Source organism: Balaenoptera acutorostrata, chromosome 5 (genome assembly GCF_949987535.1).
Source record: "Balaenoptera acutorostrata chromosome 5, mBalAcu1.1, whole genome shotgun sequence".
In the NCBI taxonomy this organism is placed as follows: domain Eukaryota; kingdom Metazoa; phylum Chordata; class Mammalia; order Artiodactyla; family Balaenopteridae; genus Balaenoptera; species Balaenoptera acutorostrata.
In genome coordinates, this window is record NC_080068.1 from 106288189 (window position 1) to 106576546 (window position 288358).

The 288358-nt window shown below is 46.0% G+C and overlaps 2 protein-coding genes and 1 long non-coding RNA gene across 6 annotated transcripts; 2 read left to right on the forward strand and 1 right to left on the reverse strand.

Annotated features, from left to right (window-relative positions):
• Positions 1–38010: 38010 nt before the first annotated feature.
• On the forward strand, positions 38011–69062 carry NSG1 (neuronal vesicle trafficking associated 1). Of its 2 annotated transcripts, none has more exons than XM_057546609.1 (5): positions 38011–38192; positions 38586–38740; positions 42428–42544; positions 60668–60778; positions 67583–69062. In XM_057546609.1, the coding sequence occupies exons 2-5, from the start codon at positions 38612–38614 to the stop codon at positions 67781–67783; spliced, it is 558 nt and encodes a 185-aa protein (XP_057402592.1). In that variant the 5' UTR covers positions 38011–38192; positions 38586–38611; the 3' UTR covers positions 67784–69062. The 2 variants fall into 2 exon arrangements, with proteins under 2 accessions (XP_057402592.1, XP_057402593.1); XM_057546610.1 differs by lacking the exon at positions 38011–38192 and adding an exon at positions 38210–38419.
• A 267-nt stretch (positions 69063–69329) lies between these two features.
• STX18 (syntaxin 18) lies at positions 69330–190064 on the reverse strand. Of its 3 annotated transcripts, XM_028168660.2 has the most exons (12): positions 149970–150047; positions 122936–123003; positions 122769–122841; positions 110408–110523; positions 108569–108646; positions 108343–108409; positions 94122–94237; positions 84680–84768; positions 75074–75132; positions 73502–73571; positions 71054–71134; positions 69330–70361 (listed from the first exon to the last, which is right to left on the reverse strand). In XM_028168660.2, the coding sequence occupies exons 4-12, from the start codon at positions 110514–110516 to the stop codon at positions 70266–70268; spliced, it is 765 nt and encodes a 254-aa protein (XP_028024461.1). In that variant the 5' UTR covers positions 110517–110523; positions 122769–122841; positions 122936–123003; positions 149970–150047; the 3' UTR covers positions 69330–70265. The 3 variants fall into 3 exon arrangements, with proteins under 3 accessions (XP_028024461.1, XP_007191023.1, XP_028024460.1); XM_007190961.2 differs by lacking the exons at positions 122769–122841; positions 149970–150047 and adding an exon at positions 189806–190064; XM_028168659.2 differs by lacking the exon at positions 122769–122841 and having other exon boundaries at positions 149970–150046.
• Positions 190065–209101: 19037 nt separating this feature from the next.
• Positions 209102–212700, forward strand: LOC103009954 (uncharacterized). The gene is made up of 2 exons (XR_451831.2): positions 209102–209365; positions 210515–212700. It is a non-coding gene; the product is annotated as an uncharacterized LOC103009954 (long non-coding RNA).
• Positions 212701–288358: the final 75658 nt, after the last annotated feature.

A 288358-nucleotide genomic window follows, 5' to 3' on the forward strand; every position in this document is an offset into this window, starting at 1 on the left:
TATGGACTGAATGTTCATGTCCCCCTCCCCAATTCATATGGCGAAGCCCTGACCCCCAGTATGGCTGTACTGGGGGATGGGGCCTCTAATGAGATGATTAAGGTTAAGTAAGGTCACCAGGGAGGGGCCCTGATCCAATAGGATTGGTATCCTCATGAGAAGAGACACCAGAGATTTCTCTCTCCATGGAAAGGCCATGTAAGGACATAGCAAGAAGACAGCCACATCCTGCCAAAATTCTTATGCTGAAGTCCTAACCCCCAGAATCTCAGAACATGATCCTATTTGGAAATGGGGTCATTCAGATATACTCAGTCAAGTTAAATTAGATCATCCTGGAGTAGGGTGGGCCCTAATCCAATATGACTGGTATCCTTATAAAAGGAGAAATTTGGACACAGACACACAGGAAGAATGCCATGTGACGATTACAGTTCTGCTGCCACAACCAAGAAACTAGGAGAGAGATCTGGACCAGATTCTTCCTTAGCACCTTCAGATGGGCCATAGTCCTGCCATCACCTAGATTTTGACTCTAGCCTCCAGACTTTTGAGGCAACAAATGTCTGTTAAGCTCCTTGGTGGTGGTACTTTGTTATGGTAGCCCTAGCAAACTCTCAGTACGCATACAGTCCTGCCAATTTACGCACGTGAGAATCGCCTTCAGCCATGAGATTCCTGACGGCCAAAGGAAAGAGGGAATCTGTTATTGGAATCTCAGCGTTTCTTATGGGCTAAGCTGGCCACCTCAAGAGAAGTGCTGGGTCCAGGGTGCCCAGCACAGTGCCTGGCACCCAGGCAGTGCTCAAAAATAAATGTTACCTGGCATTTTTATTTTTAATTTTTTAGCCACTGATTTCTATGAAATCATCACTTTGGGAAATGGCAGACTAAAATCTAAGTTTCCCTCCAGCTCTGTAGTTTTAAGATCTTACAGTCCTCTTGCAGGGGCTGGTGATGGTTTTCATTGTAGAGGAAGAGCTGGTATGGGAATTCGAGGGCTGTGGGCTCGGGCCAAACCACAGGACCGGGCCAGGTGCCGGCGGGGAGGAGCCCTGTTCCCAGGCGTGTGCCAGGGGCCATGCCAGCATGTTTGTAGCTGCTTGCCTGCCTGCACCTGCACTGGTGGACAGATCCCAGCATTTTCTCACTGAGCTCACACCGACTTCAGGGTTCCCCCAACACTGTGCTCCAGGCAAACAGGGCCAACCAGACCAGCTGCACCAAAGAGGAAGGATGAAATGATCCCCAAAGCCCCTTCAGAGTGAATGGTCTAGAATTCCATCATCTGTGTCATGGGCCTCCAGACCGTGCTTCTTTAGCCTTTATGCTTTCATTCTCACAGTCTGGAGGGTCTTTGAGTTGGTCTGAGTGTCCATCTCTCGCTAGTTCGTGCCCTCCTTGGAGTGGACGTGTAGGGGCGCCTCACAGCCCCTGACACCATCACTCACCCGCTGAGGCCTCTGCAGGGCACAGACCTTCGCAGTGACACCCAGTGCAGTGTTTACCTTCTCATCTTCCAGCCACCCGAGTGCATCCCCTGGCACTTGGAGCATAGTAAGTTGCTTGATTTTGTCAAGTAGAAAACAAATCTGACCTTATATCCATTAGGATAGCTACTATCAAAAAAAAAAAGAAAATAACAAATGTTGGTAAGGATGTGAAAAAATTGAAACCCTTGTGCAGTGTGGGTGGGAATGTAAAATGGGGCAACCACTATAGAAAACAACATAGAGGCTCCTCAAAATTTTTTTTAATTTAAATTTAAAATTTTTAAATTAGATTTTTAACATTAATTTTTAAAAAATTAAAAATTGACCTAGCAAACCCACTTGTGGGTATATATCCAAAAGAATTGAAAGTAGACAAAGTATTTGCACATCCACGTTCACAGCAGCATTATTCACAAGGGCTAAGAGGTGGAAACAACCCAAGTGTCCATCAACAGAAGAATGAATCAACAAAATGTGGTCTAGATCTGTCTATTCAATGGAATATTATTCAGCCCTAAAAAGGAAGGAAATCCTGGTACATGCTACAACATGGATGGACGTTCGAGGACATTATGCTCAGTGAAATAAACCAGGACAAAAGGACAAATACTGTAGACTTCCACTAATATGGGTACTCAGAGGAGACAAGTTCATAGAGACAGAAAGTAGAATGGTAGTTATCAGGGGCTGAGGGAGGGAAGGATGGGAAGTGGTTTAATGAGGACAGAGTTTCAGTTTTGCAAGATGAAAAAGTTCTGGAGATGGATGGTGGTTGAGGTAGCATAACGATGAACACAACTGAACGGTACACTTAGAAATGGTGAAGATGGTAAATGTTATGTTATGTGTTTTTACTACAATTGAAAAAAAAGAGACGAGCACATATAAAAAACAAACAAACCAATCTGGACTTAGGTAAGGAGAGACTTTTCCAGACAGGATCTTTGCAAGAGTGGGGAGGGACAATCACATTAGGGTACAGGCTGGGATCACGAGCTGAGCAAGCCTCCCAGGGCCAGGCAGGGGAAGGGCCCTTCCTCCACAGGGAGGTGGCAACATGGCAAGGAAGAGCCTGGTGGACGGGGTGGAGGTGGAGTGATGGGCAGTAGATCAGAGGACGTCTTTCCTGCCATTAGCCAAGTGTCCTTGGGAGGCCGTTAAGAGGTGTAGTATGCTGGCCCAGGCCAAGGGCAGCCAGACTTCAGGAGCCTTGAGGGAGGGGAGAAGATTCACTAATGTTTGGTGAAGTCGGATGACCAAACATGAACCTGTCCAGGTTGGTCAGTGGGGACAAACAGTTCAGCTGATCTTTTTATTTTTTTGGCCATGCCATGCGGCATGCGGGATCTTAGTTCCCCAACCAGGGATCGAACCCGTGCCCCCTGCAGTGGAGGTGCAGAGTCCTAACCACTGGACCACCAGGGAATTCCTCAGCTAATCTTTCATGAGCAAAGGATGGTAATTTGGAGGGTCTGTCACAGGTAAACTGGGGGGGGGGGCGGGGAGGATCTGTGAGTTGCAACCGAGTCACCTGGGGAAGGTTGGTGCTTTGCAGTGAGCCGTCTTTGCAGAACACAAAAGGGTGAGAGAGTTTCTAAATCTTCGCTGTTTTCCAGGGGCAGGTAAAATTCAGCATCGTCGATTTGAGTAGAATGGAAGTGATTAGTGCTGGGGAGGACCTGTTTTTTTTTTTTTTGGCTGCTTTGGGTCTTCGTTGCTGCGCGCGGGCTTTCTCTAGTTGGGGCGAGCGGGGCTACTCTTTGTTGCGGTGCGCGGGCTTCTCATCACGGTGGCTTCTCTTGTTGCAGAGCACGGGCTCTAGGTGCACAGGCTTCAGTAGTTGCAGCACACGGGCTCAGTAGTTGTGGCGCACGGGCTTAGCTGCTCCGCGGCATGTGGGATCTTCCCAGCCCAGGGCTCGAACCTGTGTCCCCTGCATTGGCAGGCGGATTCTTAACCACTGCGCCACCAGGGAAGGAGGACCTGTTTTTTTCTGGCACAGAGCAGACCCTCAATAGACACTCATGAACGAATGAGTGAATGAATGAATGAATGATTTGGTAGAAGGGAGCAAGCACTATGGGCTGTGGTGGTCTGAGGGAGGCTCCCCAGGGAAGGCGGGATCTGAAGTGGGTGTGATGGGTGCACAGGAGACGGGTCACCTTGAGGATCACAGCAACAAAGCTGTTGCAAGAGACAGGAAGGCAAAACCATTGTTCATTATATATTATACGTGAGGCCCTAGGCAGTTCCGTCAGGAAAACAGAAACCTCCCTAGTTATTTCAAGCAGAAAAGACAAGGAATTGACTGCTTACAAAGCCAGAGGAGCAAATGTCTGGCCCTGCTCCAAACTCTTCTAGAACCCTTTTTCTCTTTCCCACCCTGATTTTCCAGCCTTGGTTGCCATGAGGCTCTGGGGCTCAATCTCCCTGAATACAAAGACCAAGTCCCAATCTCTGCCTGTCGCAGCCAGAGGCCCCCTCTGCTTGCCGTTGAATGGAGCCCTCCAGTGGCCTCCTTGTATTTCCTGTGAATCCCCCAGAGGAGACACTGATGGAACCCCAGCTTTCCAAACAGACCTCCCGCCTGTACAAACAAGATCAAGGGAAGCTGGGCTCCAATCCAGCTGCACCATCAGGGACCAGCTCCCCTCACCGGCCTGGCTACTTTCAGGGCTTGAGGGATGGAGGTGGTGGCCTGGGGCCAGCCAGAGACACTGGGCCCTTCCTGGAGACAGTGGTAGTGGCCGAGACGATGCTCAGGTCTCAGAACAGGGCCCTGGCCTCTTAGCTGGTCAAGGTGATGGATGGGGGATCCAGAGGAGGCTCAGGATGCACACAGGGTGTTCCCACATCGCCCCCAAGGTCCAAGACGGTAGCAGGTGACTGAACAGGAAGCAGAAGCTCGTCACTTAGACTCCGCTACACCTATGCCGGGCTCCACCTGGCTCCCCACACCCAGCTCTCTCCACGCAGACAATCCCAGCAGTTCTCAACTGCTCACGGGCCACCCATGGACCACCCATGGACGGCTCACAGACCACCCCCGGACCACCCATACTCTCATATGGTAATACCATTGCCGTCGCCTCCTGCTCAGGCATCCCTGCCTTCCTCCCCTCCTCTCTGCTTCCCCTCAGCTCCTACCCCACAATTCAACTCCTGCAATAAACCTTCCCCATCCCTACCCAGCGGACAGTTGCCTATGAGACAGCACAGTATAGCAGTTATGGGTGTGACCACTTGTCCACTCAAGTCCATATCCCAGTCACCTCCATCCTCGCTGGGTGGTCAGAGCAAGTTCCTCCTGGTTTCAATTTCCTCGTTCATACCCTGGGTACGTCATACACCTACCTAATGGGGCTGGTACAAAGCGGGTGTGGGATGGTCATTCACAAGCTCACCTGGTCCAGGTATGCAGTTGTGCTGTTATCACTCCTGGCGCCCTTCCCTCCATCAGGGACCGTGCTCCCTGGTTTTCGTGTCTGTCTCACGCACTAGAGCAGGGGCTGAGACCGTCCACTGTTACAGCTGCCCTTGGCTCCGTGCCTGGCACCTGTGCATCCCTGTTCACGGTGATGGATATGAATGTGCCGGGACACGTGGGCTCCAGAATGTGGCAGGCGGAGGAAATTAGTCTCTGCTTCCCCGACATCTTGCACACAGGCAGTGTGAAAAGGATGGTTGGGGTCTAGAAAGACCTCCAGCAGAGGCCCAAGCTTCTAGGTCAAAATACCAAGAGCCTTCTAGAAATGGACACATTCGCCCAAGGTCCAGCTGTTTGAGCAGCACGTTCATTGCCGGTGGCGCAAGTAGACCCTCCTGTGTACAAGACTCATTGTGATAAACACAATGTTGTGAGGATCAGTCCCCTTGCTGCTGTCGTTCATTAGAGCAGATTTTCAAAGCACAGCTTGCTTGTAGTGGAAGCCCAGGCTGGAAAGGAAGATTCCTCAGGATTCCTCACTCCTGTATGGGGCTCGGTGCTGTCCTACCAGGTTTTCTTAAAGCGAGGCCACCTGAGCCCTCCCAGGAGGGAGGATGACAGCGAAACTAGTTTACTGAACACGAGGCTCCGCGAAGGGCAATGGAAGCGGAAGAGTGTTTGCTTTCTCGTGTCTGCCCCTTTCAGCCTGGTCCCCAGAAGAGATCCTGGCAGATCCCGCAGTTTCCCCAGTCGCTCTTGGAGAATGCTCCATGTGCCATTATCCACCTGTTAAAGGGCCAGTCCCGTCGGCTCTCAAGGCTTCAATCTGACATCTAATTTACAAATTCTCTGCCCAGGTTCTCGGGTGCGGAGCCGTGCTCCCCCCGGCTCTCCCACCATTCCTCTCCCCGCTTGCAGGCTTCTGCGTCCTGGGAGCTGTGTCCGGCTCCCCCAGCACGTGTGTCGGGGCTGCTGCAGAGAAGGCAGGACAGTCTCCCGTAGCTGGTGGAGCTGGAGCTCACTCTCAGCTGTGAAATGACCTTGGCCGTGGCAGACACAGGCCTGCAGTCATTCTGTGCCCACTTGTGTGGTCTCTTTGGAGCCTGCCCATCCCCACTGCCCGAGTCACTGGAGCCGATAGCTGCTGACAACACCCTGTCGGGCCCTGGCTTCCAGAAGGCCCCCCTGCACAGATGCCTTCTGCGAGGACCTGGGGTCAGCTCAACCATGCCCCCAAGATCTCCAAGTCCTCACCCCCGGACCCTGTAAATGCCACGTTATACAGCAGAAGGGACTTTGCAGGTTGATTGAAGTTATGGATCTTGAGATGGGGAGTTTATCCTGGATTATCTGGCTGGGTCCTAAGCATCATCACAAGGGTCTTTATAAGAAGGAGGCAGAGGGATATTTGACACAAAAGAAGGAGGCGACGTGACGGCAGAACCAAAGAGAGATTTGAAGTGGCCAGACACTGCAGAGCCAGCCTGGTGACCAGGACGTGGACCTCCTGGAGGTTACGTTGTAGTGGAAGGAGGCAAGTAGGCAAACAGCTAGCAAGGTATTTTCAGAGAACGGTAAATGCTACGAAGGTCATACAACGGGGTGGCCCATTACCCACCGTGGAGATGGCCGTGTGGGGAGGAAGGTGCTTGAATGAGATGCCAGGTTTCCCCGCTACTGAGTCCCTGTGTGTGTTGGGTCCTCAAGTACATGTGAACTAAAATTCAGGTATGAAATGCAGTCAGGAGGACAAAGTGCAGCGTTGCCCCGGGGCCCCGGAACACTCTTGCAAAACTCCTGAGTGGTTTCCTTTCTTTTCCAGTGTGTTGGTGCTACCTGTTCATTCATTCATTCATTCATTCACCTAACAGTTATCTTTTGAACACTCCTTACTCCAATTGTGTGCTACGCATTTTGCCATCTGTCCCCTCGTTCGAGCTTCATAGGCCTCACCCCAGACCACTGGGCCCACCAACCTCAGGACCAGTGGGCTCAGCAAATGCCTGCCTCCCCTTCCCAAGTCAGGTTGTCCAGCTCCCCCCGCAGGAGAGCCCCACCTGCTCAGGTGGGGTCCCCCCCATCGCCAGGAAAGGTTAGTTGCAAGGCATTTCCCAGGTCTGCCCCCGCAAGAGTCGGAATCCCCTGGTCCAGGATGAGGGTCTGGGAACGTGCAGTCACAGCCCATTTCTGGGGTGCAAGTTTGGGAAACACTGTGTTTCAGTCAAGCTTCTCACACTTTCCTGTGCAGGCAGCTCCCTGGGGCTGGTTAAGTGAGATTCTGGTTCAGCAGCAGCTCGGGGAGGGCCAGAGTCTACCTTTCTAACCAGCTCCCCGATGGTGCCCATACCGCTGGATCTTGGACCAGCACTGAGGAGAGAGGAGTTACCAGACTATAGTGCTTCACCATATAGCCCTTCCTATGCATGAATGACAGCTGCTTTCTGCGGAGCCCTTCCTGGGAGCCCGGGAACATACTAAGGGCTTTGCATGCAACCCCTCGTTTGATCTAGTAATAGCCCCCTTTTACAGATGAGGAAACTGAGGCGTAGGAAGTTAGGGACTTGCCAAATCATGGAGCTGAGGATGTGGAGAGATGGAGTCTGAACCCAGGCGGTCTGATGCTGGGACCAAGGCTTAAAGCAGCAAAGGAGGAAAAGGGATAACATTTTCTGGGCAACTGCGTGTGTCAAGCCGGTGTTGTTTAGTTCATCATCGCCTCTAATCCTTACAATCGTCCTGCGGTGGACTTGTGAGTGTCCTCAATTTACAGAGGAGGAAACTGAGCAGCGGAGTGGCTCTGTAACCTGCCCAGAGTTAGTCAACGCCGAGTGGCAGGACCGGCACTGAGCCCAGCTCCCTGACGTCCACGCTGGGACCTCTCCGGCCATCCACCTGGGCGCAGCCTCTGAACAGAGCACAGAGCCGGTGCCGCTCAGTGACCTGGCCCACGGCCCGCCTGTCACCCTGCCAGCTGTCCCTGTCCCGCCATAAGCCCCGTGTTACTTTCCTGCAGCTGCTGGAACAAATTACCACCACTGGCTGGCTTGAAACAACAGAGCTGTATTCTCTTACAGTCCTGGAGGTCAGAAGTCTGAGGTCAAGGTGTTGCAGAGTCTCTTCCAGCTTACGGTGGCTCCTTGGCTGTGGCCGTGTCCCTCTAATCCCGCCTCCATCATCACATGGCTTCTCCTCTGTGTCTATGTCTCTTCTCCTTTCGTAAGATATGGGATTAGGGCCCATCCTACTCTGCACCATCTCATCCTAACTAATGACATCGCAAAGACCCTATTTCCAAATAAGGTCACATTCTGAGGATCCGAGTAGACGGGAATTTTGGGGAATGCCACTCAATCCAGTACAAGCCCACCGTCTGCTCTCGACCCCAGGCTGTAGCACAGAACAAGAAGACAGGAGAGGCTGGGGAGCCACTGGCAGTCCCCACACTGCCCAGAGCTCTGTCACATACGGGGCCAGCTGTGCAACTCCATCCTAACAAAACAGGGACTTTTGCTCTGGTTTGGTTCACTGTCCTTTCTAGAATTTCCCCTCCAGGACTCTTGCCCCTGCCTGTGGCTGGGAGCTGCCAGGCTGCTGCTGTGCTTATAAGAGGTCAGAAGCAAAGAGTATGAACAGGCAACGGGGGGTGGGTGGGGGTCATGTCACCCACAGGAGGACGTGTCGCTAGTTAACAAGCCTGGAAATGTGTTCATCCCTCCGGTGGTCAGACAAATACAAACAGACACAGGATACCATTTCTTGTCCTTCAAATTAGTGAAAGATTTTTGGTTTTGTTTTTTAGTGGTAATCGTCAACGCTGGCAATGATGTTGGAACAGTCACTTTCATACAACGCTTATGGCCCCTTTTGGAAAGTAATATGATAGTGTTTCCCAAGAGCTGCCAAAAGACGCATGCCATTCCATTCAGTGATTCAACTTCTAAACATCCCTCCTAAGGAAATAATCAGAGAAGTGGGCAAATTTTTTGTTCAAAGATGTTATTACAGCATTTAAAAAAATCATGGTAAAAAATAAATTGGAGATAGCTTAAATGTCTAACCATAGGGGATTGATTGAGTAAACAATGGCATATCAGCTTGATAGAAAAATGTTTACAGAGTTTGTACTAACTTGGAAGAATGCGATGCTAAGTGAAAGAGGATACACAATTGTATATCCAGCAGGACCGCAAATGTGTACAAAATTGTGCAGAAAGAAAGGACTTGATGTGCTTGTGATAATGAACCTCTTCAGGGAGACTGCATCTCCCTGGAAGAGAAAAAAACCCAAGTTGGCAAGGGGACTGTCTCTGGGACAGAGGTGGGACCTGGGAGGTCACAGCCTAAAAATTATCCCCCAAGACGAGGAGCGCATGGATGGATGTGAGATTTTGAAGTGTTTCGGGCAGGTACCATGGCCACACTGGCCCCCACCTCCCTTCCCCACTGGTCTCCTGGTCTCCCCCATCACTTCCCTCCATCCTCCACCCCGCAGGCAGAGTGACTTTCCAAAACACAAAGCCGGTCATCTCACTCCCATGCCACAAACCCTTCAATAGCCCCCCACTGACGACAGGATAAATCCAGGCCCAAAGTGGAAGACCAGGTGCTTCCCAGTCAGCTCACCTGTCTCCCCAGCCTCACCCTTCTTGCCTCCAACCATAAGCCATTCTCTTCCATTCCTCTGTGCCTTTGCTCATGCTCTTCCCTCTACCCAAAATCCACTTCTCTTTCATTTCCTCCTAGTAAACTCCTACACATCCTTCAAAACCCAAATCAGTTACCACCTCCTCTCTGATCTTTTCTCTGACTGTCCCCAAGTGAGTTGGAGTTTCCCTCCTCTGCCCGCACAATCTCTTATGCCCCCCATCCCCATCCCAGCTCTCACCTGCTCTTACACTGTAATGATTTATTTGGCATCCTGTCTCCTTCTCCAGGCTGTGAATTCCTGAAGGGCAAGGTCATTTCTTCACCTAGAATCTTCAGAGCCCAGTATTGGAGCCAGCCCACAATAAAAACCCATTGAACGGGCTTCCCTGGTGGCATAGTGGTTAAGAATCTGCCTGCCAATGAAGGGGACACAGATTCGAGCCCTGGTCCGGGAAGATCCCACATGCCATGGGGCAACTAATCCCATGTGCCACAATTAGTGAGCCTGCACTCTAGAACCCGTGAGCCACAACTACTGAAGCCCACAGGCTTACAGCCCGGGCTCCGCAACAAGAGAAGCCACTGCAATGAGAAACCCGCACACTGCAATGAAGACCCAAAGCAGCCAAAAATAAATAAATTAAAAAAAAAAAAAACAAAAAAACCCATTGAACGTTTGTTGAATAGTGATTACATGTCATGGCTGACCAAGAAGTTCCATGAATTTACTCATTGGAATGACTGTCAGAAATAGGAATTAGGATCCTCATTTAATACCCAGGGAAACTAAGACTTACAGTGCTTAAGGAATCTGGCCAAGACAGCAAGAGGCAGAGCAGGTGTTGTCTGAATCCAAATACCTCGTGTTCTTTCTACCACACCTGTATTAGTTTTCCTGGGGCTGCCATAACAAAGTACCACAAACCGGGTGGCTTAAAACAACCAAAATTTGTTCTCTCACAGTTTCAGAGACCAGGAGTCCAAAGTCAAGGTGTCAGCAGGGCCAAGCTCCCTCCAAAGGCTCAGGTGCTTCTTGGCTTGTGGCTGCATCACTCCAGTCTCTGCCGCCATCCGCATGGCCTTGCCTCTGTCTCTCCTCTGAGTGTCTCTTATAAGGACACTGTCATTGGGTTTAGGGCCCACCCAGATAATTCCATCTGCAAAGACCCTTTTCCCAAATAAAGTCACATTCTCAAGTTCTGGGGGTTAGTTGGGAAGTGGAAATTTGGGGAGGGGGAGTCAACTTTCACTAATTACATACACCTATGAGTGTATTTATGACCTGTTTTAATTAGTTTCATTTCTATTCAGTGGGTTTCATTTTAATCCAGTCGATGTTGGTTGTACAGCTGCCATGGACCAGGCCTGACAAATTCCAGAGATGAATGATGTTGGCCCCTCCTCATAAAGGGTCCCCGCTCCAATGAAGGGGTGAATAGTTGGGGTGTAACTCTCCCCACATAGGCCTGGGGTGGGGTTGCCAGAAAAGGAAACACTTGAGCCCAGTTGGGTGGTTATTCAGGAACAGCCAAGGGACCAGCCTGTCAAGAACACAGCATTGTGAGGGACCTGGGACGGTCAGCCCTGGAGTGGGCAGGGGCGGGAGGGGCTTGTCCAGCCAGCCTGCAGTGGAGGATGCTGGGAGAGATGCCAGGCAACAGGCTGGAGACGTGGGCCAGCCCTGGTCATGGAGGGGCCCCAGGGCTGGGGGAGCTGGCCTCTGTGAACTGGATGTATCCTCCCCAGGGCCTCAGAGGTCCTGGCCAACCCCTCCCATCCTCACCCTCTGAGCGCTCCCTGGGCCCCAGTGCTCTGCGGGGCTCGGCTTTCCTTTCTCTTGACCTAACAGATGCCCTCGGCTGTGGCTGTTTGGTGACATCCTTGGGGCCTCCCCAGGAATATGATGCCAGGTGCCCCTGGGCTCCTTCTTTACAATAAAGAAAACTAGCCACCCAGCCCCTACCATCTTATTAAAGGACAGGAGGTGGGACGGGAGGGGTGAAATGGGGGGGCGATAAATGCCTGCCCCCAATGGCCTTCTTTAATACTTGAGCTATTGTGAAGGTCTTCTCCATTCTTCCCCCACCAGCCCTCCCTCCCTGAGCTCTGTGAATCAGAAAAGACAATGAAGGGCAAACACATAAATATCCCTCCCTGCCTTTAGGTGAATCCTAAACATGTTCCCTGCGTGTATGTTGGGTCCTTTCCACAAGAGCCAAGTTCCTTCGGCCCCTCCCTCCCACCCATTTTGATCTACCCTGAGCTCCTGGGGTCTCGGTTGTCGAGACTGCACTGTGAGTTGTTGGGAAGCAGGACCTCTGTCTCCCGCTCTGTGTGCCTTTTGACTCTGTCCCTCTCCCTACTCCCCCTCCTTCCCCAGGCTCCTCCTCCTCCTCAGACCTGCAGGGATCTTTCTAACTGGGATGGGTGTTCTCTGCAGGGCGCTGTGCTCTGACTCTGCCCCTTCCCTTCTGTGCCTCCACTTGCTCATCTGTAAAATGGGGATAGTAGTCACTTTTACTCCACTGGTTTTTAAAATTGAGATAAAATATATACAACGTCGAATTTGCCATTTTAAGTGGCGTGAAGTACATTCTCATTGTTGTACAATCATCACTGCCATCCATCTCCAGAATTCTTTCATCTTCCCAAACTGAAACTCAATCCCCATTAAACACTCACTCTCCACACTCCCTCCCCCAGCCCCTGGGACCACCATTCTGCTTTTCTGTCTCTGTGAACTTGTCTCCTCCAGGAACCTCATATAAATGGAATCATACAGGATTTGTCCTTTGTGACTGGCTTATTTTATTTCACAAAACATCTTTAAGGTTCATCCATGTTGTAGCTTGTGTCCGATTTTCCTTCTTTTTTTTTTTTTTTAAATAAGTTTATTTATTTATTTTTGGCCGTGTTGGGTCTTTGCTGCTGCGCGCAGACTTTCTCTAGTGGCGTCGAACAGGGGCTACTCTTCCTTGCGGTGCGCGGGCTTCTCATTGCGGTGGCTTCTCTTGTTGTGGAGCACAGGCTCTAGGCACGCAGGCTTCAGTAGTTGTGGCTTGTGGGCTTCAGTAGTGGCTCGCGGGCCCTAGAGCGCAGACTCAGTAGTTGTGGCACACGGGCTTGTTGCTCCGCGACATGTGGGATCTTCCCGGACCAGGGCTCTAACCCGTGTCCCCTGCACTGGCAGGCAGATTTTTAACCACTGCGCCACCAGGGAGGTCCCGATTTTCCTTCTTTTTTAAGGCCAAACACTATTCCATTGCACAGATAGACCATTTTGTAATGCCACCTTTCTCTGCCTCCGGGAAAAAAAGTCACAAAATGAGGAGGCAGTTTAGCAAAAGTTTAGAGCAGGGACCCTGAGGCCAGGCTGCCTGGGTCCCTGTGTGGCCACTTATAATCTTAGGCAAATAACTTCTGTGTGCCTGCCTCAGTTTCTTCTCAGTAAAATGGGTTGATAATGGCCCCTCCTCACAGGATCAAATGAGCTAAGTTTTGTAAAGCACACAGGACAGAGCCTTGCTGAAGGAAGAGCCATCAGAGTGGTGTCAAATAAACTAGCAGGAGGCCATCCTCTGTGCTGCCTGCTGAACCTACCTCGCCCACACCCTTCCTTCCTGGTCCTTTCTTGTCCAGGGTTTGCAATTGTCTACCCGGCTCTGCCTTTCCCTCTGCGATGGGGGAAAGACCTCGATTACCCATAACGGAGGACCTTTGTTTCGCAGCTGGAGTCCAGATGCCGATTTTATGGTTAAGGCATCCTTTACTGTCTGCAAGGCCTGAACACTGTGGGTAGCACACAGGGTGGAGGATGGGGACCGCAGGACTTGAAGCTGATGAGAGACCCCAGCCTCAGCCAGGCCAGCCCACTATGCAGAATTCACAGGATCCTCCTCCAGGAGTGTGTATGTTGAGCAGCTTCGAGGTAAACTCCTAATACGGGCTGCACCCCAGCGCACATGCCCCAAGCAGTCTGAATCTTCTAGCTCTGTACAGTTGTCACCTTCTCCATGCCAGTTTTTCCAGACCTCTGTCCACTCCTCTTCCGTTCCCCTCAACATAGAGAAAAGAATCAAAGGCATATGGGTTCAAAAACCACTTTCACTGCTTGCTGCTGTGTGACCTTGACCAAGTTGCTTACCTTCTCTGGACGACTTTCTTCTTCCTCAAAGTGGGGATAATACATAATACTTTCTGCAGAGGAGCACCGAGGGAATTCAGTGAGGTCAGGAAGGAAACAGCGCTGGTCCTTTCTCTGGTTTGCCACCTCAAACCTCTGTCTCTCTCGCTGAGCTGGCCACCTCTGCCTCAGATCGAGGTTGATTTCGTGGGAGCCGTGCACCCCGCCTCACAAGGGAGGTCCCCACGTCAGGATTCAGTGGCCTCCCCTTCGTGTCCCACACACCCAGCTGTGCCCGGGAACTGCTTGCCTCAAGTATGTGCCGCCGAGAGACTCACACACCTGTCAACGTGGATCCTCCCACGCGTGGTTTTTAGAATTCTTTGACAAGAAGCAGTGAATGTTTATCTTTTGGTTTGTTTTTGAAAAATGACAGGAGTCAGAAGAACCTCCGAAGTGCCTGGGGCCCCGTGGAGGGCGCCGGGGGAGAGACACTCAGCAGAGTGACGGGTGGCTGTCAGATGATGCGGGTCTGGGTCTGGGACCGCAGCCAAGCCACATATAGGGGCTGAGCGACTGCTCCGTGAGCACAGCTGGAGCCGGTGGAGAAGTGGTGCCAGAGCGGGTTCTCACCCAGAACCAGTGTCTGGCTGGGAGCGCAGGTACAGGCGTCCCACGCCCGACGACACCACTTGTGAGCACGTCGTGGGCTGAACTGTGGCCCCGAAAACATGTCCTAATCCCTGGAACCTCTGAATGCTACCTTATTTGGCCAAAGAGCCTTTGTAGGTGTGATTAGGTTAAGGCTCTCCAGATGAGGTAGTCCCAGATTACCCAGGTGGAGCCTAAATCCCACAAGTGTCCTTATAGGAGGGAGATTTGAGACAGAAGTAAAAGCCATGTGAGATTGGAGTGATGAAGCCACAAGCCGAGGAAGCCGAGGGCTGCTGACGCCCCACAAGCTGGAAGAGGCAGGAAGGGCTCTCTCCTAAGGCCTTCGGAGGGAGCCCAGCCTGCCAACACCCTGATTTCGGACTTCTGGCCTCCAGAATTTATTCTCCAGAGAGAATAAATTCTGCTGTGTGAAACCACCCAGTTTGCTGTAGGTGTTCCGGCAGCCTTAGGAAACGAGTACGTGAGCTTCGTGACTTTGCAGGAATTCATCTTCTAAGCTTCAGCTTCCTCACTTGCAAATAGCACCTAATTTATACAGTTTGTAAAGGATTACCCAAAGTATTTAGGTTGAATCGTGTTAAATTGACGTTTTTGCAAGTCAGAAATAATTGGATATTGGCAGTTTCATTTGAGTCAACCCAGTGATCTATGCAAGGCACTTAGAATAGCATCTGGCCCGCAGTAAGTGTGCAGCAAATGTGGAGACGCACTCCTAGGGCCAGGAGAGATGACTCCTCAAATGGGACTGATAGCTTGGGGTGGAGTGGCATTCACACTGGGCTCTGAGGGATGCGTAGGAGCTTGTGTGGCAGAAAATGGGGATGCTGGGGGCTGGGGGAACACCTCAAGCAATGGGTCAGGGAGGGAAAAGGTGGCTTTGGTAGGTGCTGGTAGGGGACTGAGGGAGCTTCCCTGGGGAGGGGGTGCAGGGGTGATGTAAGCACCTACTGAATACAGAACCCTCCATGCCTGCCCAGCCACCAAAGGGGAATCTCCTCCATCCTGTAATGGTGTGATTTTCCCAAGACACTTGAATGTGTCACTCTTCACTGGTGTATGCGACCCTGGGGAAGAAAGCTAAGATCTCTTTAGCCCGTGTAGGAGATTCCTGTGGCCGCTGAAACAAAATACCCAAAACTGCATAGCTTAAAATAACAGAAATTAATTTTCCTACAATTCTGGAGGTCAGAAGTCCAAAATCAGTCTCACTGGGCCAAAATCAAGGTGTCAGCAAGGCCACATCCATCTAGAGGTTTCCTTGCCTTTTCCAGCTTCCAGAGCTGGTATTCCTTGCATTTTTTTTTGGCTGGTGGCCCCTTCCTCCATCTTCAAAGCCAGCAACGTAGCATCTTACTTCCTTGTTACATGGCCTTCTTATGTGTCAAATCTCCCTCAGCCTCCCTCTTCAAAGGACACCTGTGATTACATTTAGGGTCCGCCTGTATAATTGAGGATAATCTCCCCATCTCAAGATCATCAATGTAATCAAATTTGCAAAGTCCCTTTGCCATATAAAGCGACATGCAGAGGTTCCAGGGGTTAGGAGCCGGATGCCTCTGTGGGCCATTGTTCAGTTGGCCCAGCTGGCATTAAAGGCCCCTCTGGTTGGGCCTCTGCCCCCCTCCCTCAGCAGCATCGGCTCCTCCCCTTCTCACCTGCTCCGCCAATCCCTGCTCAGACGTGCCAAGGACCCGCTTCTTCTGGAATGCTCTCCCTGCCCCTGCACGGGGTTCCTCTTTCCGGAGACCTCAGAGTGACACCCCGGGGCACTTCCTTAGCTGCCCTCTCCCGGTGCCCCCAGAGCAGCGCATCTGTACCCCTCTCTTGCAGCATTGGAATCCCAGGCCAGTTCTGGCCTCACCATGGGAGGGTCACATCACAAACAAGCATGTGTCCAGGTGGGACCTGCACTCAACCTTGCAGAAAGGGACAGGTCAGGTGAGAGCAGTTGGGGGTGCTGAGAATGCCCAGAACAGAGACACATCAGGGGCAGAGGAAGTGCACCTTCTCATGTGTCAGTACAATGAACACTTAGAGCTGACATCGACTGGGCTCTTACTACATCCCTGCCATGAGACGATTCTAACTTAACCCTCGAAACATCCCCACAAGGGAGAAACTCTCATCAGGTCCATTTTGTAGATGAGGAAGCTGGGGCACAGAGAGTTTCAGTAACTTCCACAAGGTCACACAGCTGGAACCTTGATCTTGAACTCTAGCTTCCAGAACTGTGAGAAAATACAATTTTGTTGTTTAATCCCCTCAGTCTATGGTATTCTTGCTATAGCAGCCCAAGCTGATGAAGACACTCTATGCTTCCGTTTATATGACCTTCTGGAAAAAGCAAAGCTGTGGGGATGGAGAACAGAGCAGTAGTTGCCAAGGGGTTAGAGATGGGAGGATTTCACTACAAAGGGACAAATAGAGGGAATGTGGGGGGATGATGGAACTATTCTCTGTGCTCTGAGAGTGATGGTGCTTACACAGCTCATAGAACTGTACCCGATTAAAAAGCAAAGTTTTCTCTGTATAAATTTTAATTTTTTTTTTTTTATGGCATGCGGGATCTTAGTTCCCTGACCAGAGATTGAACCGGTGCCCCCTGAAATGGAAGCACAGAGTCTTAACCACTGGACCGCCAGGCAAGTCCCAGTGTATAAATTTTAAAAGAAACAAAAAGTGTGCTTTACATCACAGAAAAGAAAAAGAATCCTCTGGCTACTGTTTGGAGAATGGACTACAGGGGCTAAGAGTTGGAGCAGGTTGGTCACCAGGCAGAGGCGGTGATGGTGAGGCTGGGGGGTAGCCAGGGAGGCGGGGGGATGCGGTCAGGCTAGGGCTGTGTTTGGAGGTGGGAGTGACAAGATTTACCGATGGACTGGATGGGGACTGGTGAGGAAAGGAGCGGAATCAGTGATGGCTCCTAGGTATCGCTGTGCACCTGCCTTGGTGGAGAAGATTGGGGGAGGAGCCCTGTACCAGTCAGTACTCAGGTGAGGGACAAAAATCCTCCTGCTGCTTTAGGCAGAGAGCGATTTCATCAGGGAATCAGACGCAAACACAGTCGTTGGAACAGCTGAAGGAGCAGGAGTGACTTACAGGGCAATCGCACTGAACTGGGTCATCAAGAAAACCACGGTGAGCCACAGTCAGGAAGATGGTGATGGAAGAGCCTTGTCCTGTTCTCGGCTCCAGGAACACACTGCCCTGCAGAATGACGGCTTTTGTGCTGCCACCTGCCTCTCACCTAATTCCATTCCAAGGCCAAGACTCATGCAAGTGCATCTAACTGATGGTATTAGTCTCCTAGGGCCACCGTAACAAAGTGCCACACACTGGGTGGCTTCCACAACAGACAGTTATCTTCTCACAGCTCTGGAGGTTGGAAGTCCAAGATCAACGTGTCAGCAGGCTAGGTGTCTTCTGAGGTCTCTCCCCTTGGCTTGTAGATGACCATCTTCTCCCTGTGCCCTCACATGGTTGTCCTTCTGCGTGTGTCTGTGTTTGAATCTCTTTTATAAGGACACCAGTCATACTGAATGAGGGCCCACTCCGGTGACCTCATTTAACCCTAATTACTTCTTTCAATTTAAATGACCTCTGTTTCCAAATGCAATCACAATCTGCGATATAATAGGAGGTAAGGAGGGATTCTCCCCTAGAACCTTTTTAGGGAGCTGCCACCTTGATTCCAGACTTCCAGCCTCCAGAGCTGTGAGAGAATAAATTTCTGTTGTTTTAAGCCACACTGTCTGAGGTAATCTGTTACAGCAGCTACAGGACACTAATACACAAGGCTTCTGAAATTCTCGCAGAATGTACCTTTGACTCATTGGCCCAATTGTTCAGTAGAATGTTAGAGCCACAAGGCCCCTCCACGATCTTCTACAGCATCCAGGGCAGGGCTGGGGAAAAGAACACCTCAGCTCAGATCCCAGCTTTACCTCTTGTTGACAGCGTGACCTTCGGCAAGTCACCTAAGCTTTCTGAACCAAAATTTTCTTTGGTATAAAATGAGGATGATGACATCTCCTTCCTGATGTCATCATGAGATAATAACGTACATTGAACAGCTCAACACAGCAATTGGCATAAGTTGCCCAGTAGATTCTGTGTTGTATTTCCTCTGGCCCATTCATCGTCCTTGCACCACCGTGGTACTTGTTAGTCGATGGGACCATGGCTTTTCATCTTTGTGAGTAGAAGTCAATTAGGTGGTGTTTGCTACTGATGCAGGAGTCCCAGGGAGCTTAGTGGGATCCTCCAGGTCACTAGGGCCACCCTGGGAAGCAGCCAGGCTCCAGTGGCAGCCCCGGTGTCATTAGGTTAGGTTGGTTCTGGTAGATGCTGTTTTATTAGCGAACACTGGATCCCAGCTAGAAGCTATGGCCTATGCTCAGAGTCAGCCATGAGCATTGAAACAGTGCTTCATGAGCAGTAAATATCTCTGGGCTTGTTAAGCATTTCCAAGAGACTGGCAGCTGTCTTCCTCCGAATTGATCTGGAGAAGCCACATGGCATCCCTTGCGTTCCCTAACCTTCTGATGAGTTACTGTAAATGTCTGTCTTCTTGACAGTTTGGGAACTCATAGATTGGCCATCCATGCTTGCTCACTGGCTCAGAATGCATCTGGGTGAGTCCTCTTTTTTTTAATCTTATAGCCTGAAAAACTGCTTCCTTAGTGTAGAATCCAAACCCTCCTTCCCACCCCCAAGGTTGTGGCTGTAGTTCAGGGCGTGTCCCCTCTCTGGTCCTGCCAGGCCCCCGGACACTGGATTGAGCCATTATCAACCATTAACCCCTTGGCTTGAAAAACCTGTTCCTTGAAGTCCTTGAGGGCCGGCACGGGACTGCAGGGAACCTCTGTGGACCTCAGTATCCTCATCTGTACATTGGAGACACTCATAGTCATCGCCTCATAAGATGTGGTAAAAATCAGGAGAATCCAAATGAAGCACCAAGGACAGGGCCTGACCCACGATCAGTGCTCAATAAAGGCTAAGACATACGATTAAAGTCCAGAAAAAAATAACGCTCCCTCCAGCGGACACAGTGCTTTCGAGATTGCAAAGTGCTGAGTTAGATATCATTTCATTGCCGCTGGGCGGCAAGCCCGTGAAGGCAGATCAAAGGACAGTGAGGCCTCTGATTCGTGGGTGAGGGAGCAGAGCTCTCAGCCCCGCGGTCGGGCAGGAGGCAGCTGAGCAGGGCTCCAGCTTGGAAGCCTGAGCTCTTTCCACATTTCTTTGTGGGAAAGACTAGCCAGCCCCTGGAGAGGGAAGCTGGATTTCTGTGACAGCACTTGGGGAGCAAAGGCTGCATCCACTCATCTCTGTGCTCCTGACACCACATGTGTGACTGGCTCGTAGGAGGACACCCTCAGTTAGGTTTTGGTTGTTGTCGAAGTTTTGTTTGTTTTTAATTTTTATTGAAATATACATAGATATATACATACTCTTTTTCAGATTCTTTTCCATTAAAGGTTATTACAGGATATTGACTATAGTTCCCTGTGCTATACAGTAGTAGGTCCTTGTTGTTTTTCTATTTTTTATATAGTAGTGTGTATCTGCTAATCCCAAACTCCTAATTTATTCTTCTCCACCCCTTTCCCCTTTGGTAACCATAAGTTTGTTCTTTATGTCTGTGAATCTATTTCTGTTTTGTAAATAAGTTCATTTGTATCATTTTTTTAGCTTCCACATATAAGTGGTATCATATGATATTTGTCTTTCTCTGTCGGACTTACTTCACTTAGTATGATAATCTCTAGGTCCATCCATGTTGCTGCAAATGGCATTATTTCATTCTTTTTTATGGCTGAGTAATATTCCATTGTCTGTGTGTGTGTGTGTGTGTGTGTGTGTGTGTGTGTGCATTCCACATCTTTATCCATTCATCTGTCGATGGACATTTAGGTTACTTCCATATGTTGGCTATTTTGAATAGTGCTACCATGAACATTGGGGTGCATGTATCTTTTCGAATTAGAGTTTTCTCTGGATATATGCCCAGGCGTGAGATTGCTGGATCATATGGTAGATTTGTTAAATGAATGAACAAATGAATGAGGGCTATGTACAGTGATTGAGTCAGAGGTGTGGATCATGAATACTGAGAGGTCTGATTAATAACACTTTCTCTAAGCCTGCTGAATGCTGAGCCAGTCTTCACAACAATCCATCACTGGGAACATTAGTCCCATTTTACAGATGGAAAAACTAACACTCAGAGAGGTTAAGCAACCTGCCGCCCATCAGAAGGCAAGTGAGTGGTCCAGCTGGAATTGAGTTCAGGCCTGACTGATCCCCATTACACTTCCCAAATACCCGCCAGGGTATGTGATGGGAGATCATAGACTTTCAAATCAAGATCCTATTTTCTGTATAACTGCAGTTATCCAACTCTTAGAAACATGAAAGCTTACATTATTTCTACCAAATTATAACTACCAATACTCTTTCAAAGCCTAGGATATTGGTTTCCCAATATTGGCTGCCCTAACAAAGTACCACAGAGTCGGGGCCTTAAACGACAGAAGTGTATTTTCTCACAGTTCTAGAGGGGACTCCACTTCCCCATCATAGGACTTGCTTTGCCAATGAAATGTGACTAGAGTGACGTGTGCCCCTCCTGAGGAGGAACTTTAAGGCCCATCACGTGGTCTGGGCAGCTCTCTTTTCTCTCTGCTCCTAGATTAGCAGGTTCCTGAGTGGGGTTGCTGCTGCTTTCGTGTTCTGGAATAAGGGGGATGCACGGCAGGACCACAGAGACCTACAGTGGACCTGAATAGGAGCATCCCTGCTGATGCTGCTGGGATCTTAGGGTTGCTTGTTACTGCAGCGTGGCTTGACCTCAGCTGACTTGATACACAGCGGGCATCACTTTATGGATTTTAAGGTGTCCAGTGTAGTTCTTCATAATGATGGAGGGAAACCCTCATTCCTCAGACCCCCTGTTATTAAATTCTACCTGCTGCAGTGTTCATCTACCTGTCTTTGACAATACAACTTTGCAAGTGAATCTCTGAAACACCAGAGCAGAGCCCAGGCCTCTGCATTCATCAGGATGCTACCTGCCCCACAGCCTGACTGCAGTCAGAGGCTGGCCACTGGGGGCGTGGGCTTTGGAATGAGAACCAGGCTGGAATCCCACCTTTGTCCTTCCTACCAACCTCGTAACCACCAGCCAGTTACCGAATGGATTAGTTGGTTAGAGTATTAGTCTGCTTGGGCTGCCATAATAAAGTACTACAAACTGGGTGGCTTTGCAGCAGGAGATAGATGGGCCCCAGGCCGAGCAGTTTGTCCTCTGTGGACAGATACTCCAGAGCCCTGCCCGGATAAGAGATAAAAGACCATATACTCTTCATTCTCGAAGTCAAGGAGACCTTCCTGACTACACATGCGCAGAAAGGCTCCTTGAAGGTCAAAAAGGGAGGAGGTGACACCACATAGTAGGTGATGTCAACCTACCCATAGGCCTTTTCACTAGAATCCATCTTGGCTAAGAGATGCGGGCGCACACATGGGAGGACCCTGAGATAAACTCAGAACCAGGCAAAGCAAAATGATTGGCCAGGGGCTTCCCTGGTGGCGCAGTGGTTAAGAATCTGCCTGCCAATGCAGGGGACGCTGGTTCAAGCCTTAGTCCGGGAAGATCCCACATGCTGCAGAACAACTAAGCCCGTGTGCCACAACTACTGAGCCTGCGCGCCACAACTACTGAAGCCTGCGCACCTAGAGCCCTTGCTCCGCAACAAGAGAAGCCACTGCAATGAGAAGCCCACGCACCGCAAGGAAGAGTAGCCCTCACTCGCCGCAACTAGAGAAAGCCCACGCACAGCAACGAAGTCCCAATGCAGCCAAGAATAAATAAATAAAATAAATTGAAGAAAAAAAGATGATTGGCTAAAGGAAACCTGGAGGAAATGCCCCATAAAAGTGATCCAAACTACCACGAGGGTGCGACTCTCTCTCTGAGCCTGCCCGTGTGTCTATCCACACGTACTCTTTTTCCTCCTAATAAACACTGTACTCATTTTACTACTTTCCATCTCTATGTGGAAATTCACTTCTATACAGCTGATGGGCCAGGGCCTTGTCACTGGCCACTTCTCCCTAGTGGTCTAGTGGCTAGGATTTAGTGGCTAGGATTTAGCACTGTCACTGCTGCAGCCTGACTTCAATCTCTGGCTGGGGAACCAAAATCCTACTTCAAGCCGCTGCAGGCCGAGCCCACCCAAGATCAGCTTAAACAATAAAAATTTATTTCTCACAGTTCTGGAGGGCAGATGCCCCAGATCAAGGTCTGGCAAGATCAATTTCTGGTGAGGGCTCTCTTCCTGACTTGTAAGTGGCCACCTTCTTACTGTGTCCTCACATGATGGAGAGAGAGCGACAGCTCTCTGGGGTCCCTTCCTCTTCTGACAAGGGCACCAGCCCTATTGGATTAACCCCCTCCCCTTATGACCTCATTTAAACTTTATGACCTCCTCAAAGGCTCTGTCTCCAAATACAGTCACATTGGGGGTTAGAGCTTCAACACATGAATTTGGGGGCGGGGGGGGACACAGCATTCAATCCATAATAGTGTGGTAGACTGAATAACAGCCTTACAAATGCATCCACTTCCTAATCCCCAGTACCTGTGAATGTCACCTTATATGGGAAATGGGACTTTGCAGATGTGATAGAGTTAGGAGTCTTGAGATGTGTAATCATCCTGGATCATCAAAAGACCTCATGAAATCACAATGGTCCTTGTGAGAGGCAGGCGGAGGAGACAGGCAGAGGAGGGGACAACGTGATGACAGAAGCAGACACTGGAGAGATGCTCTTTGAAGATGGAGGAAGGGGCCATGAACTAAGGAATACAGGAGGACCCAAGAAGGTGAAAAAGACGAGTAAAGCCGAGTAAACAAATTCTCCTCTAGAGCCTCCAGAAAGAACCAGCTCCACCAACCCGGTGAAGCTGATTTCAGACTTCTGATTTCCAAAACCATAAGAGAGTAAGTTTGTGTTGTTTTAAGCCAATGAGTTTATGGTAACTTGTTACAGCAACTACAGGAAACTAATACAGCTGGGATTAGGTTTGACTGTGACAGAAAATCCCACTTAACAGTGGCTCAAAGAAAAGAGCTGGGTACAGAGTCTGGAGGCAAGTGGACCGGGGCTGGGGGCAGGCTTAGCGTGAGGCCTCAGGATCCCAGTTCCCAGCTACATCATCCTGGCCGGGGCCCTTATCCTACGGTCCAGGAGGGTGATTTCCACATAACAGGCAGCAGGAGGGAGGAAGGGACAAAGGCAATAGAGGCAAGGAGCAGGCACCGACTCTCCCTTACGGAAGGTTACTAGGAGCTGCCACACAACACTTCTACCTTTTTTTTCTCTTGCCAGAACTTACCTACAGGGCCATACCTCACTGCAAGGGAGGTAAGACAATGGTGTCTTTACTCTGAACAGACATGTGCCTGGAGGGACCTTTTTTTACAACAGAAGAAGGGGAGAAAGGGTGTTGGGAATGGTCCACATCTGTTATGCTGAACCTGCCTGACCCTGTGAGTCAGGAATGTACTCGCTTCAAGGAACAGAAATCCTGCCCTAACAGAGCTTCAGCAAATTAGGCTTTGCTTTTCTTGGACAAGGAGTGCTTGGTTGCTGGTGCAGTGTAGCCATTACAAAGATGACCACACTTTGAGGGTTGCTTTCCATCCTCAGACTTGGAGTCTTACGCACAGAAAAAGGCTGCTGTACCTCCAATCATCATCTTTACATTTAAGGCAGGAAGGAGGATGGAGAGTACTGCCAACGTGTGTGTCCCTCTTCAGCAGAAAAACAAGAGCTTTCCCATAGACACTCCCGGAAGACTGCGTAGAGCCCTCATTGGTCAGGACTGAGCCTCATGGCCTCTCTAGCTTCAAGGGAGTGTGGAAAACCAAGCACTTTGCTTTCCAGCCTCTCCATTACACAGCACATCAAAAGCATGGATATAGGAGTTCCTATACCAATAGTTATTATCACAGTAGTTCACAGAGACTTGTATGTGCCCAAAGATGTTCACTACAGTGTTACTTATCACTGGGAAAAATCATAAACATCCTGCATGTTCAACATGTGTTGTTTGGGTCCCAATTAATAAGCTGATCATTCAGTGTCTGGCCCCAGCACCTGTGTTACTTTATCTGGAAAATAGAAGAAAATATGATTTACCTTTTAGGATTATGGTGAAGACCAAGGATAAGAATAGAGCTTGTCTGGCACGTAGCTGGTGCTTAGTCAACGGTAATGTATCTTAACCTCCAGCCCTCCCACTACTTGCCCCATCTTTTACCAACCAAAAAAAAAGGAGGAATAACCAGTGTCAATGTGTTCGAGGCATCTTGTTAGAAACGTTTCCAGTTGGTTTAGCTTTTAGATCTCAGGAGAGTGAAACTACATATATCCTCTCTCTAAACTCTGGAGGGAGAGGTACCCACTTGGCAGGGTAGGGGTAGCACCAGCTTTGACGCAAGCTGTACTTGGTTGGAATCTGTGTTAGATGACCAGGCTCTACCGTCCTGCGGGGGTCACCTTCAGCCCCTCCTCTGTATCATGGGGAGTAGCGCTGACCTCCCAGGCTGTTGTGAGGTTTCACAAGAAAAGTGCCCCAGGTACAGTGTCTGCGATCTAGTAAACCCCAAACCAGTGCCGGTCCCCTGCTCCTGACATCAGATGTTGGAGGAAGCACGCTGTTCCCAGGCCCCGGGGCATCCTGACATTAGCAGTGAGAATACTGTAACATGTTAAGGGGTTCCATTCCAGTCGAAGTCTCCCTGGCCTGGGCCATCCAGGGCTCCTGGCTAAAAGGTGACCTAATTATTAATGAAAGCTCCAGAGTTGAAAGCTAAGACATAATCCACCCCTGAATGGATTCAGAAGGAGCAGTTAATGGGACAATAAAATTAATCTTGTAGAAAAACACAATTAGCTGTATCATTTATAAATATCATCTCCTTCCTCACAGGGTGAAGCGGGGAGCAAGCAACATAGCCTGAGCTGTTCACAGCCTAGCCTCCGCTTTCACATGGATGGATGCATTTTCTGCTGGGAAAAATGTTTTCATTTCACATTCCAGGGGCCTTGTTAGAGGTTTCAAAGCAATCTTCAGAAGCCAAGAGGACCCAGAGAACAAAATCGACGTCATGGCCCTCCATCTCCCACACCCTGTCTCTTGCCTGTTTCAAGTCATTTCGATGTGATCGAAGCTCCATTTATGGAGAATGTATTCCGCAAGGGGCCCATGCCAGGCATGGGGGTGCCGAACGGATGAGCCCCCGATTCTGCCCTCTCAGGGCTCACAGGAGACGCAAACCCACCCTGAGCTCCCTGCCCCAGCCATGCGACCCTGAGCAGGTACTTCAGCTCGACAAGCCTCGGTTTCCTTACAGGTGCCTCCCTCCTCTCATGGCCCGGGGAGGATCAGATGGACATCTGCAGAGCCCCCACCCAGGCCTGGCCCACAGCAGCCTCAGAGACCAGAAGCCGGGGTGGCTGCCATGGTAGGGAGTGTTATTTATTGAGCGCACGCTGTGTGCCAGGCACTGTTAGCTGCAGAAACCTGAGGGCATCGTATTAGACTCTCATGATGCCCCTCATGGTTCAGGGGAGGAAACTGGGGCTCCAAGAGGGGAAATGACTTACAGCTGGAAAGTGACCAAATCTAGGTTTGAGCCCCAGCCCATCTGGCTTTGAAGCCCAAGCTATTTTCTGAAACATTACTCTCTGATGAGTAATGAAGTTGAGCTTCACTGTGAGCTGACGTCTGCCCCCCGCCTTTCGTATGTTGGAGTCCTAACCCCCAGCACCTCAGAATTGCCTGCATTTGGAGAAGAAGCCTTTAAGGAGGTGATTAAGGTAAAATGGGTAACTAGGGTGGGCCCTGATCCAATCGGACTGGGGTCCTTATAAGAAGAGGAGATTAGGACACAGACACACAGAGGGACGACCCTGTGAAGACACAGGGAGAAGGCGGGCATCCACAAGCCAAGGAGAGAGGCCTCAGGAGAAATCATCTGCACCCACAACTTGATCCCAGACTTCAGCTTCCAGGATGAGAACATAGTACCTGTTATATAAGCCCCCAGGCCGTGGTGCTTTGTTTTTGTTTTGTTTTTTTAACATCTTTATTGGAGTATAATCGCTTTACAGAGGTGTGCTTTATAACAAAGTGAATCAGCTATACATATACATATGTCCCCATATCTGTGGTGCTTTGTTGTGTTGCTGAGGGGAACGAGGAAGTGAGTTTCAACCTAGGGAGGGGGTGAGGTCTTAGAGGATCTGCACATCGGGCGGGCAGGTCTTGAAGTTCATTAGGAGGGACCTGCACAGGCAGGGCGGCTTCTGGTCCCAATCCCAGTGTCTTTCTCAGTCTTGCCCTGAGGCACAGCCTGACTTCCTCGGGAGCTTTTCTTCTCTCAACCCAGCTCCATCCCACCCTTGGGAACTACCCAACCGGGAGACAGAGAGGCTCCCTAACAGGCCCTCAGTCTCTTCTCATGGGTGTGCAAAACACACACAAAAAACACACACGCACACAGGCATACACATGCATGCATACACACGCACACACACAAACACACGCATACGCACACATGAACACCCGTGCACTCACACATGTGCAATTCACACATAGATGCACACGCGCACACATATATACACAGATGGGCTCCTGCACGCACAAAACCCACGCACACACCTGCACACACAGCCACAGTGTCACGAGCCGGCTGACACAATGGTAGAGTGGGTGACTCCTTGGGTTTGAGTCTCAGCCCTGCCACGCCTTGAACAGGTCTTGGTTCCCCATCTGCAAAAGGGCTCTAACCACAGTACCTACACATACGTTCACTGCAAGTATGCTATTTAAATAAGTCGATGTATGTAAAGTCTTGGTACAGTGCCTGTCGTGTAAATGCTATAAAAGAGTTAGCAATTAAGATCCTTATGCCTCAGAATCATTCTGTCCCCACCCGAACTGCCGATGCACCAACCATTTTGTGACCCGATCATCACCACCCCCGTTTTTTGAGATATAATTCACATACCATAAAGTTCACCATTTTAAAGCATACAATTCACTGGTTTTCAGAATATCCACAGAGTGGTGCAACTATTACCACTATCTAATTCTAGAATAGTCTTATCATGGCAAAAAAGAAACCCTATTCTGTTAGCAGTCACCTTCCGTTTCCTCTCCCCCACTCCTCCATCCCCCAGCAACCACTAATCTACTTTCTATTTGTGTGAATTTGCCTATTCTGGACATTCCATACCAATGGGATCATACAATATGCGGTCTTTTGTGACTGATTTCTTTCACTCCGCATAATGTATTCAAGGTTCATCCATGCTGTAGCACGCATCAGTATGTCATTCCTTTTTTTTTTTTTTTTTTTTTTGGCCATGCCAGCCGGCTTGTGGGATCTTAGTTCCCTGACCAGGGATTGAACCCTGGCCCTCAGCAGTGAAAGCTTGAAGTCCTAAACACTGGACCGCCAAGGAATTCCCAGTGCGTCATTCCTTTTAATGAGTAATAGTCTATTGTATGGAGAGACCTCATTTTGTTTATCCTTTCATCAGTTGAGCCCACTTTTCGGCTTTTATGATTCATGTTGGAATGAACATTTGTGTACTCATTTTTGTGTGAACATGTGTTGGGTGCATTCCTAGGAGTGGAATTGCTGGACCCTACGTTCATTCTACATTTGACTTTTGGAGGAACCGCCATGTGTTTTCCACTGTAGCTGTATCCTTTTACATTCCCATTAACAGTGTAGGAGGGTTCCAATTTATTCACATCCTTGTAGATACTAATTATTGTCTCTTGTTGTTGTTATAGCCATCCCCCAACCATCTCTGTGTCTCTCCCTCCTCTCCTTCTCCATGACCTCGTGCCCATTCCTCCTTCACCTTCTGCGTGGCCCATGGTACCACTGAGGGTTTCTAATTTCACGGCTGACTGCCTCAGGATCGCAGTTTTCCCAGGTGCCCCATGATGAACCTCTGTGTTTGCCTAAGTACCTGCAAAGGCTTCTGAGCTGCCCGAGTCACCCGGCAAACATGTTGGAAAGTGCTCATTCCCTTGTCTGTCCCTCAGTTTCCCCAACTGTAAAATGAGATACTGGATTAGATTAGGGTCTCAAACTCAAGTGCCTACAGGGGCCAAGCAGGCAAGGTAGCACAGGTGTAAGGCGGATGGGGGCATGGGGGGGGGTGGGCAGCCATTATCCCTATGCAGCTGATTTTTGCCACATAGGAATACCTCTATTCTTAGATCCCCCAATTTTTCAAAAGAAGGCAGGAAATCTGGATGTTTTGTGCAATCTCCTGGTTTTTCAATATTTCCAATGCAAGCAATTTATTTTAAAGTGCAAACAACCAAAACATATCTGTGTATCTAGCCTAGCCCAGCCTTCAGAATTCCAGTTTGCAAACCTGGAAGCAATGATTCTGAAACCTGTGTGTGCATGGGAATCACCTGGAGGGCTTGTTAAACCAGAGTCTCTGATCCAGCCAGGTCCGGGGTGGAGCCTGAGAATGTGCACGTCTAACCAGTTCCCAGGCAAGACTGCTGCCGCTGGTCTGGGAGCCCCACCTTCAGAATCACAGCCCTGGACTAACACCAAGTTCCATCCCAGCTCTGAAATGCAGGTTCGTGATTCTAGACCCTAGAGTGCGGGCTCTCCTCTCGAGGGGAGGAAGTACCACGTCGTGGATAGGGCTCTGGACAGGAGTTAGCAAGTTCCTGTGATGACCACCCAGCTAAGATGGCAGCACGGAGCAGGTACCCTCCACTCTACCAAGCTTTAATCGTGGAAATTCATGCTTGTGAAATGCTCTGAAAACTCTAAAGGGCTATTTAAAGAAACGCATATGACGTCAAAATATGCACTGGTTTAAGATTTAAAAAAATGTAAAAACATTAAGGAAGTTATTTGGGCTGAAGAGTTTCTGTGTTAGTTTCCCAGGGCTGTTGTAACAAATGACCAAAAACTGGGGGGGGGGGGGGGGCCGGGCTTAAAACAATAGAAATGCACTCTCTCCCAGTTCTGGAGGCCGGATGTTCAAAATCAAGGTGTCAGCAGGGCATGCTCCCTCTGAAGGCTCCAGGGGAGGATCTACTGCATGCCTCTCCTAGTTTCCAGGGGCTAGTGGCAATCCTCAGCATTCCTTGGCTTGTAGCTGCATCTCTCTGCGCCGTGGTCTCTGTCATTACCTGGCCTTTTCTTCTGTATGTCGCCCTGTGTCCCCTCCTCTTCTTATAAGGACACTGGTCATTGGATTTAGGGCCCATCCTATATCCAGGGTGATTTCGTCCCAAGCCTCAACCAATTATATCTGCAAAGACCCCATTTCCAAGAAGGGTCACATTCTGAGGTTCCAGGTGGACATGAATTTTTAGGGAACACCGTTCAACCCACTGCAGCCCGCTTTCTCCTTTTTTTGATTTAGTCTAATAAATTTGGCAATTTGGATATTTTGCTCACAGCAAGTTGGAAAGAGGTAATGGGGGTGACTGGTGAGGATGGTTACCGGCAGCCCCCCGAGGGGACGGAGGCCACAGAGATGTCAATAAATAAGCACTAACCAAGCCCCCGGAGACTGGGGACACTCGGTGCGGGGGGGCTCCCAGCCCTGGGCTACCTGTGCATCTCGTGCAGAAAGCTGACCCCGTTCTTCAAGAAAGGGTAAGATTCTTTTCAACATCCTTTGTTTTGGAAGACAGGGCAACATACCTTGCACGTTAGAATAACTGTGGTGCAAAATGAGGAAAATTGCAATCTTTGGGAAGACCCACCCCCATTCCCCTGCTGGACCAGAGACACAGGGGAACCTGCCTGACAGAGAAAAGGTTATAAATTATGGATGTAAGACAAAAAATCACGCCACGGCCAGGAGTCCTAGCTCAGCTCAGAGCCTGTGGATCAGCCATGTGCTAATTTCGCTGGGCTGCAACTAACCAAATCCCAGCCCCAGCCTCAGGAAAGGATGCATTCTGGACGGAACAGCCCCGTTAGGTCACAGCTGAGCTGCCTGCAGTGCAGCTGGGACTTGTGCTGTGTAGTCTCCGGCACGCTCCCGGGATGCTGTGAATCTTAGACACTCTCCCAGGGACCCTGGCTCCACACAGCATGGAATGTACTGCACTCATCCATCTGTGGGCTTTTTAAAAATTCAATAATTAATTCCACCATACGGTGCTACTACTGTTATTAGGATTTGGCCTTTCTCTGGTTCTTTACTTTGGCAAAGGGCTTTCATGATCATTTACCAGCTAAATAATTTAACACGAGTTATTGTTACAGGCTGGAAACCTGGTTCTTAGCTGGTGCTGGGTGATATGAAAATGCTTCTGAACTGAGCAGGGTAAAAGCTGGATGGAATTACCTGGCCCTGGTAATTTATTCCCCAGGTCGTGTGCAGTACCTTGCTAGACCTCAACATGCTCTCCGTAATTTGGGTTCTGATTCATCCTGGGCCATTCTTTTTATTTATTTATTTATTTTTGGCTGCGTTGGGTCTTCGTTGCTGCGCGCGGGCTTTCTCTGGTTGCAGCAAGCGGGGGTCGTTGCGGTGTGCGGGCTTCTCACTGCGGTGGCTTCTCTTGTTGCAGAGCACGGGCTCTAGGCTCACGGGCTTCAGTAGTTGTGGCATGCAGGCTCAGTAGTTGTGGCTCGTGGGCTCTAGAGCGCAGGCTCAGTAGTTGTGGCGCACAGGCTTAGTTGCTCCGTGGCATGTGGGATCTTCCCGGACCAGGGCTCGAACCCGTGTCCCCTGCATTGGCATGGGGATTCTTAACCACTGTGCCACCAGGGAAGCCCCATCCTGGGCCATTCTTGTCATGGGAGAGTGAACCAAATTGGGGGGGGTGTGGCTTTGAAGGTGGAGGGGAATTAAGTTATGGTTCTAGCCCAACCCCCTCATTTTATGTAAGGGGAAACTGAGGCCCAGGTGGGTTGGTGCTTTGCCCAAGGCCACGTTGCTAGTATGACTCCAACAGGTGGCATAAACTCAGGACCAGAGTTTAGGGTATTCAGATTTAGGGTATTCCCCCTCCCCCGTTTCTGGTCCTAAGTGGAACTTGGAGGAAGGGAGGGAGGGGAAAGCAGAGGCAGCTGGGTTCTCCCATCAGCGGGCAAGAGCATCTGGCCGGGGCTTGGAGCAGAGGGAGGGAGCTGCAGTTTTGATCGGGAATCTACACTTTGACTAGGTTCTTGATATGTCCTGATGTTCTTCTACCAACATACCTTCTGAGCATTGTCTTAACGAGCATATCTCATCTCAGCCTCAGTGGTGTCCTCTGAGAGATGGAATAATAGAACTTCACACAGTGGTTAGAGGGGATTGATAGTCAGTGCCTAGAGAGCACTTACCAGCATTCACTGCCCGTTAGCTACAGTTGGTACAGTCTTTCTACCTAATATTATGGTTCCTTTATCTGTAAAATGGGTATAACAATGCCTGCCCCCTACCACTTCGGAATTTTTGTGAAGCTAGAAAGAAAAAGAAAAAAGATGATGGCAGAGAAAGTATTTCATCCTCCTCCTCCTCATCTAGTTCTTCACCCAGGAGGAGGGGCAGGCCAGGGGGTAGGGGTCTTCCTGGAGGCTCCAGAGAGGGTCGAGGCAGGAGCAAAAAATGTTCTCCCTCGGCATTTGTATCGGTCAAGATGCCAAGAGGTAGCAGGTGCCCCGCTAAAATGGGATCGTTTGAGGAGGGATGTGACCAGGGGCCCAGCAGCTGTGGTCCGGTAGCCGGAGTGAGCACCGGGGAGCTGTGACTATTCCTGGGTCAGCAGGGAGGCAGGGAGAGGGGCCTGGGCTCCTCCTGAGTGACCTTCCTCAAGGGACACTTCAGGGACGTGGCCCACCTTCTTCAGGGCCAGCCTGAGGGGGCTGGGACGCAGGACCCTATTGGCCAGAGGGCACTGAAGTAAGCCATGGTCTGTGCAGGCCCAGACAGAGAGTGGGGCGGCGGGAGCGGGTCTGCAGAGGGCCCAGCACGGCACCGTTGGTGCCCCCAGCGCAGACGGGGTGCCTGGGAGGCGAAGTGCGTGGGGTGGGAGTTCACCCGGTCTGTGAGTTCACCGCCATGGCTCCCTTGGGGGCTGACCCGCCGAAAGCCCCAGGGACAGGTTCTACTTCTCCGCTGAGTGGCTGGCGGCAGCGCACCCTACTCCTGGCTGGCCTCAGCTTCCCTGGATGTAAAATGTGAAACGAGGGTGTGGAACTAGAGGATTATTCAACTTCTGGAAAACCCTTGATCCCAAGATGCGTCGTCATTTGATCTGTATTTCCTCCCCAGGCAGGACCGTGGAGATGTAGCTTCTGAACTTGAACACTCCCCACCCGCCAAATAAAGGGAAACTATTGGATGTTCTCCTTGGAACCGCACGTGCTGCTCCCCTGCCCTCAGCCTCTTCTGTCGGGGGTAGAGAGAGGTGGTGTCGCTCCTCCCTCCCCCTCCCTCCCTGCTGACATGGAAAACCTTGGGGTCAATAGATATTCTTTTAGGTTCCTTCCGCCGGACAGTGACGTTCCTTGTCCTGAATATTTTTCTACTCTATCGTTCTTGATTTTAGGGTTGGACAGGTTTGAATGTTTGAAAGCAGCCTGAGTTGTGCAAACCACAGGAATTTGGAGCTACCAGCATCTTGGAGACGATTACCCAACCAAAAAATTCAACTTCTGCTGACTTTACGTGCATTGATCACCCAGAATGGCAATGCTCTGACCACAAATCCAAAAATGGGATTCCAATGGGAAGGATTTTAAAAATCATCTTTTCTTATATCCCAAATCTTGGAGCTGAGAAAAGGAAACCTTTGTGATCACTCCCGTCATTTTGTAGACGAGAAAACTGAGGTCCAGAGAGTGCCACTCCCCAGAGCCCCATGTCTTTCTTGCTCACAACCCCTGACCCCCATAACCCCGCCAAGGTCAAGGGCCTCACAGCCAAAGCGAGGTTGATCTTAGAAACATTTGGGGAAAATTAGGAACTGCTGAGTGGTTCATTAAGACTCTACAGGCAGCAACAAACAACCCACCCCCCAACTCCCCCCCCCCAAGACTCCTAAAACCCCAAATACACATACAGTTCTGTTTAAAAATGTAAGAGGTCACCAAATGACTTGGAGCCACATAATCCTGTTTATTTAGTTTCTACAAGTACAAAGAAAGGAATAAAAATATCGCTCATTCATTTCTTAACCATTTACTGAGTCCCTAATGCGCGCAGAGGGTTAGGGACTACAAAGGTAAATGAAACACTAAAATCATAAAAATCACTGTATTTATGATTTTGTCTACACATTATACATTTTACAATAAGGTTTGGCATTTTCCAGAAATGAGCATTTGTAACAGGGTTAAACCTAGGAAGGAGAATATCTCAATGATGCTATGGGCCACCTTGCCTTCAGCTTGAATTAGACCGTGAATTTTCTCACTACACACTTGAACTTGGCTTTACAAACCTAACATTTCAATGTCTGAATCTACTGTGAATATAAGATGAGTGGATGCCTACTCCATTTAACATATGGTTCCTGTGTACTAGCTGTGCACCAGGCCCTGTTCTAGGCACGGGGGATGGAGAAATGAAAAATATTTATTTTGCCAGAATTTGCTCCTGTGCTGGGGATCAGGCTGGTTATGGGGAAACTTGCCGGGTGAGCCCAGAGCCTGGCCTGCCTCTGTCCGGCACTGTGTGGCCTGGGACTAGGAATTTACTTCCCTGAGCTACAAAGAGGCTCCTCAGGACCTGGGGAGGATCTCCTTAGTCACTCTGAGCACTAACCCTACACTCGTGACATGCCTCTACCACCTCCTCCTGGCCTCAGCATCACTACCAAGAAGACACTGCAGGGTACCTAATTAGAGGTCAAAGCCATAATAAGAGCCAAAGCAGGTACTGTGTTGTTTTTTTTTTTAAATATCATAATAGATCATTTGAGTCTCACAACACTGTGATGGAGGTATTATTATTATTCTTTCCATTTTCTAGATGGGGAAACTGAGGCACAGAGAAGTTAAGCAACTTGTCCAAAGTCACACAGCTAGAAGCGGGAGAGAGGATTGGAAATCAGACTGTGTCACACTGCCTCCTGCCGTGGCAGCCTGGGCTCCAACCAGTGGGACAAAGAAGGTCGCCGAGAGGCTAGGAAGTGGAAATGACAGGGTCTTGAGTGTTGGGGAGCAACAGTTGGCTGCCCTGCCCGGTGGAAGGTGGATGGGGTGGCGGTTACTGCACTCATCTGCACAGTGATGGATCTGTCCCTAGAAAGGGATCATAACCCTAGAAATGTCCCTAAAAGAGTAATCTAGAAAAACCAAATCCGTGTCAAAAATCCTGTGAATCACTAGGAGTTACAGATTGCTGGTGCTAGGATGAAACTGGGGTCCGAGGGAAGAGCATAGTGTATTTCACAGAGATTTCACTCTGTGGACACTGTAAAAACACCTTAAATCAGTTTGTCCCACAACACAGCTTCACTGGTCCCCAGTTCTGTGACTGTGGCCTCTTCAACCTCATCTCTAGCCAAGACCCTACCCTGCCTGTCCCAGAACCATCTACAACCCTGAGTTCCCCAAATCACTGCACCCTTGCAGGTTTGACGCTTGTGGTAAGCTCAGTGGTGGCTGCCCAAAGACGTCCAAATCTAACCCTCGGAATCTGTGAATATTGCCTTATAGGGCAAATGATGTGATTACAGATTTTTTTCTTAAACATTTTTTATTTCTTTAATGTATCTATTTATTTATTTATTTTTGGCTGCATTGGGTCTTTGTTGCTGCGTGTGGGCTTTCTCTAGTTGCAGCGAGTGGGGGGCTACTTTTCATTGCGGTGCACGGGCTTCTCATTGCGGTGGATTCTCTTGTTGCAGAGCACGGGCTCTACACACGCGGGCTTCAGTAGTTGTGGCACAGGGGCTCAGTAGTTGTGGCGCATGGGCTTAGTTGCTCTGCGGCATGGGGGATCTTCCCCGACCAGGGCTCAAACCCGTGTCCCCTGCATTGACAAGCGCCACCAGGGAAGCCCCATGATTACAGATTTTGAGAGAACATTATGCTGGATCATCCCAGTGGCCCCAAAATCCAATGACAAGTGCCCTTACAGGAGACACAGAGGAGAGGAGGGGGCAGGGCGATCACAGAGGCAGAGACTGGAGGGATGCGGCCACAAGTCTAGCAATGCCTGGGGCCACCGGAAGCTGGCAGAGGCAGGAACAGATTCTCCCCTGCAGTCTCTACAGGGAGTGTGGCCTGGCTGACCCCTTGATCTCGGACTCTGGCCTCCAGAGCTGTGAGATGATACATTTGTTGTTTTAAGCCCTCCAGTTTGGGGTAATTTGTTACAGCAGGCCTGCGAAACTGACATCTGCCTACACATGCATCCCCACCTGGGAGACCTTCCGCCCTCTCTGCTCTCCCTCGGGTCCCCCTGGAGAATTTCATACTTTGCCCACAGTCTCCTGCCTTCTCCCCCGGCAGTGGACGAGGTCGCTCCCACTGGCGGGCCCTCTGCTCCTTCGGAAGCCTTGCCATTTCATTTCCCTTGTCCATCAGCTGCTGATGGGGGGGGCGCTGCGTGTCTTGTGCATTGCATTGTCCACGTGTGTGCCCTTCACCGAGTCTGGTGCGGACTGGGCACCCACAAAAATCCCACACAGAACGAAGCTGCAGAGTCCCAGTGACAGGCACCAGTCAAAACCCAGGACAGCGTGAAAAAGCAACTGGCGACTGTCCCCTGCTGTTTCTGGGACACCAACCATGGGCCATACTTGTCTCTGTCCTCCTCAGCTGACAGAGCCTTTGAGGGGGAGAGGGGTCCACACAGGGCCCAGGAGGCCCACCCTGCAGCTCCCTGTGTGGGATTCTGACTGCATTGTTTGTGTGTGTGCGTGTTGGGGCCTAAGATGGGGACAAAGCTATTCCCTCGGTGAATGAAGCCCACAAGGTTTCTTGTGATCTGTAAGCTTAGTCTGGCCAGGGACGCACCTAAACCAGCACCTGAGCAGATTCTAGCTACTCTTCCTCAACTACTGCAGGAAGTAACAAAGCGTCAGGGGGGAGGCTCCCCTGGTCCCCTGTAAGAACCCGGACCACACACAGATGCCTTATCGCTGTACCAGTCCTGCGTTCAAAGGGCCTTTGCCAGAAGGATGCTGATGCCAGGCCCCCAGGTGCCTGCGTCTGGGACACCGGCCCTTCCTGGGCTGGCCAGGGGTAGTGTGCGCCAAGAGCCTGGGTCCTGCCAGGTTGCCCTGTGGTCAAAGGCTCACGTGGACCCTGCTGAGGACTTGGGCCCAGTTAAGAGAAATCCAGGCACCTCATCTGCTTGTGCCCTCCCGGGGATTTTGAAATCAAGGTGCCCATGGCCAGGTTCCTAGACTGACCTGGTGGCTCAAGGCTCAGCAGGCAGTGAGGGAACAGTGAATAGTGTTCCTGTTCTCTAGCTCTATGGAGAGGAGGTTCTGCCGGGGTGGTCCTCTCATGGCTTTCAGGAGGCAGATGGAAAACGCTGGGTCTCAGGCCATCAGCCACGCAAAACAGAATCAGGCAAAGGGTGTCAAAGTGAGACTTTGGGGGACACCTACTCTGTGTCCTAGCAGGGCCCCAGCAGGACACAGGGGCCTGGGAGGTGCCCGTTTTCCAGCAGCAGCCTTCCTTCCGCACCTGGTCTTGTTCTCCGAAACCCCGCAGTTTCTCATCCGGGGAGCCCTAGGCTAGGGCTGGTTGGAAGTCTATAAAATGGGGCCCTAATCTGGGCAGCTGCGACAGTGGCCCCGCTGGGGGGAGAGAGGGCCAACGGATCGGGTTAGAAACCCGCTTCTTCGTTCCAGGACGCCCCTTCTCTGCGCCCTGGATGATCGAGGCTGCGGCTGCCGGGAGCGGACCCCAGCTTTATCTTCCGACCAGACCAGAGAAACGCTCCAACGCGTCACGCGAAGCGCTCTCTTTACCCTGGATACCTTCCCTCCCGCTACCCTGGGCGTCCCCCCACATCCGGACACCGTCCCCAGCTCTGGAGAGCGCTCCCTCCACATCCTGTACCACCGAAAAACTACCCCCTCCATTCCCATCCGAGCCTCCTTTCACCAGGGACACGCCCTCTTTTTGTCGCCCTCTCCCCAACCCAGCCACGCACTAACCAGACCACGCTCTGGTCTCTGCCACCGCCCACCGCCTCCTGGAACCCTACCCCGCAGGACCCTTCCCTATCCTTCAGGACTCCCAGATCGGCTCGGCTGCAAGGGGGGCACCTTTCCCCCCACTTTGGGGGATCGCTCCATCCCTAGGATCCCCTCGCCCCTCTCTCGCTTCGAATCGCCTTGCGCCCCGGCCGCCGCCCCGGGGTTCCGCAGCCCGCACCTCTCTTTCCCCCATCCCCGGCCTCCAGCCCTGTGGCGCCCTCCCGCCGCTCCGAGCCTCCCATCCGGGGCGCGATCCCATCCCCCTTATCGCCCCCCACGCCGAGGTCCCGGCGACTGCGGGGTCCACAGGGAGCGCCCCACTGCGCCCGCCCCGCGCTTCTTTGTGCGGCCGGCGCGCGCGCGCTGCGTCAAGGCTGCCGCCGCCGCCACACGCACGCACTCACCGCGCGCAGTTAACCCCCGGGAGCGGCAGGAAGGGAGGTGGCGAGCGGGGGGAGGGAGCCCAATCGCGCGGCGCCCCCGCCCCGGCCCGCGCGGCGCCGCCTCTGCCATTGCTGTGAGCGGGAGCGGGCGACGCGGAGGCTCGGAGTGCGGTCGGAGTCCAGACCTGCCGGAGCCGGGCGTGGGGTGAGTGCTGGCCGGCAGGCGGGGCCGCGGGGCGCCCGCGTTGGACCCTTCCGCCGGGGAGCCGGGTACAGGGCCGCGCATCTCCCCAGGTGGGAGGGACAGGGGTCCCTGGGCAGGTCACCGGCGCGGCGTCTCCAGGACCGGGGACGCGTCTAGACCCGCGGGCAGGGGCGGCGCCCCCTCCCCGGCTGCTAGGCGTCCCTGAGCTCGGCGCTTTCGCCCAGCGGGTGAGTCCGTAAATACACAGCACCCACCCCCCAGCCCTCGGGCCGCGACCTCTGCGTCCTCACGACCCCTCCTCGGAGACGAGGCGGGGGCCGGAGAGCTCGCCGACGCCCGGGACAGCGGTTGGGTCCTGCTCGCGGTGACTCCCGCCCGGCCCTCGCTCCGCAGGCGTCAGCCTCGGGTCTCCCGGAACCATGGTGAAGTTGGGGAACAATTTCGCGGAGAAGGGCACCAAGCAGCCGCTGCTGGAGGATGGCTTCGACACCATCCCCCTGATGACGCCCCTTGATGTCAATCAACTGCAGTTCCCGCCCCCGGATAAGGTGAGAGGCCCCCGGCACCCAGGACCGCCGGGTGCGCACCCCCAAATCTCGGGTGGCGGCCGCAACAAAAGAAACGCGCCGCGTGCGCTGGGGACGCGAACTGGGGGCAGGCTCGGGCGATGTGGAGGACGCCCCTCGGAGGACCACGTACCCGCGCGGGATTCTGGATCGGGTGATCTGGCTCTCCCCCCACCCCCGCCCCGCCTTAGATGACAGCTTCTTCCTGACAATGGAACGCGGTCGCGGAAAGGTCCTTTCTTGATTTTCGTGGGACTCTTGTCCGAGAGAGGCCCCTGGCCCCTCCACCTACAACCCAGCCCCGCTCGTCCCTGCCCCGGGGTACCAGGGGCTCTGGTTCTGGGGTGAGCCCAGGAGTGGTGCGGCTGCCCGTCGTGCCTTCCCGGATGATGCAGTTTCAGCCCGATTTGCCCCTTTGGGGTGGAGAGGCCCCTCTCCTTGGCCAGATGGGCCCTCCCTAGGGGCTGAATCCCCCTCCTTACCCTCTGCGCCCACCCCTCCCACATCGGCGGTAGATGCGGCAGGGTGTGCGCTCCTACACCGCCTCCTTCCTCTCTTTGTTCCTTTTGTGAAATCTCCAAATAAGCACTCGTGCTCCTCATTATTAGGGTAACTGGGGACAGCCATTCATCATCCTTCCCTTAAAGTGGGATTTTTTTCTTTTTTCTTTTTGTTGAATTTAAGGAATCCCCTCTTTCTTGAATACCGCCTGCAATCAAGTAGTTTCTGTGGTCATTAAGAGCAATATTTTCCAGAGTTAACATTAAAAACGTTTAAACGTCTAGACAATTATATTGTAAAACTCAAACCTAAAATTATCCACACACATCCATTCTGACCACCTTGCTGCTTTTTAAAATCATCCCAGCCACGAGGAAGCACACTCTGTTCCCCCAAGTGTGCTGGCGTTTATTGTTTAATTTAATGCCTGGCAGGGAGGTTCTGACTCAGGGCTTGTCGTTTACTGGGGCATGTTGGTGATTGCTGGCCGTGGGGCAGGGGTGGGGATGAGAGACTGTCCCTGCCATGGGTCCTTCCTTTCTGCAGGATTCCGTTATTCCCATGGTGGGCCGTTTGATAGCCTTACTCAGCTCCCCAAAGTGGTTTTGATTCCCCCAACTCTGTTGTCTTGTGTTTGGGTAGGAGAGCAGGGGGCAGGGGCCAGAGCGATGCTGGAACAGGTGTTTTATTTCAAGAAAAGAGGATCAGCTGGTCACACCTGTGCACCCGGGTCACGTGGGGCCACTCTGGGGCATTGATGGTCCAAAAGAAGCTTTGTGGGAGGGGCAGGGCTGCCTGAGGACTCGGCTTCCGCCTCCCCCTTCCCTGTCTAGGTGTCAGACTTGCCCAGTTAGCACAGCCTGGCGCCACCGTGCCCACCTTCCCCTCCTGCCTCAGCCTGTGCCAGGGACACCGCATCCCCAGGCAGCACCTCCGTCAGGTGATTCCCTCCACTCAGCCTCCGCTTTCGTCCTCAGTCTGTTCCATTCCAGAACCGTCTGGCACATAGTTGGCTTATACCAGGGAGGAGGTTTCAGGCAGGTATGAAATTCTGGCCAACCAATCAGGCCATCCGGGATAGCCTAAGCAGCTCTGAAGGTGACGAGTCTCCCATCCCTGACATGCTCCAGAGATGCTCCAGAGATGGGCATTCTAGCAGGGAGTGATGGTTGGGCCAGATTTCTGAGGTCACAGATGAGGAAACCGAGTCTCCAGGAGTTTATAGGATGTGTGCAAGGTCACTCGGCTGAAGGCTACCATCCTCCAGAACGTGGAAGCTCTGGCGGGGCCCCTTGCTCTGCCCTGCTTGCAGCCGGACTGCACTCTCACGAGACATCTCTTAACCCGAACAGCGGCAACGTGTTGCTCCCAGCTAGGGTTCAGGGAGGTGATGTCACCTGTCCCAGGGGACACGTGTCCGAGGGCAGATAACACAGTTAAGGTTGTAAATAGAATGCGTGCTGAGCGCCGAGGTTCTGAGTTGCAACAGTGCCAGTAGTCACAGAGCTGGTAGTAGCCTCAGGGCCAGTCTCAGCTGACGTGTTTGAATGCTTATTACTCACCAGGTACTTGTCTGCATGCTTTATGGCTTTCAATTACTTTAACACACTGACGTTAGGAGGTAACTACCACTGTTACCCCATTTTACAGATGTGGAAATGGAGGCACAGAGAGTTTAAGGAACTTGTCCGAAGTCACCTAGCCTGTTAGTGGCAGAGGCAGATGGAATCCGGGCTGATGGGATCCTGACCGGGTCCCCACTGGGCTCAGGGTCCCGTGGATTCCCTCCTCTTCACATTAGCCCTACCAGATAGGCCTTGCACCCATATCACAGGCCGGAAAACTGAGGTTCCAAGTAGCCAAGGGTGTGCTCAGGGTCCCACAGCTACTCAGGTACAGTTGGGGTTCGAGGATGGCAGGGTGAGGCCCAGGTGCTGCCCCCAGAGATGGGTGCCCCCAGGGTGGGCACGCAGGCTGTCACACTGGGTGCAGGGAGAGCTGCATGTAACGGAAGGAAGGAAGGAGGCAAGAGTGTGCTTAAAAGGGGTGTGGCCCTTGGATCACTTTTCAGTGTCTCATGGCGTGGGCCACTTTCTTCCTGAGGCTGGGTCTGGTGTCACTGCTCAGTCTGGGAGCGCCCACAATGTCCTGAGTGCTTGTTCTGCCCTGGGTCCCACCATCACGGAGGGCAGTGTGTCCCCACACTGTGGTTCACCCAGTGAAGGGCGTTGTCACTTGGGTGAGCAAGAGGGTGGGGGGCTGTCTCTCTCCAGTCCAACTTCCTGGCTCCTGCTCTGGGGGGTGGGCGTTTGGGGACTAGACACACATATCCCCTGGACACTGCTCCCGGACGCCTCGCCTCCCCGTCCAATGGGGACAGAGAAGGAAACAGTCCTGGCAACAGGGTGTGATGGGGGCAGTGATGGTGCGGAGAGGCTGTGAGCATCCGAGGGTGGAGGCTTGAGGGGTGGGTTGGGGCGCAGCTGAAGCTGGGGGTGGTGTAGGGAAAGGGCTTGCCCGGGGCAGAGGCAGAGCAGATTTCGTGGTTGGAAAAACATCTCCCGCTTCACAGTGGAGAGTGGAGGGGGGACAGAGCAGGGAGACCCTTTAAGGGCTGTTGCCAAGACAAGGGAGAGAGGAGGATGGTGGGGCAGCGACAGACTCCCCAAGGTCGATTTGCTTGAAGGCTGGCTGCCTGCGCCTTCCTAGTGCTGGAGGGAAATAGTGCCCTTGAATCTTCTTGTTTTACCCGTGGCGGCACATGAAGACCAGTGAAAAAATCAACGCATCCTTCCCACCACCTGGGCCGATGAAGCTCTGGGCAGCGAAGGGAGCACCAAATTAGGAGTCAGGAGCCCTGCTGACTACTCTTAGCCCTGCCACCTACTAGCTACGTGGCCTTGACCAACGTACTTAACTTCTCTGCCCCTCCGTTATCATTTTTCCCTCCTGGGGCTGCTACCAGGATTACTAATGGGTAATTTCTCTGAAAGTCTTGGCACGGAGGAGATTTCTAATAAGTGGTGGCTGTTCTCACTCTTTCTGTGAAATGCTTCCTGGTGAAATGGTGACTTTGAACGAGGGTTTCCCCACCTGTCCTCTCTGGACAGGTGTGTCTGAATGTATCTGGCTGTACTACTGACGGTTTGCTTCTGTTTCCTGGACAAGGTGGTCGTGAAAACTAAGACTGAATATGAACCTGACCGCAAGAAAGGCAAAGCACGTCCTCCCAAGATAGCTGAGTTCACCGTCAGCATCACCGAGGGTGTTACCGAGAGGTTCAAGGTGAGTGGCCCTGGAAGCGGGTGAGATGCTGCTTTTGCCCCCAGGAGGGGTCCACTGAGCTGCAGAGATGACCTGTGGAGTGATGGGAACAGGACGAGACACCGATAACGGGCTGCCCCAGATGTGCAAAATTGACCTTGTGGTTTTTAAAATTTCTTCTTTCTTTCCCTTAACTTCCAAAATGATCAGTATTACTTAGTTTTAATAACGGGGAAGACCCATCCCTAAACTTTCTTTTAGGCAAAGGTTATAAACATACAACAGATCACTTACCAAACATTAAAATCCCTTCAGCTCCGGGAGGAGGGCAGACAATAACAAAAGGGCAACCCATCGCACTTACTTAGTGCAAGACCCAATTGGAGCCTTGGCATGTGCAGGCTCAGCTAAGCATCCCTCCCCAGGGGGTCAGTACTATCCGTGTAACCTATTTTGCAGATGGGGAAGTTGAGGCACAGGGTGGTCTCAGCTCTACGTGGCAGGACCAGGAGTCAGAGGTGGTCCACTGCGGAGCCCCTGTGTTCACACTCCATCTGACAGGATGTGGAGGGGTGGGGCCTGGCTGGCCCTGTACATGGGTTGCTGGAAGTGCTCACTTCGGGGAGGGAAACCTTGCTCTGGACCGTTCTTCAGGGAAGAACAACTGCTGAAAGGGGCGGGATTGCAGCCAGGCCTGGACACAGAGCCTTCTCCCCTGAGTCTGGGTGGCCTCTGAGGATGGAAGCAGCTGTGTTGGTTGAGGAACAAGTTAGGATATTGATCTTCTGGAAACTTGTTCTTTGGGAAACATGAGAGATGGTAAAATGGAGGCCCTCACCTAGATTCAGAAGGGTGATGTGGGAGACATAAGTGGGTCACCCAGGCCTTGAAGGGTGGCCTTGGCTGGCTCCCTGGTTGCCACCCACGTGGATGTGTGAGCCGCGTCTGTATGCTGGGTGCATGGGCACCTGCCCACCCCCATGCCCTGCAGTTTCCAAAGCCCCTTTGCATACTGCATCCTGTTTGTTCTCCATGACAAACCTGTGAACTGGTTAAGAGATGAAAGTGAAGCCCAAGGAGTGAGGTGGCCTTGTGGGGTGATTGGGGATGCCAGGGCGTAATGTGACTTTACATCCTTCCCATCACTCCGTGCTGCCTCCCTGGGCTGGAGGAAAACCATACAGGGGCCGGCCAAGCCAGCGGGCGCCATCAGAGTCGTTGCCGTTTGTGTCTGTGGGGTGTTTACTTGTGTTAGCTCATCTAATCCTCCCAGCAACCCTCCCCGAGAAGCAGGTACTATTGGTATAACCCATTCTATAGATGGGGAAGTTGAGGCACAGAGAGAGAGGCCTGCATCTGTGATTTCTGTTGGTGGCCTAAGGAGGGTGTATAGGTTGAGATGCTCTTCTGGCGGCTCCTGGCTTGGTAATTCATCCGTGTTGTGAGGTTCACGGGGGCCAGGTTGGACTGACCTAAGGTCAGTATCTCTCTACCGCTCTGGCCAGCTGCTTGGCATGTGCCTCATCTGCTGCCACTTGCATGACCTGCCCTGTCCACACCCGGGGATCGACCCCTGGCTGAGGCAGAGGTGACCTCAGTTTTAAGGTCATGATAGCCATCATCCCGATGGCAGACACCATCTGGATATCTGAGCGTGTCTGGGTTTGTCATCCCTGACTTGAACTCTGCCTCTCCTGGCCCCAGCATTTTGGGTGTCCACAAAGCAGGGTGCAGTGTGACACTTGAACAGCTATCCCTTCATCTGTTGGTTGCATGCCAGGCTGTGTCCCCACCTCTGGGGTCCTTTGTTGGTGCTTTTCATGCACGCTCACCTGATGCAGGTCCCCAGGTCCCTTGTTTAAGGCATGGGTGACGCACATGGGCCATCAGGGCTCTCAGCAGCCACAGCTGGGCCTTTGTGTGGTTCCCTGGCTCCGGGTGCCCGGAACCTGAGGACCCAGAAGATCCGTGCCTGCCCCAGTGGATCGGGCTGTGGTGGCACAAGTCCTGCCTTCTCTGCTCCCACCTCCTGGGATGTCTAAGAATGTCTAAGAAGGTGGTATATGCACTTGGTGTTCAGTGGATTATTGCAGTGCAGCGGCCATGTCCCCAGTTCTATACGTCAGCCAGGCATGTCTGTGCACTTAGATCTGTGGCCTCCCTGTGATTCACAGCCACCCTGAAGGGGGCGTCATTGCCTCTTTTGCAGATGGGGTACTCCCCATGACTCTACCTCTGAGGCAGCACCCTTCCTCACATCTCCTGCCATACACACCTCCCTATGGGCCCCAACTTCCAATTCCCAGACCCCGTTCCCCTTCCATCACCTTCCAGTGCCAGCTCAGATATCACCACTGCCATGAAGCCTCCTGGGATTAACCTCATTCTCCTGGTGTTTCCACCGCCCTTTGTAACGAGGCAATAACAGCATCTAACAGTAGTGGAGTGCTCCCATGAGCCAGACTCTGGGTCAAGCTCGTTATGCTTATGATCTCATTTTATACTCAGAAACCTCATGAGGCAGGCACCATTATTATCTCCATTTTACAACTGAGGGAAAACCGAGGCGGAGATCTTGAACCCAAGCAGCCTGCTCTTGGCTGTAACACCTGAGGTCCGCGTGGCTTCTGGAGGACACATTTGCATGGGATGCTTTCAGCCCCAGGCAGCCTATTGCGCTGCTGGATTGTTCTGCTTCTAAGAAGCCTTTTCCTTTGTTGATTCAAAACACTTCCCAGTGACTGCTGCCCTGTGGCCTCGATCCGAACACAAGTCGCCCTCCTTCACAGCAGCCTTCGGATATGGGGGGGCCCACGTACCCCGAGTCCTCCCCCGTGTGAGCATCATTTTTCTGCCTTCCTTTCCTTTTATGTCACAGTGACCAGACCCCTTTCCCTGGCTCATGCTTCTCTCTGGGTGTGAGGCCTGTGACCTGGTGTCCCAGTGAGTGGGATGAGTGTCCAGTGGGGTGGCCCTGGTAAGCAAAGGCCCCCTGACCTGAGTTGGTGACCTGGGGGAGAGCCAGAGCATAGCGCCCCCTGAGCCACCGTCAGGCAGACGGTGCGGGGCTCTGGGTGCAGACAGAACTTACCAGCCCCTCTGTGTCGGGCAAGAGAGGAGCTCCCTGATGCCTCCCCTCTGGTGCTGGACACATGTGCAGTGACAACTCCGTAAGTCAGGGGATGACTGACTGGGCTGTCGGCCCCCAGTGATGGGGACTTGGTGAGATTTCCAGGGACCCTCGCTTGTTGGGTAAGTTTGATGGCAGCTCCTGAGGGAGCCCTCTCTGGGCCTTGAGTGGGTGTGAGCCCTTTACAGGCGATCACACATTCAGCAGGTGACCTGCCCAGGGTCCCACAGTCAGTGCGAGGGGACCTGGCCAGCTTGACCCAGAGGCCTGTGGGCCTGAGTCGCTCAGCTGAATGACCTGCGTCGTGCACACCTCCTGCCTTTGCTCCAGGGCCCTCCTGAACAGGAAGCTGGTTTACCGGGCTTCCTGCGTGCTGGCCATGGGGTCTGTGCTCCCTGCGTGCCGGCCATGGGGTCTGTGCTTGGGAGGTGGCCTCCAGGTGTGGTCTTGGGCCACCTGTGTTGGAATCACCTGAGGTTCGATTTTAACAGAGAGACCCTGGCCCCCGGGGACGTGGATTGTAACAAGCTCTCCAGATGATCCTACTGAGTTCGTGACCCTTTATGGGTGGGCTGCGTTCCAGCACCAGGACGGGGCAGGCTCAGGAGGGCTGGTGCCTTTTGGAAATGCTAAGGGTGCTGGCCTTTCTGGAATGTTCTCTCGGCCTTTTACTGCCCAGTTGTGTTTCTGCCATCTCTGAATGCACGCACACAGTGAGGCGCGCTTCCGTGGTGGGAGACGTCAGCTGGCTGAGGGCTGGGGGCTGTCTTTTGGAAAACTGGGATGCGTGTGGGCAACGGAGAGGAGGACCTACACCCCTGCCCCCCATCCCACTTGAGGGCCATCACAGCTGTGGCTGGAACAGAACCTCTTCCTCACCCTGCTGGTGATGGGGCAGCTTCCATGTGGCTCCCCAGCCCAACTGTCTCCTCGTTCTTTTCGGCTCCGTGTGTGAATCGCAGAAATGAAATCGTGCCTTTCAGCTGTTGAAGCAACAAGTAGATAACATGTCCCCCTTTTGTCTGTAATTTGTGTAGTTCAGGAGCGAGGTGCCGCTGCTCTGCTCCTCATCTTTATGTACCTTTAGATGGCATCCTCGAGATGAGATGTCTTTTTGGATGTTGCTTTATGATTATCACCCGGGGATTAATCTCTTGGCTGCGAGGTTGCTAGGCTGGTTGCTAGGTAACCGCTGGCTGGGGAGAGGGTTTTCTGAGGCTCTGCCACACTGGGATTGCTGGATGAGTCACCCAGAGGTGGCCCGAAGTCTAGGCTTCCGAAGAGGTTAGTGTCAACGAGGAAAGCAGTTGTTTAATTAATTGGAGGTGTATCTATGCCGAGAATAAACACGGGCCTGAGATGTTTCTCAAATTAACTAAACCTAAACAGTGTTTTAATTGCACAGTCCCCCTCACCCATGCAGAGCGGCGTGCTGCAGTGCTGCTGAGGCTGCTTCTTAACGCTTGGAGGATGGAGGGGCCGTACTTACGCAGCTTAAAGGAAGGTTTATGCTTGTGGCTGCCGTGATGGAGGGCTGCTGACGCCTCCGACATCCACACACCGTCTCCCTGTGAGTTCAGGGTTCGGGCGAACAAGCCGCGCCCCCTCCCCTGGTGCCACGTTGCCTTCGGGGCTTTCAGAAATTCCAAGGTCGGCCTTACACAGCTGGTGCAGGGCTGGGAGAATGTCCTGGAAGGAGAGACCAGGTTTGTTTGAATAGCGTCCATGTGCTGCATTGGGGGTCCCTTTGCCTTCTGTCAACAAATGAATCCGTGGGTGGTTTGTATCTTTTCTCACATCCTTAATGACCTTGAGCTTCCTAGGTGTCCGTCTGTTTTCCACCCTCTCCAATAATCCCCTGGTGTGTTTCAAGATGCATTTGTTAAATATTTATGAACAGGGGCACCGTTGCCTTGGCACTCAGCAGTGGGCGTGGTCTTTGCAAGGTGGCACTGGGGATCCTAGAAACGCATCTCAACACTCTGTCACCTTCGGCAGAGCGTCATGCAGGGTTCAGCTGCCCCGTTTTGCGGTTTCCTGGCCCAGCTAGAGAGTGGGAGCTTTATCTAGAATGGAATAATTAAGTGGGTTGAGTCATCTGGGGGGTGTGTCTGTATGTTCATTTTGTGTGGGTTACCGAAAATATTTAGCGCTGTAAATGCTTGGAGATGTCAGGATGCATCTTATTTTTCCAAGATTTTTTTTTTTTTTAACTGCATTACTCAGCAGAAAAGCACATTTCTTTTCCCCCTCCCTCCCGAGGGTGGGAGGGCAGAGAGAGTGGAGTAAGGATGACCCAGCTGCCATCGACCCAGTGCTGCCTGCCTGGGCTCTTAGTAACAGTCTTCAAGGTTGATCTTACTGTCCTAATTTTGGAGGTGCAGAGTTAATGTCAGAGAGGAACCGGCCCAAGGTCAGCCGGCTAACTGGGGATAGCAGTAGGATTCGGACCCACATCCATCTGACACCAAGCGCGCCAAGCTCTGCTTTCCATACCCACAGCTGCATGGGGCCCGCGGGGTGACTCTCCCCTGCTGCAGATGCCCTAGTTCCCATCCCAGCTGGGCAGTGACCCCCGGGAGGCCCCCCGGCAGGAGAGGAGACCCCAGGCCAGAAAAAGCAGATGGGAACACAGCAAATTCAAGTGCCCATCGAGCTCCTCGTCTATGAAACAGGGTGACTGCTAATTCCCAACTCATGGTGAACATTTGGAGAACAGGCATAAGGGCCAGGGCCTTGTAAGTTGAGTGGCCGTGTAATTTATGGCCCAGACCAGGACACTTTGGAGAGTGATGGTGGACCCTGTGCATTTGGGATGCCGGGGCAGTAACTGTCAGCCAGGGCTGTCCCGAGCGTCTCGGACACATGGTCCCCTCCTTATAACCTCCTTATAAAGTTCTCCCCGAGGCCCATATCCTATTTGCTGTCCATTCCTGGCTGTTCTTTCCAGAAAACACCCCTTGGACCCCTCTTGCCTCTGGGGCAGGGCTGCTCTGGCTTGGGCTCACCATCTCTTCCAGACCCCTGCCACAGGCCGGCCTCCTGCCTCTGGCCCTTTTTTTTTTTTTGGTAGTAAAATATACATAATATAAAATTTACCATTTTAAAGTGTTCAGTGCCATTTACTACATTCGCAGTGTTGCCCAACCATCACCATTATCTATTTTCAGAGCATTTTCAATCACCCCCAGAGGAGACCCCACACCCATTGGCAGTCACTTCCCATTTCCCCCTGCCCTTAGCCCTAAGCAACCACTAATCTCTTTTCTGTCTCTATGGATTTTCCTATTCTGGACATTGCATATAAGTGGAATCATACAATATATGGTCCTGTATGACTGCTTCTTGCACTTAGGATAATGTTTTCAAGGTTCATCCATGTTGCAGCATGTATCAGTACATTATTCCCATTTATGGCTGAGTAATGTTCCATTGAATGGGTAAGACTTACATTTTGTTTATCCATTCATCCATTGATGGACATTTGCATTGTTTCTACCTTTTGGTTAAGTGAATAGTGCTGGAGTGAACATTCATGTACAAGTTTCTCTGTGACCACCTGTTTTGAGTTCTCTTGGGTATGTAACCAGGAATGGAATTGCTGGTTCGTGTGGTGACATTATGTTTAACATACTGAGGAACTGCTGTTTTCCACAGCAGCTGCACCATTTTATATTCCCACCAGCAATGTACAAGGTTTTCACTTTTTCCATATCCTCACCAACACTTGTTACTTGTTTATTTTTTTATTATAGCCATTCTAGTGGGGGTGAAGTGGTATCTCATTGTGGCTTTGATTTGCATTTCTTAATGGCTAATGATGTAGAGGTCTTTTCCTGTGCCTGTTGGCCATTTGTTTATCTTCTTTGGAGCGATGTCTATTCAAGTCCTTTCACATTTTTAATTGGGTTGTTTGTCTTCCTGTTGTTGAGTTGTAGGAGTTCCTTATATGCTCTGGATACTAGATCCTTATCAGGTGTATCATTTTGCAGATATTTTCTACCATTTTGTGGGGTGTCTTTTCACTTTCTTGCTAGTGTTCATTAATGCACAAAATTTTAAAATTTTTGTGAAGTACAGTTTATTTTTGTTGCTTGTGCTTTTGGTGTCACATCTAAGACACCGTTGCCAAATCCAAGGTCATGAAGATTTACCTCTATGTTTTCTTCTAAGAGTTTTATGGCTTTAGCTTTTATATTTATGTCTTTATTCCATTTTGAGTTAATTTTTGTATATGGTGTGAGGTCAGGGTCCAACTTGATTCCTTTGTGTGCAGATATCTAGTTGTTCCAACACCATTTATGGAAGAGACCGTTCTTGCCCCGTTGAATGGTCTTGGCACACTTAGCGAAAAAATCAGCTGACCATGAACACATGGTTTTATTTCTGAACTCTCCCTTCTATTTCATTGATTTATATGGCTGTTCTTATGCCAGTCCCACACTGTTTTGATTACTGTAGCTGTAAGTTTTGAAACTGTAAGCTTTGAAATTGGGAAGCGTGAGTCCTCTAGCTTATTCTTCGTTTTCAAGATTGCTTTGGCTATTCACTATACCTTGCTATTTCCATTTCTACAGAAAAGGCTGTTGGGATTTTGATAGGGATTGCATTGAATCTGTAGATCAGTCTGGGAAGTATTCCCATCTTAACATTATTAAGTCTTCCAATCCATGGTGTTTTTCCATTTATTTGAGTCTTCTTTACTTTCTTTCAGCAACGTGTTATAGTCTGCAGTGTACACATTCTTTCACTTTTTACTGTAGGCGATCAACAGTAGTATAAGTAAATCCCGTGACTGTCACCAATGCAAATCACAAGTGTTCTTTGTATCACACTGCAGGTGTTGCCAAGATTTTGGGAAGTGTTTAGTCTCATCATTCCTTTGAAATCACAGTATTATAAGATCTTGTTTTTTGGTGTGTTAATAAGGAAGCACATGCATAGTATATCACAAATGTACATTTTTGCAATATTTTGATAATAGTATTTCAATATAATTGGTTTCTTTTTCCTGTGTGTTGTGTCTTATGCATTTTAAGCATGATTCTGAGAAGGATTTATAGGCTTCACGTGGCTGCCAGAGGTCAGTGGCACAAACGTGGTGGAAGCCCTGCACCAGGCTCTCCCCTGACCCCCGCTGCTCCCACACACTGTTCCTTAAAGCCCACTGCCCACAGCAGTGGGGTGAGGGTCGCCGTGGGGCACCCGCCAGAGGACACGGGGTGATGAGTACAAATCCCTGTACAGTAGCTGTAATTTCAACCCACTGTGTCCTGCTTTAGAGCTTTTATTGACAGCTGCACAAAAGTGATGTCAATTTAGGGACCATGTAGTATCTGCTCTAACACACACACGTAAATTGGTGGCAAACATCTGTCCTTCAGGCAGCTGGCGACGCCTCCCAGCGCTGTGACAAATGCTCATTTGGGACATAATAGAGGGGCAGCCGCCTTCTGGAATCCCGCAGCGCCCAGGAACCGTCTGGGCTCCCACCTCTTGGTGTGGCACACGGGGTCCTTTGTCACCAGCCCGTGCCGCTCTCCTGCAGGACGTGTGATGCTCCAGCCGCACTGGCTGAACACACTGTGTCCTGGGTGCCTGGGGCTTTGGTACAACCTCTCTCTCCCTCTGACTACAACACACTTTCCCGAGCTTCCCTGGAGCGCTCCCCGTCCTTCAAGACCAGCCACCCCCTCCTGGACCGCTTCTCCGCATGTGGGGGGGTCGGCCTCTGCTCCCGCCTTCCCCTCCTGGTTCTCACTCCGTGCTGTGATGAGTTAACACCACTCGGCAGAGACCAGGGCTGACCCTCCCAGCCAAGGTCACTCCGTGGTGGCCGGGAGCATCCACCAGCTACTGGGGATTCCGTCGATGGAGGAAGGCAGGGCCTTGGGGCCCAAGGCGCTTTTGCCTTTGTGGGCCCTTTCCGCCTTAAAAAAAAAAGAACATCTTATGACTGTTTTGGACTAAAGATGAATATAATCCAGGCTGGATTCATTATTATTATTTTTTCTGGTTTTTAAGCAAAAGTTAAAACCATTTTCTGGGGTCACTAAAAGCATCGCGGGCCCCAGCACTGGGTTTTGTGTGCCTGATAGAGATGTCGGCCCTGAAACAAAGGCCCTGCCTCTAAGGAAACACCCTTCCGCCAACCAAGGGCCTCCATGGCCTTCATCCCTGGCCTCCAGGCCCACAGCCCAGCCCGGAGAGGACAGCGGCAGGTTTGGGTACTGCCCGTCCACCCGGGTCCCGGCCTCCAGGGGCCCCTGGAGGGCAGAGCTGCCCGGGGTCCTGCCCCCTTCCTGTGCATGATCATTTCCTTAATAAAACCCAGCAAACTGAATTTATGTTCCACTTGATGTATAGATGCTCCGGGTTGGCTCCTGGCACCCAAGGGCTGCCCTGTAAGTACTCACTGGGGGATAGGCTACCTGCCAGCTGCATCCACCCACTGACTCATTCACTCCTCTCCCACTGCCTGTTGTGTGGTTTCAGCCCTGCCCGCAGGGGCTCGGTCTATGGGGAGATGGGCTTGCAAGGAGGTGAATTAGTTTCCTGGGGCAGCTGAGTGGCTTAAAACCACACGCATTCATTCTCTGACAGTCCTGGAGGCCAGAGGTCCTAAATCAGTCTCACTGGCTGTGCTTCCTCTTGCAGCCTCTGGAGGTGTGCTCCTCGCATTCCTTGGCTTGCAGCTCCTCCCTCCACCTGCAAAGCCTGCAGCACAGCATCTCCAATCTCTCTCGGCTCTGTCTTCCCATCGCCGTCTCCTCTGTGGCAGATTCGCCCTCTGCCTCCCTCTTATAAGGGCGCCTGTGATTCCACTGAGGGCCCCTCTGGATAATCCAGGATAATCTTCCATCTCAAGATCCTTGACTTGATCATATCTGCAGAGTCCCTTTTACCATATAAAGTAGCATGTGCAGGTTCCAGGGATTAGGACCTGGATACCTGTAGGGTATCAGCCGGCTTCCCTTGGCCTACTTGTCTACATGTCTGGGCCTCCGGTGCCCCACTGGTAAGATGTAGTCAGTAACATGGCCTTGCAGGTGCTGTCGTAGGAGTGTACAAGCTTTATTTAAACCGCCTACCGTACATAGTGCAGAGGCAACAGAGTTTCTGGAGCTACCATCAATATGGTGTTTTGGTGCAACAGGGCAAAGCTTGGGTGGGAGCTCAGGAGCCCCCTGGCTGCAGGCATTCGATGCAGAAGTGGGATCCTCTGTTCATCCCCACGGTTCTCAGCAAGGCTGCGCACAGGAGGTGTTCGGGGGTGGGGGGTGGGCTCACATACTGATGCTTGGGTGTTGCTCCCATTCTGGGGGCCGGGTATCGGGGTCTCCTGGCCTGGGGTCTGGGTGTCGGGGTCTCCCGGCCTGGGGTCCGGGTGTCGGGGTCTCCCGGCCTGGGGTCCGGATGTCGGGGTCTCCCGGTCTGGGGGCCAGGTGTCGGGGTCTCCCGGCCTGGGGTCCGGGTGTTGGGGTCTTCCGGCCTGGGGTCCGGGTATGGGGATCTCCCGGTCTGGTGTCCGGGTATCGGGGTGTCCCGGCCTGGGGGCCGGGTGTCGGGGTGTCCCGGCCTGGGGGCCGGGTGTCAGGGTCTCCCAATCTGGGGTCTGGGTATCGGGATCCTTGGAGGCTCCTGTGATTCTAATACACAGCGCTGCTGGGGCCTTTTCTGTGCTCAGGTCGGGTCACTGAGGTGGCGGCCGCCCCTCCTCTTGTGTGCGCCCCGGGCTCTTCGGCCACCTGGGCGTCCCGTTGTTCCCCTTGAAGGTGCTGCCTTTTCAGTGGCTGGGCCTCCGTCACGTGTACAGGAAGGTGCTGGATTTGATGGTCGGTCTCCAGGCATCTTCCTTGCTCTGAGGCCACAGCCCTGAGGGAGTGGGACTTATGTTGTTCAGTGAGGGGCTGCTCTGCCCAGGTCTCCCGGACTCCCCACTGTAAATGTGGGTGCTCGCCCTTCACAGCTGAGAGGGGACCGAGGGTCAGGGGGCGATGCCCTTTCCAGGGTCACTGCGTGTGTTGGCTGAGCAGGCCTAGAACCCAGGGCCCTTGACACACCTTGGGCAGTGGATGGTGGCTTGTCTCTCGGCCAGAGTTTCAGAATTGGCTGAGAGATGGCGCCTCGGGCGATCGCGGCTCTCCAGGGCGCTTACAGCCACGGCCTGTCCCAGGGCCTGGAGGAAACAGGTATGTCTGGCTAAGTGATTTCACATTCTGTTCTGGAATATTCTTAGTGTCTCATGGGGGTGGGAGGTGAGGGAGGTTCATGAAACTCTCCAAACTGGGACAGAGTTTCATTTCACTTGACTCAGGAAATGGTAGATACTGGGTTATGGGGGACACATGTGCTCTCGGTGTCCGGAGAGGCTGGAACGTTCCAGAGCCCTCCGGGAGGCAGCGGGCCTGGCCAGGGCTTTGGTGAGGAGGAGGGAAGGCCGCCAGTCTGGCCATGTTGGGGAAGGGACAAGGGTGACCTTCAGGGGAGGTGAGCCAGTGCTGACCACTCAGGGCCTAAAACAGCCTTGGTGTTAGGGGCTGTGTTAGTTTGCTAGGGCTGCCGGGACAAAGTACATCGACTGGAGGACTCCAACAGCAGAGATGTATCGTCTCCCGGTTCTGGAGGCCAGAGGTCCAAGACTGAGGTGCCGGCAGGGCCGTGCTCCCTCTGAAGACTCCAGGGGAGAGGACCCTTCCTTGCCTCCTCCTGGCTCCTGGGGCGGGGCGGGGCGTTGCCGGCAATCCCTGGCTTTCCGTGGCTTGAAGGTGCATCACTCCATCCTCCGTCTTCACGTGGCCATGTGCGTGCACCTCTGTGTCCATATGTCCCATTTTCATGACACAGTCATACTGGATTAGGGCTCACCCGATGACCTCAGTTAAATGAATCACACCTGCAAGGACCCTATTTCTAAATGAGGTCACATTCACAGGTGCCAGGCTTAGGACTTCCACTTTTTGGGGGGGGGGCGGGGCACAATTCAACCTTGACCAGGTGCAGCACGTGGGGCTGAGAACATGCTCTCGAGCCCTTGATAGCTTTTCATTCTCTTGATAAACGTGTAAGAGTGTGAGGCCTTGTCCCTTCTTCAGAGACGAGATGCGCAGGCGACCTGCTCGTCACACAGGTGGTGGGTGGCAGAGCCGGAATCCAGTTCGGAGCCAGTTGGGGATCTTCCTGGAAAGGCCTGTGGCTCGCTTCTCGGGCCGTGGTGACTGCAGGGGACACCATGCCATGTAGGGAAATGTGAACCCACATTTCTCCCCCCACTCCCCACAGGGTGCTCTGCAGCTCCAAGCCGACTCTGGGGCCTGGGAGAGGCCCGGGGTTCACCGAGGCGTGGAGGGGGAGTGGGACAGCCCGCCATTGGGGGCTGGGGTTTGCCATGCCCCATGCCTCCTGCTGACTCTCCGGGGATCTATTCCTTTGCCGTCTCCCTCGGCTGCTCGGGGGACTGTCGTGTTCCCATTTCTCAGTTCTGTGAGCTCCTCGGCCATCGGGCCCAGGAATCCTGGATGGAAGGCCCAGGCCAGGTTCCAGGAGGAGGGCCCCGAGGAGGTGGTTCCCCATGGTCCTGCGGAAAGAGGGGGGTTCTTTTTATACCTAAACAGATGGGGTGCTGTGAACCAAACTCCACGTGGCTTCTGATTCAAGGGATAGGTTTAAGGATGCACGTCTCTCCAAGACTTGAGATTATACTCTTTTTTATATTTTTTAATTAAATTTAAAAAAATTTATTTATTTTATTTATTTATTTTTGGCTGCATTGGGTCTTTGTTGCTGTGCGCGGGCTTTCTCTAGTTGTGGCGAGTGGGGGCTACTCTTCGTTGTGGTGCGTGGGCTTCTCATCGCCGTGGCTTCTCTTGTTGCGGAGCACGGGCTCTAAGCGTGTGAGCTTCAGTAGTTGTGGCTCGCGGGCTCAGTAGTTGTGGCTCGCGGGCTCTAGAGCGCAGGCTCAGTAGTTGTGGCGCATGGGCTTAGTTGCTCCACGGCATGTGGGATCTTCCTGGACCAGGGCTCAAACCCGTGTCCCCTGCATTGGCAGGCGGATTCTTAACCACTGCGCCACCAGGGAAGTCCCTATACTCTTTTAAAAAAAATTGAAATGTAGTTGACATATAGCAATATTTCAGTTTCAGCTGTGCAACAGAATGATTCAATATTTGTGTGATTGAGAAATGATCACGCTGTAAGTCTAGTTAACATCTGTCACCACACAGCTACAATATTTTTTCTTGTGATGAGACCTTTTAAGAGCTACTTTCTTAGCAACTTTCAGATACGCAGCACAGTTTTATTAACTATAGTCACCATGCTGTATACTACATCCCCAGGACTTATTTATCTTTAATTGGAAGTGTGTACCTTTTGACCCCCTTCACCCGTTTCCCCTACCCCCCTGCCTCTGGTACCACCATTTTGATCTCTGTATTTATGAGCTCAGTTTTTATTTTTATTTTTTTTAAGATTCCACATATAAGTGAGCTTGAACAGTATTTGTTTTACTTGGTCTGACTTATCTCACTTAGTATAATGCCTTCAAGGTCCACCCATGTTGTTACAAATGGCAAGATTTCCTTCTTTTTATGGCTGAATAATAGTCCGTTGAATATATATTCCACATATTTATCCATTCATCCACTGATGGACACTTAGGTTGCTTCTGTATCTTGGCCATTGTAAATAATGCTGCAGTAAACATGGGGGTGCAGACATCTTTTCAAGTTAGTTTTTTCATTTCCTTCAGATAAATACCCAGAAGTGGGATTGTTGGATCACATGGTAGTTCTTTTTTTTTTTTTTTTATAAATCTATTTATTCATTTATTTTTGGCTGTGTTGGGTCTTCATTGCGGTGCACAGGCTTCTCATTGTGGTGGCTTCTCGTTGCGGAGCACAGGCTCTAGGTGCGTGGGCTTCAGTAGTTGTGGCATGTGGGCTCAGTAGTTGTGGCTCGCAGGCTTAGTTGTTCCGTGGCATGTGGGATCATCCCAGACCAGGGCTCGAACCTGTGTCCCCTGCATTGGCAGGCGGATTCTTAACCACGGCATCACCAGGGAAGTCCCAGTAGTTCTATTTTTAGTTTTTTGAGGAACCTCTGAATTGTTTTCCGTAGTGGCTGCACCAGTTGACCTTCCCACCAATATTGCACGAGAGTTTCCTTTTCTCTGTGTCCTTTCTGACCGTTACTGTTTCTTTTCTTTTTGAAAATAGCCATTCTAATAGATGTGAGGTGATATCTCATTATGGTTTTGATTTGCAATTCTCTGATGGTTAGTGATGTTGAGCACCTTTTCATGTACCTGTTGGCCATCTGTATGTCTTCTCTGGAAAAAAGTGCCTATGCAGTTCCTCTGCCCATTCTTTAGTTGGATTCTTTGGTTTTTGCTCTGGAGTTCTATGAGTTCTTTACATATTTTTATATTAACCCCTTATCAGATATATGATTTACAGATATTCCTTCCCATTCAGTAGGTTGCTTTTTAATTTTGTTGATGATTTCCTTTGCTATGCAGAAGCTTTTTAGCTTGATGTAGTCCTGCTTGTTTATTTTTGCTTTTGTTGCTTTTGCTTTTGGGGTCAAATACAACAAATCATTGCCAAGACCAATGTCAAGGAGCTTATCACCTGTGTTTTCTTCTAGGAGTTTTATGGTTTCAGGTCCTACGTTCAAGTCTTTAATCCGTCTTGGGTTAATGTTTGTATATGGTGTTAGTGGTTGAGTTTTATTCTTTTACATGAGGCTCTCCAGTTTTCCCAGCGCCGTTTATTGAAGAGACTGTTCTTTCCTCATTTTATATTCTTGGCTCCTTTGTCGTAAACTAATTGACCATACACATGTGGGTTTATTTATGGGCTCTCTTCTCTGTTCCATAGTCTATGTGTCTGTTTTTACACCACTACCATACTGTTTTGAATACCTTTGTGATATAGTTTGAAATCAGGGCACATGATGCCTCCAATTTTCTTCTTCTTAAGATTGCTTTGGCTATTTTATGGTTGACACAAATTGGAAGATAGTTTGTTCTATTTCTGTGAAAAATGAATATGTAATTTTGATAGGGATTGCATTGAATCTGTAGATTGCTTTGGGTAGTGGTAGTGTGGACATTTTAACAATATTAATTCTTCCAATGCATGAGCACAGAATATCTTTCCATTTTTTTGTGTCTTCTTCAATTTTTTTCATCACTGTCTGTAAATAGTTTTCAGTGTACAGGTCTTTTACCTCCTTGGTTAAATTTATTCCTAGATGTTTTATTCTTTGGGATGCAGTTGTAAGTGGAATTGTTTTCTTAATTACTCTTCTGATAGTTCACTTATTAGTGTATAGAAATGCAACAGATTTTTGTATGTTGATTTTATATCCTGCAACTTTAATTTGTTGATTAGTTCTAACAGTTATTTGGTGGTCTTTGGGGTTTTCTATAGATACTTTGTCATTTGCAAATTGTAACAGTTTTACTTCTTCCTTTCTAATTTGGATGCCTTTTATTTCTTTTTCTTGCCTAATTGTCCTGGCTAGGATTTGTAATACTATGTTAAATAAAATTGGCAAGAGTGGCCATCCCTTTCTTGTTCCTGATCTTAGAGGAGAAGCTTTCAGCTTTTCACCATTGAGTATGCTGTTAGCTGTGGGCTTGTCATATATGGTCTTTATTATGTACATTCCCTCTGTACCCACTTGTTGAGAATTTTTATCATAAATGCATGTTGAATTTTGTCAAATGCTTTTTCTGCATCTGTTGAGATGGTCATATGATTTTTATCCTTCATTTTGTTAATGTGATATGTCACATTGATTTTGTGGATGTTGGAACCATCCTTGCAACCATGGAATGAATCCCACTTGATCATGGTGCGTGTATTTAACATATAGTTGAATTCAGTTCGCTAATATTTTATTGAGGAGGACATATTCTAACAGGGCTTCTTAACCTGTTGTGTGCCATGGACCTCTTCTTGGAATAATGTTTTCAAATGCCCAAAATATAGAGGGTTACGAAGGAGTTCAGTTATTTTAAATACAGCTCTCCCTATGGACAACCCTGCTATTCTAGACTGTGGAAAGAGCTGCTGAAGTGGCCCTTGCTGCCCCCAGGGGCCGCCAGTGGGTAGCTGGGTCCCAGGCAGGGCAGATTTGGGTGAGCAGTAGTCAGGTGAGTGTGGGGAGGGGCTCAGGTAGGATAGGGTGGCGGGCCTGGGGGAGGCTCTGTGGCCTGGGCTGAGAGCCCAGCTCTGCATCTGCCAACTGTGTGACCCGAGTGAGCAAGGGAATGGCTGTGGTGACAGTTGCAGCAACAATAGCAAACACTTCCTTCCAGAGCATCCACTGTGCCTAGGTGCTGTCCTCAGCAGCACAGCATTGAGCCCTCCACCCTCCCACCAGCCCCGGGAGCTGGGTCCTCTCACTGCCATTGGCTGGCAGGAGCCTGGGCCTGGAGGAGTTGGGTGACTTACCCAGAATCTGGCTGCCCCTCCTGGGCGCCGGGCACCGGCAGGGCTGCCACCCCCGTCAGAAAGCCCCTCACATACTCTGCTGCTCCCTCGGCCGCCGCGTGTCCCCAGGGCCACTGCCCCCTCCTTCCTCAGATTCAGCCTCCTTTGTCACCCAGCTCCATACTCAGCTGCCTCTGCGGTCTCCCCGGGCTGCCCACCTGGGCCGGGTGGTCTTGTCCTTGCCCACGTGCTATAGCGGCCACCGGAACCCAGATGGCACCTTCCCTGGGGGCGCTTTGGGCCTGGAGGCAGCCGTGACGCCACCCGTGTCCCCTTGTCAGACGCAGGCTCCACGTGCAGGCGGGTTGTCCAGACAGGCTGGAGTGACTAGAGAGGGTGACAGCCCTGACAGCCCAGGTGAGGGGTCACGGGAAGAACAGGGGGTAGAGGACGGAGATGTTGACGGGGACGGACTGCAGAGATGGGCAGGAAGGGCCTCCTTGGGGGTGACACAGAGACTCCTTGCTTGCTTGGGGGTCTGAGGGGCTGTTCCCTGGGTGGGGGACACAGAGGGGACCGGTGTCGCCCAGGCTGCAGTGAGCGTGAGCTGGGTGGTTGGAGGTGGGGACTCATAGCCCGGGCAGCAGTGGCCGGTGGCCAGGGTGGCCGTGTGGGGAGAAGAGAGGGAGTAGTGGGGCTGGGCTGGGGGCCTGGGTGCCGCTGTTCCTGGTCACACCTCCCGACCTGACCCGTGGGGCCTCTGCACGCCCTTTCAGCCCAGGACACGCTCTCGCCCCTGTCCAGCGGCTCCCAGCAGCCAGGAAGCACCTTCAAGGCCAGATGCAGCATCATTTCTTCCCCCGTGCCCCAGGCCCTGCAGTGGGGAGGTCTCCCATCGCTGGCCCACTCTGCTCATGGGCTGTCATGCATCATCTGCCGACATTCCTGAGTACGTCCCGTGGTCCAGCCACGGTGCGGAACGCTGAGTCCCCATGCTAATGGGGACCGCCCTCCAGGGTGGGGAGGACAGGCTGTAACTGAACACGCAGGAAACTGTCCAGAGTGGGGGTGATAGGGGCCCGGGAGGGTCTGTCTGTCCTGCTCAGCTGGCCCCAGGTCAAGGGCAGGGCTGGTGTCCAGGGCTCAGGGGTGTCTCTGGAACAGCTGATTAGCTGTTGGCTGATGCGTCACTGTGGTGACCCGCAGCATCAGAAGGGCAGCCCACGCCCACGGCTCGATGGTGTGTCCGATGTCCATGAGGCCTGATCTCTATCTGTCCCCCGAGCTCTCTGTGCAAGGCCTGGAATACTAGAAATGGCTAATTTAAAATGAAGGTGATGCATGCTTGTGGTGAAAAAACGAAGATGGTACAAAAAGTTGTCCAGTATAAAGTGACTCCGCTGACCGCTCATCACCAGAGGCCTGCCAGTTCTGTGTTCCGTGCCTCCTTCCGGAGATGGTGCCCGTGTACAGCCGCCCGCGGGCCTGTGTGTGTGTCTGTGTGCATCTGTGTGTGGGCGTGTCTGCGTGGCCACCCCTCAGCCCTGCTGACGGCCCCGCCCCCGCCCACAGGTGTCCGTGCTGGTGCTCTTTGCCCTGGCCTTCCTCACCTGTGTCGTCTTCCTGGTCGTCTACAAGGTGTACAAGTATGACCGTGCCTGCCCCGACGGCTTCGTCCTCAAGGTAAGCCCCCCCCATCCCCTGGGCCCCCGATGCCTTTGGCGCCTCGTCCCCCCGCGTGACTCATGACAGGGCTGGAGCGGCAGGGGTGGTGAGGGGGCCTGGCGGGAGCTCCCCATGGGGACCCTGCGGGCAGGGAAGCAGGGTCACGACGGGGCCTGTGAAAGGGAGGCTCCTGTCTGCAGGCCCAGCACATCCCCTGGGGGGGGCAGTGAGTGATGAGGGGACATGCCAGGAAGCAGACGTCCCGGGAGAGGAAGACCTGCACCGCCACTCGGGTTTGGGAGCAGGGCCGGGCGACCCCAGCCTCCCGACCGCAGACCCTGGTCTGCCCGCCATGCCGCTGGGCTCTCCACGCTCGATGCTCGCTTTGCTGATGTGATGCCTCCTTCCCCAAAGGCTACAAGTGGCAGAGAAGCAGACACATGGGGCCGCAGGATTAAGGGGAGCAAAATAAGGGAGGGGGTGGGGTGAAGGGAGAAGCAGGAGGAGTGAAACGCACAGGCCGTGGACTTGCTCCCGTGTCCCGTACACTCAGCACCTGGGCCCCCTTTTGGTTCTGAACTTCCCAGAGCCAGTGCGAAGAGGAAAACATGATCAGTCCCAGGATTTGGTGCTGCTGGAATGAAAGCAGAACCCGGTCGTGTGTGCTACTGGGCATGAGCAGAACAAGCCCGGTCGCCGCCACTGGGCGGCTGCGGTTTGGGTGCTGCTGATGTGAGGGACACAGGCCCTTGTATGGGTTCCTCCTTCCACAGCTTCAAGGCTTCTGACACTTGAGCCCTTCTGCGCTCGGCAAGTGTGCGTTTTGCGCCCACCACGTAAGGGGCCCGTGAGGGCGCCGTGCAGGGACCTGGGGAAGGGCGTCTGGTTAGGGGGAAGCCCCCGGCCCCTTCCACCAGCCCGTGCACACCCCGGGCTGGGGCTGGAGGACTTATGATCTGTTTGGAGGCTCAGGAGACACCATGGTTTAAAGGAGGCTGATCCAGAGGGCTGGGACTTCGAGGAGGGCAGCACATGAGCTGATGCTGCAGGACAGCAGGGCTGAGCCACGTGGGCGAGGGGAGGAGCGGCGCACAGGTGCTGGCTGGGCCGGTCCGTACGTGGTCCTTGTTGGGGAAGAGCTGGCTGTGGCCAGACTGGAGTGCCGGCCAGAGGCCCCTGGAGGAGAGGGAGGTGATGGGATGGTCACTCAGGTGGCTGGGGAGGCTGCAGATTGGAAGGGAGTGACAGGAGGCAGTGAGATGGCCCAGGAGGCTGCTGCAGGCGACCAGGGAAGAGATGGGGGTCTAGACCGGTCTGGGTGCTGCGGATGGAACAGGAGTGAATCTGGGAGTCAGGGGTAGGGCAGGGGGGGAGGACCTGAGGTCAAGGAGGAGGAGCCAAGGTGACGCAGGAGCCATGCCCTGATGGAACCCGGGTGCACGGAGGACCACTTCCCTGGGGACTGGAGTCCTCGTCCAGGCAGACGGCTCCGATACCTGCGGCCACAGCCCCACCAGGAGGATGCAGGGCTTCCTTCCGGGCTCGTTCTCTCTGTGCCTGAGGCAGAGAGAGGAGTGGGCCCAAACTGCCTTTCCCGTACCGCAAGGCCAGGTTCTGCTGGATAACCTGGTCCAGGTGGAGCCAGGGAGATGAGGCCCAGGCCTCGGACTCACAGCAGCGTTGGACGGCAGGTGTGTGCATGTTTACAAGGCTCTGCAGGTGGTTCCGGTGCACAGCCAGCCTTGGGAATTTAGAGCCCCTGAGAGACTGTTCCGCCTCTGGGGACTTGGCATTTTCCACTGGCATCTAACGGGTGGTGTCCTTCCTGGAGAACGTCACTGGGAGGGCCGGGGAGCTGCCTGTCTGTATCCCACGGCCCTTGGGCTAAGTCTGGAGAAAGGAAGGTGTGAGTGTGTGTGTGCCCCCTTCCTCCCTCCTTTTTGCGTGTTCGTACACGTGCATCACATGCCACCACCCGACAGTTTACAAGGGGCTTTTAACTAAGATCTCTGATGCTCCCAGAAACCCTGTGGGGTAGATGCCATCAGACCCCCTTTTACCAACAGGAAGTTGAGTACAGAGACGTCGTACCCAAAGTCTCACCCTGCACTTCCTTCTTTATTCGGCATGTATTTATTAACTGCCGCCTCCTGTGTGCGTGGTGGGGTGCTGGGCATGCCGCGGGGCACAGGGTGTGTCGGGGGCCTGCCCTCTGAGCTCATGGTGTAGCAGCAAGCCAGCAGACTGATGTCCAGATGATGTGGATGCTGCCGAGAGTTAGGCAAGGAGGAGTACGTGGTGACCGCGTGCCTGTGGCCACCCCTTCCTGGGGGAGCACGGCGCTCGTCCGGGCTGGGATCCGAATAAGCGGGGGGCGCTGGCGCGGACCTGCTGTGGCCTGAGCTTGTGCTGAGGACAGACTGGGCCGGGCCTGCTGACCCCGGGCCCCGAGGGAGGGGCTGACGGGGGGGACGCGCAGAGGGGCGCGCCAGCCTCTTGCAGGGGCCCAAGCTGGGGAGTGTCACGAGGGGATTTCAAAAGGCAGATGCGGGCTGGGGAGGATCCTAGGTTTCTGTTTTTTTTGTTTTTTTTTTTAAACCATGAAATCACTGGATGAGTGTTACAGAAAGGTCTTAACATAATGGGAGAAAACTGCCCCAGACCCTACAAGGTGTTTCCAGTTGGGTGCTCCCCGTAGACTGACTTTCTCTCAGGGAGCTTGTATGTAAGGTTTAATAGCCAGGCCTCCTGGACCGTGGGCCAGGGCTGTTGGGACACTTTCCTGGGTTCCCTCACCTGTCATCGTTTCATGTTAGAGGCTCTGTGACCTCCCTGAGCTCACCCACGGCTGACATGTGTTTCTGCTGGGGTCTCTCCAGCCAAAGGGGGCAGGTCGCAGCTTCCCCGGAGCTCCCACCCTATCCTACTCCCGCGTGGCTCCCGGACACCCCTGGAAGCCGTCTTCCCCCGGGGCCTTGCCTGCCGCCAGCACGCCCCCCGCAGTGCCTCCCCAGCACCCCCGTCTTACAGCCTCGCTGTGTGGGTGGCAGAGGGACCGTCTGTCCTGGTTGCCTGGCGGGCAGGGCTGCCCCATCCCATCTGGAGTCCTGTCCTGGCCTGGAGCAGAGTCACTCTCTTCCCAGCAAGTGCTGGTGGCCTCAGCAGGTGTTGGTGGCCTCAGCAGGTGTTGGTGGCCTCAGAATGTCTTGCCAGACCCTGTGCTGGTGGCAAGGACAGAGTGAAGGAGAGGTGGCAGTGCAGGTGGGGGAGGAGGGTGGCCGCTGGCCTGCTGGACAGGGGCCAGTTCACCTGGAGGGCTGGCCCTGGGCTGAACAGACGGTTTGCCCCTGCAGAGTGGCCCGGCTCCCCAGTGCCCAGCCATGGCCGGGGTCAGGACGCCAATGACGGAAGGGCATGACCTCAGCGGTGCCCCTGTGGGCTTTTAATCTTTTCTGTCTGCTGTGCTGCGCTGGTTGCAGTCCTCACAGCAGCCCGGGCGGTGACTCATCAGCCCCTTTCTATAGACGAGGGAACTGAGGCTCAGGCAGACCGTGAACTCGGCCTGTAACGTGAGCTCCCGCTCCTGCCGCCCTCAGCCCGCAGATACGCTGCATGGAGCTGTGCCGGGCCGTAAACACACTGCGTCCCTTTGTCATTTCTCTCCTGGAAGTAGCTAGCTGGCAGGTGTTTCTGGTCTGTATTTCAGGGTCAGTGACCTGGTGAGGAGACCAGTTCTCCGTGGGGCAGGGCGGTATCAGGGCTGCGGGGAAAGCACGCGTTTATTATTTTCCCTTCCATCTTCACTAAACCAGCGGCAGTGAGCCATGCATCTCTGAGGAGAGGCCCTGGCTCAGGGAACAGAGGCGGATGGATGGATTTGCTGTCAAATTCAACTTATTTATAAACCTCTGCCAGATCCCAGAGCTCTCTAAACCCCCCTGCCCCCAAACCACGTCCCATCCTTCACCACCTGCCATCCTCCCAGACCCATGAGTGATGAGATAGCAGCCAGGTGGGCCTGGGCTGGACCAGGCATGACACCATCACATCCGCCAGTAACCGCGCCAGGTAGCGCTGCCCTCCCTCTGCCGAGTGGCCACACCTGCCCCTTCCTAGTGTGAGCAGCAGAGCTGGATCCTGATTGGAGGCCACAGGGTGGGCACGGGGCTGCAGGGCCAGGTTCCGCAGGGCCTGTGGTATCCCCAGGGCCTGGCCCAGAACTGGCGTGAGCGGCTCTGCCCCCGACGGGCAGCCCACCTGTGGGAGAGCCTGTTAACCTCAGGCTGACACTCCTTTTCGCAGACACAGGGCTGGTGACCCCTGTAAGAACCATCCAGACGGAGAGGGAGCTCGCTCACTTACAGGTGGAACAGGAGGCCCTGGGTCACACTCGGTCAGGCCTCTACGTTGGCTCAAATGGGAGCTTTTCTAAGACCGGGATGTGGTCGCTTCTCTCCTCCACAAATCATCTGTTCGGCCCTGTGTGGCCGCTCCTGATACCAGGCAAATGGACCTGCACAGCGGGGAGGCCTCCGGGTCCAGTGGGTGACGTGCCCGCCTGGTGCCCGAAGAGGGCCTGACGAAGGCTGTGGCATTCACTGGGTTCCCCTGGTCCTGGCCTCAGCAGCACCTCCCGGGCAGCACCTCCCCCCTCCAGCCCAGCCCCCTGAGCCCTGCGGACGGAGCTCCGCCACACCCCCCTCTGAGGATGCTGAGAGCCGAGCCGGGACCGGCTGTGCTGGGCTGGGGCCTGAGGAACGCTGGCTGAACTTGAAGCTGCCAGGGGGTACAGTCCTGCTCCGGCACCCCGGGGGGACCTCACTGCCTTGTTTCTCACTGTTCTGCCTTTGGGCTGAGCAGTCACCATCGGCAGCTTTGCGGGTGGCGGGGCGACGTCTGGAGTGCACTGAGCAGAGGCCCGGGTTGGAGCTCGGTTCCCACACTGCCCTGTGGTCCCTTCCCCTCTCTGGGTCTCACCTGCTGTGACTGAAATGGGACTAACAGATCTCAGCTCACAGGGAGACATTGTGCCCGGAAGGCACTCGGCCACCTGTCAGAAGGAACCAGTGTGGTGGCAGGGCTGGGATGTGGAGACGGGCCTTGGGTCTGCAGAAAGACCCCAAGGAGCAGCCCCTTAACAGGGAGACAGAGCTAACCTGCCTTTAGCTTCCGGAGGCTGAAGAAACCCAGGTCGGGCAGGGACAGGGCTCCCAGGGGAGGTCCCCCCGTGCATCCCAGGCTGGCGCCCACGTCCCCAGGGCAGTAGCCGCCACCGGCCATCCTGGTGACCATCAGAGACTCTGTCACGGTCTCCATGCTGGGCTCACCCAGAGAGGCAGAGGAGCGCGTCGAGCAGCGGGGTGTCCTGCTGGGCCCCAGGAGTTGGTAGAATCCTGGCTGCGCTTTTGCCAGCGAGGTGGCCTTGGCTGAGATGCTGCTCGGGGGTGCGAGCCGGACCCTGCGGGCGGTGCTGGGAATCGGGGGGTTTAAAAGTCTCCCTGGTGACTGTGAAGGTAGCCAAGGCCTAGGACCCTTGTAACTGCAGTCTCCCTTCACTGTGTGACAGGGAGACCTTGGCGTTCCTGTAATGCTTTGGTTGCTTAGAGACACAGGCAATGTGCCTTCTGCCAGATGGAAGGTTTCTCTCTCTCTCTCTCTCTCTCTCTCTCTCTCTCATTAAAGCCGCAGCTGGCAGGCAGTGGGGCTCCCTGAGGTCTTCCTGGAGCCCCGATTCTGTCGTGTTGCGCTGCCGGCCCCCAGGGTGTTGTCCCTCTCCAGGCAGGTTAGTCCAGCGATCAAAGCCGCTGAGAGAAGGGAGCAGTGGAGGGCAGGCAGCTTCCCTGTGGGGCGCCCCAGAACCTGCTCCTGTCACAGCCCCGCACACCCCGTTGGCCAGAAGTTAGCCCCATGGCTTCTACTGGCTGCCGGGAGGGCTGAGAAGCGTGGCGCGAGGCGCCCGCCTGCCACTGGGAGAAGGGCGGGGGGAGGCAGAGTGCAGCCCGCGACCCCTTCCTCAGGGCCTGGCAAGCGACGTGTGGAGACGGGGTGGGCGGCGGCTTAGCCCGGCTGCTGGATGGACACGGGAAGGCAGCCTGACTTCTTGGGGGCCCTAGACCCCCAGTGAGCACAGGAGAGCTAGGGACTGACCTCCCCACCCCCGGCCTCCCCAGGGTTCCACGGGCTGTAGGGAAGTGCCTCTCCCTTAGCGGACAGCTGCCCCTCGAGAGCCCCCCACCCTCAAGTGCCCTCATGGGGTCCTCGTGGCTTCCTGGGCTCTCTGGATCTCAAGGTCACACTCACAGCTCCCTACCAGGCCCTTGCAGGTTGTGTGTCCTGACCCCCCGACCCTTGCCTTCTCCCCAGCGTTTGTGCCCTGCGGCTCCTCACCCTCTGCTCTGGCCGCGGGCCTCTCTTCAGCCTGCGTCCCCGTCCTCCTGCCCCGAGGACTGGCTCCTTTGGGTCAAGTGCCCCCAACCCCTGCTCCCAGGAGCCTTTCTGACTCCCCTTCCTTCACTGTTTGAATATGTTGCTTCTGGTGGACATGTCAGAAGTTCCATTGTTTTCTAGGAGATTTAAAATAAATGGCAACGAGTGTAAGATCTTTAAAGAAGCAGGAAGGCCTGCTGTGTAAGTCCCGTCGCCACGGCCTTGTACAGACGTCCATCCTGTTGCCATGCAATCAGTGTCAGGCAGTCAGCTCATCTCTGAGTCTCCTCCAAGCCCAGGGAGGTGCCTGGTGACCACGGGTTGGGTGCTGCCTGGAGACTCACGGGCCTGCCTCCTGCATCGGTGCGTGCGTCTCAGGGGCCGCTTGTCTTTCAGAACACCCAGTGCATCCCAGAAGGCTTGGAGAGCTACTATGCGGAGCAGGACTCCAACGCCCGGGAGAAATTTTACACCGTCATCAACCACTACAACCTGGCCAAGCAGAGCATCACCCGCTCGGTGTCGCCGTGGATGTCAGTTCTGTCGGAAGAGAAGCTCTCAGAGCAGGAGACTGAGGCTGCTGAGAAATCCGCTTAGCGAGATGGGCAGGTTCCTTGCAGTGTCACTTGAAGGTAACAAAGGGACTTTGAGGGACATTTCATTAGATATAATTACTGATAATTTAGAGGTTACTCATGTATGGTGCAACTGCTTCTGTTTGCTAATGCTGCTCTGCAAATACAGCTTGCTGCAGACCACCCACGGGCATAAAATCAAGTGCATATCAGCATTGCTTAAAGAGCTCTGACACCACTTTCCATGGTAAAGAATCTTAATTTAGTGACTTTACTGGGATTTATTGGATGCTGTCAAAAAATAAATTTACACTGGGTATGCAAGGGGTTCGGACTTCAGATAAATGATGCATTTTGTGGGATTGATTTTTTTTTTTTAAACCACCTTGCCGTTTGCAAACCTTACACCATAGCCATATCTAGAGTGATCCCTTGCTTTCCTAAGAGCAAGCTGTACTGCACGTTTCTTCCCACCTCCTGCCAATGGCAATAGTGCCAATGGTCAAGATGCACCATAGTGAGCGTCAGAGGGAAGGAAGGAAAGATGCCATCAGGTCGCAGTTGTGCCCTCGCCTGCCCCATGCTCACTCGTGAGTGCGCAGGCGCTGCAGCAGGTCGGCTCGGGCAGGGGTCACTGCTGCGGGCAGAACGCTGCCTCTCGGTACAGAGGGCGCCCGCTGGGCAGGGGAGCCGTGTTTCCCTCAGTGCATGTGGACTGGGTCGGAGCATGTGAGGTGGGGACTCTGGGAAGAGGGGACCCTGGGCCACAGGCTGCAGAACCCGTCTCCCTGTAGCTAGTCCGTCTGCTCTGTGATGGGCTGAGTAGGAATGAAACCTACCGGCCCTTTTGTTCACATCTATTATGAATAAGTTTGCACCGACAGCCGTATTAGCTACTTAGTTTTAAAACAATTAGCTGGGTGAGAAAAGTGAAAGTGTAATTGCTGGTAAGCCAAGGCTACTTTAATTTTTATTTTGTGGGACAGATGTAACTCCTTTGATGTAAGAAACAGGCAGGAAAGGCTGGGGGCGGGGGGCTGGCGTCACACCTTGCAAGTCCAATTATGACATTTTCATTCACAATCTTTGTAAGATAATTATGTTTCAACCTGAATCTTGACATTAAAGTATATGTTTACAAAATTGCCAGTTAGATAAACTAAGTGTGTAAGATGATTAAATAGAAAAAAAGACGTTCATGGACATTTTCTTCCATGTTATTTACATGTGTTGTTTCTGGTGGACATGTCAAAAGTTTCACTGTTTTTTTACATCAAAAATAAATGACAAATAGTGCAAGATCTGTTGAGAACAAGCATGGTGGTCATGGCCAACTCCATTACTGTTTCCTGAAACGTGCTTCCAAAACATACAGTATATTTTATTATCAAGGGTATTTGGGAACAACGACCATGACCTTGGAGCAGTGGGTGGGCGCAGACTCATGGATGTTGTGAAGCTGTGCCGACGCATAAGAGCAATAACTACGTGCCAGAACTTCTTCTGTGTAGAGATATCATCTATCAGCAAATTCCAGCCCGTGTCAATGCAGTGCCAAGGCAACCCTATTTGTATTTTCTAGGAGACATGTATTTTATTGACTGTAAGCTCATTCACATGTAACTTTTGACACTTTCACTCTGTGCAAATAAAGAACACAGGACCCCTGTGGTGCTCCCCGGACTGTCTGTGCAGAGCCCTCGAACCCACACCCTGGGGCCCATGTGCACCGGGCACTTTCTGCACAGATGTGGCCGCAGGTGCCTTGTGCCTGAGTTGAGCAGGCGTTCCTGATTCCTGGGGCTCGGGTGGGTGGAGCGGCCCAGGTCCTTCTCTGGACGAAGCTCCATGGGCCCCAGTGGCCGCAAGTCGGGCCTTCCCCACCCCCTGCCCACCCATCAGGAGAGTGTTGGGGGCAGCAGTTCTGGGGGGAGCCAGGCCCCGTCCCCACACTTCTTCCCGGACAGGAGGCAGGTGGGCACGCCCTGACTTTCTAACCTTAGACCCACCAACAATACATTAAATGGCTGTAGCTGTATTTACTAGACTCACAGGGCGAGGCGAAGGTGATATCTTTTCTACCGCACGACAAGTCTGTGTATCAGTTGGCTGAGGCAGACAGGAAGCCACAGGAAACTATCCATCATCTGCTGTGAGGAGGTACTGACCAGCGCTCTTCCTGCTGCCACCGGGAGGGAAAGGCCGGCGCCTCCTCTAAGCCTGAGACGTCTGTGGAGCAGGAGGCCCGCGTGCCCCGCTCCCCGGGGCAGCCCCGTCAGGTGCAGGAATAATCACCCTCCAGGTTCCTTTCTTCTGGCCTCAGGATTGCGACGCAGACCACTTTTAGTTGTGTTGTTTTCTTTTTCAGCTACTGAATGGGCTTAAAACCACAAGTCGGGTGTCCCTTTGTGAGTACATATCTCAGTGCCCCCTCCCCCCCCGATGGCTCCAATGCCAGGGGCCACGACGGCGTGCCCGGCGCGCCGTCTGCCGGGTGTGGCCGCCTAGCCGTCGTACCAGTCGAGGAAGAGCAGGGAGAAGGAGCACATTACCAGGAAGAAGAGCACCCACACGCGGAAGCCAGCGTTGTTCTTGATGGCCTGGGGGGCGGGGCACAGGGGCTTTGGTTTGAAAGGCTCTCAACGGCCGCGTGTGTCTGCACATGCTCTCCCCGCGGGGCTGTAACTGTGTGGACGGCTCAAGCCTATGCTTACCTTGCACAGACGGCTTAATTATTAAGCAAAACCAAAAAGTGGGTTTAAAGTCTGTTAGACAAATGGGCTGCATCTCCCTCTCTGGTTAGTCATCATGTGGAGACCATGCACAATTCTCCCAGGAAAAGTGGCTCACGTCCACCCCAGGGTTAAACCCACACAGACAGGATCGGAGCGTGTGTCCACTACCCTGACGTGTGTTTCCTAGTAATGCGACGGCAGTGGTCCAAGAACGGTCCCACGTCAACCCAAACCTGAGGACTGCACTCAGAAAATAAAGTCCACTCAACAGAGTCTACTGCGGTGGCCCTGTAAACAGCGACCAGGGCTCTGGGTCCTTGGAGGGGGTCCAACAACCTCTCCTGTGGGGCCCAGCCTGGACTTAGGGAGGGACCCCTGCACCCCAGCTGGCTCCTCTGCAGGGCAGTGGGTGGGGTCCTGGGCCTGGCAGGGTGGAACAGGCCCATCCAGCGCACAGTCCTGAGACCAGCCCTGTGCACGGGGCCCTGACCGGGTGGACACTACTGCCTGGACTCAGCGCCCCTCCAAATCAGACACGGTGCCCCGAGAGTACCCACCTCTCTGATGTCTTCATTGCCCTCCTTGATATTCTCAGTTGCTCCTACTACTAATTGGTGAATACTGTCAATCTCAGCTTCCTGTTGGGGAAGAGAACAGCAGATAAATACAACCGCCGCCTCCTTCGCCGAGTGTATGTCACGATAGAAACAGTAGCTGCCACTTACTAAGTGCTGGGGCTTTACATACCATGAACCCATGGGTCCTCATAGCACCCGACAGGTAGGCAACACTCTGATTTACAAGAGGGGAATTTAAAGCACAGAGAAGCCCAAAGTCACGCAGCACCCAAGCTGCAGGACTGGGACCGGACCCAGTGCCCGTGCTCCCTCCACGCCGGCTGGCCGCCTTCCTCCACTCACTGGACAGGAAGAGTTCAATCGCAGAGTGGCCACCACATGCCAGGGGCTTCGAAGCACATGTGGCTTTAAAACATACATGCTAGCTTCAAAATGGCACTTTGTATATCACCATTTTCTCTCTCTTAAAAAAAAAAAAAAGCTAAAACTTAAAAATCAAAATGGTATGCAGGATGTTTGCAAAAATTTTACTGCAAATACTTGGAAAGCTTAAACATGGGATCCTGGGCTTCAACAGGAGTGGCTGGCTAATCACCCACCACTGCACCCCTGCACCGGCTGTGAACCACACTGAGGTCTAAGGAGCAGGACTGTCTCTCCCTCTGGGCGGTGGGGAGGGTTTTAGGGAAACCTGACTGATACAGTACCGCAGAGAGGAAATCCACCTTCAGCCATCCGATTCCCAGCAGTGAATGCCACATAGTCTAAGGACCTGAGGGCCAAGGACTGCTTTGCTCCAAAATCTTGCTTTTTTAGAGAATCTCCAAGTGGGGGCTGGCTGACCACGGCCACTGTTCCCATGAGAGGACGGGTAAGAACCACCTTGCAACATAGATAAGGAGGCCCAGACAGACTCAGCTCTTCTCAGGTCTTAGAAACCCCGAGGGAGCCAGGCAGGGCTCAGCCTGTGCTCTGCAAATCCCTCCCAGGTCGAGGCCCGGAGCCCTGGGGGTGACACAGGGTGGGGCCCTGAGTGGCTCTCTGCCACCCCCTGGGGCACACGTCCAGAACCCCGGGACTGCTGCTTCCTAACCGAGAACCAGCCCCCAACTGAGAATCAAATGTGAATGGCAATCAGTGCTCCTCAGTGGCTGGGCTGTGTAGGAGCAGAAGCAGTGGTCGTGAAAAGTAAGGGCTTTTAGTGCACTTGGGCCCCAGGACCTCAGAGTACCTTGCTGCATGTAAGCAGCCCTGCTGTAGTGAAGGCCCCTGGCCCATGGCTCTGGCCATGCTAGTGAACAGTGCATTACCCAGGTCTGCCACAGCCATGCCCACAAACTACAACGGCTCCTGGTTCCAGGACTGACAGCCTGAGCGGCCCTGGCTCCTATTCACCACCCCTGAGAGTGACGCAGGTGACCTCAGCCCCGCTTTGCTGAGGGGGAAAGGGCTCAGGAGAGCCGCAGGTCACATGACGTGTGATGGGGAACCGGGTGGGGGCCGTCTGTGTGACTCCACCTGGGCTCTGAGCTCCTCCCGCCACGCCGAGCTGCCTCTAAGGACAAGTGGGTGCTCTGAGAGGGAGACATCTGACTGAGCGGTTTTCTGTGTCCGGAGGCTGAACTGATGGCCATCAGGCTTCCAAGTGAAGGCTTAGCAGATACATATTAGAATAGTTCCTGCAACACGCTAGTGAAAAGGGCAACTCGTATGAACCACCTTGTGTACCCAATGTGCAATGATTTGACTCTGGCTGTGTGGTTTAGGGGGCATTTTGTGAGTGGAGTATCTTAAGCCAAGTAGCCCAGTCTAACACAGTGGAGAAAAATAATTTTGTCTTTCAAACCCTTCCAGTCTGTGGATACTAAAAACAACAGGGAGAATTTATCAGGTGTCTGAAAATTTTGCCAGTTAGTGGCTGCTGGAAGAATTTCAGAACTGTAGGCAGGTAGAAATGACATGAAAATCCACGTATGAGGACAATCACATTTCCTGTGAGGACGGGACACTTGAGATGGCGGGGACCCGGCATCTGAGAGGGCCAAGTCTGAGCTTGTAACACCGTTGACTGAAAAGCTACTACTCATGCATCGTGCTGGGTGCTTTCCATGGGTTATCTCGGAGCCTTACGACAATTATGCAGGGGCCACTCTATTTTACAGACGAAAAAACTGTAGTTCAGAGAGGCTCCCCAGCTTCCCAGAGGGCATCCAGAACCAAAATCTAGCTGCCTCCCTCCCCCACGTGCTCCGCCGCACAGGGCTGGGGCGTGTGGAGAGCTGCCCCGGACCGCAGAGGCTGCTCCCAGGGAAGGAGAGGCTCTGGGCACACAGCTGCAGAGGCCCAACGACCTCAGAAGAAATGTCCCGAGTTCTTAGTATCTCCCCGTTTTAAGCTAAATCTTAAAACAACTATATTTTTTCTTACTTGTTGTAAAACCTTCTCTGTGAACATCTCTTGGAGTCTGGAAATTTCAACCACTTTCCCTTCGATTTGCCTTCATAAAAAAAATAGATTACACATTAACTATTAGTACTTGGTGATCTTAACAGCAGTGTCACACATTTCTAAACAAGTCGTCTCTTCTAAGTGAAGGCATGAGAGAGGGAGGGGACGCCACGTCAGACTCAGGGAAGGAGAACACGGGCAGAGGAAGATTCACTCTCCTTACTGGTTCCCCTTTAACATCCCTCAGCTTACTGGGGCATACTGGACTGTTTGGAAACCCACCCCGCCCCCCTGCATAAGCTGGCTCTGGGGCCCAGCCTCCTGAGTCAGTGCCTGGGCCAGGGGCACGCAGCTGCGCCCAGTCACACAAAGCAAAGTCTCCTTTAACGCTGAGCCCTGTCCTAGCAACACAGTGACACATGGTGGGGATTCAAAAGAAAACGTCAGAATATGCTGTCACCCAACTTTGTTACCTCTAAGCAGGTTAGGGGGAAGAGTGCATTCACCACTCAACCCAACTCCCTGTTGAAAGGAAACCTGATTCTGGCTGAAAACATCCCACGCTGGGCTATCAGCAACTAAGTGTGTGGGCTTCTCCCCGTTTCATGGGCAGCAAGGGTGACCCTGGGGCAGGCCGGGGAGTGCATGTCTAGAGGCTGAGCTGACAGCTGCTTTAGCACAGGCAGCGGCTGAGCTCCCAGCCCAGGAGGAAGCGGAAATGTTCGATGGGGAGATGATTCCTAGCTGTGTCGCTTGGGCCTCGAGTCCCCCTAGACCAGGTGAGGGAAGGAGAGGAGACTTGGGAGAGGAGTAAGGAGGGGTGAGGGCGGGGAGAGTGCCGTCTCTGAGGAAGGACTGGGAGACCCGCCTGCGAAGGCAGAGACAGCGGAAGAGCCGGGGGGCAGCGGTCAGAGGGAAACACCTGCACTCAGTCTCCAGGGCTGCGCAAGTGCAACGTCAGGACGCATCTTCTTTTGGGAAGTGACCACAGGGCAACAAGAGTTTCGGTGCATCCTTTCAGAATGCTCCCGGCATTCCCAGGGCAAGAGGCCCGACTGCTTTCACCGGAGGGCTGGCAACCGTACCTGTGTGGGCCACGGCCACGGCCACGGCCACGGGCCTTCTGCGTGGCTGACCCCTCTGGTGAGGGAGCAGCCGGACCCCAGCGGAGCCATCTGCAGGGCTTCCCTCTGTCAGCCGTCCCTCACGAGGTCTCCCTTTCATCTTAGCGTAATTAAGTGTAACTAGCCCCCACGTGGCAGTGGTCATTACGTTTGGTGTCATCTGCCTTCATGAGCCGATCCTCTTGGATGGGGCAGCAGCACCTGGGAGCCTCGTAGCAGCCCGTGGGGTTATCTCACAGGCCCACAAGTCGAGGGGAGTCAGTGAATTCAGGCAGTTTCCGTGACCCCCTAAATGGCGGGAGGGGGGCTACATTTGGCCCAAGGGCCACATGTGGATGCCTGGGCACCACAGTAAATTAATAAAGTTCCTAGTTTTGGGGAAAGTTGTAAACTAGGCCATCGGCTTACAAAGGAACCACACACATACCTCACTTCGTCAAACAGGCTGTTCATTTCACCAATCAGGCGCTGATTTTCTTGTTCGAACTGTAAAGAAACAAACACGTTAAGGATGACGACAAACTGACTAGAGTCTCAAAGCAACACAGCCAAAGGCAAGTGTCGAGCAAGGCGTGTCTGTGCAGAAACCTTGGATCCGCCCTCCAAGAATCACTCCGGAGCCCCTCTTTCCAGCGTGGATCGTGGCAGCATTGCTGGAAGACCCTGAGTGTTCGTGTGAGGATAGCCAGGCCGTAGGAAGAAAATGAAACCCCACAGTGCAGCAGGGCTGCCTGTGGCTGGACTTTCCATCTCACTCATTTGAACCGCAAGCATGCAAGCCGACTCTGATTGGGAGCGCGGAGGCCTGTGGGTCAGCCCCGTTAGGCTGGCCGCCCTGCTCTCCCTCTGGGCCCTCAAGACCTCCTGATATCATCCTCTTTAAATGGAGCGGTGAGGCTGTGCGGCTGTGCTGAATCAGGGTAGAGGCAGGACCGCACTGGGACTCAGTCTGATTGCAGAGCCTGGCCTTGGCCAGTCGCCACAACAGGGACAGAGGCCCGGGAGCTGGAGAAGCTGCATTCCTGGTGCTCGGGACGGCACCAGGCTTTGGGGCTCAGTCTGGGTAAGGACGCCACCCCGGCACCCGGGGAGTTCATCAGAGCTGAGCTAACTCTGCAGGGTGGACAGCTGCCCTCCCAGCCATCCTGCCAACTCGACACTGGTCAAACGCGAGGATGGCGCGCACCTGAAGCGCCGCCGTGGTGTGGGACCAGGAGGAGCTCCCCCGTCCTGTTGTCCACGATGATGGCTCAGTCCTCACGCGTCCACTCCTCCGTCTCTTCCCCGACGGCTCCCACGCGTTCCCAGCTCACATGCCACCTTCTCCATGATACTGTCCTGGGCCTTGGCGCTCAAGGTTATTTCTCATGTTTCTAACCGTGGCCTGGTATCTTCTCAAAATCCCTTAGAGTATTAGCCATTTTCTGCCTTGTACTGAGTTGTGCGTGTCTCAAACTGTCTGCGTGACTATGAGCCGCGCAGGTGGGAACCGTATTGGACCCACACGCATTGGAAAAAGCCGCTGTCCACATGCAGGGGCTTTTGGTCCACCAGGGAGGGGGGGTGTGCTCTCACCTCTGCACCTGCCCGCGCCGCAACCCTGTCACGCCTGCCGGCCCCTCCGCACCCCTCACCTCCGCCTTGCTCACTCCCGCGCCCCGTCACTCAGGGCGGCTTCCTCTAGCGGGGCCTCCTCAACGTCCAGTCCTTTTCCTCTCCCTCCAGCCCCTCCGCGAGGCTCTCCGCTGGCACCCTCCCTTCCTACTCTGCCAGATTTACTTGGCACACTTGCTGTATTCGTTCCTTCCCTGCTATCTAAGTTCCGCCCCCATCTCTCATATTCTCCTTCGGTCTGCCCTCCATCCCGTCAGTCACATGCCGGCCCTGCCCCTGCACCCTGCAGATCAGGTCTGATGCCAGGTCCATGAGCCGGCCACACCACAGGCCTCTCCGAGGGCATCTCCTGCCATCCCCCGCCTCATCTCTGCACAGGCTAGCTCTCAGCCTAAGGTGGATTTATCCTCTGGCCGGGGAGCTCCAACTGGTCCCTAGAAACCCAGCATAGGCACCTTTGTAGTCATCAGACGCAGCAGGGCAGGTTTGATCGTGTTCTACCATCCTCCTCTCTTTAAAGTTTCTCTGCTCTCGCCTCCATCACTGCACTTCCACACTTGTTCGGGGTCTGGCTCCCCTCCTGGGCGGGGTGGTCTTTCTCCTCTGGACCCCGAGCCCAGCACAGGGCCCGAAACACGACGGGGCACGGGTTCCCAGCACCAGCTGCTCACCAAGGCACAGAGGCCTCCACTCCACCCCAGGCCACCTCAGAGGACGGGGTTGGCGAGGCTCCGGGAGGGCGGGAGCGGTGGGGAGCCTCCTGCAGGGCCAGGGCAACCGGCAGGCTGCTTTGCTGCCACGGCACTGCCACGGCCCTGCCCTGCAAGAGAAGCCACGGCAGTGAGAAGCCCGCACAATGAAGAGCAGTCCCGCAACTAGAGAAAGCCCGTGTACAGCAATGAAGACCCAATGCAGCCCCCAAAAAAAGCTATTTAAGGGAATAAAAGCGTCACTTTTGAGTCTGAAAGAATCAGCTCTGTTAACTGTCAACAGTTACTTAAGAGTCTGATATATATGAAAAAATACAATTACTTTAGCATGTGGGTGCTAATTTGACTAATTCTCTCAGGTACTTTACTCAGGTTTTGGTGGGGAGGTTGGCAGGGGGCATATTCTTTGAATTTTTCTAACGATAATATGGCCCTACCCTTTTAAATCTACAGTCCTTTCATGCTTTTAGACTGTTCCTAAACAAAATTAACTAAGGGTTTGAGGTGGTTTATTACTGGAAATGGTCCTTGGGAACAAAGCTTTCTTTTTGTTTCCTCCCCAATTTAAGGGCGCCTGGCTTTCTTTTAAGCCTCTTGGTAATTGTTACTGATTTATTTATTTTTTGGTTGGTAATTGTTACTCCTGAAGGGCTCCTGTTAGCAGCAGTCAGGAGTGGGATCAGATTCTGCCTCTGATTTCCTTCCAACCCACGGGTTCTTGATGCTACCTGAGAAACTCCCTATTCCTGGAGGAAGTGAGAGAAACAAATGCCTCAAGGGATCAAGCAGTGGTAAGGGCTGAGCAGAGAGGTTTGCCGGTTTGCCGCACCACATTTATGGAGAGCAGCCTCCATTCAGGGGTCGGGAGTAACAGTGAAACCGCATTTAAAAAAACCAACAAAACCCGTTTCCCACAGGGAGCCATTTAACGAGATACGGCTGCGCTCTGGTAGGTTCGGCAGCGGCCAGGATGCTGACCGCATTCGCTCGCACATGCTGCAGGGCGGTTTCCGAGACTGTGGGCAGCAAACCTGTACACCTCACCTCTCATCCGCGGAGTGAGGCAGGGAACCACCAAATGCCAGGCTGCAGGGGCAGGTAGGGGCTATGCCAGGGGCTTTGATGGCCCATTTCCCGTGGCCTCATGGGAACTTCCTGGGTGACGCTGGCCCAGTCTCTGGCCTTCTGTGTGGCCTGTCGGTTTCTCTTTGTGAACAGATGTGGTTGGTTATTCTTTTTTTTTTTTTTTAAAGAAATTCGCGTTCTTTTATTTATTTATTTATTTATGTATTTATTTATGACTGTGTTGGGTCTTCGTTTCTGTGCGAGGGCTTTCTCTAGTTGTGGCAAGTGGGGAGCACTCTTCATCGCGGTGCGCAGGCCTCTCACCATCGCGGCCTCTCTTGTTGCGGAGCACAGGCTCCAGACGCGCAGGCTCAGTAATTGTGGCTCACGGGCCCAGTTGCTCCGTGGCATGTGGGATCTTCCCAGACCAGGGCTCGAACCCGTGTCCCCTGCATTGGCAGGCAGATTCTCAACCACTGCGCCACCAGGGAAGCCCTGGTTGGTTATTCTTATCCTTTCCTGCCTGACCCTGAGGGTGGGGAGGGACAGCTCCTTCATCTTCTAAGCTGTATGCCCTTGGGCAGGTAACTTAACCTCTCTGTGTCTCTGCCTTCATCACTAAACTGGGGATAATTGTAGTACTTAATAGGGTTGTTAGGAGGAAGATACGCGCTAATACGTGAAAGCTGCTTACCAACTTCACCTCCTCGATAAATGTTAATTACTGTTATTTAATCTCTTCAGGAGTCAGATCCTGGATATGCAAAATGAGTCATTAAATGCTTTGACGGCCCCTTCCCCCTCCCTGGTTTCAAATTCTAGAGGGCCACTACTGGTCCCCTACCCTCTCAGGCCTGAGAAGCACAGGCACACAGCACGCCCTGGGGCTCCCCGGCAGCCCGCACAGGCAGGGGCTTCACAAGGTGCAGTGCTGAATGCAGCCTCAGCTCCACGATCAGCACCAAGGGCAGGGGGACCTACAGGCCCTGGGAAGACACACCTGCCATGCCCTCCGTCTCCAAGAGTCCCGGAAAAGGGAGATGAGAGGCCTGGATGATGGGGGAGGTGGGCAGGCAGGGCCCGGCAAGCATGACAGCGGCCAGCCTGTCCTTCTGGGCCATTGCACTCTACGCTGTTTAGGTCTCACAGCAAAACACAGTGCTTTCCCTCAGTGCAGACCCCCAACAGCAGTGGTAGGCATCATGGTTAAGAGTCTAGGACTTGGGGGCCCAGCAACAGTCCCTACCCCATGGGGCAGCATAAATTAATAAATGCTCAAGCGCTCACACGGTACTGGGCTGAGACAGTGTGTGTGTGTTACACGCACGTTAGGCAGTATCATTTAACTGCTTTATTCCATTCAGAAGTCAGTCAGACTTCCAAACAGGGCCCCCCCCCTCCCCGAAAGGGTTTATAATCTGGTTTAAAGGATACAGATCCACATTGTGAATACATTGTTACAGAAATCCTTTTTAAATCTAATCCTCTTTACTATAGTTTTAAAAAGAAAATCATTCCTACCAAGGCCTTTGAGTGTCAGACGAGACCAGGAGAAGTATCTGCATTGCAAAGACCTAAGAGCAGTTCACTGAAGCAACACTATGAACCCACAGGGGGCTTGGCCTAGAAGGCAGTCTGCCCCCTTGGCTCGGGAGCCCACCGCCCAGGCCCACTTTGGGCTCTTCTAGTTGTGCTTTATCTGTGCCAAACACCTTCACACTTGTGGCTCTGTGACCCTCACCGTGACCCCCACCTGTGCCCCTGTGAACCTCCCCAGGGTCTGTACCCCAGCTTTCACCTGTGTGGCGCTCAAATTCTATCAACAATTCTCCTGTTCTCAATGTGTAAGCCAAGCTTGGCCACAGACCACAAGCCCTGCCAGCCAGCCACCTGGTGCTTCCAAGGGCCCACCTCCGGGGACAGGGGCTAGGGACACTTTTCATGTGATCTGAATAACAGAAGTCACATTCATGTCTTTAAAAATTATTCCAAGAAATACATCACTAAATGCAGTGGTTTCACTGGAGGCAAGTAAAATGAATGTGGGCTTAGAAAGGAGGTATTTTCTCTGGGTAACATCAGAAAACAATTTGGTTCCACTCAGCCTGACCACAAAACATCTGCTTATATTAACTCAAAGGCATTAATATCCCTGCATCACAAGTGATGAATGGAAACGTATTGTGCGAATCACACAATGCTCCGCAGCCATTCTGGAACGAGTAACAACAGCTCCTATGGGTGAAATAATGAATTAAACTGCTATTATAGGGCTTAATTCATTATTTTACCCTGAGGAACAGTGATTATGACTTATGACCACAATTTGCTGTAACACTTTCCAATTTAAAACCAATAGTATGGCATTTCTTTCTCTTCATTTTCAGGGTTGAGCCTTTTAAATAAGGCTCGGGTCAGTCAGACTGTAAGATATGGTACTTAGCTATGAGCCCCAATTAAGAAAGAAGTGAACTGAACATTAAACAGCTTGTCATAAAAGTACTGAACAGTACAGCCTTTTGCCCCATCCTCTTGCAATTACGCAATAAAAATTAGGGAGGTCCTGCTGGTTCTGATTGCTTAGGTCACAGATATCATGACGCCGAAATAGCTAGCATTATTGGGAATGATCCCTGGCATGTTTCTGGACAATGCTTCATTCATTTGGACAATGCTTGGACAACGCATGGTGCACCAACCATCATTATGGAAAGACGGGCCTTATGATATGAACATGTGTTTCTCATACGCATCAGCTACATACATCACACTCGGAACGTGTGCAGGGAACCCAGGACCACACGGGTCCAGCAACGATCTCTCACTGTTTGTGAGGGAACATTCTCTGAGCAGCTGCTATGTGCCCTGCACTTTCCTGGGCACTCATACATACATGACTGTATTCCTGACAACCCTGTCAATTTACCAAGCTGAAGTTCAGTGAGGCTTATTTTCTTGCCCCCAAATTACACAGGCAGTAAGTGACATAAAGAGGATTAAAACCCAACTCTGTCAAGTCCCAAAGCCCTTGATTGGGGCCATCTCTCACCGGGGCCAAGCATCAGCTAATCACAGATATCCTTGCTGCCAGCCTTCCACTGGTCCAACCCCCGTGCATTTGCAGCTTCTAAGCACGCGTCTGCGTAGGTTAACAAGCCGCTGCTGCTCACCACTGCCTGTGGGGAAAGGCAAGTCCTCTGGCAAACGACCGACTGCCATTCTTCTAGCTACTTCCTTTATGAAGCGGTGCAGTGTATTTTTTAAAAAGCCCTAAATGGAAGCTAAGTTCTGCCTAAATACAAATGTATTCTTTCTTAATGAAAGGACAGTACTATATGTATTTTTATCTCTAGCAAAGATAGGTGGTCATGTTACATGATACGGGGAACGTGACATCATTTTCAATAACAGAGTTATTTTGTATAAACTGAAGAAAAACTATGAGCTTTTAAGAAACTCTGGCCATCATTTGGCTACCAGGGAGCATAATCAACTCGTCCTTTAGCCTGTTGGCTTCTCCGCCTGGGCCTGCCCCCCGGCATTGCATCCCCGGGTGATGAGCTGTGCCTTTCTCTCCCCTGTATGCACTGTTTCAAACACCAGCCCTCGGGTGTATCCCACAGTCACGTCTCCAGCCCAAAACCCAAGCCCAGGATCCCAGCGCCACCAGACACCTCCCGCGGACTCACACCTGTCGGTGACCAGGTCATTTCCTGACTGCTGGCCTCCTGCTTCCCCAGGTCACAAAGCTCCAGGCTCTTTCTCCTGCCTCGCTCTCTCACACGCCCTGCTGCCCCCCAGTGGATCACCAGGTCCAGTCCGCTTCCCGCAGCGTCTATCTCATCTCTGCTCTCACTTCCACTCCCTGGCCATCGTCTTCAGCCTCTCTCTACTTGACTGGGCAGCCACGGCTGCTGCCTGGAATTATGCTGCAGTCTACACTGCGAGGCCTCCAGGTCACGTGCCTGCTGGTCTGGGGGGGCACTGAGCACGTACTCCAAGTCAGAGGTGTGGAAGGAAGGCAGGGGCCTGGCAGGCCACTTTAAGGTGTCTGAGTTACTTCCTTAGCTCAGAATTATTTTTATCTATCAAGGGCACAGATAGCTCTGCTTCTTGTTCCAAAGAAAGTCCCACAGGCTCTGAGGGAGCACCCCCATAGCAAGTCCCAGGAAAAGTCATGGCTAATGGTGTCATCACTGGAATCAGTGTCACGCTTCTAAGGTGATGATCTTAAAGGGGAAACTGCTCGTCTGGGTGAATGTATGTGTGTGAAACAGTCCTGAGGATAAAATATGTATGAAGACTCCATGGAGTGGCAGCTGCCACCCTGCGTGGCCCTTTGATCCTGCCGTGCGGGCAGCACACACACCACAGCCCTTCCCCACACACGTGAGCACTGCCCAGGCCCCCCTGACCCTGTGCAGGCCAGGGCTGTCCTGCCTCTGTGCACACCTGCCGCTCTGAAGGGGAAAGGCCGAGGGAACTCAATAATGAGTGCCTTCTGTACGCCTGGCAGCCTCTTGGGTCGGCTCACTCAGTCATTAGCCCACCGTGAGGGGCCACCGGTGTTTCAATTCCGCGATCAGGCGTGGGGAAGAAACAGGAAGCCTCAAGAGCAAGAGGACTCCGAGCCAGCTTTCTGCTCTCGGCAGCCAGTGCTCAGGAGAGCAGACCTGGCCCCCTGGCTGGGGCCGGTGAGGCCTCTGTCAGGCCGCCCAGGTCAGTCTGCCAGCGCTCCTGTGCGGGCTACACTCATCTAGACCACCAGATCCCAGCGGGCACTCACATGAGCTGTGATGCAGGAAAAAAGCTCAGGGTTTGGAGCCAGGGCTCGGGGCATGGAGCACGGCTCGGCTGCTTGGCTCTGTGACCTTGCACGGGCTTTGGAAGTTTTGTGCCCCATTTTTGTCAACTATACAAGAGAGATAATTCCTACTTCACTAGACTGTTAGGAGATTAAACAAAACAAGGCCTGCCACATAGAAAGTGTTCATAAATATAAATAATAACAATAATAACTTAGAATATTCTAGTAGTTCTTACTGATGATCCTGCTTTACCATTTAAAACAACCTAGAGTTTTTATATTATATTCATCAAAGTCACTCGTCCATTCAACAAACAGTTCCCACCCTGCTCTAGGCTCTGGGAACACAGCAGTGAAAGCAGACAGATTTCCACCCTCGGGGCACCTGTATTCTAGTGGAGGGATGAGGGCAGGATGTGGGCACACAGACATAGTGGCTGGGGCTACTTCAGGCCGGGTGGTCGGGGAAGGACTCTCTGAGGACATAACATCTGAGCCTGTAAGACAGGAAGACAAGAGTGAAGAGCTTGGTGACACGAATGCCTCTGTGTGAGGTCTGGGAGGAGATGGGGGCCTCCCTCACTCAACAGCCATGGCTCGAAGCTCTACCTCTCATCTTCTTCAGGAGACATCAGGAGACTGCTGACTGCAGATAGGCTCAACCACTTACTAACGAGGGGCCCGTGGACAAGAGAGCCGACTGCTTTTTGCCAAAGTTACAAGGAGACAGTAATGCCGCAACACCTCTTAGTGTGATTACTGAGAGTATCACGGATAAGACAAGTACTAAAAAGTTCTGTCCACCATAAACAGCTGCAAATTAAGGTGTCATTTGCCAGGCACAGCCACTGGAGGGGGACTATGTGGGAACCGGCTTCTCAGCTCTTTGGGCAAGGCCAGCATCCCACCGGGGCAGCTCTAGGACACATCTGTTCCCAACCCCAGGTACACGTACTCCATGTGGCTCTGTCACACCGATGTCCAGACAGCTGTGCACAGACCCGGCTGTAAACGAACAGGCAGGGGCTCTGGCCAAATCTGTCCCTTTTCTTTTGAAACTCACCCAGAGATAATAAACTACAATTGGCAACTAGGGGACAGGTAAATAAAAGGAGGTGATATTCGCAGTTAAGGTGTTACTCTTTTCATTCTTCAGCCATTACTTATGCTTTCTTCACATTACCATGCACCAGTAATTCAAACAATTAAAAAGCACCATGGGCTTCCCTGGTGGCTCAGTGGTTGAGAATCCGCCTGCAATGCAGGGGACACGGGTTCGAGCCCTGGTCTGGGAAGATCCCACATGCCGCGGAGCAACTGGGCCCGTGAGACACAACTGCTGAGCCTGCGCGTCTGGAGCCTGTGCTCCGCAACAAGAGAGGCCACGATAGTGAGAGGCCCGCGCACCGCGATGAAGAGTGGCCCCTGCTTGCCGCAACTAGAGAAAGCCCTCGCACAGAAACGAAGACCCAACACGGCCAAAAATTAAAAATAAACAAATAAATAAATAAAATTAAAAAAAAAAAGCACCATAGCAGCGATTATAAAAGACCCATTTAGAATAGAAGACTATTTTACTGCTGCTGAAAGGACATCTAATATTAATAAAATTATTCCAAGGCAATTTCTTCTTTAATGCTACTGCAAATTTAAAACATATGAAAAGCATACTAAGAATTTGGAAATCAAGTGGAAAATTGATCTAAAATATTTATTTATAATTTTTAAAACTCAGTATAAAAATTAGGGCAAGGGTATTTAGGATGACCTCCTACTCAATGAAATATTCTTACTAAAACTAGTTAAAAATACATGATTAGGCAGAGAATAGCATTACCATTTGTATTTCTTCTGGGGATAATTCATCTTCACCTTTCCCATCTCCCCAGGTTCCCAACTCAGGTTGTGCTTCGGCCGGAATCTTTTCTGTTAAAAAAAAAAAAAAAAATTGAAAGTAGGCAGAAGGCAAAATATTCACTTTAGAATAGGTTGTCTTAGGATGCAGGCGTATTTAAAAACATGAGATGGAAGAAAATCATAGAGCTTTGTCCACATTCAATTATCTGTTGGTTAATATTCAAGCACTGCAGCATGACTCTTTACAATGTAAAGGTGTGTGTGTGTGTGTGTGTGTGTGTGTGTGTGTACGGATAAAGGGGACCCACGCACATTTTCAGTATTGCCCTGATCTCAGTAATGGTTGCAAACCAAATGGACATTCTTCAGGACCAGTTTTCAAGCGGACTTGACTTCAAAACACGTACTCGTACGCTTATACCCCTCCCTCTACTGCAAAATGTATGGGTAATTTCATTAAAAAAAAAAAAAAATATATATATATACATACATATATATATAAAATAGAGGAAATGACATAGCACGCCAATCCCATTCCCCTCCCAGAAGTAACCACTGTCAGTGCTTTGATGGAGTCTCGCAGGCTCTATCCAGCACACTCACACACACACAGATATGCAATTCCCTGCCTCCTCTGCCCCCACCGCAGCCTAGAGATAATTTATAGTTCTGTGTGTGTGGTAGTGTGCTTTTCACAAAGATATCAGTGGTAACACAATGTTCTAAAACTTGCTTCTTATAACTTAACAATGCATCTGGGTGATTATCCAACGTCACTCCACATAGATGTACCTTGTTCTTTTAATTGCCACATAACATTCCACCATAAGGAATTTTCTGTGTAACTGTAACTCCACTGATAAACCTTTGGTTACTTTGGGTTTTCTGCTAGTACAACGGTACATGTGCCAGTCCATGCTTTGGTGCATTTTGATGTACTCCAGGACGGGAACCTGGGCATGGACTGCTGACTGGCGGTAATTTTACTTTTAATCTAGAGAACATTTTGACCGGGATCACATAAACATGGGCCAGATCTTTGACAGAGAAGACCAACAGCGCAGCTCCCAGAAGGGGCTGCCCCACCCGGGACCCTGATAGAGAGGCCTATGCGGCTCATCCAGGGGTGGGCTGGGAGCAAGGTCGGGGGGGAGGGGGGAGGCGGAGCATCACCCCTGGGTGGAGGCTGTAATGGGGTCTTTTTTTTTCTATAGGTGACTTTGTGTCGGGTGTCTCAGCAGTGCCTCTGGGCTTGTCAGTGGGTTGCCAAGTACTTAAAGGCAAATACTGCTTCTTTTTCTTTTCTTCCCCAATCTCAGTAAATTTCCCATAGCTGCTCTCAGCCCCATGAAATGGGCAAAAGTCCAGAGTTTTTGTTTTGAGACTGATAAGGGAAAAGAACATAATGATAGCACCAATTTAGAGAAAGATTAGGCAGACCTATGTACAAGGTATGGTTATTATTCTGGATATGTCATCACAAAAAAACTCCATGTCATCTGCGACCTTGTGCAAGTTTTTAAAAATTGGCTGTTTTTGCCAGAACTGTCATCATATTTATAAAAGACACATGTATAACTTAGATATAATATAGTAACTATAAATATAATATATAATTTTTATATAAAAGATATTTATAAAAGGTTGAAAACATCTTTAGAAGCTGAGGAGGTATTTTTCTGAGACGACATTCTTCAGGTGGAACATCTGTACTTTTCACTCATCCCACCCCCACCCCTAGAGCCCTCTATCTCCTACTTGACCTCATTACTGTGTCCATCTCAAGCTTTTACCTTTATGTGTTTTAAGGATAAGAACATCAAATTTAGAAACACAGAAACACCATTCACATCAGAATGAAGCATGAATCAGCTCTGAGCTAGAATGGCAAGTTTGTTAGGAGCCTTTGCAGCCACCTGGAGCCACCCTTACCTGCAGCTGTAAGAATCAGCCTGAAGCACGGCACACCCCATGCGAGTGCTCTGCCCAGACCTCCATGCACCCCGATGCCAAGGCACTCAAGTCCAGACTCCTTGGTCCAGTACTCGAGGCCCTCCGTATGGTCTGGCTCCATCCACCTTTCCCACCTTAAGGCCCACTCCTCCTCCCCTTTCTGTGAGTTTTGCTGACCCAGAAGTGGTTTCTTTACTGACTACATTCCATACCTCTCCCACGCTTTCCGGCCTCTGAGTATTTACTCATGCTGTTTCCTCTGCCTAGAACATTCTAAGCTTCCCCTTTTTCAGGTTCAGACTCATTTCTCCGGACCACCTCCTCCTGAAGTTCCCTGGCCCTCTGAGTGGACTACGTCCTTCCCACCTGTGCCCTCTCTTTTGGTACTACTCACTTTCTCAGGGGCTGGAATCTGATCCTGTCAACTGAGGGCAGGACCTGTGACTGACTGGAGAAGAAGGGCAAGAAGTATTCACAAATAACCGTACCCATCTTAGCGGAAACCAATGTCAGGAAACAAATTATAAATGGGTCCACAAAGATCTCATCCTGGCTGAGTAAGAGTATGGAAGGAAAAAACCTAAACCTCAGATATGCACAGAAGGTCAGCTGTGACCACAGAGGTGCTTTACTGTGCTGCCTAAATGAAAAAGTAACAAGACTAGTGCCTTTTTAAAGAAACAGGAGTATGACAAGCAAGAAACCACCCTCTGCCTAGAACTGTACCGCCTAGTCCTACACTAAAGTATTTTTTCTAAGTTACATCTCATGTTTCAAAAGCAAAATGAAAAACCTGAAAAGATAAGCAAAAAGACACCACATAGACAGGTTTTAAAAATCCTTCTGCTAACTGTAGATAACCTTAGCAAAATGTCCACGGACAGGAAGAAGCTGTCTTCCAACGGCACAGAGAAAAGGGCAGATACGCGACCCCTAAGAGGAACCAGCTGGGTGTGGGGGACGAGATTTACCTGCCAGCATCGAGGTGGGGACGGAGATGAAATGTCAAAGGCCCTGGAAAACTGGCAGCACCGGGCTTCCCTGGTGGTGCAGTGGTTGAGAATCTGCCTGCCAATGCAGGGGACACGGGTTCGAGCCCTGGTCTGGGAAGATCCCACATGCCGCGGAGCAACTAGGCCCGTGAGCCACAATTACTGAGCCTGCGCGTCTGGAGCCTGTGCTCCGCAACAAGAGAGGCCGCGATAGTGAGAGGCCTGCGCACCGCGATGAAGAGTGGCCCCCACTTGCCACAACTAGAGAAAACCCTCGCACAGAAATGAAGACCCAGCACAGCCATAAATAAATAAATAAAATAAAATAAAATTAAAAAAAAAAAAATTAAAAAAAAAACAAAAAAAAAAACTGGCAGCACCACGGAGGTCTGCGCAGGCTTCTCCCCTCCCCACACACTCCCCGTAGGTGACGCATCCAGGCCCGCGGCTCTGAACTGCCTATGTCCTATGACTCCCAAAGACCTCCAGCCCTGAGTTCTTCCCTGAGCTCTAGGCTCGCTCCAACAACAGACTCACTATTTCCACCTGGAAATCCAATAGGCATCTCAGACCTCACGCGTGTAGCCAGAATATGATTCTGCTCCCTCCCACTCCTCCCGGCCTCGCTGCCGAACCTCATCTTCCTCGCACTTTCCTCCTCTTGGTCGGTCCAGCCCAAACCTAGAAGTTGCCCTTGGCGGCTCTCTGTCCCTCACCTCTCGCGTCCTACCTACTGGCTAACCTTCAGTTCCCAAGTGTGAGCGGAGTTTGAGCCCTTGTCTCCACGGCCATCTCTGTCTCCACCACCACCTCCCTTAGGTGACACCTCGTCCCGCCGGCGTGTGGCCTCCTGCAATAGATTCCCAAGTCCGCTTGGTTCCTCTTTTTCTCACTCCACTCCAGCTCCACACGGTAGTCAGGGAGGTTTTAAATGTGAGCCAGGCCTTGTCACGCTCAGCTTCACAACCTCCAGGGCTCCTCACTACACAGACTCAGAGCTGAACCTTTGCCATGGCCTGTAAGGCCCTGTGTGATCAGGCCTCTGCCTTCGTCTCTCACCCCTTCTTGCACCATTCTCACTGGTGCCTCCCTCTGTGAGTGTGAGTGCGTGCACGCATGTGGAAATATGCCAGCTCATTTCTCCTTGATCTTTTCACTGGCTGGTCCCTCTGCCTGGAGAACTTTTACCTGCAGGAAGGCTCTGATTTCTCCACATCCTACAAACGCGCTTGTTATCATCTGCCCTTTTCATTCTACCCATCCTGGTAGGTGTGAAGTGGAATCTCATTGTGCTTTTGATTTGCATTTCCCTGATTACTAATGATGTTGTGCATCTTTTCGTGTGCTTTTTGGCCATTTGTATTTCTTCCTCAGAGAGATTTCTATTCAGATCCTTTGCCCATTTTAAAATTGGGTTATCATTTTCTTATTGACTTATAAAAGTTCTTTCCATGTTCTAGATATAGACCCCTTATCGGATATATGATTTTCAAATATTTTCTCCCATTCTGTGGGCTTCTTTCACTTTCTTTTTTTTTAACCTTTAAAGCACAAAAGCTTTTAATTTTGGTGAAGGCCAGTTTATCTAATTTTTCCTTTTGTTGCTTGTGTTTTGGTGTCATATCCTTGTTAATCTTTTGTCAAATCTGAGGTCAGGACGATTTAGTCCTATGCTTTCTTATAAGAGTTTTAGGGTTTTAGCTCTGTGTAGGCCTTTGGTCTATTTGAGTTACTCTTTTATAAATGGTGTGACTTAAGTGTCAAACTTTGTCCTTTTGCATGTGGATATCCAATTTCCCCAGCACCATTTGTGGAAGAGACCGTTCTTGCCCCCTTGAATGATCTTGGTCCCCTTGTTGGGACTCAGGTGACCAGAGCCACACGGTTTTAATTCCGGATTCTCAATTCTGTCCCATTGATCCATATGTCCATCCTTGTGCTGGTACCACACTGTCTTGATTACTGTTGCTTTGTAGTAAGTTTCAAAATTGGGAAGTGTGAGTCCTCCTACTTTGTTCTTTTCCAAGACTGTTTTGGTTATCCTGAGTTCCCTGCACTTCCTCATGGATTTTAGAATCAACTTGTCAATTTTCACAAAGAAATCAGCTGGGATTCTGAAGAGGAATGCATTGAAACTGTAGATCATTTTGGGGTATACTGCCATCTTAACAACACTAATTCTTCTGATTCATGACCTTGGGATATTTTTCGATTTATTTGGATCATTTTTAATTTCTTTCAACAATGATTTGTAGCCTTCAAAGTATGTTTTACATTTTTGTTGAATTTATTCTTTTTGATGCTTCTCATAAAGGAATTGTTGCTTTTTAAATTCCATTTTTGGATTGTTCATTGAAAGTATACAGAAATGAAATCTCTGTATAATGGTTTTGTATCCTGCAATCTTGCTGAACTCATTTACTACTTTTCTTTCATTGGTGGATTCCTTAAAATTTTCTGTACACAATACCAGGAGGTTTGTGAATAGAAAAAACTTCCTTCCTAATCTAGACTTTCATTTCCTTTTCCTTCCTAATTGCCTTTGCTATCTTGGCCAGCCTACTAATTGACTTCCAGTACTCATTTGAAAAAGAATCCTGCCCAATCCTTAGTGTCAAGCAATGGATCTCTTCATAGCTGCTGTACGAACTAACGTAAAATGTGCTCTTTGTGGAGCCCTACTGCACATGCCAGACACTGCCTGGCCCTTTATACTAGCTCCTGAAGTGCTCACAACAAACCACAGCCACATGATACTATAAGAAAGTGGAGGCTCAGAGTTCAAATAACTTGTCCAAGGTCACGGTGCAGGACAGAGGCCAGACTGTGAAACCAAGGTTCACGACCCTTCCATGACATCAGACTGCAACCACTGTGCTTTCCCTTCCCTCACACTCGGAGGAAGGGATGGCCCATCTCCATGAACAGAAACTAGATAAAGGTGGGGTACAGCAATGGTAATAGCTTTCTTCTGGGAAAAACAAACAAAATGAAGTAGAAAAAGCCTGTTATATAGGCAGGAATTTGTACATAAAGTGTGCACATTTTTAACAAGCACTAATTCAGATTTTATTACCCTTTGGGACTCCACATAACCAAGGAAGAGATGACTCAGAAATGAGCATCACCAAAGGACCATGGAGGAAAGAGCTGCCTGGTGGAGCTGTGGGGACAGTGAAGTGGAGCCAGGAGTGGCAGCAGGGGCCAGGATGCAGGGGAAAAAGCAAGAGAGGACCAAGATGGTGCGGGAGGAGTCCTGAGATGCATTTACAAAATGGGGGAAATGGTTCTCGGAACTGCCACTAAATGCTGCAGCTGGGACCTTGACGGCCTCCAGAGAGACACCCTTCACACCATTCTGCTCCTACACGCTGATCAGAAGCTAAACTGGAGGGTTCTCTCAACATTCTGGTGGGCTGGCTTAGTCAGGAGATAACTTCGTGATTATAAAGCATCCCAACACTGACTTTAAGATAAAAATATAAACCGTGAGGAACAGCATTCTTTCACTGACCATTTGTTTTCTACCACCGAGAGGCATTAGGTTCCTTTTGCTTCAGGAAATATTTCCACAGCAACTAAAAGCAATCAGTGCTCCACACAGAGTCTTCATTCATTCATTTTTTTCAACAAAGATTTAGCGAGCACCTCCTTTGTGCCAGGTATTGTTCTGGTGCCAGTGTGACAGCGCTGAACAAGGCACGTGCAGAAATTCCTGTCCCTGTGGGACTTCTGTTTTAGTAGGGGAGACAGAGCATAAAGGATATAAGTGAGTCAAACATATAGAAGGGCAGCGACGAGTGCCGGGGAGAAAGACAAAACAGGGAAGACCAGATCGGGAGGCTTACTGCCTCATCCTCTTTCTACTGACCCTCATTCCTCAGGGAATCCCAGCCTGTCTCATGGCACTGACGTGACCTAAAGACCTGTCCCCTGACCTCTAGACTCATAAACCCAACTTCCTGCTCAGCCTCTGTGCCAGGCATCCCTAAACGAACATACTCCACGCTGAGCTGACCTGCAGTCCCCGGCCTGCCCCTCCTCAGCCTCCCACATCTCAGTGAAGGGCAGCCACCTTCTTCCCACTGCCAACAACCACTGCAGCCTTCCTTGCCCCATCGCCTCCTCATGCCCCACATCCAGGGAGCACATTCTGTGGCTCAACTTTCAAAATATATCCAGAATCCTACCCCTTCTCCCCCACGTCCCTGCTCCCACGCTTGGTGTGGTGCACCACCACCTTGCTTCTAGGAGACTTTAGCAGCCTCCTTACTGTCCCTATTTTGCTTCTTGATCCCCTAAACAATCTATTTCAACAGAGCAGCCAGAGGGACCCTGCTCAAATGTAGTCCTCTGTGTGACAGTCCTCTGTGCAAGCATCTTGGTGGCCTCCCCCCTCACTCAGGGTAAACAGCTCTCCCGTGGCCCAGAAGGCCCCATGACCTTGGTGCCCTGGTACTTGCTCGCTTCCTGTCCCTCTGCTCTTCCCTTACTCTGCAGCCTCCCGGCTGCTCATCAGCACACCAGGCACTTCTGCTTCCTTTGCCTGCGACCCTCTTCCCACAGAGAGCCACATGGCTTACTCCTCACTGCCCTTGGGTCTTTACTGAAACCTCAAGGACTCCGACCTCTCCAGTGGGCCAAATCTCTATTACCAGGACCCTCTCTCTTATAGCGCAGACTGACTGTGTACCCAGTTGTGTAATATTCCATTACCATCTGTTCCCCTCTGGACTGCAAGCACATGTGCCTATTTTCTACTCGCTCCTGTATCCCCAACACCTAGCACAGCAGTGCCTGGCATAACAATTCTCAGCGTGAGCGAGGGACCCAGCAAGGGCAGACTCTCTTCACATGAGATTTACCCTCACCTGGGCCCCAAGACTCTGGACTGGCTTCTCCCCACTCTCAGCAGCCCTGACAACAGTTCCTGAATGAATGAATGGATGGATAAAGGGTCGAGCAGCTATATCTGGCAGGAGTAAATTTAGATATGATACCCCTATGTATCGTTTACGAAAAGCAGGGCCCCATCACTTTTGACTGATGCTGGGGTTTTCCCTCATTAGAGACAAGTGGAGATGGGGATGGGAGGGTGTGTGCGAGGCCTCTGGCCTATGGGACAAGGCAGCCTCCAGAGAGGATGGGCTCAGGCTCGACAAAGAGTGACCCACACCTGGAATTCCAGTGCCGCCCTTATCTTGTTATTTGACTTTTAATAGGTTATATAATTTCTTCAAAGCTCTGTTTCCTCACACATAAAATGATGACAATAATAACACCTCAAAAGACTCAATGAGACTTGTTTTGTTGACACCCCCAGTGGGTGCCCAGCACAGTGAAGGGGGGTCACTGAACGCCAGTCTCCTTGCCCTTCCCACAGAAGCTGTTTTCAGCCACAGAAAGGCCTCTGGCATCTTTCAGGCTCACAAAGCCCCAAATGCATTCTGAATTCCCTCACTTGTAATATGTAGGGAATAAATTAGACGGAAGAGCAGCACAGATCCACATGTAAATACCAGGTCCACCATTTATGAACTTTTAACTTGGACAAGTTTCCCAGCCGCTCAGAGCCTTTAAGAAGGCTCATCTTAAAAAAAAAAAAAAAAAAAAAAGGTCATAAAATCCATCCCAGAGGGCTGCTACAAGGATGGTGGTGATGTCTGTGAAGATTCAGGACAGTGCCTAGCACCTGGGAGGCATGCAGTAAATGACAGCCATTGTGAGAGTACAGGAGAGGAGGCGAGGAAGACTCTCGGGCCTCAGCATCCTGGGATTCACACAAAGCAAAAGCTCATGTGCCTCTGAGGTAGAGCAAACTAAGCATGCAACCCCTACACAGGGTGGCCACCCTGGCCAGACACATGGATTGAAGACGTCCCTGACAGCATTATATATATATTCCCCTATGTTTCCAGACTTTATAGAGACACTGTATTTATCCAGCATCCACCATGTGTTAGGAGCCCGGCGAGCAAACATGAAGACAGGAAGTGTATAAACCCAGACTTGCATTTTGTCCTAGTGGCTCAATTGGCTGACAAGGGCGGCTGACACCACAGGCTCCGCCCCAAGGCAGGATGGTCAGGTCCAGGCAAGGTCAGTGCTGACAGTGCACTGCGTGGGTGCAGGGGAGGCAGCACCCCACCGTTCCCGAGACTGACAGGCAAAGATCCCCATGATTCTTCCAGGTTCTAAGTCTCCAGTCCCCACCCCACTGGTGCACAGCAACTCAGGCCCTTTCTCTGGACCTTGGCGGCTGCCAGGTGACTGGGGGATCCTCCCACCCCGCCCCTGCGGCGGCATTAAGCTCCAACTGTGGCCAAAAAAGACGGACACTTCCGTGTTTCCTTTGCTTTATGCAAATACTAACAGCACAAGATGTCTGGGGCTGTGTTCCTTCTTTTTCTGCTTTGTATTTTGGCCAACGTGTCACAAGGAAGAGGCGCAAGGCAAGATTTTGATTTTAATTCATACCTGGAAATTCTTCAGTGACAGGTCTTTCTTCAGAGTCTTTTGAAGGATTCTGTGAAACTTTCTCAGAAGACATGGATTCTCTTGTCTTTGTATTTCGTTCTGGTTCCAGCTTAGATCTAAAGATAAAAAATTAGCAGTCATATCATTTACTTACACAACAGGATTCCGCCTGAAAGCAGAGAGGAGTCACACGTGGCCCTCACGCTTGCTCTGTGCCCTCTGGGGGAGAGCAGAGCCGCTGCCCTGGGCCCAGCGGCCATCCCCACACAGCTCTAGTGGGGCACTTACTACATAGCAGACCGCACACCCCCAGCCGTAGCACGCAGCAGGACGAGTGCCGTCAGGACGCGCCGAAAGAAAGGACACCGGAACAGCCCGACCTCCTGAACCCACACTCTACACGTGGGCAGCGAAGGCCGACGGCTCTAAGTTCAACAAACCCAAGAAGCTGGTTGTCTTACACCAATGCAAAAGTGTTGCTGACTACACACACGCACGTGTTATATAACAAATATGACATATAAGTAATATCTGAAAAGAACTGAACCGTAAAAGCCCAAGTCTTTAAATATCCACTGGGGGGCAAGGCCTTGACTCAGGTCCCTAAGCCTCAGCGCTCGGCACTGGCCCTGGGCTCCTCCCACAGTGTATTCTCTTCCACCCTCAGGGCCAGGTGCAACCTCACGCGCTCACAGAGGCCTCCTCTGACTCTCCTACCTAAAAGAGGCCTCCGCCTGTTACGAACCTGTGCCCCAGTGCCTGTGTGTCTTCTCCCCAGCAGTCACTGCAGTCTGGAATCACCCTGCTCGTTCATTTCTTTAGTGTCTGTCCCACCCCACTGGCGTGCACGCTCTGAGAGCAGGGCACCTGCCTTTGTAAGTCGTGGTTGCTGTGCGGCCCTAGGCTCCAGATGAGGGTGGGCCATTTAGTGTTCAATACATATAGGCTGAATGAACGGGTACTTTGTAACTGTCCATTAATGGCTAATACGAGGAAACACAGCCCGGTTATGAAACAACGGGCCTTGTGTGTTGGAATTCATACAGCACTAGGAAAATTCTAGGCAGATTGCTAAAACGATCTAAGATAATTTCCACGTTACTAGGCAGAAAGACTAAAAATAAAAAGAACAATGTAAATGCATATAAGGATGATATAATCAATGCCAGCTTAACGTTTATTGAGGGCTTATCAGGTATTGGGCACTTTTCTAAGCACTATGTATGCATAAATTCATTTAATGTCATACATCCCTATAAAGTAGTTACTAGTATTAATGGCCTTTTTACAGAGGAGGAAACTGAGGTATAGGGAAGTTAGGAAACTTGCCCAGGTCACATAGTTAGTAAATGGCTGGGGTGGGATGTGACCTTAGGGAACCCAAAACACAACAGACTAGTGTTCTAAGAAAGGCTGTTTCGGAAATGCTCCTCTACAACATTAACAAAAGAAATTTCAAAAGTAATTATAATATCGATCATGTTAAGTGTTCCAGTTACTATGGCTGAGTAACAGACCACTCTAAAATTTAGTGCCTTGAAACAATATTAATCATTTACCACCTATCGATGTTTCTGGGGTCAGGAATTTGGGAGCAGCTTGGCTGGGCGGTTCTGACTCATGAGGGTACCGTTATAGGGCAACGGGGCCCCACCATCTGAAGGCTTGACTGGGGCTGGAGGGTTCACTTCCAAGGAAGCTCATTCACACAGCTGTGTGTTGGTGCTGGGAGGAGCCCCATCTCTTCCTCATGGGGCCATGCTAATGTGTTACCTGGCATGGCAGCTGGCTTCCCCCAAAGAAAGCAGTCTCAGAGACTATGGTAAAAGCTTGAATGCCTTTTATAACAGCCTCAGCCTCAGTTTATAACAAACTGTCATTTCTGTCATATTCCACTGCCCAGGCAGTTGCAATGGTCCACTCAGGTTCAAGGAGAGGGAATACAGACCTCATATCTCCCGCTCAATGAAGCAGTAACAAAATCACATTTTAATAAGACCATGTGGAATGGGATATGTTTGGGTGCAGCCATCTTTGAAAAATAAATCTGCTATTCTAAGTACCACAGATATGCACAAAGATATCGTTTCAAGGATATTCAGCACTGCTTATAATAACAAAAAAATGACTTAGATGTTCATCAAAAAGTACCTGGTTTAGAGTTGGAAGATACAACGAAAGAGAAGACTCCATTTTCAATAGCCAAAACAAAAAAGATTAAAAAACTAACAATAACAACAAAAATTGCAGCGTAAACTTAGCAAGAAAAGCCCAAAACTCACAGATGTTCTTGAAAGATAAAAAAAATATACTGTAACAAATGAAAAGATATATCATGTTCTTGGATTGAAAAAAGAAATATCATAAAGCTGTTTGTTCTCCCTAATTTAAAAATATAATGTGATCCCAATAAAAATATCACCAGGTTCCCCCACCCCGCCATCATGAAGTCAGACAAGTCAATTATAAAATTCATTTGGAAACATGCAAGAATAGTCAGAACAACTGTAAATAAATATTGAACTCTAGTTAATGATATACATGCTGAAGTATTTAAGGATAAGTGTACTGATGTTTGCAATTTATTTTGAAATGCATAAAAAATGCCAAATGGTATTAACGCCTATGGAGGGAAATCTGGTAATATCTAGCAAAATTATATTTACTTTCTAACCCAGCAATAGGACTTCTATGACTCTATCCCAAAGATACAGCAATAATATGAAAAGGTAGGTGCAAGGCTATTCATTGTAGCAATTTTGTAATTCAATTTTAATACAGCAAAATCCTGGAAACTAACCATATGTCCATCAACCTGAACTGGCTTAATAAACTCTGGAGTACTATGGAGCTGTAAGGAGTGAAGAATACCTTTATATACTGCTATGGAGCAAATCAAGCAAGGTGAAGAGAAGTGCATATAGAAGGGAACTTCCATAATCTGATAAAAGACATCTACAAAAAATCTACAGCTAACATCATACCTTATGGTGAAAGGCTAAATGTTTTTCCCTAAGATGAGAAAAAAGGTAGGGATGTAGTATACCTGGGCAACAAGAGAGGAGAGAGAACAATTACAAATCATTTTATGAGGCCAGCATTACCCTGATATGGAAATCTAACAAAGATATGACAAGAAAGGAAAATTAGACAAATATCTTCATGAACATAAATGCAAACATCCTTAACAAAATATAAGCAAACTGAATTTAACAATGTATAAAAACAGCAATGCATCATGACCAAGTGGGGTTTATCCCAGGAATGCAGAGTTGGTTTAACATCTTAAAATCAATCAGTGTAATACACCTTAACAGAAAAGAAGAAAAGCACATGATCATCTCATTAGATGCAGAAAAAGCATTTGAAAAATTCAAGATACCTTCACAATAAAATGTTTCAGCAAACTAGTACTAGAGAGTGTGCAGGAAAGGGTTGATGCAGCAGGTTTGGGTGTTGCAACTCTACACATTACAAAGAAACTGGCCCTGGACCAGTTCCTGGGAGATAACCACCAAGCTCTTAGAACATCCTGCCTGATAAAGACTGTTTTTGTACCCCTGGGGCCTTGGACCACACCAGACAGTTTACACTAACAATGTGATTCATGTTGGGGTCTTGGACCAAGCTGTTTGAGTTTGACCTCTGGAGGGACTAGACTGATTAACGAAAGTCAGCGGCTTGGGTGCTCCATGCATACATGACTGATCCCCAATGAAATCGTATGGGCTTCCCTGGTTGACAAATACTGTGTACATGTTGTCCCACATCACACATTCTCATTGCTGGGAGAATTAAGCACTGTCCGTACTATTCCATTGGGAGGACAACAAGAAGCTTGCATCTGGTGGCTCCTAGACTTTGCCTTACGTGCCTTTTACCTTTGCTGATCTTAATCTGTTTCTTTTCACTGTAATACTATACCATGAGTATAACAGATTTTCTGGGTTCTGTGAGTCCTTCTAGCAAATCATTAAACCTGAGGGCAGTCTTGGGAACCCCTGACAAAGAAGGGAATTTCCTAACCTGATGAAGAGCTACAGAATATCTATAGCTAACATCACACTTAATGTGAAGCAATAAATCCTTGCCCCGTAATTAGGAACAAGGCAAGGATGTCCATTCTAACCACTTCTGTTCAACATGGTACTGGAGGCCCACATCCTAGGCAGTGCAATAAAGCAAGAAAAAGAAATAAAAGGCATAAAGATTATGTTATTTATATATGGCATTATTGTTTATGCAGAAAATTACACAGAATTTACAAAAAAGCTGCTAGAACTAATATGTGAATTAATTAAGGTTGCAGGACAGAAAGTATTTTGCAGATACAAAAATTAATTGTATTTTCTATATACTAGCAATGAGAAATTGAAAAGGAAAATTAATAAAACAATACCACTTACAAGAGCTTCAAAAAATATAGGAATAAAAAAAGAAAAAAAAAGAAAAGAAAATCCAGGAATAAATTTAACAAAAGATGAGCAACACCTCTACGCTGAAAATGACAAAATATTGCTGAGGAAAAGAAATTTAAATATAAAGATAGAAATCAATGAAAAGATATACCATGCTTGTGGATAGATATTAAGATATCCATTCTCCCTAAATTTATATATAGGTTCGATATGATCCCTATAAAAATCCCAGCAGGTTTTCTGAAGAAGCTGACAAGCTGATTCTAAACTTTCTATGGAAATATACAAAGGATCTAGAATAGCAAAAACAATATTGAAACAGCAGAAATTAGGCGGACTAACATCAGCTGACTTGAAGATTTACTACAAAGCCACAGTAATCAAGATAGTGAGGTACCAGAATAAGAAAAATCTGATTAACAACACTGAATAAAGAGTCCAGAAACAGATATATATGTATGGTCAATTGATTTTTGACAAAGGTGCCAGGTCAATTCAATGAGGAAAAGAAAGTTGAAATACTGCTGGAATAAGTGGATATTTATATGGAATAAAATGAACCTCAACCTCATCTTACTATATCAAAAAACTAATCTGAGATAGATGATGGGCCTAAACATAAAACCTAGAATCGCAAAGATCCTAGAAGAAAACATGAAAGAATAGCTTGGTAGACAATATAGAAACAGATAAATTGGACTTCCTCAAAATTAAGAGTTTCTGCTCATCAAAGGACACCTTTAAGAAAATGAATAGACAAGCCACAGAACAGGGAAACATATTTGTAGCACATATCCAGCAAGGAACTTGTATGCATGCTATACAAAAATAACTCCATTACAAGTCAACAATAAAAAGACAAACAATCCGGTAAAGAAATGGGTTCAAGACTTGAACAGACATCTCAAAGAAGAAAATATACGAATGGTCAATAAGCAGAGGAAAAGGTGCTCTAGACAAGTCTAGAGCAAGAGCTGAAAAAATTAGCTATTACTACGACTCTTACTACTGCTGCTACTATCACTGGGTAATAAGAAAAGGCAGAGGGGTTAGACAGTCTTGTGAAATCCTAAAGAAATATACATTTTTTATTCTGACAAGATGCAGACCAATGGAGGAACAGAAGAAAACAGCTGACAAAATCCATTAATAATTCAAAAAATTCAGGGACTCCCCTGGTGGTCCAGTGGTTAAGACCCCACGCTTCCACTGCAGGGGGCACGGGTTCGATCCCTGGTTTGGGAACTAAGATCCCACATGCTGCGTGGTGTGGCCAAAAATCTAAAAAAGAAAAAAAAAAAAGAAAAAATCAAAAAATTCAGAGAAGGGAGAACACTGCTGTAATCAGTGCAAGGGACTCAGCAGCATCTTCCAATTAGGGGCCAACTAGTGCTCATCTTCTGGGTTGGTGCTGTGGAGGGGGAAGGATTTGAGGAGTCTTGGTACATCAGCAGGGGAGAGGTCTCGGGGGGGCAGCCACAAGCTGCTTGAGTGTGCACAGCCTTGTCCTCAGCCATGTTCCTCAGTAGGACTGGCCTGATGTCCTCCTAGACTGTCTTGGCTGACAGGTTACTCCAGTAATTCCACACATCCATGGTGGTAGGAGACTGGGTCCTTAAACCATTGGCTGATTGACTGCCTGAGAAAGATAAATATGTTCAGAAATATGTTTGGAGACAAAAGTGGGCTTGGATCCTAGTCTGCAGCTTATCTGCAGAGTAGCCTCTAGTCTGCCACTTAGCTGCAATGTGACAGGTTTTTTGTTTTGTTTTGTTTTTTTAAATCCTCTTTGTCTGAGTTTTCTTCATCTGCAAAATGAATTAAATAGCGCTTTTCTAAAAAGGTTCTTGTAAACACTGAATGAGATCACCCGTGACAACGGACCTAGCATAGAGGTTGGCGTGCAGTAGGTGCTGCCCTGGCTCACCTTGTAAGCACTGGGCCTCAGTTTCCATATCTGTAGAACAGCTTCCAGTATCTTCTGTTCCAACCAATAAAACAAGGTTCATTCTGCCTTTTTCTGTTTCACTTCTTAGATAATAAGAAACCTGGCTTCTGGTATCCTTCCAATATTAACACTCAAAGTCATTGCAAAGACTAAATAACACAGCAGACCAAAAAAAAAGTACTATGGAAAAGGTAAGTACTTTATAAATTATTACTGCTACTAATTCAGAGAGTAGAAGTAACCGGGGGCTTCTCAGGGGAAGTGTCACTTAGGCAAACTCTTGAAAGAGGAGTAAAGTTTTTGCCAGGCACAGAAAAGCAGAAAGGATATTCTAGGCATAAAGAACCTAGGTGTGGAATTGCTGGACCATTGGGTGGTCATTTAACTTTGGAGAACTATTTGGCTGGTTCTTTTTTTTTTTTTTATAAATTCGTTGTTAATATACTTTTCTTTTTCTTAAATTTCTTTTTATTTATTTATTTGGTTGCGCTGGGTCTTAGTTGCGGCAGGCGGGCTCCTTAGTTGCGGCTCGCCAGCTCCTTAGTTGTGGCATGTGAAATCTTAGTTGTGGCATGCATGTGGGATCTAGTTCCCTGACTAGGGATCGAACCCGGGCCCCCTGCATTGGGAGCGTGAAGTCTTACCACTGCACCACCAGGGAAGTCCCTGGCTGGTTCTAATAAAGAGTTACTTTATTAGAAGTAACTAGCCATAAATCAGAGTTCCAATTATTAACCAGCCATAAATGAGAGTTCCAGTTGCTACATATCCTCCCTAACATTTATCACTTTTATTTTAGCCATTCTAACATGTGTGAAATGGGATCTTGTGGGGTTTTATTTTATCGTGAAATAACCACATGCAGAGAAGTCTGTAGTACGAAGAACGCTTTTTCCTGAACCATTGGAGAGTAAGTTGCCAACCTGATGCCCCTTCACCTCTGAATATTTTAGTATTTCCTAAAAACAAGAGTATTCTTTGATACAGTCAGAATACAACCACCCATATGAGGAAATTCACATTGATACATTTCTCCCATCCTCTCCCTAGACCCCATTCTAATTTGACCAGATCTCAATAATATCCTTTGTAAGAAAAAAATTCAGCTCAGAGTCACACACTGACTGCATCTAGTTGGCGTTTCTCTTTAGTCTCCTTTGGATTGAACAGATCTTAACCTTTCCTTGAGTTTCAAATCCTTGATACACAAAAATGTGTCAGTTATTCTGTAAGACATCCCTCAATTTGAGTTTGTCTGACCTTTCCTCGCGATTGGATTCAGGTTATGCATCTCTGGTGTAAAAACAATATAATATGATAGAAGTGATATTCTATTTCCATACTTCTCATTTCATCCTATCAGGCTGTACATGATTTCACTTTGATCACTTGATTAAGGTAGTGGCTGTAACCGTAAAGTTACTCTTTCCCTCTTTGTAATTAATAAGGCCTGGGGGAGGGACTGCTTAGATACTATGCAATTATCAATTTCAAACTTTCAATTTACTCATTTATTTATTCTTCTCTAGATGGGCTCATGATGCCCTACTTTATTCAATAGGTTATAATCTGCTACAATGTATTTTGACGCTCCAATTGTCTCTAATTTGGTCAGCGGAAGCCCCTTCAAACTGGCTTATGTCCTTTTTGCATGTCCCCATCACTCTCTGAGCCGTCCCTTGCTTTCTGGCACAACAAAATGTTCCAGGCTCATTTTATACTTACCCTGACCCAGCCCCAGAATCAGCCATTTCTCCAAGGAGCGCTGGTTCCTGGAAGCTGAAATTGCTTTTAAGAAGCCAAGATCTGAGTGCTAAGTATTCTCATTGCTACTGGGATGTCGGTGCGTCCAGGCCCTCTCAGTGGACAGAACCAGAAAATATGTGTATGTGTTTGCAGACCTAGACACGCATACACATTTACAACCATATTTCAATTCTGTACCTACCTATGTAAAATGAAAACCATGAGTTCACACCAGTACTTTTCATTCCAATCCAATTTCCCTTTCACTCCCCTGGGAGTGTGAAACCTGGCTCCCATTATCCGTATATACTTATTATTTGATCAGTCCCCCTTGCATACCACCAACTTGCCACCTCCACTGCCACTCCTCCCCCATGTGGACACGCCCCTGTCCTTGCTCACTGCCCATGTTGAGCCACCCCTCCTCAGCTTGCTCAGACTCTGACCTGCCCTGGGAAATGACAGCTCCCCAAAGCTGCAGACACGCGCCTTACTCTGCCCCACTCCATGGCTGCAGGACTGAATTGTTCAGGAAGGAGAGGGGCTTAACTGACTTTTAAATAAAGGGTTCCATTAATGTCTGTCGCCCTTTGTGTCCAGGGTATGCTAATGTGCCAGTTTTTAATTTAAAATGAATAAAAGACTGCAATGCAGCAGACGTAGATGAAGTTGAGTGCTTTTTTTTTTTTAAGTGATAAAAACAGATCTAATTATATACAGAATGTCTACTGAGATCCTCAGGGAAATTACAGATTAACTAGTTGAAGGTAATTTGAAAAAAACAATTTTTAAAAAGTCATCAGAAAGATCAGTTTATGCTCCATGATTTACTTAAATTGACTTCTCTAACTGAAAGCTGAGCATTTCATAACAGCAATCAAAACAGTTTCCACCTGGCCAACATCTGTTTCCAGGTCCCTTATTTGAAAGACTTTGGGATTTTATTTAAAACTTAAGAACAGGAAGAGATAGAAGAGAGGGAGAGAAACAGATCTTCCAGTTTTAAAACAAGAAAATATGTGGAAGAAGTTCTTTGCAAACCTTAAATAAAGCCCTATACAAATATTAGAGAAAAATGATTAATATTCCAGAGTCAGGCATAGCTCTTATACTTCTTTTATGCCCCCAACAAAGACTCTGGGTAGAAAGGAGATATTTTTGATACCTAATATTATCGCACTCTCATTTCAAAGATGGCTTTCAGTCTAAGGTATCCACTCTGGCACAGGTACCCTGTACTCCCACAGAGCGGGAATATCTCACACTACCTTAAGCCATCTTCACACTTACAGATATTTACTGGGTATCTACTCCATACTGGGTGATTTTCAGGCCAGTGCTACTCAAAGTATGGTCCGCAGACCAGTATGAGACTATGAACTGTTTGTTACTGGTGTGCTATGAGTAAGTACAAAAATGAAGAATAAGCATTTAGAAACATGTATAGCAATTTGATACTGCCATTTAATCAGGGGGCTCCTGTCTCTGAACAGGGTATAGACCACTTCAGGTGTTATCAAACTACTGTGGTGGCCCACCAGCAGCACAAGCTATGAACTTGACCTGCGCAGTGGAACTTGACACATCAGTCCACGATGGACTGCAAAGAACACACAACAAAAATGCAGTCCTTCACCTCAGAGAGTTTGGTCTAAGCCAGGGTGAGCATGCTTTTCCTGTAAAGGGCCAGATGAGAAATACTGGAGGCTTTGTGAAAGAACATATATGGTCTCTATCTCCATCTTCTTCTTTTTTTCTTTTGCTTCTTGTTTTACAAACATCTAAAACTATAAAAACCATGTTCACCTTGAGGGCTGTACAAAAACAGGCTAGATTTGGCCTACAGGCCATAGTTTGCTGATCCCCTGTTCTAGGTGGTGAATAAGACAAAATCACAGGTGGGGGAAATATGGAGAGGTTGGTAAAAGGGTACAAACTTTCAATTATAAGATGAACAAGGTCTAAGGATCTAATGTACAACATGATGACTATAGCTCATAACACTGTATCGTATAACTGAAATTTGCTAAGAGAAAAGAACTTAAATGTTCTCAGCAAAAAAAAAAAAAACCTGCTATATAAAAAATAAATAAAATAAAATACAAAAATTCAATAAGTAACTAAATAAATAGGCAAAAAAAGATAAATATATGAGGTTATGAATGTGTTAAACTAGATGGGCAGGAATCCTTTCATAATGCATACATAAATCAAATTACTACAGTGTACTCTTTAAATATTTTAAAATTTTGTATGTCAAATACAAAAAAGCTGAAATTTTAAAAAAAAACACAAAATCATTGCTATGGACTTAGTATCACATCATATCACTTCTTGTTTTCTTCATCTCTATCATCATTATCATCCCCAACATTGGCAAAACTTATTGAGCTGCTACGATGTGTAGGATACCGGGTTAGGGGCTGTGGATATAAAGAGGTAAAAGACAAAATTCTGCCTTCACCAAGCTTCCAATCTAGTTGGAATGAGAGGACCAAATCATAAATAATACTATGAATACATTCTTTAAGTACCAAATAAGTATGGCGAGCATGTGTTGTAAGTATACCAATTTTTCTTTAAATGAGAAGGAAAAATGGAATGCAGCAAAATTTTAATCTTTTGTAACCAACCTAAGGGAGTAAATAATAAATAACTCAAGGTCATACACCTGGCCATGGGATTGGGCACTATTTCTAAAGTGTGTTTGCCAGGTGTTTCAAGAGTAAAAGGCTCCACAGTGAGCAGGGCTCTCTCTTAGAAAGATGTAATCAAGGCACAGGGTCAGTGTAAAGACTCAGGGAACTCTATACACTAAGAGTTTCTCAAACTTGTTTGACCATGGAACCTGTTTACAGAGTAACACTTATTTTATTTAGGTTGCCAGGATTTCCTCAGAATATCATAGGAAATTCTCACTTACATTATCCTTTAGAATTAATAGTAGGATTAGACAATATTCTGATAATTAACTTAAAGCTACAATGATAAATTCAGAAGGTGCTGTAAACTTGTCTAGACTTCCTATCTGTTGTTTCATAACCTGTGCAATGTTAGAAGAAACATCATCTTACAGGCAATATGTTTTTATCAATCTCAAGTCTCCCTTAAAGCAGAAAAAATAGCCAAAAGTTCCCACTCTAAGAATATCACTGTACTAGTGAAAAGTGATGTGTTCAAATGATGGACCAAAACCCATCAAACTTTAAAGTAAGGTTAGCCATGGGTAGATTCAGGATCAGACGACTCACCCACCACTGAATAAGAAAGAAATAGCAATTTGAAGAGAAGCCCTACTATTTTAAGTTTGGATGTGTTCCTGGATTTCTGTGTAGTTTATTACGCCTAAACAAAGAAAATGCTCTGAACTAGTGAAAAGCAATATCAGAGGTTAGTTTTAATTTCCAGATCGCCACCTTAAACCTCTTCCCAGGAAAAAGAAAGGCGATCGATACACAACCTGATTACTTTCTGGAAAGGGGAAATGTTTCTGATGTTTTAAATTAGAGCATATACCCAGGAGGGCATCTGTTGGCTATTTCAACTTAAATCTTAACCAAAATATTAGTGCTTTCAGGTGATCAGGAGGATATGGGTGTATGTCAAGCCCTTTGGGGATGACAAGGTCACCTGTGCCAATGCTGTGTCTATACTGCCCACAACCTGTCCATTTTATAAGCTCTCAATACGTAGACCTGAGGATCCTGTAATGAGTGTCTGTGCCCCATTCCTTCCTTCACTCAAGAACCCTTAACTGAGCACCTACGTTGTGCTAGGCTCTGATTAAGGCACTGGGACCACAGAGAGAAAAGACACAATGGTCCCTGTCTTCAAAGGACTCTCAGTCTCATAGCAGGAGGAAGAACAGAGGTGAGACCCCAGCAAGAGTTATCACCATCCGCATGTTCAGCTTAAGGCAACTAACAGCAGGTGCAACTGTCAACTCAGGTAGCACAGTGCCTAGGGATGGGTGAAGAGAGTTACATTTGACAATGGTGCATCCTTCTAAGAAATGGAGCAGGCATGGAGAGAAAAACCCAGAAAGCTCGGCTGAGATTATGTATGCCTTCACGGGCAAAACATTTTTACCCTGTTTGGAATAAGAGCCCTTTGGTGTGAGAGATTAGTGTGATATTACCATTCTATGAAAATAAACACCATCAGAGAATAACTTTTCTCTTATACTGTGAAAGATTTAAAATACGAAATTATCAGACTGCCCCTTTACTAACAAATATGCTTTTCTTTCACCAAGAAAAAAACAAACACGAGAGTAGCAATAATGCCATAAAACATGAGAACTTGGGTTTCTCAAATCTATTTTATAAGAATGATTTTTAACAATAACCATCACCAATGAAAACAAAATAATACAAAAACAAAGACCCCACCAATCCAACTTGACAATGGAAACAACTCTACTTACAGCCAAATTATCTTCAGGAAACTTGCCATTCATTCATTCATTCCACAGTCCTTACTGAGTGGCTTCCCTAGACTGGGACAGGCATCATGCTGCACACTGGGCTTAGGGGGCGTACTAGCAGCTTTCCAAGAGTGGAAGTGTCACACCTGACCATGACAACGCGCAGGGAACCTACATAGGAAGGAGCCACTAATATGGCCCGTGGGAACTGTGAAAGTCCTTAAAGAGCAAGCAACATCTTAACCGGGGCTGGAAGGATAAATAGGAATTTGCTTGCCACATGAATGGGGGGACAGGGGCAGAGAATATAAGTATATATGTGAAGGGCATTCTGGGCAGAGACATCAGCAAGGATTAAGGCATAAAAATTTGAAAGAACAAGGCCTCTTTAGAACACAAAGTAGTCAGGTATAGTCAGAGCATAAATCCACGGAGACCAACTAAGAAACAAATCATTACGCGCCTGGAATGTCATGCTGTGAAGTTTAGCTTTGTTAAGACACTGGAGCAAGGGAGTGATAAAAGTATATGTATGTTTTAGGCAGATGCCTTCTGGGGTAAGGTGAGGAAAGAACTAGAAGGGAGGGCTGGACTACATTGTGAAGGGTCACACAGTTATTTCCCTCAAGGTCCTCTGCTCAAAGTAATTGGCACAGGGCAGCTATCTGACAGGAGACGAGGATGAACTTCACTGCCTAAATGAGAACAATTCCCATCTGATCTTAATTTGTCCAAACCTCTGCTGAGAACCAGGAACTGAGGAGGCAGCTGCAAAAGCCCCTTCTTACTTTACTCAAGGTACCTGTTAAGTCTCAAGTGTCAATGTCCGCCTGAGATAAGGAAGCAGAATTGGCATCTCTCGCTCTGGTGGGTGTGAGACCCAGTGACCACGCACCATCTCGATGATAAATCACACACCATCAAGGCCCTAACTTCTCCTCCAGGACTTGCTTTGGGCAAATACTCTGCCTGCCCTCCTGCCTGAGCTGGGACTGCTTCCTTCCTCTCTAATCCCTTACCCAGATTATTTTCTTTCAACATCCAACACAAAGCCCATTGTTTGAGAAATCTGCCCTGGTTAACCAGACGTTCAAATCTGAGTTCAGCTATGTGATACCGGGCAAGTAACCCAAATTCCCTGAGCCTCAATTTGCTCTATAATATGGGATACTAATACTTTTTAATAGAGTGGCTGTGAGGACTAAATGAAATAAACATAGTGCCTGACACATGGTAAATGCTTAAGAGCAGATAATAGTATAAGTTAACATACATTAACCACTCACAGCAAGTGTTTTACCTATATCAACTCATTTTGTTCTCACAACAACCCAACAAGGTAGGTATTATAAATCTTTCCATTTTACAAGTGAGGAAACTAAGGCACAGAGAAGTTAAGCAATCTTCCCATAGTCACACAGCAAAGCCAGGATTTGAACACAGGCTGCCTGCCTGCAAGCTGGAGCTCTTAGGTCCTAGGCTTTGCTACTCAATGGTACCAGTCCCCACTCTGAACTTGCTACTGATCTCATTAATTATGACATATCCTGATTAAATTAGCTTATTTTTCATGTTTATATAGCAACCCAGTCTGACTCTAAAGCACAGTGCTCTACAAACTTTAGTTGCTGTTATTATCATTACTATTATTAATTAAAGAACACCAATGGAGACAATACTTACAATCTTTTCTTGTCCACCACTCGCTTAACTCGGATGGCTCTTTGTTCTGAGTAAAGTTTACATACTCCTGTTCAGGGGAAAATACCAGAGACCACTTAGAACTGCGTCTCAGGCAAAGGTATCATTAAATACAATGAGACAGGACAGTCTTCAGCTGGCAAAGCTAAATGTTGCATCCCATCTATTGTGAAATGCCACATTTGACCTTTAAGATAAAATGAAATACTTTTTAAGTAATCTTCAATGAAATCCAAAACAGCACTCCTGTGCTCCTTCACTTGCTGGGAATGTATCTCCTTGTGGGCTGTAACAGAAAAGGACAATATTCAGGGCTCTGTATTCAATTATACAGAAGAACAATTCATCATCTTCCTCACAACAGTTTCTTTATTAGAAGTATTCTTAAGAATACAGCTATAAAACAAGTCTTGTGTCAAGTGACATTACATTTTTAAAAGAGTAAGATTTATTAGGCTTTGTGAGAGCAAAAGATTAAACCTGCAGAAAAACTAGTCAAATAATTTATGGTTTATTACAGCACGTAGGGATCGCATTTGACACGGCCCTCTTCTTGAGTGCTGAACCCGTTCGTATTAACAGCGTCCAACGCTCAAGCTGACCTTCAAGTAACATGTTTAAATTAAACTCAGAGCACACACGCCCCCTCTGCCTGCCTGTTTTTCAGCTTGGAATGCTCCGTCCTCTCCCTTCAGCCATTCACATTTCCTTTAGACACCGAGTCAAACCTTCCTTCTCCAGGAAACCTTGAGTCACTGAGCCACAAGGATGCCTTTCTTCTGTGAACCATCACTTCTTCTTAGAGTCTGTGCCAGTTATTTTGCTAGGACAGCTCCGGTTTATGAGAGACTGAGTACCTACCATGTGCAGGCACCCTGTTAGTACTTTACATAACTCACTGCTAATGATCCAAACAATCCAAAAGGCAATTATAATTATGCCTGTTTTACACATGAAGAAACTAAGGTTCAGAGTCAATAAGGAGGCCAAGGTCACGTGGTTTGGTACTTAATTCCTCATTTTATTAATGTTCATGTATTTTCTAGGTTATCTCAATGAATGTCCTTAAGGGTAGGGGGCATGATCTGTTTCTACCATAGGGCCGCGTAATCTGAGATTCACATGAGGAATTTAGCGGATCCATGAAATCATACACAAAATTTTGTGCATATGTATATTTTTTTCTGGCAGGAATGTCTATAGCTTTCAACAGATTCTCCAGGTTGTCCATGGAAGCTTCCCAAACAAAAGTCTGTGTCAAGCACAATAGCATCTGGCCACTTGAACTCTATGCTATGTTAATGTAATCTGTATCTGCCTAAGCAAATTAAAAAAGAATCAAGGAAGCCATCTCAGTCCCTCAGTAAGAATTAAACATCAGTGAAAGTGAGATGATAATAGTAACCCTAATGCTAGCTATTGTTCTAAGGATGCTATGAGAATTCTCATAACAACCCTAAGAAATATACCTAAGAAATATACGCTAAGAAATAGCTCCATTTTATAGATGAAGAAACTGAGACCCAGGGCGATTAAGTGACTTGCCAAAGGCCATATGGCCAGAACATGGTGGAGCTGGGGTGGGTACATAAGCAGCCAAGGCTCCAGAGCCTTCCTCTTAACCACGAGAGTCTGATACTACAGTTTACTTTAATACTCTAAGTAGAGAGTTTAGAGGCCTTGCATCCTTGTCCACGTGCCATCAACTGCTGCCCCTCTCAGTGCCACCCAGAACACAGGCACACATGCACACACCGCCACACACGATTCATCTTCTCTGACCCTGGCCCCTTGGTAAATTTTTGGTTCTGTCTGGAGAGGTCCTTTCCGCCTCCCTCTTCCCATCTGTTTAACTTGAATTCATGGCCTTTTCATTACTTTTAACAGCTTAGGTTAAAACACTAATCAGGAGAAAAGAATTTTAAAGTTCTGAAACCTAAATCGAAATAAGAACACAAAAGAGAGCTTTACGCGGCTGTGCCGTATGCATCGTGTAAGTACTTAATTGAGTCACAGCTGGCTGGCTGCATCTTTCGGGGCACGGCACCTTGTGTTCTCAGTTGCTGGATCGCTTCTGAGCAGGTCCTCATGAATGTCTGAGCATCCTGGTCTATCTGGTCTCGTTCTGTGTCCGTCATTCTCCCATATTCAGACATGACATGGCTAACAAAGAGAGAGAGAGGGACAAAATTAAAGGGCAGCAGCAAATGACCACACGTGTAGTCACGGGGTGTGAAAGGAAGAACAAAGTTCCCTGTTGCAGTGACGTTTAAGCTGAGACTTGAAGGATGAGGAGGAACTGGCCAGGCTAAGAGGTGGGAGAATGCTCTAGACAGTAGAACCAACACTTACGAAGGCCGTCAGGTAGGAAAAGCTTCCTGCAGACCAAACTGGAGCAGGCCAGGCCAGCGAGGGAGTGTGGCAGGCCTGGAGTGGAATCAGGGGCCAGAGCACACAGGCCTTGTCAAGAGTGTGGGCTTTGAGAACAGCGGGGCAGCGACTGACGGCTGTCACACAGCGCACTGACAGAGTCGGAGTCCCCCAGAGGAACCCCTGGGGGCTGCATGGAGAGCGCTGCGGGGACACCATTTGTGAAGAGCTGCTTCAGGCTGGCATTTCTCCCATGTTCACAAGCGGTCTTCAAAACTCACAATGAAAGAGCTTTTAGAACCATTTCACTTCCCCTGATAATCAGTTAAAACTCTAAAGTTACTGAACAAGTAAGAGTGCCCACTTTCAGTAATGCTGCACCCTGAAGCTGCTGTAGTTATATCGCTGTGCTCATTTCTGTAAGACATGGGTGGGTGCTGCAGCATTATTATGAACACTGATGAGACACCCCGGACACTACAGCTGAAATTCAGAATCACAAAATGTCAAGTTAAAAGGGACCTTAGATAATCATTCCATTTCCACCCACCAGCCGCACTAGCTCCCGTTCCCGTTCTCACTGAGAATAAAATATAAAGTCCTGATATTCCCAACCTCCACCTGTGACCATACTTGCTGCCTCTCGCCCCCATTCACTTTGCTCCAGTCACACTGGCCTCCTTGCTGTCCCCCAATCAGACACACAGCCTTCGGCAGCCTGGACTCTCTCCCGGCAGACGCCTGCCCTCTCTCAGCCTTCGTATCTCTGCTCACACGGCCTGATCAGAGCCAGCCCCCCGACCACCCCCTGTGCCGCACCCAGCACTCGCCCTCAGTGGTGGTCAGTGCCTATGTTGGTTATTTTTAGTTTTTATTTTTTTTAGTCTCCCTAATTCTTTTGTTTTAAATTGAAGTATAGTTGATTTATAATGTTGTGTTAGTTTGAGGTGTACAGCAGTGATTCAGTTATACAGATTCTTTTCCATTATAGATTACTGCAAGATGTTGAATATAGTTCCCTGTGCTGTACAGTAGTTCCTTGTTGTTTATTTTATATATAGCAGTATGTATCTGCTAATCCCCAAACTCCTAATTTATCCCTCCTTACCCCTTTCCCCTTTGGTAGCCCCTTTGTTTTCTAAGTCTGTTTCTGTTTAGTAAATAAGTTTATTTGTACCAATTTTTTAGATTCCACATATAAGTGATATCATATGATATTTGTCTTTCTCTGTCTGACTTACTACACTTAGTATGATAACCTCTAGGTCCATCCATGTGGCTGCAAATGGCATTATTTCATTTAAATTTATGGTTGAGTAACATTCCATTGTATATATATATATACCACATCTTCTTTATCCATTCATCTGTTGATGGGCATTTAGGTTGCTTCCATGTCTCAGCTGTTGTAAATAGTCTGTGCTGGTTATTAAGTCACTGTCTCTCAGCTTCAAAGCCGCCCTCCCACACTCTGCTTTGTGATGTGAGGGCTGCGGCTCACCAAATCACACTACTCCTCTCCGACTGTACGTTCCTTACCTGGCTTGTTTTCCTTTACAGCACTCTGAAATAGTGACTTCCATCTCCTCCCAGGAGAATGCAAGCTTCATGAAAGCAGGGACTTTGTCTCGTTCACTTCTGTTTCCCCAGTACCTAAAAATGCTGTCCCACACACAGTAGGTGTGCTAACATTAGCTGAGCACTTAGTATGCACCAGACACTATTCTCGGTGACTTACATGTATTTTATTTACTTATTAATCCTCGCAATTCATTCATTCACTCACTTGTATACTAATCCCCCATATGTCAGGCACTGTGGCGGGGCTGGGGGTTCAAAGTTAATTAAGTAAGGCTCATTTCTGATTCCCACAGAGGGTACCACACCACAGGGGAGACTGGCACAGACACGGGGGGCACAAGGAACGGCAGTGGATGGCACTGGTCTGAAAGTGGACTGTGGGACCCATGCGGGGAGTGGTCAGTTCATGCAGGGGAGGTGCTGGGCAGGTGGAGAGGAACAGTCTCCACACAGGGGACAGCGGGAGAAGACCTGCTCCAAATCCCCAGCTTGTGGGTCATGGTTGGAATGACCACATAATGTATGATCTACAACAGGACACATCTGAGAATGAAAGGGAAAACAGAAGTATACCAAGTGGTCCCTGTAAACCAAGCATCCTAGCTGTGGACCTCTGGGACCCCCTGATTTATTTCAAGGGGCAGCACATCACATGCACCCGGTCAGTGTCTCCACACTGAATGTGTCTAGCATATGTCTACACAATTTTCCAAAGGAATGCAGATGGTATTATGATAAGTACACATTTATTTAAAGTTACCAAATGTGCATTAGCTGTTTCTTCAGTATCAATAGGTTTCCCCCAAATAAAACAATCATACAAAATACAAATATGCCACTATCAACTGGAAAGGAGTCCCTGCGGTACAGAAGGTGGGGACTGCCGGCTGGCGTAGTCACTGGAGGATTTTAAACAGAGGAATCTGCATTTTGCATGGGGTCTTCTGTGGTCACTGGCCTGGAGGTGGATGAAATCAGACCCCAGTTAAGAGGGCGCTGAGCATCCAGGAAGAGATGAACAGAGCCTGGGCAAGGCCATGTCAGTGGGGGAGAGGAAGCATAACAGATCTGAGAGAGATCTCATAGGTTGGGTCTACGAGACCGGGCTGACTGGGTGTGGAGGTAAATGAGGAGACGCCTAGGACAAAGAGCACAGAAGAAAGCACAGGTGTGGAAGGAAAGATGGTAAGGTGTGGAAGGAAAGATGGTAAGGTGCGGGGCCAAAGATGGCACAGAAAGTTTAGGACATGACAGATGAGGAGATGGAGCAACTTGAGAAAGGGTTCAAACTCTGATTCTTCTGTGATGTTTTAAGAACAGCACTAGCTATATAATCGGCATTTGAAACACTCATCAAAAGTAACGAACGCTTGCCAGTGAGATAGCCCCAAATTAAGTATCACCATAACAAAATTACTACTATTTGGAAAAGGTTAACCATCTGGAAAATAATTCCAAAAGATCTATTCTCACAGGACATGCACACATAACTTTTTCAAACTTTGATTTTATTTCCTTTATGATGTGCAGAGGAATAATTTTATTACAGACTTCAATTTATCTAAATATTAGATTCAGTTTAAGGAGATTATGTTAGGTACAGGTTTGGATTAGTCAATTTATTTCAGGGAGAAACAAGGAAAAAACCAGAGGAGTAAGTTCATTCGCTAGTTCAGAAATTTAAAGGAATAGGCTTTTAAAAATTATCTGGTTGATTAGTATGTTAAGAAAGGGCAAGTTCAAAATTACAAAATACCATTGACATTCTGCCTATTAATTTAATATGCAATTAGATACTTCCTGAAGACAGAGAAGAAGAGAGAATAACTTAAATTATTTTAGACTCTGTTCCAAAGGTTACTGAAAAGGTCTGGACAAAAGTTAAAGACCACAATCTCATTTTTGCTATAAATATTAAATATGAGCGAGTGTAGTACCTTGCTCATAGTATATGCCCAATATACATTATGAAATGAAACTGTTAATGTCTGAGCTACAAACATGAACAAAATATAGACCCTGCTCTCAATAAACTATATCACAATAGGTAATATCCACAGGCTTATGTACACAACTATACATCATAAACAAAGGTTAATAGCCATGTAACACTTTCCATGCATTAACACTAACACTAATTCACTGTTCTAAGCACTTCACATATATTTACCCACTTAATTATCAAAATTCTATGAGGTGGGTACTATTATAATTCCCATTTTATGCATGATGCAACTGAGGCACAGAGAGGTTAAGTAACTTGCCAAGGTCACACAGCTAGGAATTAGCAGAGTTTGGATTTGAACCAAGGCATCCTGGCTCCATACTCTTAACCACTGCTCAAGGCACTTCTTGAGTCATAAAAGGTAGAAGAGTTCAGAAGAGGGGATGCTTATTCCCTATTAGCTAGTCAGAAGAAGGTGATCTATGAACTAAATCTTGAAAGGCAGGATGTAGCCGTGGGAGACAAGAGCAGACGCTCTGAGCAACAGAACGGAATCGGGAGAGAGGGAGCCTGTCTGGAGAACAGTCAGTGGTTCAGTTTGGCTGGAGCACAGGCTAGGTAGAAGCGACGAGTTCTTGGTGGGCCTCCAGTATGACTTGAGGAGTTTTATTCTGTAGCCAATGGAAAGGCAGAGCTTGAAGAAGATAAATGTTGGCAATTCCACATTAGCTGGAAGAGAGGGGGAAGATCAGGTGATGGGTTATGGAAGTCAGAAAGAATCCTGCCTTATTCATCTTTATATCCCTAGCACAGGTAGGTGCTAGTAAATTTCTGTCGAACTGAAGACAGGAGCAATGGTAGAGCGTGGGTGGCAAGACCGAAAAGAGGTGATGGATCTGAGATGTAAAAATTGTCAGGAACAGAGTAGACGTTGGAGGCAAAGCATCAGCAGACCCTGAGATCTGGGGCCTGGGTAAGCAAGAGACAGTAGTAGAAACAAAGAGCACAGAAGGAAGAGGAGAAAGAACTGGAAATATGAAAGAAAGAAGCTGCTACTAACACTTGTCCTTATAATGCAACTCAAAAGGACAGAAGTAATGCTCTTGAGACTAGATGTTCCATGATTGATACTTTGTTTTCAAAAATGAAACCAGGGCAAATGGTCTTCTAAACACTTTGTGATAAACTCTAGAGAAACTAAAGTTCTGAAGTTCTATAATTTACCAAGGAGAAAGGGAAAAGTCACTGTGACATACAGCACAGTGGCCACAAAGCTGACACAGGGCTGAGGTTACTGAAGTTCACCTGATAAGGAGAACAGAACACTGGTGCAGTCCACAAACTAATAACAGACGGCTTTCACACGATGGACACTCAAAAAGTATTTGGTTGCCTGAATTTTGTTTAATTGATCTGACTCTTTCCATCCTAAACTTCCGAGGGCTATAGGAAGAGTCTGGCTCCTGGAAGAATGCCAGGAGTGGGAAGCACTGAGAGAAGGGCCATTTGGAGTTAAGAGTCCGGAGACCGGCGCTGTACAGAGAACGGAGAGTTACTAGCTCACCAGCGGCTGAGTTTAGGATCAAGTGGGAATCAGACAGAGATCAAAATATTGGCTTTATATGATTACTAACCACACATGGCCCCCTAATGGTGCCTGGCAATTATGCGGTATGTCCTCACTGTGTCTGCTTTCCCACTCTCCCAGGTGCCTGTTTCCTATCTTCTCCTCACAGCTCAAACCTCCAACACCTCCGTCCCCATCTGCAGCATCAGTAATAACTGTGCTTCCTGGTTTCTGGGCGCTCCTCCAAGCTCTCCCCACCTTGCTTCCCATGGGCCGGCACACTGTGCCTTCTCCCCAGCTACTAAGGATGAGGTGTCCATCTCCTAGCTCTGCCCCTCCACCTGGGCACCAGGTTGGCCACAGCGATTCTCCTTTCTCTCTCGTACACCATCAACCGTAAAAGAATTACTGCGTAGACACGGTGCTTAGGCAGTGTCTGGCACACAGTGAACACTACACGTGTTAGTTCCTAATAAAATCAATGTTCCCCGTCTACTGGCTCTTTCCTAGCCACATACAAACATGCTGTTATTTCTCCCAACTTAAAAAACAAAAGAAAATCTCTCAAATCCACGTCTCCTACCAGTTACTGTCCAATTTCCCTGCTTTTTTCAGTAAAACTCTGAGACGCTTACAACCCCGTCTCCATCTTCCTGACTATTCTCTCTCGACCCCATCCAAAGGGCCTTTTGCCCTCATCCCCCCACTGTGGTCCTCACTCCCCAAGGTCACCGCTGGGTCATCCCTCCCCTCAGTTACTTTCCACAGATTGGATGGAGTTGATGGCTCCCCTCCCCCTGATTTGCTTTCTCCTCTGTCTTCCCCGGCAACACTCTCTCCTGTTTCCCTCCTGTCTCCCTGGCTGCTCATTTTCAGGCTTTTTGTTGATACCTTTTACCCTCAGTCCCTCAATCTCTCCACTATCTACGTTGTTCCCTTGGTGAGTTCAGCTAGGCTCGTGGCTTTTTTTTTGTCAGCATATATACCAGTTCTACAGTGACAAGTCCAAATTTATGTCTTCAGCTCGAACCTCTCCTTGAACTTGAGACACGTATATCTAACTACCGGTTCAACATCTCTATTCAGATGTTTAATCTGTGTTGCAAATATGCCCCAAACTGAGCTCCTGCCCGCTCTCTTCAAACATGCTCCCCCATCTAGGTTGATGGAAATTCCATTCCTTCTAGCTGCTCAGGCCCCAAACCTGGAGTCATCCTTGCACCTCTTTTTCTCTCCCAGCTCACAGCTAATCCATTAACAAATCTCGTTGGCTCTACGTTCAAAGTAATTCCAGAATGTGACCTTGTTGCCACATCCACATCCTCTGGGCCATGCCATCGGCATCCCTCACCTGGACCGTGACTGTAGCCTCCCAGCTGGTCTGCTGCTTCTGTCGTGTCCCTCCACAGATTATTCTAACACACTAGCCTTACTGATGCTGTTAGAAAGTTAGTCAGATCCTATCAACCCTCTGTACAGACCTTCTAGTGCTTCCCCCCTAAGAGTAAAAGCCAAGGTCCTTACAAGAGCTACATGAGCTGTAAGACAGCTGACGAGATCTGGCTGCTGCCCTCTCTCTGAGCTCATCTTCAACTACCGTCCCCCACACTCCCCAGTCCCTCCTGCTCCAGCCACCCTGGCCTCCCTGCTGTTCCTTGAACCCTCCAGACATACTCCTGCACTAGGACCTTACACTTGCTGCCGTCTTCTCCTTCTGGAATGTCCTTTCCCTGGATGATATCTATATAAACTGACTGCTTACTTCTTTTAGGTGTTTACTCAATGTCCCCCCCATCTTAATAAGTCCTTCCCTAAGCTACCTTTATAAACTTGTACCCTCCCTGACAATTTCTATTTTCCCGTCTCCCCTCCCCCTAAAAGCATTTATCCTGCTCTAACACTATTATGTTTTACTCATTTATTTTGTTTCTTGTCTATCTTCCTCTCCAAAATATAAGTTCCATAAAGGCAGGGACATTTGTCTATCTGTTCATTACTGCATCCCATCATCACAAGCAATACCTAGGGTTTAGTAGGCTGATAAATCAATATCTCAATAGCCAAATACTTTCTGAATGACCTCACTTAATGCATGAGGCCGACCTGAAGAGGCCTGACACACAGCTACACAACTGTGCTCCTTAATAGGTCCCTCCCGGATTTATTTCACTCCCACCCCAAGACCTGTAGGCACCACCCCCTTCCAGAGCCTTCCCTGGAAAAGTGGAGGCACAGAGGGGCAGGGAATGTGTCCATCCTGATGACAGGCACCCAAGAGAAGAGGGAAGAGTAAGCCTAAGGCTCTTCCCAGGGCCAACCAGGAGGCCAGTCTCCTCTCCTCCCTCAGTGCGGCACCTTCCCACGACCCAACCCCAGGGTCCACATTTTCGGGGGTGGGGGGGGTCGTTGGAAGGAGAGAAGGAAGCCCATGGGTTCCTGGGGAATGGATGATCCTCCCCTCAGCAGAACCTGAAAAGCAACAGAGACCTATTTCCCTCTCCCAACCCTCCCCAATACTTTGTTTTCTTAACTAGTTTGGCTTAACATGGTAACCCTGACAGAATGTACTCTACCTGAGGCAGAAGACCCAAGAGAGAGGGGAAGGGGCTGGGCAAGCATGCTCCACCCTCCTCCCAACTCCCCAGTCAGGTCAAGGCGGGCGGAGTGAGAGCAGTGAGCAGAGGGGCGGCGAGTCCTGTGCCGCCCCTAATAGAAACCATCTCCTAGAAACCATCTCCGCGGAAACGGAGGCTAACGGGGTCAGGAACAAATAAATAAGACAGGTACCCACTTCCAAGTGGCTATGCACCCCGTGGTCGGAGCAGACCGATAAATGACTAATTCCAAGAACATCAGATTAACATCCCCCTACTCTATTTTGACTTAATGGAAACTCAGCTCAGTGAAATTGAAAAGGTCTAAAGGTTAATTTGATAAAACTGATTACTCAATTAAAAGGTGATGTTCCTTTAGGAGACATTATATATTAACCTTTTAAACTGGAAATTAACAGTGTGGTTATTCTATTAGTAACAACAACAAAAACCAAGAAAGTTTCTCCCCCAGGTGGTATCATTTTGTTGCCAGGATATTAAGGAAAAGGTACATCTACCAGAAGTGGAGGAATTAGTTTTAATTAAAATCATTCAAGAGGTCCAGCCAGAGGCTATCTAGGTTGCATGCTGTTCTGCTCTAGTAAAATGTCATTATTTTAAAAAAATTAAATGGGTCAATAAAGTCTGAGCTCTACATTGTGGAAAAGATTACAGCTTCCTAACTATGCCAAGCTAACATAGCCTTATGGGTCTGAAGGCAATGTTTCTCTCAATTCCATGATCACACTCCATCCAAAATCTTCTCAGGAACAGGCCAAGGCCAGCACATTGCATCGGGAGGCAGAGCAGTAAAAAAAGAAAGGCTTTAAACAGTCTACCACCTTTGGGAGGGAGAGCTTGATGGGAGAAGATAAGGATGGCCTTTCTCCATCTGGAGAGAACGTGGGGCATGGAGGGGAATGCGTATTCCCTGGTCCTCGTGTTTCTACATGAATCCACTCCTCTAGCGTGACACCTAACCTCAGCCCCCTCCCTTGGGGGCAGGGACTTCTCTGATTGGCAGCCTGGCAGAAGGACCTGGGCATGGGCGTGAGCACGCACGGAGCCACGGCTCCTCTCTCTCCTCTCCTCTGGGATCTGCCTGCTTACTGACAGCAGAGGATCTGCCTGCCCTCTCTCTCACATGCTATCAGGGGCCTCTGTGCTCTCTGTGCTCCGGGGCTGTGACCGTTCAGTGGCACCAATGGCTGAGTGCGTCTAATTCAGGAGCCTTCAGCAAGGTCACCCGCCTGCAGACCTAACCTCTGCCGCCACCCTAGGTTTCACTAGTGATCAAGCTGAGAACACGTCTGTCTCTGTCATGTCGACTTGACTCTGGCATCCTCTCTCTCTCTTTCTCTCCCTCCCTCCCACCTCTGGCAGGAAATTAGAGGTGCTTTCTTTATCAACTGACCACTGCCCCACCTTCATCACAGGTCAAATGGGATTCCAATTCAGGTACCATTCACCAAGGGACTTCTACGTGTCAGGAACTCTCACACATCTCATTTAATCCTCACAAGAACATTATCCACACTTTATTTAAAACCAAACAAAAAAAGCAAGCACAAAGATGTGAAGTGAGCTGTATACACTTACATGATTAATATGTGGCAGAACTGGGACTAGAACCTAGGTGTGATTGACCCTCAAAGTCCCTGACCTTTCAAAGGGACCAAAACAGGGGCAGGAGTGAAACTCAGACTGCACTGGCTGGCCATGAACTGCAACTGGGAAAAGGAATTCAAGACTGAGTTTCTATAATGGGGTAATGACTGGTCAAGACCAAGAAAGCCTCAGGAGCTCTAGTTCTGCTGACGCTGCAGCCACACAACCAGTAAGTGGCAGGGCGAGACGGGCTCCAGGGACCCTGGTCCTCCGCCCCAGAGTGTGCTGCCATGGTAGCCGGGAAAGGGGGAGGCCGAGGCCAGCTGCCCACTGTCCTGAGCAGCATGACGACTCGGAGTAAGTCCACACCTGCTCTGGAAACACTGACACAGTGCGTGGAGCTGAGCTGTGCTGTTCGAGGAGAAATGCCTTAATCCCACCATTATAATCAAAAGTTTAAAACTATTGCAAAGTTACAGAATAGCAGCCTTATAATCTTTTTATAAATCCATTGTTTTTTTAAAAAAAATTTATTTATTTTATTTATTTATTTTTGGCCGCGTTGGGTCTTCGTTGCTGCACGTGGACTTTCTCTGGTTGCGGCGAGCGGGGGCTACTCTTCGTCGCGGTACACGTGCTGCTCACTGCGGTGGCTTCTCTTGCTGCGGAGCACGGGCTCTAGGTGCGCGGGCTTCAGTAGCTGTGGCGCGCAGGCTCAGTAGTTGTGGCGCACGGGCTTAGTTGCTCCACGGCATGTGGGATCTTCCCAGACCAGGGCTCGAACCCATGTCCCCTGCATTGGCAGGCGGATTCTTAACCACTGTGCCACCAGGGAAGTCCCCTCATTGCTTTTTTCTTTGTGCACTGCATTTCAATTGTACTGTCTTGTTTGAATCTCCTAACTAGTGGCAAGTGATCATCACTCTCATTATTTAGAGCAGGGCTCCTTAAACCTTTTCTGAAAAGGGCCACAGAGTGTACATATTAGACTTTGAGGGCCATATAGCCTGTCACAGCCACTCAGCTCTGTTGTCGTAGTGTAAAAGCTGCCATCCATAACATGCAAATGAATGGGCGTGGCGCTGTTCCAATAAGCTTTATTTATAGACACAAAAATTTAATTTCATATAATTTTCTTATGTGGTAAAATATTATTATAATTATTATTATTTTTAAAAACTGGTTTTATTTCTTATGTATTACACGTATACTGTTAGGAGGGACAGTGTATTTAATTAACTAGGGAAGAGGAGGTGGGACACTGGCCTAGCATCTTCCCTTAATTTCATCTTCTTTTTTTTTTTAATATTTCTTTCTTCTTTATTTTGGTTGCACCAAGTCTTAGTTGTGGCGGGCGGGCTCCTTAGTGCGGCATGCACGTGGGATCTAGTTCCCTGACCAGGGATCGACCCCGGGCTCCCTGCATTGGGAGCGAGGAGTCTTAACCAGAGCCACCAGGGAAGTCCCTATTGTTATTATTTTCCCCCCAGCCATTTAAAAATATAAGAACTATTCTCAGCTCACAGGCTGTACAAAAATAGGCAGTAGACTGGACTTGGCCTACAGGTTGTGGTTTGCTGACCCCTGGTTTAGAGGAAGACACTGCATTTTACAGATTAAGTGACTTTCTCAGGTTTGCACGGCTAATAAGGGGACAGGGTGGCCTGAACTAAACCAACCTCTAAAGCATTCACCTGGCTGGATGCCTTTTCAAGGCAAATAATGGGAGTTAATAATGGATTTCCATGAGAGATCTCTACAACCACTTATTTAACCTAAGTTGTAAAGTACTAAAGAAAGGAGCTGGAACTGATAGGCTTATACCGGTTTTATTAAGCTTTCCAAAATGACTGTCGCTTCCATTTTTATGCACTATAAAATTAGCATCTGATGTACACACACCTTTAGAAATAAAATTTACACTGCCATCTAGTGGTGACCAACTATTTTAACTGAGAACTTTAAAGTAAGGTTTTCTTGGTACTAAGCATTAGAATAATTTAGTATATTCCAAAATTATGCAAATGAAATACACTTAAAAGTATAAAGTAGACAAAGTGGTAGAGATTATTTAAAATTCACCTGGGGCATAATTATTTTCTCTGTTAAAGAATTTATATGAAACATTTTCATTTTTGCATATATTGACAAAGTTTTTTTAAAAATCAGATTTGTTCTGTATTTTCTAACTGTGATAGGAAGGCTTCTGAAGGGCAAAATCCCTTGTTTTATAATGATGAAATCCTAAAAAGATGCTTCTAATGATGTCACTTCGTATGTCTAATCCAACTTTTCCATTAATTTAGGTAATACACTTGAAGCTGACTCCTATGGTAGAAACGCCACACTAAAGCCAGGTGCAAATGTAGGTCAGGGAAGAGCAGGAGGCATGATATCTGCACTGCGGTGTTCCTGTGTCTACTGAGAGCTGGAGTCTATTCCAGAAGCCATTTTGGAAGGCTCGATCAAAATGCTTTTTCTTTTTAAAAATCAACCTAACCAGAAGTTTCTTCACTAGAGAGGCAAGAGCTCTTGTCTTTCCAAATGGCATTTTTACATGACTTGCATTATCTCTTCATTTGCTCAGCAATATGCAATCAGTGAGAAACGGCCCCATTTCTCTCTGCATGTTTCACAACATATACGGCACACACAGAGCTACAGACACATGGGAACATCAGAATAGGGGACATTGCTGTGAGGATATGGTGACTTTGAGGACATGGGGTATGGCTGAGCTTACCTTGGCTGGGGGGAGCCCCTTTTTGCTCTGCAGATATTCTTCCACTGCCAAACTGACCTTCCCCATTACAACCCTAAGTTAGTAAAAAGTGAGGACAAAAAGCTCAAAAGGAATATAGGTATGGAAAAGAACAGTCACTAAAATCATGGTAAAAAATAGACACTTACCTATAAGCATTAATATAATCTTTCCTGTGTTCCAGAAGAAAATCTCTCAGTTTGCCAATGTGCGAAATCTATAATGAAAAGAAAGCAAACGATTTATATGGATAAATATGTTACGCTCATATGCAACAAATTTTAAATTAGTAGAGAATGGAATGCAGGTAGTAAAAAGATTTTGAAGCTACAAACTGGATATCTCTGGTTTTAGACTCCTGTATAATCACTGACTTGTTGGGTGGCTTTGGGAAAGTCACCCACATTCCTGGGTCTTGGTCTCTTACCGATGGTTCCTTCTTCCTGTAACTGTTGTGATCTGTGACATAACGAAGAGATGATCTCTAAGGAACTTTGAGATTCAATGAGATAGTGCATGTCTAGTAACTACACAGCATGTGCTCAATAAAGGCCAATTTTCTTCCTTATGTGTCTTATATCCAAAATTTTATAGACAAATATTCCTTCTTCCAAGTGTTCTAGGGGATGGATTCTAAGGCTGGAGCTATCAAGTGTATAAATAGGGCTCATGCAGAGCAGCAGAATTAAAGAAAAGATGCAGGAGTGACAATTTATCCCTACACAGCAAATCTCCATTTTCCCTACTTCCACGGATGAACAAAACAGACACAAAAGTACAGAGGACGGAATTTGTGATGGCTCATTTCTAGTACTAAAGCATGTGTCAGGTAATGTGTGTGGAATGAGGGATTAAGAAACAAACAAAATAAAAAGAGGTAGGAAGAAACCTAGGATCATGGTCAACATGGACAAAAGTGTTTCCAGAAGGAGAGAATGATTAACTAAGTTGGTGGCCTGCCCTGTCCTTTGACCACAGCTCACACTAGTTTCCTCCTAATGTCCTTTGTACTTATTCCAAACATACGTAGCCCCAGCCTTGAAGGATGTGCTGAACTTTCATCTTTTTCATGAAAGTTTTTCTGTCAAGGCCAACTCAGGCTAATTTTCGCTTTGCTCTGAACTTAAAAGCACTTCTGCATCCCACCCACTGGGCACTCAGCTACACACAGCCACATCCTCTGGCTTCACTTTTGCATGCACACCTCTTTCTTGGGGGTTAGGAACCACGCAAGGAGGGGCTGCACAGCTTCCTGCATGGCTCTAAGCACAACATGAAGCCCAGAAGGTGTCAGTCAGTATTTGTGGAATGAGTAAATGTTTAAATGCAAAAATAGTATTTACCACTAAGGAAACATTCAGCATTTGTCTGGAGACAGGTCAGTAAGGGTTCAGTTAAATTTCTCACAGAGTCTAGACTAAAAACAAATATGGTTCAGAAAAGCACCCTTAGGCATCTTAAGAGCATGAATCGAAGAAAAACTGAACTATGGCCATAATATTCACTTATTTACCAGATTACAAACAACAACTGAGACAGCCAGAGTCTGTCCAGCATCCCTGGCTCCGTGAGGAACTCCCCCACACACGACCTCGTTCTTTCCCAGCAGCCCATTGTGGGCACTGACGTCACCGCGCTCATTAACCAGGTTGGGAAAGTGAATCTTGCAGAAGCTAAGTGACTCGTCCCCAGTCACATGGTTAGTGCCTGGTGGGGCTCAGAGGCAAGCCTGGGACTCTCTGAGTTCAAATTTGGCCTGTCTTCCACCAAGCCACAGCTGCCTTCCTCACACTCTTACTCCTATTTTCCACTGATGCTGCATTTTAAAATCTGACTTTTAAGATTGTTGGGAAAAAAATTTAAGAGATGTGCAAACAAGGTATTTACTGTACCACATTCAAGATTTAATCAAGTTAAGTCTCCTGTTTAATACATTTCAATGGTTTCCACTCCATTCCCCAACCCCTGCCTGCAAGGGGCCAGGTAAGCAGTGTGAGGGAGTAAAGCAAGAGGAGTGGAGGGTGCAGTGCATTGGGCAGGGATGAATTCTGGTTTTAAAACACACTGCAGCCAAAGGAAGCATCTCTGCCGGCCGACTTGCCAAAGGGCAGCTAACTATCATCTCTGGGCCTAACCAATGCGATTGAGTCCAAACCCCAAATGCAGCACTCAAGGCCCTTCACAATTCAGCTCCAAAAGTCCTGAGTGGCCTCAGACCTGCCGCGCTCCCCACAGACCACAAAGACCACAATGACTCGTTACCGACTGGTTTCCCTTCACCAGGGTGCAAGCTCCTAGAGGTTAAAGGGTCCTCTCTCTTTCCCCAGAACCTGTCAGGCACAATTCCTGGTGCAAAGCAGAGTCTCAGAAACTTTTACTAAATGTTGAATAGATAGTGGGTACTGAATAATCCCCAAAGGATTATACCTACTGTGGTAGACAAGGTAATGCCATTACCTCCGCCCAAAGATGTCCAAGTCCTAACCCCTGGAACCTGTGACTATATTATGTTACATGACAAAGGGGAATTATCCTGACAGATGGAATTACGGTGCTCATCAGTTGACCTTAAAATAGGGAGAATACCCTGCATTTATACTGGAGTATCCAGGTAGGTAGGCCCCTATGTAATCACAGCGTCCTTAAATGGAGAAGAGGGAGGCAGAAGAGAGAGTCAAAGTGATGCAACGGGAGAAGGACTCAATCCAACATTGCTGGCTTTCAAGACGGAGGAAGGGAGCCAGAGGATGAAGGCAACGTCTGGAAGCTTCAAAAGGCAAAGTAATGGATTCTCCCCTAGCACTTCCAGGAAAGAACAGAGCTCTGCCAACACCTTGATTTCAGTCTACGGAGTCCCATTTTAGACTTCTGACCTACAGAACTAGAAGATAGTAAGTTTTTGTTGTTTTAAGCCACTAAACTTGTGGTAATTTGTTACAGCAGCAATAAGAAACTAATACACTTTGTCTCAGTTTGGGGTGCTATAACAAAATACCACAGGCTGGGTGACTTTTACAACAAACACTTATTTCTCGCAGTACTGGAGGCTGCAAAGTCCTGGTCAAGGTGTCAGCATATCTGGTGCCTGGTGAGGGCCCTCTTCTTGATTTGTAGATAGTTGCCTTCTTGCTCAATCCTCACATGGTGGTCTCGTGCCTCTTCCTCTAAGGGTACCGATCCCATTCACGAGGGCTCCACCCTCATGACCTAATCAGGTCCCAAAGGCCTCACCTCTAAATACCATCCCATTGGGTATTAGGGCTTCAACATATGAATTCTGGGGTGACACAAACATTCAGTCATAGCATATCTGTTTAAAGCCTTATCCAAAACAGTTTTTTTAAAAAAAGGAGTCAAAGTTTTCAATAAAAAGTTTGAACAGGCCCAAAGGCATCTACTACGTAGGCTAGACCCAGCAGCCCCCCCTTACTGCGGCCCCATCCCCCAGCTTTAGCTAATTTCAGTCCACCAGGGTGGAATGGTGCAAGGGGATAAGTGCCAGGAACAAGAAGGCCCCGCAGGCATCTCAGAAAACATGCTTACAAGAAGTTTCACTTAAAGTACAACAAATGTGATCCCAATTTCTTATGACATGATACCTGAGATTTGCTTCAAAATAATATGGAGGTGGGGAGGAACACGTGAAAGAGGCTCAGTCCTGAGTTGACAGCTGAAGATGGGCACATGCGTACACGCGGGCTCCTTACACTCTCTGTCTACTTTAGTATATACTTGACATTTTTTCTTAACAAAACATTATTTTCAAAAAAATCTCCCATTTTGCACTCTCTTTTAACATGTTTGGTGATTCTGAAGTACAGATTTTCTGCTGCCAAACTAGTAATAACCCACATTTGAACCAACAACTCAACCCCACCCAAAATCTCTAGCTATTTTATTTCTAAGTACTTGCAAGCCTTGCTTAAAGTTCCATTTAAGAGGATCAATGCAACTTAAAAAAAACCACCACCAACAAAACCTTCATTGAGAGTTTACTACGTGCCAGGCTCTGTTCCAAGATCTCCCCACACATTAACTCATCAAATTCTCCCAGCAACACTCACGAGATGGGTAACATCATCATACCTGTTTTACAGATGAGGAAACTAAGTCAGAGACAGGGTAAGTAATTTGCTCAGGAACACATGGGGTGAAGCCTGAATGGAACCCAGCATTCGAAGTATCAGGCTTGAGTTCTTAACGCCCAAATTTAAGCACAGATTCTTGGCAGGTGGCAAGTGCAGTTTCCCAGTATAGTAATCACAAAGAGGGATGACTGGGAACCGAGAAAAGCATCCAGTGAGCAACAGCAAGCTGTGTTCTCTTGTATCTGTATTCAACAGTGCACTACACACCTGATGTTACCCGAGAGCGACACACCAGGCATGTGTGTGCCAGGAAGTGTGTGAATTGCTCACTATGTGCTGCATCGGCTCCCCTATAACAATCAGGTGAGTTAGACGGTACCCCCATTCCCGTTTGATAAACATGGAAACTGAGGCCCACATGAGGTCGGTCACAGGATAATAAGGGGAAGAACTGGCATGGATCACGGGTCTGTATGACTCAAAGGCTAAGTTATTTATTCTACATTATATCGTCATCAAAAGACTAATAAACTATTACTATTTAGCTTATTTAAGTTTGAGGCTTTTCTTCACAGAAATATAAACTGGGTTTCATGTGACAGTATTTGTATATATTGATTTTCAAAATGTTTTCAACTACAGTGGATACAGAAAGATCTGCAAGAAAGGTTTTTTGAATGTTTCCATGTAGAGCGCTCATTTTAAAAGTCACTCAAAGTAGGAACATGCCCATATCCAAAGTGCCTGTTTTTACCACTGAAGTCTCCTGCTCCAAGCTCGGCTGTTATTCCTTGTGTTTGCGACACGGGAGGCTTGGAATTCGCAAGTACCATAGGGATGCTGGGAGGAAGGTCCACAGCTGTGAGCAAGGAACCAGGATGGTCAGAAAGACTGGCGGTGTAACGGTGACCCGTTCACCCTGAGTATCAATCATCAAACTGCCTCAAAACACAGTTTAAACAAGTAACGAAGGCAACTTCCACGACTGGGTCTCTTCCCCGCATCTGAGTTCCTCTGCCTCCACGGATAGTGTGGGGCGGGGTATGAGCAGGGGAGCGGACTCCGCGCAGAAGACTGTGGGGTTTGGGTGGAGCAGGGCAGACGAGAGAGAAAGGGTACGGAATCCAGGGAGTTGGCTGAGCTTCTCAGTTCTAATCTCTGCTCAATCTCCACCACTTACTCTGAAGGGGACCTTGATTCCCCACCTTCAGGCTTCGTGTGGAGGGACCCCAGCTGGACAAACTTCCTGTTCTGTCTCCCAGCGCTTCACTCGCGCGTCTCAGGGAAGAGGCCTTACTGGTGTAGGGTGTGGAGACAGCAGTGAGCACGCTCGGCAGCCAGGCAGCAGAGAGGGTCTGTTCTGGCCAGCGCGCCACCCATATTTGGCCACAAATCTAAAGCCAGGTTCTCCGTTTGGTTTTTTCACGTTCTGACTCCTGTATTTCTTTCAGGTAGTTCCAAAATTGCGCTGGGAAAAAAGAGGTGTTTTTAATAAACTCCCTAAACTCTTAACCTTTGCCAACTGAAATTTTGAGCAAGTTGCTTAATCTCCCTGAGCTTCACTACAAAGGGAGGGCAGTAAAAATGATTCTTTAAAAATAGAAATAGCACGAGTTAATAGCCAACTTTCATCGAGCACACGCTGTGTGGCAGGCACCGGTCTAAACACTGTGCATCCATTAGCTCATTTACTTCTCCTAATAACCCTGTGGGATAGGTTCCACTATAATCCCACTTTACAGATAAGAAGACACTGAAGTGACACATTTCATATAAATGGTTCAAAATAAACAGGGGACTGTGACTCCCAAACCAAGCGCCTGCGTGCTTTCAGCCTCTGCAAGTCTGCCCACGAAGACAAGCCTACTGTCCCATCTGAGCGCAGTGGGTCTCTGAGGGCTGCTTTCACCACAGTGCACACAGAACGTTTTAAGATCAAAAGTACCCAATGCTGAGATGCCTTGTTCAGGTCAAATGCAATGTCAACAGCTATGGGTCAGCGCAAAGCCAAGAGCCACATTCCACGGTCAGCCAGGATCTGGCTTCTCCACGAAGGTGATACTCAACTAAACAATTGTTTAAACTCCATTCTAAAATGACAGGCATTCACGTTGACTCATCCTTTTCTTTCTCTGAAGATAAATCAAGTTCACTTTTAAGTGACTGTATTTTAATAAGGCTAATTTCAAAAATCATCAAGACACTGGACTTCTCCACAAAACACATCTACCGTATAAGCAGACTGACTATAAAAAACAGTAGCAGTGGTCCCTATATTAGATGCATTTGACAGGGAAGAACAGATTCTCACATTACCTGTTGTTACACATAAAGCTTTTACTAGGAGAGACCAAACAAAAACATCCCAATATGTGCAGCCGTGAGATCTGCTCCCGCAGGTAAATATGCACTGCTGACATGGACTCAGCCCCAGGGACTCAACCCATGGATGGCTGCCCACAAGCATGCCGCTGAACGGGGGGAAGCCAAGGTTGCGCACAGCATGTACTTAGGTAAATTATATGAAATACAGACCTGAAGCTGAATCCACAGAGAGAGAGAGGAATCTAAAAGACTGCTCATCAAAACACTGATGGTTGTCTGGGTGGTAAGATTTGGAGACTTTGCTTTTTCCTAATACCTTTTTGTAACCTTAAAATTGTTCTACGCTTCGTATGTGTAACCTTTGCAACCAGACAAAAAATGTTTTTAAACAAAAAGGTAAATCTTCCCTAACTAAGAGTGTATACTGACTCCCCAGGCCCCGCAGGGTCAAATCCAATTCCTTGAGCCTGGGACCCCCTAGTGTTCCTGGCCCTGCTGACTTCTCGGGGTTCAGAGCCCTCCCCCATCGCCCAATCCCGGTCTTCTGACTTACTCCTACTCTGCTCAGGGGATACACTTCCCCGAAGTCTTCTCTGCCATTTCCAGGCCAGCTTAAGGACCCCTCGCAAGCACCTCTTTTTCGGAGGTGCCACCGTCTCGTTTCGAAATGTTTTCATGTCTATCGGACATAAGCTGCTCAGGCATATGCCTAGCCCAAAGCAGCTCTCCAAAAATGATTTAATGCTCCGAACTGAACTGATTTTCTATCCGCTTCAAGAATTACTAGCAGGGTAAAATAAACTCCAAACATAGTAAGTCTGCTATATACTTTACATTATCCACTAGATGGCAACACATGTATTATAGCAGGAGTAGTAACAGGAACTCTCAAAAATATCACATTTTTTTTCCCAAGGCCTTTAAAATTTTCTCTGGTTCTGTATTTTTGATCTAGAATCAAAGGATTATTAAAGGTTAATTGTGCTGTGCAGGCTGAAGCTGAAATGACATTGTTTTGAAATAGACACGCGCACTTGGATGAGCCCAAGGTTTTAAAACACTGCACTCCTGGCAGGTTCAACACAAAGGCATCTCCGGAGCATGGCTGCCATCTGCCGTCCCAGGCAGCGGGCCCAGCTTTGTTTATGTGTGTCATCCACAGCACAGACCTGCTAGCTGCTCCTTCGTGGGTGTTTCGTAAATTACCCAAAGCAAGATAAACTGTAAAACAAAAACCCTGCTACAAAACGGAGGGATTCTTCTCAAAGGACGACTGCATTTTCACTGCAGGGGGGTTCAAAGCAGCCACCAGTGTCCTCTGCAGATCACAGCAGTGGCCTGACTTGCAACGTCCCCTACTACTCTCCCCCGCCACAGGAATTCTTCTCTGGCGCTCATAACACTTCCAACAAAGACCTGATTGATTATGAAACACTAAGTACTGATTTGCATAATTTGCCTGTGCAAGAGGCAGCCATTGTTAAAGATTAAAGAGACTCCAGTACAGCCCTCTGGCGTATTGTAAAAAGTTCCCTGTAACACAAAATCATTATTTTTTTCATTCAATCAGTGGACACAGCTTGCTGTTCAGTTTAGTAGGCAGCCAAAGGCACAGTCAGAACAACCACTGTTGTATAAATGTTTGCCAACTACTGATAAGCTAAAACGACTTTTCACAAGGATCATGTTCCCAAGTCTGATTTGGAGGCCCGCTAACTAAATTCCAAATCCACCTCCCTTCAGACATAATTGAAAAATGCATCAATACCAATTATAGCTAAAAGTTCAGAACTGTCACAGCTCTGGAGTGCGACGACTCTGCTGAAGTCACAGTGAGGGTTGTCTGAGTCCTGTCCCCATCCCCGTGCTAGAGAAGCTCCCAGTGACTAGTCACCCACAAAAGAGCCTGGCATGGCCACAGACATTCCTTCGGTGCTGGGGTCACAGCAGTGTGTTAAAGGATTACATGTATGAACTGTTCTTTCTCACTTCTTTCCTTTCAGCAATTGTTTAGTAATAAGCAAGTAATAAGCAAGGAGTCTGAGCCTCCTCCTATCACTTCCGCCCTAATTTCTACTGCACGAGGTCACCCTTCAGCGCGTACAAGGCCCTGGAGGGGTGGCAGCCACTCTTGCAGTCCTCGCACAAGCCCCTCCTGAAGCACCATACTCCCTCGGCTTCCAGGACCCCACTGTCCCCAGGTTCTCTTCCTAAACCTCTGACAACTTTGCTTCACCTTCTTTCCTTGCCTCTTCTGCCTTTGCACACCTCGGAAACTTAATGAAGCTCAGCCCTGACACATTCTTGCTAAACCCACCCCTTCCATCCATAGCTTAATTTACCATCTACAGAAAATGCCCACCCAGCCCCTGCCTCGCTCCTGTGTTCCAGGAGCGTATTCAACCATCTACTGCATGTCTCACTGGTGCCTCAAAAGCTACATGTCCCAAAGCCTTAGTCACCCAACCACTCACGCTCAATCCTCCTGACTTACCCTCAGCCCCTCCCTGTCCCCACAAGGAGACAGAGCCTCTCTCTCTCGATTCCCGAAGTTAGAAAATCTCAGAACATTTTGACTCTTCCCTCTTTTTCACCCCACAAAGTAAACTGGTCAGCCAGGCCTGTCCAAACCACTGGCTGAAAATCTGCCAAAGGAATGGGCACCCACCAGCCAGCTTCCCTGCCTGCTTTCCCACACCCACCCCAGAGCCCAGACCCTCAGAGTCCTTCCCTGATCCAGCCTCCTCTTTCCGCCTCTGCCCTTTGGCACTGCTACTTTGCCTGGAACATCTTCTTTCTCATCCACCAAGCACTCAAATGTGCTGGGTCTTAGGAGGTTTTAAAATATGGCATTCTGGGTTCACTTCCCACTTTCTCTGTATGATGCCTTCGGGAGGCATGCTGTAAGTGTCTGTTAGCTGAATGTTATAAATGTTTGCCGCATGTATATATGTTATACACATTACATATATACACGCATATATATGTGTGCACATATATAACATAAATGTTAGTTGAATATATAAAGTGCTCTACCCCATCAGTCTGGAAACCTCATTAGAAAAAAAGACATAGACATTCTTGATCTAAGGAAACTGTCATCAGTGGTTAAATAACCTGTTGTGGAATTTTGCTGAGAACCAGTGCCAACCTTACTGGTTCGTAGTTTCCAGAATTCAGCGTATGTTTTCTAAGGGGGGAGGGGGAGGGGGAGAGAGAGAGGGAGGGAGGGAGAGAGAGAGAGGGAGGGAGGGAGAGAGAGAGAGGGAGAGAGAAATGTGTACATGAAAGAGGAGAGAGAGTGTTCTTCTAGTTCCAGCCTTCTACGCCAGCTGCACAGATCCTGAGGAGCAGATGATAGGGACGGCCACACGGAGGGGACAAGGACAACTAACAGGGGTCGAGATGAATTTAGTGGCCTAATTGCTGATATTAGCAACTAACCTTCCAGCAACCTGAAAGGTATTATTTTCTAATACTAAGCCCCTATCTCCTTTTAAGAAATGAAAAAAGTAAAATCTTAGATTCTTAGTGCTAATGACATAATGAACAAACTCATGACAACTTTCAAAAGCTGAGTAGCACCACAGGGCTTAATGACCCATGAAGCTCAATGCAATTCCATTTTAAAACAGGTCTAGGACTCTTAACCTCAAGAAAAAGTAAAAGCGTATCAGGTTCTCAACCTTTTCCTCTTCAATCCTTCTGCCCCACTTTCTCTTTACATCTCATCGTCTTCAGGTTCACACTTTAATCTCATTAAACATTTTAATTCCCATTCTACTGGCTCCCCAAACTGCATGGGTTTGGCATGCTGGCACGTACCCTCCACTTCCAAAGCTCGGTCCACTCCTGGCCTATCTGAACCCGCTATCTGCTAGCTGACATAGAGTACAAGTCCAGGAAGTAACACCCTGCTCTGCTTGCCTGGAGGGAGCCCCTGCTTCTTCCGGGCCATCCGCTCCACCACAGCTCACAGTTCTTGCTCACTCTGAATCGAGTTCAGCTATTGTGTGCCCCCCATGCAAGTCTTCTCTCTTCTGTAAGCTAAACGTTCTCAATCCCTTAGGGAATTCTTTACTTGAAATACACTTGTGGCTGCTGGTCTTACTTATTAGTCTCTGAATGCAGGAATTTATTGGCCTCCAAAGTCAAATGTGGTTCCGAGAATGGACTCAATACTCTGTGTCAACAGGAGGTGGAGAGCAGGCAGGACCATTACCTCCGTTCCAGCCTCTGTGCTTCTACTAATGCTGCCGAAGAGGATGTTCACTGTCAAGTCAGAGTCAAGCTGACTTAACATCAACTAAAATTATTTTTTCCATCAAGTAAAATCGCTTTTTCCATGAAGAACTATGTCTTCACTATATCCATATTTTCCCCTGGCTCCTTGTCATTTGCCATTCTGATCATTCTGCCACTAAAGACATCTCTAAGTAAAAATTATCATTTTAAAAACTGGAATGAAAACAGGGCTGAAAAAGAAGCATGGAGTTATAGACCCCTCCCGGTGGACAGCCAGATCAACGAACCACAGACACCCTTGCAATCCAAATATTCAGTCCATTAAAAAAAAAATGTTTCCTCCACAAAAATATCACGGCGAGATCTGCTAACCACACTCTGAAATCAGATCTTCTCCTCACCTACAACCTGATCCAAAAGTGCACAATGAGTCTGGGGGGGACAGGGCTCGTGCTTTGCAAATGTATGCTGGTTAATCATCATTACTTTCTTTTCTGTGTGCTTGGAAACCTTCCTTTTATTTGTTCTCTGGACAAACAGATTAAGACCCAGTATGGGGCAAGCACATTAAGGAGGGAGATAATAAGGCAGAAGAGGGGAAGGGAGGAGGGAGGACAGACAGGGAGTTCCAACCCAGGGCTGACACGGCTTCACATCGCTTTTCAGACCCAATCCAAATCCCGTCTGGTCCGGAGGCTGTGTGTAGAGTGTGTGTGCAGAGTGCGCACGTATCTTGCTCTGTCCACTCTGGGTAATGCAAAGCATGAACTCCAGAGTCACACAGACCTGGGTTCAGATCCCAGCTCCGTCACTGACTAGTGATAGTGTCTTCTGCAACTTATTGATGTTTAACTTCTTTGAGCTTTAACCCCTGACGTATAAACTGGAGACAGTAACTGAAGGTGACTACAAGCTGTCAGTGAAAATGTCGGTACTGTGTCTGGTACAAAGCAGGTGCTCAAGCATATTAAGGTTCCCTCCGCCGCCTCCTCGTCGCTGTCTGGGCCTTACCCATGAGGCCAGGTCTGCCTGGATGGGGGTGGGGGCTGCCTGGGGCAGCGGATGGAAAGGGGGGGTGGAGGGACCCAGGTCACCTGAAAGAGCTGTGACCTAGAAGGTCATTCACAAAATCGTAGCACTGAGGGGAACAGAGAGCTATGGAGTCAGGGGAAGGAAAGAAACTGGATTTGGCACAAATCCAGCACAAGTGGAGGACAGGTGGTGGTTAACTCTAGTAGCTAACGTTTATTGACTGCTTACTCCAGGCCAGGCACTATTCTAGGAGCTTTATGTATATTTAACTTATTTAACTCTCATGACAACCCTATGAGACAGGCACTGTTACTATCCCCATGGAAGAGAAGGAAGCTGAAGCCCAGAGAGGTTAACACGCTGCCCAAGGCCCCACAGCGAGTCCGTGACTTATCACAACTTGGCCCCAGAGGGTCTGGCTGCGGAGTCCAACTTTAACTGCCTCAGCGGCAACGGGTGGCCCCCGCGGGTACCAAGGTCAGGCGCAAAGAGCAGAGGCAGGAGGGGCAGAGATGCCCTGATGCAGGCTCAACACCACGGCGGCGGGGCACCCGGCAAAGCCCTTCTTGAAAGCAGCTTGGGAACAACTCACGTGGGCACGACCAGCTCCTGAAAAGAGCTGGCTGGACGAGAGCTCCGCTGCCTGCTGTCCTCGGGCTGCTTCCACAGCGGAGCCGCCCCTCACCGCCAGGCTAACTTCCAGGCACGAGGTAAAACGCGCCCACGGGACGCAGCCGGCGCTTACACAGGCTGCTCCGGATTCTGACTTACTACGGTACGTCCAAGACAGCTCGCTCTCCCAGAGCCAGAACGGTTGCCATTTCTTCAGTTGTGCATCAGAGGACTGGCTGGTTTGAGTTTTAAGAGCCACAGTGAGAGCAAAAATGCTTATTCTTAGATGCGAGACTCACAGGCAGTGAGGCAAGGTACTCTTACCGGAAGAGGCCTTGCGCAAACAACCGAGGAAGGCACAGCAGGGCCCAAGCTCCATCCCACCCTCACCCGGGGCCCGCACGTGCAGACTGGACAACAAGGGGCCCAGGCGAGTCGGGTGTTTCTTCTCCGCCAAGCACACGGAGCCGACTCCTGCCGGCTCAGCGTCTGTGAGGTGCGTCTCGAGGGTGCGGCTGGCTCCCCCGCCCGCCCCCCCACCCCCACCCCGCATCTTCTCTCGGCTCACAAGGACTTCCTTTCTCTCAGCGCAGGTGCTCTCCTCCCAGGCAGTCTCTGCATTTACCGCCCCCTTTCTGAGGACCACCGCTCACACTGGCACTCCGCAGCTAGCCCGCCGCATCCACCCTGCTCTCACACCGCGCTTCGAGCAGAAGGTATGGTGGGCGGCCAGCTCCAGGCAGGGAGAGGCACCCCCCCTACGGGCGCACCGGGGCCTGGAGCCGGCCCTAGGGCCTCCGACTCTCTGCTCTGGGCCTTGACTCCTCACCTGCAGGCCGCAGAGGTCCTTTCGACTAAGAAGCTCCAAGATAATTTTTGGCGTTCAATCCATTTGAACGTTCCTTCTGACCAAACCCTACTGGTTTCTTTTCACTCCTTTTATGCTCTCCAAAGTTTCAAGCGTGATTTTAAGGATCCACGTACTTGGGATCCTCCTTTATTAAGGTTTTTCTGACTCAGGCAACTCAGCTATAGAACCTTGGAAAGTCCGGTCAGAAGAAAGAAATTAGAAATATTTGTAATTGTTCACACATCAATAAAGTATAGGTAAAATAGACAATTAAAGACCATTTGTAATAGGCAACAAATTTGTACGTATTACAAATGTTGTTGGGTAAACAAAAATGTGCAACAAAATGATAATGGCAAACACGCAGTACTTACTACACACCAAGAAGAGCCACAAGGGCTTTGTCCAGATGACTCCATTTCACCCTCGGTGCAATCCTATGAGGGAGGTACCATCATTATTCCCCCTTACAGTGGGAGAGGCTGACTGGCTGGCTCAGGGTCTCACTAGCAAGTGACAGAGCTGGATCTGAGACCAGGGGGTCTACTCCAGAGCCTGTACTCCTAACTATTCCTTGCTCTTATGATTCTTCAGAACTTTGACAAGAGGGGTAAGAGGAAAAATGTTCCATTTATATTTGAGTTTCTCAAATTAAATTAACTTCTCAACTCTACCCTTAAAATTATGCCTGTATATCTTACGAAACAAATAGTGTAAAAGTCAAATTTGAGTTTCATTTTCTAGGGGGTGGGTTATAGTATCTTTAATTTCATGAGTGGCTTTCCAGAAAGAACTGTGAACTTCAAAGGTATAGTTCTTGACCCTTTTAGGGGGCACAGATCCTTTGAGACACTAACCAAAGCTATGTGTCTGATCTATTCCTTTAAGAAGATGAATATTCCCAAAGATACAAAAAACTTCCTGTCTACCATTCTGAGCTTCAGAGGCTCTTGGCTCACTGGAGTTCAGGTTAAGACCCTCTGATCACAAAACACAATTCAACAAACAGGCAAACACAGACAAACACAGGAGGGCACAATTTTTTTGTAAACCTCATGTGCCTAAGGAAGCACTTCCAGCTCAGCACCTGGAAGCAGCTGCTGGCCGTCCATCGGCAGAGTCTACCTGCACAGTGGTAACAGTAACCAGGGAGAGGTGGAGGCGGCAGGGGCGCGAGGCCTGCAGGTGTGGGGGGAAGACTGAGCACACTGTCACTACTCACACTCCTGCCTTACAGCATGGAGAAAAGGGAAGATGGAAGACAAGCCCTAACCGAGCGTCGTCACCATCATCATCATCATCAGTGTTTAGTGTTGACTATGCCACTGCATAGACGATCTCATTTAATTCTCGTAACAAATGAGAAAATGGAAACTGAAGCACAGAGCTGTTAAGTAACTTGCCCAAGGTCACACAGCTAGCAAGTTGAAAAGCCAAGGTCCATACTCAAAACAGATTCCAGAGCCTGTGCTCTTAAATTCTTCACGCTGCATCTCCAAGCTTGGGCTCTTTCAGCATAAAACTCGAGCTGAAGAACCCAAATGAGGAAGAGTTATCATGCAGGCTTCTACAACTTCCCACACACCAAACTCATTAAAAGAAAGCCATCAATTTTATTTATCGGTTCCTCCAAAAGTACCTGCTAAATGCCTTCTAAATTCTTCCAGTCGTGGCAGAAAACACCATGCAAATAAACACATTTATACCCAATTGTAGTACATTCCACTTCTCAGGAATATGTTCACTCCTTTTGTAGTAAAGAATTAAAAGACTTAAAAAAAAATTGCATGTCCAAAAAAGAACTATGTCACATTCGTTCCAGATTCCCTAATCTGGCAAGGTTCCTAACTCAATAAGTGTCTGTTGAAAGAGTGATACATTTTATTAAGAATGTCTCATTCTAAAATAAACATTAAGGAATAGCTATACCTAAAATGGGTAGTTGTGATGCATTAAAAGGTTTTTTTAATATGGAATTTTCTCACACTGTTTTTGCAAATTTGTTAGTTTACTCCAAAGGCACACAACTCTCTGTTAACAGGCAGCCAACAATTTATGATCCAGTTGATAAATCAGCAGCAACTCCTCTTCTCATAAAGAGAACAGATTAGCAACAGAGTATAAAGGCTATGGCAACAAGCAGTTCTATCCAAAGGTAGTCTCTTATTACTAAGGTTAAACACAAACACTCAAAAACATAAAATCCCCGAAGACTGAATGTTGCCCTATTGACATTCTAAAAAATGACCTTTTTGGGGACTTCTCTGGTGGCGCAGTGGTTAAGAATCCGCCTGCCAATGCAGGGGACACAGGTTTGATCCTTGGTCCGGGAAGATTCCACATGCCGTGGAGCCACTAAGCCCGTGCACCACAACTACTGAGCCTGCGCTCTAGAGCCTGTGAGCCACAACTACTGAGCCCGCACACCCTAGGGCCCGTGAGCCACAACTACTGAAGCCCACGCGCTCTAGGGCTCATGCTCTGCAACAAGAGAAGCCACCGCAATGAGAAGCCTGCACACCACAATGCAGAGTAGCCCCCACTCGCCGCAACTAGAGAAAGCCCGTGCGCAGCAACAAAGACCCAACGCGGCCAAAAAAATAAATACGTAAATAAATAAAATTTTAAAAAAGGAGTGTTAAAATTATTTTAAAAACGATCTTTTTGTTTTAATTATAATATCAACTATGAGGAGAATATGTTTGTGAAGATGGCAAGGACCAACACACACACCTATGCAAGTGGGAAAACAACATAAAACTGACATGTCACAACTTCTCCCAATCTCATTCTCCTGGGACCCTAGCCCTGGGTAGAAATTATGAGCTGGGAACAACATAAAACCTCACTTATTTGCAAGCCAAGGAAGGGCAAGAGTCACATCAATGTAGACTCGCTCTCTAAACCTTGTACCCAAGAGAAGCAAGTGCATGTCCCGTCCACTAGGTGGTGCCCTCTACCACATTGTCCCTCAGAGAACAGTACAGTATATCAAAATGACAACAGCCTGGTTTTAAGATGATTTGTCTCTTGAGGATATACATTTGGTTTAAGTTTCCACTGCAAAGTTAAAGTTCTTAAGATAGGTCATGCAGATCAATTGCTCCTGTAATCTGAAACTCAAAAGAGCAAGTAATATCTAAACAAGGGGAAGGGGTGGCCCTGAGCTTATAAGGTTCTCTAAAAGCCAGGAGACAGTCAGCCTGGCTACCTCTAATCTCATCATCAAAACTGTTACCTTGTCCAGTTTCTGCTTCACATCAGCAAAGAGAAGAGCGAAATCAACTGAGGGTGGTACAAAGGGAAAACATACATTCAACTTCCATACTGCTTGATAGATGCCAATAATTTACATTCAACAGAAAACGCTTAGATAACATTCGAACCCCCAAAGTGTTTAAGTGCTTTGCTCTATTAAAACATATATTTTTTTCTTTATTAGTGAAAACAAAAGCAAAGGAACCAATGTGCGTTTTATCATGAAGCTCTGAGAAAGAGGGCTTGGTAACAAGATACACAGCCTTGCCTCCGAAGTCATCTTTCAACTGAGTGAGTGGGAATAAAATGCAGAGCATGCCAGCCTCAAACAATAATACAAATGTTCAAATTCCAAGCAAAATCCGGGCCTTGTTTCATCATTCCCTGTCCTCTAAAAAATATAGATTCCTTTCCCTCATTGTGGTCTTCTTTGGAGTAAATAAGGCATAAAACTGAAAGTGAAAATAAGGCAAAAATACTATTTCAAGGAATAAGTTACAAAACATTCTAACAATCTCTTTGCTTGAAAAAAATGAAAATAAAATTTAGTTGTATCTAGGATTTAAAGAAACTGTAGCAAATTGCTAACTGCTAGTTTTTATAAAATGGGGACTAGCCTGATAAAAACTGATTCTTACTTAAGTGTTCAAAATAGCAGAAAATAATTAGTTCCTAATACATTTTTCAATCTGTGTGTAATAATAACTAGAAAAATAATGGTTAGATCCTGAGCTGTATATATAGATCTTGATTTTGAGAATCAAATTATATCTTTTCAGCCTACTTTTAAGATTTACTGTTTTATACTTAGACACCTAAATATTTAAGTCCTATATGTGAATTTTATATTGAGAACTCAGTTGAAAGCTTTAAAAGTAAAACCAGTGTATATAATTTAAATTCCTTTTAACAGTTTTTCAGATTAGGTAAAGCATTTGAAACATCATGCATATAAAATTTTCCATTCTTATCCTAGCAACAAGTTTCAGTTAAAATCACATATCAATTTGTAAGCAATAAAACTGTCATGAAAATGTAACACTAACCGCCCCCCCATCCCAAACACATACACTTTTCAGGGACATATATAGTAGTGTGTCAAAGAAAGGAAAGTAAAACTTTATAATGTTCAAGAAATCCTTCAAAAATTCTGTATCTGATCAAACGTTGGCATGACTACTATTTCAAAAGTACCTAAATGTAATAACTGCTAAAGTAATATCATTTTACAGTTACAGTATCCTTACAGTAAAAAACAGACAAATTTCCCCAAGAATTTGTATAAATAACTAAAAATAAAATGCCAATTTGCAATTGTGAGGTTGATGTAATGACAATGAGGTTTAAAACAAATTTTAGACTACTAAGGTTTTTAAATTTTATTTTTATTTATACTCTATATTATGGTATATTTCAATAATTAAATGAGCTAAAATTTTTTTCCGCCCTGCAAAATTAGGAATCTCCCTATACATTAAAATTTAATGCTTCTTTCATAAAAAGTAGTTTAAATTTTCCTGGCAACTAAGTATGTATTTTGTTTTTTACATGGATATCCATATGTAGTTTTTGTGCCCATAATTGGAGGGGGCCATTTTGGGAACTCCCAAACAATCATTAAGGTTCTTTACAAAAAAAACAAGCAAAATTTCGTACATGTTGAAGAATTCATATTTAACCCTTATTTTCAATTACAGCCAAAGTCTTTATTACAGAGCCACATAAATCACCATTCTTCTCCCTGAAAATGAGTTTTTAGAGAAAACATTATTAAATATTACATCTGACTTTAATAGAGTTCCCCAATTTGCTTTTGCATGTTTATTATCAAACTCTAATCATGACTTTCCCAAACTTATTTATACTTTCACACAAACTTCCAAAGTTTTCCCAACTTAAATAAAAGCCCACAAAAACCGTGGGAAATGTTTCGCTTGAAAGATAAAAGTAAATTGGTCCAAATGTACACTTGCAATAATCAGTGTTTACTTTTGTTGCTCAAACATTCAGCTCACAGCACTTTCAATATCTGCATTCAACTTAATTTTTTTGTCTCTTAAAAAAAAAGGGAGGGAAAGTAGTTTTCTTTCCCCCCATTTTGCTCTCAAAATATAAACTCATTTAATGCAAAGCATTCCTGAATCAGGCACGTTTTAAACTAAAAGCATATCTAGTCCCAACAGCATTCATATTACATAAGAAACACCATTTCTTTCAAAACTATCTAATTTCACTTTTCCTAATAAAATGACATTTTACTATATACAACCCACTTAAAATTTTAGTAACTGAAAATAGCAAAAGAACTGATACTACAATACCAAAGTGGGAAAGAAGATAAGTATTAATTCATTTACTTGGAAAGGTGGGGGGTTTTCTTTAAGCGTCCCTACTATAGATCTTGCACTATATTTATTAAAATATGACAAACCTTTAACCTGGGAACAATTTACGAGTTAACATTATCTACTGAAAAAGGAAGTATACTTTGGGTAAGTAAAACACTAGAAACTATTTATGCTGCCCTTGTTCAAAGCTGCTTAGAAAACTGGGCTATGTAGGTTTAAAAATAATCATTAAAAAGAGCCTAAAGGGTAACTGCGATACAGTTAATCCACCAGCCAACTGATGCCATTTAATTCTAGAGACAGCAGTTTGTCTCTCAAGGGGGATCTAAGACATTCATAAAGTAATACATGTTAAAGGTAATGAAACTATAAAGAAATATTTCCTAATAAAATGAACATATTTTAAAGTCTGTATGATTGGCAATAGAAAAGATTTTTTTTTTAACCATTAAAAAAAAGGCTCCAGACAAGAGATTCTGATTTTGAAGTATGTCACACCCCAGTTCCCCAGCCATGAATCCCAGTTCTTTTTTTAAAATGAGGTCTATTTCCTGTAATTTTAGATATTTTAGAGTACAATTATTTTACATTTTTATGATGCCTTTGGGGTATCATTACAAATATTTTTATGTGTTTAAACTTAGGAAAGTAAAATTAAGTAATTGCTTCTCTTAAAGGGAGCTGTCAACTCTCTCCTGAACAAAAATCTCTGTTTTAAAGCAATCTAGAGATTTATACCCCTAGTAACCATAGAAATTAATCTTAAGCTTTAGGAAAAAAATTGCATAAAATGCTCTTTAATTAAATCAGAGCTCTGCTCTTAGAAATAAGGACCCTCTTTTAAAAAGAAAGAACTTTCCACAGAGTAGAATTGTTTTTACTCAAGGTGGCACTCTTTGTGATAAATTAATCAAACACGTTTGACTGACTCGTGAATTTGTGTGCATAGAAAGCTAAATACTTTGTTGGAAAGAAAAAGATTTGCTCAGAGACTACACCCACTGAAAACTTTTAGTTAAGAAAAGAAAGTGAAACACACAGGATCCAAACCATATTTGTAGATTATCTAAGCGTGAGCAGAAAAAGAGAGAGCAGAGCAAAGAACTTAACAATAACAATTAGGAGAATCACTCAGAGCAGAACTCACTTTGTTTTCATAAGGAAACCGAAAATATCATTTACGGTGCCTTAATATGAAGATCCATCAACATGTCATAACTCAAATTTCATTCTTGTGATCACTATCACTTTCTATTTCACACGTGCTAAAATAAAATAGAGACATGTTCTGAATTCTGCTTATCACCATATGACTAAGAAGTTTCTTTCAGCTTTAGAAACCAGTCGGGGACGCCTCAGGGAGTCGGCAACACTCTTCTGTACACTTTCTTCCCGAGTGGTCTGAAAGAATGTGTGTATTTGAGGAATGGTAAAGACAAACTCCTCAAACATTTTTAAAACATCAAAGTTTCCGAGGCTTATGAAATTCAGGTTTTGATGAAATCTGTGCACTACCAAATTTGATTAACTTTCATGAGATTTAAATTTTATAGCTTTGGGTTTTTCTCTGCATAATGAATAATTTTAGAAGTTAAGCCACATTCTGTTTCCATTATATTTTTAAAAACCCACCCATTTAGACTTTTCTGAAAAAGAAGATAAAAACAAAAAAAGGTTAAGAGCTTAGTGTAGAATCAGGAATCAGGAAACAAAAATACCAATGATCATGTCAAAAAACAAATGTTAAATATTTGTAACGTGCTCATACAGTATATTGTAAACCCCAAGTGAAGTCCAAACTACAAATGTTTCTGCTTTTAGACAAAGTCCTTGGAGAGGCCTGAAGTAGGTATTTCTCCGAATGACTTTAGGTGCTGCTAAGAATGCTAAACATCTATCATCATCTTCTCAGCAAACCCACTTTTTGGAAAAGACACAGGCATTTCCTCCCCCCACTGTCCACGGCTAATTTCACAGTCCTACAAAGGAAAACCTTCCCAAGCATTTAAGAGAATCAAGACATCTTAGCATATGTAGTAAGCTGCAAAATGGGACAGAAAATGATGAGGAACTGTAAATGATTTGACACCAGAGTGTGTTCACCTTGGTTGTTCCAAAAACTATCCCACTATGAAAAAAAAAGGGTTTCTGCAGGGGGTGGAGGGGAGATGACAGGAGTCAAGAATTTGGGTTCAGAGATCAGAAAATGATGCATCTTACTATCTTCCTATCTTCACTACTGGCTGCACACTTCCCTAGCAATTAGGCCCCCAAATAAATAATACATATTATGTGTCTATGAATTGTTTTTCTCTTTTATTTCAAACTATAATAACATTAATAGAAATCTAAAAAATCTATTCTAAAGCATCAACAGAAAATGACGTTTATAATGGTTTAAACAACCTCAAAGCATGATGCTATTCTGAAGCTTTTACAATATGATGTTTAGTAAAAACAAAATATCACCGTTCTATTAGAAGCATAGTTGGAATAACTTCATTTCCCGTCTGCTTTTAACCTTATACATTCAAGAACTTATGAAAGATAAAAGAGCCCCGTTTTCACAGAAAACACAGGAACTGGAAAGAGCTTCATGGGCTTTCAACCTCATTGTATATTTTTAACTCTTCTCCCTCTTGTGCAAAAAAAATCAAGTAAATATATACTCTTTCCTTGTACCTCCTTAACTCCATATCCGATGGTGGCTCCTTTAGGACTGTATCCAACAGGCAAAGCTTTACACTGGGGTCAGACACTGGAGGCCTGCAAAGTTGCTTTGAGAGTTCCATAACGCATATAAGAGTACACTGAGGTGACAGTGCAAACGCTATGAAGCAGAAGGTAATAATAAACACAGTAGTAAGAAAGCATTTATTAACCACCTATCTGTACACCAGTACAGAATGGGTAATCCACACAGAGACTGCATCTGGGCTCACAGCGTGCCCTTGGTCAACTCGCTTCTTTATGCTTCAATTTCCTCGCTTGTAAAATGAAGGGACTGCATTCCCTGATCCTGAAGGTCTATTTGAGCTCCAAAAATTCCATGACTTCTTGCATTTGACTGAAAGCTGAACAGCACATTTTCAAGCGATTTTTCATATTCAAAACTGTGCTTACTTTACAAAGAAAGAATTCAGCGTTTATTTTTGATTACCTACTACAGAACATAGTCCATATTTTCACATATCTCATTTAATCTTCACATTAATCCTCTAATATTATCACCTTTACAATTTTACAGGTAAGAAAATTGAGGCTCAGATATGCTAGAGTTGGTCAAATTAGATCTGCCCAATTAACTATCCATGCTCTTTCCATACATCATGGGATCTCCCCTGATTCAAAGTGACAACAGTACATTGAAGCGTCCACGGAGGGATTAACAATCAAGTGCTGTGTATGCGTACAATGCTGTGCTGGGCACCGGGAAGGCTACACACAGGGAGGAAGGATGTCCCCGTCCCCAAGGGCCCTGCCTTAGAGAGCCAAACCATAAAGCTGTATGCCATTAATTGCAAAAGGCCATTAAAAACCCTACATATGTCATGAAATCAGGGGAAGAAAAGGGTCTGGTGGACTAGAAAAACAGGGAGACAGTGACCTTGAAAAGGGAGAAGGAGGAAGATTTGATTGATCTCACGTAGGGTCAGGTAAAACGTCTCTCTTTATCCCTTGGCCCTCTTGGCACGCTCTCCAGATGGGTCTAATGGACAAGCAGGCTGAGAACCACTGATGCGGGCAGGGTCGGGGACAGTAAAGCGGACTCTGCACTCAGACTGCCTGGATCCAACACAGGCTCTGACAGTCACTAGCTGTGTGGATGTGCCCAGATTACTTAACCTATCTTTGCCTCAGTTTCTTCTTTTGTAAAAATGGGTACATACCACACATGTATGGGGGTGAAATGGGTTATTTTCTGCTCAGAAAAATACCTGGCATACAACAAGTACTATGCAAAGACTGGAAGGCCTTGAATGCCCCGTGAAGGAATTTCTGTAAGCCAACGGTGTTAAGTGTTCTTTTACAGACGGTGCTGACAGAAGAAGACAGCTTTCTTTCTTTCTCTCTCTTTTCTTTCATATTAAAATTGTACGTTTAAATACAAAAAATAAATGGTAGCCTTGTGTTAGTCCAGGTCCAGGTCCAGCTCCCCAACCCCATGTCTGAATTATTAAACAGGAAAAAAAAAAAAAACACATAATAACATTCATTTTCAGGTAAAATAATCTGTTGAGTTAACCGTAACAAGATTTTTTTAAAAAGGAGGATCTCACAGTATCCTAGTATAAGGAAATGGAACAAGTTAAAATGGATATGAGAGTTAAAATAAAATGACATAGTACAGTGGGCCTGTCAACTACACACTACGGGCTCTAAAAACTGTCCACATCTGAAATATTGGGATGGTAAATGAGAACATCTATGATTATCAGATCATGTGATATTTTTATCCTATAGTTGAATTATATTTCATTAAATAAGTGTACCTTCATCAGGATCTCTTTGTCATATATACTTTCAAAAACAAGATTTCTCTCTTTTTATTCATTTATTCTTTACATTCCCAAGAGAAAGGTAAAGCAAGTAATATAAGATCTTCAATATCAAGATGAAGAAACCGAGAGGCAGAGGACTGCCCAACACCACCATTAAGTGAGATAAACTCTGATTTCCTTTTTAAACATCTAATGATGAGTTTTGGGGTTTTTTAAAGTTAATTAATTAATATATTTTTGGCTGCGTTGGGTCTTTGTTGCTGCGTGCAGGCTTTCTCTAGTCGCGGTGAGCGGGGGCTACTTTTCGTTGCGGTGTGTGGGTTTCTCACTGCGGTGGCTTCTCTCGTTGCAGAGCATGGCCTCTAGGTGTGCGGGCTTCAGTAGTTGTGGCTTGCGGGTTCAGTATTCGTGGCGCACGGGCTTAGTTGCTCCACGGCATGTGGGATCTTCCCAGACCAGGGCTTGAACCCATGTCCCCTGCATTGGCAGGCGGATTCTTAACCACTGCGCCACCAGGGAAGTCCCAAACTCTGATTTCTTAAATAGCAACCCCAGTGGTGAGGTAAGGGAGAAAGGAGAGGCCTGGGCAGCAAAATGAAACAGCATCCAAGAGCTGTGAGGCCTCTCACGTCCTGATAACCCCGCATCGCAGGACCGTGGCCGCAGGTCCTGTGTCAGCTACTATGCTCTGGGTTAGTTATGAGATTACGAGAACGTCAGTGTCCTCTTCCGCAGAGCCCCCACAGCTGATCACTGCCTCCCACTGAACTACTCTGGCCAATCCATCAGCGAGCCCTCCAGACTCCATGTCTGAAACGGCTCCTGAATCCACCCCCTTCTGCTCACCCGTCAGCCTTAACCGTGGAGATGCCTCACTGCTGTCCCTGCTCTGCAGGCTCTCCGCTCTCTGATCCACCACCCACACTCGCACCCCACCCACCCAGCTGGCCCAAGCCACAGTAATGGGGGGAGGAGCTGAGGCCTGGGTTACCTGTGCTGTTTAAAAGCAGCCGCTTTGGAGTGTCATTAAAAGCCTCACCATACTGATGCTGCCCACACAACTGTGGGTAGGAAGACTGACATTTTACCTATAACCCTTTCCATGTTAAATAACTATAGTACCACAGGTTTCGAGTTAAAAAAAAAGGAAAAAAACCTACCACTAGCCACATTAAACCATGGTGTCATGCAGGAGACTCAAATTCTGTAAGTCTTAGCACTTAGGGTGTGCAAAGAACAGCTGTTTGAAAGAGGTAGATGAAGGGTGTGGGAAGCAGTGACTTACATGCCTTTTGTGGGAGGCAGGGAGAAGATTCCTTCATACCGCCAAGGCAAATTAGCCTGTATCTGAGAGGACTTAATAGCCAATGGGAGAATTGGCTTCTTAACGTTTCACACAGAAATGAATTCCATAAAAACAGCATTTGAACCAATGAAGGACTGTGTTGGTTTCTGAGGACTGTGGTTGGGTCTGCCATCCCAGATCCAGGACCTAGGTTGGCAATGGGGGTGGATGATCACAGACATGCAAGTGTACCATCGCCCAGACGCCCCCTCAGGCTCCACAGCACAAAGGGAGCCGTGAAGACCATAAGACTCCTCCAACCCCTGCCCCCCAGTATCTGTACCAGAAGGCCTGTTTGGTATGGCTTTAGGAGAGCATGACCTCTGATTTAGCTCTCAGGGGCTCAGGCTGAATTCCCAGGATTATTGCACAATATGCCAATAAAGATCACAGACTTCCAATTTCTAAGATGTTTATAATGAACCATGAGTTGCAGAAAAACTGGGGGTGGCGGCAGGGGGGAACTAAGGAAAACTAGAAAAAGCTGTTATCACCATTCAACTTGTTCAGCATCGACCCCCGAGCAGGCCCCAGAACTACAAATGGCACCTTATTATTCTGTGATTAATACCAAAAACATCAACAGATAACAAAACATCTATTCACACACTCACTAGCACCCATATAACACCCTGCACCAGGCACAGTTTTATTCTGTCTTACAGATATTAACTCACTTAATTCTCCTTAATCTATGAGGTGAATAGTACTATTATCCCTATTTTACATTTGAGGAAATTGAGGCACAGAAAGGTTAAATACTGTGCCCACTGTCACTCAGCTAATGCAGAGCATAACTAGATTAAAACCCAGTTAACGTGGCTCCAGAATCTCTGCTCTTAACTCATGTCTATACTGCCTATTGCGCTAGAATTTTATAAGATCTGTAAGTTAAAAATGTGTTCACTGGTCCTCAGAATCACCCTGTCGTATCTTCCTGAGATACATCTACTAGGCCTAGAACAAAATGTGTATTGCACCTGCTGAGTTAAACGAAGATTAACTTTATCTTCTAAGACACAAGAATATAAGGAGACAATATGCTATGGTCAGAGATAATGTACTCCTGGGTGTCTACATCTGAGGGTATATGGTATGTGTCAAAGAGAGGTATGATTACTAGTTACTGTAAATGAACAGATGTTGTATTCTTCTACTCATTAAAATTAGTCACATAAAACTTTTGTAACAATACTAACTGGGAAAATCAAACTTAATCACTCTTTTCTATAAAAGGGGAATTCTTGTTCCACAGAACCTCAATGCATATTGTTTTTATCACATAAATTTACAACTGATTTATATATGTCTCCCCTAAATTTGGAAGTTTTTTTTTTCTTTTTAGAACAATTTTTCTCTGGAGGGAAACACTCCCAGGGGTGGAGGAGTGGGGCGGGGGGTGGGGGGAAGCAAAAAGAAAACAGATTTGAAGTCACTTTTCTACTTCTTTGCAAAATAATACTGGATATTAAACCCATTAACAATAATAAACCCCAAATAACTATAATATTACTGCCAATATATCAGAAAGGTCTCCCTACTAGACTTGCTGTACTTTGAAACACTTAATCTCATCCTGTTTGTTTTTTTTTTTGGTATCTTCAATCCTCAATACAATGACTGGCACATAGTCCCGGTATCCCATAAACATCTATTGAATTGCTAAATAAACCTAAGTACACTGGCCCAATCCAATATCAAAGACTTCATAATCTTTCTAAGAAAAACAGTTTTGTGATACCAGTTCACTGGTACACAACACTATTGTTAGGACAAAACAATCAGGTAATATATAAGCAGTCAGGACATTTAGGAAGGATAATAAGAACAATTAGTTTATATCCTTAAGGGTATAACTTAGTACTCCCAAATATTAGGCAAATAGCAAAACAGCTTAAATTTTAAGAAAAAGATCTAGGTTTCATATCAGACAAAAAAAAAAAAAGAGAGAAATGCTAATAAGCACTGGAAAGACTGTGGCCTTCTCTGAAAGCCTTTAAGAATAAGATACTTATCGTAGGGCTTCAGGTTATTTTTGCAAGAAGACAGAAAGCTCACCTAGGCAGCATTTTCCAGCTCTAGAATTCCTTGGCTATAGCCTATGAGACAAAATGGACAACTAGGCCGAACAGGCAAATGAAGAAAAAAGGTGCCACTTCTTAGCAGGGGGATAACAATTTGAGGCTATCATGAACTTACATATAACAGACATTTAAAAAATTTATCCCAGTGCCTAACAAACTTTCTTCGAAGATCTTTTCTTTTAAATTAAAAACAGTAGCTTTATTAATGCACAACCCATTTCAAATTTGAAACACAACTCTAAGCCATACCTTGTGGACTGAAAAGCCGTAATTGTAATGTGGAATGAGACCAACTGAAATCAATATAAGAAATTTGAAGTAAGTAAATACTCTTTTTTTTTTCCTAGGGGGTTAGTATAAAACGTATGAAATTACAGTAGTAAGAAGTTATTAATTTTAAATTATAAAGTGGAATTGAGGACTTCAAAATATTCACAGATTTTTCAAAGAATTTTGAAAGCAAAGAAAACCATATCATGCTCTGGAAAGCTTACCTTTTAGAAAAACAGCATTTAATTTGCCCAGCTGCTCGACCATGTTGCACTGCAAAGCCACAGCCACATGGATCCCACCAAGCCCTGCACTGATTATAAAGTTGTATTTTCAGGTTCACAGATATTACACTGACTGGCTTCTACACAAACATTCATTATTTAATCGCTAACCCAATTTAATTATTAAACCTGAACCAGGTGAGAACAGGAACTGTGTCGAGTTACCTGTATACCAGAATACTCTGGCAAGCACATTTAGGAAAATTTCAACAATCACTGGGCAAAGAATCACTAGTAGCCGAATGTTACCTTCAAGTCAGAAGAATTAACTAGTAGGCACTAAAAACGTTTGCTAAATGAAAGAATAAAGGAATGTTCATTCAACAGGGGGAAATGGCTTTTCAAATATATTTTTTTCCAAATAAAATGACTGCTGATTAATACAGCAGTTACTTGTGGATTTCTCCCCACTGCCCACAGTCCAGATGGGTCACTGCTCCCACCGTTAGGATCCCAGCCATGGAGGTGAAGGTAGGGCAGCTGTGTGAGACTTAACAGAGCACAAGCATCAGAGACTGTGTATCAATGAGCCTGTCCTCAGTGGGATTTTAAAGTGGGTTTTCCATCACTTGGTATTAGAAAAAATTTTGCCTCTTCAACTACATTTTAAGTTTCTTTTTTAATAACTTTATTTTCTGCTAATCATGGAGAATTTGTGAAATAAGCAAAATATAAAGAAAATAAAATCAACCCATAAGATCACCTAGAAATAAACTCTTTTACCACTTTGATGTATTTTCCATTTTATATATATATATATCCTTTATATAATTGGAACCATATTATATGTACAATTTTATATTCTACTTATTTTAATTGACACCATAATGAGCACTTTCTCACATAATTAAAAAATCTTCTTAAAAACTACTTTGATGGCTATATCACATTTCATTGTTTAAATTTACCATAATTTGACTATTTTTCTACCGCTGGATAACTAAGTTGTTTCTTCTGATTTTCCACAGGATAAATTATGCTGTAATGAACATCTTTGTGCTAAACCATAGCAGAGTATTTTTGTATACTAAACCTTTATCTGATTTTGTGATTCCTTAAGACAAAGTCTTAAAAGAGGAATTACAAGCTAAAAAGTTACAAACATGCTTAAATCTTGACATATATTGCCAAACGGTTTCCCAGACAGGAAAGGAACTATTTGCCTCATACGGCATCCCAGTCCCAGGCACACAGCGGCAGTCCATGAGCAGTACTGCCAAGACTCCCCTCCCTTTGCTTGCCTGTTCAGAATGACTGCTTTTTAGAACAGTAAACAACACAATTACCTTAATACCATTAAACCCGATTTCTTCTGCCTCAAGTTAGTGATCATTTTCTACATACAGGGCAAAATAAGACTTCAGTTTCCTCATCTAGAAAATGAGGAGAGTTAGACTAAATGGTCTGTAAGGCACTTGTGAGTACTAACATTTTACAATTCTTATCTGTCCTTGTGCAGACACCGTATGTGTAGGTTCACAGGACACCGACAGGAGAATAAAACGTAACCTATTCACTTAAAGCTGTTCAGCTGTTATTCAATCTTGTTTCTCTTGGAGCAAATCATGAACAATAACTGCAAATTAGAAATACTTAAATACAATTGCCATACTGTTTTATAAAAAGAAAGATAATATTCACTTCTGGTATTTAAGTACATAACCTAGTTTTTGATTTTCCATTCAGGCTCCATAAAACTAGATGCAACAGCTGGAAATTCTGATTCAGAATTTTGACTTCACAGAAAACCAGATGCTATATTGAAGATAAGGTTTCCTGGAGAAGTGCAGCATTTTAAGAGGCAACAGAAAATCTGTATTAGATTTTCTGCAGAAAAACAGAAACCTCCAGGATATTAAGCATTAAGAATCTGCACATTGACAGAAAGATGAAGCTGCCAATCTGCAGTTCATACTTCTTAGCAGCAATATAACCTATTTACGTTATGCACGCACACAGACCTTTATTACCCTATAGGTGTAATATGCCTAAAAGTACCTGCCAGATACCTCAAAACCACTTGCAGGTAAAAGGAAAACAAATGACAACTATTTTTTTAAATCTTTGAAAATTACATTAGGATAAAAAGTACCAAGAAAACATTATTTCAGTGGAGAATTCAAGCGGAACCTTATTACTTGAAAAACAGTAAAAGTTACCTTAAACACTGTAATTGGAAAAACAAAGAAAAAGGATTTAGGGAAAGTGGCATTATTATTAAGATAGCAAGACAGCTACTGAGTTAAAAACTTTACTTGTAAAAGAACATTTTATTCTTGAAAATTAAAAATGAACTTCATAGCATACAACACTACTCCGGAATAAAAACATTTTCCCTTTTATATCTTTTCAAAGAAAACTGAAAGGGTTAATAGATTTGGAGTCAAATTTTACATGAAAAAATTTTTTTCCTGCATCAGTGAAAAAATATTTATTGAGTTCTTACTAGATGTCCTGAGTTGAGGAAATTGTGGTTGGAAAAAAAAAAAATCACAGCTCTTTGCCCTCGTGTGTCCTGAAGCAGTAGTCCACACAACGGAGGGATGGGTATCCCTGGAAGCACAGGAGGGACTGCTGTGGTGTATCTGGCACACATAGTTTTAAGGAAGTCTATTTCTAGAGCCTCAACAGCTATGTATACTCTTTTCTGAAGCAGATCTGCCTGTGAATCTGCTGTGACCCACATCCTGCTGGTTCTACTTTCTTACAAACACTTCACAAGCGCCCCTCTCCCACTTCTTAAAGAAAGTCAGAGCTCCACCATACCTGAATCTTCCTATGGTGCACTGTCCTGGACATAAAAACCTCTAACAAAGGGACAATTATAAATTCTGGGAATGACTTTAATGACTGGACAAGAAACCCTTTCACAAGTCTGGTGGGGGGGGCGGGTTCCAATTTTTTCCACTCAACACAATTAATGGAGGATCTGAGTTGTCAGCTGACAGATCATTTTAAAAAGTTTTGATGACAGTTTGGGCATGTAACTCAGAGGAAGTTCAAAGAACAGAGTGGAGCGCCAGCGCTATAACAAAACTCCTTCCACTCTTGTCCGCTTATGTACGCAAACAAGGTTTCCAAGGTTTCTTGGCTCTTACGTCATAGGAAATGAAAATTAAGAATGCAGTTGATACTGAACACTGTCATAGTCTAGAAAAAAAGTAGCATTCATCCACTTGCACATGATCTAGTTAAAAAAATCTGTTGCCTGAAGAGACTTTTCACGTCAAATAACGTATTTTTTGTTTTAATCCATGTATATTGGTAATAATTGCAAAGGTAGCTCAACACAGAATAATTCAACACAATATTTCAACAGAGAACAATTACAGCCTTTTGGTCATCACCGGAAATACCTTAAAAATTAAATTTCTACTTGCATACCTATTTTTGTTGCAAAGAAGTATAAGAGAATGAGCAATAAAAGATTTTCAACAATAATGAGGGATAGGATAATATTATGTGGGGGAAGTGAAATGGAGTTTACGGAGAAAAAGAAGGACTGTAAAATTTATGACTATAAAAAAGATTTTTTAAGGTTTTTTTTTTTCCCCAACAAATGATGGTATCAAATATAGTATTTAGATTCCATGGGATACATTTAAAAGAATGATCAAAAGTTTAACTTTAAAATGTCAAGTTTTATAGTATGCTGGAAATTATATCCTGTGCAACTATTTAAACTTATAATGAAAAATTATATATGTCAGCTTGAAATATATGTATGAGGTTACTTAGTTTTTTTCAAAATTCTTTTAAAGGACAAATAAACAAAAATATTTAAAGGTCACTGGTTTATGGGCTGGTACGGTGAAAAACACTGAACATACATAACTGTAAATAATTAAACAAAGTTCTGTGAAGTAAAAACAGGGATACTATAAACGCATAAAATAGAGGCACCCAACCTACTCTGGGGTGAGGGGCAGAGAGGGTTTCTGCCATGAAAGGTAAGCCTCAAGAGGATAAGGATTGTGCCTGTCTTATTCATTCTTATATTCCCAGAGTCTAGAATGAATGAGCGAAGGTGATGCTTGAACTAAGAAATAAATAAATTAGCCTGGCAAAGAGAGTGGGAGGAAAAGTGTTTCAGACAGAGGGAACAGCATGTATAAAGACTATGAGGCAGAGGAGAACATGAAATGTTCAAGGAACCAAGCTGTATCATTCCGGGCTTTACAATCTATATTAGAGATTTTTTTTTTCCTAAAGAGGTAACTGGAAGGAAATATTTTAATCAGGGAAGTGACCTAATTAGGTTTACTTTTAATATATTATCTCTCAGAAAAAAAAACAAAAACAAAAACCTGTTGCTAATCAGTAAGAAGAGGGAACTCATTCATTCATCCATCAAATATTAACTGAATATCTGTTTTATGCCAGGTACTATATTAGGCAGTGAGGGTACAGGAGTAATCAAACAATGAAACCCTGAGAACTTGTAACCCATCAAGAAGTATTTAAGAGAGTGAAAAGACAAACTAACTGGGAGACTAAGAGAAAATACTTGCAAATCACACATCTGACAAAGGACTTGTATTCAGAATATGTCAAGAACTCTCAAACTTCACGCTAAGAAAACAAACAACTCAATTTTAAAATGGGCTAAAGACGTGTACAGACTCCTCACTAAAGAAGGCAAACAGACACATGAAAGCTGTTCTACATCATTAGCCATTAGGGAAATACAAATTAATAATGAAATATCACTACACACACACCCATTAGCTAAAATAGCTAAAATAAAAAATACTGACAATACCAAGTGCTGGTGAGGATGTGGAGCACCTAGACCTCTCACATATTGCTGGTGAGAATACAAAATGTACAGCCACTGTGAAAAACAAGTTAGCCGGTTTTTTTTAAACAGCCTTATTGAGATATAATTCATATAGCATAAAATTCACTCATTTAGAGTGTGCTATTCAGTGGCTTCTAGTATATTCACAAGTTGTGCAACCATCACTTCAATCAATTTTAGAATATTTTCATCACCCCAAAGATCCCATATTCATTGGCAGTCATTTCCTGTATCTCCACACCCTCCCAGCCCTAGGCAACCAACCTACTTTCTGTCTCTACGGATTTCTCTCTTCTGGACATTTCATACAGACGGAATCATACAATATGTGGCCCTTTGTGACTGGCTTCTTTCACTTAGCATGTTCTCAAGGCTTATCCATGTTGTAATAAGCATCAGTACTTCATTACTTTTTATTACCAAATAATATCCACTGTATAGATATATCATATTTTATTTACCCATTCCTCAAGTTGATGGACATTTGGATTATTTTCACTTTTTGATCATTATGAATAATGCTGCTAAGAACATTTGTGCACAGGCAGTTTTCTTTTGATAACATGAAACATATAGTTAGCATATGACCTAGCAATCCCACTCCTGGCTATCTGCCCTAGAGAAATGAAAATCTATGCTCCCACAAAAACCTGTACACAAATATCTGTAGCAGCTCTTTTCATAATTGTCAAAAACTGGAAATAACCCAAATGTCCTTCAACAAGTGACAGATAACCATGGTACCTCCATATAATAAAATACTCCACAGCAACGAAGAAGGAAGGAACTATTAATAAACACACATCTTAAATGAATCTCAAGGGCATTATACTCACTAAAAGAAGTCAGTTTCAAAGGGTTACATACTACATGATTCCATCTACATAAAATTCTCAAAAAACCAAAACTATAGCAAGGAAGAACCAGTTGTGTGGGGGGAGGGGGGTGGGGGGTGTCTACAAAAGGGTAACATGAGGGAGATTTTGGAGGTGTTGTAACTGTTCTGTATCCTGACTGTAAAATGGTTATACCAAAAGAGAATATATATATGTATATATACATACATGTTGGTGTATATATATACATATATGTATTACAATTCATAGAACTGTACAGCAGAAAGGTCAGTTTTATTGTATGTTAATTTTAAATTAAAATTAAGAAAAAAAAGAAGCCAACTAGAAAGATACACACTGACTCTCCTAGCACCTTATGCTCCAGCCTGGAAAGTAAGCATTCCGTATTTACTGCGTGCTTATCGTCTATCAGCTACTGTGCCAGAGAGCTGACCACAGAACAAATGACTTTGGCCATCCTAACACAGATGTAGAAGTCCAAATATAGGGTGTCTTTTAATTTAAATACTAGCTGGCCTCCCACGACTGCTTAGGAGAATTACGAATTATCATCAAATAAATGAATCATGGCTGACACTCCTTCTAGAGCGTAAGATGCATTATAGAAATGCCCAGGTGAAAAACACCTGCTTTTAGGACTTTTAACTTGGGGCTCATAGCCCAAACCACTGTTGTTTTGTTTTTGTTTTTTGTCTGCTCATGGTGTCTTAAGAGCCTGTCATCTGGGCCTCTCCATTCCCTGTTGAAGCTGCTCCAGAAGAAAACTGCCTCTTTTGACTGCCCTTTCTCATCTCTCATTTATGCTATGTAGCCTATATTTTACTTTAGATCATCCCAAACATAAGCTCTGAATTTGATGAAAATCCAAGAAGTTTTGGTGTTGCAGTCAGAAACAGAAAGAAACATCACTTTAATTATGTAGGTTATATATATGAAATTTGTTATTTTGAAGCAAAGACTGAGCCCAACACTTCAGGGGACCAGAAGTAGTAGATCCCAAAATACCAGGGCCATTCTGAAGTCAACAAGAAGAAGCTGGTTTGTAACAAAAACTGAATTAAACTTGGGAGTCAAAAGACCCCAATTTGAATGATCCTGGCTCTGCTTACAATCTAGCCAGATTCTAGACAGGTAAACAATAAATATAATAAATATGTTAAAAAACATATAATAATAAACAGTAGTAAGTCTGTTAATAAAGTATATTAGACAGTGATAAATGTTATGGGGGAACAAAAAGAAAAAGTAGAGTAAGGGAAGGGAAATCTAGGTAGAATGTGGGGGAAGAGATGAATTATAATTTTAAATAGAGTGGTCAGGATGGCCTTATTGAGAAGATGACACGTAAGGACATGCTTAAAGGAGTGGAGGTAAGAGTCATCCAGACAGATATCTGGGGGAAAGCATTACAAGTACAGGGAACAAGTACAAAGGCCCTAAGACAGGAGTAGACCTAGCATATGTGATGAAAAGCAAGGACACCAAAGGTCTACTGGACCTCTGAGCACAGATGACAGGTAGGTAATCCAACGTAGAGTTTGAAAGAGAAGTTGGAGCTGGAAATAAAAATTTAGGAGTTACTGGAGCTCAAATAGAGCTGTACGGTTGGATGAGACAACCATTCATTGTTTTTTGAACAAACACTTAATGAGTGCCTATGTGTCAACTAGGCCAGGGAGAGTGGAAAAGAGACAAGAGAGACAGAGAAAGAGACAAAACAGAGGAGAGAGAGAAACTTAGCCTCACAAAATGCTCTGCAGTTCATCTGTAGTTTTAACCAGAGCAATGGGGGAGGCCAGGGGGAAAGAAACTGTGAGAGAATTCCCCGTCACGGTTTTTAAAAAACATTAGTCAAAGAAAGTTACAAAAAAAAAAAAAAAAAAGATTTAGTGAAAAGTGTAAGAAACATTAAATCTGATTCTTAATCTAGGAGATTAACTGCAGGACTGTGCTCAGCACCTCAAATTCTCGTTGTTAAGTCATCACTAACATTCTTTTCATCAATTTTTCATTGAGAAATTCATGTATATCAGTCTGAAGATGAATCAGAGGTATCTTGCTTTCTGATAGTTTCAAAGAGGAATTTTGCTTGCCCAGCCCATGTTAACACAGATGATGGCAGTTCCTTGTGGTAGCCATGCTTGATCAAGGCCATTGTAAGACAGTGTGTTATTCCACATAGTTATTCCTAAAAATGGATATTTCACCCCTTATATATGAGCTGAATGTAAATCTCAAAAGAAATCTTAGGGAGGACAGCATAATTTTGATGCAATCCTAGTAGCAATTTATGAATAGATTTTGCTTCAAAAGTTTTCAAGTTCAGAATATATGTTGCTTAGGTACCCAAGAAAGGCTCCAAAGGTCCATTTGAACAATGTGTGTAGGTGTGGTAGGTGAATCAATAGTCTCTCTAAACCTGAGTGATGGGATATCTGTTCATTAGGTCAGCTTTGTGCTGAAAAATCTTAAATATGGAACTAAAATGTGTACCAATAACCAAGCAACACTCACAATTAGTTCATGTACACCTCTAGATTAGTTAAGGTTCTCTTGAACAGCAACTGCTTCTAGCTAGCATTCCAAAAAAGGGGATACTAAGGTTATCCAACAAGTTTGAAAGAGGGGTTAAAATTCAGGGTTTATCACCCTAAGCCCTATTGAAATTTTGAGCCAGATAACTCTTTGTTGTAGGGGAATTATTCTGGGAACAGGGGCTGTCCTGTACATTGCAGGATGGTTTAGCAGCAACCCTGGCCCCTACCTACTAGATGCCAGAGCAGGCCCCTAGCAGTGACAAACAAAAAGGTCTCCAGACATTGCCAAAATCCCCTGGAGGCAAAATTGCCACCAGTTGAGAGTCACTGGTTTAATGCCAAAACATGTGAAGAGCAAAGATCCAGCTGGACCTCTGAAACAACTGGAAGTGGGTATTTAAAACTCCTCTTTGAGTCTGCCTAAAGGTTTATCAATTTTGTTTATCTTTTCAGAAAACCAGCTCATAGTTTCATCCATCTTTTCTATTGTTTGTTTTCGTCTCTATTTCATTTATTTCCTCTCTGATCTTTATTATTTCCTTCCTACTACTGACTCGGGGCTTGTTCTGTTCTTTTTCTAGTTCCTTTAGGTGTAAAGTTAGGTTGTTCATTTGAAATTTTTCTTGTTTCTTTAAGTAGGCCTGTATCGCTATAAACTTCCCTCTTAGAACTGCTTTTGCTGCATCCCATAGATTTTGGAAAGCTGTGTTTCTATTTTCATTTGTCTCAAGCTGTTCTTTGATTTCCTCTTTGATTTCTTCATTGCCTCATTGGTTTTTTAGTAGCACGTTGTTTAGTCTCCATGTATTTGTGTTTATTCCAATTTTCTTCCTGTAATTGATTTCTAGTTTTATATCGTTGTGGTCAGAAACATGCTTGATATGATTTCATTCTTCTTAAATTTGTTAAGACTTGTTTTTTGTGGCCTAACATGTGATCTATCCTGGGGAATGTTTCACATGCACTTGAAAAGAATGGGTATTCTTCCGTTTGGGGATGGAATGATGCTCACCATCAGGGAAATGCAAATCAAAACCCCAATCAGATGTCACCTCATACCTGTCAGAATGACTATCATCAAAAAGACAAGAAATAACAAGTGTCTATAAGGATGTGGAGAAAAGGGAGCCCTCATGCACTATTGGTGGGGATGTAAACTGGTGCAGCCATTGTGGAAAATAGTATGGAGGTTCCTCAAAAAATTAAAAATAGAACTACCACATGATCCAGCAATTTCACTTCTGGGTATTTATCCAAAAAACCAAAAACACTAATTCAAAAAGATATATGCAAAAAAAAAAAAGATACATGCACCCCAATGTTCACTGCAGCATTATTTATAATAGCTAAGACATGGAAGCAACCTAAGTACCCATTGACAGATGAATGGATAAAGATGTGATACATACACACACACACACACACACACTCACACACAACGGAATGTTACTCAGCTGTAAAAGAGAAAGAAATCTTGCCATCTGCGACAACATAGATGGACCTAAAGGGTATCTCATGCTAAGTGAAATAAGTCTAACAGAGAAAAACAAATACTGTATGTTTTCACTTACACGTGGAATCTAAAAAACAAAACAAATGAACAAATATAACAAAACAGAAACAAACTCACAGATACAGAGAACAAACTGGTGGCTGCCAGAGGGGAGGAAGGTGGGGGGAGGGGTGAAATAGGTGAAGGGAATTAAGAGGTACAAACCACTGGTTATAAAATAAAGAAGTCACGGGGATATAATGTACAACACAGGGAATACAGTCAATAATATTATAATAACTTTGTATGGTGTGAAATCTCTAATGATATCAAATCACTGTGTTGTATACCTGAAACTAATATTATAGGTAAACTATACTTGAATTAAAAATAAATAAATTAATTTTTAAATTATAGAGCTCCCTTGATTTCTAATCCCTTTTCTTCTCTGATTTTCAGCTTTAATTCTCTCACTGCATCTCAGCAATGGGAACATGGCCACCAACAGCTCCTTTTATTTGATAAAATCCAGGCCTCTGGACAAAGAATGACTCTTTTCTCAAATTGCAATTTTTAAGAAATCTTAGGGAAGGATTCTTATTGTCCTGATTTGAGTCTGGTACCTACCCTTTGTGTGTGACCTGGAGGATGTTACATGGAAACACAGCAGCTTCTGCTGAAAATACCAGTTTGAAGTCAGAGACGGTATCAGTTCCCAAAAGGAGGAAGGTGCTTATTGTTGATAGAAGGGTGGTTTGGGACAAAAAATATAATAGGCATCCACCACAACCATTTAATACGGAATAATAAGCATAACAGAGCAAATAGTCAGGAAAATAATATTTCTTCATAATATTGAACTTGCTTTTCTACATTTGAGGCACGTCTGTGAGTTAGGTATTCTGGGCAGCATCAGAGTCCACTGAGAGACCATTATAATTGTTAGGTAAGTGGGCAGGCAGAGTACATAACATCTATGCTTGGCTGTTTTGTCACTGATGTATTTTAAAGTGAATTTCTGGATGATACATTTAAGTAATCCACAGATGAAATTTTGGAATATTACTATTACTGTAATATTACTGTCCACAGGCAGACATGACAAAGGACTGACAGTTGGTATGCTTTGTGGGCTACTAGCAAAATATACTTTTAACATGTGACTCTGCCTAAGTCAGCGGAAGACCATAATTGAACAACCATTGCCCAATTTGTGGGCTAACAGAAAACCAAATGTTTGCCTTGAAACTTTCCAACTGGGTTCAAGAATAAAATCCAGGAATATGATAATATACACACCAAATGGGCATGAATGCATTCAATTCAAAATTTAAGGAAGGAAGCAGTCTAAGTTTAAAATTTTTTAAAATTTTCCCAAAGACTAAGAGGAGACAGGAGACAGGAAATCTTTCCCTGGTTCTCCCATTAGCAAATCCCAGAAATTATATTCCATGTTAATTTAGAAGCACCTGCACCTTGAGAGTAAGATCAGAAAGAGCCTAGCTCCCAAATCTCAGCTTTAGGCACGCCAGAGCTCTCAGGATTTCCATTCATCTGTTATCTCACAGAAGTAGGCTCAAACACCTGACTGCAACTTATCCCAGAAGAAGCACCCCTTTACAGAGCCAGGAGCCAGTCATAATCAAGGGAAGGACAGAGAGAAAGGCTTGAAGCAGTAGAGGAAAGTGTAGGGGGTTTCAACCTGCAGAGTCATCTCCGTCAGCGTCACGGGAGTTGGGGCCTCTCCCCTCTGTTCTTGAATCTTACCGTGTTAGAGTCAGTTTTAGGGGCTACATTCACCAGCAACACACAGGAATACTAATATTTTCAAAGTTCATCAGTAGATTACTTAAATATGACACCTTGGAAATCTCCAAAATTCCAAGCTTAGTAAAAATCACATTTCTACATTTTAAACAGACACCCAACAAAAAGGAATAACCAATGAGATTCTTAATCCTCTGATGAGGAGAAAGTAACCCAGCACTCACATCCTCACTGCAAAGCCAGAGGTCTGCGGTGTCTCTGTGCTAATGCAGTAATAACGTGCTAGTTGGCTGCGATTAGACAACCATAAACTTCTATCTTTTCTTGTAAAAGACTGATGTTCAATCACTGCTTTTATAAATGCCATAATTTATTTTCATTTCAACCTGAGGGCAGGGCTGTGATAAAGACACTGAGGATCTGGGAGAAACCCATGCATGAGTCACTACTGGAGGAAGAACTGCACAATTCCAGCTTCCACTGAGGGAGAGAATCCAGCCTTAAGGAGACATGATGATCAACCCTCAGCCTTCAAATTCCACGAGGCCAGGACTTGTATGTTATGATGTCTCCGCATCAAGCAGAACCTTGAAAGTGCTCAAAAACTGTTTACTGAGTGGTCATTGCTGCAAGGCTTCTATATAAATCAGGAAGACTTGTAGATACACAAATCAAAGAAATGTTTCTCAATCTTTTCACTGCAGATGGGGAAAGCAGTTGCATAAATATTATCGTAAGTAAAGCAATCCATTTGTCAAGCACAGCAACAGACAGTGCAGCGTGAATGGAAAACAGAGACCTCATGAATGAAATTCATTCTATCATTGTTCTCATTTAAAAAAATTTACAGTGAGAAATAAAGTTCTTTCAGCTATTTGGTTATGGCAGAAAGAGAGAGCTTCAGTGTTATTTAGATGTGATTTCTACTACCTTTTAAAGATCTTTCACTCTTGTCGTTCAATACTAAGAACCCTGAATGGATGGTCCACTTTGTCCCGATTTTTCAAGACATTCATATATTTAATCTTAAGCCCTTCCAACCTGGCTTCTCTTAACTAACTCTTCAATGAAATTCTTCTCTACATGATAACCAATTAACATGGTCAAACCTCCTGGTTTTCCTCTGTTGCATGATACTTAACCAATTATTTATTTAATCAAAATTCTCTCTTCCTTGGGATCCAGGATATTCCGATCTGTATCCTCTACTCTCTGAGGGCACGTCTCAGGAATTATCCTTAGCTCCTGACTAAAGGAGCACCTCGTAGCACCTTTCTCCTCTGAACTTGACCTGTGGAATATACATACATCATATACGGCAGAGTACGCAGGAAATGTTGCATGTGTTTTGCAGAGTGAACGTTCTTCTCCCACACTCAATGTTCAGTGTTCCCTCCTCCATTTGGCGTTCTCATGCTGCCCTCACACAACGTGAGCCACCCAAATCACTCCAGCAACTCCTTAATACTTTCCATTATTTTAACTGATACACACAATCAAGTATATTTATATTTGTTTACGAATGCCTATCTTTATGGCCCAGTGGCCCTATGTGGTCTATCTAATAAAAGCTAATATTTAGTGAGCATTATTATGAGCCAGACGCTATTCTAAGTTTTTATATACACACACACATAGACAACCCTATGAGGCAGGTACGATTATAATTCCCCATTTCAGATGAGAAAACTGATTCACACAGAGGTAAAGTAACTTGCCTGGCCACACAGCTAGAAAGTGCCACAGCTGGGGCTTAAAACCTGGGCAGACTGGATTCCAGCCTCTCTGGTCTTAACCACCACACCGTACTGCCTTTATATCAGCCCAATGTTTTAGAACTCTTTTTTTTTAAAAATTAATTTATTTATTTATTATTTTGGCTGTGTTGGGTCTTCGTGTCTGTGCGAGGGCTTTCTCTAGTTGCGGCGAGCGGGGGCCACTCTTCATCGCGGTGCGCGGGCCTCTCACTATCGCGGCCTCTCTTGTTGCGGAGCACAGGCTCCAGATGCACAGGCTCAGTAGTTGTGGCTCACGGGCCCAGTTGCCCCGCGGCATGTGGGATCTTCCCAGACCAGGGCTCGAACCCGTGTCCCCTGCACTGGCAGGCAGATTCTCAACCACTGCGCCACCAGGGAAGCCCCAGCCCAATGTTTTAGATATTATCTATGTCAGTTAAGGATTTATCTTTGATTGCATTTCTTTTATATCTTTCATTGGATTCACTATATTCACTCAACAAACGTTTTTTGCATTTCTACTATGACCACACACTGTGGACTGAAAATCAAACAGGATGTGGCCAGTGCCTTTAAGAAGCAAAAATGGGGAAGACAAACAGTCAACAGCTGCAGTGAGTTCAATAAGTGATATAACAAAACTATGGGCTGCATCGTTTTAATCAATGAACAAACCAATAGTTTTTTATGTGTCCAGAATGTCTATAAAGATAAAACTTATGTTTTCAAACAATCTTGATGTGCCAGGGAGAACATAAGAGTTGAGAGCGACAAAACCCTGATCTGAATTCTCGTCCTGCTGCTTTGGGGTTCACGACTCAGTCAAGTCAGCTTGGGTTCTCTGAAGCTCACTATCTCTTACTTACTCTTATCTCTACAACAGGGAGGCCTTCCTAAAAGGATTGTGAGAATTGAGCGAAAACGACTGGCAGACTGGAACGCTTTAAAGAAATACTAGCTATTATTCACACACTTAGACCTCATGTGAGCCCTATAACAACACAGCCCAAAAGACTAACTGCTCTATATCAACAGATCATAAAGCAATGACCTCAACCATAAAAACAACTTCTCCAAGGTTATGTTCAATTAAGTGCAAATATCGGGTAAGTACAAGTATACAAGAGGAGATGTAGCTTAGAGCAACAGTGTTTCTGAGGAGTGGATCACTTTGTAAAGAGAAGAGTAATTGGCTGGCTGAAAGGAAAATAGTGGGGGGTACTCAGGGCAGGGTACCAGCATGGCCAGAGTCATTTGGTGAGAGAAATAAGATCTATATGAGGAAATGGCACAAAAAGAAAAGGAGAGAAAGACTAGTGTTGGGTTAAGAGGGGCTTGGATGATCTGAGAAAGAATATGGATATGGTGACTGAGCCAGGGAGAAAGGGATGAAAGTAAGGCAGAGAGTGCATTCATCCATCATTCAGCCAACAAGGAGCGAATGCCTGCCACAAGCAACATTGTGTTTGATGGTGGAATACAACAGAACATAGCACACATCCAGCCTTTGATCTGAAAGAACTTACAGTCCAGTGGGAGTGGCATTAAACAGGTTAATAAACAAATATAAAAATCCAAACCAGGCTAAGTGCCATGAAGGAGGTAGCTTCAGTGGCCCAAACATCACATAATGAAGTAGGAACTAGAGGGGAGTGCTGGTCTAGGAAAAACTGGGTGGAGATAGAAACAAGAACATTTTAAATGGATTAGATAAGGGAGGGAATGAGACAGGATCCAAAGGGTCTCTCAAGTTCCTACTTAGAAGGACTAATCTTTCACCTTCTCTGTGAAGATCCTAAGAAGCATGGGGACAGGAAAGAGGTAAAGATATCGTACTATTCTAGTCTAACTGAGCAAATGTCTCATGGAAATATTAAGCATAAGGTATTTGTAACACTCTTTAGGTTTCATTTTCCCCATATAACTCTCAGAAAGTTCATTCATGCAACCAAATACAACTACTTCCCTCCCCTATGACAGAAACTTTAAAACTTCCCTAGAACGGTGAGACCTAAATGAACTTAAAACAAAACAAACAAAAAACCAAAACACCATTCTGGGAATGGTCATAAAGTTTCTTGAAAAATTCATGGTCCAATATGCAATGATGACATCCAATAAATACCTCAAAACATTGGTTTCCAATGCTAATTAGAATGTGAATGACTTGAATACTAAATAATGGGGAAAAAAGAGCTTTAACTATTGCATAAGCATTCTAAAAACTGTAGTCATCTTTCGTTTGTCTTGTGTTTTAAGAAAAACTTGAAGTTCCAAGATTCCTGGATAAAATTTAAATATTTTGAACCGCCAGAGCGGTGGTTAATTCTCACATGAAGATTCATCAAATCATAAACTGACTTGAAGAGAAATGGTTTGAAGTGGATTTTGAACACTATACACTGTATCTTATAATGGATACCAGCCTGATGAGCAAATGCAATAAAAAATGTGTAAAGAGAAAAACAACTGTAAAATATATTTGATAAAAGAGACAGATTTGTTTTGGCAGTTTACATGTATTTTTAAAAACATCTTATTAAGTGTACAAAGCAACTGAAAATTACCTTAACTATAGTTTTCTAAGTTTAAGGGCAAATAAATTATTTTTTCCTAGCACATAAAAAAGAGTTATAGTCAGCAGCAACATTTTAAAGGCTACTTTAAAAAAATACTACTCACAGGTATAATCCCCTCCCCCACCCCATGCAGTCTTTTCTCCAGTGCAAATTATTGATTTGCAGACAAAATTATTCAGAAAACACACATCTGATTATAGCATAAGCTATCAATGACACAAAAGCTTTTGTGATGAGAAAAGGCAATATCTCAAATCTAAGAAGGTAAAACACCAAGTAGCAAAAATGAATCCTTTAAGAACTATCAAGCCAAACAAAAAATAAAATTAGATATAAATTCAAGTTTTAGACTGTGGTCAATTGAGGTCTAGACAAAACCCTATGTTTGTTCACTGCCTAGTCTCCAGTCTGCTCCAAGTTTGAAAAGGTAATTGAACACAGTCTATAATTACTGGATTAGACACAGATGGGCTCTGTACATTTCAGGGGGAAAAAAGCACTGTTTTGATTCATTTTATGATTGCCTGTAAGGTCAGACTTTTCAAAATGTACTTTCATCTGTTAAATGGTTTCTCAAATTCCCTGGGGTAGATCTTCAATAACTGTGATGTTTTAAGCAATTTGGGTCTATCAGATCCTGTCTTTGAATGTAACTAGCTGCCCATTTTCTAGTATTATAAATGTGCATGTAGGTTAATTGCTACATCTCTTACATATTTTCTGAAGTTGCAGTTTTGGGGGGAAAAATTGAAAAATTGTGCCCCTTCTCCGACAGGAATTGGTCACATTGATGAGGATTTTCACATAAGAGAAAAAATTTAGCTATTTAATAACAAATGATTTACTGTCATCTAAAGTCCATGAAAAATATTTTCTGACTCAAGTGAAAAACAGAGAAACAAGGAAACATCAACATTTGGGACAAAAGCTGTAAGCAAAGTAAGTTTAGATTCCTTCCAACTAATTTATAAAACAAGGTAACACACACTTGACTCACCTTATGCATTTTTATTTAATAACTGTAAATGACTAGGAAGTATGTTGTCTGTGTAAACAAAAAAAATGAAAAATTATTTCCTAATCTAAAAAAAGAAAACCCCTAAACATAGCATTCTGTATCACTTACAATAATAATGATGTCATTATATAGCAGTGTATTATAAATTCATGGTGGAAAATAATATCTAACTTGGAGAATTTGGTATTTGGTCCCTTCAGTGTCCTGCCTATCCTATTTCCAAACATCTCATGTTAAAACAATTTAGTCAATAGAGCTAGACACAAAATTTTTAATTATAGAATTTGTGGCATAACCAATAGCTTCAGCTAAAATACCACAAAAAGTCTTCTCTGCTTAGTACACTTAACCACAGAAAGTAGATTCTCAGGCTAAAGACTTGGTCAAAGGGGTTCCCGACTCCACCAAACGAGCCCCGAGAAAAGCTGGTTCAGGCCAAGGGCGGTTCTGTACCAGCGGCACAGAGGCTCCAGGCCCAGCAGGACAGCCTTCACCTCCTTCCCACCTTTCACAATGTCACATTAGACTCGCCTGTTTCTTTTTAAAATCTCCTTCATTTTCTATTCCCCAAGTTCACTTCAGTTGGCTACTCTGTGATCCTGATAGTATAGAAACACCTCAACAGGAGAAAAAAAAAAAGAGTGTAGAGTAAGAAATAATTCTAAAAAGTTTTGATATGTTTTAGGAAGTTGGTTTTGTGTGCGTGTGTGTGTTTTAACACACATGGAAAAGGAGAATTTACAGTCACCTAATAAAACCTAAGTTGATATTCTTCATGAAATTATACATGCAAATAGGAAGTATTTATAGACAAAGATTTATAGCCATGTTCAAGAAAATTTAGCAATTTTACTGACACTCTCTTCAAGATGCATAAATATAATCTACTTATAACCTCCTCTTGTCACAAAACCAAGGAGTTTCTAAACCACACAGATAATCTTGGGTTTTTTAAAACACACTAATTTGAATAGAAGAGAAAATTTTTGCAGAGACAAATGTTTATATCACTATTTACATGAACAGAGCTATCATCATTTCATTTGTAAGTGTTCCCATAAATGTTGTTCCAACTATAATAGCCTCACATATACTAAGGAAGTGGTTTTTTTTAATTAAATCTATTATATATTTGTTGTATCTTTATGCAAAACGAACAGGGGCCTCTATTTTATATTTTGCATATGTATGGATTTTCTTATTAAAATTTCCTAAGCATAAGATATATCTGTATTAAGTGACTAGAAGCTCAGAGTACCACATAAATGCTATAGGAAATTATTAACAATTTCCGTCCTTGCTCTCCATCGAGCTCATGCACAAAACCAAGATAATATCGGAATAAAGTATTTGTACAGAAAACCATGACAGAACTTCGGCCTTATTACTGTGCTATTCTATGCTTTCTTCGTAAGGGTGTATATAAACTGAGTGCCACAAGCCAACCGAAATGGTAAAACGGCCAAGGAGGGAAGTTTCTCTAGGTAAATCTGTTCGTGAAATTAAATATGCGTTTCACAAGACTGGTTACCAAAAATTGTGCCTTAATGTCGACTACAGACACACAACAACTACTTAAGAGAAGACAAGGGTTTTCTTAAAAAGATATACATGCTATGAATTAATTCCATCCTTCCTTCCCTCCTTCCGTCCTTCCTTCCTCCCTCTCTCTCTTCCTTTCTTCCTTAATTTCATTTCCAAAGTCACAGGAAACACATTTAAAAATATTATAATGAATTTGATACATATTATTCTGCATCAATACCCGGTTTTACCCCAGCTCTGGCTCATAACAATCTTTACTCACATACATGTGTACTTTATTTCTTTAACATTAATACTTTAAATAAATTGAGCTTAAAATCATGAAACTAACTATAAGAAACAAAAGAAAGCCTGGAAAGATTTCTTCTTAGCCTTTCTCAAAGAAGGCCTTTCCCTTTTTAAACAATTTACATGATGTTTTATGGTCCTTTTAGAAGAGAATTATGGTAAATGGCACTCCAAGTGGGTTGTGTGAACCCACAAACCACTCCTCATAAAAACTGCTATAATTTTCCAGGACAGGGACAATAAAATATCATACACAAGCCAAAGCTAAATCATGGTGTGACCACAGTAACAAACACATTATTTTCATGAAAATTAAGCATGATAAAGCTAACAAAGAAATGACAAAGAGAAAAGTTCTGACAGATTTTTCTCAGTCTACTTAGCACTTACACAAGCATTTACAGAATTTTCCTCCATTTCCTAAGTGGCTTGAAATACAGGTGCTAATCTAGTTCCCAAGTTTTTATATGTAGTTCATCTACTTTCAATAAGAGATTAAGAAAATAAGTAACTACAACTGTAGCTCAAAGAACACTATAAATAAGCCAATCAACCTACCTAAAATTATTAACATTTTTGTTTCTAATCAAATGTTAAACTTTATGGAAAGTTCAAATGAAATTTTCCGGAGATGCATTTCCCATTTCAGACCACTAGGGACCAACGAGTGTCTTCCATTCCCGAATCAGTAACTTCGCGGTTAAGAGAATGAACGTTGCAAACACTAGCAATGTACTCCCTTCTCCCGAACAGAACCAAATTCATTATCTGTGAAACAGCTGAGAAGATCCAAACACTGTACAGAGAAAAAAGGATGATCAAATGAAATTTTTAAAAGATGAAAGTAATTCAAATGGTATAACTCTTTAATCATCATCTACTTTGAAAAACTTCCCACTTTCCCTTTCCCCAAGACAGAGTTATTAAACATTAAAACTGAAAAACAATACTAAGACCATGGTTTTCTACCTCAGGGGTGGGAGAAACTACAATACCACACTGCCACAGAAAATAAAGCCTGCCTAATACAATTTACTGTTGCTGATCACAGCAGCTTATTGCTAAGTCAGGCATAATACTGAAATTAGGATCAGTGAGCCAGGCCAAAATATCTATACAAGAATATCATTTACAGAGAGTTAGCTTATGATGCAGTAAGAATGGTAAAATGAAACAGCATTTTCTACTTATATCTGGTATTATTAATTCTGGTCAGAGAGAACTATTTAAAATATTTACAACACTCCTTCACAGCAAAATATTGGAAGAGAATTGGAATGAAATAATACAAAGCTCTGAAACAAGCTAACTGATAGAAACCTTAACAGACATGTTCTACTGCTTTTCAGATTCTTATGCTAAAATGGATGGCTCTTTCTAGAGTAAAAAATTATGCTAAATTTATATAGTATTTTTGCACGTAGCTCAAAGTTCCCAACTCCTGAAAGAGTACTGTTAATTAGCATTGAAAACTTCTAGGAGAATATGGCAATGATTCAATTAAATCTGCTAAGACATCGAACACAGAAATTTGCTCTCCTTCCTCCCACACACAAAATTTAATATAATAATTCTAAAACAGCGAGCTGGAGAACAAAAGTTGAACACCTGAAATGCATACTTGTCAAATCCTTTCATATAAAAATGCACTTTTTTATAAGAAGAAAATTTTTGGCTTCTAAATCAAACTTTAAGAAAGAGGACATTTAAAAACGATTTACAATATTAGATATAAAGAACAAATAGTAATGTTTAAATAGTTTGCTATTAAAACTAAATTCATTACTCTTGAGGTTAAATATAGCTTTGTATGCTAAAGTATGTCATTGTATTTGTTCAGACAGTCTAGCGGGTCTTTGTTTGTGTTTATTGGAAATGCCTTCCAAATACTAGGCCCCAAATCAGAGCTTCCCAAATGGACTCTGCAGAGAAAAAACACTGATTCCAAAAAGAAGACTGTGCAAACAATATAGTTCCAAGATAAATAAATCTACCCAAACCAACTAAACTGTTCTTCCAGGTTAATCAGAGACTCCTGCCTCATAAAATATATCTCTCAGAAAACTTAAGATGTCCACATGCCAGACTTACAATTAAAATGATCTTCAGAACTAAAAAACTTCATCAGCCCAAATGCAATGAACAATTTATCTAGTCTTGCGAACAGATACGAAGAATCTTTGAAGATGCAAAATATCTTCACCTCATCCTACAAAATCTGACCTGACTCCTCCTCCATTTACCAAAGGCTACCCACCCACCCCTTCCACTGCCCTTACTGGACTCCACATTATTTGCCTAATACGGCAAACCCTGTAAGCAAAAAGAAGAGTTTACTGAATCTCTTTCCTTTAGGTCCCTCACTGACGTTTCCTTGGGCCCGCAGCATGGGGGCATGGGCCGATCTGCATGGCTGGCTCTACACACGTATCATGAAGCCTTTACAATTGACCACACAAACACAATACCACAATGTAGGTCAACTTGTGCACTGAGATGGCAACGTGAAACTTATATAGAAGTAAACTACAGACATAAATCTAAAAGGGTAGAATTCCACTCAGTGATCCTAAAATTATTTCAAGGAATCAATCTCCAAGAATGCATCATGAAATCAGAAGAGCCCAGTTAAGCTTTAAGAGGGGGGGGGAAAAGATGAAGAAAGAAAGAAAATGAAAGACTTTAGAAGAGGCAGCAAAGGTTTCACCAATCATTATATCATTGAGAGGGCTCAAACTACAGATGAAGTTAGAATACAGAAGATTGTAGAAAGGGCATTTAAAATTATTAACTGATCAAAAATTTGTAGTTGTCATTTAAAAAAATACAACTTAGCAATTCAGTTCAGAAAGAAGAATATCCCCAGAAACATACACATCTGTTTAATATTACAAGCCAACTGTCAACATCCTAAGTGAAGTTTTAATTTAATATTTTTTCTTTCTTGATGTTTTACCTTTAATCAATGCCTCATGAGAGTATCAGCTTTCTATAAGAAACTGTTAAATATAAAGAAATGTTATTGTAGCATGTTTATAAAATCATAGTTCGAGAACTTTTTATTTTTCCAAAGCCTGACCACAACTTAATTATCTGCAGGACATTCCAGGCTCACAATTGCAAGCTCCAGTTCCCAAGCAATTTTAAACAATATCTACTGTACAGGACAGAGGGTACACAACAGACCGCAACATGGTTATATTTCCAAAAGTCAGCATTAGGCCCTTTAGACATGGTTTTTATTTTCATTAAACAATATTTGTTTCCTCACTAATCATTAAATGGTTTTCATCACTATTCCCTGTTTTCCTTTCACATGTCAGTTGTTAGCATCAGTGTTTGTGTTCATAATAAATAAAAAAGTGACCCACCCGGTTATTTAAAAACGAACACACACGATGTCTCATTCAACGAGTGTTAGAGATTCCATGACAAACTCACACCCTGAATACTGTTCTATTTTAATCTAGACTTTAATGGAGTAACAAACTGTACAATACTCCTTTAAATCAGATTTAAGCTTTGTGCCTGCTTATGTTATTGTGGGCACGTAGATCTAATCAGTGGTTCAAGACATATACTTGGGAAAATGCAAAAGGAAGAAGAAAAGACAGCAAGTTCATATTCCTGACCATAATGGAGAGGAATTGAAAATATTGCCAATTCCTACAGATGGATGAAAAAAGTAGCCTGATTAAAAGTAACATGCCAGAAACTGACCAAAATGTGGGGGAGCAACTGACAGAGCATTCCAGAACTTTAAGAATGATTCTGGGGAAGAAAATCTTAAAAAAAAAAAAAAGAGAGAGAGAGAGAAGAGAAAGCTGTATGCTGTGAGGTTATTAAGAACAATTTTAAAATATATGAAGTATGGAAGAAACAAAGAAAAATACATCAAAGTCAGAGGTAAAATTAATAGCCAGTAGAAAAAATAATCCAATAAATAATCCAGAAAATCTTCAGGAAGTCAGATACTTAAACTGTTACACTGGAATCACCAGAGTTTTCAGAAGAATAAATTATTTAAGTCCAAACAGACTAATTTTGGATTTCAGATTAACTGGCCAGTGGATATGTAAGCTCAGAGAGACAGATGCATAAATGCAGGGCACATGCATTTATTGGTTTCCATGTTTATTTATCAAACACTTTATAACATTTCCTGTGTGCCAAGCACTTTCAAAGCGCTTTGCTCATTTAATCCTCCAAAATTAGGTACTACTTAATTCCCATCCTATAGATCAGGAAATGAAGTTAAGTAATTTGCCCACAAGTCACACACCAGTAGGTAGTAAAGCCCAGAGTCCATGCTCTTAACTAACCACCATGCCACCAACCTCCCAGGTGACACTGCCTTTATCTAGATAAGAAGAGGTCTATTACTTGGAGGGACCCAGATGCCTAACTCCTCCACAGCCTCCTTCTCCTTCTCCTCTACCAGCCTCTCAAATGTTGCCATTCCCCATTCCCAGGCCCTCTTTTCTTCTCATTTGAAATTCCCCTTGGGTAACCTCACTCCTTCCCCAAGGCTTCAACCTCCACCTATACTCCGATGTCTCCCTGTCTATGTCTCTGGCTCAGACACCTTTCCTGAGGTCCACTTCTGTATCTACCACGGCCTGATAAACATGAATCCCTTGGGTGGGTGTTCAACAGGCACCTCAAATAACCACAAAGATGAACTCATCTTGAACTGAACCAGACTCATCTAGTCACCCACAACTGAAACCTTGAATTCATCTAGAACCATTGATTTTCATCTCCTACATCTAACAAGTCCCAAATCCTGTCAATGTATCTTAAATCTGTCCTCTGTCCCTATGGTCCCTGGCTCAGTTCAGGTCTTCACTGGGTGTTGCTCAGACTGCATTACTGCAGCAGTCAATGGGTCCTCCTCCTCACTGCCAGCCCTTCTCACCTCCACTGAGCTTACCAACGGCCAGCAAAACGATCTTTCTAAAATCCATACCTGATCCTGCCAGTCCCCTGCTGAAAACGTTTTATGGTTCACCATGGCTTTGAGGATAATGACCTTCCTTCCCCAATCTAGGGAAATCCCTTCTACTCTTCAATGCTTAGCTCTCCTGTGAAGCCCTCCCTGCTTCGAGCCCCTCCCACTGAGTTCTTCACTTCTACCTCTGTGTCCATATATACTTTGATAACAGCACTTATTACAACATGCTTTAACTATCTGCCTATTAGTCTGTCTTTTCACTAGACTATGAGTTTCTTCTGGTCAGGGATATTGCCTCACTCATGTTTGTACACCCAATACCTAGTTGCATGCCTGGCATACTCTATCCAGAGTGTTCAATGAAGAATGAGTGAGTGAGTGAGTGAGTGAAGAATTCATTCGCAGGGATACCCTCAGTCCAAAGCAATATCAATAATCTCTCTAAGGCAGAATGAAGAAGCACAATTTTGAGTGTAACGTACATCTATTGTTGGCCACCCACATCCATGGCCCTCCTCCTGGGAATAGCTCCCCAAATTTCCTTTGGAAATCATTCTTTCCCTATTCTCAGCCATGTGTGACACTCCTCTATTTGCAGAGCTGGGTCCTAAGCAGACCTCTGGAGACGGGATTAAGGAGAGGCATCTGCCTCAGTTCCAAGATGCTGGTGGGTACTCCGAGGAAAGCACCTCTCTCTTCCTCTGGATGGGGTAGTATGGCAAGTAAGGTCTGCACGTGCTGCAGCTCTACAGCTATCACGAAGCAGAGTTTGGGGGTACCTTAAGGAAGATGCTAATACCACGAAGGCAGATCATAGGGAGTGAGGTAAAAGGCTTTTGGTGACACTGCTTTGTCCCCTGGGTCCAGCCGAGCTGGAGGTTAAGTCCTATTACTAGACTTTTCAGTGACATAAATCAATAAATTCCCTTAATCATTTAAGCTAATTTACATTGGGTCTCTGTAACTTGTAATTGTAAGACTCCTGATACAGCAAGTTAGTGTTTTGTGGGAAGAAAATCAAGCTACTCATTTGAAGAAAGGCACAGAAAAAGGAAACAAAACAAGGAGAGGGTGAGAGTAGACCACAAGTTAAATCTGACAGGCAACAGGGAAAAAGGTTAACAGGATACTCCAAAACACAAATGAGAAGGAGATTCAAGATGCCTTCCTTTCCAGACAGCATTAATCAGGCCTTTATAGGGTATTCTATGGTACATTTATGAAAAGAATAAAGTTTTATAAAGAGCTAGAAGAAGAAATAAAAAAAATAACTAATGCTTCTTCCTGAAAAGGCCTTTATGAGCAAAAGAAAGGGCTTTGGGATAATTTAATCTGGAGAAAGCAAGTCCTAGAGGCAATTTAACTTGTTGAAGGGTTATTTATAAGGAGGTGACTAAACAGCTGTTCTCCAATTTCACAGGGAAAAGAATTAGAGGAAATTGATTTATATTTCAGTATGAAGCTGAAGGCAGGCAAAAGGAAGAAGTGCTCGAGGGAGAACTGTTAATGGTGAAAAAAAGCTAAATGAGAAACTGGATTTTTATGGCTTTTAGAAGATGGAAAATCACCCATGTTGATTCTTTCAGCTTTGGGTCAAACTAGTAAACAAATATTTGAGAACGCCTTCTATTTATTTAGTCACATACCATGTACTGAATCGCCACTATGGACCAGGAGCAGGGCTGGGCATTGGGAAGAGAAACGTGAGTAAGACGTGGTGACTGTCCTGTCTAACGGCTGCAGCACTAGCTACCAAAGCCAGTGAGGGAAATATTTTAAAAACATCAAATCACTCTCACCCTTTCCTTTTCCATCTCCCATGCTCAAAGATAAATAATATAGTTTAGACAACAGCACTTGGAAAGCTAAGCAACAATGCAATCATTAAATAACAACATGTGAGTGCCTATCTCTTTGCTAGATGGGATACTGCTTGATTCATAAATCACTGAATAAAGCCAATCAGATCTTCACAAAGTAATAATAATACCACCACCAAACAATAATGCAAAGGCTGTCATAAGCCACACATAGTTGCTGGCTTAACGAGTAATACAGGCAGCAAATGCTTTGAATTCAGAAGAGATTAAACTACCCTTTAAGGATGGGTAGAATATGAGTAAGTGAAGGGGAGCGAGCCGTCCGGGCAAGAGAAATAGCAAGAGCCAAACAAGGAGACAAGAAAGCAGAGGAGTTTGTGAAAAGAGCAGCTTGGTTAAAGCTGGTAGGATGATCCAGGGAAGTGTGGGATGTAACGCTGGAAAAGTGGGTAGGGCTAGCTTTGTAAAGACCTTTGAAGACCAGCCAAATAACACAATTCACTGTGTGAGGAATGGGCAGTACTGAACACTTCTGAGCACAGGAACATAAGGAAAGCAGCATTTTCGGCACAGTGGCTTGGCTCTGGGTGGGGGCAGGGAGTGCTCAGTGCTGTTCCATCAGCTCAGGCTCAAGATGGTGAGGGATGAGCCCACATGGTAGCAGTGGGCTGGATGAGAAAGAGAGGAAGCACAAGGCACAGATTAATTTCACAAATACGTGCTGAACTCTGCACTTCGTCTCTGCTGAGATGGGGAGTGGGACACAGTCCCTGCCCTCTTGGGCCTGAGAACTCACTGGACAGGGGAGGCCAGCAAAAGGGAAACTGAGACAAGTGCAGAAATGGCGGTCAGCGTGGCTGAGTGGCCGGTAGGCTCTGATTCCCAGAATTGTATTTACATGAGCTGAACAAAATCAAATAGTCAAAATATAAACAGAAAAACCAATCCTCCCAAAATATCACCTGATGTGTATCATGGGAGATGCTGATTTTTATTGCCAGTTGAGTCATGGAAAAGCATAGCAGCAAATATGCCTGTACTGACTGAATTGTACCAAGCAATGAATACAAAAAAAGACTTTATAAAAGAGAGAAGGTCTTTTTTAGGACTGAAATGTTTCCAGATTTCATCCTTTCACATAACTGAGATATATTCACAGATTTCCCACTTACCTACAGATAAGTATTTAGACGCCTTCAGAAAATTAATCACCTTTCCTTGATATCTCTTTTTTTTTTTTCTTCCTTCCCTTAATTTAATTTTGATTTAACTTCCTCTTGTCACTGCTTGCTTGCAAATCACGGCCTCTATGTCTGGAGTCAATTAGGGCTATACAGTACCCCACCACGCCTTCATCTGGGGACCCATTTATATATATTTTCTTATTTCAAGAGGTAGAGCTAAAAGCCCGTAACTCCAAAAGTTTCCAATCAACCATCACATTCTATTCTTTGGAAAAGTATGCTTCTCTCCGCAGTTAAGAAGACAACATCAAACTATATTTTTCAAGAATATTTCCTCTCCACCTGTATAAAGATGAATTGTGCTTTGGGAATTCATTTGCAAAAAATGGCTTGAGTGTGTGTAATACATGCTTAATAGCAATAACATTAAAAAAATCTTTCTACCATTTAAAATTAAATGTAATTTCCTTATTACTTTAATGGAATCCTTTGGAGTTGAAGTATTTAACTAGTCCCTTTCACATCAAGTATTCATTATATAATTCCCTTTTAATATTAGGTATATTAGGTATGTAAACCATCCACTGACAGAATAAAAACACACATTTTCACTGAAACAAAAACAGGAGAAAGACAAGGCAGCTTGATTCAGAATCTGATAATGGGTTACAGATTCCAGTCCAGTTCAGATTTATAGTCAAAATGCCACAAGACCATTTACCACCTCTAACCCTTCAGGTCATATTTGGAAGAAAAGTATGAACTGCCACATCACTAAGAGAAAATCTGTTTGAGCCTAAAATTCTTGACATTTCCCTATTGTAAAGTTGAGGGAGAGACAGAGAGAAACATATCGCCTTAAAAAGCCACCTTAAATAAAAAGGCAAAGATGAATTGTCCAAAGTTCTATCCACGGGGAGGAATTCCCTTTGTCACTATCTTCCAGGGTCACCCCTGAGTGGGGCTACAGTACAATCCTGTCTATTGATGGCTGGTACCAGCCTATTGGCTAAATCCATCCTAACCCATGGGATGCCTGACATACACAGGTAAAAAATTCTAGGGCTGGTGGGCAGACACATAATCTGAGTAATAGATTGTGGATGCAAAGGCTTTACCCAGTTCCCAAACCAACTCCTGCCTCCTCCAGCCCTCCAGTCTCCTGCTGGAGCCTCGAACTGGCTACACCCAATCAGAAGCCAGAGAACAAGGACACCCAGCCACGCACTCCTTAAAGATCGGCCTCCTGATGCAGGAGCAGAGTGGAAGGGATAGAGAGTAGATCTGTAGGGGCCGAGGGGTAATACCTGGCACACCCCATTACCTACTTTTCACACTCCTTCCAGTTAAACTGAGCTTTCCTCAGATTTTACCATCCTGTGCTTTCCCACTCCTAGAGCCTTTGTCATGTGCTCAGTCCTGCATCTCCTCTCTCCATTCCACACGTGGAAAATCTGGGAGGCGCACCTAGATGTCACCTCTTCCATGAAGCCTCCCCACAACCTTACCCCGAAGTAATCTCTCTGCTATCTAAATTATCAAAGTTCCTCTTGTGAAAACTTCTATAATTATGAGTATGTCTTATGAGTTTACTTATCACTACCTGACGCAAGTATTTTTTAATCTGTTTACTTGTTTAGTATAAGTTTCCCATTAGAATATACTCTCCATGAAAGCAGAGATTTTGGTCTGTCTTACCTTTGCTCTATCCCCAGGGTCAAAAACAGTGCATAGCGTATAGCAGATGCTCAATAAATATTTGTTGAATGAATGAATGCCTTCTTCTAGATTGTTAGCATATTAATGACCAAAATGAAAGTCTCTTTCATCTTTCCAGCCCAAAGAGCAATCTAAGTGCCTTCCTTATACTTACGGGCAGATACTCAAAAAATATAAGCTGATAATGAAGTAGTTGCCACTTAATGAGTATCTCTAATGTACCAGATACAATGCTGGCAGCTTCACATGAAATATCTCATTCAGTCCTCACAACAACCCTAAAAGGTAGTATGGCAGAGCTGTGCCTTCAGGATGAAGGCCCTCATTCCCCCAACATCCAGAAGAATTGCCTGCTGACGGCTCACAGCTGAGCCTCTCTCAGGCACTGTCCTCAGCAGAAGGAAGCTATGTCACTCAGCTCGAAGGCCTTTCCCTGGTGAAGCCCTCATCTGATGACTGACCGATGGTTTTTAAAGGCCTGGCCCCTTGCCTCACCTGAGCAATTCTGAAAAATCATCTCAGCTCGAGTTCTCCATGGGACTGACTGTTGAATGAACAAATAAATAACAAACTAGTGTCCCAGTGACAGAAAAAGGAATTATACTTTTTCATATGGATATAATGTGTAAGTTGGGTCTACTTCCTTCTCAATGATTTTACTAACTAAAACTACAACCCTTTTTCCATTTTCCCAAAAACATACCTCAACACTACCTCTAAAAAATACACAGTTACTAGTAATTGTTGACTAAACAAAGAGTTTGACTTGGAGGCAGCTGTACTTCCCCAAAAGCTAGTCAGGCATTTTCAAATACCTGTGATTTATGTAGCAAAATATGCTCCTAAAGACAGTAGATGATATGACAACACGCCAAGGAGAGAATCACCAGAGATCTGACCTGTGCCATACAAAGTGAAGTCCAGCTCCAAAGTCCCAGGACAGCACTCAGCATGCACATAGCCCTGCATTCACAGAGCCTGGAGAGGTGGCAGGCGGTCCCAGGAATACGGCACAAGCTCGTCAATGTTACATCATCTTGGGCAGGGCACCTCAGTTTCTTCATGAGTGAAGGAACCTAACTCGCAAGGATAGTCAACCAAATTACAAAGCTTTTAGCATAGTGCCAGGTAGAGTAGGTGCTCTACGAATGGTAGCTATTATTATTGTTTATTATTTTTTAGAATGACAACCAGAAAGCTAAGACATCAATGAAACATTTGTGGATGATTTTCTTGTACAGGTTAAGAAAGTCTGAATTGAAAATCCAGCTGAGTTACAGGAAAATTACTCCCTTTACAAAAGATTTACCACAGACTTCCTTTAAAGAGGGGCCCCCTCCGTTGTACATTTAATATAGATACTGCTTATTCATGACATTTTTCCAATCAAAAGATATTCTTTTCCATTTCCTTCCAATGCAAATAAAAACTCATCTGCCTAGAGTTTTACTTATTCTGTTTGCTTCTCATTTCAAGAGTAATACGTGTTCATTAGAGAAATTCAGGAAGATAGAAGCAGAAAAATAAATCACCCATAGTCTCATCAGCCAGAAATAGCCATTGTTAACATTTTAGTGTATTCCCTTCTATCATTATGTCCATGCCTAGAGTTTTTTGATTTTGTATATACAGTTTTAATTGTATCTGGTTTTGGTACTATTTTTTAATATGAGCAATTCTTCTCATGTCATGACAAACTCTTCAGTATGCCATATTCACCTAATAATTTCTTGTACTTGGAAATAAGGCTATAGTGTCTCTATGTAAAGTACTTGTGATAGCTGCTATCATCAAAATCAACACCATTATTAAGATTACTGCTGCTAATTTTTAAACTCAGAAAGACCTCCCACTTCTAGAAGATAGGTCAATATTTCATACACATTTCCATTTTCTTCAGTTCTGCTTTTACAATTAAATCTTTAGTCCATGTAAAAATTTACTTTAATGTGTGTACAGTAAAAGACAAGGACCTAAAAAAAAAAAAAGCCTTTTTTTTCAAAGTGCTAACCAATTATCCCCAAATCACTGAATAAACCTTCTTTTTTTTACTGATTTACAATACCTCCCTAAACAAGAGTTACACACACATACACACCTGGCCTAGCAGGCTTCACTGATTGATCCATATATGCATATATTATTTTTTGGCTTTAAAATGTTTTAATATTTGGTAAGGCTAGTACACCCACCCCAACACACACACTCTTCCACTTTTCTTCAAAAATTAATTAGCTATTTTCACTCACCTTCTTTTCTAGATAAATTTCAGAACTACTTTCTGCTGGAATTTGGAATAAAGCTGCACTAAATCTACAAATTAATTTAGGAATAACTGATGTCTTTCTAGCACTTCTTCCCTTCCACATACACAATATGTGTTTCTACTTATTCAAGTTTTCTATATCTCTCTACAAAACTGGGAAGTTTTCTTCAAATGGGGCATTTACATTTCTTATTAAGGTTATTTCTAGAAATGCTTTTTGTTACTACTGTAAATGATTTCATTAGATTTTAAATGGTCATTAATTAGATTTGGATGGCCACTGATTTTTGTACACTTATTTTGTACAAAAGCTCAGGAGGCCTTCTATAATCTGCAGACTATAAAGTACCTCCCCAAGTTTGTTTCACGCCACTGACAAAGAAGAACCCACTGGCCTAGTCAGCCAATTTCCTTACTGTCACTGAAATACATCCTGCTCAGGCTCACCACCTACCCAATTTTACTTGCTCTTCAAGGCTCTGCTCCCACGTAAAAGTTTTCCTGACTAGCCTGCTCCCAATTATCACCTACCCCTTTCCATTCTCCTCCAGCACCGAAATAAGTTCTCATACATTTAACACTTTCCCCAAAGTTAGGAATAATTTTCTTTTTATCAAATCAGGGCATTCAATTTTTTATATTTGAGACAAGATTCAACAGAAAACAAGTAAAGTGAATTTATATACATTTTGCCTTTTATCTTAAGAGATTATAAATTTGAAACAAATTTGGTAAAAAAATGTACTGTTTGTTTAAAATAGTGATAAACTGAAAGCAGCCTAAATATCTTTCAATAGAGGTTCAGGTGAATAAGTTATGTAATATTTTTTTTTTTAGGTAAGAGATTTTTATTCTGCAATATTATTTTTAATGGTTATGCAGCCAAATAAACTGATGACAAGAACAATACGTATTGACATAGAAAAATGTTCACAATATGTTATTAAGTGAAAAAGCCAAGACAAGACAAAAAAAAAGGAGGGGCTAGAAAACGGCATTGTAGAAAAATTGTTTTTGTTTAATAGGAAAAATGTCTGAAAAAATATATATGAAAATTAAAACAGTGGCTATTTCTGGCCAGTAGTACTATATGTGAGTTTCACTTTCTTTTTTATTCTGTTTAATGAGCACTTACTGTTTTTATAATCAGATTTTAAAATCAGTCAACTTCAAAAACATGCCTCACTGATAACAGCCCATTATAAGAGTACATAATCACTATTAAATCAAATATACTTGTGGAAACATACCGAACAACAACTTTGAAAAACAAAATCATTTTTTTTTAATCTAGGTGAAAAATTCTGAGTACATAGGAGCTCGGGGGGAAGTATCATAAGGCGCTGGGCAGTTACTACTGCAAAAAGCACTTTAAAATATATTCTGAGACTTTCAGAAAAAAGAGTACTGAATCATGGAACCACCCTGTTGAAAAGGTCCTTAACGATTATCTAGTCAAAGCTCCTCATTAAACAAGAAAAATGAAAAAAACAAAAAGGAAACGAAAAACAAAAATAGAGGTTAGGTGAGTTCTCCAAGATCACACAGTTAATTATTGGCATAGCCCAAAAGTATTTATAATTCAAAACTTATGCTTTTTAATTCCTTTCTTAACTTCTCCCAGTCAAGATATGCTGCAGTCTGTCATTTCTACTTAGACTATAAAAGACAAATGTTGATTTTACTAGGGTTTTCTTATCATCTGTCCAAAAAGTGAACAGGAATGTATACAATATTGTGAAATGAAAAGACTCACTTCTCTTGGTTAAATATAGCTTATGAGCTCCATAAGAAAGTTTTGACAAATAGGCATTAGGTTAGACTGTGACAAGTAGGAGAAGGCAAATTCTAGTATTTACAGACTTTGAGAACCTGAAAGTCAGGAAGAAAAAAGTACTACCGAGTTCAAAACTACAACTGTGCTGTAAACTTTTCATATGTGAGTTATATGATATATGAGTTCATTCAACACATCATACTTTTCACTTCTCTGGTTTATTCACTTTCTCTTAGAGGGTTCGGAAGGGGCCTCTTTTTAAGTCAATTTTAAACTTCATATGTTTTAAGCACAACAGGTTTTTCTTAACACAAGCCATAATTAACCATTGTAAACATCACTGATACTTTGCCCACCAGAGGGAGCCCATATAGATTTTCACATAACAAGAAACCTCAAACATCAAGTTTGTATGAATTCTAGAATCATATTATTCATAATATGATTAATATTGTAAAATCACTTGATATTATATTTCTATTCCCTCAAATAGAGAAAAATTAATTGAGATCACATATGTAAAGCCCTCAACAGAGTTCCTGACCTATAGCAGAAGCTCAAAAATAATTGACTTTCCAAAATTTGGATCCTCCTGAGTATTAGTTATGGCACTCAAAGAAAATAATCTGGTATTCTAACTTGTACACAAGTTGGTGTGAGCTCAGTTGATATCTGCCCTGATAGATGGTTCTATCCTTGGTATGTTGACAAACCTGGTTCTCAAGCCTGCAAGATAGTATCAGACCGTGGACAGGAAGAGTTCATTAACAATGTCATCCTGAGAGGACCTGTTTTGGCAGCCCTATCCTAGTAGGTGATACACTGAACTACTGGCTACCTGCCAACTAGAAACTGAGAAAAGAGGGAACTCTTTGACCCATTCCAGATTTTTCTTGGAATGAAGGAGAAAGTCAATTGACTATCCCTGAGAACCATGCTTCTACAGTATGTGATACAGTCATTACCACCAAGATGAATTTCTTTCAAGAATAAAGAATGCACAATTGAGCACAGAAGTCTGTGTAAGAACCTGGTGTCTAAATGGCCCTACTGAGTATCCCCATCTGCAGTCTGGTGTGGTTGACTTGCCTTGTAGCTCTCATCATAGTAAGGCCCAGCCCAGTGTTCACTGGATTTGTGATGTGGTTGGCTGGGTATATGAACTGCGTGTCTTTTTAAAGACTCAATCATCTCCAAGATCTAAACATGACAAACCTAGAGGACCCCAGGGGGTTCCAGCTATGCTCTCCAATCCAGATTTACCAAGAAGCACTGCCATTGGGGAGTTACCCACCACTTGTTGTCTTAATAAAACTCTAATGTCTGTTGGGCCCCGTGAATCTATTCTCCACTGTTTAGAACTGAGAACGGGAAGGCATGATTAATGGCATCCTACTCTAACTTTGAAAAAAATGTTATTGTGATATCTACCACCATGAAACTTGCCAACTAGAAAGCTGGGAATTATTCTACCTCTCCCTCTTTCTAACCCCACCAATGGCTACATGTTTTTAAATCCACCTCCTAAATATCTACTTCATCCCTCCACTCCTGTCACTAGCTCATCAGCTCTCACCTGGATTACTGCAATAGCCTCCCAATTAGCTCCTCTATGTCAGTCGTGTTACACTCCAAACCCATCTGCAATATTGCTGATTATTTTAAAAGACAAATATGAACTTTTCAGGCCTCTTCTCACATAGCTTAGAGCATAAAGTCCAAACTCCTCAGCACTGCTGACAATGCTCTCACCCAAGGTCTGGCCAACTTTTCCTCTAAAGAGCCAAATAGGAAATACTTCAGACTTTGCCAGCTACAACTCTACCACTATAGCACAAAAGCATCCATAGCCTACGTGGAAACAAATGACCGTGGTCGCATTCCACTGAAACCTCATTTACAAAGATTGGCAGTGGCTGGATTTGGCCTACGGGCCAGAGTTGGCTGACCCCTGCTCTAACCTAATCCAGCACAGCCCCATCCCCTGCCTCTCTGCCCCTCACCCAGGCCTCCTCCAAAAAAGGGTTCCCATCACTCCAGCCTTGCCTCTGCTCCCCCCAGTCACCCTGCTGTTGTACACCGGTGCCTTTGCTAACACTCCTCCCTCTGCCAGGAATGTGATTTAACTCCCTTCCTTTGTCTGGTAGAATGGTTCTCATCCTTCAAGGTTCAGTTTGATTTTCTACCGATTCTCCCTCAAGGGGCTTTAGTTATCCTTTATTTCTATTTTCAAAGAGCCAGGACATATGTCTCATAGTTTTTTGTGTCCTCACAATGACTGACACCTATCAACAGTCCAATGCTTACAGGAGGTGGAATAAATCAATTAGTATTGAATAAATATAATTTCAAAAGGTAGTCTTCATAAATCCTGGAAAATTTCAGGAGTGCAGTCCATACAAAGGGCTCACTATTTATATCATGGAAAGTCACTAGCACTGAGTTCTGCTTACAGTACACACTCAGTTATTATGATCCATAAACACACAGCATCATGAAGTTAAAAGAAGACTTGGAGAACATTAATGCAGTGAGAAACTGTGTCTCTCTGAGCCCTATGGCTCGTTCCAAAGGGGCTCCTCAAGGAGAAGGGGGAATGGCGGTAGAGGGGCAAGCTGGCTAATGAACCTCTCTCTTCCCCGCCCCCTCATCCCAGCCTTAGCAAAAGCTGCTCCTTATTTCATTTGCAAAAAGAACTCTCCATTAATTTTTTTTTAAATCTATATGATTCAACAGACCCACGTTCTGTTTGAATCCTACATCCTAAACCTACACTGTTTCCTGATCTATTCCTGTCTTGTGTGGGCCTATCTCCAGCTTCTCACTGACCCTTGGCACTTGTTGCCTGATACTGCTTCTTTGAACCATGCTCCCTCAACTGAAACCCAGTTTAAGTAGAATTATACTCAATCTATTGAGTATCTATCTATGGATAAAGTCTATTTCCAGCTACTATGGATAATAATCCAGGTGGTCCCAGCTTAACCTTTGGCTCCAAACATTGGCACACAAGTTCAACACTACATCTCAGAAGAAAATCGAGGAGGACCTGGGGAATCAATGTGAACATTACGGTTGTCACTTCTACCTGAGTTATTGTATTATTTATGGGTCTGCTTCTCCACTTGACTATAAACTCTTTGAGGTAGGAACTAAATCTTACTAATAAAATAAAAGCTACAATTTATTCAAGGTTTATTCCAGATACTGGATTAAGTGTACATATATACTGTATAATATTAAGGAATCATGTTAGGATCACACATTTCTAGAATTGGAAGGAGCCTTGGACAGAGATCAACCAGCTCCAAAATTAAAAGCAAAGTGACACAGTAGATAACACTCATTCTTTAATTCAAGAAACATTTACTGAGAACCTATCCTGCACTATTCTAGAACCTAAAGAGTCTTTGTTTCAATGAAGTATATAGTCTAGTGGATAAACAAGTCAATAGATACATGGTATGTTAGATAATGACAGGAATAAAGCAGAGTAAAGAACAGAAAAAGGATGCTACTTTATACAGGGCAGTGGAGGAAGGGCTCACTGAAACAACGAATGAGCAGAGGCCTAAAGATCAAACCACATGGAACCTGGGAGAAAAGTGTTCCAGGTCGAGGGAACAACAAGCGCAAAGGTCCTGAGGTAGGAATGTGCCTGGTGCACGTGAGGAAAGCAAGGAGGCTAGGGCAGCTGGAGTAGACTAAGAGGAAGGTGAGAGGAGGGGAGGCTCAAGGAAGGTAGCAGGGACCAGACCATTTGGCTTTGGGTTGCTGTAAGAAGTCTGAATTTAAGCCAGGAACTAAAGGTAATTAACTCATAAAAAAAATAAAAATAAATGACACTTAGCTTTCACAAAAGCAATGTGTAATAAACAAAGAAAAATTCATTTGCATGCCTAATCTGAAAATAGAATTCCCAACAACACAGAGTCGCTGTTTATCTTATAAACAAGACATCTTTGTTTTACAAGAAATCGCTACAGTTATAGTCTAAGCTGGCGGTTTTACCAATGTGGACACTGAGGTGCAGAAAGATTAGGTGGTCTGCCCACTTCATGGCTGAACTTGGTCTAGAACACAGGTTCCCTGATGTTCTGTTCACTGGCTCCTGTTGCCCCTGCATACTCAGTTTGGCTACTTAGAGGGGTCTTGGTTTACTGTGTATTGCTCCCCCTGGACTCTGTAACCTTTATAAATTAGTAAGAAAATGAAAGAGCTGCCCCTATGAGGCACCTCCAGACACATTCCCACACCAAAGCCTGTCATACAAACTCCCACAATTCTAGTTTTTTATTCCCCACAGAGTTGAAGACCACCAGGCAGGTAAAGTGAAGACAGGTCAGGCACTGTGCTAGGGACTAGAAGGAACATTTTTGTCAGTTTTGCCTGCCCAGCATCCCTTACTCCCTAGTGTCAGACATAGTACTCCCTTTTCCAAGGTTCTGATGGGGCAGCAATCACAGCACCCAACCCACCTCTTGGAGTGGACATCTGACCTGGCCATGTGAAGAACCTTATCCCTCTGAGGACGTAACGAGGGCTCAGGACCCAAGCAGAACCAACTAGAGTCCTTTCCTGGGGTTTTATGGATACGACCTAGAGAATGAAGCTCCTTCCTATGTTTCCCAGTTATATAAGCCAACATATTCCTATTTTGCTCAGGTTAGTTTAAATTAGGTTACCCTTACTAGCAATCAAAAGAATTCACACTGATGCAAGCACTTGCACACCTTTTCTCATTTCATCTGCATAACCACCTTATAAGGTTGCTATTATTCACTCTATTTTAGGACTGAGGAAACTGAGGTTAAGTAACTTGCCCAAGTTCATGCAGTAAGTAAAAGGCATTCAAATTCAGGTCTTTCTGCTCCAAATCTTATTCAGTATGCAGTTATGAATTCAGTATTAACTCAGGAAGAAGAAACTCAGCTGAAGAATTTTTGGTTTAAAATTATAGTGGAAATGTATGTATGGGGCAGGGTGGGAAATAAGCAACATTAAACTGGAGTCAAAGGACCTGGCTTCTTCCTCTGGCTCTGTCCTTTGACCTCATCTATTATGACTCTGGGCAAGACATTTCACTTACCTGAGTGTTAGTTTTCCCACCTATAAAATGAAAAGACTGAACAACATGAACTTAAGATCCTTTTAAGTACTAAAAGAAAAAAGTCCATGCTTCTGCTTCAGGCATACAGACTCTATTTTTACTATATGTTATGTAGGATGTCAGCAAATATCAACTTGAATGTCTGGTCCAACAATAGGTAATGGTTGCCTGGGGCACAAAGTTGCAAAGGATTCTGAGCAACACAGATGTACTGTGAAATTAACACTGGCTTCCATGGTCCCAGGGAGGGAGAAAGAGGAATAGCTGCATGCTTGCCACACATATGCCATCGCTGATAGCTTCACCTTGACAGAGGAGTGTCACTGCCTCCACTATCGATACTGTTTAGTACCTACACAGGATTTTCAGATTCCCTCATGAACTTACTTGGTTCCCCTTTGCAAGTAAAGAATGAAAGTACAAGAAAGCAAAGTGGTGTAGGGAATAAAGTTTTGTGCCACTGATGAAAATACATCTAAATGGCCTACACGGGGTTAGGGTAGGAGGGTGAAGGGGAACAATAATAATCATTATGGCTCTGTACGATATATACAAAGTCTCATAAGATCCTAATAATCAGCTTACCAGTCAAGTAGGGTATTATCATGCCCATTTTATAGAAAAGGGAAATGAGACTCGGGTAACAGGACTTATCCAAGTCACCCACATCTAAGTAGCAGAACCCAGATTGGAATCTAAGTCTTCTAAATCCAAGACCCAGTTTCTACTCCCAAGGTCCCCATTAATCCCACAGCCCAAATGAGTTAACTAATCAAGCTCCCATTGCAAAGTGGCATAGTTATCACTGTTAGGAGTTGTTCAGCTATGAAAAGTTCCTCCCACCCCCCAAATCTGAAATGCCATTACTAATTTGTAATTTAACGGGTAGACACGCATTGAGTATAAATAAACTGAGCATAAAGTTACCCATCTCCACACCTTTGTGCGTACTCTTATCTTAGCCTGAGGTGCCCTTCTCCACCCTATCTGCACTGGAACAAACTACTCTTCTTTCAAGATTTGTTTCAGGCATCAGCACCTCTGTAAAGCCTTTCTTGGCCCTGATGCATAATTGAACACACTCTCCTTTGTGTCCTACACAACGTCTTCAAGGCGTTGTGGCACTTCTTTTGGTAATATGTCTGTCTCTCCCACCATTCCTTTTAAATCGCGTTATTCTAACACAATGCTGGTCAGAAGGTAGGTGCTTAATGTATGCTTATTGATGGATTGAATATATTCAACTGGACCAATTTCCCTTCCGAGGCTTGAATATCCTCTGGAAACTGCCACTCACTAATTCATGCATACATATATTCATTAAAAAATATCTGAGTGTCTACAAAGTACCAGGCACTGCACTGTGTATCAAACAGAAGTGGATTTACCATGAAGTTTAAGCGTCAGGGCCCCTCCCTTGCACTCCCCCCCCAAAGCTCTGAACCTTTTTTTTTGTGACTTTGTATTTTTATTTCTTAAAGAGCACAGACAGAACTGTATAAGCTTCAAGCTCCACAAAAACTAGATCCACCCTTGGTGCCAAGGATACAAAAGTGAACCTGGCAAACTTTATCTCTCCCCTTACAGAGTTTCCTGTGTAGTGGTGAAGGACACAACCATTTGTTCATTCACTGATTCAACAAACATTTACTAAGCAATGCTATGAGTCAGGCTTCGGGGATTCTGAAGTGAAGCCAACACTGTTACTGCCTTGAAGGAGTAGGTCCCTGCTCTCCCGAACGAAAGCCTGCTGTGTTCAGGGAACAGAAAGTAGTTTAGATGGCTGTAATAGAGAGTGTTTGTGAAAGATTATCCTAAACCAGTCTCAAGACAGATCGGTCCCTGGCATGAACCCTAACCTATTGCAGGAGGCAAGGAGAAGGGACAGGTCTGCCGAATGCGATCTTGGATCTCAGTGCGGGGCGGGGGAGGGGAGGGGGCTGAGACAAGTAAACAGAAGAGATAAATACACTGTGACTGTAGTCAGTGCTGAGACAGGAAAGCAAAGGACAGTGGGGGAAGCTTCGCCGGCGTTCAGGTCTGCAGTGACGGCAAGCTCATTACCTCACAAAGCAGCCCATGAACGTTGCAGACAGAGTTCCGAGTTCCCCAACATGCGTCCCCATTCCTCGACCTAAGGCTGTTCCTTTCCAAAGACAGCCGTCGACTCTCTAGGACCAACTCTCCTGCCCCCCCTTGACATCACTTTCTCCAGGCGCTTCCCTCACCCACTGCTTACGTGACAGAGTCCGGTTTGGGGTCTGGGGTCCCTGCCGCGGGTCCGCCCCCCTCTCCAGCCCGCCGTTTCCATAGCAACCCAGCTCACCACTTCGCGCGCCCGGCTGGAGAAGTCGCCCTTAGGCCGGGGGCTCCGGCGGAACAGCTCGTCGCGGCTGCCCTCAACCCCGCCGCCCACCGCCACTCCCAGCGCTTTGTTGCGCGTCTTCACGGTCTTGACGCTGGCCCGGAACAGCAGTGTGATGTCCACCGCCATGGCGATCCGCACCCACGGCCCCCACCAGGTCCGCCCACGTCAGCAGCCGGCGACCGCGGCGCGAGCCGGGCAGCTGGAGGACCGTTCCGTCTCCGCAAGCCTCCGCCCGCCAACGGCGACACGAGAAGAAAGGTTCCGGCCCGCCCGGGGCTACCGCGGCGAGAGGAGAAAGGTTCCGGCCTCGGCCCGCGCGCGTGCCCATCCCCTCGGCGACCCGGACCCCGCGACGTTCACACCCGCGCCCGTTTCTCCTCGCGGCAAACTTTGGCGGGCTTGGCAGCGCGGGGAGGTCCCGGAGTCCCGAGCCCTCGCGAGCTCGCTTAGGGCGTGTAGGCCGCGGGACCGAGGGGATCGGGAAGCCGGAAGGCTGGCTCCATTCTCTTGGCTCCCTGTTGCGCGGGTTGCGAGGGGACAGGAAGCGACCCAGCCTGACCCAGACCTCATGAACCCATCTTGTGCGGGACCGAAGCACGTGGGCGGTGACCACCTGGGTGCAGTAAGTGCTAGGGCAGAGCAGGTGTGCACGGCACAGAGCTAGAGGCCAGAGGCCTTTCTTTTCCAACCGTCACCCACCTGATCTGTAAAATGAAGCCAGCACCTTCCTCAGTGTTACTGTGATACTTAAGCGAGATAACACGTGCGAAGTGTTTTGGCGTTGTTTGGCTCCGAGAGACCAATGAAAATTAGTTACCGTTGTTAATAATAACATTATTGTTAACATTCTTGTTATTAATTATGGTGGGTGAAGCTCTGTAGAGAAGGCATCACACTGTAGAGAAGGCAGATTTGAAGAATGACTAGGAATTTATCAGATCGAGACAAGGACGGAAGAGTTTCACTGGTTTCTGTTCTTGGTCATGTATGGTTTTTAAATATACCATCTTAAGTCATAGTTATTTAAGTCGACTGAAAGTTAGCCAGTGAATTCTTTTCTCCATTTTGGTTCGAGGTTCAGATCTAATTCAAGATCTCTTTGATTTCATCATTTGTTTTCTTTTTTTCTAAAGAGGATGCACAACTAGAATATGTATTAAAATGTGGTTGTCAAAGAGTGGTAGGCAAAATAAAAAATTATTTTCATATCAAGATGTTATTTATCTTTTCACTCTTATTCTCTCATAAGTTGTGCACAATTGGGTTTCCCAGAGACTGGGTGACTTGTGATTTTGCAACACTGAATGCAAAACAGCTGTCTTCTATTAGGTCAAACTTTAAAAAGATTTGCAAAAATGTAAAACAGTGCCATTCTCACTAAGTTGTTTTGGAAATGCTTTTTTTTCACAGAAAGATACCATTTATGTTAATATGTAATGGATTTATCTTTACTTTGAATGAATATTTAAAATTTTTGTTTTAATTTCTAATACAGTAAATATCCATAGCTAAAACCCATATAAACAAAAGCTGTTGTAGGGCCCTCAATAATTTTTAACAGTGTAAAGGAGTTCTGAGACCAAAAGTTTGACGCCCGCTGTGTTAAATATGTTTTCAGACATCTATTTTATCAGAAATAGATGTCAAGAAAGTACATAGGCACCTGGAAGGAAGAAGGAAAATGGTATTTAAAACCCACACTGTAGCCAGTTCAGCCTTCCCTTATGAGGAAAATAAATTTTCATACAGCTTTCTTCCACCAACAGAGTAAGGGAGAGAAAATGAGACAAATTACAAAATCTCTGCCAATGATTCTGCCTTGCATAAGTGGCCCTTTGTCTTATCGAGACATTAATGAGTCTTTGGCTTATGCAAAGGTAAGTCTGGGGCAGAGTAGAAGGAGAGTTAAATCACCCTGCATAATAAAATGAATGGGACTGAATTAAGGGTAAGAGGGAGGAACCAGAACCCAGGGAAGGGGCCAGGAAAGGAGATAGTAGCTCACTGGGTAGGGTTTTTGAGTGGGAGGGGGCTGAGCTACACCAAAGCTTCAGTGAGTAGTGTGTTTGGTGCGGTTGGGTTTTTTGGGTAAAAAGTTTGGGAGAAAGGTCTAAATTTTCTGTCTGCCTCTGCAAAGAGCAAAGAAGATTATGGAGATGAGACCCATGTGAGCTCAAAGCATCAGGCTCTAAAACCACAAGTGACCACAAGCACCTAAAACCCCTAGAAAAGTTACAAAGACCTTGAGGAGGCCCTTGGATGTCCCACAGACCATGGGATATGAGCTGTTGCATTTTTATTATTTTATTTTACTCTTCTAACCTCAAAGAGCAAGGTCACTTCAGTTGACCATGGACTAACGGAAACCCCATAAAACTGAGAGGGGATGTGGATAGAAAGGAAGAACAGAAGCAGGGTGGGAGTGTATTACAAACTTCCAAGTTTGAAGTGGTACACAAATTACATTTCATTAGTAACAGTGTTTCATTCATTAGGCTAGGCTCTCTACTCTTGAAAAACAGTAGGGCATATTGGAATTACCGAATAGAGTTCCCTATAACAGCACCCTCCTTACAATCAGGATAGATGTAGGCAGCTTAGAATCATCTGGGGAGTCTCATGGAAGTCATTAAATGCAGCCTCCACCAAAAAGAGGGTGTATTGCCCAACCGGGTGCCCAAGCCATGACAGAACTGTGCTGTCAGTTAGAAGGAGACATGTAGTTGTCAGCCACCGAGGTTTTGTCATCGTTACATCCTTTAGAGACGTTGGTTTTCTAGCCCTACTACCTGGGGAAAGTTGGTGTAAGCTGGCATTTGCTGTATGGAGGAGGGTGCCCAATGCCTGGAAGTGTGAATTCCTGCAGGGCAGCATGGGGAGACCAGTTTTCTGGGTTCATGAAATCATGGACTTGCCACAATAATGTAGTAACTGGAGACCCTCCTTGGTGGTCTGTTTCCTTGTTCACGCATATTCATGGCTTCTCCTAGGGGAGGATTATAGTTCCTTGACCTATTGACAGCTACTTGACCAGGTGATTCCTTTTAGCCGTGAAAAGTGACGTGTTGGTTCTGGGCAGCAAATTTAAGAGCTAACATGTGGTTCACTGTGCTCTCTTCTCCCTCTGCCATGGCAACCTGTAATGTTCCATTGGGTCATCAACCTGGGTCCCTGAGTAAAGATGACACGGAGCACAGCCAACTAAGGACGTGTGCTGGCAGTGAGAAGTAAACCTTTGCTCTACTTGTCCATGGAGATTTGGGGTTGTTTGTTACTGCAGCATAATTATCCTATCCTGACTGATACACCCCATATCCAGAAATCTACCAAAACAGACTATTGGGTACATTCATCAATTACCAACATTGCAGTGTTATCTCTCAGTAGGCAAAGAACAGAGAGGAAGGAACTACTAGATTACACCTAGATCTAACCAATAGAAAAGACCTGGTTAGGAGCGTTAGAGTGACAGAAACTCTGGAAGGCTGGCTGTGCCATGGTGGAATTCACAATGCAAGAGGAGAGGACTTGGAGAACATGTGTTTTCACTTTAGAAAGTGGACCTAAAGAAATTCATCAAAAAATTTTTTTTTCTCAGGGGTTCTAAAAAGGACCGTGACTCTAGGGATGGGAAGCTCAAAGAATAAACTTGTTCCTAAGGAGGAACCTAGCTAAAGAAATCAGGGTGATGGAGAAACTGAAACCCTTGTACACTGTTGGTCGGCATGCAGAATGGTGCAGTCACTATGGAAAACAATATGGAGTTTCCTCACAAAATTAGAGATAGAACTACCACATAATCCAACAATTCTGCTTCTGGGTATTTATCCAAAAGAATTAAATTGGGATCTCAAAGAGACAGTTACACTTCCATGTTCATAATAGCAGTATTCACAAGAGTTCAGACATAGAAACATCCTAAATGTCCACTGACGGATGAACGGATCAAAAAAAAAAAAAAAGTAGCACATACATACAGTGGAATATTATTCAGCCTTTTTTTTTTTTGAAGGAAATCCTGCAATATACAACAACACAGATTAAACATGAGGACATTATGCTAAGTGAAAGAGGCCATTCACAGACGGATAAATACTGCATGATTCCACTTATATGAAGTATCTAAAATAGTCAAACTCATAGAAGGAGAGAAAAGAATAGCGGTTGCTAGGGGCTGGGGGAGGGGGAAGTGGGGAGTTGCTAATTAACAGGTATATAATTTCAGTTACACAAGATAAATAGTTTTTTGAGACCAGCTGTACAGCATTCTGCCTACAGATAACAATCTTCTTACAACCTGTCACTCTGACATCAACTCTGCTCCTCCCTCTTCCACATTTAAGGACCCTTGTGATTATACTGGGCTCACCTGGGTAGTCTGGGATAATCTCTGGAGGACAGCTGATTAACCTCAATTTCATCTGCAACCTCAGTTCCCCCTTGCCAAGTAACATATTCACACTTTTCAGGGATTAAGGCTTGGACATCTCTGGGGGGCTATTATTCTGCCTACCCCAGTGGGGTAGCTCCAACAGAAAGGAGGACTGATTATGAGCTGGGCAGATACCTCTTGCCTTGTCTTCCTGGATGAACAGAGAGATCCACCTATTCTTTTTCCATTTCTCAAACAATGTTTCCAGCCCTGCTCCTTGAAACATTCCAAGGGTCTAGAGAAATAAGGAAAATAGAATATCTGCCCTTAAAGTATTTAATCTAGCAGGAGGCTTTCAGATATGCAAAGTACCAAGATTTCCTCTGAAATCTTCTAGCCCCTTCCACCTCTCTTAAGGAAAGTATCCTACTTTGTTGAACACATTTCAGAGGACTCAACTTGCAACAATGTAATCAACAGTTACCAAAGTTCAAGTCCTCTCCCTCCCCTCACCCCACAGCTTTGCAAGGTTGGTGCCACTTCCTCCCAGCACTCACTCCGTCCACCCCAGGTGTTTCGTAAATCACTTCATAAAAACTCATTTACTGGTTTCCCCAATGTAATGGTAGAAATAAACTGCTCGGTACACACTTGGAAGCTTCCTCCAGAAAACTCGTGCTTCATTTTGTTGGCATGGCATCCTGGTTTCCAACCTGAATTTCCACCACCTTTGCTTTTCTGACAGTACCTTCTGTAATTAACGTGGCCAAATCCTCCACTTTTTATTGAGTTGGACAGCAAATCACAGAATAAATGCTTTCGCTTGCAGTTTAAAAGGATTTAATAGGAAAATATTTTTCTTACATCCTGTTTCAAGGGGAAAGTGTGATTTTAGGGGACATTTTATAGTTCACAACAGGATATTGAAGGGTATTTGGTTTTGCTTAGTTTCTTATGACTGTGTTTCTCCAGCATGAAGTGGTGTTTTTTGTGATTATTTAGATAAGGCTGATTAAGGTAGGTAAATAGTCATAGAATTATGGAAATTTAGGACAGGAATGGTCCTCAAATATCATCCAGACCATTCCCCTCGTATTTCAGGTGAGAGAACAAGTGACTTGTCCAAGATCACACACTGAGTTAGTGGGAAAAAATGAGATTTTATTCTTTTTTTAATTTATTTATTTATTTTTATTTATTTTTATGGCTGTGTTGGGTCTTCGTTTCTGTGTGAGGGCTTTCTCTAGTTACAGCAAGTGGGGGTCACTCTTCATCGCGGTGCGCAGGCCTCTCACTATCGCGGCCTCTCTTGTTGCGGAGCACAGGCTCCAGACGCGCAGGCTCAGTAATTGTGGCTCACGGGCCCAGTTGCTCCGCGGGATGGGGGATCTTCCCAGACCCGGGCTCGAACCCGTGTCCCCTGCATTGGCTGGCAGATTCTCAACCACTGCGCCACCAGGGAAGCCCGAGATTTTATTCTTTATCCCTAAACTGTTCAGTGCCCCCCCCTCGACCAGCTTTTTGGTGGGAGTGGAGGTGGAGGCGGGAGTGGGGGAGAGGCATTTATACAAAGGGACTCATGTGTTTCTATACTTATATGTATCATATAAGGACTTTTTTTTTTTTTATAAAATCCATTCTTTTTTTAAAAAATATATTTATTTTTGGCTGCGTTGTGTCTTCATTGCTACGCGCGGACTTTCTCTCTAGTTGCGGCGAGCGGGGGCTACTCTTCTTCCGGTGCGCAGGCTTCTCATTGCGGTGGCTTCTCTTGTTGAGGAGCATGGACTCCAGGCACACAGGCTCAGTAGTTGTGGCTTGCGGGCTCTAGAGTGCAGGCTCAGTAGTTGTGGCTCACGGGCTTAGTTGCTCCGCGGCATGTGGGATCTTCCTTGACCAGGGCTCGAACCTGTGTCCCCTGCATTGGCAGGCAGATTGTTAACCACTGCGCCCCCAGGGAAGTCCCATATAAGAACTTTTGATTAGAGAATTGGGCTGACTAGTAAGTATGGATTCGTGTGTGTTATATCCGTCCATCCATCCATCCATCCAGGCAGGTAGATTCCAAACACATTTTCAGTGTCTACTCAATAAGTGGCACTGTGCTAGGTGCTGAAAAGATAAAAACAAAGGTGAAATCCCCACCTTGGAAAAGGTCAAAAACTAATGGGGCAGATAAGTATATATAGACAGTTAAGCACAATAACAGAGTTTGTTTTTTTTAAAATGACATCTCTGAAGGGTGAAATTTTTAAAAAGCTTTATGTATCACTAGCCCACTCTCCAGGGATAGGAAAAGATCAGCATGAATGAGAAAGGGGACACAACTGCAGAAATAGAACTGTAGAGAATATGTTCTGGTGGTCCTTTCTGGCCATTTCAGTCATCCCAGTCTTGATGGAACTGTACAAAGCTGGAATGAGGTCTTAGCCTGGCATTGTGGCAACGGCCTGGGCTCTGAGTCTGACAGTCTCACATTCAAATCCCAGTGTGAATTAAACATAAAAAATATCTATCCAACAGTGCTTTGAAAGTGTGAGATGAGCTGATCTATATAAAGTGTATAAGGCAGCATCTGGCACAGAGCTAATAATGAAAGTACAGCCATTGTGGCAATGGTCGTTGAGGATTAAACTTCATGGCTGGTGGTGTCGGGGCAACTGGAGGTCGTGGAGAGTCTTCTTCAAGTATCGGAAGGAGACTTGGTTCACTTTCTGGTCTCTGCATCACCCAGCTAATGTGTGCTGTGCAAGGGTGAATAAAGGCTGAGACGGTACCTTGGATCAATGTAGGGGTTAAAGGAAGCACTTAGAAAGTAATTGGACACCGTGGTTTGGGTCAGTCTCAGAGAATGTTTCTGGGAGTTGGAGTATTTATTCTGGAAGAGAGAAGACTTAGGGGATGGATGAAATAAAGGTCCTTGAGTGTATGAACCAGTGGATGGAGACCAGCTGTTCCCTATTTCTGTTTTGGACAGAATGAGAGGAAATGAGCTTACAGTGAAGCAGGAGGGATTGAGGCTAAACATCAAGAAGTATTTCCTGGATGTGGGTGTTATTGGACTTGGGAATGATTTACCAAAAGGTGTTTAATATCAGGACAACGTCTCTTCGGGCCACGGACCTTTACGTGTGGGAGCATTGGCTACACGTAGGGATGGCTACACTCTCAAGCTCTTTCCAAACTGAGGAGCCCGTGTCACTCACAGAATCCGTTAACAGGAGAACACGAGTCTCAGCCAACCCCAGACCACTGTCCTAGACCTTGGCCTGTTGTAAGAAACAATTGTGCTACTAACCTCCAGCAATCTGCCGTTCGACATTCCACAAATACCACGATTGCTTATGTAGGCTACTCCAGTGACCAAACACCTCCCCTCTCTGAAATTTATTAAGAAATTCTCTGTAGGGCTTCTTTCAACAAAAGTACGTTTAATAAAGCTTGGAATTTCCTCACAACACATTTATTCCTGTTGATGTATTTTTAGGTCTCCATTATCACTTGTCTTCACCTTTCTTTGCCTTGTAGGCATAAGGCAGGCCAGCCCAGCAGGATTCCAAAAGTTATCAATAACCAGGAATTGACCACACTGCTGGAGTTCTCCCCAACCCTCCCATGAAAGCCAAGTTTCTCACTGTTAATTTAGGAAGACTTTAAGCCAGCCACCGGTTTTAATAATAGTTCATCAAAAAGGCAGGCAAATTACAGCTCTAAGTTAAAATTTGAACATAAAAGTCTCACTGTGAGCTTCAGTGTTGGAATAGTTTTGAGTTATTTCCCCCCAAAAGTAGGCTTGATGGGTTAGGTTTGTGTTTTAAGTGATTTAAAGTTGAGTGGCTATAATCTGGAAGAGGTTTTTAAGAAAGAACCTGTATCATTCAATCATTCAGTAGTTAACACTCCCCCAAAGTGTTTTGTTGGAAATGTCGAATTCATTATAACAATCCACTAATTTAATTTACGAAGTCCCTAATTGTAACCAAAGGACTTTCATGTGTTGGATGCCTCCTGTCAGACCCACAGGACTCTGTTGGTTACGAAGGAGCCCAGGCTGGCCCTCCCTCCCCTGTTGTCGAAGGAGGAGTCATGGTTTCCATAATTGAACAGACTAGAAAAATATTCTCATCGTCCTCTACGTCAAGGTTCTTACCCACACATGGCCGACAAAGGGAAGAAAGGCAGAGGCAGCTGCTTTACCCATCGTCAGCCCAGCCCCCGTAGCCAGCCGGACCTTAGCTCTCGTTTCTATGGCCACCCTCCTGGGTCTGCAGAGAGATCTCCTCCCCTCAGACCTTCTTTCTGTCCTTCCCTCCCTGACTGCTTGGTCTATTGAGGCCCTGGAGGTCCCCTTGGCTCCTCCCTTTTCTTGGGCTGTCATTCATCTTTGCTAGTGGGGCTCATGCAAGGACTGAAGGGAGGTCTCCTCTGCCGCACTGGGGGGATGGTGTAAACAATGGTCAGATGTTTCATTCGTGCTTCCGGTGTGAGCTCTGCCACCTCTTTCTCTACGTCATGTCTTCCTCCTCCTCCACCTTGAGCTGTAGTCCCTTCATTTGTCTTAGCCTTGGGGAGTGTAGGTTCCTGGAAATGCAGGATGGGCGTGAAGATGGACATCCATTCCCCACAAGCAGATGAACGGAAATTTCTGGCTTGGGTGACTCATTGCCATTAATAGAGATAGAGGAGGATGATGATGGCGGTGGTGATAGTAAATCCTTACGTACCACTTACTAGCTTACTTACTTACAAGCACTATTTTAAGTGTTTTATGGGCAATAAGTCACACAATCCTATGAGGGAGGTCATCTTATCATTCCCATTTTATAGATATGAAAAACCAAGGTACAGAATGGTTAAGACACTTGCCTAAAGTCACACAGCTAGTAAGTAAAGAGCAGAAGTGGAACCCAAGCAGCCCAGCTCCAAAGTCTGAAATGCCTCCCATGGAGAGATCAGTCGTGCCAGAAGTGCTTGTGGACCAGACAGGCGGAATTGCAGAGTAGCTGCAGGAACTCTGGCTTTGAGACCAGAGGTGGACTCAAACAGATTTAGGGGCCATCTCTACCCCTGGGCTCCTGGCCTGGCCAGATCTCCCCACTGGGCCACCCTTCCAGCTTTGCCTTGCTGGCTGGACCAACATCCTCTCTTTTCTCCATTTCACTGACTCTCGCCCATGCATCCTTCTTATTAAGCCACCCAATTCCACCCCAGGCATCTCCAGGCTTAGTGTATACTTCCTGCCCTTGGAGTTACTACGGGCGCCAAGTGTTCTGCTGCACCGTTACTCTGTTGCCTGCACATCAAACTTCTGGCTCCCTTTCACATCGGCATCCCCAAAGTTCACATTTACATACAGCATCCCTAAGAGGAATTTGATTTAGAGTTAAAAAGCAGATGTAGTGACAATAGCCATCTCCTGGGAAGGAGCGTTTTCACCAGGCGGTTGTTTTCCTCCATCCCGCTCTGCTCCATCTCTGCTCCAGCTCATGGAGCTGGAAAGCATGAGGGCCCCATTCAAAGAATATAATTTACATGAAATAGTTTCCAAATTTATTAAGGAAGCAGACAGCAAAAGGAAACCCACAATTAAGGAGTTTTTGCACGCATTCAATGTCTTTCCACTGACTGAAGTATCATCTTCCTGAATTAACGAGGTCTGGCAAAAACTGTAGTGCAGAAGTGTGCTCCACTTTCAAGACTTCGGGGTTTACCATCCCGGGTGGGGCAGGCAGCTGATATGGAACTGGCAGGGAAGAGTTATAGAGACCAATTTGTTTTGTTAGGATGTGTTGCCAGACTGAACTTGCCAGGCTGATACTGTAGGTACAGACAGAGAAGGAGCCTATGTGTGCAACTAACTATCGACCCATCAATTTCACTCACTATCCGTCATTTAGCTCACTCTCTAACCATCCACCCACTTAGTACTTATATCCTACCTTGTTTTCAAAAGCATTTGAAAAAGGTAGCCAGAGATCTGGACCCAAGAACAACTAGGGGAAGAAGGGGTTGGGCAGGTAGCAGGTAAAGCCCAAGATGAGCTTTGCTCGGACCAAAGGCCACTGTCCCCTGAGTAGCTTGTGACACAAGAGATCGGTGGCTTTGGAGTCAGGCACGGCTGGTTTTGAACCCTAACTCATTCAGTTACCACCATTGACTAGTTCCTTCATCTTATTTCTTTGTTTTTGAACATCAGAATCATACTTAACCATTGAGATGTTGGTAGATTAACTAGTACTGTTAATAATGTGCTCCTTATGTGATATCTGTCATTGAGGCAGCAACTATTTTACTCATTCTCTGAGTATTTACTGAGCACCTACTATGAGTCAGGCACTGCTTTAGCTGCAGGAACTATGATAGGGGATGGATAGCCCAGCTCTCATTGAAATTTCTTCAAGTACTTTTTTGCCTTTTGCTCATTAAAAACCCTTACACAAGGCATAAGATCAATACATAATTTTTCTAAACCTTGGAGACCAAAGCAAGTAAAAGAAAGAGTACCAAGACCCAGAATCTGAGAGACACATGCTCACATGATTTCTTTACAAAAAAGTAGCAAGAGGTTTTGCTATTTGTTGTTTGTTTTTTAGGAAACTTACAGCTGTTTATAGAACAGCAAAAGTAAATACAACCTGATGTTTCAGCTTCAGGCATAATATCCCAGACATTTCTGAAACCCACAGAGGGTAGTTTTTACTTCTCCAGAATGTCTCCCTACCCCCCAACCCCGCCTGCCTTCCTTTTTCCTCCAGTGGAATGATATACACAAACTTTACCTAAGAATATTGTATGAAAGACAGGCCAGCGCAGAAAACACATTCCTAACAAAGTCTAAAGAGTGCAGGATTCATTCACTCATTCCTTGGACAAATGTTTATTAACAGGTACTGTTCAACCAATACTGTGTAAGTGTTAGGGGCAAAATGGTACAAAACAAATGATGCCAGGCTTCAGGGAAGACAGGCTGTTACACATGCACCAGGCAGAGACGAGAAAAACACCGCACAATGAATGCTCTTAATGAAGTGGTGCACGGGGAGAGGGGGCAGGGGGGTGGGGTGGTGTTTCTCCTTGGGCATCGGGAGAGGGGAGTACAGCTTCCGGGAGCAAACAGCCCTTACACTGGCCACTCTTCCCTTCTCTTGGGGAATCACTGATGAAAAAGAAATAAAGTCTGAGAGGTGGAGACGGTGAGGGCTTTACTACCTAGACTTAGAGAATAAGATTCTCAGGACGTCGATCTTAGCATCTATTCCCAAGCCTTCATTGGATGCTTGGATCTCTCCCGGAAAACTCCAGCAAGGGGCCATCTATTTTGTATCAAAATACTCTCATGGATGGGGAACTCAACGGGAAAGCTCTTTCTGTTTTGCTCCAATTTGTTCATTCGGCAAATATTTACAGAGCCGCAAACGTATCCCTGGCTCGGCAACAGGCACTGGGAACATCAAAGTGAATCAGACACAATCCCTGCTCTCCAGCCGCCCCCATCCTTCCTGCTTTTTTTTTTTTTTAATTTAATTTTTATTTTTGGCTGTGTTGGGTCTTCGTTGCTGTGTGCGGGCTTTCTCTAGTTGCGGCGAGCGGGGGCCTATTGTTTGTTGCGGTGCGCGGGCTTCTCATTGCGGTGGCTTTTCTTGTTGCAGGGCACGGGCTCTAGGCCCGCGGGCTTCAGTAGTTGTGGCACGTGGGCTCAGTAGTTGTGGCTCGCGGGCTCTAGAGCGCACGCTCAGTAGCTCAGTAGCTGTGGCGCACGGGCTTAGTTGCTCCGCGGCATGTGGGATCTTCCCAGACCAGGGCTCGAACCCGTGTCCCCTGCATTGGCAGGCGGATTCTTAACCACTGCGCCACCAGGGAAGCCCCCTTCCTGCTTTTTGGAGGCCACTTCTTCTGCCCTGCTTTCCCCATTCCCTCTCCTGTCATGTGGCTTTTCCTTCAGTCACCATTTGCCCGTGTTTCTTCCCAGAATTGAGCCCTAGACTTCAGGTGTGGTCTGACTCTCATGCCTCTGTTGTCTCCCGTTCTGAAAACTGTGCTTGTAGTAGAGTGGCTCAGAAGCTCATTAATGTTTTGGCAGCCAGCTCCTACTCCTGATTCACAGGAGCTGGTGGCTACCAGCACTCCCCACTCGCTCTCCCTCCCCATCCCCCATCCCCACCCCCATCCTCATGTTTGTCCTCTAGGCTATTAAGCCTTGCCTTCCACATCTCCCCCCTGTGTGGGGCAATTCTGGACACCTGCCCTTGTTAAACTTAGTCTTATTACATTAGTACCCTTGTTGTAGCTTCTTGAACTTTTGAATCTTGTTCCTGTTACCCAAGAAGACCTCAAAATCTCTGCATCTCCTGTTAGAGTGTGTGTGTATGTGTGCATATACACACTAGGGTTCAGCTCTGAGGAGCCCACCTATGAGTTTCTGAACACTCCTTTATGAATGCAACTCATTCATACACAGATTTTTTCATTCTGCCACATTTATTCAACATCCCCTAATGAAACTTCTGTTCTTTGAGAACTTTTTGCCTAGGTATTACAGAGAAAATGGAAGCAAAGTAATACATACTAAGGAGTAAATGGTTGATAGTTTGCCCTCTTCTTCACTACCCAGGGTGTTTTCTTGTTAACCCAAATGCAAATCTTTTTTTTTTTTTTAATTTATTTATTTATTTATATATATTTTTTATTTTTGGCTGTGTTGGGTCTTCGTTTCTGTGCGAGGGCTTTCTCCAGTTGCGGAGAGCGGGGGCCACTCTTCATCGCGGTGCGCGGGCCTCTCACTGTCGCGGCCTCTCTTGTTGCGGAGCACAGGCTCCAGACGCGCAGGCTCAGTAGCTGTGGCTCACGGGCCCAGTTGCTCCGCGGCATGTGGGATCTTCCCAGACCAGGGCTTGAACCCGTGTCCCCTGCATTGGCAAGCGGATTCTTAATCACTGCGCCACCAGGGAAGCCCCCAAATGCAAATCTTATTGGTGAAAAAGCAGACGGTAATATCAGGAGCAAGTGGAGGTTTGTTTTAAATTGTATCATTCGGCTAACTGTGATGGGGGATTTTCAGTGTACCACTCAACCCTCTCCTCTGTTGGAGCTTCTAGAAAAGGAGGCTGGCTACCCCCAGGATCCAGAAATGTTCAGAGAATCCTCAGCGTGCGTTCTGTTCATCCCCACTGTCCGCCAGTAAACTGCATTGAGTTCAGAAACGCTGTGGTGACCCCAGAGCCCTAAGATTCTCATATCTTTTTCCAGCCTCAACTCACAAATTTCTCTGTTGTTATTGGATGGGGGTGGCAGACCTTGGCTCAAATCTCTGTTTCTCAAAGCAATTTCTTGCCAAGACCACACCTGGGTAAGTAAAACTCCAACTTACTGTGTTGGGGTAAGTGCAGATGGACTGGGGTCTGCTTCTCAGGAGTCTGGGTAGAATTGGAGAAGCAGAGCCTTAGCAGATCCAGCTTTGGAAAAAAATTCTTATGTGGTAATAATACCACTTTCTCATAGGATTAGTACAAAGATTAAATGGCATAATGGCTGTAAAAAGCTTAGCACAGTGCCAGGCTTGTAGTAAGTGTTTGTAGGTATTGTATTACTTTGGAAAGCTAATACAGAACACAATCCCCCAAATCCTCCTAATAGCAGTTTAAATAGGAAGGGGAGCTATTTTCCTCACATAGTAATCAATTATAAAAAATGTACCACACTAATGCAAGATGTACTAATAGGGGAAAATCAGTGGGGGCAGGGATGATGGAGGGAGTATATGGGAACTCTCTGTACTTTCTGCTCAATTTTTCTGTAAACCCAAAACTACCCCCCCAATAATACCTATTTAGAAAAAAAAAAAAGATAATAAAGTGCTATAAGAGAGGTCTGAACAAAGTATTGTGATAGTATAGAGAAAGCAGTAATTAACTTTCCCAGGGCACACTGAGGAACCTTTCCAGAGGAGGTGGATTTGGTTTGAACAGAATCTTGAAGGGTAAGTAGAAATTCACCAGGTAAAGCGAGAAGAAATGTGTGTATCAGGTGCATCACACCTGTACAAAGGTGTCTTTGTCAGGATCATTGTCTGATGTGTCCACTGATGTATGTCCCAAGTATCTAGAGTTCTGCCTGCCATAGAGGAAGAGCTCAATGAATATTTGTTGAATGAATGAGTGGTAACTTGGCAGGACCTGGCAAAATAGAATTCTATTTCCTAGCAAGGCACAAAGATTATCAAAAGTGTGATAGGTACTTATTTTATAAACTTCCCATCCTATCCATCCTTAATGGCTAAAAGGATATCCAATGTTTCCAGTTGCTCTGGGGCTGGGGAAAGGGCATCCTCTCGATGTTGATGTTAGTGCTCTGAAGGTAATTCAGTGCCAAAGGAGGGATTGGATTGTCAGGGACAGAAACTTGCTTACAGTATACATTTATAAACGAGCAAAAGCAAATCTGGAAATGTCGCATTTCAAGACTGTTTCTCAGCCTTGAGCAAACGGCCTGTGGACTGGATCATACTCAAGTGGCACTGGCCGCCTTGGCCAAATGAGAAACCTGTCTCCAGGAAGGCGTCTGAAGCAAAGGCTGAGCCCAAGCCGGAGAGAGAAGTCCCACCCCTGTGGGCGTGGCCCAGTCCCCAGAGGCGGACAGAAATCCCAGATACAAAGCACTAAAGCGACCTGTACCCAGAGCAAAGAGGAAACGATTTGGAATCCAGCCTCTGTCCTCAGGGGCTTACCTCTCCAGGCTTCAGGTAGAGCCTGTGTTCTTTCTTCCTGATCTTTCACCTCTTGAAATCTCCAGTTCCAAGACTTGAGTGAACAACTTCATAACTTGGTCAGTGTTGTATTTTTTGTTTATCTTCCCGGGTACTAACTTAAGTACTAACTGGCCACACACCGTGCTAGGGACTTACAGAGCGCTCCACACAGACCAACCACATTGTGCCAGGACTTTTCTAGGCCTTGGGGGTAGAAGGAAAAACAAAAGAGTCCCCGCCCACAGGGAGCTTATGTGCTAGTGAGGAAATGAGCCATAGACAGGGAAACCCATGTTAAAATGTCAAGTAGTGAAAAGTACTGTGAAAAAAGATAACCAGGTAAAGGGACACAGGTGACTGACCTGAATGAGGAGCTATTTTCATAGGTCTCTCTGATGGGGCACCTGTGAGCAGAGACCTTGGATACAGTGAGGAGAGGGCTGTGTGGAAATCTGGAGAGCCACACTCCGAGCAAAGGGAACAGCTAGTGCAAAGGCCCAGAGGCAGGAGAGTCCTTGGCACACTGTAGAAACATCCAGGAAGCCAGTGTGGCTGAAACACAGTGAGGCATGAGGACATGGGTAAAGGTTGTGTAGGACTCACAGACCAGGGTCAGGACTTTGTTTATTCCAAAGGTGATATGGAAGCAATAAACGGTCTGAGCAGTGAAGTGATACGACCTGATATATTACACACACACATGCTCACACACACACATACACATGTATATATACATGCACACACAAAAATTCTCAAGTTTACAGAAAAGTTGAAAGTATAGTACAAAGAATTTTTTTCCCTCAACCATATGAAAGTTGTCAGTATGATGCCTGGTCACCCCTGAATACTTCAGTGTGTATTTCCAGAGACCAACCACCAGATTCATGAAGCTCATATCATGCATTTCTGCATCTAGTCCTCAGACCACACTCAAGTTTCACCCTTTGTCCCAATAATGTCCTTTATGGCAAAAGGATCCCATTAAGAGTCACACCTTGCCTTTAGATGTCAAGCGCCTTTTCGTCTCTTTCAGTCTGGATTGTTCTTCAGTCTTCCCTTGATCTTCATGACCTTTACTGTTTTGAAGATTACAGGCCAGACATTTTATAGAACATACCTCATCTGGGTTTGTTGTTGCCCTAAGGAGCTGTTTGTTTACTGGGTGGGGCAGAGACATAAGTGAGAAGAACAATGGAGTGTCTTCTGGGCCAGGACGTGGCACCCCACTGTGAGCTACTGTAGCCAATGCTGTCAGTGCTCTTCCCAGAGACCCCCTACACCTTGAGCCCCCAGACAACTCAGATGCCCTTTCCTGGCTCTGCCTGCCCATCCCCCAAGCTTCTGTGTGCTTTGCTCTTAAAGACTGACACCTGCAGCCTTCTTCAAGGAACTACCCTGGGATGCTAGAAGTGTCTTCTGCACTGGCAGCGATGGCCAACAAACAGGTCCTGTAAGTGTGTCTCTCCGAGCCCTGCCTCCCCCCAGCCCCCAGTAGCCAAAGACTGACAGGTAGGAGAGTCCATGTTCCTTGCTTTGCAGGCAGAATAAATTGGGAGGTGTAATTTGTTTATTTATTTAACTAATTTTTTACGAGCTTCATTTATTTATTTATTTTAGATTTCACATATAAGTGAGACCACAGAGTATTTGTCTGTCTCTGTCTGACTTATTTCACTTAGCATAATGCTCTGGAGGTCCATCCATGTTGTCATAAATGCCATATTTCATTCTTTTTATGGCTGAATAATGTTCCATTTTTATGTATGTACTATATCTTCTTTATCCATGCATTCATTAATGGACATTTAGGTTGTCTTGGCTATTGTGAATTGTGCTGCAATGAACATGGGAGTGCATATACCTTTTCGAATTAGTGTTTTCATTTTCTTCAGATAAATACCCAGGAATAGAATTGCTGGATTGTATAATAATCCTATTTTTAATATTTTGAGAAATCTCCCTACTGTTTTCCACAGTGGCTGCACCAATTTACGTCTCCACCAATAATGCATAGGTGCTCCCTTTTCCCGCATCCTCACCAACACTTGTTACTGCTTGTCTTTTTGATAATAACCGTTCTGACAGGTGTGAGGTGACATCTTATTGTGGTTTTGATTTGCGTGTCCCTAATGATTAGTGATGTGGAGCATCTTTTCATGTACCTGTTGGCCATCTGTCTGTCTTCTTCGGAAAATTGTCTATTCAGAACATCTACCCATTTTTTAATTGGGATTGTTTGATTTTTTGCTATTGAGTTGTATGAGTTCTTTGTATATTTTGGATATTAATCCATTATCAGATATGATTTGCAAACATTTCTCCCATTCAGCTTTTTGTTGTGCAAATGCTTTTTAGTTTGATGCAGTCCCAATTGTTTACTTTTGCTTTTGTCGCTTTTGGTGTCAGATTCAAAAAATTATCACCAAAACCGATGTCAAGGAGTTTATGGAGGTGGAATTAACCCTCAGGAGCTCCCTGCGAGATTAAGACTGGGACTTTGCCTAACCTGGCATCCTTGCTTGCCCTCTTTCCCTGCCCTGTTCTGCTTCCCCCACTCCCCTACTGCTTTTTCCTAGGAGCACTTCCTTAATAAATCCCTTGACCACTAATTCTCACCTCAAGGTCAGCATCTGGGAAACCTGGTCCAGGATTCACCTACCCAATACTTATCCTCCCTCCTGCCTCTCTCACAGGGGGAGGTATGTGGTCCAGTCAGGACTCCAAGCAGCCACGCTCTCGTTCCAGAGCTCCTGCGCTAAACCAAGAAAACTCTGAAGGCAAGAGAAAAGACTTCTCATGGGGGTGAGCTGAGCAGGGCCTCGGGGGTGGGGGGTGGGGGGTGGGGGTGGGAGTTCATTAAGTAGAAAATGGAGAGAAGAGCCTTCCAAGGACAAGGAACAGCACGTGGGTTGATGGAAAAGACCAAGGAGCCGGGAGAAGGTCAGTGGGTGGGAAAAGATTGAAGTAGGTGAAGTATGTGAGTGCTGGCTTGGTCTCCCCGCCCCCACACGTCTCCGTTTGAGAGTGACCACTTCCCCAGGCCCCCAACACACACAAGAACACACACACACCAGCTGTCCTGAAACTGTGCGCATACCTGCCCATCCAGCGAGGCCCAGTGCGCTAATTTACTCCCAGCGTGTAATTCTTCTGGGCAGCCTCAAGGATTTCTGGGTAGCCTCAAGGATTCCTTTGGTCTCAGAAATGGCCAAAGGGTGTGTGTGTGGAGGGGGGGCTGTTTTATTTACAAAAAGAAAATCTTGAAGATAATTACGCACTCTACTTGACTCTGAAATGGACAAAAAGCGCTTCATTATTGGCCCCCTTGGGGTAAGGCGTCCTCCCACCTCCCACCGAAGGAGCTGATGTTCACTGCGAGCCCCGACACCCGCACCCCCTCGGTGTCCCGGGCGCGGCGGGGCAGGGATGGCCACCGCGCCCCGTCGGACAGTCTGGCCCTGTAGCTCTACGGGCGCAGCCCCGCGGGGATCGTCTTCGGAGCTGGACGGTTGCGCACACTTTGAAGTGCGGCCGGGCCTAATGAAGGGCTTGCTGGGCCGCGGGATCAAGTGTCAGCGCCGCCGCGAGACGCAGCTGGGCGGACAAAGGGCGCTCGGCTGCCTCGCGGCGCGGAGCGGGACAAAGGTGGAGACGAGCACGCGGCAGGGGCCAGCGGGTGGCCGCGCCTGCCCCGCGCGCCCCCGCCCGGCTCCCCGGCGCCCGTTCGCCGTCCCCGAGTTCCCCCAAGCGCCTCCCGGGGGCGGGAGCTGCAGCGCCGGCCGCTCCAAACGCAGCCAGGACTCGTCTCTACCCAGACCTGGCCCGAACCAAATTTTGGTGACAGTGTGACCTTCGGTTTCTCTTATGGCGTGTGAAATTCCCACTGACTGCAGTGCTTTCTTTGCACCGTAATAGTAAAGACTTAAAGCGCCTACCTTCCAGGCACTCTTCTAAATCCTTTAGCGTTTATTAACCCATTTCCGCCTCCCCCAAACTCCTCGAATTGGGAGGATGGTTAGCTCCGTTCTACAGTTAAAGGAAACGAGGCACGAAGGAACTGCGCCACCAGTCTGCAGAACTAGAAGTGGTGCTGCCAGACCGGCTGGCCTCAGAGTCCCCGACAGATCGTATTTTCATATTTGGTATTTTGCTTATCTGCCTTTTTTGGTGTGTGCATTAATTTTGCTTTTAAAAAATATACTGCATTAAAATGTTATCTTGGATACCCAGTTTTTTTGGCGCCCATTTAAATTTTGCCTCGCAGACAAGTGAGGGAAGTACTACCCAGCTGGTATCCACTCCCCTCTACTGCCTGGCATGGATTCTCACAGCAAGCTCCCGCAGTTGGGGTTACTGACTCCCCTGGATATTTCAGAAGGGGAAAAACCGAAGCTCAGAGTTGGTAAGTGACTTGCCCAAGGATTTCTGGCGGGCTAGTATGCCACCAGCCCTGAGCTAGTTAGCATGCCAAGTTATGGTGACTTGCAGGCCCTTAGGTACCTCTGTTTTGGAGGTCCCAGCTGTCATCATAGCAAACTCTTAAAAAGAGCAACATCCCACACATTACATAGAACTTTATGATTAAATTTTTGAACGGATTTTTTAATGATTTTAATTTTGCATTACTTGGTTACAAGGCCCTAATTTATAATGGCTGCAATTTCTTAGGATTGACTAGGCGAACTGGGAAGTTCTTGCAAAGTGAGAAAATCTAAATCGTTTTCACATGTAATGAAACTTTTAGGAATAATTAATTTAGCAACTTAATGATGTTGACACGGTGCCACCTTCTGTAGCCCTTTAATTAAACATTTATTAGTTTTGACTTTGCAGCTTTCTTTTATCGTGGTGGAGCCAAAAATTACTTATCCAGGTCTCCAACATTGCTGTTGGAAAGCCCTCCTCACAGCTTGTGAGTTGCAGGCTCTTCCCTAGGGTACCCATCCCCTAGAATGGCCCCGCCCACGCCAGTCCCGCCCCCGCACTCTGGGGGACGCTTGCCATCCTTCCAGTGTTGCGACTTCTAAGTAGGCAGGATCTCCTCTGGCTAACCTACTGCTAAGCAATGAGTTTACCCAGGGCAGGAACTAACTGTAACCAAGTGTCAACAACCCTCCTACCGCCGATAGAGGGAGGACGCTTGTCAACATTGATTGAATTGTGACTTTATCATGGAAGTGGGGGGAAGGATGTGAGATAGAAAGTGTTCCAGAAAAGGGGCGGAGAGTCCTGGTGCTGCCACTAATGCTCGGTGTCCCCAGGGGTGCCTCTGCCCCTCGCTGGGTCTCAGTTTCCCCTTCTGGGAAATGAAGATGGACCAGGAGATTTCTAATATGATGCCTCTTTCAGTGCTACCATTCTTCAACTGATACGGTTCATGGAGGAGGCAGTTTGGTTTCACCCAAATGAGCATTATGGGAAGGGAAGACACCAAGGTTGGCTTTGGCAAGTGGGGTCAAATAAATGTTTCCAGCAGTGGTGGCTTGTGATTCTCTGCATTTTTTCTGGGTGCAATCTCCCCGCTGCCTCCCACTTTTCTTTGTATCCTTAGCAGATACCGAATGACCTTCCTGTGTCTGTGACCACCAGGCTGTAAGCACGTGTGCATCTTTACCGAGGGCCCGGCACCAGGCCTGATGCATTCAGGTGCTTAATCATGGTTGTCAGGGAAGAGCACCTTTTCCAGATGAGGAAACCAAGGTACAAAGAGAGGAAGTGGTCTACCTCGAAAACAATCCAGCTCCTGTGATGTTTCTGCACAACCTTCCCTGGAAGAAGAGGATTTTATATGTTTGCAAACTGGTGGACTTTGTTACCTGTACCCAAAGCACAAGCTGAGTGAGCTCACCGAGGGGCATTGTTTTCCTACCAGGACAGCTTTCAGGAGAGAAGACAGAGAACTCTCCTCCTTACTTAGGAAGCTCAGCCCCATTCCTCCTCTAACCATCTTAACCAGAGGCTTCTGGCTAAAGGCAGCTGTCTGGGAGCCCCGGAGCCCAGGTTCCGGCGCTGACTCTGGCTCTGGTGCAAACATGCTTTGGGATTCAGAGCAGTCCCTCACCCTCTCTACACCTTTGTTTCCTTGGCAGTAAACCAGTAGGCTGGACTAGAGCCGTGCTGCTCAAGTACATCATCTGAGGATGTTGTTAAAATGCAGTCTGATTCCGGCGGTCTGGGGTGGGGCTTCTCTAACAAACTTCCTGGTGATGATGCCATTGCTCCTGCCTGTCTTTGGACCAGCTTTGAGTGGCAAGGACCTAGAGGGCTTCTGGGGTCACTTCTGGCTCTGACTTTGAGCCCTGGCATCAGGCACATGGAGACTGACAAACAGTTGCCCGGATTTGGGCCAGCGAGGGCAGTAAAAAATGTGAAATGATGCCAAGGGTCCTTTCAACCAACAGTTACAAAAATCATCATTGTCATTATCATCATCATCATCATCAACAACAACAAACATTTGTGCAGTGCATTTCGCTGTCCAGAGCAGCTGTCACATCCTTGAACCCAGTTGACCTCTGCGTGCACCCTGGTGGGAGAGGAGGACATGGCCGGGGACTCTATTCAGACCTAGCCAGAGGATCTGGGCAAGAGCACAATAGCCCCCTAAACTATTGTTTCCCCTCGGCCCTTTGATTTTCTTAGCATTTTTTTGGTGTCTGCTCTCTGACCCCTTCTTCCTTTGTCTCCTAATGCACCTCTTCCCGGTTCCTAATTCTCCCCTCCCCCAACATACTCATACACAATGTCAGGGGGAGAAAATCAGTGCATCCACCCCCAGATTTCCCACTTTTGATCCTCTCTCCCCTCTGAGCAAATAGAACCCAGACTCAGGGATTGGAATCTTGGCTCATTTCAGGGCAACCTGGGGCAAATCACTTCACCTCCTTAATGTCCCTCTTCTTATTTGTAACAATGGTAATTTTCCTTAAAGTGGCATTTGTTGACACTATGCTCAGTGACTCCATCCTCACCATAACCCTAGGGAGTAGCAACTATGACTATCTCCATTTAGTGGATGGGGAAACTGAGGATTTAGGGAGTTTACCGGCCCAAAGTCACCAGCTGGTCAGTGATGGAGTCAGGACATCAAACCATGGCTGATTGACATCAAAGATCACTGTAGATTCACATTCAGTTGTAAGAAATCATACTGAGAGAGCTAGTGCAACCTCTGTGCAGTCCCTAGTGAAAACGTCTTGCAAAGCTATCCTATGATATCAATCAAGATATTGATATTGATGGAATCCACCAAACTTAGATTTCCTCAGTTTTACATGTACTTATGTGTGTGTGTCTATATACACACACATATATATTTAGTTCTGTGCAATTTTAGTGTATTTGTAGGTCCATGCATTTACCACTACAGTCAGACACAGAACAACCCCGTCACCACAAGGACCCTTCGTGGTGCCCATATATAACCATACCTACTTCTCTTCCCTAACTCTGAATCCCTAACCCTGCAACCACTAAATCTGTTCTCCAGATCTATAATTTTGTGATTTCAAGAATGTTTTATAAATGGAAGCATACATTTATATGATTTTAGGGTTGACTTTTTTCACCCAGCATCATTCCCTTGAGACCCACCCAAGTTGTTTCATGGACTAATGGTTCATTCCTCCTCCCTGCTGAGTGGTGTTCCATGGTATGGAACAATTCACCTGCTGAAGGACGTTTGAGTTTCCAGTTTCTGTCTATTGTGAATAAAGCTGCAATGAACGTTTGTGTACAGATGTTGGTGTGAACACAAGTTTTCATTTTTCTGGGATGAATGCCTGAGAGTGTAAAGCCTTTCCTTTTTACCCCAACTTTTGTGGCCCTCCAGGTTGAATGCAAAGATAATAACACCAACCAAAAAAAAAAACGAAACAATTAGTGAGATTTTACTACATATTTGGCACTACTGTAAAAAATTTGCATGAATCAACTTATGAGTTCTCAAAACAACCTTAGACTTAGGTACTAGTATGATCCCTATTTTACAGATGAGGAAACTGAGGTGCAGAGAGGCTAAATAGTCTAAGGACACACAGGTTGTAAGTGAACATTCAGGTTGCTTCCCTGTCCTGGCTATTGTAAATAGTGCTGCAGTGAACATTGGGGTGCATGTATCTTTTCAAATTATGGTTTTCTCCATATATATGCCCAGGAGTGGGATTGCTGGACCATATGGTAGCTCTATTTGTAGTTTTTAAAGGAAGCTCCATACTGTTCTCCATAGTGGTTGTACCAATTTACATTCCCACCAACAGCGTAGGAGGGTTCCTTTTTCTCCGCACCCTCTGCAGCATTTATATACTGGCCATTTGGATGACTTCTTAAATGCCTATTCAAGTCTTTTCCCAGTTTAAAAGAAATGGAGCTATCTGTCTTTTCCTTAATGATTTATAAGAGCTCTTTATATATTTTGAAGATGGATATTTTGTGGGTATATGTAAAAAATATGTTTTACCATTCTGTGGTTAGCCCTGTACTCTTATAATGGTGTCTTTTGATTAATAGAAGTTTTTGATGATGTTTAATTTATCAATCTCTTCCTGTATGGTTAGTGTTTTCTGTGTACTATTGATAAATTATTACCTATCCCAAGTTCATAAAAATCCTTTTCTTTTTATGTTCTAAAAGCTTTATTGTTTTGGTTTTCCTGTTTTGGTCTATGATCCATCTGGAATGAAATTTTGCATATGATGTGAGGTAGGGGTCAAAGTTCATTTTTTTTTCCTATGGCTTTTCAGTTGATCAGTACCATTATTGAAAGACTTTTTTATTTTTGCCAGCTGCATTATATTGGCCCCGATATATGTGGGTCGATTTCTGGACTCTGTTCTGTTTATTTCTTTATCGTCACATAATTACCAAAATGTTTTAATTACAGTAACAAAAAGACTTGCTATCTGGTAGTGTAAATCACCCAATTTTGTACTTACTTTTCAAGATTATCTTCACTGTTATCGGTTGATTGCAGTTCCATATGAGTTTTAGAACTTGTCAGTTTCCACAACAATCCTGTCAGAAGTTTATCAATATAATTATTATTATTTTTTTAATTAATTAATTTATTTTTGGCCGTGCTGGGTCTTTGCTACTGCGTGCAGACTTTCTCTAGTGGCGTCGAACAGGGGCTACTCTTCATTGTGGTGCACGGGCTTCTCATTGCGGTGGCTTCTCTTGTTGCGGAGCACAGGCTCTAGGCACGCGGGCTTCAGTAGTTGTGGCTTGTGGGCTGTAGAGCACAGGCTCAGTAGTTGTGGTGCACGGGCTTAGCTGCTCCACGGCATGTGCGATCTTCCCGGACCAGGGATCGAACCCGTGTCCCCTGCATTGGCAGGCGGATTCTTAACCACTGTGCCACCAGGGAAGTCCCTGTCAGTATTATTAATCTTAAAAAAATTGCCTTTGGGCTTTGTTGATTTCTTCTGCAAGTTTATTTTTTATTTCACTGGTTTCTACTCCTATCTTTATTGTTTTCTTTCTTTTACTTTCTTTGGGTTTAGTTTTCTGTTCCTTTTCCAGGTTTTGAGACTGAAAACTTAGATCAGAGGTCAATGAAATATTTACCAGATAGTAAATCTTTTAGGCTTTACAGGCTCTACAATCTCTGTTACAATTATTCAATTCTTGTGTTATAGTAAAAAGCAGCCATGGTTAATATAGTAACAAATTGTAGTGGCTCTGTGCCAATAAAACTTTATTTATAAAACCAGATGGTGGGTTAGATTTGGCTGATGGACTGTAGTTTGCCAACTCCTGGTTTACATAAGTGATTGTTTTTTCTTTTTAATATTTATATTTGTTTATATTTTCCTATAAACTCTGTGTTCATTGCAGTTCATTGCAGCCTACAAGTTTTTAATATGTCATTTTTAAATTATCATTCAACTAAAAATATTTTAAAATTTCCTGTTTTTGTCCCATGAATTATTTAGAAAGCTATATCTTTTTTTTTTTTTTAATTAGGTCCTATCTTACACCACTCACAAAAATTCACTCGAAGTGGATTAAAGACTTAAACATAACACCTGATACCAGGAGCACTGCTAAACACTCCTGGTTTGGTGCTACCTGATTCAAATCGATTTTTGCTCAAATAACCTCTTAAAATGTTTAATATGTCTCAGTTTATTAACAGTTCTGGTATCACAAGAGGGAACCAAAGGAGACCCCAAATGATCTCCCAGGAGCAATGATTAGTAACCAAGCATAGTTTTAGAAAGCTATATCTTAATTTCTAAACATTTAGCTGATTTCTTAGTTATGTTGTTATTGATTTCTAGCTTATTTCATCATGGTCAAAGAATATATCTGTACAATGATAGTCCTTTCAAATTTGTTGAGACGCTTTATTGCACAGCATGTGGTTTATTTCTGTAATCATTCCTTGTGCTCTTGAAAAGAATATGTACCCAGAAGTTGTTGGTTACAGTGCTCTATATATTTTTGTTGGCTCAAGTTCATTAATTATGTTGTTCAGGTCTTTTATATCTACTGAATTTTTGCCTGTTTTTTCTTTCAGTAACTGAAAGAGGTATGTTAAATTTTCCACTATGAGTATGGATTTGATTATTTCTCTTTTTTTTTCAGTTTATGTTTTATTATCTTGAGGCTATGTTATTAGCTGTGTACAGATATAAAATTTTTATATTGTTTTGTTAAATTGGCTCTTTAATATTATGAAATATCTCTAGTAATAAATCTTGCTTTAAAGAATATATTATCTTTTTAACTATATGTTGTTAAAGACATGTAGCTATCTCTATGTCTATATGTTACTATGGTTAATAGCAATAACTATACTGTTAACATAATCAGCTTTTCCTGTCCTTCTAATTTTAACTTTTCAGACTCCTTATGTTTAAGGTACCTTTTTCTTATAGTCACAATACAATTGAGTTGTGCTTTTTTAGATATCTGACAATTTTTGCATTATTATAAAAATTTTTAAATTTATTCTGTTTTCTCTGCTCTGCTAACTTGTTAGTTATACATTCTGTTATTATTCCTGTTACCCTAGAGAATAAAACACCCACCCTTGACCTATTGCATCTACTTTTGGATGTTACCATTTCCTAGATAATACTTTTGTATTTGTATTTCCTACATAAGGCAAGGGCCTGACAATACTTTCAGCTTATTTATCCTTTCTGCCTTTTGTGCTATACTGTCATGTATTTAATTCTACATATATATTAATTCCCCAAATACATTGTTATTTTTGTTTTAAGTAGTCAGTATTTACTTATATTTAAGTAAATATTTACCATTATTTACCATTCCCATTGCTCCTCATTTTACCATTCCTATTGCTCCTCATTTCTTTCTACCTTAATTGTGCTTCTATTTCAGATTATTTTCCTTTAATATATTCTTTTAGTGCTGCTTTTCTGACAGTGAACTTTCTAAGTTTTTATTTGTCTAAAATATCTTTATTTTACCTCCATTTAAAAAGTGATATTTTCACTGGGTATGGAATTCTACTTGGCTGCTCAGAAGATGCCATTCCATTGGCTGTCTTCCATCATTTCTGTTGAGAAGTCTATTGTCAGTCTTATTGTTGCTCTTTTTAAGATAAAGTATCTTTTAAAGATTATTCTCTTTGCTGTTAGTTTTCAGTAGTTTGACTATGACTTGCTGTCAGAAAGCCTGACTCTTTCATTTGATGTTTGACAGTGACAGCCTTCAAGCCCACCTCTCCCTCTTCCCCCTTTGTCTCACATCTGGGCAAGCTCAGAAAGCCTGGGTGCATCTTCCCTTTGTGCCAGTGGGAAATTTGAACCACACAAGTCTGAACCTTGTGTGGGAAGCCAAATCCCAGCTCTGTCCTCTAATCACCATAAAAACTGAAGCCAGTCTTTTTTTCCGGGCTCTCTTAATCTCTTTTCTTTGTGTTTATCCTGCTTGGCATTTGTAAAGTTTCTTGAATCTGTGGGTTGATGTCTCTAATACAACTTGGAAAAATGGCTGAGCCATTTTCTCTTCAATGATTGATCTTGCCTGCACTAGGGTTCTACATAGAAACAGAACCAATAAGATATGTACATTATATATATATACATTCTCTCTATATAGATATATATCTATGGATATCTATAGATACAGATTTATTTAGAGGGATTTTTTAAAGGAATTAACTCACGTGATTGTGAGGGTTGGCAAGTCCAAAATTTGTAGGGCAAACTAGCAGGCTTTGAGTCTTTTTTAATAGATGCCAGTTTCTGGTGATTTTCTCCATCAGTTCTTCTATTTTCTTAGGCATATTAACCATACTTATTGTAAAGTTTATGTCTGAAAACTCCAATATCTGGTTCCTCTGTAATCTGTTTTCACTCTGTTTTTCTCTTTACTGTTGGTACTCAACCCTGTTTCTATCCCACCTGGTAATTTTTTATTGCATGCTGGAAATTGTGTATGAAAAATTGTAGAGCTTTTGGATGATACCATATTCTTCCAGAAGAGGTTTAATTTTCTTCTTATTGATGGATAAAGTATGGCTACGTCATCCTCATCCAGTCACGTTCTGGCCTATGTTCCATTTATCATATTCTTAGAGTGTAGCCCTTTAGGGTTTCAGCTGAAAGCCTGAGGTGTTTATTAGGAACGCTTACTCTTGATTTACCCTGAACTCCAAATTTTGTTTCCCCAAGCCCACGAGACTGCCAAATTCTGTGCTTAGCCTCCTAGCAGATACTTTCTAGTTGGGTTCTCTGTGTGTCTCTCTTCCTGTGACTGCATAGTTCAGGATTTGGTACCTGTCTTGTAGAGAAATTGAGGGCAGATTATAGCACTCACTTGTTCATGGCTCTCCATCCTCTGGTATCTTGTCCCCTCCACCAGGTGCTTGTTACCCCTGGTATCTAATTTTTTCTTTATCCTTCTAATCTCAGTAAGATGCTGCCTTATGTTCTGGATCGCTGCTTTTTATTCGGCCTCTATGACCTACACAGTGAAAAATACCCCAAGAGCTAATCAGCAGAGGATGTAACACTTATTTCAGTGTGTTTTTGTGGGGTCTTGATCCCTCTAGTCTGACCTGACTAGGATATTTTTGGATGCCTTCAAACAACTCTTTCTTTAAAACAATTCAGCCTTTATAGTTGTTCTCAGTGAGAAGTTTAGTCCGAATACTTTTGTATAGCTACTTGTGTATAGCCAGAAGCAGAGGAAGTTTGAATTAAGTTTTGTATAGGATTTGCATAAAGAAAGTTGCTAACTCAGTGTGGGTTCTCTTCCCTAATGAAAAAAAGGTTAATGGTTTGTCTGGATAGTGAGGGAGAAACCCCAGTGTTCTTTGCTTATTCAAGACATGCGGTTGTTCTAATGGCACTGAAAGGAGGTCCACATTTGAGAGTGAAGAAGGGACAGTCTCTCTGTCCTGTATCAGTGCATAAGACCAGGTGGGGAAGCTTGAGACTGGCAGGAACTAACAGAGACCAGCTGGGGTTCAAGGCCCTCTCGTGGATGCTCTTTAGTGGGCAGGAGAGACCTCTGAAATGGTGTTTTCCAGCATTTGTGCTTTCATCAGTTTCCTAAAGGGTCCCGGGGATAAAAAAGGCGAAGATCCAGTAACCTAACTGGAGGACTGAGGCGGCCTGAGAAGAGGTGTATTAGTCCGCTCCGGCTACCATAACAAAATACTATGGACTGGGTGCCTTACGGGACAGAAATATATTTTCTCAAAGTTCTGGAAGCTGGAAATCCAAGATCAAGGTGCCATTAAGGTTGATTTCTGGTGAGGCCTCTCTTCCCAGCTTGCAGATGGTTGCCTTCTCACTGTGTCCTCATGTGGCCTTCCCTCTAAGGGCTTGGAGAGAGAGAGCAAACTCTTCGGTATCTCTTCTGCTTCTTATAAGGACATGATTTCTATCAGATTAGGGCCTCACCCTTAGAACCTCATTTAACCTTAATTATCTCCTTAAAGACCCTGTCTCCACATACAGTCACATTCTGAGGTTCTGGGTGTTAGGACTTCAACATATGAATTTGCGGGGGGCAGATACTTCAGTCTGTAAGATCAGGGCTATCCAAATTACGGTTAGTGGTAGAACTGAGGCTGAAGATCGGACATCCCCTGGTACCTCCCTGATCCCCAGCGATGAGCTTCTTCTCATCAGAAGGATGCGTCTTCTCATATTTATGGCTTCTGTGCCTCACATAATAGCTGCTCAGCGAGTATTTTATGGAACTGAGTGAACCTAGGGGTTCTAAGTGGGATCTCTTCTTGGTACAAGATATCATTTTTCCCTTTCCTAATGTAAAAACTAGCCCAGAGAGAGTAGATGGTTGACCCACAACCGCACAGTGAGTTAGTAGCAGAGGATGGGCTAGCACCCAGGTGTGCTGCCTCCAAACTCAGTGCCTACCCACGGTAGGCCTCTTCCACTCCTGCAGTCCTTGCTAAAATCAGAGAAAAGGGAGCAAATCTGTGAGTCAGGGAGTTGGCACCGACTCTTTCCTCTCACAGGATATTTGTGTTTAAATCTCTATGCCAGGCCGAGGAAGAGAAATCTAAGCCATGTGTGTGCACGGGCTCTGAAAGGGCTGGGTAGGTAGTGGGCTGAGGCCTCGAGACAGGTCACACGGGGGAGGACTGATTTGCTTGGCCTCCTGATTTTCCTACCTCCAACCCCGACTTCATTGTGTGATACTGGTGTGTGCATCTGTGTGTGTGCCTGTGTGTGTGCAGAAATCTTGAAAGAGTTGGACTGGGTCTGTATATCTAACACTAAAGTGTTCCAGCCCCAAATCCCAATTGCAAAGCAGGCCAAACTAGGTCATGTCTTCATATCCAAGTTATAATTTAAAATAGTAAATGAAAGTGAAATGTTCCTTAAAATGTTAAGAAAAAACTATTTCAGTTTCCAGGATAGAGTTTAAAACAATACCACCACGGAGCTAAGAACTTTCCGTGGAAAGGAGCAGATTTCTTACTGCTGGTGAAAGTTGCTGAGAAAGCTTCCGGAAACTTCCGGGTCCGGCTAAGAATGCCTTTTCTGATCTTGCCACCCACTGACTGGCTGGCATTTGGCATGTCACTTGTCCTCTCTGGGCTGTGTTTTTCTCACCTGCACTGGTTTGTTCATGTGGAAAGATTACCATTTGTTGGGAGGCCCCTCTTTTCATTCCAGCACATCCTCTCTGTGCCCATCTGTCATGTGAGTATTGTGACCCCCATTTAATAGGAAAGGAAGCAGGCACTCAGAAAGGCACTCAGCTGTGAGTGACAAAGCCGGAAAACAATACCAGCGCTTTAGACTGCATGGTGATCTTTGCACTCTTTGAGTAAGCAGGGCTGTGTGACCTTGGGCGAGTCAGCCAACCTCTCTGTACCTGTTTCCTCTCTGTAAAGGGAACCATAATAGTGTCCACTCTAGAGGGTTGCCATGAGGAGTGAGTAAATGAAGCTCTGATGGTGCTTGGTGTGTTCTCAGCCCGACCCAGAAGTCTCAGGAAACTTGCTCAGCAACTTGAACCACCATTTAGAGGTCTGCTCCCTTCCATGGAAAGTTGTTAGCTTTGTGGCAGTGTTGTTTTAAACTCTATCCTAGAAACAGAAATAGATTTTTCTTAACATTCTAAGCGCTTAATTCAGTGTAAGCTATGGGCACTACTTCTACTGTCGTTCAAATCTGCGCTTTGGAGACAAGACCCTATGGTTATAAGCAGCAAGCACCAACTCTGGTTCACTTAAGCAGAAAGGCCACCTCTAGGATGATCGATCATCATAACTCTTGGAATCCACAGAAAGGCCAAGGCAGGCTCTGGAAGGACAGGAATCAGGGCACCTGTGAGGGTGCAGGGCATGTGAGCAACGGAAGGTGAGGCCAAGCCAATGCTGGGCAACCGGCCCCAGCCCTCTTCCGAGTTACCTCACTCTGTTCCAGACCAAAGTCCGGGGGAGGGAGATAGTAGCTGCTGTAACAAATTATCACAAACAAGTGGCTTAAACCAGAGCACATGGAGGGATGAATAGGTGGAGCACAGAGGATTTTAGGGCAGAGAAACTCTTCTGTATGATACTGTAATGGTGGATACATGTCATTATACACTTGTCAAAACCCATAGAATGTGCAACACGGAGAGGGACCCTAATGTAAACTATGGACTTATGGCCAACAGAGTAATTTGGCTCACGTGCCTACCTCTGGCAATGGCATACGATGCAGCCACTGCGGGGGCTTACAGCTTGCTGGGCCCCAGTCCCAGACTTTCTGACTCAGCAGGTGTGGGGAGGGCCCTGAGAATGTGCATTTGTTACAAATTCCCAGGTGATGCTGCCGCTGCTCGTCCCAGAATCACGCTTCAAGCTGAGAGGAGGCAGAACTCCTTGACTGATGTTCTCACCCAGCCTGTACATGGTGGGAAGAGAAACTTCCGGAAAGATCATTAGGATGCAGAAGCTGGGAGCAATGGCCGCCAGGTGGCAGGGACACGAATGTCCAGGTTGTTAGGGGCTCCCGCTTTGGAGAAAGTATGCGATGCAGTCATGAGGAAGGCGTGCTCAGAAATGATGGAGGAGGATAAAGAGAGGCTGGCAGAGATCATGCTGGCCACTGAGGCCCACGGGGTGCTGGGTCCTAAGTCCTGGCTGAGTGTTCAGTTGCTTGGTCACAAATGGTCCCATGGGAGAATGAAGGCTCAGTGGGCCCCTGTTACATATGTCCCAGTGATGCCCTTGTAGGGACAATTTTACCTGCATCTTGGAGCCAGAGAACAAGCTGGAGGGAGAATCTGCTTTGAATTCTTAGAAACAAGGAGCCTGGATCAAATGACCTGTGGGACCAGCTGACTGGCCCCGTCTGCCATTCTCTGTGCTCGCATCCCAAAGCTAATGATGTCATAGCCCTGGGCTGCGTCCGATCTGTGTAGTTAGGTTGATGGGATTAATCAGCTCATGTTAACATGCTGATGATCATGAAATAAAGACGACCATTTCAATAGGATACTCGGGGCTGGGAGACTAAAGTGAAATCATTTGGACTTTTACAGAGGTCACGGTTGAATTATCACAAAACTTCCTTTACTCAAAGCAGATGCTTATTAAGATTAATTTAGTGTGAAAAGTGAACCAGACTGAGTCTAAAAGACATTGTCTCCTCAATTATGTAACAGGACACCTCCTTATTGTCCTCCGCTCACTGAAGATGATTGTGTATTCCTCCAGGGACGGTTCAGCACGTCGAGTGCAGTCCCTCTTTTGGGGATGCTCAGTGACATCTCAGTATTCACACAGAGACAGGGTGCGCAGAAACAAAAGAGAACAGCAACTGGGAAAATAGGGGCTGAAGACAGAGCCCATCTTTCTGCTAAAACTGTGCATTCAGCAATTTCTAGAGTTGTGCCTTGTCTGAAGACGAGAAACAGACATGGGGAAATGACGTCACCTTCTTGAAAGGTAGTAGATGCTTGTGTGATGATGGGTCGTGGTGACTGTCCGGGTCATTTGGGTCCAGAGGAGGAACTCTGAGAAGCATGACTGGCAAGGATCACATTTATTGAATCCTTGAAGCCTCTAACCTTCCTTCCGGACTACTGCAGAGCTGTCATCATCTCAAGCCTTTTTCCTTTCTTTTTTAAGCAAATAAGATCCATTCCTCTTGTTTGTCTGTTTGTTACAGAAATGTCCCTTTTTAAAGATCTTTTCCCTTTGCTTCCAAGACCCTCTGGAGCCCTAACTCTGATCCTACCTCTCATCCTCTCCTATTCCCTTCCCTGCCTCCTCTTCCAAAGGTAATTCCTTGAATGTTGCTTTTCCCCAGGGCTCAGGTCTCTGCTTCTACTCACTGGAAACACTCTCTTCCCAGAGTTAGTTCATCCAGCCCCATGTTTTAAATGGTTGCTTTAAGCCTAGAGATACCAGAAAGGCAATGCTACCTGCCTTTATAAAGTAAAACCCAGAGTCTCCCAGATTAGCCCTGAGAGGAGAATTCTCTTTCTTTTTAAACGTCTTTATTGGAGTATAATTGCTTTACAATGTTGTGTTAGTTTCTGCTGTATAACAAAGTGAATCAGCTATATGTATACATATATCCCCATATGTCCTCCCTCTTGCATCTCCCTCCCACCCTCCCTATCCCACCCCCTAGGTGGTCACAAAGCACAGAGCTGATGTCCTTGTGCTATGCAGCTGCTTCCCACTAGCTATCTATTTTACATTTGGTAGTGTATATATGTCAATACCACTCTCTCACTTCATCCCAGCTTCTCCTTCCCCCTCCCCATGTCCTCAAGTCCATTCTCTACATCTTCGTCTTTATTCCTGTCCTGCCCCTAGGTTCTTCAGAATCATTTTTTTTTAGATTCCATATATATGTGTTAGCATACGGTATTTGTTTTTCTCTTTCTGACTTATTTCACTCTGTATGACAGACTCTAGGTCCATCCACCTCACTACAAGTAACTCAATTTTGTTTCTTTTTATGGCTGAGTAATATTCCATTGTATCTATGTGCCACATCTTCTTTATCCATTCATCTGTCGTTGGACACTTAGGTTGCTTCCATGTCCTGGCTATTGTAAAGAGTGCTGCAATGAACATTGTGGTACCTGACTCTTTTTGAATGATGGTTTTCTCAGAGTATATGCCCAGTAGTGGGATTGCTGGGTCATATGGTAGTTCTATTTTTAGTTTTTTAAGGAACCTCCATTCTGTTCTCCATAGTGGCTATATTAATTTACATTCCCACCAACAGTGCAAGAGGGTTCCCTTTTCTCCACACCCTCTCCAGCATTTATTGTTTGTAGATTTTTTGCTGATGGCCATTGTGACTGGTGTGAGGTGATACCTCATTGTAGTTTTGATTTGCATTTCTCTAATGATTAGTGATGTTGAGCATCCTTTCATGTGTTTGTTGGCAATCTGTATATCTTCTTTGGAGAAATGTCTATTTAGGTCTTCTGCCCATTTTTGGATTGGGTTGTTTGTTTTTTTGATATTGAGCTGCATGAGCTGTTTGTATATTTTGGAGATTAATCCTTTGTCATTTGCTTTGTTTGCAAATATTTTCTCCCATTCTGAGTGTTGTCTTTTCATCTTGTTTATGGTTTCCTTTGCTGTGCAAAAGCTTGTAAGTTTCATTAGGTCCCATTTGTTTATTTTTGTTGTTATTTCCATTTCTCTAGGAGATGGGTCAAAAAGGATCTTGCTGTGATTTATGTCACATAGAATGTTGTGCCTATGTTTTCCTCTAAGAGTTTTATATTGTCTGGCCTTACATTTAGGTCTTTAATCCGTTTTGAGTTTATTTTTGTGTATGGTGTTAGGGTGTGTTCTAATTTCATTCTTTTACATGTAGCTGTCCAGTTTTCCCAGCACCACTTATTGAAGAGGCTGTCTTTTCTCCATTGTATATTCTTGCCTCCTTTATCAAAGATAAGGTGACCATATTTGCGTGGGTTTATCTCTGGGCTTTCTATCCTGTTCCATTGATATATATTTGTTTTTGTGTCAGTACCATACTATCTTGATTACTGTAGCTTTGTAGTATACTCTGAAGTCAAGGAGCCTGATTCCTCCAGGTCCGTTTTTCTTTCTCACGATTGCTTTGGCTATTGGGGATCTTTTGTGTTTCTGTACAAATTGTGAATTTTTTTGTTCTAGTTCTGTGAAAAATGCCATTGGTAGTTTGACAGGGATTGCATTGAATCTGTAGATTCCTTTGGGTAGTATAGTCATTTTCACAATGTTGATTCTTCCAATCCAAGAACATGGTATATCTCTCCATCTGTTTGTATCATCTTTAATTTCTTTCATCAGTGTCTTATAGTTTTCTGCATACAAGTCTTTTGTCGAGAGGAGAATTTTCTGACGGGAAGGGGTATCTAGCCACCTGGTCTCTGTCTGAGTTTTCTTTTCTTTGGAATTCTTGCTCACCCCTCCTCTGGGGCATGTCAGGAAGGGCCTGCTTTCCTGCAAATCTCTGACCTAAGAGTGAACAATCCCTTCCCCTTGGCTTTCCTAAAGCACAGTTGACAAGAGAAGCTTTCTTAATATGGGGCTACATACAAAGGAAAAACTCAAGGGTAATAAGCAGAACAAGACCAAAGAAGTTAAACAGCTTGGCTTACAAGGTCTGAACCAACAGAGCTGTGTGAGTTATCTAATGCTAGGTAACAAATCAACTCAAGATGTAGTGACGTGACACCGTCATTTATTATATTCCTGGTTTCCATTGGGTAGGAATAGAGAAAGGCATCTCATGGACAGTCTCACTTGAGAGCTCTCCTGTGGTTGCACTCACATATCAGCTGGGGCTACATCATCTGAAGGCTTGGCTGGGGCTGGAGGATCTACTTCCAAAGTGGATCACTCACATGGCTGGCAAGCTCTTTCTGGCTATTGGTTGGGGGACCTCGGCTTCTCTGCTGGTGAGCCTCTCCATAGGGCTGCCTGAGTGTCCTCATGGCATGGTGGCTGGCTTTCCCTAGAGCAAGTGGTCACTGCAGGAGCTGTAATGCCTCTTATCTAACCTCAGAAGTCACACACGTCCAATTCCTTAATATTCTATTGGTCACAAAGGGCCAGCCCTGATTCAGTATGGGGGATGAGTACACAGGGACATGAATGCCAGGAGGCATGGATCACTGGGGACCATCTTGGAAGCTGGATACCACAAGAACCAACTTGTTCTCCAGGATCTGTGGGACTGTCCCATGCCATGAGGATTCCTATGAAGAGAGGGTTTTAGGTGCCTTCACTTTTTGGCTTCACCCATTGTCACAGATCAAGCACCAGTTGGGCAAGAGCATGCAGGGCCACCCCTCTTCCAGTTTTATCTTTAGACATCAAAAGTGGAGAATTTAATTAATCCTACTCCACAATTCATGGTATACTTTCATCATTGTTCTACGGGAGGCTGCTTTTTTGCTTTATTTATTTATTCTCTTTTTATCTCCACTTCACACTTGCACTCTCTCCTCTACGCCCCTTCCTCATGACCACCACAGGCAATCACTTTACAATGTTTGATGAATGTCTTAGTCTGGTTGGGCTGCTATCACAAAATGCCATGGACTAGTGGCTTAAACAACAGACATTTCTTTCTTACAGTTCTGGAGGTTGGGAAGTCCAAGACCAAGTTTTAGTCCTTGGTGAGGGCCTTCTTCCTGGCTTAAAAATGGCTACCTTTTCACTGTGTCCGCACATGGTGGAGAGTGAGAGAGGCTGGTTTCTCTTCCTCATCTTGTAAGGATGCTAATCCCATCATGGGACCTCACCCTCAGGACCTCATCTAAACCTAGTTACTTCCGAAAGGACCCACCTCCAAATACCATCACATTGGGAGTTAGGATTTCAACATATGAATTTGGGGAGCACATAAACATTTAGTCTATAACAATGGGTATCCTTGTATTTTTATGCATACTTGGAAAATAGGTAGTGTTGTTTTGTCTGTTCATGGATTTTTAATCTCCATGGGTGTTATTAGATTGAAGAATTTGCTCTGTATGTCATTTGGTTCACTTAGCACCTATGTCCTCAGAGGTGGGTTTCTGCCCCATTTCATTTATCCATCCTCCTGGTGATGGATGGACACCCAGATCACCTCCAACCCCTCCACCACAAATGATGCTTCAAAGAAACTCTTTTCCCTTCAGTCCTGAGTGAGAATTTCCCTGGGCCTCTACCCAGGTGAAGGTCCCTGGTTCATAGATATATATATATATTTAATGTGACTACATGTGAGCAGGTAGCTCTCCAGGGCACCCTTTACTCTCCCAGACTCTAGACCAGAGAGAAAGGATGTCTTCTTATCTCCCTTCTTCAGGCATTCCTGCCCAGGTCCAAGGCTTTGATTGAGAAATGTACCGCTTCTCCAGGAAACCAGATGAGTTGTGGCCCATACAAGGGTAAGAGTACACCCTTACAGGTCCATCTGCAGAACATAGCCTAATGTGGCATCCCAACATCCTAAAAAGAAAAAGGCTATCATTGCATGGTCTGAAAGGTCTTGTCCTCACACGCCAAGTTCATGTCTCTATCCCTCAACTTTTTTCTGAGCATCAGACCTGCCTATCCTATTACCTGCAACACATCACCCCTTGGCTATTCCAAAGGCCGCTCCAACTCTGCTTGTTCATATGCCATATTCTTTATCTTCGTGACCACTGCCCCCTTCCTGGAATGGTATCACCAGCTCCTCCTCAGTCACCTGGTCACCATCATTATCATCACTGCCCCTTGGTGAGGTTCTGCCAGGGTCGTCTCCTAGACATTTCTGGGGTCTGTTGTTTCTTTACTGTCCAGACCACATCACTCTCGCTCAGATTATTTCACCAGTCTCCTGACCCCCACTTTTCCAGGTACAAAGCCAGGTTGCTCACGTACAGAAAGCTCTGAGAGGAGAAGCCATGCACGACCTAGTCTCCAGCGCAGGTTTCTGACTCTGACACACAACTGGATCCCTGCACCAGGAGAGGAAGGTCGGATCAGCTGAATCAGAATCTGAGAGCGGAGTGTGAGGGGAAGAGAGACTGGCATTTCTAGTTTTAAAAGTTGCACAAACTTACGGTTACCAAAGGGGAAAGGTGGGGGGAGGGATAAATTAGGAGGTTGGGATTAACATATACACACTACTTTCAATATATTTAGAATAGATAACCAACAAGGACCTACTGTATAGCACATGGAACTCTACTCAATATTCTGTAATAACTTATATGGGAAAAGAATCTGAAAAATAATGGATATATGTATATGTATAACTGAATCATCTTGCTGTACACCCGAGACTAACACAACATTGTAAATCCACTATACTCCAATATAAAATAAAAATTAAATTAAAAAAATAAAAAATAAAAATTGTACAAGTGATTTAGATGGGCAGCCTGGGTTGAGACCCGCTGCTGTCATGAAGTGCTTTTCAAACTTAAGTGAGCAGATGAATTACCTTGAGACCTTGGCAAAATGCAGGTTCTGGTTCAGGAGGGAGGATGCTGTGTTTCTAACAAGTGTCCTGATGCTGCTGATACTGCTGGTCTGCAGACCACACTTTGAGGAATACATTTCTAGTTTACACAGTGCCCAACACACCACCTGCCTCATAGCAGATGCTCAAGAAATGCTTGTTGGATGCATAATGCATGAGTGAGTGAGGGAACGCCAGGCACTTACACATATTATTTCATCCCATTTTCACATCACACTGAGTGGCTATTGTTCTTTATTATACCCATTTTACAGCTGGTAACTGGGAGGCAGACAGCTGTAGCAATTGACCTGCATGCTTAAGATGAGTGATCATGGACACACCTGTTCACTCTCTCAGTCTTAGTATTTGTTTTAAAAGAGGGAGAAGAAAAGTAATTGCTTCATAGAACTGTTGAAAGGGACAAATGACACGGTGCATGGAAAATTCCTGGCAGAGTCGCTGGTGTTTTCTAAGTGTTCGGTAAAGGGTAATTTAAAAAATGGTGCAATTTCCCACCCACTAGGATGAGTAGAATCAAAAAGACAGATAATGACAAGGGTTGGTGAGGATGTAGAGAAGTTGGAACCCTCCTACATGGCTGCTGGCAATGCAAAATGGTGCAGCCAGTTTGGAAAACAGTCCAAAAGCTCCTCAAAAAGTGAAACATAGAATTATCACAGGACCCAACAATTCCACTCCTATCTACCCAAAAGGTTGGAAAAAAGATGTCTACACAAAAACTTACACACGAATGCTCATAGCAGCATTTTTCATAATAGCAAAAAGTGGAAACAACCCAAACATCCATGGCTGCTGAATGGATAAACAAAATGTGGGCCATCCATACAATGGAATATTATTCAGCTATAAAAAGGAGTGAAGCACTGATTTATGCTACAACATGGATGAACCATGAAAACATGCTGAGTGAAAGAAGCCAATCACAAAGGGCAACCTATTTTATGATTCTATCTATGGGAAATCTATAGATACAGAAAGTAGATTAGTGGTTGCCTTGGGTTGGGAAAGGTGGGGAATTAGGGGTAATAGGCAAAAGGTACTGGGTTTCTTTGCAGGGAGGATAGGAATGTTCTAAAATTGATTGTGGTGAAAATACTAAAAACCATTGGATTGTACACTTTATTTTTTTTAAATTTTACTGAAGTATAGTTGATTTACAATGTTGTGTTAATTTCTACAACAAAGTGATTCAGTTATACATATATATACACACTCTTTTTCATTATGGTTTATCACAGGATATTGAATATATTTCCCTGTGCTATACAGTGGGACATTGTTATCTATTCTATATATAATAGTTTACATCTGCTAATCCCAAACTTCCAATCCATCCCTCTGCCACCTGCCCCCTTGGCAACCATAAATCTGTTCTCTATGTCTGTGAGTCTGTTTTTGTTTTGTAGATAAGTTAATTTGTGTCATATTTTAGATTCCACATATAAGTGATATCATATGATATTTGTCTTTCTCTGTGTGACTTACTTCACTTAGTATGATAATCTGTAGGTCCATCCATGTTGCTGCAAATGGCATTATTTCATTCTTTTTTATGGCTGAGTAATATTCCATTGTATATATGTACCACATCTTCTTTATCTGTTCCTCTGTCGATGGACATTTAGGTTGTTTCCATGTCTTGGCTATTCTGAATAGTGGTGCTATGAACATAGGGGTGCGTGTATCTTTTAGAATTATAGTTTTGGCTGGGTATATGCCCAGGAGTGGGATTGCTGGATCATATGGCAACTCTATTTTTAGCTTTTTGGGGAACCTCCATACTGTTTTCCATAGTGGCTGCACCAATTTACATTCCCACCAACTCTCACTGTGGTTTTGATTTGCATTTCCCTGATGACATATTTTCATGTGCTTCTTGGCCATTGCTATATCTTCTTTGGAGAAATATCTACTCAAGTCATTTGCTTATTTTTAAATTGGCTTGTGTGTCTTTTTGTTATTGAGTTGTAAGAATTCTTTATATATCCTGGATGCTGCCTAACTTTTATTCTTCTAAGTCAAAGATGCTTTAGCCTAAGTTCTGTCACTTGAAAGAAAAAGGAATACTCAACGTAAATACCATCCCTTTCCCTCTTACTTTGCAAACGTCAACGACTTACTGAGTGCCTCTGAGCCTCAGTTTCCTTATCTATGAAATGGGGATAATAATAGTACCTGCTTCCCAGGGTCGTTTTGAAGATCAAATGAGCTCATATATGCAAAGTGCGTAGAATAATACCAAGCATGCAAGGTAAGGGCCCCATAAAGACTGGCTATTGCTATTATTATCATTACTATGATAAACTAGTACAACCCTGTTCATTATCACCTTCATTTCAGGTCCTAAAGCCAGGTGCAAGTGAGGGAAATGACCCCATTGACGAGGTCCTATTATGTTCTAGTCACTTTCTTTATATTTTTTAGATTTCTCCTCCCCACACCCTTTTCAGGTAGGAAAACGATGTTGTTTGAGGAGACTGGGCTCAGAGCGGTGGGGTAACCTGCCCGAGATCCACAGCTCTTAAAGCAGGATGGAATGTGCCATCCAGACCCTCCTCCAACTCAGCAGAGGCCTGTGGCCCCAGCTGCTGTCAGCCCGCTGTCAGCCCCTCCAGAGAAGGGGGCCACCTCGCCTATGGTGACAGCCCTTCTGAGGGCAGCCTGCCTCTGACTGATCAGGGTGTCCATGCTGAAGGGCCAGCCCAGCTCCAGAAGCAGCCCTTGGGGGTCGGGGTTGTATTGCCTTTAACTTCTCACTCCCTTCCCGCCACAATCTGACCCTGAGTCCCTCCCCTCCCTCTGTCATAAGCCTGGACTGACAGCTTTCCTGTCTGACAGCTTTCCTGGGGACACAGGACTTTCAGTGTTAAAGCCGGGGATGTCTAGCTGGGATGAACTGGTGACCTTTGTGTGCTAGACCCCACCTGAGGCTGCATCTAGGGAACCCTCCTAAGACTGGGGTTCAAAGCCAGCTCAGGCTGGTGCCGGAGGCCAGGCTGTTTTGCATCAAAGAAAGTGTGGAAGGAGAATGTCAGGGATGAGGGCTGAGTCTCCTTCACTCCTTATGCTAACTTGGGACAAGACTCAATTCTTTAAGTGGTAAAGGTGAGAGTCATTAAGACAAGAGAGAATTAAAGCGCACTGAGGCCGGGGCTGTGCTGTGTTGCTTGTCCCTGTATCTGAGCTCGTGGCCTGTCGTGGAGTGAGGCTGGGACACGTGCCCATGGGAAGTGGAAGGAAGGAGCAGGAAGCTTCACGCAGGACAGTCTGTCTCCTGTGCTTCACAGCCCAATTGGCAAGGTTTTCTGGAGGATCCACAAAACAGCTGAACCGGTTTTCTGTGTACCCCTAGTCTGTCTGCTTAGGCCCAGGTTGCCAGGACTGACTTCTTGGTTAGAAACCAGCCTATTAGTTTATGCTAAAAGTGTATAAACAAGACTGCCCATTCTCAGAGTTTCATAGGTTTTTTTTTTCCCCCCCTTCTCTTCTATTTTTTTTAAAAATAATTCTTTTATTGTAAACTGAATTGTTTCTTCCTTTATATTTCTAATTGGTCATTGGTTTTTTTAAAAAATTAATTAATTCATTATTTATTTTTGGCTGTGTTGGGTCTTTGTTTCTGTGTGAGGGCTTTCTCTAGTTGCGGTGAGCGGGGGCCACTCTTCATCGCGGTGCGCGGGCCTCTCACTATCGTGGCCTCTCTTGTTGCGGAGCACAGGCTCCAGACGCGCAGGCTCAGTGATTGTGGCTCACGGGCCCAGTTGCTCCACGGCATGTGGGATCTTCTCAGACCAGGGCTCGAACCTGTGTCCCCTGCATTGGCAGGCAGATTCTCAACCACTGCGCCACCAGGGAAGCCCCCCTTCTATTTTAAATCCTCCTTGCACTGTTGTTCCTTGACGATGGTCTATGGCTATCTGCCTCATGTTGGAGTGTATTAGTCTGGGTTTTCCAGAGGAATAAAACCAATATGATTGATTGGTTATAAGGAATTGGCTCACGTGATTATGGAGGCTAAGTCCAGACCCAAAAGAGCCGATGGTGTCATTCCAGTCCAAGTCTGAAGGTCTGAGAAGCAGGAGAGCCATTGGTTCCAGTTCAAGTCTGAAGGCAAGAGAAAACTGATGTCCCAGCCTGAAGACAGACAGAGAGAAAGAATTTTTTGTTACTCAGCCTTTTAGTCTAGTTAGGCCTTCAGCTGATCGGACGAGGCCCACCCACATTGCGGAGGGAATGCGCTTTACTTGGTCTACATTTGAGTTTAAGCTCATCCAGAAACACCACCCCCCTGACCCGATACACCCAGAAATAATGTTTAACTGGGCTCCTGTGACCCAGTCAAGTTGACACACAAAATCAACCATCACAGCGAGCAAATATGCATGCAAATGTCTAACCCTAATGTGTCTGGGTCCTTCTTCTGTTGCTGAATAAATAGCTGTTGACTGTTGGATGGATGACCAGTTGCTCCGAGGGGCAGTTGTGTCAGTCACCAGATACCGTTAGGATGTGGGATTTGGGACAGACAACCTCGGGGTAGGCTGGGAGTAGACCTGGTCCCAGGAGCTGGTCTGTCTCTGTACTGATTTGAATAGTGTACCCTAAAAATTCATGTCCTCCCAGACCTAAGGATGTGGCCTTATTTGGAAATAGGATCTTGGCAGAGGTAATTAAATTAAGATCATACTGGGTTAGGGTGGGTCTAAATCCAACAACAGTCCTTGTAAGAAAAAGATGCACAGACATGCAGAAAGAAGAAGGCCATGTGAATCCGGAGACAGAGGCTGGAGCGATGCAGCCACTGGAATGCCAGGAGCCACCAGAAGTTGGAAGAGGCAGGGAAGGATTCTCGCCTTGAGCCTTTGAAGGGAGCATGGCTCTGAGACGCCTTGATTTTGTACTTCTGGCCTTCTGAACTGTGAGATAATAAATGTCTGTTGTTTTAGTCCACCTGGTTTATGGTAATTTGTTTTGGCAGCCACAGGAAACTAACAGTCTCTGTCTTGAATAAGCAGCCACTGGGTCTTTCTGCCTCTCAAGGCTGATTGCCTGCCACTGCTTCTCTTTCTGGAACACCCGAATCCCCTCTGATGGACCTGTCCCCTTAACTGTAAATGCTCAGGCCCCGTTGGGCTTTGGTAGGCCCTCTTAGGTTTTCATTTCCCTGTTGCTTACTGGGCCAGGAGGTTCAGATTAACTCTGAGGAATTCATTTGCATTTTAGATAAGAAAGGCCGGCTTACATGGGATGGCTGCAGGGGGAGCTGACAGGGGAGCTGAAATCCAATCCTTCTGGGCTGCTGACTCAACGAAGCCTTTCTTCCACTGGGGCACTGCTGGGCGAGACCCTGTGACCTGGGGGGTTTCTGGTGCCCGTCCTGCAGGAGAGGTCGCACACAATTCACTGCAGTTTGCAGGCTTCCTGGCCCTCCCTGAGGGTAAAGAGTTTTGTTATCTTTTTCTAATTTTAAAATAAATGCATATTCATTGAAAACAATTCAGACAATAAGTAAAAGTATAACGTGGCAAAAATGACACTTAATATCTTCCTACTGAACCATTATTAACATTGTGTCAACTCTTCTCCATTCTTACTTATGTGTTTATGGACAGATACACACACACTCTTTTTCTTTGTTTATATGTTTCATTTACATTTTATTTTATTTATTTATTTGTTTGGCTGTGCCACTTGGCTTGAGGGATCTCAGTTCTCTGACCAGGAATTGAACACAGGTCATGGCAGTGAAAGCCCGGAATCCTAAACACTAGGCCACCAGGGAACTCCCTGCATTTACATTTTTTAAGAATGATGTGCACTGTACATACCATTTTATAAGCTGCTTCTTCACTTCATAACACTGCGCACATCTTTCCACACCTATCATTATGAGCTGATATGGACATTTGGGTGGGGTTCCTGCCCCGACCCAGACACTATTAAATTGCTTTTCCTTGTGACTTTGTTTTTCTAGACATTGAATGTGCGTAAAGATCTATGTTGTTGCCCTAATCAGATCTCACCACGGTGCAGAAATCAATGAGAGGTAGCTTTTAGGCTATTAGGTAGAGCCCTGAATTATGAATTAAAATCCTGAAATGAAAACAAGATTTTCGGGGTGCCTGTTCCTTTTTTCCTGTGGGACCTTGGGGAAGGATTAAGAGATGCAGTCTTCTACAGGTGTGTTGTTTACTGTTGAGCTGGCTCGAAAGGTTTGTTTATGTATGTGCTGGTGAGCAGGTACGGAGTGGGTACACCTCTGGGCCCTGGAGCCTACCGCCTGTGTTTCCAACCTCAGCTCTGCCTACTCACTGAGTAAACAGGTAAGTTACCTGGCCTTGCTTTGCTTTAGTTTCCTGGGACTGCTGTGACATATGACCACAAACTGGGTGGCTTAAAACAACAGAAATGTATTCTCATAGTTCTGGAGGACAGAAGTCCAAATCAAGGTGTCAGCAGGATGTCTCCCTCTGAAGTCTCCAGGGCAGAATCCTTTCCTGCTTTCTCCAGCTTCCGGTGGCAATAAGCAGTCCCTGCCTTTCCTTGGCCGTCGCTGTGTCACTCTAATTTCTGCCTCTGTCATCACAGGGCCTTCTCACCTCTGTGTGTCTACGTCCAAATCTCCTTCCTTTTTCTCTTATCAGCCACCAGTCATTGGACTGAGGGCCCACCCTTGTCTAGGAAGCCTTATCTTACCTTGATTACATCTACCAAGACTCTATTTCCAGCTAAGGTCACATTCTGAGGTTCCAGGTGGACATAAATTTTGGGGGGGACATGATTCAACCCAGTATACCCATCCTTTAGGAGGACATGTAATTTGTAATTTGAGGAATTTGTTAATACATATATATCACTTAGAACAGCAGCTGGCCCGATGAAGCCCTCACAATGGTGGTCATTATGATGCAAGAAACCTTTGAAAAGGCTCCGAGGAAAGATTATGTATAAATGCCCAGTGAAGCACACTTCCCAGCCAAGCAAGCCCCCTTCCCTTGCCCCCGCCCCTCTTTTTGAGTCTTTCTGTCTCCTATGCCAAAATATCAAGTTTTCCGCTTGCAATCCTTCCATTCAAGAATGGTTTATCTAGCCATTTGTTTATGTGTGGAAAATGCATAAAAATTTATAAAATAAACCCATTTACTTCCAGACGAAAGTTAGCATTTTTGCCCAGAGTGAATTTTTGTGGCCGAGTTATAAAATTCCGAAAATAAGGGTTTCTAATGAAACGGCGCTACCCTTTAATGAATCTCACTGCCCTCACTGTAATAAAGAATGTACAATGTTTGGCATGATATACTCTGGAAAAATCGCCTAATGTGTAATATGAGTGATCGCCCTCTTTGTGAGCCAAGCTCTGTTTCCATTTTGTCGGGTAATTCAGCTCAACAAATATTTACGGAGCAACTACTGAGTCTCCGGCGCTGGGCCGGGCGGTGGGGATGTACAGACAGCATTAGTGAGGGGTACGGTTTTGTAAGTAGCAATGGCCTCTTGACCGGGTACGTGTTGAACACTGTTCTAAGGGCCTTATGTACCCTTATATCCTAACAGGGCCCTTTGAGGGAGGTGCATGTCTGTAACCCCATTGACAAAGGGCACACTAGAGGTACAGGGAGGCCCAAGTGATTTGCCCATCATCATGCAGACGGCAAGTGCAAAGTCCGGGTTCACATCCAGGCAGTTGGGGTCCAGAGTTCATGCTTTTAACCACTGTCCTGGGCAACCTCCTCCAACAGGTGCCGTGCAGTGGGTAAGTTCAGTGCCCAGGGGTTATGGAAGCCCATGGGAGGGAGGGCACAGTCTGGGAGGGCCAGAGAATGCTTCTTGGAGGGGCGTCCTTGCAGAAACTTGGAGCTAGGGCTGACGAAGGAGAGAGGGGACGAGCAGGCACAGTCCCTGAGCTTGGAAACAGCCTGGTGTGTCCACACGTGTGTCAGGTGTTACTGGAGTCGCATCACAGGAGACAGAGCATCAAGAGAAGAATCCAGAGATGTGGAGCAGGGATCAGCTTGAGGAATAGCATGGACGCTGCCCTGAGGAACGTGGAGGTTCTCCTGCATGTGGAGGAAGAAAAGCCTGGACCAGGGTTTTAGGGAGAATGGCGCACAAATCTACCTATTATGTTTCTTTGTTATAACTGGAGTGTTTCAGGACATGTCACCTGGCTGTTCATTTCAGAATTGCAAAGAAAAAAGGAATATAGCGGGGGTGGGGGGGAATGCAGGCTACCATCTCAAAATTCCATCTAACCTGTTATCCTTCTGTCTCATTAGATATATTTGTATCCATTTCATCTTTCAGCCCCAAAGGTCTGAATCTTACCAGTTTTTTGCTGAGAACAAAATATTCCTGCTGACACAGTAATATCAACGAACAGTTCTGAATGCTTCTTATGCACCAAGCACTGTTGCAAATGTTTTACATGTTTCAGTTCATTTAAGCCTTACCAGGAGTCTAGGAGATAGGTCCTATTGGTGTTCTCGTTCTTAGATGAGGAAATCTGAAGCACAGGGAGTTTCCTCAGTATCATGACCTTGTAAGGGGTTGGGCCAGCATTTGAACCCAGCAAATGGCTCTGTCATCCGGCTCCATCATTCTGACATGAATGGGATTTCCCCTTAGCATAGCATAGCCCACACCATCAGTGGGCTTCAGGTGTGCTATGGATGAATTGTGCCCCCCCAAATTCATGCGTTAAGCCCTAATCCCCCAATGTGATGGGGCCTTTGGGAGGTGCTTAGGGTTAATGAGGTCATGAGGTGGGGCCCCATGATGGGGTAAGTGCCCTTCTAAGTAGAACACCAGAGAGCTTGTTCCTTTCTCTCTGTGCCATGTGAGGACACAAAGAATAGTAAGCCATCTACAAGCCAGGAAGAAGACCCTCACCAAGAACCTGATCAGATTTCCAGCCTCCAGAACTGGGAGAAGTAAAGGTCTGTTGTTTAAGCCTCCAAGTCTGTGGTATCTGTTATGGCAGCCTGAGCTGACTGAGACCAAGTGTGCCAAGATATTGAATCTAATTGTCCTCAGAGGGGGTGGAAACATACACCTGCTGTGTTGTTTCTGGGTCAATGGTGGACCCCAACAAGTCAGCCGATATGATCTGTGTGTGTGAGCCATGGCAAGATAACGGCAGTGCTATATTGTGTCCTGCTTTGGCATGAAGAGTGCTCTTAAAAGCCCATGAAAACTGGTACCCTTGGAAGTGTGCATCTTGGGACAGACACTCAGAGACTGGGGTCCAGCTCTGCCACTCACAGGCTCTGCAAAACCTCAGGCACATTTGATGTCTCTGGACCTTGATCTTCTCACCTGTAAAATGGGGGTAATAATACTTACCTCTCAGCATTGATATGACATTTACGTGAGATAACGTAGTAAAGTGCCCGGCACCTGCTGAGTGGTTAGTAATGGGTGGAACATTAATATAGAATTGGCTCTTCGGTACCTAGCTCAGGCATCCCCTCATCTTGAAAGCTCTCCCCTCTCGGTCCCCTCTGTGCCTCATACATGCTGATGGCGGCTCCTTATGTTACGTTCGTGTTACTCACTGACTTTGTCTACCTGCCTCTTGGATACACAGAAGATCCTTTTGGTACAAACTGCTTAGGGTAGCAGCAGAGGGATGGGAGAAGGGCTGTGGATGAATGTGAGGCAACAGAAGGAAGGTCATGTCAGAATGACGCAGAAGGTCACACAAGGGTGCCCCGGGTGTCTGGGAGAAGAGGAGAAGAATGGGCAGGGTTGCTGGTTGTGTAGGAGGAAGGTTCAGGCAGGTGGTTTTGGGGTGTAGAGAGCTGGGACACTAGTGCACCCCTGCAGGGTTTTAAGCAGGGAGTGGCTTGTTCAGATTTGCTAAAGTCTAGATGGGACCCCTGACTGCAGCGTGGAGATGCCGCAGCAGGAGTGAGCCTGCAGAGAAATGGGGAGCCTGGCAGGGCAGGGGCTGGCCATGACCTGTGGGCCTCGGGGTCTGAGCCGAACCGTCTGGCTGGCTCAGAAGTTTCAGCTAGAGGATCAGGGTTGTTAATAACCTCACAGGCAGACAACGTGGTCCCTGGACCCTCTCCAGAGACCTGACCCTTCTCCCCTGTCCCCAAGGGTGTGATGGGGAAGCTGGTGCTGGAGTTGGGAGGCTTTCTTCCATTTTTTGTCCCATGATCATTAGGTCTGCTGATAAGCGAGGATTATTAATTAAAGGGATAAAGCGTGTGCTTCCAAGGGTGATTACCCTTACTGTAAATCAGACTTAATGGTGGCAGAAATTCATTAGGGATTCATTTCCTAATGATAACGAATTGGTTCGAGCAGATGTCAGACGCAGCCGTGACTGTAATTCTAATTCTGGGCTCTGGGAATGGAAAGTGTCCAGGACCAAGGAATCTGGGCCCCCTTCTCAGAACTTTGGGCCTTAGCAGTGCATCCAGTGCTGGTCTTCCTTGATGACCTCCGAGACCTTGCTCTTTCTGTGCCTTCTTCCAGGAACGGTGGTCCTGATACCTCTTAGCTGGAACTTTACTTCCCTTGGAAGTCTTCCCTGATTGCTCCCGGGCAGGGTGGGGGCCCCTCTGGGCTCATGAAACTCTCACCACATTGTGGTCCCCTTGGGGGCAGGCACTGGCTTAAATCCATCTCTGCTTCCCCAGCACCTAGCACATAGTTGGTGCTCCAGGTGAGGGCGGAATTAATGATGAGTGAGCATGGCGGGGGAGACAGGTGTACCTCTCTTAGACATCATCGCTGTTTGAAAACGAATCCTTCCATAGTGGGGTTGGGGTGAGGATAGCAATTGTAGCGGGAGAAACACTGTGCTGTGTGTTTTCGCTGCGATCTCGTTGAACACTCCTGACATCTCTGCTGGATCAGTATTACTATCTCCTTTTTTTTTTTTTTTAAAGGAGACCATTTTTTGTTGGTTTTTTTAAAAAAAAATTATTTATTTATTTTTGGCTGTGTTCTTCATGTTGATGAAGGCATCTGATGTGGCTGAACCTGCCGCAGACATTTTACTTGGAACTTGGGCGCCAGAGAGGAACCCCTGGGACAGACACGGTAGGGCCCTTGGTTGCCTGGAACATTGGGCCTCCCCATGAGGACCAAGGTGAGTCCAGGTTCCTCCCCAAGGCACACGGGTGCCCGGACTAGGTGGGTCCTGGTCCTGTGGAATTCACAGAAGATTACAAGGCAGCAGGAGGTCAAGGTCCCATGTGCCTGCTGCTAAGCCTGTATTTCCTCACTTGTAAGATGGGATAACAGTGGTTGCTGTGAAGAGTAAATGAACTAATACGCCTCAAGTTCAAGTGCTTAGTGCCAAGCATTCAGCAAATGTTAGCCATTATTATTATTATTTTGCTGAACTGATGAGGTTGAATCGCCAATCTTGTGACCAGGAGGAGAGCAGTTGTTATTTGTCAATGAAGATCCACGCCCAGCATGGCAGACCAGGCCTCAGAAGGATGCGGCGAAGTGTGGATGGGAAGAAAAAGGAGGAAGAAAGAACAAATGGGGGTCTAGAAAGGCCTGTCCTGGGGAAGGGCAGTGTATACTGAGTGAGCAGGGAGGAAGGACAGAAGGGGCTTGGGCCGCACTGCCCTCCAGAGTAGTGTGGTCAGGAAGTCAGCTCAGGGGATGGAACAATCGTCCCCAATGTACCACGTGGCCCTCTGTGTCTGCTCTCTCCAGCCAAGTGCTTGCAAGGTGAGTTGGGCCAGGTTTGGGTCCTCTTCTGGTCCGAGGTTGAGCCACCTCCCTCTGGACATTCAGCCAAGACCCAGGCCCGGCTGTCAACTTGCTTGCCTGCCACCCGGAAACCTGGCCAGCTGGCCTCTAAGGAGGCAGGCTCTCTGCAGACAGGGGGCTGAACTCCCAGGGGAAAGAGAGTCTTTTCTCATACCGTATTTTGTTGGCTGGAACAGGAGTTGCTGTTTGGGTCCCTGGGAACTGGCAAGGCCTCTTAGGACTGTCATCTGTAAGAATCTATTAACATTTAGAAACACATTTCCTTTGGTCCTGCCATCCCACACTGGGAATCTCCCCTGCAGAAACGAAAGCCCTAGAATGTAAGGCCATAGGAACAGGATGTTTATTGTCGCTTGTTTGTGGTGGCAAAAGCCTGGAAGCAATAGGAAAGTCCATTGGGACTAGAAAGGTTGAAGAAGTTAATGATGTACATCTTTTTGGAATATCAACCTTTTAAAAATTAGATTTCTATGTAGTGATCTGGGGTGCCGTCCTTGATATATTGTTAAGTAAAAAACAAACAAAAACTCCAATTTGACCAGTAATGTGACTTGGGCAATGGCATAAAAAGTTAATTTAAAAGTCCTATGTGTGTATCTGTATGAGTCTGCCTGAGTTTGCTTAACAAAGCACCACGGACTGGGGGCTTAAACAAGAGACATTTATTTTCTCATAGTTCTGGAGGCTGGCTGTTCAAGATCAAGGTGTTGGCAAGATTGGAGGCTGGGAGTGGCTTGGTGTCTCTAGGTTTTGAGTGAGTACATGGCAGGAAAATACTAGGGAATGAGACTGTAAGGGGATTGGGGCCAGGTAGCATAGATCCTTTCATAAAAAAGTAAGACTCGGAGAGAGGACATGCAGATAACCCTTCCAACAGCCTTCCCCATTTTACCTCAATGAGCTCTTACAATTGAGTGAACTAGTATTATTGCCATTGTGTAGATGAGGAAACTGAGGTATGCAAAGGTTAAGTGACTTCCTAAAAGTGGCTCAGCTAGTTAGCTGTAGAATGGGAATTCCACCCAGGCAGCTGTGTTCAGAGGCTCTTTGCCTGACTGCCTCTGTACCGAGGGGTCTGTGCTATTCTCAGGGATGACCTTGACCAGCGTTTTTAAGCCCCACAGCGGCAGAGGCTACATCTGCTGTGTTTTGGTGGCACTCCTAGTATGCAGTCTGAGCCTGATACCTGGAAGAGACTGGTTCCATTCTTCAGACTTGGGAGAACAAATGAACTTTGGGAGACAGGCAGGGGGTGCTATGCCCGCGTAACAGATGAGGAAACTGAGGTTTGGGCTGATTATCCCCCAAGGTCATCCAGGTGACTCCACACCCGGGATTTCTCCCCTTCACCTATGCATGCTTCCTCATAGGCCTCACAGCAACCCTGTAACAGCAGGGGTATTTATTCCCCTTTGAGGTGGGGAAACTGAGGGCCTGAGAAGTGAGGATCCTGCCTGGCCTCTCACAGTAAACAGAAGCAGAGAATACTCTAGTTCAGGATGCTGGGTCTCACCTAATCCCTCAGAGGCACGCGGTTCTCACGACACATCTGGATGTGGTTGGCAAAGGCCCCTCGTGGGGAGGGTTTCCTTTCCGAGTGCCTCTTTATAGACTTGTAATGAAATTCTCTTGTGCTTTGCGGATCCCGGCTTGCCGCTGTAAAGATAATTCCTTCTCCAAGTGGAAGATAGAGGCTTTCTGTTTGCCTTCCTAACGGCAGTAGAGACAGGTGTACCTCTCTTAGACATCTTCATCGCTGTTTGAAAACGAATCCTTCCATAGTGGGGTTGGGGTGAGGATTGCAATTGTAGCGGGAGAAACACTGTACTGTGTGTTTTCGCTGCGATCTCGTTGAACACTCCTGACATCTCTACTGGATCAGTATTACTATCTTCTTTTTTTTTTTTTTTTTTTAAGGAGACCATTTTTTGTTTTTGTTTTTTTAAAATTTATTTATTTATTTATTTTTGGCTGTGTTGGGTCTTCGTTTCTGTGGGAGGGCTCTCTCTAGCTGTGGCAAGCGGGGGCCACTCTTCATCGCGGTGCGCGGGCCTCTCACTATCGCGGCCTCTCTTGTTGTGGAGCACAGGCTCCAGACGCGCAGGCTCAGTAATTGTGGCTCACGGGCCCAGTTGCTCCGCGGCATGTGGGATCTTCCCAGACCAGGGCTCGAACCCGTGTCCCCTGCATTGGCAGGCAGACTCCCAACCACTGCGCCACCAGGGAAGCCCCCTGTTTGAATACATCTTGAATCTTGCCCTCCTTAGCTGTTTTCTCTGTGGCCCCTGCCTGAGTCCAGGATCCTTGCCATCTTTCTTTTGGACCAGTTCACATCCGAGGCTCTGGGCCTCGAATCTTGCCCCTTCTCCTCACTGCCTCCAGCTTTTCCTAAACCACTAACTTCTTCAGCCGTTTCCCTGCTTAAAACACCACTGAGTCCCGACTGGCCTCAGGAGAAAATTCAGTTCATCAGCTCCACTTGGAACACTTTCTAAAATGAGTTTTCATAGGAGTCGTCCTTTGCGAGAGAGGACTTATGACAGAGACAATATGGTGGACCAATAACAATAACAGGTAGAGTGGGATCGCAGATTTACACAGCACCCCTCACGCAGGCAAAGGAAATGCAGCTTCTGTATTTTCTAGAAATGACCTAACCTGTGCTGTTGGGTAGCAGCAGAAAGGGGAGAGGGACCCACAGTTTGATAGTCCTGGGATCTCAGTCTCTTCCACAGTTACGTCTCCTTAGTAACAGATCTCTTTCAGGTGCGCTCTCAGACTTTCCGTGTCTCCTCCTTTCTTGGCATCTGCAAGGGTTGAGGGAGACGCTTCCATGACCCTATGGAGGCAGGTTGGTTGGGGTGGCATGTCCAGTTTGGGCTGATCTGGTCCTTGGGCCCCTGTGTGGGATCTCATGAGGGTCAGCTGGGCCCAACTGGCCTCTGGGGCAGCCTCTGAGCACTCATTGCTAACGGTCTTGGCTATGTACTTATTTCTGCTCTCAAAGTCTCTGCATTCTGTGGCTCCTTTCTTCCGACTTTAGCCTCTCCTGGTCCCCTCATCCTTTTTGCCTCTCGCCAAGGCATTTGGGAACCTCTGGGTGCTCTGTTGATCATGGAGAATGAGCAGTGCCTCCTTAGGGTCGTGTATCCAGACATGTCCTCTGTCGATGCTTCCCTATTACCCTGGACCGCCATGTTGGTTGTTGGACCACATGCAATGTGCAGCTTCTCCTAGAGGCTTCCAGCCTCCTCTGGCTCTGCCTGGGCGAGCAGGTCGTGAAGCTGAGGCTCTCTGGTTCCTCCAAATTATGTGGACATTTCTACCTCAAGGTCATGGGCATATCACTTCTCTGTCCCACCTCCTTCTCTCTCCTCTTCGAGAGCCAGATGGATTTATTTCACTCTCCTTCCTGTCTGGTAGGGACTTCCCTCTGTCCATTCCTCTTCATTCCAAGGTGGCATTCTTGTTCTCCTATTTCCTGGGACCCTAAAGTAGAATGGCTAACAGAAAATGAGATTTATAGTAAGGTAGAGGAGATGAAAATGTATATCTGTATAATATATCCAAATATTATTCATGTCACAGTAAATGAAATGAACACTTGGGCTTCTCAGTAGCCCTGTAAGGCTTTTTTTTGGGGGGGGCAGTGCCGTGCCGCGTGGCTTGTGGGATCTTAGTTCCCCTACCAGGGATGGAACCCGGGCACTCAGCAGTAAAACTGCCGAGTCCTAACCACTGAACCTCCAGAGAATTCCCCCCGTAAAGCTTAAAGATAAGGGAACGGGCTCTTAGAGGTGAGGTGATTTCTCAAAGCCATACGGAGAATTAGTGAAGAGTCTGAAATTGACCCGGGGACCCTGACTCCCGGGTCAATGCTTGTTCCACTAGACAGTGACAAAGAGATACGGGGTGTCATGGAGGGCACAGACTTTGGAGTCAGACAGACCTAGGTGTGAATTCTGGTCCCCCAATTCTGGTAAATGACCTTGGGGGAGCTACTTAACTTCACTAAGTCTGTTTCTTCAGCCCAAAATTGATGGTATTAATACTTAACTTTCAGTTTTGTTGTCACAAATAAATAGAATGATGCAACATGTTTAGTCCTAACATGTTTAGTTAGGATGCATTTGGCTACGAGTAAAAGAACACCCCTCCTCAACTGGCTTAATCAACAATTAACTTATTATCTCACTTAAAAGGGAGTCTGAGGATAGGGTTGTTCCAGGGTTGGCTAAACAATGTCAGCAAAGACTGGCTTCTCTCCATCTTGCCTCTTCGCTTTCCATCCTCAGCGTTTTCACTAGTTCCCCTCATAGTTGCAAGATAGCTGCTACAGCTCCAGACATCAGATTCTCACATACCCATGTCCAGAGGCAGAAGTAGGACATTTTTTCTTCCCTTGTGCATGTCTTCTGAAGAGTAAAGAAATCTTTCCCAGATGACCCCCATCAGTCTTCCACTTACATTTTATTTGTCAGAACAGATCATATATTATTCTTGCTACCTACAGCTGCATAAGAAAGCATTCCAAAATTTAGTGACATAACTACAACGATCATTTATTTGGCTTACAAATCTGCATTTGGGGAAGGGCAACTTGACTTTGCTCCGTGCCTAAGCTGGGATGGCTCCACTGGAAGCTAGAGAATCCAGTTTCAAGATGGCTCCTTCACACAACTGGCAAGTTGGTGCTGGCTCTTGGCTGGGAGCTCAGCTGGGGCTGTGGGCCTGGGACCTTGATTCCTCTCCATTGTGGACCTCTCCATGGGCTGCTTGAGTGTCCTCACAGTATGGTAGCTGTGTTCCAAGAACAAGCCTCCCAAGAGAACCGGGTGGAAACTATATTACCTACGACGTAGCCTTAGACATCACATAGCATTTTTCTGCCGCAGACGCAATCCCACCCAAATTCAGAGGGAGGGTACCTAGACCCCTGCCTGTCAACGGGAGGAGTGTCAAAGTCATATATTCAGAAGAGCACATAGGATGGATTATATATGGATGCAGCCATTTTCGGAAAATACAATTTGCCAAAATACACATGCTTACCTATTAACTAATCAATAACAAGGAGGATGAGACCGCCATGTTTGGCTCAGACCTATCTGGATTTGTGAGAGTGGTGATGGGGCAGGGCATTGGCCAATATGGAAAAAACAGGAAACTGCAGTTAGCTAGGCAACCCAAAGTATTGCATTGGGGGCAGCTCAACAAATGATAAATGTTACTCTCATCGGTCATCTAGTTCTAAGACTAGGTGGATATATATTGAGAATCCTCTGTGCAGCTAGTCAGAGCGGAAATGTCCTCCAGAAAGAGTTTCTTGAGGGCAGCTGTACAAGCTGAGCTGACTTTTCTCCCTAAGCTCCCTGCCCCATTATGAGCTACCTTCATGGCTTGACTTTCCCTCATGCTGGAAGGGCTAACATTTTATTGGTACGGAACATACCAGCAGGGCAAGTTAGTGATGAGTTGAGCCTTTTCTGAGGCCATTGTTCCTTCATGCCTGTCTATTTCCTTGTAGCTGTTTTTGGGTGTTAGAAAATTGGATTAAGCTTCAATCGCATTTTCCCCTAAACACAAAAGTCCAAAATTAGTAGCACATTTCTAACAGACCTCACGTCAAGCCACATCAAATTAACCAGAGTCGTTTTAAAATGGTCCTGTATATATTGCGCAGCGTGGATTGGAAAGGTTTATGAAGTGAGGTATGTTTGTAAATACTGGAAAGCTCAAAATTGTTTTGACCTTGTGATATTTGAACCATTTTCTTGTAAATTGTATTCAACTTGGAATTGACATCCTGTGGATTTATAGCCCTTTTCCCCTCTACATACTGCTTTGGAATTTTATTACAAGCTCGTTTGATGATACTTTGTTTTTATAAACCTTGATGTTATCCAAAGTTGCATAAGATCAAAGGATATTGAAGATAGAAGCCTCCTTTGAGAGCTCCTATTCAGCCCTCAGAACTCGCTCATTTTAGGGTTGAGGAAATTGAGGCTCAGGAGGTGAAATAAGTTATTTAAGCCACATAGAATGTGGGTGTCTGGGCTAAGAGTTGAATTCAAGACTCCTGGATGCAGATCGGGTGCATTCTGGACTAGAATGAACACATACATTGAAGGGACATAGGCAGCCTGAACTCTGCACTGAGCTACCTCTCTTAGTAGCTGTGTGACCTTGGTTATGTCGCTAACCTCTCTGAGCCTCGGTTCCCCCTGCCCCTGTGAAGTGGGGATATGTGTCCTTATCAGGGTGGTTGCAAGAATTAAACAAGATGATAACAAGCATGAAACAGAGCCCAAGACCTGGTTCACAGAAGGTGCCTGGTTCCCTGTTCTTTCCCTTTTCTAAATGGCTCCTTTTCTAGTGCTTAATCCTGCTGAAACAGTCTTGGGGGTAGGGAGATGCAGGGGGCGTGGGCCTGGTGGCAGTGGGGGAGAAGGAGGTCTCAGGGGGCCAAGAAGAAGTGAGGGATCCTAGGAGATGGTGTTTGTTACCCAGGGGCTGCAACTCAGGTGGAGGATCCGTGGCTGGCAGGGAGAGTAGACGGTGCCCCTCTGCACCTTTGCTACAGGAAAGCTTTTGCCATCTACTCACCTCTCAAGCCTTGACTCCAACATCACTTCCTTATGAAGTCTTCTCATCCTTCTCTCCTCTGTGCTCCTCCAGATCTGAGCTCTGGCTTAGGGACGGTGTTTGTCCGCCTGTCACTAGAGGGGCTGAACCAAGGAGCAGTTCGTGTCCTTTCATTTCACAAGGAGTCTCGATATGGGCAGTCCTGGCGGGGGCAGAAGCTCAGTGATGTTCCCAGGGACCCCGGCTCCTCCCCCCCACACCATCTCCAGTGTGTGGCAATCATTAACGTGGTTATTTCCTGGTTACAGGATGGGCATTCCACCCCAAGTCTCCCACTGGAGTTCCGGGAAAAGGAAGAAGGAAGCGACAGTAGAGAAGGATGTACAAGCTTTCCTAGGAATCCTTAGCAAGCTCTGCTTACATGTACTGGTAGATTAAAGATATCCATGAATTCTTTGCTACTCCCCTCGGTGAGGGATAGGGTCTCTGTGTTCTCGCCTTGAATATGAGCAGGCTCAGGGGCTGCTTGAGCGATAGAGTACAGCGGAAGTGGTGCTGAGCCAGTTTCCAGGTCGAGACTTTAAGGAAGTGGCAGCTTCTGTTCCCTAGCTCTTGGAATCCTCTCTCTCGGTACCAGGCCACCATGCTGTGAGGAAGCCCAAGTCACCCCAGGGGGAAGCCCATGTGAAGAGGAACTGAAGCCCTCAGCCCACAACCAGCACCAACTTGCCAGCCATGTGAGCGAACCGTCTTGGAAATGGATCCTCCGACCCCAGCTGAGCTGCCCCTGCTGATACCACTGGAGCAAAGATGAGCCCTGCCCACATTCAGATCATAAAGGAAATAGACAACGGTTGCTGTGTTAAGTCACCAGGTTTGGGGTTGGTTTTTCTGCACTGCAATCGATAATCAGAACACGTGCCATTGGACAGAAGGCTGTCACGTGGGGACCTCTAACTGCAAAGGCATCTGGGAAATGTGCAGGCACGCTGACACCTAGAGAGAAAAATCAGGGTTCTCTTAGTAAAGAAGAGAACGGACAGCGAGTAGGCAGTTGGCGTTGCTAAACTGGCATCTGTAATGTTTTATCAACTTCATGGTTGACATGCCTGTCATCTCTGTCACTCTTGTCTCCACTTAAAAAATTTGTTTACCCCATAAATCATGCAGTCCACATGCAAAGAGCAGGCACTCCATATATATTTCTAAATTATATATGTATAATAACTATAAATGTATAATGAATGTTATAAACCTTACAGTAAAATTTCACAATGGATTTTTAAAAAATACTAAACAAGATTTCTTAAAAGTCTATTTTTATTCTCTTCATTCCCAGTGCTAAAACAGAAATTATTAATAATGTTTTGGATGCTTTTTAAAAAACATCCCTTACTCTGTGAAATCTGTAGTTAATATCTCCAGGCACAACATATAATCATTCAGAGAAGTTTGTTGCTAATGATAGCAGTTGTAGATCCATATTTAGCTTGTCTTCCTGATGAATTTCTCTCAATCTCTCTCTCTCCCATTTCCTTGGCCTCTGATTAGATGTCAGGGTTTTTACCTATGAGATGACAGAGAGCTCATACTTGGAGGAGGAGCAGTGTCAGATCTGCTGTTTTCTGGCCCACTCAGGCTTACCTGTTGAGTGTTGTCTGCAATCTGTGGATTCTCTGCAGGAATTTTGTTCAGCTATGTGTGCTTGTTAAAGTTCATGTAATTAGCAAGATACTATGAAGTTGCAAACCTACTTTACCTGGTGCAGGTAACTACACTGTTCTGGACAGGCCAGTGGAAGAGCCGGGATCGCCACGAATCCTCCCCATCCGCACCCTCCACCCCAGGCATATTCCACCACGTGATGACTAGTTCTCCCTCTTTCTGCAGGATGCTCACGTGGACCCACCAGACACAGGTGGGCTCCTGGGCACCAGCATCAATGCACATATTAAATGCAGCAGAGCTTAATTTCCTAAGTCCTGCTAACTATTAGATAAGAAGAAATAGAAGTAGCAATTCTTACCCATTTTCTTACATCCCAGTGCCATTGTGCGCAGCCCCAGGTGTGCATTTTCCCCACTTTGGAGAACATCAGCCTCTTAGGATGTGAGCTTCTTGTGGGCAAAACTTATGTCTTGCCCATCTCTGAATCCCCAGTGTCTGGGGCTCTTCCGGCACCAAGAAGTTGCTAGCTCAGTGTTTGCTGAATGAATGAATGAATGAACAGGATCGGTCTATGAGTAGCAGGGCCCCGAGCTCTAGGACAGGGCTCAGGGGTGAAATTCTGGAGCTTGGGCAGGCTGTCAGATTCAGGGACGTACTAGTCCGAAACCCTCTTCATTAGTTCCTGCCTAGTCTTTCCATCTGTAAACAGAGAATTGGAATAATAACACGTTCATACCCATTGTCCACAGGAGTTCACGAGATGATGCGTGAAAGAATGAGTGAGACTCTTCTAGGGCCTGACACCATAGTTGTTCACCCAGGGTACGTTCCTTCTCCTGGAAAAAGAAAGTAAGACAGAGCGGCAAGGCCATTGCCTGGAGGCAGCTGGAGTGTCTGTGTTGGTTTCCCACTGCTGCTATAACAACATAAATTTATTGTTTTACAGTTCTGGAAGTCAGAAGTCCCATGTGGGTCTCACTGGGCTAAAGTCAAGATTTGGGCAGGGCTGGTTCCTTCTGGAGGCTCCAGGGGAGAATCAGTCCCTTGCTTTTTCCAGCTTCTAGAGGTCACCTGACTTCCTCGCCTCGTAGCCCCCTCCTTGCCTTCAAAGCCAGCAATTGCATCACTCCAACCTCTGCTTCTGTTGTTACATCGCCTTTTTTAAAATTCATGCTCTTGCCTCCCACTTATAAGGACTCTTTATAAGTGGACCCACCCTGGTAATCCAGGATAATTCCCCATCTCAAGATCCTCAATTTAATCACATCTGCAAAGTTCTCTTTGCCATTCATAGTTTCCGGGGCTTAGAATGAGAACATCTTTGGCTGGGAGATGCTGTGATTCAGCCTATCCCAGTATACTACCATCCCAGTTTGCCTGGGGCAACCAGTTTTAGCCTTGAAAGTCTGGTGCTCTGGAAATTTCCTTAGTCCCATGCAAACTGGGACTGCAGGCTTACTGACAGGCAGCATGATATTAATGGTTAATACGTGCGCTATAGAATTAGACAGACCTGGATTAGAATCTCCTTTCAGCCACTTACTAGGTGTAGTACATTGTGCAAGTTGCCTCAGTTTCTTCATCTGAAAAGTGGGAATAATAACAGCTAACTTTGAGGGTTGATGTGAGGATTAAATAAGAAAATGTGTGTAATGGTGTCACATACAAAACTGGTAGCTGTCACCGTTATTGGTATTCTATAGAGAGGTCTGCCTGGAGTGCAATGGGGCCGGATGAACTGTCCCCACTCCCTAACTCATCAGTCCTGAGCCGGCCCCACCCAAGCCCAGCGTGATCCCAGCTCCTCCACGGGCACTTTCCCAAAGATACCTGTGCAGGAGGGGAAGGGCTGGAGCAGGTCAACATGCTCTGATCTGCTGAGCTAAGCCCAGCTCCTGGGGGCTTCCTGAGTTGGGAGCCCACCAGACCCCACAGTCAGAAGTTCAGGGGGTGGACAGCGACCTTGGCAAAGCATCGGCAAGGCGGGATCTTCTTGGGCTTCTCTCCTCCTCCCTCCGGAAAGAAACAGCGTGGGGAGAGCCCCCCGTCCACACGTCCAAACTCAACAGCTTATTTAAGTTTATCGAGAGGTCAGTGTATTTAACTCTGGGCTGTTTTGCTGATTGGTATTTGTTTAGGAGACAAATTTGTTCTGCATGAACAAGTCATGGGTATTTCGTTCCCTGACTGGCTCAACAGGAGATGGCTACAGAGTCTGGGTACAGTGGGATTTTGACCTTGGAGGAGCGGTTGGCTTGAATTAGAGAATTCTGCATCCGCCTTGTGATTGCATCTCAGTTGAATTTTACTTCCTGCCTCGACTTTTGGAAGTGCTGGGCATCTGAGGCTGGGTTCCTGCATTAGAGTCCCCATGCCGGCAGGCCTTAGGAATGAGAGTCTGCCTTGATGGAGCCCGTGGCTTCAGAGATGCACGGTCTGACATATCAGGACCTGTGGAGCAGGGTGCCAAGGGAGGCAGGGCAGCTAGCAGAGCCCAAAGATGGCTAGCTAGGTGGACAACGAGAATAAGTTCCAGAAGTTTCCTCTCAGTATGCACTGGGCTGGCCGCTGGGCCAGTGGTTGAGAACAAGACATACACATAGGCTGTCCTCCTGGAGCCAACAGTCAAGCAGGGAGACCCCTGATTGCAGTTACACAAATAATTCAATAGAAATATTGGCCCGGGGCCCTCTCCAGCCTCACTCCTGGCTCTCCCAATGCCCCTCCCCACTCCGGCCATGCTGGGCAGCTGGCCATGTCTTTGCTTGGGCTGTTCCCACTGTGTGATAAACTCCTAATCATCTTTCAAAATTCACCCCAGGCAGCCCCGATCAGGAAGTGTTCCCTGCCTTCTTGATGCCCCTATACTTTATTGTCCCTTCCCCTGTGTGACCTGCCATGCTCTTATCACACTCTATTGTAATTCATGTGTTTACTCAATGTCTCTCATATTAGTTTAGAGTAACTTTTATTGGGATATAATTCACATAACATAAACTTCACTATTTGAAAGTGTACCATCAGTATTTTTAGTAGATTCACCCTGTTGTATAACCATCACCACTGTCTAATTCAGAACATTTCCATCACCAGCCAAAGATCTTCCATACCTGTTAGCAGACCCTCCCAAAGTTGCCCCTCCCCCAGCCTCTAGCAACCACTAACCTGCTTTCTATCTCTATAGTTTTGCTTATTCTGGACATTTCATATAAATGGAGTCATACAATATGTCACCTTTTGTGACTGGTTTCTTTCACTCAGCATATGTTTTCAAGGTTCATCCAGGCCGTAGAATCAGAATTGCATCCCTTTTTTGGCTGAAAAATATTCCATTGTATGGATATATCATATTTTGTTTATCCATTTATCCATTGATGGACATTTGGGTTGTTTCCACTTGTTGGCTACTATGAGTAATGGTACAATGAACATTCACGTACAAGTTTTTGTGTGGATGTATGTTTTCAGTTCCCTTGGGTATGGGCCTAGGAGTGGAATTGCTGGGTCACATGGTTACTTTTTGAAGAAGTGCCGAATTGTCTTCCAAAACGGCACCGTTGACATTCCCAGCAGCTGTGTACAGGGCTCTGATTTCTCCACATCCTCACCAACACTTGTTATTATCTGTCTTTTTGGTTATTTATACCCATTCTAGTGGGTATAAGGTGGTATCTCATTATGGTTTTGATTTGCATTTCCCTAGTGATTAGTGATGTTGAGCACCTTTTCTTGTGCTTATTGGCCATTTGTATATTGGCCATTCTCTGTTGAAGAACTGTTTATTCAGATCCTTGGCCCATTTTTAAACTGAGGCTTTTTGTTGTTGTTAAGTTGAAAGAGTTCTTTATGTATTCCGGACACTAGACCCTTACCAGATATATGATTTGCAAATATTTTCCCATTTGCTCTTTTCGCTTTCTTGTTAGTGTCCTTTGATGCACAAAAGTTTTTAAGTATGGTGAAGTCAATTTATCTACTTCTTTTCTTTGGCTTTTTGTGCTTTGGGTGACATATTAGGAAACTATTGCCTAATCCAAAGTCATGATTTATACCTATGTTACCTTCTAAGAATTTTATCTTTAGCTCTTACATTAGGTCCTTGATTTGATTTATTTTGAGTTAGTTTTTGTATCTGGTATGAGGTAGGGATCCAACTTTATTCGTTTGCCTGTGGATATCCAGTTATTCCAGTGCCATTTGTTTAAAAGACTCTTTTCTTTCCCTCATTGAATGGTTTTGGCACCTTTGTTGAAAAATAAATTGATCATAAATGTGACAGTTTATTTCTGGACTGTCAATTCTATTCCTTTGATCTACATGTCTATCCTTATGCCAGTACAATAGTGTTTTGATTACTCTAGTTTTATAGTCATCTTTAAAATTAAGATGGGTGAATCCTCCAACTTTGTGCTTTTAAAGTTTGTTCTGGCTCTTCTGGGTCCCTTGCATTTCCATATGAATTTTTGTAATAGCTTGTTCATTTCTGCAAAAATGGCTGTTGGGCTTTTGATAGCGATGGCATTGAATCTGTAGATTAATTTGGGGAGTATCACCATTTTAAACAATATAAGTTCTTCTAATCCACCAATACAGGACCTCTTTTTATTTATTTAGGTTTTCTTTCATTTCTTTCATCTATGTTTTGTAGTTTCAGCATACAAGTGTTACACTTCTTTGCTTAAGTTTGTTCCTGAGTATTCTATTCTTTTTGGTGGTGTTGAAAATGGAATTGTTTCCTTAATTGAATTTTCAGGTAATATTATGAGCCACTGGAGGGCAGAGTCAGTTGGCATAGACAGCCAGCTGTGCACCAAACCTGGTTTCCTTTTCCCCAGGCACTGGGGTGGGGCCCTGCGCCTGCATCACTGGAATGTGAATGGGAGTGATATGGCCACCTCCACACCTGGCCTGCAAACCTCCTGGCATGGTCCTCACACCATCTTTTCCCATCTCTCGGCCAGAGGTCAAAGCCCAGGATGACTATGGTAGCCACTGTGGGAGATGGCAGTTTCCCCCTGAATAATCCTGCAGAATGGATCCTGCCCCCAGCAGACAGGTACCTCTGCGTGGGACTCTTATGGGAGTGAGAAACATTTCGTGAAGTCACTGCAATCGGGGAGTATATTTGTTACAGGAGCTAATATTATTTCCACCTATATGGTCGCTGTTATTTCTGAAAATGTATCATAGATAATAGGTGCTCCATAAATTATTTTGGAATGAGTCCATTTTAAGCCTCCCTAGCTTGACACTTCCAAGACGTCTTTTTTTTTTTATTTTGGATTTTTATTTTTTTTGGGGGGGGGCTGTGCCACACGGCATGCAGGATCTTAGTTCCTCACCAGGGATCAAACCCATGCCCCCCGCAGTGGAAGCTTGGAGTCTTAACCACTGGACTGCCAGGGAAGTCCCCTTCCAAGATGTCTTGGATTCTCATCTTTTCCCTTTGCTCCTAGCAAATATCTGTTGAGTGAATGAATTCATTCCAACTTTGCCTGGAGTACAACAAAATAATATTTGGGGAAAACATGAAAAAGTAGAAAATTGGAGATAATAACAAGAGCCCTTTCATTTGTAAAAACGTTTTTGGTGGGACTTCTCTGGTGGCGCAGTGGTTAAGAATCCGCCTGCCAATGCAGGGGACACAGGTTCAAGCCCTGGTCCGGGAAGATCCCACATGCCACGGAGCAACTAAGCCCGTTCGCCACAACTACTGAAGCCCGCGTGCCTAGAGCCTGTGCTCCGCAACAAGAGAAGCCACCGCAATGAGAAGCCCGCGCGCAGCAACGAAGATCCAACGCAGCCAAAATACATAAATTAAAAAAAAACCCAACCCTTTTTGGTGGAGTTTAAAAATTGCTTTTACCCATGTTTTATCACTTGATCCCGTCATATCCCTGTGAGATAGGTACACCAGCTACCCCATTTGACTAATGAGGAAACTGAGGTCCAGAAATACCAAGTAATGAACCCAAAGTTCTATCAATCACTAGGAGAGCTGAGATGAGGACTCGAATGGACAGACACAGGCCCTACTCCATCCCACCAGCTACCTCTGCCTCTGAGCATCAGGGGTTGCGCCAGAAGGGGTGACGACTTGAGGGGGCCCCCAGGTGCCCAGATTAAACGTTGTTTCCTGCTGTGTCTGTGAGGCTGTTTCCAGGTGAGATTAACATTTGAATGGGTGGATTCAGTAAAGCAGACCCCCCCACCCCCCAGTGTGGACGCAGGGGAATCATCCAATCCACTGAGGGCCTGAACAGAACAAAAGGTGGAGGAAGGAGGAATTTGCCCCTTTATTCGGCCTCACTGAGCTGGGACATCTCATGTCATCTTCCGTCCTTGGGCTGGGATTTACATCATCGTGTCCCTTGTTCTCAAGCCTTCGGACTCGGACTGAATTACACCACTGGCTTTCCTGGGGCGCCAGCTTGTAGATGGGAGACAGTGGGACTTCTCGGCCTCTGAAGCCAATTTCTCATTCCCTCTCTCTCTCTCTCCCCCTATAAATAAATAAATAAATAAATAAATAAATAGGAAAATAGGAAAATTCATATTTGTTCTATTTCTCTGGAGAACCCTAATACAGATGTCTTCCTCTCTGTTATTATATAGTTACCCTTAGCTAACTCCTACTCTGTCCACACCATTCTGCACAGCCCTCCCACCTCCAGGAAGCCCTCCCACCTCCAGGAACCCTGGATGCCCCCTCCCCACCTGGGATGGGGTAGCTGCTTTCTCAGAGACCATATCACCCAAGCTTCCGGCATCAGAGACGTGGCTACAGTCTGTAAGAGTGTGGGCTCCAGCTCTGACCTCCAGGATTTGAATAGTGACTCCAAGTGACTTCACTGTGTCTTGTTCTCAGCTGCCAAATGGGGATGGTCCTGGCAGGATCCAGCTTGCGAATCTGTCCTGAGGGTTAAATGAGATGACACGTGTACAGAATTGGAGCAGTGCCTACTTGAGCAAGAACTGAGCTGCTGGCTCTTCTCTATGGCACTATGTTGCCAACACTGTCCATGCGTCTCCTCCCGACGAGACCCTGGGTGAACTCCTTGAGCGACCTGGCGTACAGTAGGTGCCCAGTAAGTATGAGTGGAATTGAATTAATTGCAAATGGGCAGAGCTCCCTCCTACTTGGTTTACCTCTCAGCCTGTTTGGATTAAATGCAGCTCTGCAGCAGAGAGCTCTGTGCCATTGGTCAAGTCCCTCAAAAATGGAGGTGATTTTACAATTAGATCATTAGAGAATGTTTATATCAATACACCATTGCTAACAGAACCTTTATTTAAAGGTTTATTGAGTTTATTTAAGCACCAACTTTTTTGTACTGTCTAACACTCATGAAAATGATCTTCCCAAAGGCAGAAATAGAAATTAAGAACCAACATTTTGATTCAGCTTTGGTTAAAATGAAAAAAACAAAAATAAACAAACAAGAAAACGATGTCACAATTTAATTGGACAAACCTGGGACAGAAGAATTTGATTTTTAAAAAAAATTTTATTAGAATACAGTTGATTTACAATGTTGTGTTAGTTTCAGGTGTACAATAAAGAATCAGTTATACATATACATATATATATATATATATCTCCACTCTTTTTAAGATTCTTTTCCCATATAGGACATTATAGAGTATTAAGTAGAGTTCCCTGTGCTATACAGTAGGTCCTTATTAGTTATCTATTTTATATACAGTAGTGTGTACATATCAATCCCAATCTCCCAATTTATCCCTCCCCTCCCTCTCCTGCCTGGTAACCATAAGTTTGTTTTCTACATCTGTGACTCTATTTCTGTTTTGTAAATAAGATCATTTGTACCATTTATTTTAGATTCCACATATTAGCGATATCACATGATATTTGTCTTTCTCTGTCTGACTTACTTCACTCAGTATGACAATTTCTAGGTCCATCCATGTTGCTGCAAAGAAGAATTTGATTTTGATGAGCACTTTGTAATTTCAGACTGTCTTGCTGGTAAGGTGAAGCTGTTTACATTCCATGACTAAGGGAACCCCGAAAATAGAGGAAGTTTCCCCAGACAGGAAGGGAAAAGTCAGTTTAAATTTAATTTTATAGCAGCCCTTTTGTCCATGTTTTTTGAGATGAAGCAAAAACTTCTTGGAAAAACAATAGCTACAACTCCACTCTGGATTTTTATCACTGTTAAATACAGAATTCCTGCTAAACATCTTCAGAATATGTCACCCATCCATCTCGAAGCATGTGCATCATTGCACATTAAGTTATTAAATATTTTATTTGCACATTAAATACTACTTTATGGTAGGATATAGAACTTGTTCACTTACATTGTAAGTAGACTCACCAGCCTCCAATCACTTGCTGCATCTATGGTATAAGTTCTCTGAAAATGTGGGATCCCTGCATCTAGTTTTTCTCCTTCTGTGCTGCAGATAATATAACATAATGCCCTTAGCATATTCAAAAGTCCAAACACAATGGCCACCGAGGTTCTTGGACGTGGGATTTCAGGGCACTTTGGAGGAGTTATTTTCCTGCTCTAAGAGATGCGAATTAAGCAGCTCAGTTGGACATGAGCCATCAGATGAACCGAGGACCAAGCTCACCAGCCAGAGGTAGTCAGGAGGTCCAACACGCTTGTAACACAGAGAGGAGGAATTTCCGGTTTTCTTTCAGACATAGGCTAGTTTTGATTCTGTCTCATTATTCACCCGGGAAAGCAACTCAGAACCTGCCCAGTGACAAGTGTTTTTCTCCAGTGGCCCATTCATTCTTTATTTTATTCATTTATTCATCCAAAAAATATTTACTGCATGTCTACCACACATGTCAGGCATTATGATGGAAATAGCAGGGAATATAACAGACCAAAAATCTCTATTCTGAAGGTGCTTGTACCAAAATGGAGGAAAAGGAAACAGACAGTAAACCCAAACCAACATATAATGTACAAGGTGGTGATAAGTGCTACAGAGATAAATAAAGCAGGTGAGGGGTAGAGAGCCCCCTTCCCCACGTGAGGACCAGGGAGAGGACGGCCATCTATGAGCCAGGAAGCAGGCCTCACCAGACACTGAATCTGCCAGCGCCTTGATCTTGGAATTCCCAGCCTCCGGAACCATGAGAAATAAATATTTGTTGTTTATAAGCCACCAGTCTATGGTATTCTGTTATAGCAACCCAAACAGACTAAGATGATTATATATAGAACTTGAAAATTTACAAAGCTTTTTTAATAATAGTGGTCATAATAGTAGCAGTTTGCTCTGTGCCCACTGTGTGGGAGATTTGGGTTCATTCAATTCTTCCAGCAAATAATTTGTTTGTTTATTCATCCATCCATCCATCCATTCATTCATTCATTTTGTATTGGTAATTATTGTTTTACAAATGAGAAAACTGAGGCCCAGTGAGTTGAAATGATTTCTCAGGTAGCCAAAGGAAGAACTGAACCCAGATTTGCCAGACTCCAGAACCCAAGATTTTTCACGATTTTTTTTCTCTCATGGTTTGTCACTTGTAACTTACTTTTCCTGTAGAGACAGTGGGTCCCGCTAATCCCCTGGCATTGTAACACATGTAGCTGTGACTCTGACTTCTGGCTCCCCGGGGTCCCCTGCCTGAACCTTGGCTTTGCTTGTCAGCCTCCCCCGTTGGACTAGGATGTGCCTGGGGACCAGGGGAGACGTCACTGGTCTCTGAGTCCCATCAAATCAATGAGATAAAACTGAGAGAGGTCACTTGTCACAAGAGCACTGGGCTGGGAGAACCCCACCAGCACATGAGGCACCTTCGTAATCAGTATTCGTGGGTTTACTCATCTGCAGAGCAGACACGTTAGTTGGGAAAGGGTGGGCAGTGCCAGGTGCCAAGATAACCAGGAATCTCAGGGGCTTGACACAGTGAAGGTATATTTTAGTTGGGTCACACTCCAGTGCTCTCCTGCAAGTGGTGATTGGGGGATCCAGGCTTCTTCCATCTCAGCACGTCATTATCTTAAACACGTGGCTGCCAAGGCCACCTTGGAAGGAGAAGGGAAAGGGTGCATTTAGGACCAGAGCTGAGAGCGGCTTCCATCCTCCCTGCCCATATTCCATTGGGCATAACTCAGTCCTATGGTCTTTAGCTGAACTGCAGGGAAGGCTGGGAAATGTAGACCAGGATGTGTCTGGGAAGAAGAAATGAGGTGGTGGACCCACCGCCTTGTCTATGCCACGGCCACCAGATTTTCCCAAATCTTATATCTGGACCAGAGTCCAACAAACGTAGGCATCTTTTGGTGAGAACAGGGCAGGATTTTGCAGTTGGTATTTTAGGACAAATCATTGCCGGAATCACCGGGGCAATTCTCTTTCACCTTTTGAGACTTAATTTTCCCATCAATAACACAGATGGTTGTTCCCAATCTGTGGGCTGTGGATCCCAGGAAGGGGAGACTGAGTAGTTACTCTGAGTCTTGGAATCTTCAAGCAAACCTAGCATGGTGGCAGATGGAATGACTTTTGATGTTATTGGGACTAAGAAGAAACATTTATTTGAAAACCTCACTGTTTCTGTCACGGATATTCTCAATGAACATAAACATGGAAATATAATTTCTATCAGGGGAGGATTTATGAAACTTTCTTATGTAAGAGGCTTTATAATGAAAAATATCTAGAGCCACAGAATAGCTTATTTCTGTCAACGAATTTGATTGAGAACCTTCCCTATGCCAAGCACTGCACTTGGTTAATGAACTAGAAAATAGAACCCCATCCTGAAGGAACTCGAAGTTCAGGGGCATGTGTGTATATTGGTGGGAAGGCCAATTATAAAATAATTGGATAAGTATTCTGATTGAAGGAAGCCCCTCATCCCTGGGAACACAAGAGGAAGTGCACCTATTCCATGCTGGGGCTATCAGAGAAGATTTCCTGGAGGACGTGGCATTTCAGTTGAGACGTGACAGTTACTAGGAGTTAGCCCCGCTAAGAGATGAAGGAAGCGCATTCCAGGTGGAGAGAACTGGTAAAGAATTAGAGGCAAGAATGATTAAGGAGCACAGGCAACCAAGGAAAAAATAGATACATTGAACTACATCAAAATGAAAACCTTTTGTGTGTCAAAGGACACTATCACCAGAGTGAAAAGGCAACCTATGAATGCAAGAAAGTATTTGCAAGTCATATATCTGGTAATGGGTTAATATCCAGAATATATAAAGAACTATGACTCAACAACAAAAAAACCCAAACAACCCAATAAAAAATGGGCAAAGGACATGAGTAGACATTTCTCCAGAAAAGATACAAATTGTCAATAAGCACAGGAAAAGATGTTCAATATCACTACACCTCAGAGGAATGCAAATCAAAACCAAAATGAGATACCGCTTCACACCCATTATCAAACAAACTGGAAATAACAAGTGGTGGGGAGGATGTGGAGGAATTGGAACCCTCGTGCACTATTGGTGGGGATGTAAAATGGTTCAGCTGCTCTGGAAAACAGTCTGGCAGTTCCTCAAAAAACTAAAAACAGAATTACTATATGATCCAGCAATTCTACTTCTGGGTATATACCCCCCAAGAATTGAAAGCAGGGACTCGAACAGATATTTGCACACCCAGCTCACAGCAGCGTTGTTCACAATTAGCAAAAGGTGGAAGCAACACACATATCCAATGATAGACGAACAGATAAACAAAATGTGGTCTATCCACACAATGGAATATGACTCAGCCTTTAAAAGGAGCGAAACTCTGATACAGGCTACAATACGGATGGACCTTGAGGACATTATGCAGAGTGAAATAAACCAGTCCAAAAAAAGACAAATAGTGTTTGATTCCACCCTTATACGAGGTGCCTAGAGTAGTCAAATTCACAGAGACAGAAAGTAGAACGATGGGTGCCAGGGGCTGGGGAGGGGAGAATGGGGTGTTAAGTGTTTAAGGGGGCTATCAGAGAAGACTTCCTGGAGGAGGTGGCATTTCAATTGAGACTTGACAGTTAATAGGAGTTAACCCAGCTATGAGGTGAAAAAAGAGCATTCCAGGTGGAGGGAACAGGTAAAGACTTAGTTCTGGAGATGGATGTTGGTGACGGCTGTACAACAATGTGAATGTACTTAACGCCACTTAATTATGTTAAAATGATAAATTTTATGTTATGTATATTTTACCACAGTAAAAAACATTAGCGGGGGAGGAGTGATTAAGGGCCTTCTGGGTGGTGTCTGAGGAGCTTTGGGATTCCATCTCCCATTTTGCCCCTGCTGAGAGCTTACCAAGGCCTTGCTGGCCTGGCCTGTTGTCTCAAAGGCATTTCTGAAATACCTGGCTGGGGGGCACCGTTCCTGCCCAGTGATTGGGGAGGGGGAGGGAGAGGGATGGGAGGAATGGGGGGGGGATCCTCCCGGGAAGCTGGCCCAGAGCGTTGACCTCTCTGGCTGGCTTCCTTCTGTCCGGTGCCAGGAGTCATCTGGAATCTCTAAAAAGTTCATTTAGCACAAAGGCAGAGGCTGTGGCATTCAGGGTCTGCCCCTTATTGGGAGACCAAACTGCCCTTTAAAAGAGGAATTAATTCAAAATAAGTCCTTAGGATCACAAATCATTAACAGACATGTTCCAAAAATGTCCAAATAATTGCAACTTCAGGGGGTTCTGAAACCCTCTGCATTGTAAATGGGAGAATTGTTCAGGATGAAAGGAGGGGAAAAGCTCCGACGAAGATTCCAACTTCAAATGTGAACTGGCTCTTTTTTTCTTTTCTTTTCTTTTTTTCAGCTAGAAGAGGTGTCTACTGAAGGAATTAATTTTTGTTTCATTTTTCTTTTTGGATCTTCTGGCTTCAGAGAGGGTGGCAAGAAGTTAAAACCCAATGGAAGCTGCTGCCCTTGTGATGTTTCAGCTGTTGCAGACAGAAGGGTACCAGGAATCTATGGAGGTGGAGGTAGCAGGTCTCGATTGGAATTCAAATTCGGATCAGAGAATCATGTCATGCGTGTCAGGATGCCATGGTCAGCACTTGACAGCTTAGGATAGTGGCGATTTGCCTCCAAATAAACTGTCTTTAATGTCCTCATTTCCTGGCAAGAAAGAAGGGTGGCGACTGAAGGTACATGGGGTCCGCCTTGAGCTAGAATGGCCTGGATTGCAACCCTGGAGGCCCCCCAGGAGGAGGAGCTCATTTGATTCCCAAATTTGTAGGGGAGCAGCAAGAGTCCTTGGCCCACGCCTGCCTCGGGTTAAGGAGCTGGGTTCTCTGGGAGGTTTGGTTATTCCTCCCCACCCCCACCAAGCCCTTCCTCTTCAGTTTCCATTCACCTTTAGCCCGTTTCTTTAAGAGGCACAGATGAGGTTTCAACTTTAGAGGGGGTGGCAGAGCGGGGGAGCCTTTATGAAACTGTGACCCCTGGGGGCTGCGCGAGCCAGCACCCCTCCCCGTCCTGCCCTGCTCCACCCCCTCCTGAGGACCGCTGGGTGCCACGCAGCAATTTCCGCCCCTGATCTGACAGTGACAGTTCGCGGGCCTTTCCCCCTCTCTGTTCCCCTTGGTGCCGGGCCTTCTCAACTTTAAGGCCGATAGGGTCTTGTCATAAAGTCTGGCTGGAATAGGCTGAAGGGAGACAGAAACTGATAAACTTCCTTTTGATCTCTGATCTGCAAAGCCACTCCGAAAAAATAAATCACAACCGTGTGCCCACCGGGGTGGGTCAGAGCCGGTGGAAGCCAAGAAATATTCCCTCTGGAGCTCAGGGTCTGTTGATCCGCCCCTCCACCCCCCGCCCCCGGCACGTTACATTTCCGAAGGAGGGGGGCAGCAGGGAGGGATACCCCACACTCAGAACAAGGCAGGGAACCTAATTAGGTGAAAATCATTTAAATGGTTTTCAAGGCATCGCTTGATTTAAAGCATTTATCACCACCTAACGCATAATTAACAGCAGGACAAACGATTGAACAAAAGCTCTCTTCTATTCAGAGGGATTATGTTAATTTTCATTAATCTTATATATTACCATCTCTCTCCAAATGAATGTTATCTTAAAGGCCCAAATGCCTCCTTTGATCTTGGGGAAAAGAAGAGAGAGAGAGAGAGAGAGGGAGAGAGAGGAGATTGTAACCTGTGTTTTTTGGAAATGACATTTTAACAGCAGGCTCCAAGTACAGTATCAGAAGTTTTCTGTATTCAAGAGTTAATCCACTCACAGAAAAGAAGGAAATTCTGTTGGGAGGAATGAGAAACTGTGCTTTCCCTGTAAACTGGAGAGGATCTACTGGCTCAGTTATTTAAGGTTCTAACAGAACATACTTGGATTCTGTGATAACGTTCCATGATTCCCTTATTCGACCTTCCCTCGGTATCCATCGGGGAGTGGTTCCAGAACCCCCTCAGATATCAAAATCCACGGATGTTCAAGTCCCTTGAATAAAATGGTGTAGTACAGTAGGCCCTTGGTATCCACAGGTTCTGAATCCACAGGTACGGAGGACCGCCTGTACAATTTTGTGATTTGACATGTTTGCTCACCTTACCTTTCCAAGCCCACAAGGTTCCTCATGATAATTTTAGTTTAAAGAAATCAGTGAAGACCATGCCACTAACTAGTAATAGCAACTGGCTTAACATTAATAATAACTACACACATACTGCCCTTGGTTTGTTAATTGCTTTACGATGGACATCATCAAATCTTTACTGCAGCCCAACTGCCGTTCCCATTTTGCAGATGCGGCAGTTGAGGCATGGGGAAATTTAGGCCACTTGTTGCAGTCAGATGCCAGTAGCGGGGATACTTGCCCAGGCTGGCAGCCTCCAGAGCCTGTGTGGTCAACCACGGAAAGAGGTCTGGTTTATCTATGGCCAATGCATGCTGGCCTGTAAAGTAGAATATTACTGCAGTCCATCTTCTTGAGCTCCCACCTCAGCTGTGCCTCCAGCTTGCTGTGTGATTTTGATCAAGTATCTTTTCTTCCGGGGCCTCAGTTTCTTCATCACTAACTTCTGGAAGCTGTACTAACAGCTTGCATTGATGGGATTCTTTGTTGAGTGCTGGGAGCTGTTATTTTCTCATTTTACAGATGAGGAAACAAAAGACTAAAGAGGCACTGCCCAGGGTCACACAGCTGTAATTGCAGAGCAGGGATCTGAACCCAGGTGGGCAGGTCACTGAACCCCTCTTAATCTATATGCTATGTTGACATGTAAAATCAAACTAGGGTGCCTTTCTGGTTTTAAAATGATAGGATCCTGACACAAAGGGCTTTCGTGGTGTTATCTTGACTGTGGTGGATACACAAATCTGCACAGGTGATAAAATTGTTCAGAACTTCACACACACACGCAAATGAGAACAAATAAAACTGGAAAATATGAATAAGCTTGGTGGATTGTATCAGTCAGTATCCTGGTCTTGAATATAAAAAATATTTTGTAAAATGTTATACACTATTGTTTTGTAAAATGTTACCATGGGGAAGTGTACAAGGGGTCTCTCTGTGTAATTTCTTACAACTGCACATGAATCAGGAATTCCCTGGTTGTCCAGTGGTTAAGACTCTGTGCTTTCATTGCCAAGGGCCCAGGTTCAATCCCTGGTTGGGGAACTAAGATCCTACAAGCTGCGCGGTGCGGCGAAAAAAAAAAAAAAAAGAAAAAAAAACTGCACATGAATCTACAGTGATCTTAATAAAAAATTGTATTAAAAAATAGAAATGAACTAAAATTGTAAGATTCTACCCACAATCACATTGAGGAGCTCCATTTTGTGTATGCAAAGTGTTGGGATTAAATAAATTATCAGTTCTTGCCTAAAGGAATGTAATGAATTAATAATAACGATAATAATAATAAACTACCATTAATGAACTGCCTATGCATTAGGTGCAATGCTCAAGCACTGTATTAACTTTTGTAGCAATGTTATTATCACAAGATTATTTACAAGCTGAACCTGAGAGAGGTTAATGAATTTGCCCAAAGTCACCCAGCACATAAACAGCATGTTTTGAGCCAAGCCGGACCCTGGATCCCACCCGGCCATATTCTCTTCAGACCAAGCTAGGGCTCCCTGAGCACCTACTATGCCAGTGCTTCCCGTTAAAATAATCTGGCACGGTCTGGTGAGGCAATATCATCCCACTTTGTAGATGAGGACACTGAGGCTTAGGGTAGGAAGAGGCTTGAATCCAGCCGCCTCTTTCTCCTACAAGGAGGAGATGGAGCGGAATGCGGGTCTCCCATCCCATGGGGTGTTATGGGGCTCAGGGCACACCTCCAAAAAGAGGGCGCCTGGGCAGCCCCGGGGTGAAAGGCAGGGCCTAGATAAGCCCAAATGGGTTTCAAGAGCTAAGAGCAGGGTGTGAGTGGAGCCCGGGCTGTTTATTCAGCTTTAGGGGGAGAGATTTCATCCAGGGCTCTGGTTGGTGATAAAGCCATTCTGTTTTCAAACCAAACACGTCCTTTCCTTGGAGGACTGGGAAGTTTGGGAAGAAAGATATTGCATGTCTCTCCTGTGGATCTTTCCAGCCATATCACCAACCAAATATCTCACTGGGGGAAAGTCAAGGGGATCCCAAAGAGGCTCACACCACTGAGGGTAACTTCAAAGGATAGTCATCCAGGAAGCTGAAGTTTAAAAGGCCTATGATGAGTCCATTAGAAAAGATGGTCTGGACACATCGCTGGCCTGGCCCCCATGGTCCCTGACCCTGACCGAATGCCCTGCAGGGGCTGTAGAAGTATTTGCGGAGAAGGCTGGCTCTAATTCAGCCCTGAGCAGAAAACTTGCATCTCACCGTGGAGGGAGCCAGCACCAGGCCCTAGGAATTTTCTGTATGTTCTGTATGTGTTTAAGATTTACCACAGTCCTGGGAGGGAAGAATTCTGATACCCATGTTATAAATTCAGAACATAAGGCACAGAGAAGGGTCTTATTCAAAGTCACAAGGCTGGTAAGTGGTAGATCTCAGATTGTCCATTTCCAAAGCCGGTTCCATCACACTGAGTGGTATTGGCCTGGGTAGTTACAGATGATGACAGTGATGACAGTGACCCCTTCTCCCTCTCCTCCTCCACGTGCTCCTCCTCCTCCTCCACGTGCTCCTCCTCCTCCTCCACGTGCTCCTCCTCCTCCTCTATTATTATTATTATATTGTGGCAGACGGTACTTTCTAAAGATGACTGCCACAATATCTCCCATTCCACATGTCCTTCTGATAATGTGACATTGACACTGCTCCCACTGAGTGGTGGGGTCTATGTTCTCTCCCTTTGAACCTGGGCAGACTTCTGATTATGGCGGAAGTGACACTATGTGACTACCAAGGCTAGTTCATTAGATCATAAGAATGCCACGTGTGCCTGCCTTGCTCTCTTGGGTCACTGTCTCTTGGAACCCAGCCGCCATGCTGTCAGGAAGCCCAACCTAGCCCACAGAGAGAGGCCACATGTGTCCCAACCAACAGCCCAGCTGACGGGTGGCATGAACCGCCAAACGTGGGAGTGAAGATGCCTAAAGATGATTCCAGCCTTCAAGCCGCCATCCATTTGAGTCTCCTGGCTGAGGGCCAGAGTTTGGGGAACAGAGACAAAGCCTGCCCAAGTTCCTGACCCACAGAACCATGAGTATAACAAAATGGTTGTTTGATGCTGCTACGGTTTAGGGTTTGTTTATAACTCAGCAGCAGTAGTAGAGCAAAGGCAACCACCATGGCGATAGGAGCTGACATTTACTGAGCACTCGCTGCCTGCTCTGTATTCTGTAAGAGCTTATAGAGTCAGAGGTGGAAGGGGCTTTATGTCTGGACCAGTGATTCTCAACCCTGGGGAGATGAAAAATTTAGGTTTCCAGGCTCCATCCCAAACCTGCTGAGTCAGCTTCATGCCCAGCATCCGAGGGGCCACAAGTTCAATGGCTAAGGCAGGGTCAGAACGAGCCCAGGGGAAGGGATAGGCCAACCGGGGTCAATTGAATGCAGCAAATATTACTGATAACCCTTACCATGTGCCAGGTGCCTGGGCTCGACCACCCTCACAGTCTTGTAGAAGATGGAATACATGGGTGTAGATGACATAATGCAAAAGGGTGTGGCAGCCAATGATTATTTATTGGGCTCTTCCGTGACACTTTCCTGGGTACTTTATATACATAAGACTATGTTATGACCCCACAACTGCTTCTTCTTTTTTTTTTTAAGACACAGAGATTGAGAAAGTTTAAGTAACTTTCCTAAATTGTCTAGCTAGAAAGCAGCTGGCCAGGATCTAAATAAACCCAGGTCTGTTGGATTCCAAAGCCTCTGTCCTTCCTTAGCCCCTGCTGCCTCCTGGAGTAGGAGCCCAGTGTTATGGGAGATGCATTGTGAGCTCAGAGGAAGGGGCTGTTATTGCTAGTTGTGGGATGCTGGGCTCTCTCTCAGTACCCATTCTCCCTTCTTAGTAATGCGCACATTACTACATTCCCCAGTCTCTTTTGCACCTGGGTGACCAAGTGAACAAGTTCTGGCTAATAAGATGCAAACGGAAGTCCTGTGTGGTATTTCTGGAAAGCCTCCTGAAAGAGATAGCATACATTCTTCTTCCCATCTTCTTTAAAACTCTTCTCTCAGGAATGTGGATGCAATGTCTGGAGCTCTAGCAACCATCTTAGACCATGAGGGTGAGTATTCATCCCAGGAATGGCAGAGGAGTGCCAGAAGAAGTCTGGATGCCAGATGATTGAAGAGCTACCATACTAGTCCCTGGATCATCTACCTCAGGTCATTCTCATGCAAGAGAGAATGAGTTTTTACCTTGTTTAGGTCACTGTTATATTGAGTCTTGTTTCTTCCCAGCTGAATCTGATCCTGAGTGATACAATGGGCAGCACAAAATATTTTGAGGAAGAAAATGAACTGGGTTGGGTTTTGAAAGATGGGTAGGACCAAGATGTGGGGATGGGGGAAGAAGTTCCTTAAGGGTGCTGGGAACAAGAGTGATGAGTGTCCTTGGGGCGGTGTGTGGAGTATGACAGGGGGATTTAGGAGCTAACAGGGTTGGAGCAACATTTTGGAGAGAGCGCCAGGGGGAGAAGATACAATTTCAGTTGTTAAGCACTGGGGCGCCACTGAAGGTGTCTGAGTAGAAGAGTGAGGTGTTTGGAACTGTGTCTTACTTCATGGAGATCTGTAGGAAGACGTGGAGAGAGGTGAGCCTGCACCAGAAATGGGGCATGGAAACTGGTTGGAAAGGAGGTATGGAGACAGCTTTTGCAACAGTCCATGGAACAGCTAGTTGATTAAACAATGTTGTGATAATACTACAGATAATTTGGCATCCATTAGAATAACAATGTACAAGAAAGTGAGATAACATAAAGTTGCTTATGATAGGTTGTTATATGACAAAAATAGTCCCCTAAACAGTGTGTAAGAATCTGATCAGTTCCTGAAAATTAAAAAAAATTAACTCTATGCATTTTAAAAAAAGCCAACGAGGTTATTCTCCAAATGTTAACGATAGTTCCTGCTAGGTGGGGGAAGCTGGGGGTGCTTTTGTTTCTTCTTTTTGCTCTCTCTTTTCTAGATTGTTAGTGATAATAATAATAGCTGAGTTCTCCTGCAGGCCCACAGAGGTCTGGGCCCAGCTTAATCCTCACATTTTTTCATGCATTAGCTCTTTCAATCCTTACAATACCCTGTGAGGGAGAGACTTTAATTTTCTTCTTATTATATTTGAGGAAACTGAGGAGCAGAGAGTAGGGGCCTTGGTCCAGGGGAGGGAACAAGAGGAGAGAGGGGTGCTGATGTGGAGAGGGAGCGGAAGGAAGTCCCAGCTGGAGGGAGTTCCCAGGGAGGGAGAAGAGATGGGACAAAGGGGTCAGAGGATGGATGGCCCTTTCTCAGTAATCCCAGCGGACATCCGTATGGGCATTGATAGTTTCTAAAGCACATCGTGTGCATCTTTCCTAACATCGTGTGCATGTGTTCCTAACAATGCACTTGTTAGGAACGATTGTTATGCTCTTATGGAAAAGGAAACAGAGTTCTCAGAGAGCTTAGCAAAGTGCTCAAGATAACAAGGTGCGTGAGTCAGGATCTGAACCCAGAGCTCTCCGCCTGATGCAAAATTTCTTTCTTATTTCTCTACCACACTCTGCCCCCAAAGGTGCTAGTTGCAGTCTATACTGGAAATCTGTCTATTTGGCCTTCCTGGCTCCCTTCAGCCGTGAGACTCTGTACCTGCAGCTGGAACCATTGAAGAAGAGACCTTTGATGGCCTGCCTTTTGGCCAGAGTGTCGGTCTTGACCTGTCTGCATTTCTTGGCCCAACTGGACCCTGATTTCACCTGCTTCTGTTCGTGGTCCAGCTTCATTCCTCAGTCCCGACCATTCACCCTGCTTCCTTGGCCACCTTCCTGACCAAAGTCGAAGCTGCCTTTGACCTCCTGGGATAAGGGCTCTACTCCTCTCCACCCGGTCCCTGCTCCACCCTCTCCCCGCAGGTAACCCTGCCCCAGCTGGGCCTCTCCAGCCTGGGATCTGGCCCTCCCCATCCTCCACCCTCCCCTCCTTTGCCAGCCACCTCCTGCACCTGCCAAGGCCACCCCTCCAGGGGAAAAGCCCCTGAGAACACTCTGTCCCTCGTGTCAGACACTTCCCTAATTCCCCTGATCTTTCGCTGTTTCAGTTTATCGCAAATGATTTTCCAAGCCAGTGGATTTAATTACATTACACTTAGGGAAATTGGTGCCATTTCTTAATTACTTTTATAGTTGAAAAGCAATTACTTAGCAATCACATGAAGGTCTTCTTGTGTTTCCTGGGGCTCTGCAGCCTTAAAAAATGTCTGCAGGGAAGCAGACAGACTTTAAGAGATTGGGTGTGTTCTTTTTGGGAACTGGGGTAATTGGTTCTGGGGAGAAGGGTAAGTTTATTTCTTTTTAATTTTTAATTTAATTTTAATTTTACATTGGCGTATAGTTGATTTACAATGTTGTGGGAGAAGGGTAAGTTGTGTGGTATAGAATTGGATGAAATAAAGTTTTTTTTGTTTTGTTTTGTTTATTTTGTTTGAATCATGATCCACCTAGTTGTTTAAGCCAAAACCTGACAGTCATCCTTAACTGTGCCCTCTTCCTCAATTCTCTGTACCTGGTCATGCATGACATCCTTTGGATTCCATCTCCTGATAACCTCTTAAACCTGCCGAGTCTCAGCTTTCCCCTGTCTGGTCCAGGCCACCATTATCACTCACTGAGTGATAGCAGTAGCCCCTTAACTGGTCTCCCTGTGTCCACCCTGGACCCCATGGTGGGTTGAACGCTGGCCCTCAAAAGATATGTTTACCCAGAACCTGCGAGTGTGACCTCACTTGCAAAAAGAGCAGCAAGTGAAGGATCTTGAAATGAAATCATCCTGGATGACCCAGATGGGCTCCAAAGCCAATGACAAGTATCCGTAGAAAAGAAGGGAAGGGAGAAGATACACAGAAAGGCCATGTGAAGATGGTGGCTGAGATTGGAATGATGCGTCTATAAGCCAAGGGGTGCCAAGGATTGCAGGAAACCACCAGAAGCCAGGAGAGAGGCCTGGAATGGATCCTCCCTGGAGCCTCCAGAGGGAACCAACCTTGCTGACATCTTGATTTTGGACTCCTGGCCTTCAGAACTGGAGAGGATGAATATCTGTTGTTTAAAGCCACCCAGTTTGGGGTAATTTGTTATGGCAGCCCGAGGAGACTAATACATTCCCCTTCAGCCAATGTTCAGTGCTTGTCACTTTTGTGCTCAAAACCCAACGGCTCACATCTCATGTGGATAAAATCCAGGATCCCGACCATGACCTCAGGGTGATGGGTTTAGACCCCAGCTCCCTCTCTTTTCCAGCTCTGCTCTGGCTGCTTTGGCTTCTTTGCTCTTCATCAAACACACCAAACCCATTCTTGCCTCAGGGCCTTTGCACATGCTCATCTATCTGCCTGGAATGATCATTCCCAGAGACCCACGTTGCTCCCCGCCATGGTGGCCTCTGCTCCAGGTCACGGCTACAGAGGAGCTTTCCCCAGCCATCAGACAGAGACATAGCCCCACTCATCCCTCCGGACCTTGCTCTGTTTCCCATTAGAGCCCGTCTCCCTTACTCCATGTTTTCCTTGCTCCCCTGTGCACTGTTCATCCCCCTCCACTAGAATGACAGCCTCCCGAGGGCAGGGCAATATTGCATCCCCAGCACCTACAACAGCACCTAGAACAGATGCTAAAAAAATATTTGCTGAATGAAAAACATTTGTCACTGGGTGAGGAGCACATGGAGGCTCCTGGCTCTGTACCCTCTGAGTGGGTGATGCATCCTTTAATGAGAAGACTTGTGTGACCCCCAGAAGTTGCATCCCCTTCTCTATATGCCTTGCACAGAATAGGGGAGCATGTGATGGGCCGAGCTGGATGGAGTGGGCTAGATGTGGATTAGAGGAGCACACACCAACCCAGGACTGCCCCCAGACCTCGGTTTGAATCCTGACAGCTCCACTTACCTGCTATGTAACTTGGGTAAATTATTTTCTTTCTCTGAATCTTTGCCCTCATAACCCTGTGGGAGAGGAGGTGGCCAGTTCCTCCCTGCTCCTCATCCTTCTAGCTTAGTTACTTCTTAAATACTGAAGGGAAGAGGAAATGAATGATACAAAAGGATGTTAAAGGAAAACAGTGCATCCGTGACATCATTACCCTGTAATATCCATTTCCTTTTCCTCCTCTTCTCCTGGTCCACACTTAGGTTTCAAGCACTTGTAAGCATGTTATATGTGCAGGTTTTATTTTATTTTTAGAAAACTTTTAATTACAATAAACACTGAAAGGTGCACATGTGTGTAGTGTGCTGCATTTTCACTAACTGAGCACACCTAACACCCAGAACCCCCTTGAACTTTCTTGCACTGACTGCCTGTCTGTTTCAGCTGCTGGCACCCTGATCTTGGACTGTGAAAACTATCTGTTGCTTATCTGTCACCCGGCCAATGGTAACTTATTATAGCATCCCCAACGGGCTAAGACAGTGGTGGGGTAAATTCCCAGATATAGAATTGCCGGTCAAAGGCTCTATGAATTTGCCCCTTTGATAGCTATTTGTAAAGTGTCACCGTAGGGTTGGACCCGATGGACTCAGATATGGTGGATAGATGGGGGAGCAGGGTGGCAGGGCCAGAGATGGCAGGAGACCACTGCGGGTTCCAGCTAAGGGATGAAGGTGGCTGATCTGAGGCCACAGTAGTGAGGGGAGGCAAGGGCAGAACCCAAATACATTTTTGAGGTAAAAAATCAAAGGACAAGGAAGTGGTGATTGGTTAGAGAAATGTTTGGGAAGAGAGGAGAGTGAGAGTGCCTCGGAATGGTTCCAGGGGGAGGCAGAGTAGGCCCACTGTCCCCTAATATCCATTCTGTCCTTTTTCTACAGTAACTGAGTTCTTAGCTGGGCATGTGACTGCCCAGCCAATGCCTACTTGCCCAGCCTCCCTTGCAGCCAGCTGTGGCCATGTGATCAAGCTCCGGCCAGTGGCATGCAAGCAGAAGTGAGGCATACAACCTCCAGGGCACACCCTTAAATGCAGGGGCCTACCTTCCTTGGTCCCCTTTCATTTCACTGGCTGGAGTGTGGATGAGAGGGCAGGAGCTTGAGGTGTCATTTTGGTCATGAGGTAGAAGTTTCCTATTACGGCAAAGGGAGAAGATAGAGGGAGTTTGGATCCCTGATAAGAAAGAAATGGGTCTCTATCTTGTTAAACTGCTGTTTTTCTGGGTCTCTGTTAGAGCCGCCAAACCTGAATGGCTGGTTACGCTGATTTGTATCTTTCACTGAAACAGGGCTGCAGGGAGGCGGCTGAGCAGTTCATCTTTCCGGACACTGAGAGTCCCCTCTGTGCCAGGTGCTGGGTGCTGGGGCACAGTGTGGCCGGGGCAGAGACAGTTACCTCACCAGGCACCCCGAGACACATGGGGCCTGCAGGAGGGGCCGAGCTGGATGGGATTGAAGGCTTCCCTGAGGACACGAGACGTTTAAGCTGATCCCTGCAGGGAGAGTAGGCGTTAGGGCTAAGGCACGTCGGGAGTGGAGTTTCTGGCGGAGGGAACAACAGAAAGCAGCACATTTGAGCCTCAGCAAGAAGCGCGGTGTAAAAATGAGACTTTTATACAAGAGAACATGGCCTGTCCCAACTCTCCTTCTGGTGGGTTGTGGCCATCGGGGAAATATTAAGTTATTGCCTGTTGAACTTTTAGAAAGGGTCCTCCTTGATTCAGGGCTCAAAGACATTTTTCCATAAATGAGACACTGACTTGCCTCTGGAACTTTCTTCCCAGAATCAATGTGAGGACGTTCTCTGGTGGGTTCCCTCTGGGTCCTTCCAAGCTAATTGCCTTCAGGGAATTCATTGGATCTCCGTCCTTGCCAGCAACACTATTCCCTCAGGAGAAAGCAAATGGGCAAAGACACAGGCTGATAAGGTGGGTTTGGAAACCCATCAAGGGAGGAAATGTTCTCCACCTAGACAAAATACAATTCTTTTACACAAACACACCAAAAGCAAGGGTTCAGACAGCGTGTTTCAGGTCTGACTTAAATGGGCCAACTTAGGGAATTCAGAGGGTTTTTCTCTTTCTCTTTGTCCTTCTAGGGGACAGCAGGTCCTGCTGGGGTGTCCCTTCTTATTTCTGTTCCTATGGGGGGGGCCATGACCCTTGAGGGGATGTAGAGTTTCGTGTGGAGGACACATTTGGGGAGGGCATTGGGATCCACCCACTTATTTATTAGTCGCTTTTTCATTCCACACACGTCGGAGCATGGCGGGTCCACGTGTGCGCTCAAGGTGGGCCATCTGTGATGCCTGCCTCACGGTAGTGAATCTGGCAAGTGACAATGACAGTAGAAGGTGACAAGTGCTGTATGAGGGGCTCTGGGGTCACAGGGGGAGGCCCCGAGTCAGGCTGGATGGGAGTCAGGGAAGCGCTCTTGGAGCCTGGATGAGGCACTCTGGAGTTGGGTCCTGAGAGCTGGGTGAATTGGCCAGGCATAAAGGAAAGGTGGGCTCCGGGAGGGAGGACAGCCTGGGGGAAGGGCTGGGGGCCGGCTGGGCAGTCCTAGTTCCAGTCAGGGAGCTGCAAAGCCCCAGGGTAGCTGAGGCACGGAGGAGGGGGCCTGGGCAACCAGGGATGGAATCCTAGAGGCTGGCAGGGTGGCCCCGGGCTTGGCCGTAGCCCACAGGTCAGCTGAGCATTTGCAGACTTCAGTGCTGTGTGCCAGCCAAGAGGACAGGCACAGCCGTGGAAGTCGCTGCCCCATCATCTGGTTCAGATGCTTGGGTCCAGGTGGGAAAACACAGGTGGTTAGTGCTGAGGTTTTAGGAGGTGTATCCGTTTCCTGGGGCTTCGAAGCAAAGTACCATGAACTGGTTTAAAACAACAGACATTTATTCTCTACAGCTCTGGAGGCTGGAAGTCTGAAATCTCCCCTCTGAAGGCTCAGGAGGAGGCTCGTTCTGCCTCTCCCGGCTCCTGGCGGCTGCTGGCCATCCTTGGCTCCTTGCTTACAGGCGTCACTCTAGTTTCTGCCTCTGTCTTCGCATGACTGTCTCTCTCCTCACTGTGTCTCTGTGTCCAAATTTTTGTCTTCTTCTAGGCATACCAGCCATCAGATTCTGGTCCACCCGAGCCAGTATGCTCTCGTTTTACCTGGATTACATCTGCAAAGACCCGATTTCCAAGTAATAATAACAGGTAATGTTGCATCCACAGCTACTGGGGATTAGGACTTGAACTTATATTTGGGCGACGGGGGGCGGGGCACAATTTCACCTACAACAGGAAGCTAATCCAGCACGCTCCTCTGCTCTCCACCTGAGCTCTGAGTCACCAAAGTCATGTGGGCAGAGTCAGAATTCCAGCTCTGTGGCTTGCTGAACGTGGTCTTAGTTATGCTGCTCCAGTGGGCTTCCTCTGGCCACCCCCGGAATCTGGCAGCTTCACCACCGAGTCCAAGCCACCCTGCAGAGAAGGGGGCTGGAGAGGGCCGCACATGTTGCTCTGATGGCACGTGGAGCACAAAGTCAGGGAGGAAGATTGCCCAACAATGCAGGTCCCAGGGGGACAGAGAGCAGGGACTGGATATCCCCGGAGAGGGTCCAGGCAAAGGGACTGTGCCCACTGGGACAGACCAAAGGGAACCAGAGAGTGGAGCGCAGAAGTGAACCTAGAAGGAAGTCTGCAGGGGGTCAGTGGGGTGGGAGCAGGCCCCATGCCTCCCCTCCCCCGGCCCTGCATTCCCGCTCCTAGGATGGATTCCTAAATCATCAGAACTCCTTGGGCTGGATTAAAGGAGGCAGCCAGTCATTTTGATCGGTAACCCGTCCAAAATAAAACAAACCCATCTGACGCCTGGGAAACAGCTAGGCCCTTGACCACGCGCGCTTTTTTAATGGTTTCTGGTCTGCACTTCTGGCCTCCACCCCGCAGGCCCAGCGTCCCAGAAGGAGGCCCACTCACTGAAGTAGCCTATGCGGCAATGTTTGGCTGTTTGCATTTCTTGACAAAGGAAATTTGTTGGGCTTAAGCTGCCAAGGGTTTGCATCTGGATCCTATGATGTTTGGCTTCGGGAGGGCTGTGCGCAGAACCGGCTCCGGGGGCCTCCGCCGGCCTCCATGTAATTAACTTAAGTGCTCCGAAGATGAAAGCTTATTTGCCTGATCCCGGATTAGGGCATCGGCAGAGAAGGTAGGCAGCAGACTGTATGAGTTATCTCCCACTATTGAAGTTTCTAGAGATACCAGCGGTGGACAGTGGAAGTCAGGAAGTTTGGGCATGTTGGAATTTATTAAATTTGCAATTAAAAAAAAAACCCCGCCCCCAAGTTCTGGATGCCAGCGCAAGGAGGTTAAGTGGAAACATAACTTTACATAATAAAGTGGTTAATCATATTCCACTTTAGAAACACTAATATCATAAATTGGCCTCATGCTTTCGTGCTTCCAGCTTCGACAATAGAGCTGAGACATTAATTTCCTGGTTTGGTATAACTTCTGGGGTTTTCCTCCTGTGCCTCGTCCGTCCTTCTCTCCTCCCTCCTCCTCCCTCCTTCACCCCCTCAGCTGGAGTGGGGGAGATAACTTTGATCCTTGATGCTCTGGGGGCCTGGGGAGGTGGAACGGGGAGGGGGTGGGGATTCCTACAGGTGATTTTTAGGCCTGAATTCCATTGTGACAGCAATGATTTATTTTAACTACTAACTCAGGAAAGCAGGCGCCACCAGGATGAATACCTCCACTAGCCCCTAGCAGACTAATTTTACTGTTTATGAATCACTAATATGTTTAAGAACCAAAAAAAAAAAAAAAAGAAAGAAAAAAAAGAAAAGAAAGGGAGTACCATTTTAGATAACTAAAAATAAGACTTCCAGCCAAGACCCCATGGTGCCCAAACAGTCCTACATGGGAAAGATGACTTTGGATTACAAGATAGAGAACACATGGGGTCCAGATAGCTGCCCCCCACCTCTGCAGCGGGCAGAGGCTACTGGCAGATGAAACACTTTCATCTCTCCCAGGGAGATAAACTGGCTGGTCTGGATGGGCCTCTTTATTTACAAAAGAAAATTAAATCCGTTTTAACACTTGCACCGTTCATAGGAAACACATGTCGGCTGGTAATTGTTTTGAACTCAATTTCAAGCCGGCCACACCACATTGGGTAGCTCTTGCGATTTCGCACTGGCTTGGGATGGCCGTGGAATTTGCACGGAGTTTCTTCCCAATTCCAGAGGGTCTGTAAGGGGACATTCCTTGGCCGACCTGGCAGAAGACTGCTGTTCAGTTTCCTGACTCCTTGGCAGGAAAGCACTTTCTCCTTATTGCCAGAAGGTTCCTCCCAGTGCCCCTCGCCCCACTTCTTATCAGAGATTGGAACGGATCAAAGGGACTCAGAGCCCTGATTGAACCCAAAGGGCTTCCCTCCTGCCTGGGAGTCTTCACAGAAGGAGAAATAAAAGGTTGGGTGATTTTCCCAAGAGCGCCTGATAGGGCTTTACAGCTGCCAGGAGGTGTCACTCAGAATCCGGGTGTCACCCAGCTATCAGACTTCGCTTTGCAAGAGTCAATATGCAGGCAACCCCTTGTGGATCTTGTGGAAAGGAAGATTCTGACTCTGTAGGCCCGAGCTGGGGCCTGGGACTCTGCATTTCTACCACGGTCCCCAGTGATGCCAGTGTGGCCGGTCCCAGGGCCACGCTTGGGGTAGCAGACCTCTCCCAGGCATCAGCATCCCTGGAGGGTTTGTTAAGACACAGTTGGCTGACCTCACCCTCAGGGTTACTGATTCCACAGGTCGGGGGGTGAGAATGTGTTTCTGATAAGCTCCCAGGTGAGGCTGATGCTGCCGGGTTAGGGACCACACTTTGAAAATCACTGTCCAAGAAATGCCCTCTCTGGGGAAACTGAGACTCAGAACGATTTTCCCAAGGTCATGTTGCCCAAGGTGGCAGACCTGGAGCCCGTATCCTGGTCCAGTGCTCATTCTTTTATCCACGAAAAAAAGGAGCCCATCCTTCCAAGGGGACCCCTCACTGCCAAGGCACTAGCAATGAACCTGCTTGAGAACAGAGAACAGATTCGAAGCACCTGGGCTGCAGCAAGGCAGTCCCTTGCTCTGAAACGCCCTTCTTCCTCTCCTTCTGAAGTCCTCATTTTCAAAGCTCAGTGTCGGAAACACCAGAGAAACACCAGAGAACAGGACAGGGGAAGCAGGAACAGGTATTTCGTAAATGAATGAGTGAATAAATTACTTCCCAGTGGCATCCTCTCCTGCTGTGTGTCCTTGGACAGGTTACTTAACCTTTCTGAGGCTTATTTTCCCCATCTGTAAAATAAAGATGCTAATGTCTACCCCATAGGGTCACCGCTAATAGCGGTAAAGCACCAGGCAAAGATGAGTGGTAAATGAAGGGTTACTTTTGTTGTTTTTTGCCATTTTTATTATTTATTACTATTTTTGCCTTTGGGGGCGGAGCAATATTTTCATCCTTACTGCCACTCTTTTGACTCAGGTTTTTGCCTTTCAAGAAGTTCCCCGTCGACACGCAAGTGTTCTTTGGGAAAGTTAATATCTTAAACTGTTGTTAAGAGACATGATGATGACTCAGAGTGACGATGACTCATAATTATTCAGCGCTTTACGGTTGACCTGACAGTTTCCCCACAAGTTGAGTCATTTAATTCTCCCACAACTCCAGTGCAGGAAGTGCTATCAAGTTGAGGCTTGGGGAGGTTGAGGCACTTGCCCTCATTCCCACAGGCATTTTTTCCCACCTCACTGCCTCTCAGGGCAGTGGCTGGGGAAGGCAGGGGGGATGCACCTACCTGAGGATGGGGTCTGTTTTCCCAGGATCACATCTCGAGGGGTTGAGGCCACATGTTCCCTTCCAGCTCAGAAAACAGCCCCTGCAGAAAATCACTCTCCATAGTTCCAACATGTTTTCTGAGGAATGTTTATCCTGGAGATGCTTTTTGGGGTCAGATACACTTGGGGGCACCGTGTGCGCTCTCCCACACCTGGGCCTTCAGAAGGTGCACCGGCCCGTCAAAGCCCCCAAAGGCCCCTGGGTGAAGAAACCTTCTCACTTTGTCAGAGTGCAGCATTTTCTAGACCTCGTTCCTGTGGCCTTCTCTTTCCCCTGCTCCACTGGGCATCACTGGGAATTGGCTCTGGCCTCTTCTCCATCCTTCAGCAGCCAGCATTTGCTCCATCTTTAAATGCTTCTTTCACTCAGCCTTTAGGACTGCTGTTCTCTGCCTGGAATCCCCCACTTCCCCTGACCTCTCACTTCTTTCAAGTCTCTGCTCAGGCACACTCTGACCAGAGGCCTTTCCTGACCACCTGATATGAAACAGTGAGCCCCACCCCTGTATCTATCGCCCCAGCTGCTTTCTTTCTCTTCACAGAACTCAAGACCATCCAGCTGACACTGCTGTCTTTTTTTTTTTTTGGTGTCTGACTGCCCAGTAGAATACAAGCTTCATGAGGGCAGGAACATTTCTGTTTTGTTCTCTACTGTTTTCCCAGTGACTAGAACAGTGCCTGGCCTATTGCGGGCGTTCATAAACATTTGTCGATGGAACGAATGGCGGAAGGAAGAAAGGAACCTGGACTAGCCGTGTGACTGGTGCTCGGCATCTTCCCAGTCGGCGCCCTTGCCATAGGCATCTGGTACCCAGGTCCTCAGTGCTGGCTCCGTCCAGGCCTGGGGTTGGCTCCTGGCATCAGGGATGTGTCAGGCATGAGCCCCACCCCAGAGGCAGAACTGCACGTCAGTGTGACAAGTGACGGCTGCTGAGTTTGAAAGGCAGGCAGCATATAACAGTGGACACCCAGGAGTTCTGGAGTCAGGAGGACCTGAGTTCAAATCCTGCCTTAGCACTGATCGGCAATGCAGACTTGTCAAGTTACTTAAATGTCTTGAGCCTCAGGACCCCATCGTTAAATGGCAGTGAACAATGGCCACCTTGCACGCTTGTTGGGGGTGAGCAGCCATCAGGGATTAAGTGCCTGGTGTGTGGGCATGGATGCATGGGGACTACAGAAGTGGCACGAAGAGGGTGGAGTCCCATTTTGCCATGGTTAGCAGGTGGCCAGGAGAGGCTTCTGAGAGGAGATGGGGCTTGGACTTGAGCTTAAGGAGTCCCCAGGCAGATGAGGCAGAAGGCAGTGCTATAGTCAGAGCCCCAGTGCAGACGCTGGGGCCAGAGTGTCTGGGTTCAAATCCTGGCCCTGTCTCTGACCAGCTGTGTGACCTTGGGCACACCGCTTAAGCTTGCTGTGCTTCCGTGTCCTGATTTGTAAAATGGGGGTTCAGTCTGGTAAGTGCTCAATAAATGTTAGTGGTCTCCATCTTTATTATCAGGGGTGAGCCAGCAGTGGCAGGTTCTGGGAACTTTAGGAAGGCAGTCGGGGTGGAGCTCATGCTGGGTCTGGATGAACATGAGACAGGTGTCCTCCAGACCATGGAGTGACCCTCCCTTTTAGAAAGGCGAGGAAGGTGCTCTCCATTCCCTGTGGGAACCCTGCTCATTGACCAGGAGTGGGTGCTGTATCCAGCACCTGGTCACCCATGAGCTTCCAATGACCCCCCCCCCTTGTGGCCCTTTGAATCCTCAGGAAAAGCACAGCATCTTGGCTCAGAATGGGCCTCAGAGCTTGCAGAATTAGAAGGAATCTTCTCCCACCAGGCGAGACACAAGCCCCTAGCTCCATTTTACAGATGAGGAAGCTGAGGCTCAGAGAGGCACACACCTGGGTCACACTGGGGCTCCGGTATTCTCCCCCTCCCCCACCCCTTCTGCTAGAGTTTGCATATATTTGCAGAGGCTAGTTGATGACATCCTGAGGAAGGTGGGAGCCTGGCTTGTGATGTGGAGACAGAAACCCCAACGTAAAGAGTCTGAACATTCCCAGATTTTTTGTATTAAAAACTAACATTAAAAGCTTGTTTTTCCTTTTGATTTTGGTTTGCTTGTTTGGGGGCTGTAGAATTACATCTCCTTCCCTAGTAAGCTTTTCCCTCTAGAAAGGCATTTCCTTTTGGAAATATCTGATTGTATCTGATCCTCCTAATCAACACGTAAGGGGAAGCCCAAGGTTATAGTAGTGTGCACTTATGGGGGAAGATGGGGAGATGGGGTGCAGGGCAGCGAGTACCTTGTGACCACCTGTGTTAACTCCAGGCTGGGGCTTCCCTGAAATGAGGGTTCCTGACTCCTGCCTCTGGTCTCTTTCTCCCACCCAGACCACTTCCTTAGATCGAAGGCACTTCTTCTTTACAAATTAGAACGTGGTGGAAAAGTCAAGCAGAAATGACCTTGAATGACTGTCCTCCCACTTCATAGCTGTGTGACTGGGCATGTCACTTATTGGGTCTGGGCCTCAGTTTCCTCATCTGCAAAATGGGGATAATATTCAGCTTTCATTGGGTTGTTGTGAACATTAAATAAGACAACACAGGTGGGGATATAACAAATGGTCAGTTAATAGCAACAATAAGAGAAATTATTATCATCAAGGATAACAATTCCCTTGGATCTGTAGGAAACGGTGGCTTTACATCCCATGTCTTTCTAGCCAAACAGCCGTGGGCCTCTATGTTTAATAACATCTCTGTCCCAAGGCTGTGTCTGGGATTAGCAGATTTGAATTCAGGAACTGAAGACACAAATGCCAACTGGGGCCAGAAAACAAGGGTCCGGGAGTGAGGCCAGGTGGGGCTGATGCCTCTCCGAAGTGAACAGCTACTGCCAGCTTCAGCCAGGAGGAAATGAGCCCACGGAGGCCACAACTCACAGTTTTTAAAGAGAAAATAGAAATTTGGATTTCTGCTTGAAATATCCCAATTTTTAAAAATTAACCACTATATGAGTGGCTTAAACAACAGAAATTTATTCTCTCACAGTTCCAGGGGCTGGAAGTCCAAGATCAAGGCGTCGGCAGGGTTGATTTCTTCTGAGGCTCCTCTCCTTGTATAGATGGCTTCTTCTCCCTGTGTCCTCACGTGGTCTGCCCTCTGTGCGTGTCTGTGCGTGGTCTGCCCTCTGTGTATAGGTCTGCCCTCTGTGCGTGTCTGTGTCATAATGGTCTATTATACAGACACAAGTCATATTGGATCAGGGCCCACCCTAGTGACCTCATTTTACCTTGAATGCTTCTTTAAACACCCTATCTCCAAATATTGTCACATATCGAGGTATTGAGGGTGAGGACATCCACATATGAATTTTTGGGGGGACACAATTCAGCCCATAACTTGCATGTTTTTGGAAACCCTGCCAGAGCCACACACCAGGATCTATGGCTCCTGTCTGAGATGTCTTCCAGGGAGCGTGTTTGTCTGGGTCCTGAGGTCCAGACACAGAAAATCAGTTCTTATGAGCTTATCCTCCTGTCAATTTCCCACTTTCTCCTAAAAGTCGAATTCTGGTGGGCTGAGGGTGCTGTTTGCCGGTTCCTGCTCTGGGTGTGGTTAGTGAGGAGGGCTGTCAGGAGGGCTGCCTTCCCTCTCGCCAGGTCCTTATCTGATGCTTGTGGGGCCTTGATTGGGGCCACCTCTTGCCTCCTGCACTGGGCTGCTTCATGTCAGGGCCTGGGAATCTAATCACCAGTATTATTCTACAGCCTCGGGTCATCTGAAAAAGTTCTGCTGGGGATCTTAGGGACCTTGTAGCTGGAAAAGTTGCTGTAAATTAGCAGTTTACTGACGACTCCTCCCTGGAAGCATCGGGAGAATGGAGTCTGCTTATCTGTTTGCAGAGGATCAGCTGTGGAGTTGGGGGTGGGGTGTATCTGGGCTTCCAAGGCTCTGGAATCCATAAGTGGAGAGCAGGCCCGAGGGCAACATATTCCTTGGTATCCTCCACCCCAGATGCCTGCCTTTGTGGTTTGGCGAGCATCCTTCCTTACCTTTTGTTCTATGCACAGGGATGTACATACGTCCACCTTTCTAAAGCAAGAATGAGATCATACATATGAAGCTTCACAGCATGAAGTCTGCCTGAGGTTACACAACAAGCAGCAGCATTGGGATTCAAACCCTGCAACCTGCTTCCAGAACCCCAACATTTAACCACTTATTATACTGCTTCCCACCTGCGGTTTTGTGGCTTTTTTTTCCCCCCAGTAAACTATTTATCAGGATTCTCTGTGTTAACCACACCAATACCACCACTCTTAAGGGTTGATACTATTTGATATTGGGAGAGATCTGAAATGCTGGTGTTCTAGCTGTGAAATTGGCCCCTGGCTTCCCCAGGAGTGGGTCAGAGACCTGACATTGACTGCAGTTACCTCTCAGCGATCTGCCAGCACCTGGTCTGGGTCATGGGGAATCTCTTGACATGGTTTTTCATCCCATTTGTTTTTCTTAACTCGCTGACTCTGATTCTTCCTCTCATTAATTCTCATCCTCCGATAATTTCCATTTCCCTGAGGAAAAAGGCAAAGGCCTTCCGAGCCTGACCTGATGTGGGCCTCATTGCCACCTGACCTCTCCTCCCTTGACTCCCCTTTGCTGACTTTGTCCAGCTCCACTGGCCTCCTTTCTGTTGCTTGTATCACACCAGCCACAGGACCTTTGTACTGGCTGTTCCCTGTGCCAGGAATATGTTTCTTTGAACATCTGCATGACTAGCTCCCTTCCCTCCTTCAAATCCTTGCTCAGCCTCTGTCAGGACTACCCTATATTGAAAGTATAGGCACACCACCCCCCCCAGCCCCCTTGGAGGCCCCTCTGTTTCCCCCTTGGCACCTGCTCCCCTAACATATTACACGACTTACTGTGTCTACTGATGATCTGTCTCCCTCCACTAGAATGCAATCTCCACAGGGACAGAGATTTTTTTATGTTGTTTGCCTAAAACAATGCCTGGCCATATAGGAACTCAGTTTAAATTTATTGGATGAATGGATAAATGTAAACAAACCCCGGTTTTCCAGAACTCTAGGGGCCTTAGAGCTCATATAAACCACTACTCCATGGTGGAATTTCTGCTCCCCACTCCCAGAAGGAAATAAAATACACACACACACATACACACACACAAAATCCCTTAACACACTGGGTTCCACTCAAAGATATGTACATGAAGCACGCAGCACAGTGTCTGACAAGTGGTGGGTACTCAGCAAATCTGGGTCCTCTTTCCCTTTCCTGGGAAATGTGTCTTTAGAGCATCTGGTGGGTGCAGCTTCTCAGAAAGGACTAGCCAAGACCCTGGAGACAAGTCAACTCTGTGAGCACTGCAATGGGCTGAACCGTGTCCCCCGCAAATCCATATGTTAAAGCTCTAACCCCCAGGACCCCAGAATGTGACTGCATTTCAAGACAGAGTCTTTAAAGAGCTAAGTGAGGTAAAATGAGGTCATTAGAGTGGCCCTGATCCACCAGGACTGGTGTCCTTATCCGAAAAGAAGAGTAGGATACAGACATGCACAGAGGGACGACCATGTGAGGACACAGGAAGAAGATACTTTCTACACGCCAAGGAGAGAGGTCTCAGAAGAGACCAACCCTGCTGACACCTTGATCTTGGACTTCCAGCCTCCAGAACTCTGAGAACGTAAGTTTCTGTGGTCTATGTTGCTCAGTCTGGTAGTTTGTTAGGTGGCCCAAGCCGTCTAATACAAAGCCCACACATGAGTGGGCTAATTTCTCATCTTATGAATGAAGACCCTGAGGCTCAGAGAGGTGAGAAAGCTGCTCTGTATCCCCCAGCTGGCTTCCAAGCCCACCTCCAGCTCCCAAGACCATGTTCCTTGCACCGCACCGGGCATGGCTAGAGCTAAGTCCTGAAGCGGAAGCTGGCAGAATAATAGCCTTTGCCGGGGAGTTGGACAAGGGGGAGAGTCCACGCGTGGAGGCTTCCTGAGCCCTGCCTCCGCAATGCGGTTGCCCTCCCAGAGCAGAAGCTTCCATCCATTTGAGAGGGAGCCTTTCTCTCTGGTGAGTTTTGAGGAGGGGGTGTGTGGGCTTCTCCCAACACCCTGGCTCCAGAAAAAATGTGCCTCATGAGAGCAGCTACAAGAATAAATCCTGAAGATGTTTATCCTGAGAATTCCAGGCTTAATTTATGACCTCCTCCAAACAGCGTCGGCTCACCAGCCATTAGGTCATTATAAGAACAGCGTCTCCAGGTCCCAGAGCATAAATACCTGCTGTCAGCTGAGCCGGGAGAGGGCGGGCTGCTTATGGGTGGGGGTGGGTTGGGGGCCTGCTGGGCTCCCAGTTACCTTCCAGCCCCTCCAGAGGACCTGAGGCTGCTCTTATCTACTCCCAACCAAGATGAGATTTAAACCTACTCAGCCTCCAGGACTGCATCAGGCTCTGAATTTATTGACGGCAATTTGTAAGATCAGGTAGAACACCCACAAACCAACCCAATTAGCAGGAACCTCTGTCTTGTTAGATAAAGATGCACAAAGGGCCAGTCTGAGGCACCACCTTTAGCCACCATTGCTGCAAACCCATCTGGATTCCTGGGGAAATTCTCCAGGGTTCAGTGGCTTGGGGCAAAGACACTGGTGTTTTCAAGAACTTAGCAGCTCAGGAGTTTCACAGGGACACCTGGAGAAGGGGAGTGGAAAGGCAGACAGGCCTGGATGTGAGCCCTGGCCCCCTACCTACCCGTGTAGGACGGTGGTATGTAACCTTTTGCCTTGACTCTGAGTGCTCAGGGTCGGTGACTGGATCTTTCATGGACAGAGTGCCAGGCACACAGTGGGTCCTCATACTGGCAAGCTCCTCTTTCCTGGTACAATTCTTTTTCTAGAAACCTCATCCTTCCACCTGCCAGGTGAATGTGGTCATTAATTGATTGATCATGCATTCACTCATTTACCTTTCAATGCGCTGATTTATTCAGCAAAGGTGTACTTGCCATGTGCTGTCGCTGGATTAGGCTATGGGCAATATTCCAAGTGTCCGGCTCTTTCTTTATCACTTGAATACTGCTCTGACTGCAGTGAGGACCTTACTGGTAGGCAGGGAGCTGTAGTGGAGCAGGAGCAGACAGGCATCCGAGTTTCCTCATTTCCAGCATGGGGATGGCGCCTGGCACACAGTAGGTGCACAGCTTCTTTTGGACCTGTTTATTATGTTTACTGTCATTTGTTCCCACTAGAATGTAAGCTCCAGGAGAGCAGGAATTTTGTCTGTTTTGTTCACTGATGCCTGGACCAGTGCCAACATAGTAGGTCCTCAATAAATATTTGCAGAATTAATGAGTAATATTAATAATAACTCATGGACAACTTTCATGGCCAGAATGTTTGCGTCTGTTTCTCTCACTTAAAAAAGTCTCGGAAACAACTGTTCTCCATTCTAACCCCATCTCTACAGCATAAAAAGCCCCATTGGTTATATCAGTAATTTCTTTAGTTCTGAAAAGCTTTTGATTGGCTCTGCCTCCTCTCTGAGCCCTTTCCTTCGGCTTTCTTTGAATATCCGGCCTGGCTTGTTCACCGCAGAAAGGAATCTGTATTTTTCACTCTGAAGACTGCCTAAGAGCGCACACTAAAGCTTCTTTGCCAGGAGTCCTGCCCTGACCACACCCATCCTCCTTCCAGACCACGCCCATCCCTCGTCGTTGCCACGCCCACCTCATCTTCCACTCGGGAACTCTGGTTCCCCGCGGGCACTTTTGGAAGCCTCCTTTCTGGTTGCAGCTAAGGTATTTCTCTGCACACGTCATCCTGATGCCAGTTGAGACCAAGTTTCCTTACCACCAAGTAAATTTGAAAATTATTTTTCTCAAGGAGAGAGCAGATTACCTATGCTTCTCGCTCCGATCCAGTTACCTAACTCCACCCACCACCGTCAAAAGAACACGTGCATACTGTAGGAAATTTGGAGAGAACATAAAAATATATAAAGCCAAAAAACTCCTATCCATTATCCCACTACTCAGAGGGCTGGAAGTAATGTTTTGGCCAATTTCTTTATAGTAGTCTCTCTAGCTACTTTTTTTCTTCATGGGCTTATTAATCATTTGCAAACACCATTTTGTGTTCTGTTTTTATACTGTAAAATGATCTTACATGTTATCCATTTCTTTAAAACAATTTTATAAATCTCATTTTTAATGGATGTATGATAATCTGTAGTGTGGATGTACCATCATTTCTCCATCAGTCCTCATTTTTGGACATTTAGGTTGTTTTCAGTAAACAGTTGGGTGATGAGCATAGCTGTGCATAATTCTTTGCCTGCATTTTAATATATTTCCTAAGGCTTGATTGCTCTAAGTAGCTTTATAAGGGGTCAGAGAGCGCCAATCTTTTTATTTTTTAATTGTGGTAAAATACATATAACATAAAAGTTGGCATTTTAACTTTTTTAAGTGTTCAGCAGCACTACATTCACATTGCTGTGCAACCATCACCAGCATTGAGAACTTTTTCCATCTTCCCAAACAGAAACTCTGTATCCATTAAATACTGACTCCCATTACCCCTCCCCCACTCTTGGCGACCACCATTCTACTTTCTGTCTCTATGGATTTGGCTATCTAGGTATATACCTCATATAATTAGAACATGCAGTATTTGTCCTTTTGTGCTGGCTTAATTCCCTTAGCATAATGTCGTCAAGGTTCATCCATGTGGTAGCATGTACCAGAATTTCCTTCCTTTTATGTGGAGAAAAGAGAATCTTTGTACACTGTCGGTGGGAATGTAAATTGGTAAAGCCATTATAGAAAACAGTATGGAGGGTACTCAAAAAAATTAAAAATAGAACTACCATATGATCCAGCAATCCCACTTCTAGATGTATATTTGAAACAAAATCAGTGATTATGAGATATCTGTACTCCCATGTTCATTGCAGCATTATTTACAGTAGCCAAGATGTGGAAACAACTGAAGTGTCCGTCGATGGATGAATGGATAAAGAAAATATGGTATATATATGTGTATATATATATATGTATATATACATATATATACACACATATATATGTATACACACACACACACACACACACACACATGGAATATTATTCAGCCATAAAGAAGACGGAAATCCTGCCATTTGCAACAACATGGATGAACCTGGAGGGCATTATGCTGAGTGAATTAAGCCAGGCAGAGATAGACAAATACCGTATGATGTCACTTATATATGAAATCTAAAAAGAAAGTCAAACTTGTAGAAACAGAGTTGAATGGTGGTTGCCAGGGGCTGGGGTGTGTGTGTGGGAGAAATGGGGAGATGTTGGTCCAAAGGCAAAGACTTTCAGTTTTAAGATAAGTTCTTAGGATCTAATGTACAGCATGGTGCCTATAGTTAATGATATGTATTGTGTACTTGAAATTGCTAATAGAGTAGATCTTAAAGAGTTCTCACCACACACACACACACACACACACATACACAAAGTAACCATGTGAAGTGGTAGATTTGTTAAATTGAAACATATACGTATCAAATCATCACTTTAAATATGTACAATTTTATCTGTCAAGTATACCTCAATACAGCCAGAAAAACAAAACAAAATGAAACCAAAAACTATGTCCTTGGCCACCAACGAGAAATTAAAAGGGCATGTGGGTGAAGCACTTTCAATCCAGGGCCATTCCTGGGAAAACAGTTTTCTGCCAGCTACACTGTGTTCACATGGGGAGGACCAGCGGCCAGCATTAGATTGATCAATATTCTTACGTTTTTAGTTGAACTATTAAAAATTGTTTTAAAAAAGCATTTCTGTTCCTTTTAAGGCTGAGTATTCAGTTGTATGTATAGACCACATTTTGCTTCTCCATTGGTCATTTGGGCTGTTTCCACCTCTTGGCCACTATGAGTAATGCTGCTGTAAACATTGTTGTGCACCAATCTTTTAAATATTCTCGATAAGCTTTACCATTCGGAAAAGTTGTACCCATTTACATGTCCACTAGCAGTGGGTATAGAGTGCCTATTTTATTATATTTAGTGCTTGATGGCAATTTTTAAAATAAAAGACCTGTGAACGTGGAAGGGGGGATGCTGTAATGAAATTACATATAAAAGTGGGAAAAGGCTTATTCTATTTACCCACCTATCTACTCATCCCCATAACCACCCTTCTCCTTCCATCTACCTAACCACTCACCTACTCATCCACCCATCCATCTGTTCATTGTTCTACCCACTCTCTCGCCTGTCTACCCACTCACCTACCCATTCATCCATCCATCCATCCTATTATTTGCAGTTCTGACTTCCTGGGAGCTACTCCCACATTTGTTTACAATACCACAGAATAAAAAGGTGAGGATATCGAAGGATCTGTCTTTCTCTGCTTTTATTCTGCCAGAGCTATCTGAGTTAGCTACTATTAGTTCTAAGTCACCGCCCTGCTCCCTACCCATGGCCCCCAGTCTCACTGAAATTTCTTCACTGAATCTTTTCAGCGGAGATTAAACTCCCCACACCTACCCACCGCCCAGTCTCCACCATGTTATGAAAGCACATTCAATTGTCAATATGGAGTTTCAGTCTCACCAATGTGCAGCCTCTGCTTTTGCTCTTTACCAAGCAGGTGGGTTAATGAGGTGGCAGCCTGGGATCCTGGAGTGGCTTTTAGGGGGGCATTTTGCATGTCCCTGAGCTCTGAGACATCTTCCCTTGCAGATAGCATCTTGGGCCTGAAGCTAAGAGAATTAGGAGGTATTTACAGTGATTTAAAGCTAATTGTACATCCTGCTGTGTTCCCACTTTGTCCTGCAGTTTGTAAGGGGAGGTTTAGGGAGGGTTGTGTTTGTGTTTTAATAGAAATGGAAATGACAGGTATATTGTATGGGGACATTTCTATGAAAAAATAGAAAACAATCATAATATTTATAGGTCTATCAATTCCCTAGAAATCACTCTAAAATAGACATAGGAAGAGAGGTTTTCTCAAATAAATGGAATAAATAACAAGGAAAGAAAAAAGCAC

Coding starts and splice junctions, on each gene's coding strand:
- NSG1 (XM_057546609.1), top strand. CDS start 38,612: ATGGTGAAGTTGGGGAACAATTTCGCGGAGAAGGGCACCAAGCAGCCG. Junction 38,741..42,427: donor AGTTCCCGCCCCCGGATAAG/GTGAGAGGCCCC, acceptor TTCCTGGACAAG/GTGGTCGTGAAAACTAAGAC. Junction 60,779..67,582: donor CCGACGGCTTCGTCCTCAAG/GTAAGCCCCCCC, acceptor CTTGTCTTTCAG/AACACCCAGTGCATCCCAGA.
- STX18 (XM_007190961.2), bottom strand. CDS start 189,973: ATGGCGGTGGACATCACACTGCTGTTCCGGGCCAGCGTCAAGACCGTG. Junction 108,410..108,568: donor CATTGAAGATTACTTAAAAA/GTATTTCATTTT, acceptor TCCCCTGAACAG/GAGTATGTAAACTTTACTCA. Junction 84,769..94,121: donor TGTCACTGAAGAATTTCCAG/GTATGAATTAAA, acceptor TTTTTTTAACAG/AAAAGATTCCGGCCGAAGCA.